The following is a 284342-nucleotide window of genomic DNA, read 5'->3' as shown; positions in this document are numbered from 1 at the left end:
TATTTCTCAGAAGGACACAAACAGGTCTCAGAGTACTGCTGCTGCATTTCTGCAGCAGTCACAGTGAATGCAAACATAACTCAGCAGCACACCTTTTATTGATTTCCAAGTCTCACTAATCAATACTTTCCTCCATAAACACTAAGATGATTATATGTCATGCGAGAGTTCTCTCACAGATCATGTTTATCTCAGCTTTTCATGCTCTTTCAGTTTTCTAAATCTTTTGAGGTCACTTGGACTAAAACATCTTGTTGACATTAAGAAGAGTTCATGGTTGACTCAATGACTGCAAGGTTCTCAAGTCCTGTAGCTGCTGTCGAGAAGGGAAATTATTTTACTGCTATTGTTAAATAATCGTCATTATTACCATTGCATTAATAATATAATCTGCAGTATGATCATTGCTTTAACAATGTAACAGATAGCTTTAAGAAGGCCTTAAGATGCTTATGCACACAGTTATTATGTTTAGTAGAGGTTCTTGATTAAAACATTTATTTAGTAAAAGTCATATCCATAGTTTCAGTTCGATTATTACATATACGAGAGTGGTTTCTGTCTCTCTGTCTGGTGAGGGGTCAGGAGCTAGTCGCGAGGTGAAACAGGGTGCAATTGTGGTTAGCACACAGACGCACACACACACACACTCAGTTAGAGAATCACCGTCAGAAACGGTGCAGTCGCTGTGCTGCAACCATTTTCTCCAAACGCGTCGCTGTGTTTTACAGCCAGACGTCTCCTCCTCTTTGGTTTCATCAAAGGACATTGTTCCAGGAGTCTCGCAACATTGCAAATTTAAGCCATGCTGTTATTTTTAGAGGCTTTCTCCATACTTGTTCAATCTTTTTCTAAGTTCACTGTTGTGAACATAACTTCACAGGCTGACTGAGGCCAGAGTCTGAGACAGAGCTCTTGTTTTTCTGTTGGGGTTTTTTAACAGTTTCTGAGCAGTGCACAGTGAGACCTTGAGGTGGATTTAGTGGGATGTCCACGCCTGTAAATACTGCCAACTGTCTTTAATGTTTTTCAATGTGATTATTGTGAATAATCTTTCTGACTGTAGAACGATGGACTATCTGGAGTCCTCCCCTCCGAGTTCCTCTCTGATTTCTTTCCTGCTCCATGCGCTCATGAATACTCCAGACCAGCAAACTAACCAAACTTCTGCTTTTGTAGAGGTGCTCACACTGGTGATCACTTAATCGAGTTGGTTAGCAGCACCTGCCTTTAACTCATTTAATTCCCATTAATTCCTAAGGTGCACTCAATGTTTCACACACAGAAAATAAGATGAACAAAGATGAAACCGTGTGATGTGTCATATCTTGCTCTGCATCTGATGTTGCACTTATAATTCTAAGACACATATTTGTGGTTGGGTAACTGATTTTTTTAAAAGCTCCGCAGACCTTTAAAATAGCAAGATGACACAAACATGTCCCTAATGGTCAACATTTCAGTCATGTTAACAAGCCTGGAGAATATATCGAAGAGAAGGCTCCCGCACAACAGCTACTGCTTTTTCACCGCTGCTCTCAGACCCTAATCAGGCAAATGGTTTTTACCCTTTTGATCTTGTATTTTACACTACTAAAAAACCATTGAGTGACCAGATGTATTGAAGCATTAAGTCAGCAGACAATATCTTGATGGAGCCAAATTTCATTACAGTTGTGCATTAAAGTGAAGCACTGCTGAGAACGGCCTAAGTGGCTTCATGGGAAGGTGTTCTGAGCAAAGACAGGCAAGTAAATGTGAAATCATTTAAGTGAGAATGAGAAATGGAGAGAAAAAAGCAGATATTAAAGTGAGCGTGTCAGTTTAAAGCCTGATTAGCTCGGCTTGTGTGTAAAAGGTTCAAGAAATACACATGAGACAAAACGCCAGGTTGATAATACCAAGAGAAGACAGCTGTAAGATGATGTGATGGGAATGTTTTTATTCTGAGTTTTCTGGACATTTGAAGGCTTTGATCTCTGATCATCCTCCTCTTCCTGGTGAATCAGCATTGGACCAACGTTCACACCGTCTGAACGGAGTCCCAGATCCACACGCACCCATTAGCAGGACCATAAATTACACGTAAATGTGCTGCGATCATCTCGTTGTGGTTTGAACTTTCTTTACGTTTGGTTTGGGCCAAACATATTTCGGTCTCTGTCAACATGGTAAACCAGCTCTGATTTTCCAGCTCTGATCTAGCAGTGCTACGTTCTCCCCACTCGTACACCACCCAAGAAAGAGCCAAAACTAAATGCTATGCAGCCATTTATTGACTTTGGCAGTGAGCAATGACACCATAACAAACAAACATCTAAAGGTCCCTAAGCTTCCCTATCAAAAACAATTTGCTTACCTAACGTTTAAAAAACAGAAGAAAAGCGAGTTCAACAGAAAAGGTTTCTCACAACTACAAGGCTGCAGTGGACAATGTATACAGTGAAAGGGTGACTACTTTACAAAGGTAATGTTTTAGGCTGTTTGATGGGTGGTGGAGGCCAGGAGGCTGTGGTGGTTAACTACCTGCTGTTTAACCAATGAGCCAATCCTGGAACAGGAATGAATTCAATCCAACCACTCAGAAGGCACTGTACTATATTAAGACACACCCATGTTCACACCCGAGAGAGAGAAACCCGCAACCATCCTCTGGTGAGAGGAGTGTCTCTCTCACACACACACACACACACACACACACACACACACACACACACACACACATACTCTCGGGTCATAATTCAGTAAACCAGTTTAATGTTTATGAAAATAATTTCATAAAGTCTCGGACATGTTTTCCAGCTCTGATATTTGCATACAGCTTAATTAGGACCCCAGATGTGATTTGGTGTGATAGTTTGGTTCCAAATGAATCAGGAGTGGAAAAGCATTATATAATCTGAGACATGTAAATAAATACTATTGTGGGTGTGGTTTTTTTTTTCAATTCTACAATTTAACATCTAATACTGTGATATAAGTTTGTCACTGACTCCAAATGAACCCCTGCAGCTGCACTACTGTGTGCAAGACATACTTTCTGGCATGTCTTCCACCTCATTTCATCTCAGACTTTATCTTCTTTGATGTCTCACATCTCATTTGCATGAACTCAAACACATCATGTAAATCTTTGCGAGTGTGCTTAGATTGAAAAGGGGGAAAATCTGGATCTTGTAAGTTTTACAGTGACCATTGTTACCTTGTTAACTGCAAGTTGGATCAAATTTGACGTGGCTGAATATGAAAGAAATATTGGCAGCAGAAAGTGTTCAAGCACAATACTTATTAAAGATTCCAGATTGTTGACGATTTCGCGTGATCTTGGATCGTTCGGTTCCCCGAAGCTCATCCGGGACTTGCTGTCATAGCAACAGAGCCGTAAGCGTAAACCTGCTCGGGAGCAGGTTTACTTTATGTAAACAGGATAAGATCGCGGCCACGCAGGTATGTCCGCTTCATTTATACGAAAGCAACAGCGATAAATAAATAACATCAATGTAACTGAAGATAATGCAGCACTTGATCCTTTTATTGATGTCACACAGATACATACAGGTCATTTCCTAAAAAAGGGAAATGTACTATTAACATTCTATTACATGTATGTGATTATTACAGATGTAATTCATATTTCAGAGTAGTAATTGTAAATTACTTCGTGTAATCAAGATGAGAGACCACGGCTATAAAAGCGAAGGTGGATTTGGGAAGTCTGTCGCAGCCATGTCCTGTCCGTTTACGCGAGCAACCCATTGCGGAAGGTGCAAGATTGATAAGGAGAGTCCTCAGAATCCAGCGTATATTGCGGGACAGACAGGATCCTTTAGCTCAGCGCGACAGTGTGCTCATTGAGAGATATCGATTTTCCCGTGAGGGTATTATTTACTTAACCAACTTGTTGACGAGGGGGTGCAGGACCACCACCTGTCTTTTTTTGCTCTGCCCTTTTCTTGGTTGCTGTTATAAACAAACAGATTATTCCAGGGTCTCTTTCCAAGAGACTAAAAGCAATATAAGTGATAAATATTACCATTCTGTAGAATATTCTTATATTTCACTTTTACTTGTTCCCATGTTCTAGTGGGTCCTGTTGTGGCTCTAATGTGAAAGAGGATATAATATAACATATTATAATATAATATAATATAATATAATATAATATAATATAATATAATATAATAAATTTACCCTACCGCCTACTGGTGTTGGCCAGAGGGGCCGATGGTGCGATATGGCAGCCTCGCTTCTGTCAGTCTGTCCCAGGGCAGCTGTGGCTACAACTGTAGCTGCCTCCACCAGTGTGTGAATGTGAGAGTGAATGAATAGTGGCATTGTAAAGCGCTTTGGGTGCCTTGAAAAGCGCTATATAAATCCAATATATTATTATTATTATTATTAAATTACTTACGAGTTTAATTTGTCAGCAACTTTCTGCCAGCCCTCTCTCCTTGCTTTTGCAGCCTTTGCAGTGTTCCCTTGCGTTCTGATTAAACTCTGAAACTCCTGAAATCCCTCACTCAGGAGTTCTTGCTCTGCTGCCGAAAAATACCGAGCCGAGCGCGCTCCTTCGACATTTTCGCCGACCAATCAGAGGGTTGCCGATCAATGTTTCTACTATCGATGCGTAGCCCCTTTTACGACACCCAGTGATGTCACATTACTGCGTCCAGCTGTACTAATCATCAACGGAAGGTGTGTTCGGAGAACCGGATTAGCGAGCTCACGGTTAGCGCGATGGTTTGATCTTGGATGTAGTGAGCGACGTACGAAGAACGGGCCCCTGATGTTTTGGCTCATGCAAACAAATATAAATAATGCTGAAGGCCAACAAAAGAAATACTGAAGGAGGCTGGAGCGATATAAACCGCTTCAATATGATCAACTTTAGCTGCTGTTTTTAACTTGGACCAAACAAAATCCATCTGATGAGTCATCATAGAGCGTGTTCAACATTGATTTAGGTGGAACAGATGCACACATGTGCACATAGGGACAAAGATTCAAATAAAACACAGACTCACGTTTATTTTTTCTGCTGAAGTTATTGTCTAAATATAGAGCTTCGTTTATTTCTTGAAAACATGAAAGATTCTTGCGCATTTATTTATGATGGTTAGACTAAAATTACATTAAAATTGATTAAAATTGTAACAAGATGTTGTAAATGAGTTATCTAACAGGTGAAGCTCGGTTTAGATATAAGCAAGGAAATCTGTAACAGGATGATTGTCAAAGAAGACAATGATGACCTGAAGAGTGGCCGATCAGCACATCTGGGAAATACGATGAGCTGAAACGGCAAGAATCCCTCCTGATCTCAGTTACAGCAGCGGTCCCCAACCCCCGGGCCACGGACCCGTACCGGTCTGTGAGTCGTTTGGTATCAGGCCGCGACAGTCGAGGCTCGGGTGTGAAGTTTATGGTTTTCAGGGTTTTTATCGTTAACTGGGTCTTTTCCCATGTTGTAGTTGTGTGTCTTATTTTGGAAGAAATATTTACGTTACCATAGCGACCAGAGAGCATTAAGGGGCAGAGAGGAGGATGTTACTCTCAGTGTTGTTGGCGCATTTCAGGAGGACGCTGCTAATTACAATTACAATCACACAGTGAATTCACGTTTATTATTATATTTACAAAATACCACAGTCGTATAATTTTATTTTGTTGTGTTTATCCGCCACACCTTAAAGGCCGGTCCATGAAAATATTGTCTGGCATTAAACCGTCCGTGGAGCAACAAAGGCTGAGTACACAGAAACCCAACAGTGAGTTTGAAATATTGTGCTATTAAAAAAGTTTTATGAAGTAAAATTATTGTAATAAGAATTTATTGTACTTCAAAACCCGAGGGTGTATTTTGTTTATTATTTACATGATTTGGGCTCAATTTGTTTTTCTTTTTTGTAATGCTTTTGATTTTTTTATTGGATTATTCAATGATTATTGGATATATAAGCACTTATTCAGGGATTATTATACATGTAAGTGATTAATGAAGTTCCATTTCACAGGTTGTGCTGACCTTAAAACCAACTTTTCTGATTTGATGAATTTCTCTGTGTTTCATTTTTTATCCACTTTGCTGTAGCAGTCGCCTTATCCCAACTATCCCAACTATTGAAAGTGCTGCTACATACAGATCTGAGGTCACTGCTGCTAAAGGAGGTTAATTAATAAAAACTTTGTCTATTAGTTTAGTGAGACTGTGTTTGTCCATAATTGTGACTTTGATTGAAGTCAAAGTAGAAGTGGAATGATAGATTTATTTTTCTTCATGTACATTTGCTGAACAAAAATCTATTTTAAATTTTTCTGCACGTCCCTGTAACTGATGATAAAAAATAACAGTGTGTGTTTGTTAACTGTTAGAACATTTCTGTGATAATCGTTTTTCAGCACATTGGACAAATACTGATCCTGTTCCTCAACACATAACACGTTTAGACAGAGCTATGCTAAGAACATAGAATCAAATCAAGCAACAGCACATCTAAAATATACACTTCATTCGCTAAAAATCTGAAATCATATCAAATCAATGACGCGCACCAACATGTTCAACTTAAATAATAGAAACAAGTTCAGTGTGTAAGAGTATTTGAGCCAGGTGATCGCTTTAAACCAAACGATTCTCAGCTCTTGAAAAGACAAAATTAAATCGATTCTCCAAGGCTGAGCCTCGGGGACTTACCAAAAAGTGCATTGTAATAGATAATGCTGCTACTGAGAATTTCTCAATTATAAATACTTGGCAAAATACTTACGTAGCCTTGTCAAAAAAACTTGACGAGAAGCTTGTCTGCTTGTATAGAAGCAAGAAATCTTTTCTCATGAGGCGCTGATGGCTTCATTTCATTCAGGTGTGCTATTAAGGTGTGCAAAGAGCTCGTATTCACAGTGACATGCTGCTGCCATTAGAACACTAATTGTCATGCAGCCGTTATTAATGTCAAAATGTCTGCTCTGTCAAAGGTCTATTGTGTGAATATTACATCAGACTTTCTCTCGGTTCCTGATAATTGAGTTACATTTTATTTCTATCAGCCACATGACTAAAACATGCTGATTCTTATAATCCCCAAGGTACAAATTCTTTTGTTGTTGTTGTTGTTGTTGTTGTTGTTGTTTTAATTACCCCTAAAGTTAGTGCAGTAATAGTCCTACTCTGCTGATTGCACTGTTGTTTCTAAATAACGTCATTGTAAGAACACTCATAAAGGTTTCCTGTAATCTCTGTTGATGTAATCCTCTTTGACTCTGTCAGAAACACACTTAAGTGACTTGAATCACTGCCTGCTTGTCATGTTTAATGAACCTGACATCATTATTTAGGCTGTCGTGTAAATGTCTGCTTATGAATGGAATAATAAAACCCAATCTTCTACAGGGCCACCAACCGGTCGTCACACATCGCGCTGCACACTTAATTCAGAAAGCGCAGTGTGTGGTGGGTTTGATGGTGCTGGCTCTTCAGAGGCTGATGGTTAGTGAGTAAAATGCCTGAGGCGAGCCTAACTGAACACTTTATCCCTACTCTTCCTGAGAGGCAGGAGAGATAACAGTACAGCAGGAAGCTACCATGCTTATCAGTTCCTGAGGGCACAGTAGTCCATGGGGTTGAAGGCTAGCTGCTGACCTCCCGTGGTTCACGCTGCTGATGTGTGTGAGTAGGACTCTGCTCTAAAGCCTGCTGGGTTAACCCTGAAGGGTGGACATAAGTATGCCAGGGAAGTCAAAATCACAGAGAACATGTTGAAGAGGTCCTTGTGTGGTAGCTGAGAAGGTACCGGCAACTTCAGGACTTAGTGCATATTAGCAAGAATCAGTTGTCAGATGTTTAGATGTGTTCAGTGTCAGTGCTTTACATTATAGTAACGTGATCTGCTACAAGAACCTAAAGCCAAAAGATCCAAAACACAAACCACATCTTCATGTTTCAGACTTTAAGTAAACAACAGACTTGAACCCACATAAATGGCAACAGACAAATACAATTTGGCATCATAGCCCAACAGCAGAAGGCAACATCGTGGCTCAAGAGTTGGGAGTTCGCCTTGTAATCGGAAGGTTGCCGGTTCGAGCCCCGGCTTGGACAGTCTCTGTCATTGTGTCCTTGGGCAAGACGCTTCACCCGTTGCCTACTGGTGGTGGTCAGAGGGCCCGGTGGCGCCAGTGTCCGGCAGCCTCGCCTCTGTCCGTGCGCCCCAGGGCGGCTGTGGCTACAATGTAGCTGCCATCACCAGTGTGTGAATGTGTGGATGACTGGTTGTGTAAAGCGCTTTGGGGTCCTTAGGGACTAGAAAAGCGCTATAAAAATACAGGCCATTTACCATTCACTTTACTTGGTAATAAGCCACAGATTTGGTGGCTAAACACAAACAGTAGTCAGTCACCAGCATATAATAACCACCTGTCAGCCTCGTCAGTTAGCTTAGCAGCTTCACTTTTTCCATGATAAAAATCTGTCGTCCATGTGATACTCAGAAGATTAACTCGTCCACATATTGTTTGACGTCGCCTCATTTACATCTAATTAAATGACTGAAATCTCCGCCGTATCCACAATAGTGTTGCGTTACATGGGGAGATATTAAAAGTAACTGACTCCTGCCTGCCTGCTGGGTGTAAAGCTCTTATGTCCTGACAGTAAAGATCTACACGCTTATTTGATTGTTGCATTTAAAGCGTCTTTAAATCCAACTTTATATAAAACAACACTCAGACACATTAACCACTGCAAGAACACGCTAGGTTTGGGTTGTTTAGCAGAACTCAGGAGACTGTAGAATGTGAACATCGAGCCACAGTCAGTTAGTGTTCCTCACCACTGGGAAAACAAAGATAAAGAAAGTCTTCAAACTGATCTTGAGCGTTGACTTAGTACAAGCTGGATGAAATCATAGAGCTCAGTCAGTGCTCTCTGTACTTAGATGGTAGCACAGCAGGTTTGTTATTGATCACTTTATCTTTCAGCTCTGACTCTGAACGCAGACAGTTTGAAATCAAAGTTCTCCAAGTTTAGTAAGAAGTTCAGAAGGAGTCCCGAGAAACACTGCTGTGTTGCCGATTTCCAAAACCACAACCATGCTCTACCAGCACGCGTTGCATACTGTGAGTGGTCAGCCACCCGCAGCTCCAATGCTGCATGCAGGTCTTTAACAGATCTCTGTAGACATCTGCAGGAAACAGAAACACACATGCAGCCTATTCACTGGTCAGCACAGAGATTCAATCAGTCGCGCCAAAGGAAGCGCAAATTAGTGTTGAGCTGTAAACAAGCAAACCCAACAATGCAAAGCTTGTTTCTTGAAATCTGATAAACACAATATAAACTTAGGCTTCACACACAGAGCTGACCAAGGAGAGGCAGCTGAAGGAGAATTAAAGTTTTCTATGGTCAAATTGGAGGAAAAGTGTAATAAATACACCAGCGTATGTCAAAATTACAGTTTTCAAACCTCATGGAAAAAAAGAGAATCTGGTTTAGCATTGAGGAAAAAGGTACCACTGTAGCCAGGAAGTGATGAAGGAGGGGAAAAGAAGGCAGAATTTAAGGAGACGGGATGAAGAAAATGACCTTGACCCTGTTAGAAGTACAAAGACAAAGTCGCTCACATGAGAGTGACAGAGTCGGTTCATTGACACTCATGTTTCTGAGGAGGTAAATGATAAGGCCAGGTGAAGGGAATTGTAGCATGGATTAAAATGAATGGCAGCAATGCCCATAATAACCTAATTACACTTTACTGTTCCCCAGGTCTGGGATATACTTCCTAATCTAAGGAACTACCCCTCTGTGACATGGACTATCAATTACTTGCAGAACTGCATATGCAAACACTGCAGTAAAAGAAGCAGTGCACTCTCACTGCATATTTCAGCTCTTACCTTACATGCAGACTTTTATTCGATGCTCTAGGATAGTTTTTTTTTATTTAAGCTAAATTTAGTACATTGCTTTAATTCCTTAAATGAAGTCACATTAGTAAACCTACTGCACACCATATCTGTCTAATCTGAACAGTCTGCACTCATTGCTGGTCAAATATCACTGCTAGTCTACTTTACATATTTTTTAATGAATATGTGGAATCTAGCACATAGTTACAGTCATGCATGTATTTCTGTTAAAAAACAAGATTTTTGGCTTAAATGTAAAGAAATGATTCCTTCTTTGTTATGGTCCTCAGTGCTGTGTGCCACAATGCAGAAAAGCTACCAAAGTTGATTAATAGTGTCACATTTCATGGTGTTACTGAGAGATACACCTGCACCGTCACTTGACCTATCGATCCATGTTCACCGAAGCTTCGTCAGAAATGGTCTTGGTGGAAGCGTGGCCATCGACAAAACATTCTTAAGGAAAGGAAACGTCTATATTGCCCAGGCAACTTCTTGCAGCTGTGTGAAATAAAAACTCTGTTGTCGAACTGGTGTGTAAAACAGCCATCAGTCTACAAGGTTTCATGTCAGTGGGATGTGTAAAACCCATTTTCAGGTATTTTTTTCAGCTTTTCCTCAACCTGTTGAGTAATTTTGGTGCTTGTTCGGATGTTGTTCCTGGGATCTGCTGGAGCCACGCACCCAGTTTGGGGCTCAATGAACTGAGTGCTCTGATTATCATGGGGACCACTTTACCTTCACCATCTACATCTTCTCGAGCTCCTCTCTCAGCCCTTCTTATTCTCGACCTTCTCGTGTTTCTTCTTCCTGATGTTCCTGTCATTTGGTAGAGCTACTTCTGTCGCTACAGTTGTCCTCTGCTTGTCCACCACTACTATCTCCAGTTGGTTAGTCATCACCAGTTTGTCTCACTTTGTCTGTCCATATTTGGAAGTGCCACAGATCTTAGCTCGGTCATCCTCTACCACCTTAGGGACTGTGTCCCGCTTTGTCCCATTTAGCTATTCACTAAGCACACGTGTCCACACGGCTTGTCTCATCCTGGATAGTGGTTCTGACACTCACCAGTGCCCGGCTTTCTTCCTTCCATTTAGCACACAGTCTAGACTTGGGGTGAAACCCTCCAAGCGTGGTGAGGAGCTTCCTCATTTTGAGGTCGGTGACTTCTTTCTCCTCCTTTGGCCAGCTTATTATCCCAGCAGGGTTCCTGATTACTGGCATGGAATAGGTGCTGATTGCCCAGATCTTGTTCTTCCAATTCAGCTGACTCCTCAGGACTTACCTTACTTTGCAGGTATTTGCTGGTTGGGGCTTTCCTAGCAGCCTCTTGATGGTTCCCATTTGCTTTTGGGATTCCAGTGTACTTGTAGCTGTCTTCGTTATCTCCAGTGTTGAATTTTTGTGGGTTTGTTGTTTGTTTGTTTGTTTGTTTGTTTGTTTCAAAAAAGCCAACGTGAGATACATACCACCACACTCTAAGAAATGATACATTGATGTTGCTAGCATTATGTAAACGTTTTATGTTAAAATTAATGTCACAATTGATTTTTAACTCTAAACACAAGGATATTGTTTTGATTTTAATTAATAACACAATATTTCAATACAACAAAATGCAGTACATTAAATTCAACGTAAAAAGTTCATTTAAAATGAACAGCACTTTAATTTGAAGAGGATTGTCCTAACAGGCTCTCCGTACTTCTCAGTTTGCACATGTGCAGTGTGGAAGTTTGAACAACTGCCATTTTCAACCGAAACTTGCATCATGCTCAGAAGCCTGGATAAAATCCATTGCCATTTGAGGATTATTTGGTAAGTACAACCATTTAAGGATGACATATTTGGTTAATGTGTACTAAATGATAAACATCCGACATTTTCGGGAGTACTTCTGTATGTTTTATTTTAAAACAAATGATGTCTGGTAAATTTTTTTTTTTTAGCATTCTAGCTTGTATGCCTCTCACAGGTGTTATTAGTCAGGCATTTAACAAATATTATTGGGCCCACTTCGGTGTAATTTCCCAAAATGTTTTACGATTCATGTTAAGCTGCAACTTACCTACTAAGAACTGCAGCTTTAAAATTACTCCCAACATCTACCGCGCATGCTCCCTGGTGTCAGTAATGAGCACCAGGAGCGCCAGCGATCCGATCCGTTTGAAGAATGAAATATATGTATAGTGTATTTTAGAAACATGCATCAAATAAGTTGCTACATTGTTTGAAGGAATTCTACCCCGTGTTGATATCTGGTTTAGTGTTAATATCAGTGATTAAAGTGTAAGACATGCATTTATCTTGTGTCATTAAAATGCAGCATTATGTGTAATACAGCTATATGTAATGCATTTAACTCCTTGTATCAGTTCCATTGATTATCAAAGTGACAATTTGTGTGTTCCCCCTTCATTTTATGTTGGTCAGCTAGTTCTGTCTGTCAGTAGATGCAACAAAAGTGGCTCAGATGTGATTGTGGTTACTGTTATCTTTTATTGTAACTCTTGTTATCGTAATAAATACCAGAAAATATTGTGATAGGATTTTGAATCCATATTGCCGAGTTCTAATCTTCTATTTCATTTTAACATTTTTAGGGGTACAATTAATAATTATATTGTTGAACAGTCTAGAATTGATTAAAGCAAAAGTGAAAGCTTTCATGTATTGTCAAAAATGAAAAGCTTCTAGTTTTGTGTTCATATATTTGTTGATCTGACTCAGAAGAATCAGTGCCTAACCAATCATTAACCTCACTGAATGTCACTAATGTGAGTTGTCAAACATTGTTTAATTACTCATCGCTAATCACTCATCTGTTAATATTTTTGACTTTGGTTTGGGAAGAGGTGGAAAAGAACCAAAATCTTGTCTCACATTGAGTTCTTATCTCCACCAGAATATCAGCATTGATGTTCGACGGGAATGCGTCCTAAAAACTATCTGTGTCTACTTAAATAAAAAGCCAGATGACCTGTTCAAGGAATTCTTGGTAAGTTAGAAAAGGGGAAAGATCAGTTTGTTTGTTTGTTTGTTTGGTTTTTTTAATTTGGGATAGTAAATTGAAGGTGGGCTCATTTGTTCATATGTATCTATATGCAAGTAACTTTTTCCCCCCTTTGTTTTCATTTTAAGGATATGGATCTTAGTGCAAGAAGAGAAACGGAGCAGCTGACTTTAGGAGTCTGTGTTGTCAGACGTGAAGGAGCAGACTCTGCAGATACACCTGAGGACATTGGTGTCATCATAGAAGGATACACTGTGCTGAAAGCTCTTAGTGATGTGGCAAAGGGGTGTGCCCTCCTGCTTGGACTAATCTACAGTCTAAATCTGAGGTACCCAAAGCACCTGAAATACATATTTGAATTTCTTCAGAAGGTGCTGATGGAGTTGGATGGGAACAACCTATCCATGAATGTGCAAGTTCTGAAAAACAAACTGCTTGAGTGAAACAGCCTGCACTGAACTATAGAGGACACTGAACTGGTTACAAGATTCTCAAACCCATCTCCTTGCACTTTATAAACTGTTCAGTTTGAATTCCGCAAGAACTTCTGCAAGGCCTCATACTTTTTGGCATGCTTTGTTCATGTTGAACTTTTACCACCATCCAGCTACATTGAACAAGACTGCTCCTAAGTTTGAACTTTATTTTAAGTTTTGGGGAAAAAAAAGGTTTTTTAAATATGGACAAAAATGCCACTAAAGTCATTTCTACTTGTTGTTTATAGGACTGTATTGTGAGTTTTCCATTGTACCCGAAGCAAGTTTAAATTAAGTCATGTTAATGTTAAAAATGTTGGAATCACAACACTTTCCAGTTTTAATAACTTGATTTTAACATTCTGCATTATGTCTTCCTGTACTTAATATGCACTTGCATATATGTGAAGATATTTTTGTTTAGGAAAAAGGCATTGATCTAGAATTTTGAACAGCTCAAAGTTTGCTTCAGCACATTTTACACCAAGTGTTATTAAAGTTGGGTTAACTGAATAAAATTGTGTTTGATTTATTCAATTTACTTTAAATAGAGTAAGTAATTTAATCCTATAGTTTCAGTAGAGCTCGTTTAGGGTTAGTCAATTTATCAGATGTACTTAAAATTTGTTGTTCAAATTAAATGTGTCATACATTTTAGATTTCACTAACCCAGTTGTGTGGAACCGGTTGACATAACTGGGTGGAGTAAATGCAACATCTTATTTTATAGAGTAAGTAGGGCTTGTTTTGGTTGAGTAGATTTTATTTAGTGTTGTCAATTTAAGTCAACATGTTAGTTAGATCAACATTATGATATTTAGTTAATACAACACCATTCTTGTGATTTGCATTTAATTAGCCAAAGCTTGACAGATGTACTTAAAATTTGTTGTTCAAATTAAGTGTATCATACATTTTATATTTCACTAACCCAGTTATGTGGAACCGGTTGACATAACTGGGTGGAGTAAATGCAACATTTTATTTCTTAGAGTGCAGAGATGGGCAGTAACGTGTTACTTGTAACGCGTTACTGTAATTTGATTACTTTTTTCAAGTAACGAGTAAAGTAAAGGATTACTATTGCAAAAACAGTAATTCGATTACCGTTACTTTCCCGTAGGAACGCTGCGTTACTGCGTTACTAAAACCGTGATTTTTTTGCGAGAATGTCTCATGACAGTGACGTAAGCGAGTGCGACGTTCGTGACAACAGCTGTGTGCAGATCAACAATGGATCATATATCGAGGGTGTGGGAGAGAGTATGAGCGTGCAGCGTTTAAAGCGTGGAAGTACTGACCTTATTTTGAGTTTGATTCCATAAAAAGTGACAAAAACATTAGTGTCCATCGTGCGTGGGAAGAAAACTTCTTTTTACAGCGAAAAAAACCCTAAACTTCCAACAAGCACCGAGTAGCTACGACGTAATGGGAAACTCACAGAGAAACTTACGGATCCTTCCACTGACCGTGGCACACCTGCACCAGGGTAACCCTCCGCCTACGCCACTCCTGCTTTACAGGTGAAAATAGAGCAAAAGGACCACTGAGTCTGTGACTTTATTTATTTTCTGCTGTGTTTTACTTGCATCTATTTGAAAGACTGAGTGTAAACACAAAAAATATTTTATTTTATGAGCTGGAATGTGCAGAAAATAGGTTTAAATGTTAAACTAATTTCTTCCAGTCAGAGAATGTTGCATATAATTAAATTTTTCCTTGATGCATAAAGTTAAAAGATTAAAACTAATAAAACAAGTTTTAAAAAGAGACTTTTCCATTTGATTACATTTTGTATGATGGATTATGTAGAAAAAGTAGAATTGGGCTGAGAGATCTATCGCTTTATCACCTATTCAGGTGTTTTTAAAAAGTAACTAAGTAATTAGTTACTTTTGAAAATAAGTAATCAGTAAAGTAACGGGATTACCTTTTTGGGGGAAGTAATCAGTAATTAGTTACTGATTACTTCCCCCAAGTAACTTGGCCAACACTGCATACCACAGTCTCCTGAGTCACCACCAAGGTGACTCATCCCACCACACCTCCATGTGAAGAATGCAAACATCTGTATTTCAGTAACCGCAGGATATAAGCCACCACTGCCATTTAATGAGGTGATAACAGCCTAGTGCTTCTACCAGACAGCTCGATGGGCTGATAACACCTCATAATCATCATTTAATGGGCTGATGGCATCCAAGCAGGTGGAAATTTTGCAACAATGTTTGCAGTAAAAAAAGAAAAAAATGGATGAAAGTTGATACAACAAGCTTGCAGCACAGTTTAACATTAACAGTTTAACATTAACAGTTTTAACATTAACAGTTTTAACATTAACAGTTTTAACATTGTCTGTCGAGTTCCTCTAACACGTTTTTAAAAGTTTACCATCTATCGTGTGTGTTATACAAACTGAACACAAAAAAGTCTTTTCTTTGTTGCTAATTTTATTATGTTGTCAGTTTTAACTGCTTTTGAACTATAGTCTGTTATTTTATCCTTGTTCTTCAATGATGGTTTAAAAAGTCTAAAATAATTACACACAAATAATTGTGGCTTTTATTCATCATGTTAGCAAGTACTTTCAATTAGGGCTCAATGAACAATAAAGCTCTCCCATGCCCTTTGTTTCTCATGAATGTACAATTGCTTCTAGCAGAGAAAATCTTTTTTTTGCTCTGTTTTGTTTTTTTCACATAACAGCACCGAGTAACAATAAGTGATGAAGCTCCAAAAACATCCTTTCCTACACAGGAAGTGCGCTTCTAAGTGTCAGTTAATTTCTTAATGTGACTGGTGTTTTGAAGCTAATCCATCTGTAAATTATGGATGCACATGATTAAGCCTTAAGATGTGGTACTGCAAATTACTTGGCTCTCCTCTTTAAATTCTAATAATCTAAATTCTATTCTGCTGGTTGTTTAGATGCCTGTTTAGAGAGCGTCACAGCACAGCGTTGTGTATATGTAGGTTTGTGTCACGTTCGTGTCGTCCAACCCTTATGATTACTTTTGATGCCGAAACATTGGTTTATTGATACTGTAGCCTATATGTTGGATGTCTGTAAAAGAAAAGGCGTAATGGGCAGGAAGAGCTCAACAATTTAATCTGATTCAATTGAATGTTTTTATATAGCACCAAATCTAGGTGCTTTATATTTTAAGGCAAAGATACGGTGGCCCTGAGAGGCCAAACGGACTGCAACTTCAGAAAACACCTGCAAAAAGAAAAACGCTGCAAAAAGAAAAACGCTGCAAAAGCACACAAACACAATGGAAATGTTTCTGGGGAGACAATAACCCGACGGACCAGTTGCACGAACCAAAACATGTATGTATATTCCAGATATCTGTAGTATTATTAGAATCCTATTATAACAGCACATTTACCTCTCCTTCACTTCTTTGAAGTGTCGCCCAGTCCCAGCGCACTTGTTAGCATGTTTTGGTTCGTGCAACTGGTCCGTCGGGTTATTGTCTCCCCAGAAACATTTCCATTGTGTTTTTTTCCTATTTCCGTTGTGTTTTGTGTACTTTTTCAGCGTTTTTTTTTTTTTTCTTTTGGCAGCGTTTTTCTTTTGGCAGCGTTTTTCTTTTTGCAGCGTTTTTCTTTTTGCAGGTGTTTTCTGAAGTTGCAGTCCGTTTGGCCTCCCAGGGCCACCGTACAAAGACCCTGCAGTAATGCTAAGAAAACAGAGAAGATATAAGCTGTCCTGTAACACAGTTCCTTGATCATAACCACTCTTCTTAACCTGTGGCACGGCTACTCAGCTTTATCACGGTAAATGTGGCAATCTGGCGATAAATATTCTGGAGATTTCCTGCAATGAGCCAACATTGGCAAACCTACCCTGACATTTTCAAGCGGCTTATTTCCCACAAATCTGCTGCAAACATTTTGCTTTAAATGTGTCCACACGGGATACTGTTTGGTTATGAATTGAGAGTATCAGTCTAATTAACTTCTCGGGCACTGTGCTGCTTATCAAAGAGGTTTTGATTAGAGTTTTAATGTGTTAAAACTGCAACTGTGACAACTGTGTGCTAATGAGTTTGACTGTACAGCACTGGGCCCGCTCTCCTCACAGGGAATACCGGGCTCGGACAGAGCACAAGCCCCAGCCAAGGAATGGCGTTACTAATTAATTTATACTGTAACTGCCTACGCTTCTGCGAGCCTTTTGATGGAGAGCATGGTTATTCCTTTTGCACTTTCTCTTTCAGTGGTCTCAGTTGCAGCACCCCTCTATCACTAAATGAATGACATTAAACACTGAATTCACAGAACACCTCTTGATACTGTGACTGGTGCTGTGTCACTTCTTCCATTTGGACGGGAACTCATTTTGTTGGTTGGAGACACTCAGTAATATGCTCAGTCAGACACATCATAATTGCATTTTTATGATCGTGGCCTGCTGTTTGACACCAAAACAGAGCAAACAAGAAACAAAATATAGCAGAAACAGACAAAGACAAACAAACGTGCACACAAACAAACACGCTTTTGTGATTTTGTTTTGTTTGTTTTTCATGTCTCATTCTGTCTCTCTGGTAAGCCTGAGAGAGGTGGAGTCAGCTAGCCATGAACATCAGGACTACACTCACCCCGAAAACCTTCCGGTGCACCCCACTACATCCATCTGTTCAGACCTCTGGTGCTGGCCAGGCCCACAAAGTCTCCCCTCATCCGTTGGAACAGTTGGAAACACACACCTTCCTGTCTGGCTGTGTGGTTGCTATGTCTCTCCTGTTCTCGCTCACGCACACACCCACACACACGCAAACATGCACCAACACACACACACTCATTTAGGGCCATACTATGAATATTTATGGTGCTGTGTTTTAGAAAAGAAGGCACTGGATTGACGCGTGTGAATGTGCACATATCATGATTAATATGAAGGATGAACACCATCCCAGACATTTTTGAAATTATGGAAAGCTGCTCCCATAGAGGCCAAGTGTTACAGTGTTATATGGTTCATCTGCAGCAAATGAGCACTGAACCATAATTATTTCGGAATCCATAATACACAACACACCCACACTGTAGCCCATTTATTCGTACATTATAATGGCCAGAGGGACTAGAATGACTGGTCTGCTTTTACAACCCCAAAAACCACTATTCATTCAAGCCAAGAGATACGCCTGTAATGAGGTATTTTAAAGAAATAGCTCAATTGCAATATAAATACAGTTGTTAAATAAAGTAATAGTTTTAAAGTTCAATACCAAACTGTACGTGAACTGCATAATCATTGGCAACAGGTCTGGTATAGTGATGAATCCTAAGAGAGCTCAGGCTGTGTTGAAGCATAAAGGTGGTCATAACAAATATTGAATTTCAAGTTAATAAAAAATATATAAATTCTGTTTCTGCCTTTATTCTGTATTTCCATGTATGTTTGCTTGTTTCAATGCTGCACCTAGTTCCTATTTTCCTTAAAAAAATATACATATATATAAAATGATGGAAGACTCAAGACTTTTGCACATTACTTGAATCTTTGAGTCCTTTTGACCAGATTTACTGGTCCAAATGATGTGTGAGGGTGCATGGGAGTTTGCTCAACCAGTCTACATGTGTTTTGTGGACTTGGAGAAGGTTTCCAACTGTGTCCATTGGAGTGTCCTGTCGGAGGTGCTTCGGGAGCATGGAGTGTCTGGCCTGTTGCCATAAGCCATTCGATCCTTTACAATACAACCATTGCAAGGAATTGGTCCACATAGTGGTGGAAGGCTTCCACTTGGGAGGTCTCAGAATCTCGTCTTTGCTTTTTGCAGGTGATGTGGTTCTGTTAGCTTCATCAGGTGGTGGCCTCCAGCTCGCACTGGAGCCGAGTGTGAAGCACCAGGAATGAGAATCAGCACCTCCACATCTGAGCCCATGGTCCTCAACAAGAAAAGATGGAGTGCCCACTCTGTGTCACAGTTACTGCCCTCACCTATGGTCAAGAGCTTTGCGTAATGACCAAAAGAACAGATAGCTGATACAAGCACCGGAAATGAGCTTTCTCTGAAGGATGGCTGGCCTCTCTCTTAGAAAGGGTGAGGCTTTTGCCCATCCAGGAGTGGCTCAGAGTAGAGCCGCTATTCTTCCACATCAAAACAGGACATGGTGGAGAGGTTATACCTCTCAGCTGGCCTTGGAACGTCTTGGGGTTCCCTCGGATAAGCTGAAGGACGTGGCTAGGGAGAGGGAGGTCTGGTCTTCTCTGCTTAGGCTGCTGCCCTTGTGATCCGGCTCCAGATAAGCAGAAGGAGATGGATGGATGGAATCTAGTCTGTCTTCTCCTTAAAGTGTAACACATTTAAGGTGAGCCAAAGTGATGCATCAGAGTTTAAAGTCCTGCCTCACTGTGGTTTTACAAAATAGCCCCCCCCCCCCCCCTCCCCCAAAAGAGAATCTTACATAGGCCTCAAAAAAGGCAGAAACGGCCCTGTGGACTTTTGTATTATACACTGAACTCTCGGATGTTGCTGCTCGTATTGCTCGCATTGACTGTTCACAAACTCAAACAACAACAAGTGCAGTTCATTTATCAGCAGCAGGTGTCATTAACAACATGGGTTTCGTATTTTTCATAAACCTTACCAAAAAACAACACAGAGAACTTTTTATATGAGAAACACAAGCTTACACCAACAAGGCAGTGCCGTCTGAGAAGGCTGATCCAATATAAAGCCCAGAAACAGCTGGGTGCTGAAGTTGTCTTTGTATGGAAAACGGGATTGACGAGGCAAGAACAAGTGAACTGACCTGAAAGGTTAAAGTGATTCTTCTCTGCAAACGCACTGATTCATATAGATGGTTTTAAACTCCTCAACTTCTCCTAATTGCTTTCCTCCCCACTAGGCACACATAAATTTTGCAGCATTTTAAGAAAACAAAACAGCCTCCAGCCCTGTTCGTAATTCTCAGAGGCTGTTTGCTCCTCAACACGACTGTCTTTTGAGCTACTCTCAGGGCAATCAAGTTTACCGTGTTCACTTCATTTTGGAGGATTTGCATCGTAGCGTCTTTTAATTAGCACTTAAACAATAGTTAAGCATATGCTAAAGTAAATGTACTATGGTATTTAGTTATAAATTGAAAGACCAGATGAATTACATTTTTGTGTAATGATGGCACAAATCAAAGTCAGTGATCAAACAGAAGTTTAAATTCCTCCAGACACTGACTGTGATTCCTGCAGTCTTCATCATTCATCAGTTCCACCTGCTCTTGTGTCTACCGTGATAATATTTCACATGTGAAAATCTTTAGTTTCTTGCAGCACTGACAGAAAATACAAGGGATTGCTCAAATGCTTCTTCCAGACACTAAACCAAGGCACAATGTACATTTCAAATTCCTTTAATTTTAAATATGTTTATATTGTCTATCCTGTAAAATAGTCAGATGTCTATTCATATTAATGTACAGACTTCACCTGCTTGCTGCTACTGCTGCACATTCACCCAATGTATACACTATATATATATATATATATATATATATATATATATATATATATATATATATATAATGTTCTTCCTCTACCCCCCCCCCCCTCCCAATTTTTGCACATGTCAAGGAGCGTGTCAGGCTACATTTCACTGTGTGTTATACTTGTATAACTATGCATGTGACAAATAAAGAACCTTGAACCTTGAAATGCGGTGGCTAGGCTCAGGTGTTAGAGCAGGTTGTCGGTGGACTGATCCCCTGCTCCTCCAGTCTGTATGTCAAAGTATCATTGTGCAAGGTGCTGTGTGTGTGTGTGTGTGTGTGTGTGTGTGTGTGTGTGTGTGTGTGTGTGTGTGTGTGTGTGTGTGTGTGTGTGTGTGTGTGTGTGTGTGTGACTGGCTGAATGGGACTTATAGCAGAAAGTGCTCAACTTAAGTACAAAGGCGCTATATAATTACCAACCCATTTAGCATAAAGTCCAGATCCATCCTCTGAAACATGAATCTCAGACAGTGGAAATCCAGCTCGTTCTTCAGACATTGCTCTCCGTCTGATTTGCTGCTTCAGACTGTGAGGAGTACATATATTATCAACCAGGAGCTGTAACTATCACCTACTCAGATTATACACAGAACAGGTCCTTGGTACTATTTGTTCTTACTTGATGCCTGTCTTCAGACTTCAAATTTAAAAAAAACAGCATCTCAAATATCATCTGAAATTCCTGACGTGTTCTGTAAACAGGGATCAAACTTGATCTTAGATCTGGATCACTTCCAGAATCCTAATATTTTTCCAATGATCGAATCGAAGACTGAGTTTAAACTCAGATCCAATGAATAGACATCCTGTTAGCATTGAGACTGAGTCAGGCAGGTGCTCAGACGGTGTTGTGTCTGCAGATGCATCATCATCGTCATCACTCTCCAATATAATGTTTGGCCCTTGATGACAGATGCACTTTTTATTTAAAGGTTATTTATGAACAGTGTTGGTCAAGTTACTTGAAAAAAGTAATCAGTAACTAATTACTGATTACTTCCCCAAAACACTAATCCCATTACTTTACTGATTACATATTTTCAAAAGTAATTAATTACTTAGTTACTTAGTTACTTTTTAAAAACACGATTTACAACCTGAGTAGGTGATAAAGTGATAGATCTTTCAGCCCGATTCTACTTTTTCTACATAATCCATCATACAAAATGTAATCAGATGGAAAAGTCTCTTTTTAAAACTTGTTTTATTGGTTTTAATCTTTTAACTTTATGCATCAAGCAAATATTTAATTATCTGCAACATTCTCTGACGGGAAGAAATTAGTTTAACATTTAAACCTATTTTCTACACATTCCAGCTCATAAAATAAAATATTTTGTGTGTTTACACTCAGTCTTTCAAATAGATGCAAGTAAAACACAGCAGAAAATAAATAAAGTCAAAGACTCAGCGGTGCTTTTGCTCTATTTTCACCTGTAAAGCAGGAGTGGGGTAGGCGGAGGTTTACCCTGGTGCAGGTGTGCCGCGGTCAGTGGAAGAATCCGCGAGTGTCTCTGTGAGTTTCCCATTACGTCGTAGCTACTCGGTGCTTGTTGGAAGTTTAGGGGTTTTTTCGCTGTAAAAAGAAGTTTTCTTCCCACGCACGATGGACACTAATGTTTTTGTCACTTTTTATGGAATCAAACTCAAAGTAAGGTCAGTACTTCCACGCTTTCAACGCTGCACGCTCATACTCTCTCCCGCACTCGATATGTGATCCACTGTTGATCTGCACACAGCTGTTGTCACGAACGTCGCACTCGCTTACGTCACTGTCATGAGACATTCGCAAAAAAATCACGGTTTTAGTAACGCAGTAACGCAGCGTTCCTACGGGAAGGTAAGGGTAATCTAATTACCGTTTTTGCAATAGTAATCCCTTACTTTACTCATTACTTGAAAAAAGTAATCAGATTACAGCAACGCGTTACTGCCCATCTCTGTTTATGAAACCATTCTCCGTTCAGATTAAGTACTTGTACTGCCCTTTGTATTTTTAATTTTCTGTATCTTAAAAGTGTTGCACAGCACTTTCCATGTGTAGTGGATTTCACAGCTGACTGTGTGGCTCCAACATTATTTCCTGAGTCCATCAGCTGCTTTTCTTAAATATCTTTTTTTATTTTCAGGAATTTCTTTAAAATCAAAACAGATCTTTTTGACAGCTTCTGCCAATAAAAGTGGACACAGGTGCTGCACTTTAAGCACAGTTGGTGTAAATTCTGACTAAAACACTGAATACACTTCAATCCACAGCAAGCAGGATATTTCTCAACAAATGTCTTATTCACTGCAGTCTCAGTAAATGCTTACTCAAAGCAGCAGCGCCCATCATAACCTCCACACGCCCCAAATCTTTCCAGAATCAGAGTGCGTGAGTCAGTCATTGCCATGAAGTTACAGTTTTTATTATGCAGAAGTAAAAATGGCCGAGTTCTGTAAATCTCCTCTGCTGAGGATACACATTTTGTCTAAAAGCCTCTTACCTGTAGGTCTTACAGTTATGGAGCTGCTGAGCTGTTTTTCTCTCAAGGTGTAAATTAAAAAGAAAAACTAGATATTTAGCAAATAAGCTGCAGATCGTTTATGGAAAAACTCTCATCATTTTTCATAAAGCACTCCCTGACAGGAGCCACCATAAGATCAGGGCTGACTGACAAGATTTCCTCGGTGCTTCATTTCATGTTGAGTTGCATCTTTCAAAACAAGCTTCAACTCGTGGACCTCAAAACAATCTATCCTCACAGATTTACTCATGGCCTGTTTCGGGGCAGGAAAATAGAGTGCCATAAGCACCTGAGACACTCTGGAAAGGTTCAACTTCTCTCAGTGTGTCAAACATAAATGCAGTGAGTTTCATGCTCACGTGTCATATTTCGCAGCTTTTAGACTATTGAGCTTAGTAACTTTGACTTGTGTGTATTGTCCAAGTCACAAAGAGAAGGAGCTCTTGTAAACTGTGTAAGCATCAGTATGTTTGGGCTTGGTGTCACAGTCTGACGCTGCAGACCGAGTTAAATAGTGGTGTGGACCAACATGCCAGCGCACGAGAGGCAGGACTGAGCTTAACAAAAGCAAGCCTTTATAAACGATGACATAACCAGGGAGAGAGCTCGCCAGTAAGCCTGCACTGGGAGAACTAAATGCATTAAAACTGAAAGAACCGAGAAACACAGGAGAGGTTAGCAGACAATCCCACAATGATCAGAGGGAGACAAAGGACGAAAACACACGGAAGGATAAGGAGGGAAGTGGAAACACACGGGGAACACAGGCGACACAAAGCAAAACTAAACACACCAAACATGGAACACAAGACTGTCACAATAAAACAGGAAACATGGAATGAAACACAAGGAGAGGAACACGGGGGCAGAAAAGGCAAACAGGACACAAGGACACAGATATACAGCAAACACACAGAGAGGGACAAAGCAGACAAAGACTCAAGGAGAACCTAATAAACAAATAGCTGAACTGATCATAAGTAAACTCACACACTCAGTAAACTAAATGAAATTAAGAATACATAAGACACAAAAACACAAAAAACTCAAAGAGCTGGGTCAGAAGACCCAGAACCATGATGCTTAGTGTGTAATTCCAGCAGCAAAGATGCTCCGCTGAGTCACAGAGTTACATTTGTTCTACTCAATGGCTCAAAAAGCCACTCGAGAAACTGCAGTTTGTGATATTTCTGCAATGGTGGCATTTAGGATCAGCCATACTGGAGTCAGTATGTCATACAAGGCGTTAAAGCACCGTGAAAGACAGTGAACAAGAGAGGACTCAAGCTTTGATATTAGTGCACATGTAGCAGGAGAGCGAGAGAAGCGTGGGGTGGGGTCAGGCCAGGGTACACTGGCACTCTCATGAAATAATTACAGCCTGTGGTCTAAAAGCTGTGAAAAAATGTGACAAGGTCGCCACACTTGTCAGTTGAGGACACTCAAAAAATTGGAAGTTGAGCATCAGCCGTCTTTGCAAAGTATCAAAGAAACATAAAAAGATGATGAAACCGAAAAGGGAATCAAAAAAGAAGCTGAAATAGATTCTGTATCAGAACTCTTCCTGTGATATCGCATTTTGTGACATGAAAGCCTCTCACAATCAAACCTTCCTGGGGTTTTTTCCTCAACAGTCGGTGCAGTGCATTAATATTGGCAGCTCACAAAGGTCCATTTGGACTACAACAGCGCTTTAATGGGGATCAAATGGAACAAGCTCAAACAAACAAACATTAGGAGTTAATGAGCTTGGCTGCACAATATAAACGACCTGCATGAGGCTGCCATGTCCTTCGTCGTGCACGTGCTGGCTGCAGCGACAAACTGAGCTTGTAAACTAGAAACAACGTGTGCGGGTGAAAGCGTGAAGGAGTGAGCAGGTGAGCTTTTGAGAATCGCGTGAGTCATCTGTATCACGGTATTCAAACAGGTGAAGGCTGTGTTAGGCAGAGCTGCAACACCCATGCAATACTACTGCACACAAGACGCAAAACGAGTCCTGGAACAGAAACGTTCTGAATGCATTATCGATGGATGATGTGTCTATTATTTTGTGGTTTAAGTCTTAATTACTGCCCACCATGAGCACCAGGGACGCACCCTCTGAATCCACTACTGTATCTAAAAGCAGTTTCTCATCAGTTTCATCATTTATTCGAATAACGAATTATGTTTCCTTATTTAAATGTTCCAAGAGAGTCCGAGCTTCTGAGCACTGTTAACATGATTAAAAGCCGATTTTTTTCTTTGCAGGAAATAAAATTCCCTGAAAACATTTTTTCCTCTCAACTTAAAGCTGGCTGAGTCAGTGTTTTTGTGTATTTGCATTCATATGGGATGACACTCTTGTTATTAGACGTCTGTAGCCTGTTCCTCATCCGTGCTGCAGGCGTAACACAAATTAAGATCAAAAGATGTGATACAAAGGGTAATGTGTTTCTTTGAAACTGTGTCTCACTCTAATCATGTTATCCATCAGACAAAGATGACATTATTTAGTTAAGGCCATGGGGCTCAAACCATATCGACTTGTGGATAAATATTCTGTAGGACGATCCTGCAGAGAGTCTGGCCAAAATTCTCCCTGCTGTTGTCATAATACTGTTCAGCCAATGCATTGCCAGTCTTCCATCTTTTTATCCAGTGGTTCTTTCCTGAAAACATGTTTGAAATAGGAGAGTCATAGCTCCGTCATTTGTCCTTCCTGCGTCGTTGTTGACTTATTTCTTCTTGTTGCTCATCATGGTTGATAAGATGCATCTGCAGCACCACATTTCTTATTGTCCAACTACAGCTGACCATGGGGAACGTTAAACTATGTGTAAGCCTTCGATTGGTTGGCCTAGAAATGGACTTAGATTTGAAGACCTCATCACTGCTTTACCCGTTCTCCTTTTCATTTCCACCTGCCCTCATTATTAATCCCAGCAGATTCTTCACTGTTTCCATCCCCATCTATGTGAAACATGGTGCCTCTGCATTTTTCACTTTTCAGGATTTTGGTTTTAGACATTTTAAGTAGCAGTCCCGTGTTATGGCTTTCTCGTTTAACAGTCCTCAGCAGGATCTTCATGCCTTTGGAGATGCTTGTTGCCAAAGTGGTGTTGTCAGCACGACATACTTTTTGTTTTTTTATTTGCTTTAACTGAGTAACTTGGGTCACCATGCTGACCTGGGTAGCAAGGTTTGGTAAACATGTTTTCCTTTATTTGTCACTGAAATATTCAAACTATTTTAAGAAAGTATTGTTTAAAAATGCAAGGAGAATTCTTGGTCTAACAGGAAAGGTCCGGAAAGGCTTCTGTGATCTCACAATGAAGAATCATTTTATTAAGCCTTAATTTGCCTCCTACAGAATAAGCTTGCCTGATTCTACATACAGGAACTAAGACGTAAGACCAGCTATTACCGACGTATGTGTGTGCCATAGTGGAAAAAACATACATGAACCCCTTCAGAGGAGATTCCTGATGGGCACAAATAACCAATGATGTTCTATGAACTTAAAAGTTCACATACAAGGTCTTAAATAATCAGGCCCCATCTTATCTTAATGACCTTGTAGTACCATATCACCCTATTAGAGCACTTCGCTCTCGCTCTGCAGGCCTACTTGTTGTTCCTCGAGTATTTAAAAGTAGAATGGGAGGCAGAGCCTTCAGTTTTCAGGCCCCTCTTCTGTGGAACCAGCTTCCAGTTTGGATTCAGGAGACAGACACCATCTCTACTTTTAAGATTAGGCTTCAAACTTTCCTGTTTGCTAAAGCATATAGTTAGGGCTGGACCAGGTGACCCTGAATCCTCCCTTAGTGATGCTGCAATAGACGTAGGCTGCCGGGGATTCCCATGATGCATTGAGTTTTTCCTTTCCAGTCACCTTTCTCACTCACTATGTGTTAACAGACCTCTCTGCATGAATCATATCTGTTAATAATCTCTGTCTCTCTTCCACAGCGTGTCTTTATCCTGTCTTCCTTCTCTCACCCCCAACCGGTCGCAGCAGATGGCCCCGCCCCTCCCTGAGCCTGGTTCTGTCAGAGGTTTCTTCCTGTTAAAAGGGAGTTTTTCCTTCCCACTGTCGCCAAAGTGCTTGCTCATAGGGGGTCATATGATTGTTGGGTTTTTCTCTGTATCTATGAAGCGCCTTGAGGTGACGTTTGTTGTGATTTGGCGATATATAAATAAAATTGAATTGAATTGAATTGAAAAGAATTTTTATTCACCAAGAAAAATCGGACCCGATTAAAGCATGTCTGATATTGTTTTATATGCACTGAAAGCCTCCTGCAGCTTGCTGCACTCTGCACGTCTCCTTTCTGCACTTCTTTCTGGCTGTGGAATTAAAAAATATTATTACTTCTATAATGATCAGTTACATTTACCACTGGCTAAAAATGATGAAGCATGCTACTTTTAGTAAGAGGAGCAATAAAACCTTATGAAAACATCTCACTGAAAATAAAACTGTGTTATTAGTAAATTCCACATAAAGTATCAAAAGTACTTACACTGCCAAAAAATGTTCCCCATCACCATTATATGGAATAATATTACTGCTGCAGATGTGGGCGGAGGTCGTTTTCAATGCTTTCTATTCTCTGTAATCTACAGCAAAGCATCATGTGAAGTCATATGATTGTAGTGTCTGTGCTGTGAGGACAACACATTTCTAAACAGCTGTTAATGAGCAAAGAAACAAAGGTTTTTTTAAAAAGTATAACAAATACAGCACTGAATTTAAAACTAGAAAGCTGAACAGCTGAATTAAAAACCATGAGTTCTGTGTGACATCGTTCAATCCAATTCAGTTTTATTTATATGCCGCCAAATCACAGCAATAGTTGTGTCAAGGTGCTTTATATTGCAAAACAGGAAAAACAAAGAAAACCCCACCAATCAGCTCATCTCCTAGGATCAAGCGCTTCGGCCACAGTGAGAAGGAAAAACTCCCTTTTAACAGGAAGAAACCTTCAGCGGAGCCAGGCTCAGGGAGCAACAGCCATCTGCCATGACTGGTTGGGGGTGAAGGGTGGGAAACAGGACAAAAAACATGCTGTGGAAGAGAGCCAGAGATTAACAGTGACCAATGATTAAATGCAGAGAGGCATATAAACACACAGAGTGATTGAAAAAGTGACTGAAATAAACAAAAAGGAAAAAAAAAACTTCCCATAGCCACATATACTTTCTGTATTCTAGGATGCAGCAAGGTACTATAGATGTGCAAAGGTCTGTACGGGCTAGCAACTAGCAATGAAATGAATGTATTCATTCTGCATGTTCTCCAGTAGACCAGAAGGCGGATCCTGGATTTTTCTTGGTGTGAAAACAAATCCAATCACAGGAAAAAACTACAACTTCATTTACTCTGGTCTGAATCAGGTGATGAGGTGATGAAGTAGGTATGAAAACATTGATGGGGCCTGATTATTCAAGATCTTGCAGGATTTTGAATTCAATTCTGGATTTAACAGGAAGCCAATGAAGGGAAGTCAATACAGGAGAAATCTGCTCTCTCTTTCTAGTCCCTGTCAGGACTCTTGCTGCAGCATTTTGAATTAGCTGAAGGCTTTTCAGGGAGTTTTTAGGACTTCCTGATAATAATGAATTACAGTCGTCCAGCCTGGAAGTAATAAATGCATGAACTAGTTTTTCAGCGTCACTCTGAGACAGGATATTTCTAACTTTAGAGATGTTGCACAAATGGAAGAAAGCAGTCTTACATATTTGTTTAATATGTGCGTTGAAGGACATGTCCTGGTCAAAAATGACTCCAAGGTTCCTCACAGTGTTACTGGAGGCCAAGGTAATGCCATCTGCTTAGCAGTGAAAATGTATGTTAATACTATTACTATTGTAATGAAACAGCCGGGGAAGCATGTATAATGTAAATAGGACTGGTCCTAGCACAGAACTCTGTGGAACTCCATAATTAATAATTACATGAACAAATTGGAGTCTAAGGAGTCTGAACTGTCAACAGGGGGATTGAAATGAATTAGATTAATTAAGATGAAAAATGAAGGTGGTGTCTGGTTAATATTAAAATGCAGTTGGAGTCTTCACCTGAAAGCAGACATTGTAGGAGCTGACATCTCGTCTTCATATTTAAACCTTTCTTTACTAACATGCTAAATGAGTTATTAAAATATTCTTCATACTACATATGAACTCATCTGCATCATGCTGGCCAAGAGAAAAGTCATTTCTGACAATGATAAGTCACAGAGGGCTCAGTCATTTGCTCCTGCTAGCTCTGTTTTTACAGAAACAAAGACCCGCAGCTTATCTACAACACAAACAACCTGAAAAAGCTGTTGGTATCTCACCTTTATAAACTCAAGCCAAAGATAATGGCTTATAGAAGTGCCGTCCAAACAGTGGCCCTGTACAGGTTTCAACATGTCGTAGTCAGTGTATAATGGAGACGTAGCTTTTAGGTTGAAAAAATGAAGCTGAAAGCGGATAAAACCCTGTATTCTATTTAAAGGCCACCAGAGGGCGATAGCTTTGGTTGCAGAAACACCTCCAAGTCTATAGAAGTCTGTGGAACTTTGTGACTTTGCATTTGTAAAGTGCACTGCTGGGTTTTTGGGCTTGGGGATTTGTTTTGCGTCTTATCAAATTAAAGTAGCTGATTCTGAATTTTGACCAATCTGCAGCCTCAGCAGGAAAACAGACAAAGTCAAATTGACTGACATCAAATTCCCCCTATCCTACTGTTCCATGTGAATAATGCTTGTTGTGCCAGATGCACAGGTGTCTCTAATTATATCCTCACTCAGTTCTGGCTTTTGGCAGTTGGTGAAAATTCTTCAAGCGGCTACCATCAGTCCAACAACACACAATTAGCTCAGCTAGCTCTAAATAAATAAACATAGAAAGCATCAGTTTACATGTGTAGCAACATCAGTAAAAACTGCCGACGTGTACATTTGAGCAATCACCCAAACTTAAAGTGGTTTTATGCTCAAATGATCCTCTGTGAGAATCAGACACGTGTTACTGCAAAGATATTCAGTAGAAAACAGTGGGACTGTCACGCCTCATTACAAACAGATTCTTTTAACCAAACTTTTTAAAATTCATAATTCTCTTTTTCTCTCAATAAATCTGGAGGGAAGCTACAACTTGAAAATCATGCAACCGTGCTACACCAGTGTCAACGTCACAGCTCCTCTCCCCACTGCACGAGCGAAAGGTGTGAATAAAGGCCACGTTAGCATCCATGGCCAGTTTCAATTTGTACCAGATCAATACAGGCTTCACACCAGCTATCTCGTTCTGGGTTTTTTTTTTTCATTTAATGCCTTTCTTTCTGTCCAGCACAATGCAAGATAAGAAACATCAAATTACATTCCTCCATCCTCTCCAAATCAGTTGTATTATACTGCTGGCTGTGTGTAGGTCTGCTAATCCAATCACAGAGTGTCAAAGCTCCTTTCACCCCGCTCCAAGATAAAATGTACAAGTCAAATGATTTTATACACGGCGGATTTATGAATGAAGCAATCGTGGAACAGTTCCTTATTGTTAGCAAGAAACACTCCCGAGCAACGTTGAGTGCAGTGGACAAGTTGTGAGAGTCTTTTCTATCGTGAGCTGTGACTTGATACCAAAGTGTGCACTTAAATCCAAGGACATTTCTGTAAAAGCAGCTGCTGTGGATACCAAGTGAGATGAAAAATCAATTTTTAATATTTTCTCGGGCTCAGCTCGGGCGCACGGCTTGTCTGCAAACTGAATAAGGTTAGTCGCCCATATTTTTCCTTTTCATTCAAAGAAGATCAATCTTCTTTATGAAATAGTTGTTATTGTTCAGCAGCTTCGGCAAAAAGAAGGAGGCTGAACAGCCATTTCCGTTTCACCTCACAGGTGACCGCTTCAAGCTATAAAGAAACAGGAATTAATGCTGCTGAGAGGTGATTGATTAAAGGAGGAACATGGGATTAAAATCAATAGCTGCACTGCAATGCTCAAGTAGATTTTTATTGTTTTAACTATTTTGACTGATTTATCGAGCAGAGTTTTGTGCACCAAAGGCAGATTTTGGGGAAACAGAAGGAAATATACATGAATGTTTGAGTGTTTCAGTGGCGCCGGGAGCAAGGCGCATTCAGAAAACCATTACTCGGAGGCTGGTTTCTAAATCCTGTGCAGATCTTTATGACAGCATTTATTGTGGCAGCTTAGGGTCGTAGATGTGATTCACCATCCTCAGCAAGACACCGCTTTAATGGCCGACGTGGGAAAACATCCATCCAGTTTAAAAGTTCAAATTAAAATGTAGTGTTGAGATTTTTGGGTGTTTTTAACACGAGACAAAAGTGACAGCTTGAAACCGAACAGAGGTTTGCAGTGTAATGCACAGTGACATAAGCAGAAGGCAGAGTATGAAGAAGAGACAGTGAACAAAATCAAAGTGAAAGTTTGACAGGAAGCCGAGGAGAAAATCGACTTCTGATACCACATTTGGAGAACTGGTGCGAAAAGGAGAAAAAAATTACAGCATTGAAATGAATTTCCGTACAAAGAAAATGGAAATGCTGAAACCCAGAGTGTGAGTAATACTGTGTTAAAAATAGGGAAAGCATACTTTGAGCCTTTTTCCTCGTCTCCACAGAGATGAGATCGGCTTTAGAAAGAGTAACTGCTGGCGTGTTTTTTGTTTTGCTCCACACTGACAAGAAGCAGTAGAAGAGGATAATAAGGTGCGGCAACGCTCCTCCTAATATAATAATTGATCAGTGTACTTTAACAAGAGTACAGTCCCCATTAGCGCCTCCTGAGCGGCACTGCGTCACGAGAGATTAATGTACACGCTTAGGGTGGTAAAGCTGCCTGACACGAGTGCACCGCTACAAAGCTTTTCTGCAGGCGGCTGCTTTGAAGAGCGCTGCTTCAAAAATGTTTTCCACTGTTTCAGAGAGACCGAGATGTCCTCCAGTGGAAGGTGGTGATGGTGTGTGTGGGGGGATGACAACTGGAAATGCATCCAGGGTCTGTACTGTACGGCCACTACAGCTCCTCTAGTGTCTGTTTGCAGACATAGCTGCGTGTCAACCGATAATCTCGACAAAATGCCAACAAACAGCCACGAGTCCCTGATGATAAATCGCCGTATTTAAATCTAGTTGCTTCCTCGCTCGTTTTTTTTCTGCCTCATCAACAACACGTGTAAGTGTTTTATGTTCGACGCCCTACATGTTGCAATTTATGGAGCACATCATTAGAGCGTATGTCTGTGAGTGCATTGAATTCTAATGTGTGTGTGTGTGTGTGTGTGTGTGTGTGTGTGTGTGTGTGTGTGTGCGTGCGTGCGTGCGTGCGTGCGTGCGTCCGTCCGTCTGGGCGCTGAATTGTAAACTAAATTCATAAATCCTAAAAACCATTCCTTACAGCTGCTGAATGTGATAAATAACACATCTAATAAAAACTCTTTCTAATAAAAATCCTCTCATAAAATGAAAATTAATGTGTGCAGCAGGCTCACGCACACATTCAGAAAAGCATTTAAACTTGCACAGGTACAGCTCGTGTACAGTTTCTGACAGCAGCAGTGATTTAAAGTGAAACTGTCCTTTGCCTTTCTTCTGCTACTTTAGTGCCAGATGGAGGGTTTCAGACATATGGATCAATATTCAGAAGTACAGGCAAAAACAGAGACACATATACAAAACAATCTGGTGTGCTTCTTTAATTGACACAGTGTTCCTGTAACTGAGTCCCATTTCATCCAACAAATGTCGTAACTTATTTACTTTTTCACATGAGTTTGCTGTGAACTATCTTTAGCTCTAAGATTGTATGATTCCTCAGGTGCATGATGGTTTCCCAGCTGCTGACCTGCAAACGACGCACATCCACTGCTCGACTTTCTATTTTTCCTCCTTCTGCAGCATGACGTGTCTGCTGATGTCCTGAAGCTTTGCTCTGAACTTATGCATGCATAAAACCTCTGAAGTCCCAAAAAAGAAACAAAACAACATCAAATGCAGAAACCTAATGTCACATAGCGGTTAATGCTAATGTTAATTTATTTACCCCCTACTCTTTATGTCCTTTCACGACCAGCCCTGTAGCACAGTTGCAAACGACTGTCTATTAGTTTATGAATGTTGGTAATGTTGCTGTGGTTGTAATTTGTGTTTCAGTATCTAGATAGATAAAGACAGCTTGAGAGGACTGCGCTCTTCAGGACAGACGTCTCAGATGTTGTTCCTGGGATGTTGTTTGAGGGTCACTGCACCTGCTCCCATTACTACCTGGACCACCGTTACCTTCACCCTCCACATCTTCTCCAGCTCCTCTCTCAGTTCTTGGTATTTCTCGAGCTTCTTGTGTTCTGTCTTCCTGATGTTGCTATCACTTGGCATAAGTGCGTCTATCACTATGTCTTCCTCTGCTTGTCCTATCATGGCCTCGGGACTTCCAGGCCATACTTGGCACAGATGTTTCTGTATACTATGGCAGCCACTTGGTTATGGCTCCATTCCTAGTCTGTATCCGTAGCCAGTCTTATCAGTGATCTCACTGAGGGAGTTCAGGCCTATCCAGAACAGCAGTGGGGACTCCCTGGTAAATCCTGCCCTTGATGCTGTGTTATTGGCTTGAAGTTGACTTCCAGTGTTCAGTTCCTGATAAAGGCTCTTAGGGTCCTGTTGATCTTGTACAGTTCTAGGCACTCGAGGATCCATGTGTGGGCCATCGAGTCATAGGCCTTCTTGTAGTCAATCCAGGCAGTGCATAGGTTGGTCAGTCTGGTCTTGGAATCTGCTCCGAACTGCTCTGTCTGTCAGTAGCTGGTGTTGAGCTTCTCTGGTATTCCTGCCAATTCCTTTCTGTGTCGCACTCGTGGTTCATGCATTGAGCCACGTGCCTGTTCATCTTAGCTGCTATGATGCCTGACAGGAGCTTCCATGTGGTACTGAGACAGGTTATTGGCTGGTAGTTGGATGGGAAGGTCGCTGCTGGGGATCATTAGGAGCCTTCAGTTAGCCATTCCAGGTGCGTCTCTATAGCTGCTGGTTCATATTATATATGGAATAAGTAACCACTGAGGAGATTACATCCAGCCACATCCTTTTTAAGTCTTTTTCCCTCCTGCCTGCAGACAGCAGTTGGTAATACAACATCACTTCTTCTTTAAGTCTTTTATAGATTTTTCAGCACCTGAAAGATTGTCGGCAATCTTTCAGTCAGTTTATCTTTTCTAAATTGTGGCGCTGTTACAATGTGATGAATCAAAATTTGTGCTTTTCAAGTGTCTTGGCTGTTGCATATAACTTAATGAAGCCTGGACTTCACAATGCTTCTGCATTTACATTAATGACCACTTGGCATACATTTAACCCCTGACACAGAAAATAAGACCATGTGGATCACATTCAAAGCTGAAACCAAACACTGATGTATAGTGACCCACGATGCTAATCCAACAATATAGTAACTTTATTACCAAGAATTTAGGGCTCAGGACAGGTGTCGAGGTTTGTGAGATGGTCTTTAATCATTTTTATTAGTAGTAGTTTCAGTTCATTATTCTATTTGGTGTCATTTGCTAGTGGTATTCCAGTAGTGATGGACAGCTTTTATGGAGCTGAGTAATTTGTTAATAGATGTTTTTTTTCCTTTTCCTTTATATTTTGTTTCTTTGATGGCGTGTACTGAAAGCTCCTTTCATACCTTATATCTGCATATTTCTCTTTTAGCTCTTTTAGAAGTTATGTAAAGGAATCTGTATGCTATCTGTTAGTGGATTCTTTAACCACCTGAACTTTGAGCTCCAGTACATCTTATATTTATACAGTTTTAGTTACTCAAAGTACGCCAAAATGAAGGCAATTTAAAAACATCTTGTGTTTAAAGAAAATATAAGATGAGCTTTAACAAGACAAGTTGATGAGTCCCTGTCAGACATGATAGCTCATGCTCCAAAATAAATAATACCCAGTAACAGCATCCAAATATCGATATTAGTTCCTTTTAAACTTCATCAAAGGCCAAATTTGTTTGAGAAGAGAAGTCAGGCTCTCATTGGCTCAGCACTTTTCTACAGGATAACGCTCTTCCTCGCTGCACCTCTTAGTAAGCCAGAGTGTGGCGCAATGGTGCCCAAGTCAATTAAATATGAATGGGCACTCATCTCCTTATACACAACAACGATACAATATTTAGCGCACGATGATTTGTGTCAGGAGTACTCTCCTTTCCCTTGCATCTTACATCGAGAGCCTTGAAGAGCAATTAGGACCCTTTTTCACAAAGAGAAGAGATGGCTGGGACTTTAAAGAGCTGTGTTTTAGAAGTAGCAATACTCCAGATCAAAGCCAGCCCGTCAGAGCCTCTTAGAAACCATTTTTGGGGCTCCAGCTTGTGTCTTGTCAATGAAACGTAGGCCACTGGTCCGTACTTATGTAGCAGCTGTACATCTCTATATTTGTTGCTCTATTAGTGGAAATCAAGGAGCTGCAAAGTTGAGGAACAGAAAGACGCTCTGCTTTATTAGGGTGAAAATTAAAGGGATAAATATGCAGAGCCTTGCATTCAATTAAAACAGATTTTGTAAGGCAGAGGGATAGCACTTAAAAAATCCAGGGTGGAAATCAGTGAAAGTATTCTGAAACATTGAAGCGAACTAGACTTGACGAACTGCAGAGAGAGCTTTACTGATTGGCTCTTTCCTGGTCCGTAGCCAAACCAGTTGCTGCTGCACTCTGTGTGCACATTAGAGATTTTCAGTGTTTCAACTTCTTGGTGGTGAGCATATGTACGTGTTATTGCAGAAAAGCATTAGGTAGATGTTGGCTTACTGTATCCAACAATTAATACATCATAATAACTATAATGAGCTTCCTCCAAAGGGTGGCTGGCCTCTTTCTTAGAGATAGGGTGAGAAGCTCGACCATCCGGGTGGGGGCTCAGAGTAGAGCCGCTGCTCCTCCACATCAAAAGGAGTCAGTTGAGTTGGTTCAAGCATCTGACAAGGATGCCTCCTGGGTGAGGTGTTCTAGGCATGTCCCACCGGGAGGAGGCCCCGGGGCAGACCCAGGACACGCTGGAGGGATTATATCTCTCGGCTGGCCTGGGAACGCCTTGGTGTTCCCCTGGATAAGCTGGAGAAGAGAGGGAGGCCTGGGCCCCAGATAAGCAGAAGAAGATGATGGATGAATGCATGGATGGATGGATGAATGCATGGATGGATGGATGAATGCATGGGTGGATGGATGGATTATTACTATAATTACCCAGTCTTCCATCACTGTGGGCAGATGACCAATTGATGCCGATCATGTTGTAGAGTTTTTGATGTCACACACTGGGTTTGGACTCCATTTGTGAAGACTTTTCAATACTATGTTGGATTTTGGAACCAGTAGTAACCGTGCTTGGATGAGACGGTGGAGCTCTAAGTTAACATGTTGCTAGCATGTTCAGCTAGCAACATGTAAGACTGTTATCAGAGCTGCAGGTTTTGTCATTTCAGCAAAGACTTCATTTTTAGCCTCAGCGGGTCGGTCGTTACTCTTAATTGAGTCGTTAATGAAGCCACAGCAACAGAAACTGAATATGCAGAAGTGTTTGGGTTTTTCATGAAGATAAAAAAAAAATTTATAAACATTATTTTGTGGCAAAGTCACCAAATGTTTTCAACAGTGTTTATGAGACTGGACTGATGACTACAAATGCCGTTTTTATCTTTTTGGTGATCTTTGGAATTAAAAATATGATCTCCTCTCTTATTTCATTGGATAGGGCCGCATCATTATTCAGCCTGCCATTGTGTTCATGTTTACCATTTGGATGGATTTGGATGAGAAAGTACTTGCTGTCCCATCAGCATTAGCATTAGCATAACTGTGTTTTTGTCAGACTGTTTAAAAAGGAAAAACTTATTGAATTGCTTTCTGTGGTTTTGGAGAGAAGCCTGAATCTGATGACTCATGTCACCCGTGGACTGAGGGAAGGTGAAGGAGGCCATCTATGGTCACTGTGCACAACCAACATCCCAGGAGAAAACGTCACTATGGGGAACACGCCTGGGGCAAATTCTTTCTGAAAGGAGTCACCTAAAAGAAGTTTAATTTATTGTGGCAACCAAAAAATGCAGGTTGATATTACAGACTGTATGACTTTTCTTTTTGCTAAAGGTTTCCAGTTATATCAAAGTCTCAAAAAGTGGCCTTTGGATCCTTTACTCCTTTAGTCTTGACAACTGTATTGGCTCAGTCACTGGTTTTTGAACATATTGAGTTTGTTTTGGTAAATCATAGTAATAAATTAAGAAAGGAGGATCATCATTCACTCATGACTTATGATTGACATATGATTAGCCTTAGAGCCTGAGGTGTCCTCTGGTTCTCAGCCAAATCCTCCTCCCGCTGTCTGTGCAGGTTCTCGGTCATCCAGGTCATAGTAGTCTAAGGAGGTTGGACAGAAAGAGACCGGACTCGACCAAATGCTGGACAGTCTCAGGTATTTAAACCCTAGTGGGAGTGTCCCTCAACGAGGGTTGTCGACCCACTGTTGGTCATCTGCCTGATCACATGAGCCAAGGTGTGAAAAAGGGATGGGTCATCATCACCAGAGGCTTCAGGTGAAACCATTGTGAGACCTGTCTTCTCTGTCCAAAATGCGAACACTTGCATCCTCAAAGAGTGACCTTTGACCCTTAGGTGCACCTGTTCTGTCGAGGTGGCTCTTCTATGCTGTGCCATGCATTTATGGAGCGGCTGTCTGGTTTCTCCAATGCAGAGGACTGAGCACTCCTTGCTGCATTATGTTGTGTTGCTTAGTAAGATAGTGAACGCTCCCCTCAGTGGTCACATCCAGTTTCAAAACACAAAGACGGCAAAAACGCTTCGCGACTGGCCTTCACTGAGTAATGGGCGAGGTCTTTGTGCACATGTCCACCTTTTATACTGTCCATACTTGATGTTATACTCTTCCAGCAGCATTTGCTCTAATCTGGTGTCTCTATAGTGAATGCTTTCACAGGAACGTGAAGCCACTAGCAAAGTTCAAATTTGCTCAGAAATTCTAAGCATAGAAACGGCTATCAGCGAGCAACAACACGACACAACGTGCAGCGTACAGCACTGGTGCAGATGTGTGTAGCAGTCACAGCAGCGCTGGTTATGGAAAAATATGCTGTCACTGCCATTGCTTGTATTGTTGTGGAGGCAGAAATCTCTGGAGGGGAGGAGGAGAGGGAGGAGCAGGGGGAGGAGCGGGGGTCAAACAAGTGACCCTTCATTAAAAACTGTTATGTGGAACTCTTAGAGCATTGTGCAGCGCATGCACTGACACAGAATAAGCCCATTTACAGAGGCTTTGCTGGATAATTAAATTCTATAGGTGTTCCACAGCGAGCTGCTGGACAATATGAAATCTGACGCATGACGTTGTGCGTGAAATAACATGCCAGGTATGTGCTATTGCAGTGCATCGCTTACATCACAGAGCTGCGGGACTCGTGACCTTTACGATGAAACGAGAACGGTCTTCATACGAGTTCAAACCGGAGGAGATAAATAGAAGTGACAGGCTTATATACCTCACACCACTAACTTCAGCAGCCTGCGGAGGGGCTCGTAGCTTATTCAAAATGTCTTCCGGGCCAGTTTCTCCGTGAGCCTCGGCTTTCGCTTCAGGGAGTTCTCCGGCTCTCCACGGAGACGGTGACAGGGAATATGTATTGTAGCCAAAACAATTTCCCATGTGACATTTTGATAACTGCTATTTTTCATGCACGACGAGGAGCCTGCCGTTTAATTTAGTAGCGGGATGCGGGCTACCAAGTCTAAAAGTAAGCTAACCGAGCCTGTTATTTCTGTGTCTAACAGAAACCGATGAGCATGTGTAAGAGAAGCAATACCGAGGGGGGAGAAGTGACAGAGCGCTCTTTAAAAAGTAAACAGTCGGGAGCAAAAGCAAAGCAGGACAAAAACAAAGCGATCTGAAATATGACAGCTAGATAGATCAACATTAGGGGACAGAGGGGAGGCGAGAAACAGGAAAACACGAGCGAGCCGTCACGTCGTCAAAAGCAACAGAGACCGGTGAACATTGCTAAGTGCATACAGTGTCAGAAAGCATGAGCATCCGGGCTGTCATCAGAAATGGGCATTTCGTGTTCTCCCTTTGGTCTCTGTGCAGCGGCTTGTGGCTGTTGACCTCCCCGTCAGATCCTGGGCTCTCATCCATCACCTCAGGCGGACATATTAATGTGGCAGCATGTTTTAGCCCGTCCGTACAACATCAGATGGGCTGAATCCTACTTAGGTACGGGCCCAGTCTGCTGTAGTCACTCAGACCATTGATTAATCAGACCTCTGACTCCACGTGCGATATCGGAGCGTTTCCTGCCTTTTTGCTTCGCTGAGTAGAAAACGTAACTGAAATATATTTAATGTTTTAATCATTTTTAAGGGTATTTTTTAATTTTCACTAGTTTCCTCTTAGTTTAGTTGCTAGTGGACATCCAGGCTGCAGGTGCAAAGGTCACCCTGTGAGTCAGCAGTATCCCTCAGTGCCATCGCTCGACCCAAAGTTGAAAAAAGGTTGAAAATGCAACCACTAATTATTATTATTAATAATAATAATTGGCATTCAGTGGTCTTTGATGCTTTATTATGATTTACATTCACACACTTACTCTCGGGTTATATCTTTGGGCGCGTTTCTGATTTAGTGTTGTGACCTTTAGTTCTTGTTTTGGATCAAAAGTAAATTCACAGGAATTTATTCTTGATCCGTCTTTCAGGCGACTTTCTGCGTTATTTTAAATCTACGTAGCTTCATGTGGATTTTTGTCCTCTTCCTTCTTCCTTATTGTGCTGATTGAGTTCACCTGTGTCTTACTCCTCGCTCTCTGCTGGGTCAGGTCACCGTCTAATCTCTGGGTTTCTGAGTCATTCTTTATGTTTAGCTGGCTCCCTGCTGACGGTTACTTCTCTATTTCTGGACTCTCCCCTTTGATTTGTGTGCCTGCATGTGTATAAAAACTTGACACCATTTAAAAACATTAAAATGTTGCCAAATGGATTTAAAGACCTCTTCCATGTTTCTTCTGGAGCTACCTGACGTACAGTGTGATAGAAGAGATGAAAATGATAAATAATGAACGGAATAAGCTCGCAGTCGCTCTCCTGCATTACAGTTATGCAACTTTGAACACAAAAATAAACAGCTGGGCTCCCACACTACGACTGGATTTCAGCTGAGAGTCATGTAAACAGAATCCGATGTCCGTGTAAAAACACCCACTGCTTTTTATGCTCTCACTTAATGATGTATTTTAATCTTGATTTTTGATGTTTTTTTGTCAAGGCTCCTCCAGATGATGTCATCGAGGGGCTGATGATGTGACCTTTTCAAGCACTACTGCCACATCTGTCTCCCGAGTATCCTCCCGGTGTATAAGTCGTCCGTATCATCACTTTGTTGGATTCATTTTTGTTTGTTCAGAGTTTCATGTTGTGAGAAGCTTAGAGTCGTGTCAGCAAGGGATGAACAAGGAACACAGAGGTGTGTGTGTGTGTGTGTGTGTGTGTGTGTGTGTGTGTGTGTGTGTGTGTGTGTGTGTGTGTGTGTGTGTGTGTGTGTGTGTGTGTGTGTGTGTGCTGCACCTCTTCACCTCTATTTCTTCAGTCTGGTGATGTGGGTCTGTGCATGTCCTCCAGCTGCACCTCCATGCGTGCCTGCATGTCTCTTTCTTTGGATGGTTCTTGTCTTTGTCAGCTTGGTATTCACTTCTAACCGACACCTGTATGAGGGACAGAGGCGTCACAGAAAGCAGTGGATTACAGATTTTACTCGTGTTCGGGTTGTTGCCCTATTTTCTTTGCCCATTTTCAGGAGGAAGCTGGAGGAAGACGCGGATCACAACGGTCTGAGAAATGTAATCGCCTTTTTTTTGGTTTCTGTGTATCGCCCCCTCTGCTCACCTCCCCTACCTCCTCCGTATACGCTCCCTCATCTTCCTCATCCTCCCTTTTTAATAAATTACTACCTCGACTTCACAGGAAATGACAACTATCCTGCAGCAGCTTGAGCGAAATCAGGATGCACATCATGTGCGAGCACATCAAAAGCACACTACGCCGGCATCCTGCTCCTCCGCCACACAACAGACATTAAGGGCGCTCGGTTGTGGAGCTTTCCGATGGCTGATGTATCCAAATCAAATTTAAGCTAAATGGCAGATTTTCAGGCTCAAGATTAGAAATGATCTCTCATCTCCAAGCAGTAGCATACATGTGTTTGAGCAGATGTTGCTGTGTTGTCTGGCTTCTTTGCATGATGAAACGTGTCCAAGCAGTGCCCCCTTGTGGTCGCATGTGACAGCATCGTCCTCTGAGAAATTATTAAAAAGCTTTAGATGTGTTTCTTTTTAAAAGGAGGGGAAAGAAATGTGATTTGGAAACCTTTAAATATCTCTATTTAAAATAGAGGGCAGATTTGCAGAGGTCTGCCTTTTGTCATTTTGTCTTTTCTAAACTGATTAATACTTTTGAGTGAAAAAAGTGAAATCACTGAATGTGGGGGTGTTTTGGGGGGTGAGGGCAGGGGTCACTTCCGCTTCAGCTAAGCATGAATCATGCTCTACGGAGCAGTTATTTTAGAGCTGTCTGTGTTGCAGGTGCACAGTGTGGATTCAGTCAGGGCTCTGAATGCCAAAGCAAAAGTCTTTCCTTTCACCATCCCATCGCCTCAGGCTCCAGGAGGCTTTTTTCGATTGAGGTGAGTCTAGATTTTCCCAAAGAGAAATAACGCTATCGGCCACCTTTCTAAAAAGGTCAAATATGATTCAGTTCCTGCCTAGCTGAGGGCTAAAGAAGAGGCAGCACCTGAAAAAGCAATACTGGACTCTGAGGACTGCTTAGTTCTTTCTGCTGGCAGAACCCCCGTGCACACCGAGGAGCACTTTCAGATGAGAGCTCTGTGTGCATCTTTTATCTGCACAGTGTGAACCCACTATTAGATCTGTTACCCGTGCTCCTCTTTCTCTCGCACACAAACACACACATGTCCACGCACACACACACACATGCACTCAGAGAGAGTACCGGATGCCCAGGGGAGACACTCTGCTGCTCAGGTGTGTAAGTGTGTTGGCGGTGGAGAGTTTACCTTCAGGTCATTTCCTGACATTCCAGAGAGTTGCTCATTGGTCGATGCCAGCCGCATGCTCTGGCGTTCTCATTTGTTGGATTTTTTTGGGGTGGGTGTTAATTCAAGTTCTGTCAGATGTAGGGGAGGGCCGAGGTGCGGTGGAGGAACTAAACAAAACCAGAGGAGGTGTCTAAATGGCAGATTTGTACAACTGGTGAAGCACTGGAGAAAGAACAGGGCCAAACAAGACGTGAATTCAATTAGGTTTGTTTAACCGTTCAAGTGCGAGCTCAGCAACGGTCGCTTGCAAAATGTCACTACTTCAAGCTATGGCAAACCACAAATGTCAACAAAAACAATCGACTGTGGCAGCCAAAGGATAGAGGCAGCAGCTGAGCGTTTATCACTCTGTAAGCCAGCGACACATCCGATTGGCACGGTGGGTAAACTTGGCTCTGCTGCACCTCGACACAACGATGGGGAACAGCCGGGGAGAAGCAATCAGTGGCAAAATGGAGAAGACTGGGCAAGATTGGGAGACAGATGGAGAGCAGCGTATACGTCTGGTCGCAGTCTGATCAGAGTTTTATCTCTAGTTAGCTTGAGGTGCAGCTTCCTGCAGTCATGATTTCACTTTTTATGTCGACATGTTGCCAAAAGAAACATTTCAAAATAAATTAAATATTTAAAAGCATCTGAAATATGACTGCAGTACAAAACCTGTTGATTGCAGGTAGACTGTATATAAACATGAACACATTTGCCATGTTGACACACATTTGTGAGGTCATTGCCATCTTGGTTTTGGAGCCACTGATGACTATTTGTGTTCTATCATCAAGTCATCAACTAACGCCAACGTTTGGTTAGTAACCAGTGCAGTTCATCAGTGGTTACATATAAATACAAAAGCAGAATTTCTCTCACCAAAACTGAAACTGCTCACACAGTAGCAGTTTCTCGTCTACAACATGGGCCTGTCCTAAACCACATCCTGCTTTATCCTCTTCTTTGACTCCTAATTGGACCACAGTTCCCAAAAATGAATGTCATGACATATTTACTCAAATTTGAGTCTTGACTTGTGTCCCAGCCCGAGAGAGTCCTGGGCTCTTTTCCGTTCTTCTCTCTAACCAGGTCGCCCCCTGCTGGCCGTTAGAAAGCATGGCTTCGGCTTTCTTACCCAGAATGCCCACACATCCTTTTTTTTGTACAGTCTGTGTGCACTTTTAGTTGTTGTGAAGAGGCGAATGAGCAATGGAGACCAAACCATTTCTTTTTCTTTGCTTTTTTTTGCACCAGCAGGCTGTAAACATGTTTATTTCTGCTCTCGAGTTGGTCCTTTTAAAATGAGAGTCAGTGGCGAATAACTGGCTTTTGGAGCCAGCCTCAAGCTGAAAGTTTGCAACATGTAGTTTTGGCACGTTGGTGTTGGCTTCGTCTTTCTGAGGAGGTCCTGACGTATCCAGGAGCTGCATTTCCAGACACTCGGGGCATATGTCCGTTATTCTGTCTCTGGCTCAAGTTACTGTCATTCCTGCCAGAGAACATTGTTCCCAAATGTCCACCGCTGAGATGATGAGTAAAGTGTTATCATGACTGAAGGACGAGCAATGATGCGCAGGCTTCACATTTTAGGGTCATTTAAGGTAAAGTTTGAGATTTCCTGCTTTGGGCTGTAAATGAAATGAATTCAGCTTGAATCAGATCCCCATTGAACAACATTATAATAACAGAAAAGTCCCTTTAAAGGAGGATCCTGAGAGTCCAGCTGTGACCTTTTGTGTCTGACAGAGATCAGCAGCCTGTTTCCCTCCAGAGCAAACTGCCATGTTACTGTGTGCGTGGTGAAATAAGCTTCCCTGTGATTGCACGTCAGACCTCCTGGGTCACTGTGTTTGTGAGTGGACACTTGTAAGCTTGTGGCCTCTCGTCCCTCTTCTTTGTTCACCTTTAGCTCCATCTCTGTCCGCTCCAGCCTCCTGTAGTCCTCCCAGGCCCTCTCGTGCTTACAACGACTGCCAGCAGGGCCTCCACGCCAACTTTGCGGCTGCCTCACCTCCTTCTCCGGCTGCTCCTTTAACTCGGTGTGTCTGGAGATTGAACAGACATGGAGGTCCAGCAAAAGCTGAATTTGGAAACACTAGAACGGGAAAAGATGAAAAGCCAGCGTGCTTCACGTCAGCTGTCTGTTATGTATGCTGTGATGGCCGGTACAGCACCATCCTGCTGGGACGCTTTACCTGACGGCAATTTCTCTAAAGCAAAGTTCGGTTTATTTGTGCCGGCGTTCAGAAGTTAGTCATGTCCAAAGCAACATTTCCCGTATTGATTTTCGGCTTTTGTTTTGCAGAAAGCCCCGTGGCCCCTTTCTTTTATCTCCTTCCTCGAAAAACACAATGAAAGTCAGGTAAAAGGGTTTTGTAGCTAGAGGTGAAAATATGAGCAGAAAATGTGACTGCGTGTCTGATTCACTGTATCTAACATGTAGTTGTGAAGTCAGGCTTCTGCCAGTGCGCAGTGATCATAAAAGGCCCAGAGACGAAAGCTTTGAAGCTTTTTCCTCCACAAACTTGCAGAGTCTGTGAAAATGCACAGCGTCACTCTTATTCTCACCTCGCTCTTTAGGTTTTCTGACTTTTGAATAAAGGGGAACTCTTGCCTCAAGGGATGCGACTCAAGTTGATGTCAGCTGGTTCTGGGTGTCAAAAATGAGCGACTAAGCAACATTAGCGGCATTTAAGAACACACAGAGCCATCCTGGATGTGAAGCATAGGCAACGCTTGATAAAGGTGAGGGGACGGTGACTAAACCAGGTGTGACGTCTGGCTCTGTTGCGTCACGAGTCCAAACATGCAGCAGTGCAAATTCATTCAATCTCAGCCTCAATAACGTGAAACTGCAGCTGAAGTAGAGCACTAACATCGTGGATTATGGAAACATCATTTCATTTATTTATTTATTTATTTCACACTTGGTACAACAGTTCAAACAAACCAACCACACTTTCTATCAAAAAGCCCTACAACCATGTGTGAAAAGGAGCAGGAAGAAGAAAATGTTCTCATTAAACCCCGCCCCCTATCTACAATCCAACTTATATTACGAGTGGGCACCAAAAATCAGGGAACAAACTAACATTAACATTTCTCTCCGGTCCTAACCCAAACCAAACAACAAATTTACAATCAGAATATACCACTCCACATAGTAACAAGGAGAAAATACAATTAAAAAACAAATAAAACAAAAAATTATAATGGATCCATTTTCAATGAACTCCAATTTCATTCACATTCTTCATATCGAGTTATCGTTTTAAGCATGTAACACTTTTTAAAACAATGTAAATTTATACAATTCTTTAAATTATAATGAAGAGACTTCCACAGTCGTATACTCCTAACCGTTGGACTCATTAATCTCTGTGTAGTTCTAGCTAACTGATGCTTAAAATAAAATTTCCTTCTGCTATCTTCTCCCCCTGAACACAATAAAATACTCTTTGTAACTTAAAGGGCAAAATATTATTTTTAGCCTTAAACATAATTAATAGTGTGCGTAGTTTCACTAAATCTCCTAATTTTAATAATTTTGATTTTATAAATAATTTATTTGTATGTTCTCTATATTTAACATTATGAATCATTGGTATCACTTTCTTCTGTAATAAGTTTAGAGGTTTTATAGTATTCTCATATGTATTCCCCCAGACTTCAACACAGTAACTAAAATATGAGAAAAACAATGAAAAATATACAATGCGCATTGTTTTATAGTCTAATAAATCTCTTACATTTCCCAAAATATAAATGTTTTTAACCATCTTCTTTCTAATATACTCAATATGTGATTTCCATGTCAAATTTTCATCTACCATTACAGATGATCAAAAGCTTTTGTTAAACACAGACTTTATTTAAAAAATCTTAGAAGTAAGAACTAGACGTGCAAACATCTCTTTTGTCGTCTGGTGCCACTTTATTGCCTTTTTGTAAAGGTTCTCAAGTGTGACGCTAACCTTAGCTAGAGTCAGTGCTAACAGGGTGGTCTCAGTGCCAACGTGCTCGGTCAGCATCTGTTAGCGCCACATTTGAACCTGCTGGGAGACCTTTTAGCATATTTGTTAGTCCAGTGGGTGATTAGACGAACTTCAAACAGACCATCAGAAACACATCAGCGTGTTCTCTGTTCTCTCATCCAGTCAGAAATCAAACTTTTCCTTCTGAAATCCAACCCCTGATCCTCGCTTCAAGTTTCATTCCCAAAGCAAAATTAGGCCAAAATTAAGTCTGAAACCACCAGTGGACAAATTCCTGTGTGAAAGTCGAACCATCATGAAACCATCCAGTCTTTCGTCCACACCATCTTTCTTCCGCCAAGCTTTCCTCTTTACAGGAAATGGTAGAACTGTTTAACAGGAACAACATCGAGCTTAAAGCAATATTTAAACTGAAATCAGAAGCTGTTTTTTAGTATTTAGTCAACTTAAAAATTAAGCGATTCATCCATTTTCCTAACTGCTTATCCAACTCAAGCACGTAGGGCTGCTGGAGTCTGACGTCTGTGATTCCTCACTGCTGCTGAATGAGCTGCCCTATCAGACCACAGCACAGAAAATGGCACAGGCTCATAAAATATCCACAGCATGGTGTCACACTCATACAGACCCAGAGCTTCGGCTGAGCTGACCGTGGATCTTCAAGCAGAGTTTTTCGTCCTGTAGCAGTTTTACTGCCCGGTGTTTAAATCCCTGTTTGGTTTCCACTCTGGTGGAAAGAGAAATATTCGGGATGTGAATCTTCTGAAGGTCACCAAAAAGTCTTGTTTGATTGATTCTTGTTGAGCTGAACGTGGTTCTTTTTACATTCATCCACAACATTGTCCTTCCAGTTAGTAGATAAACAGCTGATCCACAGCGACACACAGTGTGGACGGTAGCGTTAACGCGTGACAGGACGGTCAGCTGGTGCTTTGATGTTGCTCGCCATGATCATCGTCTTCCTCAGCTGAGTGGTGCAGTCCAGTTCTGTAAGATTCAGACTGTTTTTACAACCCAGTAATTGCAAAAGCAGATGTATTGGAGTGTCACAATGACTGAGTGATTACAACCATCATGATTTAGAATGAGCTGCTACTTTTTGTACTTGTGCCAGGGTCTTTTTGGAGGCAGCAGCTGGTGGCATTGCACTTCCTCCTCAGCTTCAGGGCGAGGTAGTTGCGCCAGCAGGTGGTTCTTCTTCTTTGCCTGTAATCAACAGGACCAACAAAAGCACCTGTAGTAACGAATACTTTGTGTAAACTGTGTTATAACAGTAAGGGAGCAATAAGCACTTACGCAGGTCATCTCAGGCCACACAGAATGGACGTCTGTGGCTGTCTTATCCTTATGCAGGGAGAATGATTCACTGGCACTGGATCTGCATAGAATCACAAACTATCACAGACACAAATCTCAGGCTTCCTGAAAGTGAAACCTCGCACAACTGAAATTACGATGTACAGGCAAGTGGCTGCTCCATCCTTGTACGGTCAAGTACAGCACTTTTCCTCTCCTCTCAAACAAAACCCTTAAAGGACAACTATTTAGCAAGTTTCAGGCTCCGCCAGTAAAAACACCTTCAGAGGCGTTCGCCAATTAGGCCTGCAGCAACTGTCACCTCCAGGCTCTATAGAGTAAAAACCTCAAGATATTAAAGAGAAGTCAAGTTTATTTATTTATAGAGCACATTTCCAAACAGTCCATGCTGCACAAAGTGCTTAACAATGTAAAATGCAACTAAAATAAATGTAATGCACAACAATGACGCAGTAAAATATAGAAAAACAAATAAGTCAATAAAAAAAACAAATCAACAACTAAGGCTGTTAAAACCAAAATGTTTACATCAATGTGTGTTAAAAACGTGTCTCATCGTGAGAGAAGCACGATGGGCAAACACTTAGCAACTGTGGGGAGGAAGAGCTGCCTTTTCAACAGGAAGAAGTCTCTGGCAGAACCGGGTTCATGAAGGGGAGACGTCTAATATGATTTGCTGAGGTTGAGGGGAAAGAGAAGAGAAAACAGAAAGACTGTGAATATTAAACAGAACAAACTACAGAAGAGACGTTAACATCATGCAGCAGTCAGGCCTAACTGTAAACTTTGGTAAAGAAGGAAAGTTTCCTTTTCTACTTTTAGAAAGTTCATGAACCACACGCCTGCAGTCTGTGTTAGGATGCCTGGGTCGTTGACCCAGGGTTTTTGAGTTTATTATATTATTTATCATTTCTAATCTTTGGTTTCTTAGAGTTCTGTCTTATGGTTTATGTCTCTGTGTTCTCTAGTTGCTCTGTTTCCCCTGTCAGCTGTAGCCCCTTGTCAAGTTCGCGTCTCTGTGTTATGTTTCCTGTTTTACTTTGAAAGTCTGTCTCATGTAAATGCGTCTGGTTTTGCTTCCTTTGTCTCGTTAGGCCTGATTTGCCCCAGCTGTGTTTCCCTCCTGTTACCCATTCCCTGATTGCTCACTCTGTGTATTTAAGCCCTGTGTTTCTCTGTGTCCGTGTTGTGATCTACTCTCATCTTGCTGTGTGGGCTGTACGGTTGCCAGTTCAGGTTATTTGTTGTCTTCAGTTTATCCTAGTTTTGCTAGTTCTCTGTTTGCCATCTAGCAATAAATCTGAGTTTAAGTTCACCTTTTGTCTAAGACTGTCTGCACTTTGGGTCCTCCTACTACCACTCCTGCATGCACACAGCCCTCACACGACAGTCTGAGAGCCATCAGACACGATGGAGCCTCATCAACAGAGGTCCAAAAGTGCACCGTTGACTTCAGCAAAAACAGAAATGCAGTCATGTAAAAATACTACAAACTCCTGTTTAGATTTCAGTGAAGATCTTTATATCGGAGGGTCTTTACCTTACAGTATGAGGCGCCTCGAGCCAAATGTTTTTGGGGATTTGGCTCTTTATAAATGAAACGGATGTGATGTGAAGGTACAGAGCTGCAAAATGTACTTTAAGCATATCAGTGCTAACAGCTGACCTGACCTGGTGACCTCCCTGGACAATTATTATTTTATTTATTTATCTATTAAGTCATTCCTTCTTTTGCCAATACCTTTCTTGCACTTAAAAAAAAAAAGCCACTTTAAAGTTGTGTTGTGCTTGGTGCCGACATGGCAGTTTCGATGTACTATTGTACTAGATATGACTGTGCAATGACAACAGAGAGTTATCTTATTACAAATAAAATGCCCCCTGATACAATATGATACATTAATGTTAAAGCAATGCTGCTGTGGCTAACCGGGATGCTGAACTGCAGGCAATTTAATCTTCGGGGGTTCATTTAACATGAAAGTGAAAAAATGTGAAATGTTTGCTTTTGGGGAAAGGAAGCAGTCATTAAAACTAAAGCATGTGAGACATTTACAGGAGAAACTTCTCTTTGCTGGACCCGCTAACGACTCAGTAAACTCTAACAAGCAACTGACAACTGCACTGGCTTTTTTAATGCGCAGGGGTTTACACAGTTATTCAATTCTGATTTTAAAAAGCTGCAGTGGAGTCAGATTGCACTCTGAAAGAGAGGAATATTGTACAAAATGGAAAACCTGAGGAGCAGCGTGTTCCCCAAGCAGATGAATATGTACTAAAAACTCTGTGGATAAAAGCAGTTTGCAGTTTTAACTTTAAAAGTTAAAAAAAGACACGTCTCAAAAAATTGGTAAAGGTCAAATAATTTATCGGAGGGCGGCGCTGGGTGTCAGTCTAATGAATCATTCCGCGTTTCTTTTTACTGTGAAGTTCTTCCACTAATCAGCCGAGCCAAACTGAAATTACTGACTCCCTCTGACCTCACACTCCCTTGAATTCTTCTCTAATGATAATTAATGACACCGATCGGTTGTTTGATTGGGGCCAAAACACGTGAGCTCCTGTCGGGGCTTTGGATCAAATCTGGAAGAGGATTGGAAAGCAAAGCCAGGCTGTCATTGGCTCCTTTTGTTTTTTGCTGTTTGTTGTTGGTTTACACTAGAGGGCAGCTTGATACTGTCCATGCGCCGTAATAAGGCGCTCGCTGTGCACATGTGGTTTGCACTTAGTCCATATTTTAGACGGACAGCAGAGGAGACTGTCAGATTCTAGCTAGGCCCACACACCTGCTCTTTTATTATTTTTCTATCATTTTCTTTCTTTTGTCGTCGCGCAAAATTCCCCTTTTTATATAAGAACACTGACAGAATCGTGGCAAATCCGATTTTACAGAGAACCACAGCGCGTATAGCATTTTAAATGCTCTACATGACAGCTTTTTCTTTTTTTATTATTATTAAAAACAAAGTCATAAAATGATCTGAGCACTGGTGGGGGTGGGGGGGAGTTTGAGCTCGCTGAAGAGGATTATTCAGCCGCTGATGACAAGCCAAAAGCTCCATTCAGGATTCAGATCATCTCCTCCTCCTCACCATCATCATCATCATCCTCACCGCTGCCCCGCCGGTGTTGTGCCAAAAAGTGATTGTCTGCCAAAAACTGATTTCCGGTATTTGCCAAAAACTGATTGCTCGTATTTAAACTGCTATAAGTAACTTGTTGGCCTATAATATGTGAAACATATGTCAAATGCATCCCTCATGGATGACACAAAGTCATATTGAGCCACAAACAACATTCGTGTAACAAGGTAGAAGCCGCAATCAGTTTTTGGCAGCGACTTTTATAGAACCTTTATTTATGCAGTTAAAAAAAAACTCATTAACATTAAAAATGTCTTTTGTAAGAGTAAGACAGCAGAAATGGCAGCAAATATTACAATAGTTCTGTAAAAATATTGTAAGTGGGGAAAAAGGACCGGATTGGTTATAATGTGAGTACAATAACACAGAGTTATAAAGATACTTGAAAAAACAGATAATCTTTTAATTCTATATATAACCCCTTTGTAAACGCTGTTCACCGAAGTCTATTTACCAACATACGTAAAGATATTACACATAAAAAATACACGGAAACATTGGAAATCACTTTTTGGCAGGCAATCACTTTTTGGCACAACACCGGCTCCACACACCTGTGCTCCTGCCGCCTCTTCCGCTTTGGTCGCCGGTGATGACCGGAGGACGTCGTTTAAACAATAAAAAATCGCTTCTGTGCTCAACAAGCTGCCAGCATCAGTCCAACCGGCCGCGGTGAATTCCTGTCATGGGCAATAATGTTTCGGGCATCTCGACGCTGCACAGAGGTCAACAGCAGGGCTTCCACAGACTCCGGAACTCTCAGAAAGGTGAGTTACCTGAACACGCTTCATAGTTGACGAGTTTACGTCACTGCACTGAAACTGTTGGTAAAGCTGATGGGACGCGTGCAGAGTTTCTCCTGCTGCTCCGGGATCAGCTGAGTGGTGGTGCTGAAGAACAGCTCCCGGCTGCAGGAGGCGGGCCTGCTGTCTGGTCGTGCTGGTTGATGCCGGGAGGTGCATGTGCACATTTGTGGGGGCAGACACGTCAGCACTAAAAACATGAAGCTCGAGGAATTCTTAATACTTCTGTAACATTGCCCAGCCAGGGATGCCTCAGTGTGCTTGCTTTTTCCCTTCTTCTGTAACGACAGCTGTAGCTATGTGAACCACGAGGCCAAGCAAACACTCGGGATGTTCGGATCTCAGCCGTGCAAAAGTCCGATATTAGGAGTTGTTCCGCGTTTGATCTTAACATAATGGGACATGTTCTGATGTCACCTCGAAATTATAAAAACATCTGGTAAAGAAAAGTAAAGTCGGGATGAATTTATCAGTGATGGATCGAGAGGTTACTTCCCCAAATAAAACACACAGAGGTGTCCTGGTCTGAGACAGAACAGCCCTCGTGCTGCTCTCACCACAGAAAAAGGAACTAAATAAAGAACTGAAACGTTGGCTGCTGTAAATTTCTCAAAGGTGAGAGCACTGTTACCAAAATGCAGACAAAGAAGTCATAAATCGTGAGGGTGAATAATTTACAGCAGTCTAAAGGTTTGCAAACATTTAGTGTATTTAAGCTGAAATACAAAAGGCTTCATCTCCTGTACGGGTTTTTATTACTGTGCAATCCTGTAGTGAAGTGAAACAAACCGCACAAACATCAGGATGTTTTTTCTGTTAGTGTCATTTCTTGTCATTTTCGCTATGTAAATGTTATACATGTTATATTTTATAGTATTTAAAGTAACAGAAATGAAATACTCTGTCATTCAGTTTCAGCTGCAGCATTTTAATTCTACTGTTTTCTAGTTTCATGTATTTGGTTTTACAGCATTACATTAAAATTAAAATATTTTTTGCATGGCACGTTAGTAATATTTTTTAGGAAAGTTCACTTAAAGATTTGAGAACGCTCACCTGTAGTATGAAGCCTTCTGCAGTGAAGGCTGAATATGTACGTAAACATGCAGTCGCACGGTTGCGTGTGATTTTCTGAAGCCTCTGCTCTCTCAGTGGCTCCATGTCTCTGCTGGTGTCTGGATTCAAACATGGCGATGACGATACACTTTAGTTTTGGGGTTTTTATTGGAATGCAAAAGTTATAAATGGAAGCATCTCTTTAGATTTGGTAAAGTATTCCACTCAGCGTCCCATCTCCGCTGAAACTGTCAGCGGTTCTTCTTTGCTTGCAGACCGTGTTAGCTAGCTTGTTAACTTGCAGGTGCGGCTGTCTGTTTAGTTTGGGCTGCACGTTGGTGTGCAGACCACAGCTTCAACCAGATTCAACAAAGTTTACTAGAAGCTGAAGCGATGTGTGGGCTGGGTTACACGTTTAAAAGGCCCAGATTTGGCTCAGGAGCTTGAATGTTGTCACATGCAGACAAGAAGCGTAATTATTTTTCAAGTTATCTTTATAGTTTCCTTTGTTGTGTTGAGTAAAGAGAGAAAATTGTATTTTTCGGTATATATTGTATGGTAACTGGTTTGCTTTGCATGTTTTATTCACAGTATTTATAAGAACAGACCTTATAAGCTAAGCTAAAGAATAAGCTGTGTTTGGTGCAACCAAAATGATATTCCCTGCAGACTGCCTCCTTTTTCCAGGGCCCACTGGACTGCGTCCCACGTGTCCAATCATGCAAATTACAAAACGGCCCACCTCCACGCTGCTACATCTGGATTACAGAGGGGGAAGTGGTGGGCCTGGGGGAGCGGTTTAAAATGAAGCTGTCTGCAGGATAATCACCATAAGTACACACTTTGCCCTTCCACGTTCTCCCTCTATCCGCAGCACACGTTCCGAGCGGTTATTCTCACATCACAGGAACGAGTGAGTCAGGCGAGGGGAGGCGAGGCGGCGCATCAGAGAAGAACAGGGACAATTATTCAGCCAGGTTGCCTTGACAACCACCCATAACATGTGCAATAGTTCCCATGGTGATGGATTCCAGAGTGCGTTATCAGCGGGAGTTGATGGCTGATTGGGATAAGAACCAGACGACGTCACCGGCAGCCGCTCGGTGATGAAAGGATGTGTTTGTGCTCTGCGTCCCGGTTTATTAGGCTGCTGCTGGGACGGCGCGCAGTGATTAGTTGGATGTGGAACAGAGATATTCGCAGATCAGAGTGGGGCTGAGACGGTGTGTAGCCTGTTATGTTGGCTATTACCCACAGCCTGCACAACTCAAACACACACTCGCTTCTTCAGCAGAGACGTAAAATCATTGGTTTTAACTGATAGAGAGACCTCTCAGAGAACTGCTGACTCAGCTTTGGAGCAGTGACCCATTTCTCTGTCAAATGAATTAAAGTACTACAGAAGTACTTCATATCAAAATACTTGTTTAAATTTAATTATTTGGCAGGTTTTTGGCCTATTTACAGCCTGACACAAACATAATGTTAGAAAGTAGGAATGGCTGCATATTCACAGTCATAGCACACAAACAGCAAAGAAATCTGCAAACAGATGTAGCTGCAGAAGACAAGCAGTGCCATAATGTGTGCGTCTTTCTAGAAATCTAGTTCTGCTACACAAAGACAGAAGCAGACGTGGGGAAATCGCATGCGCCACAACAAGACGTAGAGTTCTTTCTCGTAGTTAAACAACCGTTTAGTTCCAACCCTTTCTCTCTTTCTCATCTTTTTTTAGAGCCAAACTCCACATCACTCAGAACGTCATGCCCGGTGAAGTCAACAGTGTCTAATACACACAAACTTTCAATTCAGTGTTATTTACACAGCGCCAAACCACAGGAACAGTCGCCTCAAGGTCCTTTATATTGTAAGGTAGACCCTACAATTATACATACAGAGAAAAACCCAAATGACCCCCTATGAGCAGCACTTTGGTGACAGTGAGAAGGAAAAACTCCCTTTTAACAGGAAGAAAGCTCCAGCAGAACCAGGCTCAGGGAGGGGCGGGATGACTGGTTGGGGTGACAACCAGTGCAACTAACTGAATTTGCTTTCACAAGAGTAAATTATTTTGTGTCCTTTTTACTCCGTAAGGACTCGTTATCAGTGAAAGAAGGCAGCAGAGCAAATCATCCACTTTCAGTGTTATTAAATGGCAGCTACACAGTAAGATGTACAGAGCCCAGAGACCAAACACAGCTAAGATATATGTGACAAAGTTATACTTTGCACTGCGTGTGCAAACAAGATACTGCAGCATTTGCTAATATTAAATAAGACATAATGTTGACTTTGATAACTCTAAGGTATGCAAACTGACAAATGAGCGTGCAGCTTCACAGTCACATCTCCCCCCACCTCTCACATCCAGTTTCAAAACACCAAAATGATGATTCCTCATCGTAGGGCTTCGTATGCTTTTGGGTGGCTGTAGCTGAAGAGGTAAGGCAGGTTGCCCTAGCATTGGGCAACAGCCTAACCCCAACTTGCTCTCCCGTGCATCAATAGAGCGTGAATATTAGATAGAAAGCCCATAAGCACAGAAAAAAGTGAATGAGGCCTGTATAAACCACTATAAGTGCTCGAGTAGAGTAGAAACGCTTTATAAAAACCAGTCTCTCATATCAGTGATGATCCTCTACATCAGAGTTTGACAAAGAAGTTGATGTTTACACCCTCAGGAAGTTGGAGGTCCAAGGCGAAATCACAGAACTACAGAAACAAGTAGTCACAACGACACTTTGAAGGACTGGGAGCAGGCCAGAGGTGCTAAACTTTAGGTTTCACATTTTTATGCACAAAGTCACAAAAAGGTATCCTTCTCTTGTGCACACAGATGAGCAGTTTGTAAGCTCAGTGTGATGAAATGTGTCCTCTTTATAGATTTTTCTTCTTTGGCTTCTGCAGAAAGTTCAGAGTGCTGCAGGTGCTTTTCACTTAGAACTTTGGGGCAACAATAACGGGACACAAAATGCGTTTGCAGACAGAGTTTTATTGGCTGTCGTGTTTACTGGGTTGTGACACGGCCCATGTAGAGACAGGAGGGAGGAGCTAAACAGTCTGAGCTGTACATCATCACTTTTTCATTAGCACAGGCTGATTTAGTTTCCACCACATGATATTACTGCGAGGGCACCACAAGGGCATGTTGTTACCTCACACACACACTGACCAACACAAACACACAGATGACTGGTTCACATAGTACTTTTCTGTTTTTATAGCGTGTACTGCTGATAGCGGACGTTGTGTTTATCTCAAACCTAAACTGAAGTCTGGGCTGTTGTATAATTTTTATCTGTGCAGCATGCGACACATTGCATCCTCAGCATCTCTGCCTGGTCAGGAGTGGAAACTTATTCAGGGATCTAGTGGAGCCCGTGGCTCGATGGGTTAGGGCTGTTTGGGCCATGAAAGGGGTCAGGTGGTTTTAATGTTATGCCTGATCAGCATCAGTTCAGTTAGAGTGTTTCTGTGGAACTCCATGATGGTTACCAGACCAGGAAGACTGTTTTACCTGAAGTCTTTTGAGCAATATTTATTTTAGCAACAACATGTGTGTCAAGAATCAAGAATTGAGCTACTTGAGTCATACATTAGTGTTAACATAGTAAAACAGCAAAAACTACACAGAAATTTAACTAAGATACTACTTTTGCACGTAGGTCACGGCACCTGAAGGTCAAATTCTGGTTTTTTTTGCAGCACAAGATCAATAACCGAGTAACCAAAGCAGATGATCCACTAACTTGTTAACAGTTATCCTCCATAATGTTGGCAGGCCTGTTTTGAAATAGAACGAGCAGCAAACTGCCCTCCAGCTGGAATCTTTCATACCCACTGGAGACCATAAAGCATCATCATGTGATGTTTTTATGGCTTTTATAACTGCTCTGGGTTTTTCTCTTGCTATTCTCTGGCTTTAGTTGTTTTGTGCCTGATTGTGGGCTTGATTTTCTGAAAAGGAATGCTTTGTGGTCTGAAGGCTCTCCGGGGAAAAGAAACCCTTTTACTGTCTAAATGAAAGTGCCTGATTAAATAAAATGTATAATTAGCTTTGTGCTAAATACCCTCTGTTTGCTGATATGTGCTACAGGTGCTACAGAAGTAGAACATGTTGTAACTCCTAGTTTGGTGGTATTTTTTTGACATATTGGAAATTAATGAGCTCCAGAGTTCGTGTGTAATAGGAAACTGTTAGTCATCTGAACTTAGGACAAAGCCTAATCAGAATTAAGTGCACTTGGTCTCTGGGGAGTGGTCATTAAATGAAATGATCCTGTGTGAGTTTTGAAATTAGTGAACCATATTTCACACGGGGCACAGTTGAGTGGAGTCAGAAGACACTAATAATATAGCCAAGGAAATATTCAGGAAACAGTTTTCTCTGTTTCTTTTTGCAGCCGTGACCTCTCTGCTGCCTTTTTGGTGATGTTTGACCTTTCTTATGCAACGTGGCGTCTTGCCTGGAGTGTTTCTGAACATCCTTAACACCTGCCTAAATAAGAAGCGCCGCTACGGAGAGGTGATACAGGCGCTTGACTCCTGGGAGGACTGGAGCTCCTCGGGCACTGTAATGCAGCTTTCACACTTAGTAAATAAAACAACAACAAAAACCGACAGCCAACCCAGACAGTTGCTGTGCTGGATGAGCTCATCAGGTTAGACCATGTGTCATACTTATATAAGACAAGGAGCTATTTCAAGATAGTTATTAATGCATTTGGTAATGGTGATGCATCGGTTTACTCTTGAAAAATGCAACAATCTGTTATGTTAAATGCGCCCGTGTCACAAATATGAGGTGAAATTGATAAAATGCTCAATTTTTTATTTCTAGCACAGTGAATCTGTGATGAATGTATTCGTCTAATGGCTTTGTGGTTACTTTATTTTGCAAACAGGACCGAATATCAGAGTTCTCTGTTAATCACAGATACCGGAAATGTGTCGAAAGCGTGCAAATGCATCATTTTGTCCCCTGTTATGATGGGAATACTTCCTGCTTGTGAGCACAGTAACAGATTTATGTTTTAATGGATCTTTACGGTGGAGAAGAGCAGCTCGCCGAGCTCCGCAGACTCCAAATGGAATAATTAAGCCTGCTTCATCTGTGCTCGTGTACATGTACAGTGTGTTCTCTGAGAGCCTGTTAAATCATGTAGCGTTCAGAATAGTGTGTTTTTCTGATGCAGGAAACAGTATGTTAAATTTAGGTCAGTGATTCATACTTTAGTGTTAGTTAACCCTTTCCAAGCACAAAAGATCCTGCAGCCGGACCAGACTGTGGGCGAGCGCAGCTCACTCAGTGAAGAGCTCGTCTGTTTTGTTTAAAACTGATGCAGAGCTGCTGAGATTTAATTCTGATGCATCAGAGATGCAGTCGAAAGCTTTCAGAACAGCATAAATAAACGGTGAGCTACCCAGTTATGTCTGAGGAGCTATTAATTCTTATACATGCAGTTCTGATTAGAGGGAAATATAAACGGATTTCATTTCATATTGTGGCCTGATCAGGAGGAGAGCGGCACCTTCAGCAGAGTTCTGACAAAAACCAAACCAAGAAGTCACTGCGACGATGTTTACTATAATAATAGTCAGCACTAGCTGGGTAGCCAAATGTATTTCTTAGACTTAGATGTGGAATGCTGTTGTTAAAGATAATCACGATTTTCCATCAGTGTAAGAAAAGAAGCAGAGAGAGTGAGCGATGTAACAAACCAAAGTAGATCTTTGATTAGCATCTTCAGCACTAACAGCCCAGAGACTGTGTATAAAAGATGGACAGAACCACCATGACTTTGATTATGGTTTCTGTAATCCATCAGGTTGGTTAGCATTCATAAACTGAATGTGTGCATCACACAGACACCTGTCTACTAAAGCAACAGATTTGGATAGCACAGACTTTGACAGTCTGCAGCTCAGAGCGCTCTAAAATGGGCCAACACTGCAAACCAAAGTGATCCAAGAGGGTTAGCAAAGTGAATTAGCAGGGAGCTGCTACAGCTCATGCACAGCACTGCTAATTTTAGGCCTTGTCCTCCTCCTGTTACTACTGCATTTCAAACGAATCCGTTCTCAGAAGCCTAAATAATAATTTTCTCCCACACATGAGTGCTTTATTAAGACTTGTGTCTTCCAGCACTAACTTTCATGTGCCACCTTTCTTCTTGCTTTGTTGTAGCTCCTCCATGAAACCAACACTTACTGCACTGACTCTCTTTCACGACACATTACAATAGCCAATCAGATGTGTCCCCATAATAGAGTATAAACTGTTTAAACTAGTGCTTTCCTAGCAGCACCCCTACGTTACATCTGTCCTTTTTACTACAAGTAAATGTTTACTTTTTAGTCCCTCATTCAATGTCATTGAGTGAAATAAATCACACTGTGATTTTCCCCAGTCAGTCCTGTAACATACAGGACACTGGTCACGTCAAAGTGTCCCTATAGTGGTCCATGTGGTGAAATAGCTCCAGTGCAGCTTCTTTAATGGTATTGATGTTTATCTTTGTGCTCCTGGCATCAATTATAAAAACCATCTGACTCCAGTCCAGCGGTTCTTCCACTGCCTGGCTAACATAGTTGGCTTCGTCACTTCCCCATAAGGTCTCATGTGCATCGTGTCCCCGCAGAAAACACAGCTTTCTACAGTTCTGCTTCTAGTTCCACCAGTTTATTGATTTGCATGTATCATAGAAGTTTATGATAGCCAGCTTTTCCACAACCACCTCCCACCCCACCTTCCCTGTCCCGTCTCATTGCCACATACCCACTCATGATTAAATTTAAACAGGGTGTTAGCCGTGACTCCTGCATACATATTAAATGAACCACTTGAAGTACCGACCAATGACAATCAAGTGTGTTGTGTTCCAGTGTAGGATTAACAATATTGTTAATACAATTAACACCTTCTTTGAATTCCCCTCACCTCACCCGTCTGCTAAGAAGGGTCAGGTAGGTAGAAGTCATGGATTTGTATGCTTTCCGTCTTGGACTTGAAATTAGCATTCATGTCTCCTACTATGAAGGTCACTATCCTTCTTTTCTCTTTCAGCAGCTTAAAGCAGCTTTCATGGCACTTGCAGTTGCAGTTGTTTGTCCTTCCCCACACCCCTTTCTCCTGTCCAGCCATCCAGACAACCTCAGCACAGCCTTGCTGCTCTGAATCCTGGCAGCCAACATTGTGCTGACCTCCAGAGTTACAGGATTTGGGTTTGTGTTCGTGTCATCCAGCACATCTTGTTCATATTCTCTTGCCTTTCACGAGCTAGCAGTGTGCACAAATGCCCTGCAACTAAAGCACCTTTGTGGTGAACAGATTTCGTCACAATGAACCTTTTAAATCTCTCAAAAAGGTTATTTTGGAGTTTTCTCCCTCAGCACTGTTTCTGTATATTTCTTTCTTGGGCCTTTTTGTTATTCCTTTTGCACCCTTGCCAGTTTTCACAGCCTCTGGTTTTCAACCAGCTCCATCATGCTAATGCTAACGGGCACTCCTGTAATCACCCCTTTACTGCCACTGGGTCTCTGTACTCTAGCTTTCACAGCTCTTCAGATTTTGTCTTTTTACACACTTGTAATATTTCCTGCCTTTTCCACCTGGGTATCTGTGTTACACCCAATCAGCAGGTTTCCATCCACTAACACACTAGCATGCTTGTGTTGTGAGTCGTTTTCTTTATTCCACCATCACTCTCAAATATCACCACCACGTGAAGGGAATTCATCGTAGACCTCGTTACCTCACCCTCACAGTCTTCCATGTGAGCCTCTGTCCTCCTCCTCTCACCAGGCCTAAGACCTCCTTTCACCATCTGCTGCCTTTCATTTCCTTCCCCCTCTTCCTCAATCAGATCTGTGTTTTTGCATCCATCCTCATCAACATCTCTCTCCACCACGTAGCATATTACTACCAGACTGTTCGCTGACACTTCCACGTTAAACTCCTTACTCAGCTCACCGAATGCCAAGTTCACACTTCACAATCCAAAGTCTGTTAATCCTTTCAAACAAACTCTCACAAAAATCTCTCTTTTATACTTTACCCTTAGCAGTATGATCATCCTTGTATCAGTTAACATGGGAATCTATGGGGCCTTAGGTGTGAAGCCAGCCCCAAGAGGCCATTAGAGGAACTGCATGTTTTGGCTCTTGACACATGGCTGCAGCTTTGGTACAACATGATCGACAGCTGTGAGCATGACCAAGAAAAAAATGAAAAAGGAAGGATTAAGCTTTTAATGAAACAAACAAGAATCAGATGGAAACAAAAGTAAATGGCCAATAAAATAAAAGGTAAAGACTCTATTATTGCAGGGGCTTTATCCTACAATATAATTAAGTGGTTTTTGCAATAAAAATAACATTTTAGGATAATTGTGCATTCTCATGCATCACTGATAATGGTGTGTTGGATCAAATATTGTCATTGAAACAGAACACAAATTAATTCTGTGATGAGGCTCTGCAGTGTGGAGCCACATTAGGCCAACACTCCTCTCCGAGACCACCAAGCCAATTCCAAATTACTTTCCTCCATGGCCATGGATCAAAAAGAAGCATATCAGCTACACAAATAGTTTTGATTGCACAATTTAAAAGAAGAAGAAGAAGAAGTTGGGATGGAAGTCATAAATGTGGAAGTAAATGCCAGCAAAATGCCAAGTCAATCAGCATGTGAAGTGATGCTTTGCTTTTTCTTGCATGCTAGCAGTGAGAACATTGTGACAGGAAGGTGATTATTTTCAAATTAAAACGGGCGAACAACATCTCATTTAAAATTCATTTCACACATTGTAGCATGCAGGGAAACACCAATATGCATCTACAGTCTGATCACTGTAATAAGAAAAATGAGTGCAATTCCGTAAAAATAACATCTGACGCAATGTTTGCAGCCACTTTTTATAGTGTGTATGCAATTAAGATACAATTACCTTGAGGTATTTGTTCACTGCATGAGAAAAGGATCTGGTGCCGGATCACGACATGTTTAACTGAAACGACCTCGTCGTTTTTCTGAGAAGCCGTTGATACGACTTAGTGCACTTTAACTTAGCATCAAAGTCCTGTTAGCATAAATGTGATTAGTCTGTACCATTAAAACTTCATCCAGATAACATGATGACAAAGTTCAGCTTGTGATGAACGGCTGTTCTGGTAACGCGCTCTAGAAATCTTTGGAAAAGGAAAAATGCCCAGGACAATTTGATTTCTTCTTTTTACACATAAAAAAATGTGAAAACTACATTTGTGTGCTTTCTGTTGGGTCTTTTTTTATTCGTAGGTGTTTAAACTTCAGCTTACTACCTGCATTTAGAAAAATAACCATTTATCAGTCAATATCAAATTTATTTCTATAGCACACAAAAGCACACAGGGAGGTAATAACTTATTCAAAGTTAGGGGCATGACTTCCAAAAATAATAACTTTGTTATGGTGAGAATATTCAGTGTTAACAGCCTTTAACATCGTGTAGACAGTCAAACAGAGGCTGCAGTGAGACAGGGAGATCCAGTTTCAAGGGGAAGTAAATTTGGATGTCATCAGCATAACAATGAAAGGGGATGTTGTATTCCCTGAAAATAGATCCCAAAGGCAGCATGTTTAAGGAGAACAGAGTTGGACCCAAAACAGCCCCCTGTGGAACACCACAACAGGAAGAGTATTTCTCATTAGCTACAGAGAAAGACCTCTCTGATAAATATGATTTAAACCATGATAAAACTGAGCCTTTAAGACCAACAATGTGTTCAAGTCTCAATAAAAGTATTTTATGATCAACTGTGTCAAAGGCTGCAGTCAAATCTAAAAGGACTAAAACAACCGAACAACCTGAGTCGACGGTTAAAGAAGATCATTAGAAACTCTTAAAAGTGCCGTCTCAGCACAGTGACGAGATTTAAAACCAGACTGGAAAACCTCACAGACGTGGGTCTAAAAAGGCGTGAAGGTGCTTGAAAGCAACTTTTTCCAAAATGTTAGACATAAACCATGTTTATTGATAAACACGCTTCAAACCTCATATATTCATATAATAATTGTAACATATTTGTGGCTTTTACTCAGCTTCCCCTTTTATAAACTCTGTGGAGTTGCTGAACACGCACAGTGGACTGTTTGTTCCCATATCACAGAACGATGCCATTAAAACGCATCTGCTGGTGTGTGTAAAAGCAGGCAATGTTCCTGTATTTATGGAGACGACTCATATTTTGTGCCTGGACAATAGTTACAAGCCATGTGACTATAAACGTAATTGTATCCCGCTTGTAATTCACGTGGGAAAATTCAGGTGCTTTCTTGCTTTCGGTGCCAAAAGGATGTCTCTAAATCTACTGTAAATAACTGAAATGAATACATCTTTAATGTTATTGCTGTGCGAATGGCGAGATGGGAGCACTTTATTCCACTGATGGTGGCGATATAAGTAAGTACTCATATGTGAATACATTTCATTCAAGTCTGAAGTGGCGCACACGAGTTCATTTGCCGTTCATCGCCTCTTTAACGGCGTGCGCTGCTATTAAAACACACACACACAGATGCTGCGTTCCAATCATTTTATATGCGTGCACAAAGAGGGATCTCCCCACGGCCTGCTGCTCTGCAGAGCTGCTCTAGTGTATCTGATGGGATAATCTGCGTGTTGTGCTGCGGCCCATGTGAGGGAGGGATTACATATTTATTTGGGGAGTTTTCATCCCGCCTTTACCATCTGTCACCAGTAGTGTGGCCGTGGGACATTTACCACAGCTTTATAGTGGAATGATAGGATAAGAGTGGGTGAGTGGGAGAGATTGTGCACGGGTGGTTGTGTGTGACTCAGAGAGAAAGGGAGGAAGTAACCACCTGCACATTCAGAAGCACCAAAATCCCCCGTGTCATCTAAAAAAAGCAAAAGTTGGGGGCTTTTCAGTGAAGTCCAGCAGCAGCACTGGGACTTTTTCCCATGCTCTGAAGGGCGGTCTCCTCATAGTTCCTCTTTTAGTCCCAGGGTGATTAAGAGCCAACTCAGTGCTGATGTCATAATCCACGTCCTGTCACATACATTACAGCTGCAACCTGATGGGTGGTCAGTTCACTTGGCCAGTGTGTGTGTGTGTTACACTGCATTTGATTCATGAGTTGAGATCCTGAAATAGTCAGCTTATAGTTCAGTAATCAACCTGAGACTGACCTCAGGAGGATAAGCACAGACCTGCCCCCCTCTACATCAACAGTGACCGTGTGCAGTGGGTCCCAGCCTGCAGACTCCTGAGCACTTTCACCTCTCGTGACCAATCCTGGACTGCAAACACCTCAGTGGTCACCAAGCAGGCGTAGTAGCAGCTTCACTTCCTGGGAGAATAACCTGGGTCAAAAGCTGCAGGTGACCTTTTACCGCTCCTCCACAGAGAGCGTGCTGACACATCGTATCACGGTTTGGTGCAGGAGCTGCACTGAAGCAGAGAGGAGGAGGCAGCAGGTCATCGGCACGGCTCAGGCAATCGTCGGCTGCTCTCCGGCCTCCCTGCAGGACTCAGTCGCCTCACGTTTCCTCACTATAAAGGACCCATCACGTCCTGCCTCTGACAGGGATGTGCACAAAAAGACTCACAAACACTCGCACTACCACCTCCTCTTCCTCTGCCCGCACTGCCAAGTGCATGTATTTAGCAGTTTTTAAATATAGTACTTTTTAAAAGCTCTGCATACTTTCACATAGGAAATATTTTTCTGACCGTTTCCTTATTTGCATATCTGACGGTACAAAATCAACATTTACTTCAGCTTTTACAACCAAAAACTGCAGCACACAAATACTGGATTTGCTCTCCTCAAGTATTTTTATTTGTTTTGGTCATTTGTTTGATGCACTTGCCTTTTTCTTGTGTTCCTGATGTTCATGTTCTCCTGATGTGTGTCTTTGTCTCTGTCTGCTCCGTTTTTTGTTTTGCTGTATCTGCAAGAAATTTATTTATTTATAAATCCAAAACAATGAGCTGAAAAATCCTAAAATGCTCTGCATGCCAGTATGTCTGATATTTTAATGTTAACATATTAAGCTGCAGATTGATTCATAGTCATTCTTGTCTGTAAGTCTGAAGCTGGGGACATAACTGTTTCCCACCTGAGGACATGATGCCTGCAGTTCCTCTCACACAGCATCTCTCTGTACGTGTCTCCGCTCATATTCAGTCCTGACCAACAGCTTCCCCGTGGGTCCAATGTGCAGCTTGGTTTCCTGTAAGGACGAGCTGCAGGAAAGCAATAAATAAATAAATATCATAAGACTGCTGGAACAGCCAAAAACCAAGTGCATCGCTCAGGGATTTGTACTGGTGTATCAACACTTTGTCTTAATGAGACAACAACAACAGCAAAGTTCTTCCTGGTTTTCAGAGTTTCTCTGATTTCAGACTTAATGAAATGTGTCTGTATTTCATTAACTGCTCTTTCACATGTTGCGTGTAATTACCTGCTGAATGGTGATTACATTAATCAGTTGTTGAATATCAGGAAGAAGTCCATTTCATTAATTTTTCTATTATCACTTTAAAGAAACAGTTTTTTTCCTGCTACAAATGTGCAGTGTCTTTGTTCTCCACACGGCCTCCTTCTGTTAATATTAAGCAGGAACTTAATGTCTCTGCTGCACATTTTCAAGATGGCTTGAATCAAAATGTGTTAATTCTCTGGCTTGTTTTTGTCTTAGAGAAGGAAATCGTTGGATTCAGGACACAGAAACTTTTTTTAAGATTCAAACTTTCCTTTGACAGAGCTTATCATCAGGGTTGGATCAGGTGACCCTGAAGCATCCTTTAGTTATGCTGCTAAAAGCTCAGGCTCCTCTGGGACTTCTTCTTCTCTGCTCACCTCTTTTCACTGCTTCACTGCTGCATGACATTAAATTGTATCTTCTCAGCTTCATAGTCTGAATTTCGTCTTGTCTCCCTGTGCTCTCCTTGCACTCCTCTCTCTCCCATCACCCCGAGGCTGTCCCTTCCCGAGTCGGCTTCTGCGAAAGTTTCTTCCTGTTAAAAGAGAGTTCCTTCCTTGTCATGGTGCCTTGGTTTGGGGCCAGGGTTTCTCTAGTTTGGATAAGTCTTTCTATCCTATATTGTTTGCTTGTAGTCTTGCCTTTAGTTCTTAGTTTAGCTCTTTGACTATGTTAGTTGTTAGGTTGTGTATTTTCTGCTTCCTGGTGTTTCTCTGTCTGTTTCACTTTGATAGCCCTTCATCCCGTGTGTGTTTTGTTCACTTTTGCTTCCCCTGTCTCCTGTCACCCGTGTGCATATATTGTCCGAGTCTTTGTCCCCGTGTGTTCCATCGTCCTGTGTTTCAGCCTAGTTCATGAGTTCCTGGTTGAGTTCTGTCTATGTGAGTTTTCAGTCCTGCACTTGGGTCGTGACACCTACGCCTTCCTACCATTGCCTGGCTCTTTGCAGTCGTCTGCATCGTATGTTACACTAAAAGCCCCTCCAGGTGACTGTTGCTTGATTTGGTGTAAATCAAAATAAGCTGAACTGATCTGCATGCTGAACATTGCAGTGGTTTTTCATTTCCACCTTTTATTGTTTTCTGTGACTAAAGATAATTCACAGGTAGAATCATGTAACTGGTTATTTGGTTGTGTAATGATAATAATAATAATTTTTAAATAAATGTCTCTTCTTCTTCCTTGTTTGTAATCACAGAGATGCTCTTTGATTAGGACTGGCATGTAATTTAAGTCACGCTCAGACCTCACCGGCGAGGGCTGGCCCGGTGCGTGGCCCCTTCAGAAGAAACAGGCCCCCAGATTGTGTTTTTAATGACTCGGGTGTATGTTTGGAGCTTCAGCTTTAAAACGAAATGCCGTAATAATACCTCTGGTTTGCAGCTGTTACTGAAGCTCGATTTATCCAAATGATTAAAAAAAATAAAGTATTCTGGTTTATTTCGAGTATTATGCAGAGAGTTTTGCTTTTGCTTTTTTGCCTTGCATACTCGTCTTGCTTGTACTGTGACAACAGGGAAACAGAAAGGCGCTCATGACCCAGCTGTTCTGGGAAAATTTGTATAATAGCAAAGAGAAAGCCGCAGTAAAGTTCTTAACCAGCCTGCAGGGTTTCTTTACTCATTTATCTTTATTGTAATGCAGTTGAATGACTCATGAAATTGTTAATATTAAAAACCACACAGTGAAGAATCTTTAAAAGAATTCTGGCTTTCATTTTTGTTATTGCAGAAATTTTCTATAATTATTGGTTTTGTCGCCGGGCTAAAGACTTCCAGCTGCTCAAATTTAACGTCTAGAGGAATATCAGATCATAAATTCAGTTCTGAGAACTCAAGCGCTGACTCAGTACCCAGGCTGGGCTCGGTCCATGTTTTAGTTTGTTCTCTGTAAATTCTGTGTATTCACTGGCCGTAGCATCTCGTTTCATTACCACAGGTCCAAACACAGAGTGCGCGCTGGTATCGTTTGCTCGCAACATTAACAGCCTGTAAATTGGTCTCATTTGTTTTAAATAATCTTACTTTACATTTGTTTCAAATCATTTTTACAGCAATACTATTAGTGTTATTACTAGCAATAATATGAGCTCAAACAAAATTCAGTGAGAATCCGTATGATTCGCTGCACCCGTCATAATGTTATACCTGCTCAGTGATTGTAATATCATAATTGTTATTAATATTAATACTGTGAATTATTAAGTATTTTTTTAAATGCTGTCATTATTGAATCTTGTTGTAAACCTGTGGTGCTCACACAGGCGGCAGCTGCAATATGCTAACAAATTAGCATGTCAGCATCGATGCTAGCTCTTGGCTTGATTGTTCTGGTGAGGCTGTCAACACTGTGCATACTCAGAATTATAAAAGGAGAAGTTGAGCAATGCTTTTATTAAAACAGGAACTCCTTGAAACAAATTGTAGCTTTATGCATATTTTTAATAAGTTCACAAATAATCACAGCTATGATTTGCAGCTTATTATCGCTCACACTGCTGCTACATATATACTGCAGCTGTGTTCAGAAACCCACCCAAGCACATTTTAATATGACTAAATTATCAGTGCATAGCTATAACCTCCAAATCTCCCTCTCATCTTCAGCATGTATGTTTTCAGCATTGCTTACTTTCTAAAAAGGATTGTTTTTCATGTGCTGTTAATTAAATCTTCTTTCCCACTCCCTGTGAATCCTCCACAGGTCATATTTGAAACCTGAGCATGTTTTCCTCAGACTCACTGTAGCACATCCACTTTCGTTTTTCCATGACTTTGAGATTCTTCTCTACCCTCAAGCTTCCAAATCTTGCCTGGATCCTGTGACTCCTCTTTCCATCCAGGCTCAGGCAAAGCGAGATATCTTCATGCGTTTTTCTTTCTTCCTGGAAAGAAAGTGATACTCAGGTCTGAGCTGTGGGAACAAGAAGAAAACATGGCCTTAAAAAAAGGAGCTCAATCTGCTTATCTCTGTTATGGTCCCACATGAGAAGAGGAACAGATTAGCCCCAGGTAATATCTTTGGTGGCCTCTCCAGTGTCTAATTAAAAGGCTATCGTTTTAGTGAGTACATATAAAGCAGTGATTGAGGTGATTTTCCCTCAGAGCTGTGTCTGCTCTGTGGGACGGTCACAACACTTTCAACAACTCTGTCTTCTTTTGATCTGATTTCTGCTCAGCCCAGCTGCTGGAGGATCTAAAGAGCAGGAGAAAAGCCTAGAGAGAGCATACTTACGCAGGTTATAAATGTGGCAAATGAGAGGAATGATAAAGCGGGAGCAACGTAAATGGATAAAAGAAAGCCCCCGTAATCTGTCTCAGTGTCAGGAAGTATAATTTTCCAAACATGACATGAGCCAGCGAATGCCAAGAGGGATACACTGTGCTGATTCACAAAGGGTATGGTTTGGGAAACCACAAAACCAGCAGGCGCACTGATTGATGGCGCCGAAAATCCATGCAAACGGATTCATATGTTTCCTTATGCGGCAGCTGCCCCGTATTAATCTAATGTAATTAACAATAAACACCCCGTCATGATCGGAATTGCAATTTAAAAGTCTCGGGGATCTGCTCTGCGAGGAATTACAACCACATGTCCTCCTGCCTGTGAGCGAGCTGCAGGGAACACAGAGATTGCTCATGAAGTCTTATCATCTTGTTTTTCAGGGGAGGAGCTTTAGCCTTAGTAGAGAAATGAGATAGACTGGTGCATCACATGTTGCCTTTCCGTTTTTTACTTTCATGCAGAATATCTGGCTACTGGGAGAAAGGGCAACCCTCACATCGGGAAATTCCAGCTTTCTCTATGTCACTCAGTCCAGGAAGTCAAATATGAAGCGTGCGATCTGCACAGATGTTCTGAAAGACTCAGTTTTAACACGGAATAAGGAGGCATTCCAGCGTTCCAGCGTTACCGATCTTCCTGACTCCAGCAGTCAAGCCTTTTTCCTTTAATTTGTCAGATGTCCATAAGTAGTACTGTACAAAACAAGTTATATTGTATTAAATTAAATTACCGGATTATTAATAATTCAGCTCTTTTGACAGCTTCAGCAATGCCCCACTGAAATCCATCACTCCTCACCAGCACATTCTGGGGCAGCGTTATCAGGCAAAGTATTTTCAGATCCTCGGCACCTGAGACAATAAGGCATTTCTCTGCAACCATCCAGCCCAAGGCCGAGCAGCTCTGAGAGATATTAAAGCAGAGTGACAGATCTAATTATCACCTCCCCACTTCTTCTGCTCCAACTCTGATGAAAAGTACTACATTACAGCAGACACCCTATGCCCTCAAACTAACTTTCACCTTTGTTAATAACTAAGAGTGTAGTTATCTGGAATACCTGCTGAGGGCATGTCTCAGAATAGAGAGAAAGAGATTTGCAACAAGGCTGAATTTATGAAAGGAAGACTGTCATTATTCCAGCTCTTGCTGCAGTGACTGTGCAAATGCCCCCTATCTCTCACCTTTCCCCCCCGTCTGCTTTCGCATTTCTCATTTTGTCTTTTCACAGAGATCTAGACGGTGTCACAGCTCTGTGAAGTTTCCACTCCTCTCTTTTATCGTATCCTGTTCCTGAACGCTCTAAGGGCTCCGTTGATATCCCATATGAGACTGCGCTGAATGGGAGGTTTTGTTTGCACACACGTGCTGTGCAGCAGACAATGCCGGCTGCAGGAGAGCCACTCTGCTGACCTCTCTGCTTCTTGGCATCTGCTGCCAGATTCCCTTTCAGTCCTGTACAAATCACTTAGAAAGAGGCAGCGAGCTCTGTTTTGCTGGCAGGATGTTATGGTGCACAGCTCGCACCACTAAACGGCTGTTTTGTTTTGTTGTCTCCCCACACCGCTACTGTTGATGGAAACTGTGTCGAGCTGGGCTAATGGGCTGTGGGTGTGTTTGTGTGTGTCCCCGTGCACTTACATATGCATTCCCGGTAAGAAATGCGCAATTCCTTTCGAGTAGTGGTTGCCGTGGAAACCTTGGTCAGGTCTGGTCTCCAGCTGCCATTAAACAGTGAAGCGTGCTGGGACATGTGGCAATGGGGGCTGGTTAATCATCAGCCACTATATCAGATCTGTGGCCACGTTAGTGCTGATGGTTGCACCACGAACACTTTATTAAAAAAAAGAAATACATTTGCTTCAGATGTCAGAATTAAAATGGTGCCCAGTGCAAATGTACTGTAGTTGGCGTGCAGGGTGCCACACACCATCACCTAAATGCTTAACTAAATAAGAAACTATTAATGATTTTAACAATGATTTAAAAAACCCTGTTATGAATAGTCAAAATTTACTCCTATAACAAAAAGTTTCTTCTAAACCGGCAGTTTTCAAGTGACCACGTGAGGTCACTGGATAGTTGATGGATGGATGGATGGATGGATGGATGGATGGATGGATGGATGGATGGATGATTGAAGGATGATGGATGGATGGATGGATGGATGGATGGATGATTGAAGGATGATGGATGGATGGATGGATGGATGGATGATGGCTGGATGGATGATATATGGATAGCTGATGGATGGATGGATGGATGGATGGATGGATGATTGATGGATGGATGGACAGTGTTGGGGAGTAACGGAATACATGTACCGCCGTTACGTATTTAAAATACAAAATATGAGTAACTGTATTCCGTTACAGTTACCGTTTAAAAAAGGTGGTATTCAGAATACAGTTACTTTGTTGAAATAAATGGATTACACTGCGGTACTTTCCTGTTTCATTTTGTCGCGGGTCAGGACTGTTTGGGTTTTGTTTGACAGCTACGTTCTGTTGTTCCAGGCGGCAGCGTTGCGGTTGCCATGGTTACAGGGTAATGCTCTCGCTCTGCGTGTTTCCTGGGTGAGAGAGCGCCTTTTTGTTGTTGCTGTTGTGCTAAGCTAATAGGCAGAATGCAGAATGTAGCATCATGGGCAGTGTAGTCCGTGTTGCAGGGAGAATGGACTGCCATACACGTTATGTGTCTGTGAGCGCGAGGAGGGAGAAAAAGGGGAGTGGAAAGGTACGAGTTGTCATCGAGCAGAAACGGGAGCTGGAAGCATGTAAATATAATAATAACCACTGCAGCCAAGAAGAGTGCCTGACGAGCCCAGTTGTAAGTAAGCTATTAAGACTGGACTGTACACCGTGTTCGTGTTTTCCTCCGAAACAATAAGTTCTGTTGCAGCAGTCTTTCAACGCCTCTCTCTGTCTGTCGCAAGAAAAGTTGACCCACACAACAAAGTAAAGCTATTTTTCGGCTACGAGCCGACACGGAACCAACGTATTAGTCAGAGGTCCCTTTACTACGGTTCAGAGTCGCGGACCTTCAGTAATAGTAATAAATCACACAGCAATAGTACATTCATGTTGTTGTAAACAGCATGATAATATGTTAAGTAATCCAAAGTATTCAGAATACGTTACTGTCATTGAGTAACGTAACGGAATACGTTACAGAATACATTTTGGGGCATGTATTCTGTAATCTGTAATGGAATACATTTTAAAAGTAACCTTCCCAACACTGTGGATAGTTGATGGATGGATGATGGATGGATGATGGATGGATGATGGATGGATGGATTTTGGTGAAGGTTAAAGTTAGATCACGCTCTGCTTGGCCTCACTTCTGCTGTAAAAATCAGTTATTAAACTAAAAGGTTTTGTGGTCTTTGTGCCTTTTGGAGCATTTTTAATGAAACTATTGAGAAATAATGTCTCCTGCTGTGTGCTGCTGCCTGTGCTTCAGGAAAAGTTCTGGTATTTTAATAGACTAATAAGTACATTTGTGTGTTTGCATGGTATCCCTACACTTTATGGATCTTTAAAACAGCACCAGTCCCCGGTGCACTTACACACAGTTAATCTAACTACAGCAGGTAGCTTGAGCCAACTATGCTGAAGAACGTGAATACATGCAGAGCTTGTGCATGTATTCGTGCTATCTCTTCATGTCAGTTTGACTGCACGATGTTCAGATCAGGGGCTGAATTCACAAACATTCAGGGAGCTCTTGCAGAGTTCTCCTAATGTAGACATATAAACTATAAACATTTATAGAAAGGAGTCCTCACTTAAGAGTGATTTAGGAAGCTCTCAGAGTAACTCTGAGCAAGAAGTGAACAAAACCTTTTACCTCAGCGAGGCGATGCGGCTGACCCGATTAACAAGAATACATTTTTGCCAGTTTTCAAGTAATTCAGCCTCGTAATCACATTCATTTCTGGCATCATTGCATTGGATGGGAGATGTAAGCGTATCTTTAATGAGATCGGCTACAAACATTATCCCTGCACCATCTAATCTGCTGTTTCATTAACTCACTGTCATTCGGAGGTATTTCCTCTACCTTTTGTCTCTCCACTATTTTCTCCTGCTTAATAAAGCAAAGGAAACTCTTAAGCCTCTAAAAAGGCACTCCTTCCTACTGATAGCAGTTTTTCCACAATCTAGTATAAACTTCAAATGTTAATTCTTATAAAACATCATAAATCTAAAGCTGCATACACAACACAAATAGTTTGCTTTGACGTGGCAACCAGAGACCACGCAAAGTTGATAGCATTCTGCAGTTTCAAGCAACTACCTGAAATATCCACCAGCAACAGGAAGTGGGCGGGGCCCAAGATAAACTTTTCTCAACTTCCAGGTGAGCGACTGAAGCAGTTACCCATGCGACTGAAAAGTACAAGTGGTAGACATTTGACCTGGTAGTAAATACATTAAAAAGTTACCTAGGCCGGACCGGAGCAAACGACCAGCCGTCAGCTTTGACCAGTGAATCAGTTCCAGTCTGCTTAAGACTTTTTTCCAGATTCTGCCCCAAGCAGCAGCTCTTTGTAATGGGAAGCTTTAAGAATGTGGCCCCAGGGCTCTGAGCGGGCCACACCATCTGTCACAGGACTCCTCGTTCTTTGTAACTCGGGCTGGATGTTTGAATTTGATACAACCTCCAAACAAATGAACACCCACAAACAACGTCTATATGCATGCCAGTCTGTTAATAACAGACACAGCAGTACAATCAATGAAGCCCTTTGTTGGGGAGCTATGACCTTTCCACAGCTGTCCTTGAATTTCACATGTGAGGCTTCCACAATGTATTCAATATCATATGTAGATTTTATACAGGCATTGGTAGATACCTGTCAAATAGCTCTCAGCAGGTTGTAGTTCTCCCGACTCTTTTTGGCTAGAACTTGGACGTTGGAGTCCTTCCTGTATTTATTGTAAGGAAGTCCTTAGTACATTAACCAGAAATCCTTTAATTTCTGGTTAATGTACGCAGAAAGAAGGCGAAAAGCAAGAAACTAGAGAAAGAGACCTTAATTCGGGTCCATCCTGCTCTTGATTATCTCAGCAGTGTGTTTCGGTGTAGCTAAAGTCATAATGATGCTGCTCTTTACATATTTTTCTGTTTTTGTTATGAGAGAAACAAACAAATTCAATCGAGGCTTTTTTTTCACTCCATTTAATCCTGTTGAGGTGCAGAGTAAAAAATAACAAACCTTTATTTTATATCTACCATTTCTTCAAGAAACAATAACCAAAAAGCATATTAGTCAGTGTGGACATCTTACATTTAAAAGGGGTGATCATCTGAACATTTGAAGCAACAAACATAATGCCACAAAGCAGCTGTTACGCATCCAAAGCTGAAATATGGGCATCACCATATGTTGTATCCCATTCTGAAATCTCAAGTTTTGGTAGCCATAAAACATCTAGGATTATTACACCAAACCTGATGAGATCTGGATCTGGTTTAGAAATGAAGGGTGTTGGTTTCTGGTCTTTTGTCCTCTAAATGGGACCAGAATTAACCAGTTCAGTATCTTGTTATATTAAATAAAACCTGAAACTAGCAAGAGAGAGCATAAACATATGTGATAAGTGTTTACTGAGGCGTCAAATCAAGTGAGAGATTGGGTTGTTTTCTCATGAATTTACATCTAATTGTACTTTTTTTGGCAACCAGAGGAGCTGCCCCCTGCTGGTCATAAGACAGAATGCAGGTTTAAAACGCTTTAATTTTAAACCATCTGTGGTATTAATGTTCATAAACAATGTCATTGGTGGCTTCTGAAGATGCTGACTCTGCACTTCTAAAAGTGAAAACATCCAGCACAGAATCAGGAACACATGAAGACGAGTAATCCATCCAAGTACCCGTTTTCTTGTTTCACTTTAGAATCATCCTGTTTCTGAGTTATTTAAAAAACAGACCAAACCTAAACAGAACAGAAGTGTTAATAAGGCCCAAAGAATTCATGAGGTTCACATGAAACATGCCTCTCATCAGATAGGCCGTAAATATCAGCTGTAGCTGTACGCACACACCCATCTGATGCCGACTAAAGTGAATCGCCACATAGTCCAAGTTATGTAATGCAAGTTTATGTACAGACTCTCAAAGATGCACCTCGACCCTGTTGCAGACAGGACTGTGGGCCAAAGGAGGCTTTCTTTCTAAAGGTTAAGGCTGACAGAGCAGTGACTGCAGGAAGAAAGAGTTACTGTACAAAGGAAGGATGTTCTAGCAATGCATTCGTGTACAGCAGCGGTGTCAAACAAGGTGAGGAAGTGCACTTTTCTGCAGGCCTTTCCTCTGGTGTGTATCTGCGAGGTTACACGAAGCGCTGGTCTGACGTTTCTTCCTGAAACTCATCTGGCCAACTTCCAGTCGCCGCTCTTTTCACAGCCATGTCCCTTGCGTGACAAATAGCTGTTATACCTTAGCGCGATGATGTCATCCCTTGGGACTTTTAAAACTCAGCAGACTTGTGGGTGTTACTTTTATTGCTGGGTTTGCAGGGATATTTGTAAGATAGAGGAAATGTGTTTTCTCTTAACTTGCTGTCCTGAGCCACAGACACCACTTATCTGAGTGAAATACAGTCATTTTCTGTCCCCTGATCTGTTTTATAACTATCGATTTAGCTCAGAGATTTTTTTTTCTCTCTGTTGAAAGAAGTCTTTCTTTAGCTGAGTTCTTCTTTAAAATCCAGATTTTTGCAATTGTCAGCAGAGGTGATACTTGAAACCAAATGTGGTTGGCCTCTCATTGTGCTGCGAATACTCTCCAGCAACTGTCTTTACCTCAAATGTGCACACCATGTGTGCGTCTCCAGCATCTCATTTAGAAAACTAAACCTTGAGGTTGAGGTCCTGATTTTATTTTGATGAACCGCCCAGGCAGGCCTTAGTATTTGTTATGGTTACGTGGTGGTAATCATTAAAAATGATGGGGAAACGGGGACATGTAAATATTATTACCTGCGTGATTTAGAGAGTAATCTTTAAACATAAACAACAACGTACAGCATTTTGCTGACAGTTGTTTTATGCTCAGCGAGCCAAAAGGATCATCTGTGTCATGTCTTTGCAACTTACTGGGAAAAAGTTGGTTTAAAAGTTGTTTTTTTTCTTGATAAAATTATAGATTTTTCACAAAGAACAGTGTCAAATAAATGCTGCTTACAAACTCCAGCGATGTTTTAACACAGTTCATTTACATATAAACTGTTATGTGTTTAAAAAGTGTTTCTTCTAACTCAGGCTGGAAATGAGTTTTCCTCCACTGTCCTTAATTCTGACATCGAGCTTGAGCATTTAAAAGGAGAATAAATCTTTATATTTAATTAAACTGCAAATCCACAATGATAATTGTGACATTAAGCATAGCGAGTGCTTAATATTTCACTCGTGCTATACAGCTAGTAGGCTACCTGAATGCATCACTTAATGTAATTTAATATTTCACAGAGAAATAAAATGTTTTAATTAATGTTTAACATGATGGAAATTCACTGATTCTGTACTGGTGTAAAGGAAGTAAACACTCTTCTGGTTCTTTTGATTAATACCAAACTTCACCGTTCTGAGGAAGCTTGTTTCCTCTGAACGGTTTCTGAGCTCAGCCTCTGAGAGGGTGAAAAAGAGCAGAGCAACGACTCCCCCAAATCAAAGGAGACCAGTTAAGGTGGTCTGGGCTTCTGACTAGAGTGCCTCCTGGATATCTGAGTGAGGGGTTTTGGACATGTCACACCCAGGACAAGAGAGATTACAACTCTCGACTGACCTGCAAACACCTTGTTGTTCCTCCAGAAGAGCAGGCAGAAGAGGCTGGGAGCTCTAAGGGAAGGTCTAAGCATCTCTCCCTACACTGCCTCCCGTGTGACCCAGGCATAGACATGCAATAGAAAATGGATGGACAGGCAGCGTGTTTGAGTTAATCAGGGCCAAATGATTTTGATGAAGAATGCAAACAGCTGATACCGGTGGTCTGTGTACTAAAGGTGTTGTTGGAGCTTGGACCGTGGTTATTTCCACCTCAGAAGCTTCCTCGATTTCAGTCTGTAACAGCTCTGCAAATACGAGGCCAAACCGAGCAGCCTCGAGCTCTGTGGATCAGAAGGCTGGCTGAAGTCTTCACTGCCGTGCTAAAAATGGCAAATGGTTGTCTTTTAATTACAGATACAGCCGCCTCCGGGGTGGAAAGTGTTAATGAACAAAATCCAAGATACCCTTGAATGATGAATTCCTGGCATTCACCTATTAGACTCCGGTTCATATATCTCATTTCTCTCACCCTGTCCTGCCATTATCTAAACGCCTGCAGCTTCAGGCCCAGAGTAAACACTGGTGTCTGGGACTGAGGGCTGCGAGGTCACCGTGGATAGGTGATGACAGCTGAAGTCAGAGGACTGACTCTTGAGGGGTCACCCAGTCTGTCTGCCAGGGGCCTGAGGCACATAAGGAAGCATGGAAGGTGAAAGACTGAGTGCTGAGAGTAAAGAATGTGGCCACTTGCTCTGTGAGCCTCTGGACCCAAACTTAGCCTCAGACGTGTATCGCTTTCTTATTTTTAAACTATGAAATGTGGAACGATAGGCCATAGGCTACTCCTCTTATCTAGTTCATTTATTTAATTACTAAACCTGTCAGACAGTAACATCTTGCAGTGCATGGCCTAATATGGTGAATTAAGAGTGGAGATTATATCATTTAATAGGAAGGCACGGCACACCCTCTTAGAGGTTGGGACTGCAAACTTTATCACAGATTTAGCCAAAGAACATATGCTGCATAACTTACTACACACCAATCAGGCATAACATTGTGACCACCTGCCTAGTACTGTGTTGGCCCCCGTTTTGTTGCCATAACAGTCCTGACCCATCAAAGCATGGACGAGACCCCTGAAGGTGTGCCGTGGTATCTGCAACAAGATGTTACCAACGGATCCTTCAAGTCCCCTAAATTGTGAGGTGAGGCCAGCACATCCCAGCACATCCCACAGATGCTCGATTGGACTGAACTCATTGCTGTGCTCCTCAAACCATTCCTGAACCATTATCCTGCTGAACGAGGCCACAGCCATCAGGGAGTACCGTTTCCATGAAGGAGCCTACATGGTCTGGAACAATGCCTAGGTAGATGGTACGTGTCATTGTAACGCCCACATGTGTGGCAGGACCCAAGGTTTCCCAGCAGAACATTGCGTAACACAACTTCCCCAATCATCGTTAGAAATCCAGACTTCCTGCACTTCTGCTAAACATTCTTACTCAATGTATTGAAGTCTCTCCAAAATTCCTAAACATGAATAGAAACTTCTGTTCTTTAGTCTCGCATTAACTCTCTTACTGGTAGCTGAGGACAATCGTGGCACACCTGAGTGGAGACTACATTCACCATCTGGGAAGTGACCCAGTCTGGTGTGTAGTATCTCCAGGTGTGTGGGTTTGGTGGATCGTGGGTCAAAGAGGGTTAGGATTACTGATATGTTACTCATACAGCACATGAAGACTTTGTAGCTGATTAGACATCTGCACACATAAGCAGGAGCGGGTGCTGGACCCAAACAGTCCAAAAACGAGCTTTTCCCAGAGGTGAACACGTGGTCTGACATCATTAACGGTTTATGCAAAATATTACCTGACATTTTTTAACCTTATCACATACACAATAGCTCAGCCTGTGTTTGTCAGGGTCTACTTCCTGTTTAATCCTTGCCCCACCCACACTTTCCTCGTCACACCAATGGGGATGTGTAAATGTCATTATGCGGTTAAGATGGATTTCTTTTCATTGTTTGTTTGTTTGTTTTTAAAGGAAACTTTTCTCCTTCATCAGCTGAGGAAATAAACCCTGTGTGGTCACACTGTGCCCTCGCGCCTTACCTCCCGCTCACCCTTATATCCCCCCATGTTTTATTCCAGCCTCGTGGCCCATCAATGGCAGCTCCGTGCGGCAGTGACAGCGTTAAAACCGCTCATGTCCGAGTCTCCACCTTCTATGTAAATGACAGCGTGAGTGAGTGGGACCCGAGGCGGAGAGCTCTTACTGAATGAGGCTGACGGGGACGGGGGGAGTTGCCTTCACAATAATAAGGAGGTGTGGGTCCGCTCTCTGCTGTTTGCATGTACCCGGAGCAGAGCAGCGATAGGCTACCTTTTGGATGCAATCATGTCACGAGCGCTGGGCTGTGCCACGAGAGCATCTGAATAATCCACACCGGCCATACGCGCACGGCAGAAGACTGAAGCGATGGGTGGCCAGATAACGCGAAATGCCTTTTACGGTAAGGAGCAAACATTTGTCATATCTGAGATGTTTCGGCGCCTTTGTTCAGGTCTTTGGCTGTGAGCTGCTCACGCTCTGTTATCAGGTACCAGCCTATTCTTTGCTCACAGTTACGTCACTCCTGTAATTAGAATAGGGGTCTCGAGACGCGCAGCTGTGTCTTCTGATTACGACGTAACAACCAGGATGTCCCCGGCTCCTCGCGCATTGACCTGCGCCCTGTATAGCAGTAAATTGCAGGGAGGTGTTTGCACTGGGAGCAGCTTAGCTGGAGGAGAGGAAAGTTGTGGGGTTTCCCCTCATTACTAAACAGAGCGTGCAGCTGTGCCTCGAGAAATCAATGAATTGATTTTTTTTCTATTGTATTGTCCTGTATGCCATCACTAAGGTCCCACCAGGGGCGTGTCCAAAGGATGGGGCATGGGGTGGCACCAGGCCCCATAGATGGTATCTCTATGGGGGGGCAAATTTGGCAAATATTGTAGCTTGTGCTCCATACTGTCCACTTAAAGCTTTACTTCTTAGCTTCCAGATTGTAAAACATAATTCTGCATTATTTTGAATTCTGTGTACTGTTACCAGTGCCTGAAGTACTTTAGTAATAGTACAAACGTATCCAAATACACTCGAAGCAGGTGTGCAAATACTTGTTTTCTACACACTGTTTGTATCTGATCAGATATTTGGGTTTCTCGTGCTCCACGTGCCACACTATTCCAAATATCCTGCACAGACCCCCCGGGGGCAAAGCATCCATCTGACAGGGCGGTTGCTGGCTATAAGCAAAACGCACAGGCCGGCTGAATTTCAAAGATGTGTTTTGGTGGTGTAGTGTTCTCTCCACGAGACCCCAGGGACCTTTTGTTCTGTTAATAAACAGTGGAGCTTCTGTATAGGTTCATACTCTGAATGTAGGCCAGCTTCAGTGCTTGTGTGGTGTCAGGCAGAGTTTTTAACAACAATAAGATGACAGTAACCCACCCGTCCACGTCCCCACACCCCCTCCTTTCTACAACAGCAAGAAATGAGGAAGTGAGCCGTGCCAGCAGTGTGATGAGGAATTCGTTCCTCGTCTTTGCACAATTATTATTAGCATGGTGTGTCGTGTTTGGGTGTGTGTGTGTATATATACCTATGTGTTACTATGGGGGTTAAGCTGTGTCCCTGATCCTGCAGCCTCTTCTGGTTTTGACCACCTGATCGTTCTAATTAAAGCCCTGAGATTAATCCAATTACTTAAAGAGGGACAAGCTAAGACAGCAGGAAGAGCTCCTTTTCTCTGGGATCAAGGTCAAACGCCTCCGAAAATTAGAACACGGCGTTTTTCTTGTTGTGCGATCAGAATGCAGTCTTACCTGGTATTGGTGTTAGTCTCTAGCAAGGCTGTCATCAGGACTCACAAAGAGGCCCAACTTATTATTTTTACTAACACAGCCTGTTAAAGGAAAACACGTCATTATATTTGTCCATAAAATTCAATTTTGTGAATTTTAAATCACTTATTGAAAAGTTTTGTGTATTTCTTCAGTGTGAAGTTTGAATGCAAAATTAAATCTCTCGACATGTTTTACTAATAAAACGGACTCAGAGCATGGCTGCTCTTTTGTGCATTACAACATTGTTCTGTGTGTTGATGGCAACAAAATATACAAAATGGTAATCAACTGTAAATTAGAAACAACTCGAATAAAACAGCACGTCAGTTTTCATATGGGAGAGGTTTGTTTTGATAGGGTGGCTTTTGTTTGCTTTAGGCTTTACATGCACCAGGTTTGCATAACATTTTGGTAAAAACCACGTCTAACCCAAATTTACAGATATAGTCGTGGAATTTGGAATCTGAATATAGTTATTATCAAATATGTAAGTCGAACAAATGTTCTGCTGTAAACATAAGGCTGTTTCGTGGCTCACGTGTGTGATGTTCTTGCAGAAATGTGAGCTAAGTCACGTCTTATAAAGCTCGCAGTCTCCTCTTCATGGTTGATATTAGAAAACTCTCCAACAGAACTTTTCCCTAGCAAACGTTTGGACCCATGGAAAGCGTTTGTGTGATTTCATGTCCCAGGGCTCTGGGACTATTCAGTGTTTGAACTTTACTCAGAACTCGTTTGACATTACGTCTAGTTTTCTTTTGTTCAAAGATGCCTGTACAGATCAAAACTGTTCTTAACAATAAATACTGAATTCTCTGATGTTTTAAGAAGGATACTGAGTGATTTTATTCCTGGATCTCATCACTTTAAACGACCATGGAGCAGTTCTGACAGTTGTGCAGAGTCCTGCACACAAACTGCTTTCACAGTGCATCTGAAATAATTTAACTGTAATAATGACCAAAGCTGTTACTCGGTATTTTATGGTCTTACCTTCAACTGCAGACTTTAGTTTTGTCATCTTTTTTCACTAACTGCTTTTTCTCGTCTGCAGTCACGCCTGCCTTTGTTTTGCCAACAGCGACGATGTTTGCTGTCCTCGATGTTCCTCATAGTTGAGTTAAAACTGCAAATTGCTTGCTAGTAAGAACCTGCAGGTACAGCAGTGTTTGAGTGAGTACAGGAGGCAAGCATATGATAACTGGGAGTGATTCATAACCTCAGCTTTAATCACAGACTGTACAGAAAAAGGTTGCCATCATAGCCACTGCGACATCCTGTTTCGAGACCTCCATTTCAGCTGTTTTGCCACCACCATCTTGGTTTTTGGAGGTAGAAGTCTCCACGTGTGAAGGAGCAGCTGATGCTAGCTTTCATCCACACAAACACAGGTTACACCTTACAAATAACAATAAAAAATAGAGTTTTAGTCACCAGAACCACATCGAAAGCCATCATTTTGTCTGATAACTCAGTTAAAATGCTGTAAAATTCACAAACGTGGTCCTGAAGTGCATGGCAGTGAGTTTTTGAAGTGTCTGTGAGGCCCAAGAGAGCTCGCAGCTACAGCTGTGTGTGTGTGTGTCAGCGTTCCTCTAATGGTGGAACTGTTGAGAGGGGGGGAAATTAGCTAAAGTTAGAATTTTAATGTGGGAGTCTTTGTGGTGGCTTCATCTTTCAGCCTCAGAGGCCGACACTTAGTCATGACAGGCAAGTTAAGGCCGGTCCAAAGCATTATGGGTACCCCCCCCCCCCCCCAATCAAAGTATAACTGTTTCCATGACAACCCACAGCCATTGATAGAAAGTGCTTCTTTCTAAATTTGAAAAAGCAGGCATTAATTTCTGAACCTTTGCAGTGATGTTTTCTTCTGCATGTGAGCCTTTTTGGAAAATGTGCCTGTTTAAAAAAGAAAGTTAAAATCGTTGCTCTGCGTCTCTCACTGTTTACGTGTTTGCACGAGCACAGCGAGAGCTGCTGGGGAACAGATTATGCTTTCTAAAATTGAATCTCTGCAGGCTGCTGTTCTCAGGTGTGAAGCACCAGAGCACATCCAAACAGCGTTTGCTGAGTCGGTTGCGTAATTGAGTCTGCCGAGTGTGTGGGAGCTCCACTTCTGTGCTCCCGATTGACTGAAAGTGGGCCACTGTCTGCAGCTGATTCGACGCAGCGTCTGGTTGCATTCGAGCTGAATTGGATTCTGTATCCGAATGCAAAGAGAAGCTATATCACAAAGTAAAGATTCGTAACTTTGTCGAATTGGACTGGGGCTCGGTAATGTCACGGGATCTGCCTCAGGTTATTGAACGCACCAGCAGCCTCTGTTTTGTTTTTTTCTTTTTGTGTGTAGGAGAGTATAGTGACAGGAACGTATGTCTCTGGGTCAGGTGGCATTGTTGAGAGCGTGCATCAGTGTCGCACACATAGCTGTTGCTTCCTCTAACTTAAAGCATCAGCTCTCGTGACAGGTCACCTTCAAGGCAGCGCCCACACGATGACTTCCAGTCAGTACTGAATAGCATCTCGCATGCTTCAGTCAATACACGCTGCATGTCATTACGCCTCTCCACCAGCCTGCTCTCTTTCTCTAACAGAGAGGCATCGTGGGACAGCATTGTGCTCCGCTGTGCGCAGCCTTGTGATATTATTATTTATTGATTACTGTTGTGTAATCCCTTCCGTGAAGAGAATGTGGTAAGACTAGTGGGCCGTAGTGGATGACGTCAGTCAGACTTCATCCTATCCACGTCTCACCTTTCACTACCAGGCCGTCCCAGTGTGAATTATTTAGGCGTCGCTCTGCAGCAGGTTAAGCTCTGAGCTGTTGAGCACATTTCATTTGGTAGTTATGTTATGATCATTTGTAGCTTCTCATTTGCAGGTGACTTTATTCCGTTTAATGTAATTTCAAATTTAATCCGTTTTGTTTCTGTCCAATCTGCTGGCCATTATAAAGACATGACTGTGGACTCGGTGGGGAATGAATATTTCATATAGTTTTTGTTCACTCGCTCTTTTTTTTATTTTTTTTATTTTATGAAACCTGTCCTGTCAATTCAGTTCAGTTTTTTTATACATTTATACAAATCACAAGGGGTCCAGTAGTTGCACTTTCTATTTCCTTCAGTGGAAACCAGTTTGGATGCACATTTTCTTGTTTAAAAACATCGTTATTTGCTTCAGGTTGGCTTTCTAAGTGGACCAGTTGTAAACTGTTTCAGTGGTGGTTGCACATATTAAACATGGGCTAAGTTTAAATAATGAGATAAGAGTCTGAACTGTAGAAGTAATCCCTGTGGCCCAAGAGCTCAAAACTCACTGATTTCAGGCCTTTTTTAAAACCCGTGGTTCTTTATGATGTCAGTAAGAGCATGCGGTCGTCTAAAGCACCAACTGCTGGCTATGAGAGCAGAAGACCTGGCTGTGTGCCGTTTCTGTTACTTCTGTTTGCAAGGGGGAGCTAATCAGAAGAAAGTTAGCTTAAAGCCAGGGGGAAGGTCTTCTTTCAGAGAGTGTAACATGTGAAGGGGTCATGGAAAGCTACCTTTGCACAAGGTTGAAAACATGGAGTTCCTCTGTAGCATAAAAATCTGCCAAACTGATACTGAAGCCAATCAGTATTTCAGTTAAAAAGGAGAACTGGTGGTGAGTTACATTATTGTATTACAGTTTGTTGAGCCGCTTGGAAAGCAAGTAAGCTGTTAGAAATGTGCTTGGACTTTTGAGTGACCAACATTTTTTGATTGGTGCTATAAAACTCAGGCAATATTTGACAGGATTAGTATTATGGGGCTTTCAGACATAATGCAGCAAGCTCTCAGAAAGGCATTATTTCCAAACTCCTTCGAATGAGGTCTCTCTCCCACTTTGTCCTGAACATTCGTCAGGAACCCTCGACGTTACATTTTAACCCTCTGTGCGTCTCTTGGACGTCGTCAATGTCAAAGGTAGGCTGGTGGACTCAGTGGACGTCCCTCAGAGAAAGACCCTGGGAGCAAAGTCAAAGTCATCATCTTTGCAGGAGTTGTTGATGAAAATGAAGAAGGAGCTCTTAGATGGAAGAAGTTAAACTTCTAGCATGTGGTTTGTGTCGGGAAAGGGTGCATTTCACCCAAACCTAGATCGTTTTTTCTTGTAATCTAGCAGTGTTTGTGCCTAAACCTTATAAAACATCAGCTAAAAAAAAGAGACGTGGAAAAATAGCAGTCCAGCCTGGTGTGGTGTGTGTGCCGTGGAAACTGAATTTGTTGTTTTATCAGCTTCTTCTGATACTTGTTTCTTAATTTGATAAGAATCAATCAAGTTGTTATTAGTAGACTTCATTAAGATAAAAGGTTTTTTTCTCTAACAAAAGTGAAAATACGATTGCCACTGATGGTAATCGTTGCTCAGTGTTTAGCGGTCAGTAGTATAGCTAAAGGAGGGAAAAAAGCCTACCTGAGCTAATCCAAAGTAAATTGTTTTTTGGACGGGATCACCTGACACTGATCTGAGCAGTCACAGACCAACAGATCTCTCACGATGTTCCTTAACAACATTTCTGATCTTTTGGTCGCCACCAGCGATGCAGTGACTTCCTGGTACCTGCCCTCAGGTAGAGTAGCAGCCACAGCTACCGTAGCAGTCGGTGCCTGTTGAGTTTTATATGATCTGACTGCATCTGTCACACATGTGTGCAACTTTGGAGATGAGTAATAAGAGGAAACGTAACACTCTGGGTGACTCTGTAAGAGGCACAGCATGTTGTTCTTGTACCTGTACTGTAACGCGTAAAGCCTTCTTGCCGAAATGATAATGCATGTGATTAATTGTCGCCGTTATCGTGTGATTCATTTCACTGTTGCAGTTACATTAGACTGAAATGGCATTTTGTCATGAGTCAGTGCGATTAAATGCATCATCCAGACACTGCTATGTAAACATCATTAAGAAGTTGTTTGTCATTGCCCTCCAGGCTTGTTGGCAGTGTTTTAAATGACGCTGTCAGCTGATCTACAGAGAGAAACATCTGAAAAAGAAGCAAAGGAGAAGCGTTTTCCACCTGTGAAGTTTTGGTAAAGATGAAATGGATTTTATTTATCCGCCCTGTGTTGGTAATGTTTGCAGTTATCCCGAGAGAACGAGCTGAAGCTAAACAGTCCGCTTTGTGTTTTCTTAACAAATGATTCTGGTGAGTGATCCAAAGTACACCAGTACATTAATGCTCATTTACTTCTAATAGGTGCATAAATAAACTGTGATAAGCTTGAGTGGAAATGTAAACCTGTAAGGATCTGGTGTTTGACGTTACACCCTACACCAGTCTGCATGTTTGTTATTCCCATGTTCCCACATTGCTTAAAGGCTTGATGGGCTATCGTAAAGTCACAAAAGTAACTCTGTGTGCGAGGTTGTGTTTTCTCTAATGTTTCCCAGGATGAGCTTCAAGCTGGACTTCACATGGCAACAAGTGCAGAGAGTGGGTTGGTATGTGGGCTACCTGTGCTTTGAATGATACAGCCTCATCGTGTTTCCATGGTGCTAAAATTGGGCGTATCAGTGGAGATCTGGGTCAATGACATGTGCAAACACCGGTCAGGGTTTGTTTTAGTCCCCCTTGGAGATGGGTCTGAGGCTTTGGACACAAAGTGTGTATCACAGCAGAAAAGTGATTCTGCACACACTGCTAATGCAATATGTTGCCTTTGTATATGAAGCAGTATAGCCTGGATATTAGTCTTCATCATTTTATGCAGCGCATGGTTCAAAATCTCTGCACAGCTGAATGAACGGCCGAGGTTCCAGCGAGTGGCGGGTTATATGGCACAATACAGCTCAGCTGTTACCTCACAGGAGCATTTCATTTGAAGAACAGCTTTTGCGGGTGTTCCACAGAACAAGGAAGTGATGTACCCACTAGACACGGAGCAAATATTTGAATAGTGTTCTGGACACATAAAATTCGATTAGCATGGGAAACTGCTTGAGTTGAACAAAAAACCTCTCGTCATCCACCTGAATGAAATGATGAGACCGCAGAGATGTTCATTGCAGTATGACGGTATTATCTGTCTGTGTACTGTGACGAGCGATCGGACCTGTCACACATGTGCTGTCATTAGTGGGATAAACAACCGTCTGCACTCCTGGGCAGAGGAATACAAGCTTTTCACCCTGTTTGTTCATAATAAGACATCCTTGACCTTTGGCAAAATGGCTCCTATGAGGCTTTTAAAACAACCTCTTCACTGATAACAAAAGTATAAAGCTGTGTGCACAAGAACGGGTTTAGCGGAGGCAGCTGTTAGACTGTAGTCAACAAGAGTTATTTACATTGAGGGGTCACATCTCGGGCTCTGAGGACATGAGCATACTCCAGGATTTGTGTTCCTGAGGTAATTGGACGACTGAGACGGGCTGCTCGAGGCAGCTTTGTTTTTCTGATAGCTTCAACAAACAGCAAGCCTTAAACAAAGCCCACTAAGTGGGGAAATAGTCGATATTTGGTCAAAAGTAAATTCAAAGCTTAAGCCATATAGTCTGAGTGCAGTGGCCAATGTTGGGGGGGGGGGCTTCTGCAAAGAAGCTATCTGAACAGCAGGCGACTGGTATCCAAATCAAGTAGGACTAGCAGTAAGTTATCATGCATTTCAGCATTTTTAAGTGGAGCTGGTACAAGAAACATTTTTTTAGCCAGCTGCAACCTTAAGACTTTCTATAGTGAAGGCAATATTTATGCTGCTGCTGTGTTTAAAGCAGTGCCATCACTGTGTTTCATGAACTATCTAAGAATTGCATTAAAGTACATATCCTGAGTATGTTGATAGGTTACCCACACACGCATCCATCCATGCTTCATTCATTTCAGGATTACAGGGGAGGATATACCCTGGACAGGTTATCAGTGTCTTGCAGGGCTAGCACTCAGAGACAGACAACCATTTGCACTCACATTCACACCTATGGGCAGTTTAGGGTCACCAGTTAACCTTGCCGCACCGACTGCATGTCTTTGGGCTGTGGGAGGAAGCCAGAGTACCTGCAGAGAACCCACAAACATGGGTGTGCAAGCTCCACACAGAAATATTTTGGCCAGGTGGTGGATTTAAACCCAGGACCTTCTTGCTGTGAACCAACAGTGTTAACCACCGCAACACTCCGGCCTACCTGAGTTTGCTCTTCTGCAGCAGCAGCAGAAGCAGCTTAAATACTATGGCCTGTATGGGATTTGCCAATTGGATGTATAGACGTTTATCAGCTGAGACATCAGCCGATGTGGGCTGGCACTGAGATGAGCTGATCTGCCAGGATTACAGCTGAGCTTGACTTCATGATGCTGCCTAAACGAGTGCTGCGCATGTTACCTTGGAGAGGAAGAAGTACCACGAAGAGGAGAGATACTTGGATACCGTGTAGTCTTGATATTCGCTCAGAAGTTAAACCAGCTGTGAATTCAGCGTTTCCAAAACGTAACCGTTGACCCACAGATACCTGAAATGGATGCTTTTTTTCTGTGTTCACTAGTACTCCTGTTTGTTTGACTGGAAAAACACAACCAAGCAAGACTATAAATATAACTTTATTGTGTCTCAATAAACAAAAGGCATCTGTTGTAAGCTCACTGATGGCTGCCGAGTGAGCCGATCAAGACCTTTAGATACCACGGGTTGCTAAGGAACATGAATTCACACGTAGCCCCTTCTCTCTGCAGCAGCTGTGCCTCTTTAGAGCCCGCTAATTCATTCAGCTCAAACTGCCCAGGACCACGTGAACCACATTCAACAGCCGCTCCTCTGTAGCACTGCCTAAGACAAAAGGCCTCAGCCGTCTTCTTAAGTTCGGGGCCAGATAGAATAGCAGACATGCTGTGTAAAACTGTAGTGTTATTACAAGATAAACACAGACAAACACAAAGACGGACTACAAAGCGTGCTGTTGTCTTTGACTAAATATGTGGACTTATCAGGACTCTGCAGGACATCTGCTGCTGCCCTTGAGTTGGCTTTCATTGTTTCAGGGTCTGGTCAAATCAGGCAGGCCTCTGTAAAACTGAATGTTAATCATATAATTCTGGCAATTTTTGTAATGAGGCACCTGCCACAGTTTCTTTTCATATTCAAACGCTGTAATAGAGGCAGAATCACACTGTACATTTAATGTAGTGGACTGATGGACTACAGTTTCTTTCTCCTATCAATATGTACGTAGCCAGGCATTTCTGTGTTGAAACATTTTCAGCACAGCTGACTGGAGTTTGGTGGGGAAAAACTGAAACATTCAGCATAAACATCAGGATTTGCTGATGTTTATTGTGATGTATCAATCGCTCAGACCGGAGGAGATGGAATTTCTTTCTAGATGGCAAATCATACCCGGAGAAATCTATGAAAGAAGAGACAGCCAGACCAATTTCTCTGCTGACAGTAGCTCGAGTAGTCCATAATGCAACACAGCTATGAAACATGTAGTGCTTTGAGTCTGCAATAGGACTCTCAATAGATCTCTTATCTTACAATCACAGTTGGTATTGCTTTGAATTATTGCTGTGAGAGGATACAAGTGCAGTCTTTGTAGATACAGCTGGTCAGGTGAGGAAAACGCTAATCGCTAACTGATGTAAGCGGGGGCCTGACAAGCCGAGGGAAAGCGGGTACATCAGGAAGATGGATTATACCCCATAACCACAAAATACTGGAATGTTTAAACACAAATACAGAAACTTCTGGAAGGCATTTAGCATCTCAGAATGGTAACGTATTGAATATCAGATCAGTCGAATTTTGAGGATTCTCTCCTTCAAAGCTAAAAACTTCCTCTCAGCTCAGCTGCAGAATACTAATTTAGTCATTCTAACCTGGCGGTTAGTGGCCGTGGAAAATCTGTGAAAATTGCTCAAGTGCATGTTTCTAGTAGCTGCTCAAGTGCTGCGGTCACACTCCTCTCACTCGGACTCCATTCAGGCACTTCTGCTGCCCATGCATTTAATTATCAAGTCAGTCATGCCTTCCTCTGCGAGTCTTCTTCACCACCGGAAAGCAGCCATCGAACTGCTTCCCGGGTTTTGGGTTGAAGTGCATGACCAAGCGCGATATGTGATATTTAGTCTTGCTAGAAACTTGCAATTGACCTGTTTGGTTGGTTATTGGACTGCAAGAATTATACCTTAACGTCAGTGTTAATTGGGTCAAATAATGTATATGCAATATGTTCAAACAGCATCATACTTCACACGGCTTCTACTGAGAATTTGTGGTCACAGATGTCCAACAGAGCGTCTCACGGCCAACGCGGACCATGTAATGCAGCCATTAGATTTCAGAATGGCTGTTTGTCTGGGAACAGCTCATTTTGTGAGTAACTAAAGAGCATCATTTGTCTTGGACATGTGTTTTTGAAAGTTTTCAGCCTGCAGGCCCAGTGTGATTATTGCTGATTAGCTTATTACTCTTCTACTCACAGATAATCAACAAAGAACCAAATCCTAGATGATATTTCCTTATCTGATGTCATTTTGTGTGATAACATTTTGAATTACAAACATCAGATGCTAACTGCATTGCTGGAACCTAACCTCCTGCTCCTAATTAGGACGTTTATTTGGTTTGTTTTCAATGAAATTCATGGCTTTGTTCTGCTCTTTTGTCTCTCGTTGCCTTATTAGACTCCCTTGGTGGCCCATTCCCGTCCACGTCACATCGATGTCACCACAAACCCAAGAGGTGCCTGCCTATCCACTGTGGCAGTGTCGGTGGGCCTCTCCCCATCAGCCCACTTCTATTCCATCCAAACGCCAAGGGGTCCCAAATTGTCATGGACCTTGCCCAGAAGACAGCAAAGAGGCAGGCCAGTTTCTGCAATGCCATCACCTTCAGCAACCGGCCCATCACGCTCTATGAGCAAGTCCGCCTCAAGGTACATTTTTCACAGAGTGGAGCACTTTTCCTCTCGAGTGTCTGAGAGCTTTTAAACTGTCAAAACTGTTGTCTTAGTTTTATCTTAGCTTGACAGTTAAAAGGTTTTGTCCCCCAGTGTAAACTCAAATTCGCTGTCTGTGTTGGATAGACGTGATGCAGTTATTGATTTAAAGCCTCAAAAAGCAGACGTTTCTATTCATGGAAACATTTTTATAATTTGATATTTTTCACGTACCAACAAGTTTTCTTCTTTGCAGATTACCAAAAAGCAGTGCTGCTGGAGTGGGGCTCTGCGTCTGGGCTTCACCGCTAAAGACCCCTCCAGAATAAACCCAGACAACCTTCCCAAGTACGCTTGTCCTGACCTGGTGTCTCAGAGTGGCTTCTGGGCCAAGGCGCTGCCCGAGGAATTTGCCAACGAGGGCAACGTCATCGCCTTTTGGGTGGACAAGAAAGGGAGAGTCTTCTACCGCATTAACGAGTCCAGTCCCATGCTGTTCTTCAGCGGGGTCCGCACGGCCGAGCCCCTCTGGGCCCTCATTGATGTTTACGGCCTGACCCGCGGCGTGCAGCTGCTAGGTAAGAACATGGTGGAGGGAATGAGGCGTGTCTTGATGGGCTTGGTGTGCATATCATCCAATAACAAAGTAAATAACTGTTTATAAAAGATCAAACCACCCTGCCATGTAGAAGGGCTCTGTGTCAGAATATTTAAATATAGTTAATAGAATTCAAACATGGCGCTTTTACCTTAGTCCGTCTTTATTTAGTCAAGATTTACCAAACTAATTGGAAAATGGTGGGTGTTCAATAAGAGCGCCCAGCTGCCTTTGTCCACCGGTCCCCACAGGCAGCTTAATCCAGCCCCAGTGCTGCGTTTCATGAGTAATTAGCTTTTGTCCTTCTAGAATAACCTTGAAGAAAAGTTCTTTCACAGCTGATCACCAAAAATCTTCAATTCAGAGTCTTTAATTTGTACATCTTAGCCCTGCATGCATCAACATCCAAGATAAGGATTGGAGAATGGTACCAATACATATTGCTTTAGATGTCATACACAGTCAGGTGAATGTGTTGGGAGCAGTACGGAGACCCACCAACCTTCTGATTGGTGGATGACACACCTGTATCTACCTTAGCCACGGTCACCTTCTTTTCTCGTCACTTTGAAAAACCTCTAAAGTGATAAGAAAGTAACCGGGTGTAAAGACAACCTTTCATGTTGGTGTTTTTACTTTTAACATCACTGCTGTTGAAAAAGTGAGTTCTCCTTTTGTTTACTGTATGTCTACAGGTTACTCACCCCGCTGCTGTGTGCAGTAAAGCCTTCGGCCAGCCTCAGAAATATTTGGCCCACATGTTTACACCAGAGCAGCGGAGGCACACTGTTGTGCATTATCCAGCTATGCTACGTAGCTTAGCATGCATACCCTGCGTACATAGCACAGGATAGTATGGCCGTGGCTTTGATGTGGGAACTTGTGTGCTCGTTCTTGTTTTCCCCTTCAGAGCGGATGCTGTTGTAAAAATACACCAGGGGTCACATGTCCCATGTTTGATTGTATTTGTGCTGGTTGACAATATCTCCTCCAGGCTGGCAGCGGCGGATGTGTAGTGTCCCGAGCATGAGGGGAATCCATATTCTTTGTTTTCTCTGTTTTTACACCATAATTGCTAAAAGTCTCGTTGCCGTTTGCAACATTTTTCCTACTCAGTCGGTGTTTGCAGGGAGGAAAAATGGTTATTAATGGTTGTTTCATTTTAAAGGAACATTCAAAAAAGGGTTCATGCACATCAAATGCACAAGCTGAGCTTAGCACCCGGAGCTTTAGGGTGATTAAACTCTCTGTCCAACATCTTTCTGAGATGCCTGACCCTCGAAGACACTGCTTCAAGCACCGTTTTAACCAGAAACTGGTCCTCTCCCCTTAAGCCTTCTGCTTAAGTCATCCTTACTGTCTTTTTACTGTCAGGCCATGTGCAGGGCTGCCTACAGAGTGAGTCTCAGGGGGCCTACAGACTGACATCTGCCCTCATAAACGGGGGCCTGTTCAGAGGGGGGGGGGCACTACCAAAGGCTGAGAGAGAGAAATGCATCACCCAGACCAGACACCATCTTTGTGATGGTGAAAGGCCAATTGTGTCAGCTCTGTGCATCACGTTTCTGTGCGTTTCAGGAACCTTTTTACTGCACAGGCCACATCCGAGGCTTTATTTATGGAGCAGCTACAGTAGTAGCTGTAGTCCTCGCCACTCTAATCGCTGTCTTGGATCAATTTGGTCTGGCAGTTGTGTACATTTTATCTTTAAGCCCCTTTTTTTATTTTAATTTGTGATGTTCACAGTTGTAACCAAGCTACAGCGCACCTGCCAGAGTCCCCTCTCAGATCAATAACATTTATTTTCTCTCCACGTCCGTCTCTAACAGCACTGCGTGAGATTATTCACTGTGCCTGCTTGGAAATGCTGTAATCCTCGCTACATAAAGAATGAATTAAAATTCTGTGGTGGATTAACCGTACAGCTTGTTTATGCAGCGCAACAGTTTCATAACGTACAGCAGCCTGTGGTCGTGTGTTCATTCAGTGGGGACAGTGATTCAAACGCACTGAAAAGCCTCCAGTATCTCTCCAAATCACCCATTCTGCCTGTCTTCATAGCACTTTACATGCTTCTTCTTCCAGCTGTTTCATTACGCTGCACAGTTACTGGCACCCAGTTTATTTAATGACTCTGATGCATTTACTGACTGTCAGTTCATATTTGGAGGGCTGTTTTCCTTTATTGAACGCTTACCTTAGGCAGGTGCTTTGCTTTATTGTGACTAATGGTAAAACAAGTGCAAGGCTGGTCTTGTCTCAGGTGCTCCCAGGTTGTTGCTCTGCAGCTCAGTGCTCTCACCTGCCGTTCTTACAGCCCACAGACAATTAATATTAGCTGCTCCGTTTAATAAGTGGCTACATGCATGCCTGACATCATCAGGGATCTGGGACAGTATCCCAGATCTGCTCCAGGGCATCACTGGCTCTTGGACAGTCTGAGGTGCTACCTGGTGGTGATGGATGGACTGAAACATCCCAGAGGAGTTCTGTTGGATTTAGGTCAGGTGTGAGGACCAGTCAATGGTATCAGTTCCTTCATCCTCCAGGAGCTGCCTGCATACTCTCGTCATGTGGGGCTGCGCATTGTGGAGCACCGAGGGAAACCCAGGGCCCCCTGCGTAGGGCCTGACGATGAGTCTAAAAATGTCGTCCCTGCCTGTAGGTTAACATTGTATGCCTCCACAGACCATGGGCATGCTGAATGATGTTACAGGCAGGCTTATGCAGACTCTTTCCCGTTGGCCACATGTTCTTAGGGTGAACCTGCTCTCACCTGTGAAAAGCACAGGGCTGCCAATTCTGGTATTTTATCGTAAATGACAATTCAGGATGCCAGGTGTTGAACACAGCGTCCACTAATGGACTTCGGCCCCTCGGCCGCCTTCATGAGGTCTTTTTCTGATCATGTGGTCAGAGCCATTCACACCAGCAGCCTGCTGGAGGTCATTTTGTAGCTCTGGCAGTGCTCATAATGTTCCTCTTTGCACAAAGGAGCAGATGCTGTGTCTGCTGATGGGTTAAGGGCCTGTCTCCATGCTCCTGGGGCACAGCAAGCCTGCTGCTGATGTGCCATCCCGGAGGAGCTGTAGGGTCCTGGTATCACCACATGGACTCTAGGCAAATGCAAAACTAGTGATAAGAGAGTCAGGAAAGATGAGAAGGGGAAAAGTGCCCGTGAAATCCACCTGGAAAATCATCCTGTGTCATTGTTGCCCCTCTAGGGAACCTGACTGAACTTCAGCTCAAACTGATTTACAGCCCGTGCTGCTACTTCATAAAATACCAGATCAATAGCTTGATGCTCTGATGAAAGTGTTGCTTTAATTATTGGAGCAGAGTGTGCGTATCGTCCTGTTTCCTCTGTCACGCAGACACTTCTCTGTCCTGAGACCGCTGTGCTTCTCTTTGGGAGCAGTTCAGTAACATAAGTGTAAAACTCTGACTTTATGTTCAATCTGGCAAAACACTGCGATGTGAGTTTGTTATTAAAATTAAACGAGGTCATCTGACCTAATGTTAATACAAAACATCTTTTCTCTATTTTCAGTCAGTGAGATTTTAGAGAAGCTTAATCGTCATAATTTGATCCCACTGTTAGAAAAACGTTTCTTTTACCATGTCCAGGCCAGCGTGTCGAGCAGCCTCAGTGGGCTGCGAGTTGTCGTTTGTTCACCACCTCGAGGCTGTTCTGAGGTCGGCTCAGGATCGGAGGATGACCTCAGGTGACATTTAGGATGACTTTGATGTAGAACGATTGAAATGGGAACCGTGTCATACGATAGTCTGCCCCGCAGTAATCACCACGAGGGCGACACCACACACGAAGAGTCCGGGGGGGGGGGCGATTTTAGTGCTTTCACGCCTCCACGAGCGCGACGAGAGCAATTTTAAGATTTTCACCTGTCACCTTCCATGAAGCTGGGCCATAAAAATGATGGAGCGACTCCACTACGTGTACACACACGCAGCTTTGTTATACACGTGATTTCTTTTCACGTCAGTCTGCTTTGCCAGGAAAGTTTGGAGCCTTCGCAGCATACAAACATCTCTGTATTTTAGGCTCCTGCTGCAGAGAAAGGTGTCAGATATAGTTACTTCTCCGCTTAGAAGCCTGGGGTAGCGAGTGATTGACTGCACCTGGCTCGAACGGGGCAAACACAATATTGTGGAGGTTTGCCAGGATAATCTTTTGGGCAGACCGAAGCCGTCCCCACAGGCTTGAAATCCAACGAGCCACAAAGGCAGTTTAATATACACTGATTTCCCGGTTCCTAGGGTTAGCCGTCACTCTCGTACGCACGCACACACACACAGCAGGACTTTACTTGACATCGGGAAGGAGGTTGAGTATCTGAGTAATTCCAGCTGTTGTGAAGCCAGCAGGACTCAGATTGTATGAGTCAGTCACTGTGGAGCTTTAATCAAGACGGGCCCTCTGTGGGACTTCCCTGAAGGACGAGAGAGAATAAAGTCTGATTGCAAAGCCTCAAGGCCGCTAACACCTCTCGACCGGGCTGACTCAGAGTAGGTGTTGGCCAATCTAGCTGTCACCCCAAAGAAGCACAGCAGTTAATTTAGTTCATACAAAACATGGAAGAGAGGAATGGAGGAAAGCTGTAGTTACACTCTCCAAAGAGCCTCTGATATCTGCAGTGTTTTCAGCTTTCCTCAAGTGATGGATTGAATTACGGGGTAGCTTTGGACTGGAGAATGAGGTCCCACTGAGCCAACAGGAAGCAAAAACACTTGCTGTCACTCAAAACACTTGCAGTTATGAAGGTGGCGCCGATTTTAAACTCTAAACCATGAAACGTGGGGCAGTGGCGTGCTGAAAGCCGCACGCTCCTCTCGCTTACGTAACCTCGTGTTATTCTGCAGGACGACTCCGCAGAGACCGCAGAGCTGTGCTTTTGTACAAAGATGACAGATGTGCACGAGGTGTAAAGAAGTGCAGCGAGAGTAAAACAATGTGCGAAGCTTTGACGGATGAAGGCGCAGCAGGAGCGGCTCTTTGTTTACGTCTTTCACGAGATGTGTCAGAGCTAGCTTATCTCTGACAGCGTGTCGGCGTGCGAGGCGGGGTCGTCCCGTTCTGAACCGTTCGCAACACGACAGCCTCGGTGAGGCTAAAGTGAGCGATGCCACCTCTGATAGAAACTGCATCGCTCATGTGCTCCCGGGTAGCTTTGCAGCAGGTTTGCTTCGGAAAGCAGGTGGAAGAGCAGCTGAAAGCAGGTTTCCCTTGACTGATGTTAAAAATGTTGGAAATGGTGATAAGGCACAATATTTGTCTTTTTTCTTTGGAGCTGTCAAAATAAAATGCAGCTCGCATCTGGCAGCGTTTAACACTGACGTCCGACACCTGATTAGTCACTGCAAAACACGGATAAACTTCAGACGCTGTCGTCAACTTTACTCAAGACTTCTGAGAAGTAATGTGACATTAAAGAGTTTCCCTGCAAACTGGCGTAATGAACATGCTGGTAGTTTTACTGTTTCAGTCTGTTTGATATCAGTGGGCTAAAAACAGCTTTCACCACTTTCCAGATATCTCGTGTTGTGATCTCTGCTGTTTTAGCTCTATTGCATTGCTCTAATGATATCATCTGACAACATTACCCTGTGCCGTCAAATCTCTAATGTTTCATTAACTTGCTGTCATTCAGCAGTAGAAGAATATTTCTTGTTTTTTCTTCGGAAACTCTCGAGCCTTTTACCAGAAACCTCCCTGCTCCTCGTCCTGGTCGTCTTCTTAGAATTTGGTCCCTAGAAGAAGTTTATGAAAGCGGGGCTAGATTCTTGGCTTTGCATGAGGGTCTGTTTGTCACAGTGGGAAGAAAGTGGGACTCACCGAGTGAGTCTATAAAGAAGACAGTCTGGTTTCTTTTGCCAAAGCCACACACACTATCTGCAGTGAAAAACGTTCTATACATCGAATGACGAGATGAGAACGCCGCGTGATGAGACGTGACAAATCTTAATTATTAAAGTCCAAAAGTGTGTTCAGAGAATAATAAACACTCTTTTCTTTCGGACACAGCGACCGAGTCTGATCTCCTCTGTCTCCCTCCGTACTGTACTCTGGCACCGACGCAGGAACTCCGCCAACTTCTGGAGTGACAGGAGTCTATTAGCTGTGTTTGAGTTCTGCGGCGCGGGTTCCCCTACTTCTGGGAGAAACCAACTGCTTTCAGTGAAATGATGATTTGATTGCTGCGAGCACTTGACTGGCGCTGGTGTTTGACTTGGCAGGATTCAGCCTCCCAGTTAATAGCGGCACTTACAAATCCTGACGCTTCACACAGGCCCTCCAATAAAAATACACAAAGCAGAAAAGATGGTGTAAATCTGCTCTTTTTCTCTTCTCATTTAGGAAATGTAGTGGGTTCAGTGTTGTAAAGACCTCAAGACACCAAGCAAAGCAAATTTAGCAACGCTGTGTTTCTTGGCTAAACCGAGCTGTGTATAATTCATGATGGCTGTTGGTGAGAGAGTTCAAAGGCTAAGAAGAGTAAACAGGATTTGTATGATTTGGCATTTACGATTCGTTTCAAATGAGCGTGCTTTGGCTGAGTCGGGCTCTCTGTAAGCGCTGAGCGGTCCAGCAGAGAACTTTTAACAGGGGTAAAGTAGCGGTGACTCATCGAGATTCATGTCGACTGATTCTTCTCAACTCTGGGTAAAATCGGACCAAACAGAGTTCAGATCGCGATGCTCAGTGGAGACGCTGCCAGAGTCTCAGTCGCCCTCCGAGTCTTTTGGGGAATCGGTATCTTAATCGAGCGTAGTGTTACTTTGGGCTTGGCTCGCTCTTCCACACATCTCACAGTGGGTGTACTGTTTAAGCAGTTACGGCACATCTGCAAGCCACCTTGGAGCCCACCACTCCCCCACTTCCTTTTCCTGCAGCTGCTGTTTAGCTTCTCTTTCACCTCCAGGTTTGGTTTGAAAAGCACAGTTTCCAACAGTAAACAGGAGTTTAAACCCTGTAACGATCCCCCAGAGGAGGCTTTAATGCTTGAATGGTAACCCTGTGAGGTAAACTAGGATCGCTTGGATAGTTTTCACACTGTTATGTCAAATTTGTCTCTATTTTAAGTTCACTGACTTCATCAGTGTCACAGGTGTTGTCAGTGATATCTTTTCTTTGCTACTGCTTTTCCATATATTTACCATTTAGTTAATTAGCAATGAAAATCGTTGTTATTCCAAAATAACTGATATAAGTCACTGTTTTTTATCTGAGTGCTGATGTTTCTCGTTTTGTTCTCCATGTTTAGATGTTCCTACATTTCCTTTAATGTTGTCATTGTAACAACATGAGTCGGAATAATCTATACATATACTTAAAAATAGGATTTATGTATTTGGTCTGTGAAAAGGTGTTTTAAGCCCTGACCAAACAGTTTGGGTGCCTAAATCTAAATGGAGAGTAAAAATGACAGTAAGTTGAAATATAATCCAAAAATAATGGTGACTGAAAATGAACCTTAAACATTTTTAAATATGCATTTTAAAAGGAAAGAGAACACTACAAACAGCCGACGACGGGAACCCGAGTTTCCTCTCAGAATGGATGTGAACAAATTTAGGACGAAGTGGAAAAACTCAAAGGACAAATGTCCCAGCATTTAGACAGAGCCTGGACTGTCAGCTTATTTAAAGTGTTAGATTTTTAAACATGCCAAAAGAAGGAAATGCACCAATAAAACAAAAAACAGGTCTAAGAATAGACAACCCGTAAATTTTAAGAGCTGTGGACCTCGTCAGGGTTTCACAGAATACAAGAAGCATAAAGTAAACCTTTAAACTCATAGAGGAAGTGACCCCGACAGACATTTATGTTTTGTGTGGCTGGAAACGACGTGTGAACGAGTTGTGAGTCTAAACATTAGCTGAAAGACACTAAAAGTAAGCAGAGCTATGCATGAATCCTGTGAGCTGGTCTGAAAGAAGCACCTTTCACATTAGATGGTTCATTTTCCAACAGTGATGAATGCACTCTCCTCCATATGTGTGCAAGCAGAGTGCTGGATGTTTGTGGAGGGGCTGTCGGTCTCCTCGCAGTAATAATTAGCCTTTCTCCGTGTGCGAGCATGGGAATAAAACTGGGGGGCTTTATTATAAGAACCTTATGATGGAGGTTATTAGCGCCGAGGTCTTGGCATGCCGATTGGCAGAGACACGGCGGCACATGCTGAATTCTGCCGATGACCTAAGGGACGGGGCTTTTGTGACTTACCGGGCATTTTGCCCGGCTCTTTGTTATGGCCATGTGTTGCCCTGAGAGCATGCTGCTCTTTCGAAAAGCCCCGGGTTCAAAGCCTCCCAGCCCGATTGGGGACTGGGGATTGGGCCAGTGCCAGGGAATAAAGAACTCCCAAACATCTAGCACAAAGACCCCTCTGACTCCATCCCTCCCTTCTACTGTCCCTCTCTTGCTCTTGTTTTATATCCTGCTCGCTCTCTCGCTTGGCCAGTCGGTCTGCGTTGTTTTAATCCCCAGGTCGGTCACTGCCGAGCTCCACGCTGCCTCTTTCTGTGTTGTCTCCCTCACTCCGCTTTATCTATTCATAACAAAAGCTTCCCGGATATCCAGCTATACCTTCCAGCCCTCTTAGCTGATCCCAGCTGGACAGTTCCCTTCACATCTGCAGACACCCTCCCCGAGTCCTCTTCTCTCGCTTTCAAATCTCTTCAGGATCCTTCTTTTCATTGTCTTTCCGAGTTCCAGCTCCCCCTCTCAGTCTCTCCATCTCTGCTGACATCAGATGAAACCCTCCACAGACTGTGGATAAAGATAAGCCCTGTGAGATAGACTGTGTGCGTGAGAGAGAGTAAATCCTCCACCTCCAGCCCCCCACACCCTCTCTCCAACACCGGCTCAAACCCCTGGCACGTTCCTTCTGCTCAGGCTAGCAAAGCCGCTAAGCCAGCCTCTCCCTCTATCCGCCTCCCCATGCGCAGCATTAGCTAACCTGCTTTGTGGCTATTCGCTAATTAAAAACATTTACGGTGCTAGCCTGCGCGGGCCAAAACGGGCACGCTGCCATTCTCCACTGACCCGCCCACCCCACCGATTCCCGTCTATGCACTCGCGATAGATCAGCCCAACAGGTGCTACGTTTGGTTTGCAGCTCACTCAGAAGTGAAGAATCAGGTGATTCTGCTTCATTTCTCCAGCTCCTCCAGGCTCACAGTCAGCAGCTGCAGTGTTAGAGAGACGTGAGCGCACACACTCATACAAATGCAGTGTTTAATGCAAAGTGAAGAAAATGTGGCATCGGCCAATAGGAGAGCATCTGTGAGTGGCGGCTTTGAAAGGGACCAATAGGACAAAAGGCCTGTATCGACTAAAAACGCAGGTGCACCATGATTAGCGGGCAGCAGCTGGTGAGGTCGCAAACGGGCACACAAACGCATGCTGGGCACACACACACACACACACACACACACACACACACACACACACACACACACACACACAGTAAATGTTCTGCAGTCCTTTCAGAGCTCTCTCTGTCCTCCCAAGCTAACAACGAGCATTAGGAGCACATGCGGTACGGCGTTGCTCCGTCTCTCCGGCCTTTGATGAATAAAAAAGCAGAGAGAAGAATACACTGTGCCCAATCTGGTATGAGTTTGAAATGACTGCTCTTTGAAAAGTGAGGGAGGAAGGGGAAGAGAGTGAGACGTAAAAGGGAACATAAACCTTGAGAGGAGCTTCACAGGGGAAAAGCTGATAAAAGATGAGTTTTTTAGAGAAATAAATTTCCCGTGTATATGGGTTAATGTTCACACATTCTGCATTTGCATCAGCGCGACACTGAAGGTGCGAGAGAGGGAGATGATGTGCGGCTCTTTGGAAGCCTCCATCAATTCCTTTCTACACAAATCCAGCACCGTCACGGGCAGCACCACCCCCTCCTTTGCCGGCTTTGCTCCTCTCGCTGTTATCCTCCCTCGAGGCATGCCATCATCAGCTCCAGTCCCGGAAGTCTTGCAACAAAGTCTGTCCCATCGTAATCCAATTTGCGACAGATTGATGGGCAGCAGATAACTGCAAGAGGCACGCAATTTGGTTTGGTGATGTCATTCACATCCCCCACTGAGTCAGAGCGACCGGGCGGCATGCCTAAAAGGAGAGGCTTTCCCTCATCATCAGTGAGTGAAATGTAAGGCTTCATCAAGGAGTCTTTGCTTCATTAAAGGTCTCCCTTCAGCAAATGAAGCTCCAAGGAAACTGCATAAAATCCAGAAATGGACTACGTGGCTGATTGAGCTGTTCAATTAAAACCCAACATCCCAACATCCACACGTCGTCAGGCCGTTCATTTGCACAGAATCTCCTCTAAGCCCTGGTTTTCATGGAGGCTGAGAGTCCATCAGTGTGGGATTGATAGCTGAGAAAGTAGATGAAATTCAAGCTAGTCATCTACAGCTAGCCTCGGGGACTCTGGGGAAACTGCTGCACGCTTCTGAGCAGAGGTGTTTAATGGTTGATTAGCAGTCTTTGGGAGTCGCCCTGTGCACCAAAGGCACTGTCCCCTCCGTTTTATCCCTCGCTGAGAAATCAATTAGCACGATTACAAGGCCTTAGTCCCATTAAACATTAATCACAGGGCGTCACGGTCTGAGTTAGCAGCTAGCTTTAATCGACGACTGACACGACGGTCTCGGCTTTACAGCGCACGATCTCATCAGACGGCATTTCAGCGATGATGCAGAAAATCAGACGTGTAACTCTCAGAGGATGGAGCGCCGAGCAGACTGCTGTCATCTCCACTTCACTCCAACATATCACAGACTGATATTTGATGCCAGTCAGCGTCTCTGTAGATGAGTGAGATATCCTCTTAGGTGATCGTTTTATTAAGGTGTGACGGTGGAGCTTGGATCAGGGAATGAGGAAAACTCTGAAATGTGTCAGTGATTATCCAAAACAACAGATTCAAATGAAAGTCAAAGGAGGTAGAAGACGGACGAATTCTGCTTCCACCTTTTTATTTGGACAATATCCAGAGTATGCAATGATGCCGTGATCCAGTCGTCTGCATCTTGGTCGCTGACCTGAAAACTGATCTGAAAATCTCATCTGTGCCAGCAGCAGTAGAGTTTAAAGGTCAGTGACTGATGGGGATGAGTCGGTTTACTCCAGCAGCATCGGCTGTATGAAACAGAGGCGCGCAGCCTGAACAGTGGAGCCAATGCGATGGTTTCACCCTGTCAGCAGAGGGCAGGTTTTCTGGGTGTGGAGGCACAAAAATGATCTCTTACTTCATTCATGACCTCATTAAACACTTTTCTGATCTCTGCTCTCTGTTGTGAATCTGATGTGTTTTTAACATTTAGAATGAAATAGACCTTCAAATGGAGCGAGACTTTGGAGGGTAACCTCAATGCTCCAGTTTCCAGTAGGAAAAACCAACTGGTGATGTCCATCTTCCATGTACACTGGGCCTGATCAACCTGAAGGATAGATCTGCTTTTTAGACTTGTTTACATCCAGTTTCTATTTTTATTGGGACAAAATTCCAGTAAAGTGGAGGACAAGGATGAGACCAGCTTTGAGACTGAAAGAGAGGTTTTGTGCTGGCACTTTCACACAGAGTCCGCTGTAGGACGTAAAGGACATAAAGACACCGTTTCTATCCTTGACAGCATGTTGAGTCTCATCCCTAGTTCTGTGTGTTGTATGTCACGGTACCTTAGACTGCTTTTAACTGCCGGTGTTACGCTTCTGTATGAACAGTTGTAAATCTGAAACCTGATTCAATCAGTTAAATTAATTCCACAATTTGAAGCTAATCTCAAATTTACTCGGTCCTGATGATGGAGGCTTCCTGCTTCGGGCGGCCCTGTCAATGGGACTGTCCTGACTCTGTCTCCTTTTTGGCTTGTGTCCCTGTCAGCTGTGGGATCATAAGAAGCTTGGCTGTTCTGGTTTCCCCGCTGCAGCTCACAGTTAGCAGCCCGTCCTGCGGCCCTGGTAATTAGGGCTAAGAGGTTTATCTGAAGTCAGAGCTCTCAGGTCCTGGACAGATAGAGCTGACCAGGACTCGAGACTCTCCAGAGACCGTCGGTGGCTGTTTCTCATCCTTGGACCTCCTGCACCTCCCCAGCCCACTGTTTTAATAAGTGCCTCTTGTTTTGACTGAGGGTCTCTCAGTATCATCTAAGAGGAACAGGAGGTCATTTTCTTTTTTTCTTTTTTCGTCTTGGTCTCGTTTGGCGTTCAGCTCTGCAAATACATCTCACACAAACCCAAGCTTGAGGAGCTGGGCGCTGTCAGCGTGTTGGGCTAATTTTACCCCTACCACCAGGCCAGGAGGGGCGAGGTGGGAGGGCGAGGTGGGAGGGCACATTAAGGATGTTATTTTAAGCAGCTGAGTCAGCGCATAGGATGGGAAGCAACCTGAGAGTTTATCAGAGGTGTGCGTTTGTCTGTATGTGGCCACTACACTGCTATTAAAGACATGTATTGGTATATATTAATAGATGTCTGTGGAGTGATACTGTACTATGGAGTGCAAGGAATGCAGCCAGCACACACCCCAACACACACACACACTTGTTTTCGTATCTTAGTGAGGGCATCTCATTGACATAATGCTTTCCCGAACCCCCTAACCATAACCCTGACAAGAAAACCACATTTTGAGCCTTAATAATTTTGGGGGGGATTTTGGTCCCCACATAGATATGTAAACATGCTGACTGACACACACACACACACACACACACACACACACACACACACACACAGACACAGACAGCCTCCTTGCTCTCTGACACCGTGCAGCATTGTACACCTGTGCAGATGCAGGAGCGACCCACTACTGTCTTTAATTCCTTTAAACACACTTCCCGACACTCTGCCTCAGCACCGAGTAATCACCCCTACCTTGCTACCAGCTCATGCTAGTGAAATGAAATTGCTCTTTTATTATCGTTATCATGTTGTCAGACCAGCTGCAGATTCAGCCCTTCTCTTAGTGCTGTTCAGACTTGGTGAGCTGCAAACTTCATTCCCGCAGGCTTTAGGAAAATTGCTAATCAGAGCAAAACTCAGCAGTGCTGATTTAAACCGCTGTCCTCTCCTCCTCCTCTTCCAGACAGCGAGATTGTTCCTGCAGACTGCCTGCGTCCACGCTCCTTCACCACGGTGCGCTCCTCCTCTCTGCGGCGTGAAGCGGACGACTCGCGCCTGTCCGTCAGCCTGTGCGACCTCAACCTGCAGCAGGAGGACGGTGGCCCAGCCCACAGCCGCTCCCACCGCCACACCCTCCACCTGGCCTCCACCTCCTCCTCCTCCAGCTGCCCCATCCCGCAGAACTCCCTCAATTCCCAGCAGTCCTCCCTCCTACCGTCCACCCTGGAGAGCGACCTCCACTTCCACCAGCTGCGCGGCGCCCACATTAAGACGCTGGACGAGCAGACGGTGGCGCGATCCGAGCACGCGCGTGAAGAGCGCACACTGGTCTTCACGAACCGGCCACTGCGCATCGGCGAGACAGTGTTCATCAAAGTCACCAAGTCGAGCCCGGCGCGCTCGGGCTCTCTGTCTTACGGTGTGACGTCCTGCGACCCGGCGGTGCTGCGCCCCAGCGACTTACCCTACAATCCCGAGGCCCTGGTGGACAGGAAGGAGTTCTGGGCGGTGTGCCGTGTGCCGACGCCTCTACAGAGCAGTGACATCCTGGGCTTCTTGGTCAACCAGGAGGGGGAGGTCATCCTCAGCCACAACGGCGCCAACGTGGGCATGCAGGTGTGCGTGGACAACTCCCGCCCGCTGTGGATGTTCTTCGGCTTGCATGGTGCAGTGACACAGCTGAGGATTCTGGGTAGGTTACCATAATAACAAAGGTTAAACTACTTTTAGGCCCCTGGCATTTTGTGTGATTGTAGGTCTTTATCTTATAATGTAAAGCAAATGAAAGTTACACATCAGAGGAACAAACTGCTCCATTATAACAGATATTATTGGACTTCTCCAAAGGACTGAACAGCTCTAAGACGGTGATGCTGAACTGTGAGCCTTTAGTTGCCACCCGGCTTGTGACCAGTTTCACTAAAAGAGGCAGAGGCCCAGGTTTGAGCGCCTCGGGCTGTTTTCCGAGCGTTGTTCCCCAGATGTTGTCTCCACCCTCTCCTGATCAAAGTAAAGCTGAATTATTTATCACGCAGGTTTGCTGTCAGTCCTTGTCCTGGTTTCATTGAACATAGCATTTGTTCAGGTGAGAAATCAAGCTCAGCCACGGTCCCACATCAGCTGATGGCTCAGCTGATTATCCTTCTACACATCCAGTTAGCGAGACTTCAGCTGCCTACATTTGCAGCACATCTGTGAGGTGCTTTGTACTGAAGCCCACCTCACGTGTTCCCTCACGTTTGTAGCTGCTGCTGCTTCCCCACCTTTGGGTTGCCACCCAGCGAATGAACATCAAGACAAATAACATTCTCAGAAAGTATTTAAGAGGGTCCAGAACTCTTAGAAAGGCTCCTCAGTTCAGGTCTTGCATAAGGACTGCTTCACAACACTGGTCCCTGCATCTGAAAAAGGTGACCAAGCGTCTGTTTGCTGGTCCTTTTGTTTTTTTCAGACCCTCTGACGTGTGAACATACGTGTTTGCTGTGACAGGAAACAGAGTCCGTAAGAAACTACGTCACAGAGCACTAACAGGTAATCTCACTGATCACCTGTCCCAAAAAACCTTTAAACTCTGGCCTGCGTTCAGAACCACAGTAGCACAACATCGGTGAAAGGTGTGCTGCCAGCAGAGCAGTCGAACACTGAACACGAATCAACCTTCGATGTAGGAATCAGTCAAATATATGGAAGCTCCTGTCTGCGTTTCCTCTGCCAAATGAGAGGTTCGGCTGATTGTTGGTACTTTAACTGTGGATTTTCTGCTCTGGATTTCATTTTCTTACTGGCGCTCGTAGCAGAACGCTTTAAAACGAAGCTAATATATTGTGAACGCAGCATCAAGAGCTTTGATACGAAACTCAGATATTTAGGACGTGTACACTCCTAATGATCTCACCATGTTCTCTTTGGAGTTTCTTTGAGTTTTTATTATTTAACAGGGGACAGTGTTGTTAATGAGGAGATGAGAACGGGCCAGATTTTAGCAACACAACAAACGTGCAACACAACAAAAGAAAAAGTTACAATGCTCCAAGATTTATTCCTCCATTATACGTCAGGATGTCCAAATGTGGCGAGGCACCCCACGGTCCCCCCCTAGTGGTGGCCCTGGTGCCAATCGGTCAGTTTTTATTTTTTAATTTATTATTTTAAGACATATCTGCAAGTGTCACTAGTGCTCCGCCTCCTGTATGTGGAGCAACGAGCACCTTTTGTCTTTGACTGCACGCTCTATTCTCCGTGGAAGAGTAATTGATGGTGAGAATAGCCATCCATTTAGCTCAGCGATGTGTCCGGAGGTCAAGAACTTACAGATCAGTGTATTGATCTTAATTTGTCTCGGCTCCCCACTTCCTCCCTGGGGTCCAAATCTATTTGTGTTAAGTGTTGAACGCTCTGACAGTGAGGCGGCTGAGGAAAACAACTTCTCAGTCACGGTCATGACTCTTTATTCACCAGAGGGTCAAGAGTTAGCGAGAGCGCTCTATTACTCTTGTTTGTCACAATATTTATAGCAGACGTCCCATAAAGCAGGAAGACTCTAAACACAGTCATAGGATTAGCGAGAGGAGTAGACTCTCAGAGGAGACGAAAAACAGGAAGAGAGCGAGCAAAGGTGGAAAAGTGGCCACGAGAGGCTTCGGTGTGACCGAGACGACGTGAGGTCTCAGCAGGCCAGGGCACCGGAGGTTTGTTTATGGGTTGATAATGACAGGAAAGTGTGTGCACTTCACTTTGCCCTGCCAAACATATACTGCCTGTCCTACAGGTGCGTGTGCGTGTGAACGCCGTCTGCTATTAATGCAGCGGTTAAGAGGCGTGGCAGCCCAAACAGCTACGACCTTTCAGAGGTGTCACGAGTGTTTGTGTGGAGGAAGAGCATCTATAAATACCTGCTGCTTTTCTTCACCAGCAGCGGAAGAGGAAGCCGAGGTTAAAAGAAGTTAGAGGGGAATAACCTGCACTTTAACCAGCTCATCATCAAAAGCCTCTTTGAAATCTCAGTTCTGCATGTTCGCTAATGTGGCCCTCTGTTAGCCTGACCCAGAGTAACGGTGACAGCTACGTCGATACGAATCACAGCGAGCTTCAGTGAAGCTCTGTGTAGAAAGCCCCTTTCCTTCCAGCTGATTGGCTGTTAGGCTCTTGTTTTTCATTTCAAACACATCTAAATGTCTCCTTTGTATCGGCTCTTATTACACCAGGAGGTCACAGATTTTACTGTTAAATTACATTTTGACTACGACTATCTGCACCGCAGGCCATCTGGTTGGTCTGTGTGGACTTCCAATAATCGTTTACTGAAAACGGAAAGCCTTGGCAGCGCATCAAAACAGGAAGCTCAGAACAATGAAAGCGGTCCAAGGCGCGTTTTCTTATCGAGGCCCATCTCGGAAGTCCCGCCGAGGTGCGAATCATCTTTACTTTCCAGCTGCTTTGAATTAGGAAATGCCTCTTATCTCAAAGTTGTAACGGCCTGATTTATTGCTCTGTGTTTACTGGAGAGCAATTTAGCTCTCAGTTGAAGCTGAATTCAAACCACGCCTGCTAGAGGGAGAGACGTGTCCCAGCGGGCTCCTCGTCTTCGGGACGGCGGGATCAAACAGTCGTCGCTTCAAACAAAGCGTGAAGTAAAGGACCTTTTGTGAAAGCGACAGCTGTAGTCAAACAGGCACACGAGTATATGTGAGGTGAGCTGAGAGAGCTCAGACGGGGTAATGACACCGAGGATGAAATCAATACTGAATCAGTTCTGTTAGCCTTAACGACAGGAGGCTTTTAGAAGTTTCTCATTACAGTTTGAAGAACACCGTGTTTAACTGTATATGTGCATCAGTGTGAGTCTCTCTCTGTCAGAAGATTTCCATATCAGTCTTGATATTTAAAGGTGCTCTGTGGAATTTCCTCAGAAACGAGGCTGTCTACATTCAGCGCTGTTCACAGAAGCCCACAGTGGACATTCTCATCGTCTTGAATGCACACTTCCTCACGGTTCCTCGTGCGTTGAGCAGAGGTTGAATCATGCTCGAGGATTTTAAATCATGCACGTGTGCTAGCTAGTAGTTTAGGTGTGCTAGTAGTTTAGCTAGCACATCTGGGGCGATCGTGGCTCAAGAGTTGGGAGTTCGCCTTGTAATCGGAAGGTTGCCGGTTCGAGCCCCAGCTTGGACAGTGTTGGTCGTTGTGTCCTTGGGCAAGACACTTCACCCGTTGCCTACTGGTGGTGGTCAGAGGGCCCGGTGGCGCCAGTGTCCGGAAGCCTCGCCTCTGTCAGTGCGCCCCAGGGTGGCTGTGGCTACAACGTAGCTGCCATCACCAGTGTGTGAATGTGTGTCTGAATGGGTGGATGACTGGATGTGTAAAGCGCTTTGGGGTCCTTAGGGACTAAGTAAAGCGCTATACAAATACAGACCATTTATCATTTACGTTTCCTGACATGGCTAAATCTATGTCAGAAATCTTTATTCTATCAAAGGTATATTTGTGCAAATGTGCATGAATCAGTGAGCCACTTAATGACAACCTCTGCTCATGCGTTGACCAGAGGCTGAGTCATCCGCAAGGATTTTAAATCATGCACATTTGCTAGCTAGCAGTTTAGCTAGCACACGTTTCGTGACATGGCTAAATCTATGTCAGAATTCTGCCAAAGGTAAATGTGTGCAAATGTGCATGAATCAGTGAGCCACTTGATGAAACATTTGCTTATAGTCCTGCTAGCGGTCTTTAATAATGTGCCTTGCTATTTTGAGAACCAAAGTGTCAAGTCTGGGCACATGCAGTGCGTTATAGGTGTCTAAATGGTGTACGGTAGCAAATATTTTTTTTTACTATTGAAATTTATGCACTACACAAGTATGCTAGTGTCGACATGCTAGTGCCAGCACTGAGACAGAATCTTGGAATGCTGAATTAAAACAAAGTTAAGTCGATTTTGTCAGGCTCACAGGCTCAAATTCAATTCAATTTTATTTATATGGCGCCAATTCACAGCAACAGTCACCTCTAGGTTTTTTATATTGAAAGGTAAAGACCATATAGAAAGACAGAGAAAACCCCACAATCAGAGCAAGCAGTTGGTGACAGCGGGACAAAAAAACTCCCTTTTAACAGGAAGAAACCTTGGGCAGAACCAGGCTCAGGGTTGGGCTGATGGGAGGAAATGAGTCTCGTGTTCCACCTACACTAATGTGTGCACACACAAACATGATTGTTGTGTTAGAACAATTTACACATTAGTGTTTCCAGATTGTTCCAGAATCTTCATCCTGTTTTGACTGAACACGAACATCTGACCGAATTATTATTTCATGGTTGAAGTGTCGTCTCATGAAATAAACACGAGTTCTGTTTAATGACCACAGCTGTGATGTAATTAGATATGAACGCTTATGTGCGGAGTCATGGAAAAACATATTACCCGCAGTCAGGCGCTGTTTCGGTTCCAGCTAATTGACGAGAAAATGGTTATCACAAATTCATCTTAATCAGTCTCAACATTATTTTGATCCATGCTAGCGTTTAACATTGTTGACCTCAGAGAACTTTACCTGCACGCAGAACCTGACGCTACCTGGTTTCCTCATGTTTTGCAAAAACTACTTGGAGGATTTAGCCGTGCAGCTGATTTTGAAAACCCCGTGTTTGTCATTTTCCGGTGAGAAAAATGTGGTTTTGCTCTGAATCGAGGGCTGACAGGGAGAGAAACGCCTGTCGAGACATTAAACACTAAATCAAAGCAGTTCACTGAGTGATGGCCGACTTCCACGTTGGTGCTTTACTCTCTACTTAACCGTCTGGGTTTGCAAAGACACACCATCTGCAGGTTGACTTGATACTCAGTATTTTTCTGTCCAATCACTTATTAGTGTGTTTCCACAGAAAAGAGCTGAAAACTTGAGCAGCTGACAGCTGAACTTGGAGAGAGAGACGGGCGGCGAGGGGACCTTGTGCCTCGTGGCGTGGAAATGGGACACCCATCCAGTGACCCACTTCGCATGTATTATAGATTCCATTAAAATGTCAACGCGCTCGCGCTCAACTGAAGCGTCTCACCGCCCACATCCTCGCAGCTGCCACGCTCCCCTTCTCCTCCTCTTCTCATCTTCTGTCGGCCCAGCTGCTCCTTCCCTGACTTTCAGATCTTTGTTTTTTGTTTCCTCATCGTCGCTTCTTCTCCTCACTTTTTAAAGTGGGCAGAGTGTGACCCTAACACAGAAAGAGTGATATGCTCATTATGTTATAGATAAATACCCCTTTGTTTGTGTCTTTATTAACATAGAGACTTCAAATAAAAATGTTCTTTAAAGGAAACCGGGCAGAGGAGTTTCCTGCAGTGGGCTCAGACGGGCTCTTCTCAGGCTGCAGGTACGATTACCCATCAGCCAAAGGTTAAGCAGCCCGTTAGACTCGAATCCTCCCTGTAAAGCACGTTCACTGAGAATGCAGCGCACATGCATACTTAAAGATGAACATTTCTGTCAGCTCCTCTGGATTTTGACAGCTGGACAGTCTGAAGATTGTGTTTACAGAGATTTCAGCGATAAGATGGAGCTATGAGAGGGAGGCGGACAGACTTTTAACAAGATTTGATTTATTTCACACTCCTGGAAAACTGCAGCGGCCGTTCTTCACACCTCGGCGTCTCACTTTTGTTCCTAATGTTCTTTGTTTTTATTATTCATTCGTGCTGCTCTGACAGAACTTTTGCAGAGAAATTCAAACTCCTAACCAAGCTGCTTCTAATGATCACTTTTAATACCTGGAGTGTTTTCTAAAATTTATTTTAGACCTGCATCTAATCATGCACACAGATACATGCATTCATACATATGCATGGGTGCTCACACACTCCGCTCTGTGCTTGATGTGGAGATAAACAACTCCGGGATGTACGACTGTGTCGTCCCTCCAAAATAGCTCCTTTGTCTCTTAAGATAATATCTCCTCCACAGATAGAAAGAGACTATTAACATTTCATGCAGCGGGGTAAGCCGTGACCTTAAACTGGTATCTACCGAGCTGCTCTCCTCTCATCTGATCCAAACACACGCACTAAAAAACATCCGAGCCTAAGTGAGCATTTGTCCCGATAGCAGCTCAGAACAAGAGCTTCTCTGCAATTAAATGAAGGCCCACCCATTTTGAAGTGCTTTAGCAGAGGAAACGTTCGTGTAAACTGTTTCTCTCTGTTCCGCTCTTTCTCTTGATTGCTTTTTTTCTGTCTATAAACATGCCTGCAGAGTTTAACTCCTTCCCTCCCTTCAGAGGGAACTTAAGCCCTAAACCTTCGCCCTCCTCTGCAGGCCTCATCCCTCCCCTCGCACGCCCTGCGTGCCTTCCGTGCTTTGACAGCGAGAGGATCTGTCCACAGATGCTCCGATATGAGCTAAAGACGGACGGTTGATTGATGTAGACTACAGCAGAGACGTGGCCACAGAAAGCCGCCCCGCCTCTCACAGCTGTTCGCGCCGGACGCTTTAATCTATCGGCGAGCATGCAGGATCAGGGCTGGGCACCGCAGATCCTGCCTCAGCTACTCTGGGTGGGAGTTGCCCGCCTGCCAGAGGGATTAACAGGGAGAGAGGGAGGATTCGGCCCCGCGGAGGAACCGCTCATGCCGCAGGGTGATCAGGCTCAAATAATCTGATGAAGGGTGGAACCTGACGAGTGCAGGAGCACCTCGTAGGCCGAGCGGCACTCGCAGCGTGAGGGTTTGATTCTGAGGTCTGGACACATTTTACATTTTAGCTGCTCATCCTGTCACAGAGGATGTTCATGTGAAGGTCAAACAGCGCCTGGCTGCGTGTGTGCACGTCTCATGCTTCTTGAAATGATTTTCATCATAACATGCATAACCTTCTCCCCCATGTTGGACCGAGTATAACCACCATAAACAGCTCAGATGAAGCCTGTATAACAGCCCATGAAGCAGCAGGAAGGCTTGACCTGCATTTTTAAACATTAGAAGAAGCCTTTAATAAAGATTTGTCCCACTGACTAAAGACAGATGAACGTTGCTACCTTGAGGTCACCCAGTTTGGCACTGGGCTGTCACCAATTGTTTTGTTTTCTAAAGAATAGAAGTGACTCAGACGGCGCTGAATAGGCTCAGCGACATCCACCCGTGCTAACGTGCCGTAACAGTCAGGCTCCTAACGCTTGTTTTATGGTACCATGGTTGTGTTTGCATGCGTATTAGCCTGCACAGAGCGGTTTTCAATCTATGCAAACATCCTGTGCAAACCTCCAAATATCTGATAGTGGGTAGCTCGAATACACACAGGTGAAACGGCTGGAAAACGTAGTGACAAAGTTCACCAGGAACGGAAGAAGCACTAAAAAATCTCAATAAATACGCTACGGAGAGCTCTGCAGGTGGCTGCAGGGGACACTTTCACTGTTTTCAGCTCTTGGTTTCTAGCAGAGGCTCAGATCAGCTGTACCGCATACTTTGAACACGGCCTCCATCTGGTGGCACATGCTCTCTGCAGGTAATCGGGCTGTCCACCGCTCCCTACACTCAATACATTTGTCATTTAACAAAAAAATAAGGAGTGGACGAGTGTCTCAGGCTGTAAATGTGTTTATTTCTGCTGCAGAGTTGGATAGTTTAACTCACTGCTGGAGCCTCAAGTGGCAAAGCTTAAGAACTGCAGTTTTTGGTCCCAGAGAAGTGAAGGAGGAATCTGCACAATGTCTTGTGCAGCTTTTGTGTTGATCCTGTACACGAATCGAGCATTCTGCTAAGATAAGGAGTGTGACCACTGCCCGAGGCCTCCCCTTAGAAACAAATGTGTTCACTCAAGCTGCTAAATATGGTCTGCTACAGCGTGTTACGCACTGTACATACAGTGCAAAAACACTCGTGCAAATTCCACAGGAGCAGCGGCTGCTATGCAAACAGAAGAGAGTCCTTGTGTAAACCCAACCCTGCCAACGTCACCTCAGACAGATCGTCCTGCAGACACGTGCAGCACAGTCATTCCTTTTACCTGATGCAGAAGGAACCACGGCTGCAAGACGGGCGTGGTGTGGAAATGAGACGGTTCATATGCTACAGCTAGTTTGGACCAGCTGCACGTCAGAAAACGCTTGATTATCAGAGAACGATCAAACATATCAAACACTGGGTTTCAGGATGACACATCTCATGATATTTGAGCTAAAAAGCTTTTCTTGTAGCTTGTAAAATATTCTTGCTATGAAGGTTAAATTTAGCATAGCTTCATTAAATACGCTAAAATGATTGTACATAAGCAGCTGGTTGTTGGGGGGCGACATTCTGATGATTGGACTGGCTCCAAAGTGAAGTAGGTCTGCGTGTGGCGGCGTGTCGGGGCATTGGTTGGATTGATCAGGCCGCCGGTGCAGATGGCAGCAGAGCGATGCCCGCTGGGACGTGCGTTAATGGCGGGCTGTCATCGTGATGTTTGCTCAGCGCTGACGGCGCAACAGATGACTCTGGTTTCACTTTTTTCTGTCCGCTGTCCAGGAGAACACCGTGAACCGTTCCCCACTGAGACTCACTGCAGTGGAGTGATGCTTAAAACAAAGACGTGCTGAAATGCTATCGTTACATATCTTTGCACACAGCAGCTGACTTGTGATGCAGTTGTTAGTATGCTATATTCTGACAGTAAGCTTCAGACGAGGTAATTAAAGTAATCTGCATTGACGTTGAAGCAGCAAAGCATTTGATGGGAATTCTTTGAGGGCGATTACTTGCTTGCTCTGCGAGAATGCTCATTTGCATCATAATTTGCACTCTTTAGTGTCATTGCATTTATTGTGACGCTGCACTATTAGTTATTTTAAACGACAAAGGAACCCACATGAATTCTCTTCCAAGACAAATGACTCTGTTTCCTGTCCAAGGAAACAGCGCTGCGGTGCTTTGTCTCTTGTTGTTTTTGAACAGATGCCCAAAGACCCCAAAAGCGTTTCAGTGGTCGTTCTCAGGTCTCGCCAACTTTTTATTAGTTTAAGTTCTTGAAAAACTCCCAGTGCACTCAGAAAGGAATCAGGTCGACTCAGATCTCAGTTTGGACGTTGAGCTCAGGATCAAGAAAGTAATGCAAACCATACAGCAACATATTAATGACGAACCTTGATTTGCGGATGAATCATTCCGAACTTTGGTCCGTTTTCAGGATATTCACAGCTTCACATGCTCTATATTTAGTTGCCTGTTTGCCCTGAAGGACTCTCACACAATGAGAAACAAAATCCTCCAGTCTGATGAAATAAAGATTGAACTCTTTATCCTGAATGCCAAGCATCAGGAAACTAAGCACCGCTTATGACCAGGCCAATGCCGTCCCTAAAGTGAAGCATGGCGGTGGCAGCATCATGCTGTGGGGATGTTTCTCAGTAGCTGGGACAGCAGTCGGGCGCAAAGGAAAGATGAATGCAGAGACATCCTTGATGATAACCTGCTTCAGGGTACTCCGGACCTCAGACCAGGGCAAAGGTTCCAACACGACAACGACCCTGATGAACAACCTTTAATTTGCCCAGACTTGTACCCGACTGAATATCTGTGCAGGGATCTGAAAACAGCTGCGCAGAGATGCTCAACATCCAACCTGATGGAGCTGACAGGTTCTACAATGAAGCCGCCCCAAAATTGGTTAGCCTAGCTCGTAGCATCATACTCACCTGAGGCTGTAATTTTGGAAAAATGCAGTAACGTGGAAAGAGTGAAGTGCTGTGAATATTTATGAATGCACTGAATTTACTGCAGAGTAAAATAACGATCAGACCATCAGGCTGCTGTGGCTAAGAGGCTGGAGTCTGGTCTCCTTAGCTAGCTGCTAATATCACCTGTGCTCTTTTTTTGAATGAAAGTAACGTCTAAAGAGCCAAAATAAGGAGCTAAAATCAGTTTAAAGAGACAGGCCGGTGTCTGGAAGTGGTTTTCTGTGGATGTAAGAGTCATTCCACACAGATTTTACTGGAACATGTAGCACAGCTTCAAGCACACCTGCACCTCATCTGTCCATCCGTGAGTCACCAGCATTCCGAAATGTGTTCCCTAACCTTGCACTAGGAATTTCCACTTGTTTCCTTCAGCCAGGATGCAGATACAGGAAGATGCCTACTATTTTTTTCAAACCTCTTTTTCTCAAGAGGAAACGACGGAGCATCTCTTTTCTCCGATGTTGAATATGTTTGTACTTTTAAAATGCAAATTGGAGTCGTCTCTCTGTGCGTTCGAGCGCTGCCCGTTTAGTGGGAAAGAAGCTCATCCTGCTCTCATTGTCTGTACTCCTGTACATGAAGATGAAACAAAAGCAAAACACAGAAAGGTAGAAATGAAGCGCAGTCGTGCATGAGAAGATAATTTGATGTAGTGTCTTTGGTTCTTTTATCTCTGGTGCAAAAATCTGCTTTTGTTTGAGTTATTTGATGTGCAGTGTACTAATCCAGTCTTTCTGACGTCTGGGCTGCTTTTTCTTCCTGTGTTTACATCACTGCTGGTGTCACTCTGTCGTCTGATGATCACGACAGACAGCAGCATCGTGTTGAAAAGACAAATTCTAGTGTTTTTGCTGTAACTGGCTGCTAAATTCACTCATCCAACACCCTGGCTGTATTTTCTCCGACCAGGCTCCACGCATCTCGGGGATCCGCGGGCCACGTCGAATCCCAGCTCGCCCTCCTCCTCTCCGCACACCCCCAGCGCCCTGGGAAGTGGCATCTCTGATCCGGTCCTGAACGGAGGTCTGTGCTCAGCCGCTTACTGCAGCTCAGCAGGGGGTACGTATACCCAGACAGGAAACTGCAACTGTAGAAGTAGACAATCAATCACCCCTCAGGGGACTCTGGGGAAGCCATTATAGGGTAGTGAGCAGATGTCATCCTGTGGTAGTTTGGAACAATGGCCAGCACTTCATGGTTCTGCTGCTGCAGCTGGAAGTAGGCAAATGTTTTCGGCACGTGTTCTTATGTCACGTAACTCCGTTTATGTAAATGGGACAGATGCAATGTGTTCCTGTACCCACGGGGGGGTCGTTTTTAAAAATCTTTTAGCTTCATACTCAAAGTCAGAAGCTGCAAAGATTTTTATGTAGAGCATCTTTAGGAAGTGATGACTGGCACACCACTGGGGAGGATTTTGAGACAGCAATTTAGCCTCTGTGATCCATAAATCTTAGACCAACCAAAATTCAGCAAATGTTCTTTTCTTCAGCAAGAAAAGCAAACGTTTTGGAAGTTAAGGTCAAAAGCCAGGAGGTTAAAGCACTAACTAAAGTAAAGCCAGCACACAGCAGTGAATGAGTCTGGCATAAAGACAGAACTGCAAAGTTCATCGTAGGCTTGAACAACCGCGCATCTCTAGCTGCTAATCCCAACATAACCAGCAGCTTCTCTGTTTCACCCCGTGTGGATCTGCCCATTAATTCAGTTCGATTATAGGTTCATATTGTGAGCCAACAATCATACGACTGCCTGTGAGTAATTGCTTTGGCGCCAGTAGGAAGGTAGGAAAACTGAGACAGGACCACGCTCGGGGAGGGGCGGGGCCATCTGCTGCGACCGGTTGCTCGAGGGGATGAAGATGAGATGAAAGACATGCTGTGATTGTGTATAAACACACAGTGTAGTTTCCCTGTATGACATCAGGTTATTTGATGCATTGGGGTATCGAACACCTGTTTAGCATCGTCTTTGTGTCTTTGCAACAGGAACAACTCCGAATTCTCCGGCCAGCCTCCCCAAGTCCCCCACGTTCCCGTCCGGCCGCGGGCCGTGGTCCGACGAGTGCTCCATCTGCTACGAGAACACCGTGGACACGGTCATCTACGCCTGTGGGCACATGTGCTTGTGCTACACCTGCGGCCTCAAACTCAAGAAGATGTCCAACGCCTGCTGCCCCATCTGCAGGAGGCAGATTAAAGACATTATCAAGACCTATCGCAGCACGTAAGGGAACGGGCGACAGGACGACCTCAGCAAAACCCAGGGTTACAAAAAGAAAGGTTTAGGTTCAGGGAACATGAACTCTGGTACTCTGATTTGGTATTTTCATACAAATATTGGTGGCTGGTTTTCTCACGTGACCTTTTCCAGAGTTAATGCCACTTCAGTGGGGAGGTCTCTCTGTCTTTAGAGTCACAGCCTTCGACAGGAAGTTCGTCCAAACTCTATTCTTGCCAGAAGTGTTTGCTTTCTCCGGGGCTCGTGGAAGACTTTGAAAGAAGAGGGGAAAAAACCAAACCGGCTTCAAAATTCTTTGATTTGTTGAACCGTGTCGTAAGATTTAGGAACTATCGCCCATTTGCGCCAAAGCAGATGAGTCCCTTTGGGTCTGAATGCTCAATAGATCTTTTTGAGGATGACCGAAGCTCCGAAATATGCCGTCAACGCGATTTACGACTTAAATGGTCTCAGAAAACGCACACCCGCTGCAGGTAATCATCTCAGTATGTCACAACTTGTGTCTGTGTGTTACTGAGAACTGGAAGCTCAGTCTGCATCACAGTGCTGAAGTGATGGACGTCTGTTAGTGTTGTGGTGATTATCAGTGAGTGACGTGTCTAGCGACGCAAGCCGGTGCTGAGTATTTTAAGTAGGATTGTAAGACCTCTTGTACTCGTATAATCTAATGTACCTTTCTGGTAGTTTTACTGCAAACGTTGGTGGTAGCTATATTGTTGTTCTAGCTAGCTGCTTGCTCTGCAATGTGGTTTGTTGCACTGAAATCTGCATCATCCTCTCAGAAAAGCCCCAAAACTGACCGAGAGGACCAAGACCCTCATTGGCTGAAACAATCTACAAGCCATAGACTGTATATAAAAGAGGGACGTAGCCAGGTTACTGTGTGAAATTCAGTTTTGAAGCCTCGGCGTCAGCGTTTTCAGCTTTGTTTTTAACTTTAAAAATTGAGCAGAGTGGGGGAAACCAGAGTACACGCGCTCATTCACTGATGATTTGTCAATCGTGAACTGGACCCGCCCTCATGTATAGTATGCTGTTTTGTTTTAGCCCATATGGTGCCTTTTGCACTGACATAAAACTACTGAGAACATAAATTCATCAGGATTTTAATCTGCCGCCCCTGTTGTGCCAGGTTTAAGTCGCTTCTGCAGTGGCTTTACTTTAACACCTGCACGCTACATGCATCTTTTTATATACAGTCTATGCTGCCAACCTGCCTCCAGCAGACTCGGCAGCTCTGAATTCTTGAAAGGAAACAGGAAGTGGGAAATAAACAGCAATTTGGATACTCCTCAGGGCCTGCTATCTTTTTAAGAACCATCCTCCCAAACTGTACCTATATAACCCTGCCTAATACACTGTGAGTGCTCACGACAAATTGACAAGTCCTCACAAACAGCTCCCATAACACCACGTAAAAAAAAAAATCAAAGGATTGTTGCCATGGTTTCCTGCCTTATCTCACAGAAGGTTCGCTCGTAGATGGACCGCGTTCTGTGCTTCCCCCAAACCCCCGATGATTTACCAAATAATGCTGTTGTGTGGCACAGACTGTCACAAAATGTTCACTCAGAGGAGAAAAAGCACACATTCAAACTATTTTTCTAATAGAAATGCACAACATTTCCAGTATTTGATTATTAAAATGTATACTACGCTTTGTGACACCAGCAGCAGAGACATTCTACAGAAATCTCTTCAGGGGAAAAGAAAAAGCTCCGATTTTAAGTATTTGTATCATTTCTGTCCCTTAACTTGAGTATAAAACGTCTTCGTCCCCTTCAGATTTCACAGATGAGCTTTGTCCTCGCAGGAAGCTGAGAGGCTGTTTTTAGATTTTGTAGATAATCATCAAACGGGGATCAGACCTATGCTGCTACGGTGTTTGCCAGCCGACGGTGACGCTGCACACGTCCTTCCTCCCACGTCAGTTTGATTACGCTACTGCTTGAAGTGTTAATTCACATTTGAATGTTAACTTATGTATTTAGAGAGATTTTTATTGATGTGCTTGAATTGGGGTAAAAACCAACAAAAAAACTTTTGTGTTCTTTTAAAGTTTGTTTGGATCGATAATCACGCGTTTTCTTTTTTCTTCACCTCGTTTATCCAAAACTGCGAGAATCTAAATTTGTGTCCGGCAGCGAGCAGGTCGAGTTAGTCGCACCTCGCAGCAGAGATGTCGCAGTACACAATCAAACCCCGACCGCCGTGAGGTGCGACGCGCCAGCTCCTGCTTTTATTGCGCTCCCTGATCGTCACGTGTTCTTTTGAGTGATTTCTCTTCCTGTGCGCGCGCCCGTGTCCACGACCCAACAGCCCGTCTGTATCTTTAGCTCGTTCGGGCTGTGTGGTCTCAAAGCCATCGCTGTGGTGATGATGATGATGTCACTTTATAAAGCTACTGATTGTAATCTTGTACGTCTGAGATTCAGCCGTGGCATTTTTTTCTTTGTGCAGAGACTTTGACCAAATCCAGAAATGATCACTGATCTATTTTTTTAAGATATAAGTCTATAGATGCAACCCCCCCCCCCCAATTAAATTCATTGATTTGTATTTGATTTTTGGACCACATTGATAAATGCCACAAAAGATTTTCTTCTATAAATAGTTTTTTGAGCACCTTTAATTTAATATTTCGTTGTTGTTGTTTTTCCACACGCCCCACAGGATGTCCCTGATCCTCTAATGTATTATTTATTGGTCCAGCACCGACGCGTGGACGTTTCCTGCTTTCTCTCGTGTTTGCTGCCTCCTCTGTGTCCGCAGCGCATTTACTTTCTGTAAATCTTTTTATCATGCATGAGTTTTCCGTTCACCCAGCGTGAACATCGGGACCAACAGCGGATGAGCATCGGAGTGGAACGCTGTCAGTGCTCGTGTAGACTGGAACCAGTGGCTAGAAAAACGCAGTTTGGCTGTTGTTGTGACAGCAGCTGAAAGTGCAAACCTGTGTTTTCTTTTTTCCTTTTGATTTGAAGCTACAAGTGTTCATTTGTGAGCTCTGTCCAGTGTGAGTCGGACGATTGTGGTTAATAAACTTTCCAGATGTGTTTGAGCAGAAATTCGTCTCATCTTTATTTAATCATGTGACTGATTTTTCTTACATGAAGAGACAAAATCAGAGTGTGTGTGAGGTCCTTCGACTTAAAGCTGAAACCATTTAGCATTTCAAGCTCTTCACACACAGCTGAGCAAACCAGAGCGTTAATAAAGATGCAATGGATAATAAGCTTGCAAACAATGACACGTGTAATCGTGAAGCTTTTAAAGCAGGATTAAAATGCTATAGAAAAAGTGTTCCGGTTTACAAAGCCAGCAAGAAGCATCAGCTGGTTCTTGGCTGCCAAATGCTTCTCTCAGCACGAGTCAGAATATTGGAAACGATTAATTCTGCATATACAGGGCTCTAGACTAACTTTTTGCCATGGGCGTACCGGTACTTTAAAAACTTTAAAAAGTTAGGCGTACTGGCACAAAAGTTAGGCGCACACAAATTTTATAATAATTGATATAATATAATGTGTTTTTCTGGATACACTGTGCTTTTTCAGCATTCAAAGATTGATGACACCGTGTCAGAGCACTGGCTATGAATTTCAGAAGGATCAGGCCTTAACAGAAAAGTTAGCAATAGTTCTTTTCCTATTACAGCTACATCCACTTCTGTCCTGCCTAGGCTGCTCACTAGGGCTGCGTATCATCACTGATTTCTATAATCCATTCGATTCCGGTTTTCAAAGTCCCGATTCGATTCAACTTAGCCTCAGACAGTCAGAAATATTATAATTCTGATCATTTATCAGCACTGACTTCATCAGAATTGTGAACATCACAGCAGATGCCTTTGTGTGAAGGTAACTGAGAATAAAACACAGAAAAACATGAAGGAGATTTTCCTGGTCTGGCTTTTTATAGCAGAAAACCTTAAAAATATTCTACAATGTTCTGCATATAAAGTTTAAATTTCTTCAGTATTGACCAACAGAAAAAATAGGCTTTCTTGTCTGAGGTCATTTAAGTGAAAAAGAAAAAGACAGCAGCCACAGCGCTGTGAACAACGGTAGACTGGTGGGTAATAAGCCAATGAATAATACAGAAAACAGAGATTGGAGACGGAAACTGTTCTTGAAGTACAGAGAGAGAGAGAGAGAGAGCTAGCTGTGCATGAAGTGTGATTTTAATAGTCGTGGAAGCAAAACAGCAAAATTCATGACGACATTGATCAAATGTGAAGCGCAGTTTGCTGCTTCTTTTGCTGCTGGCTCGGTGAATTTTGGTTGGAGAGACAAAACCTGCAGCTCAGAATCAGCGCAAAAAGACGTAAACACAGCGCAGACTGGACGCATCAGGATCGCTGAGCTCCGACAGCGTGTCCGTCTGCGGGCCGGCGGGTGAGAAAGCCGAGAAAGACAAAGCTGATTCTGATGCGTCGGTCTGTGTTTACGTCTTTGTGTGGAGTCCGTGTACCTGCTCTCATCTGCTGTTTGGTTGTTGTTGAAATGGTTTTGTGAGCTTTAATCTGAGAATCTGGCGTTTCTGGCAAAACACAGTTATATTTAAAAGTCGATTCAGGATTTAATGAATTGATATCGCTTTATTCAAGCTACTCACCTCCCACTTCCACCTGCACTTTCAACTGGACCACGGCCAACCCTGACTATCTCTGATTGGTTTAGTCCACGATAGGGGCAAAATGTGTCTGTTGTTGACCACAGGGAAGGTTGCAGATTTTTTTTTTTTTTTTTTTTTGCCACCCTAACAGTTGGTTGCACAGGTGCAACCAAATATATGTATGTATGTATGTATGTATGTATGTATATATATATATATATATATATATATATATATATATATATATATATATATATATTTTTTTTTTTTTTTTTTTTTTTTTTTAGTCGCACCACTGAAAAATTTGGTCGCATTTGCGACCAAATTGGTGGCACTCTAGAGCCCTGTTATATATTAAAAATGTTTTGGTGTCGAAACTGAAATGGTCCTTTATGGAACTGAAAAATAAGAACATATTTTTGGAGGTAACTAATAAGTTATGTGTGCTAAAGCTAAACTGATCTTTGGCTAACGTGCTAGCAAACAGTAAAACTTGGCCAGTTAAATTTTATTTATACAGAGGAAGCATTTTGGCGACAGTGGGAAGGAAAAACTCCCTTTTAATAGGAAGAAATGTCCGCTGAACCAGGCTCAGGGAGGGGCGGGGCCATCTGCTGCGACCAGTGCAGAGCGGTCATAGTGAGTGAAGAAGAGAGGGGCCTGAAAACTGAAGGCTCTGCCTCCCATTCTACTTTTAAATACTCTAGGAACAACAAGTAGGCCTGCAGAGCGAGAGCGAAGTGCTCTAATAGGGTGATATGGTACTACAAGGTCATTAAGATAAGATGGGGCCTGATTATTCAATACTGTGATTATTTTGCCAAATCAGGTGGATTTTGCATGCTGAGCATTAAAAGTGGTGTTGAAATGAAAAGCAATGCAACGTGGAGATGATCTGGTTTACTTTAGCCAACAGCCTCAGCAGTTTTCATTAACATCTGGGGATAAAACCTGTGTCAACATGCCGAGGCTACAGATTAAAAGCACGCTCGTGCTCCGTGAGCATTTCCCTTCTCAGATGGGAAAATAAAAGACTGATTTCCCTGCATTACTACAGCACCGATGACAACTCTGTTTGGGCCCTTTTAATCATCTTTTAGCCAGCAGTCCTTTCCTTGTAGTTCTTTTGCAGTCAAATAATAACAAGAAAGTAGGAATAAGGAAACTCAAGTATTACTACAGCTCTATATGTGCCGGAGGATGCTGTGGGATGAGGTCCAAAGCTCCAGAGAAAGTTGGAGGTAACACTGGACTTTCTAAGTGGAGTTTTAGTAGTGTTTGTGAACACTTGACCTTTGACACATCCTGCCTCATGGCTTGGCCTCGGGCACAGATGTTGGTGCCGTGTTCCCCTCGGCTCTCGGAGGGCTAAGCCGGTTACCGGCCCAGCGCTCTGTGGATTCGTGTTCCTCGGCCTCTGCCTCGGGCCCAGCTGCTGGGGAGCTTCACGGCGACAGGCTGGGGATTCAGCAGATCTACTTTAAAACTCGAGTTGTTCCACCAAAACGACTGCACTATAAATTCATGAAGCACCTCATCCAGATGTATTGCTCAGAGCTGCCAGATAGCATCTGTCTGCATCCGATTCACAGACATCTCCGCATAATAGAAGCGAGTCGGGAATATAAAGAAGATGAGTGATAATGTCATGAAAAGAATAAACCAGACGAGCACTTTTAATACTGATCATTGTTCAATGGAGCATTCATAACTCCGTCAGAGATCATCGTCTGTCGATGTTAACATCCAGCATTATTAGGTTTAATGTAGAGAATGGCTAAAAAGGCCTGATCATAATAGAACTTCATTTCAAGACTCAATCTCAGCATAAATACTGAGTTTGAATCTGCAGCTTTATTCATATGAAAATGTCTGAGGCGAGGCCGGACCAACAGAGCCATCTAGTGGAGATGTTTGGGAAGTGTGTTCAGCAAACGTGGGCTATTCTAGAACAGGGGTGGGGAACTCCAGGCCTCCAGGGCCGGTGTCCTGCAGGTTTTAGAGCTCACCCTGGGTCAACACACCTGAATCACATGATTAGTTCGTTTCCAGGCCTCTGGAGAACTTTAAATCAGCTGTGTTGGATCTAAAACCTGCAGGACACCGGCCCTCGAGCTCCCCACCTCTGGACTAGAAGAATCACTTCAGGTAAAAACTGTGACAAGTTGCATCACCTTGACAAATTAGGTCAAGTGATAACATCTGCTGAAGACGACAATGGAGTCTATAAAAGGTGAGTAAATAGATCCTAACATCTAGATTTATACATTTAAATGTTTTAATGAAAGTGTCCACGAAGGATTTTAGTTTAAGCGTACAAAAGATGATTTTTACATGACTAATAAACTGAATTATCACCCGACTGCAGTACCTCTTAAATTTAAGGCCTCTAGACTTTCCAGATGTCAGCGCTGATGCGTCTCTGGGTAACTTCCTGGAGGATCTGTCGGAGCATTTTGATGTTTTTCTGGCTTTTGGCGAGTTTGTGGCCACAATCAGGCTACGCGGCTTTGTTTGGTACTGTTTGTACTTTGGTGAAACACAGTCTGTGCTGCCCAGAAATGCAATTCTTTACAGAACAATGGAAACTCCAAGTTTTTTTTTTTTTTACCATCCAGTTTTATGAAATATGTGCACGAAGCAGTGGAAACAGGTCCAATTAAAGCATGGCGAGACATAACAGAGGAGGCTGGATCCCAGGTGTGTAATTTAAAAACCAACCAGCTGGATTATTTTTCTAAATGATACACCTCTCTGCAGCACTGAGACTTTTTCCACATTAGCTTAGCTGCAAATTTACAACTGGAACAAATCAAGAGTGTGGAGGTCACGGGTTCCCAAATATGTAGCATACATGTTCATACATGCACATGTATGTATGTATGTTTATGTAAATATTTGAACTCATATCTCCAGCTTGCTGCTCTGCAAAGTGTCAAAAAAAAACCCAAAATACATAAATCAGCACAGCTTTTTATGCAATTTGTCTTTTACCCAGAATGCATTGAGGGGTGGATCCGAAACCCCCCGGGGACCCTGCTAAGACGCTACTATATGTGAGTAACACGAGCCTGGTGGGCATGAGAAAGACCGCAGGCTTCACTTGTCAGGAGGAAGGTTCCCCTATTAAAAACGGCGCGTGGTGTAGCCAGCGTGAGGAAGCTCGCTTATTACAATGTAACAGCTGACAGTGAGTAGTAACGTATGAGGGGAGAGATCTGAACTTTCTATTTCATGTTCCTGAGTGACGGCCTGACCTGCACTTCCTGCTGAACACCTGTGTTCTCCTATAAGAGGTGCAGATTTGCGACACAGAGGTGTGAGCATATATTTCACATTCCCTTGGACAGAAGTGATAAATCTCTCCGAGCACACGTTTGGATGCAGGAGAACAAAAATTTGTGTCTCCGCTCTTTAGCGAGGAACTGAGGCTGCGAGCGCTCGTTCGTCTTCATTCGCCGCTCTCAGCCTCCTCACAACTCTCGCTATATATAACCAGCTGCATCGTTCTGCTCCTGCACATCTAAACTCACTTAATCTGGCCTGCACAATAAGGCGAATGGAGATAAATGTCTCAATCAGTAATATTGCTGTCACAAACTCTGTAGAGGGGAGGGGGGGGGGGGGTCTGCTGCTGCTTATCTGTGGAAACACGTGAGACAAATGAACAGGAGGCGGTTTAAAACAACAAAGATTATACATTTAATATTGTTTCTCTTTTGGGCAATGCGAGATACAATGTAAACATGTACAAGATACAAAAAAAGGAACAAGACTCGTCAAAATGAGACCGTAGATAAGAAAATGTCCTGTTTTCACAAGTAATGCACATGTGCAGAAGGTCTCCAATCAGGAAGGGATCTGGACTGTGTTTGCTCTCATTAGTGTGTGTGTGTGTGTGTGTGGGGGGGGGGGGGTCTTGAATAAAGCTGCATTTGGCTCTTCATGGCATATCTTTTGAAAACAAGGACTCTGCAGGGCTTAAAGCTGCAGTGCACGACTTTGTTATAAATCCAAGACGTCACAGCGCACTCATTAAAGGTACTTGTTGTAAATTCCTGCGAGTAAATACAATTTAAAACCTTCCAAAATTAACGAAAGCAATCACAGTGAAATGTGGGGAAAACGAGGGCGGCGTGTCCCTCCACGGGGTGGTGCAGCGTATGGAACACAATGGTGGTCTAGTGGGAGGCCAACAGCAGCAATGAAACAGCAGCAAACATCTGGAAACATCTCAACTCGCGCGCTGTTAAATGCTGCCCCCTGGTGGTGACACATTTAGTTACAGTTGAAGAGAGCAGTTACAAAAAGGACCTTTAAGCCTTTACGCACAAAGTAAAATCTTTGTCGTTTGCAACTTTTCCTTCTGTCAGTGTGCAGTTACTCTCACTGCCAGAAGGGGGCGACTAAAGTCATGCGCTACAGTTTGAACCTGCTTAAAAACATGGCAATAAAAGCAGAAAGAAAAGAGAGAGTGAAAGAGTAGCACCTCCTTTGGTCCAACTCGAGGCCTGTAGTTGTTACTGACGTGCTGGTAACGAACTGTTTTTGTCAGAATCAAGAGATCGCGAGATCGCGAGCTCCACGGGCGCTTTGTTTTGGCACACTGCTTTCCACAGCAGGGTGGGGACAGATTCTACTCTACAAATGCACCGGTGAGTTAAAGAAAAACAGGCACCGCCTTTGCCATTAAAATACTACTTCAGCTGTCACTCAGCATCAGTCACTTGTGACAGCTCGCCTCGGCCACAGCGCTGGGCGCCGTCTCCCACGCAGGAAGCCACGGCGTTCTTTATTGGGAAGCCATTAGTGCTGAAATACTATCAGACTGGCTGAGGTTAATTAAGACACACTGTTGTGCTAACTGGAAACGGGGATTCAAACGGAGACAAAGAAAGCGCCGCCGAGGCACAGCGGCGCGCCTCCTTCCTCGACACAGCCTCCTCCTCTGGAGCTCCTGCTGATGCCTGCTGGCATCTCAAACGGCTGCGACTGCATGAGGAAGTTTTCAGAGTGACATAAATAATCTGCATCGCCTGATTTTCTGCACTTCTGTTTTACCTGCTTGAGAATGAGCCCTCAGCATCCGCGGCTCATCTCTGCTCTCACGCTCTAACAAGCAACCAGACGTTAATTAAAAACCTACAAAGCCCCCCTTACATGCACCTCACCTGCTCCCACACACTTACTGAAACTTTCCTATCCAACCTGCCTTCATCTCCTCCACCATCGCTCTGCCTGCCGCCGTCTTCTGAAACTTTTTTATGTCTTTCGTTTACAGCTTGAAGGCGTTTCATTAGAAGCCAGCGAGCCCTTCAAATCCCGCCTCACCCTTTTTACAACATTCAATTATTTTCTCAACAAAAACACGAGAGAATAAAGCAAAACATGAAGCCTTTGTCTTATTCTGAAAACTGTTTTCCACCAGCCGGCTCAGCTCTCACCCTCGGGGCTGCGTGAGATGTGAGCAGCAGGAGCTCATATCAGAGGTGGGACCAGTTCTGAAGTTCACCTGGAGACGGGCGGGGAGGCCGAGAGAAGCTGCTGCACCATCAAGTCGTTTCTCACAGACTTTGGAAACTTCAAGCGGCTCAATTAAAACTGTGTTTGACGTAATGAGACTTCACAGCTCGGCTCAGGAGAGGAGCTCATTAGGTGTGAGGTTTCTAGAAAGGTTAGAAGGAGTTTGATAAAACGGGCTTCCTGTTGAAGACATCATTGTTCATCTCCCTCCAATCAAAGCAGAGCTCCTCTCACCTCCCAGCCGCCTCGTCTCCTCGGATCCGCTATCTGATCCGTCGTCTGTCTGCCTGCATCCTACAAACCCCTCCTTGACCTCCGACTTCTCTTTTCTCCAACACACCTGCAAACGATCCATCTCATCACGCACATACACACACTCCACCCTGTCGGGCATCTTTGTGATCTCAGCGGCTCGGCTGTGTCGAGGAAGGAGACGGAGGTGAATCAAAAACACAAAACTGGAAAGGCGCCCGGGAGGCGCTGTCCGTTTGTTAGAATAAAAAGAGAGAGCGAGGAATCAGACGGCCAAGCGGAGCCGTCTCGCTCCGCTGACCTCCGGGAAGATGATGGAAAACTCGAGCGTTTCCTGTAAGACTCGCGGAAACCGTGTTGGCGTGGACACGCCTGCTGAGCTCTGCAGGTGAAAGGCATAAAGTAGCGGACGGTAACCGAGCTGTTATTAAAGAGCGAAACTCCAACGTATTATACTCTGACTATTTTCACTTTGCTGCTGAGAGTGAAAGCAGACTGACAGCACTGATGAAACGCTGGAAAAGCAGGAAGTGAGGGACAGGGCTGGGCCACATCATCCCGTTCATGGTAATACCGGTATAACGTTGGGCAACGATAAGAAAATATGGCGATAGAACGTGGGTAACACGCGCATGCGCAGTGCCTGTTTTCATACGCACATGGCGGAAAAAGCACGGCGGCGACGGAGAGAGGAGGTTGAACCAGAACTGGTTTATAAAAATGCTGCAACTCCAGTGGTGGAACTGGTTTAGCACAGTACTGTGCTTCAACATAATGTTACCGTATCGTGTGTATAACCTCTTTTTAAGTTCTGTGGATGTTATACATGGTTGTGCTGAGGATCTGTCGGCCAGTTTCCACTGGAAACGCCTTTTGGTTAAACTGTCAGCAAGGAGTTTGCACTGTGACAAGTTTATGTAGGCAACGGGCTGAAAACAGACGGCTCACAGACGGCTCACAGACGGGCGTGTCTGTTCGGCGGTCAGCAGTGACAGTAAGAAGGTTTCAGAACTGGCTTCCAGCTTTGACTGAAAACGAGTTTCAGAAATCTGCGAATCTCTCAGCAACAAAGCAAATGAGGGAATTTCCCACGATGATTTAAACGTGGAGTTAAACACAAAGTCAGCCGACCCCCAAAAAGGACCGGGCTCTGCGCGTCGGCCTCTGCGAACAGCACGATCTCTCTGCAAAGACAGCGTGGGGGGAAAAACAGGATTTTCTCTTTTTGGTGTTTATCCTGGAAGTTGATGGATTGAACTGAAACGGCCTGAAGGAGCGTTCGTCTCCCCGGTGTTTTGTTTACCGCCGAGACGCTGGCGTCGACGTCACTTTGCCAGCCGGCGGTCCCAAAGGTCAACATCGCCGCGGTGATCGCTGACGAAAAGGCCCGACTTGGTCTGACAGCCGTGGGGGTAAATGTCAAAAGAGGCATCCAAGCAGGTGGGCAGAGGACACAGTCCAGAGGGAGAGGAGGAAGAAAACAACAACACAGAAACAATCAAAGAATTCCATTCAGGCACAAACGTGACAGCTGAGGGCCCCCGACGATGACGATGATGATGGTGGGCCAGTGACTCTACGTCTGTGACGAAGATCCCAGATGGCTGTAATGTCACTACAGAATGGGTCAGCTGACGGAGGTCGCGGGAGCAGACATCCTCGTGTTAGTTCATCACGTCGCTGCTTTGGTCCGACGAGTGCTCTGACGTCAGGACCTCGCACACCTGCTCTCTGAAAACAGACTTAAACATGACACACTGGAAAAGACGGCAAAAGCCTCGTGACCGGCAGCCTGACCGGGAACATCTACTCCCGGCCCACTATGACCTTCCTCCTTTCGCTGAAGCGTTTTTGTCTTTTTTCTTCTTCTTTTTTTTAATCTATTGCACATTTCCTCGTGGGTTCAGAACGAAAGAAAAAAAGAGGAAATAAGAAAAACGAAGTAAAAGCATGAATAAAGATGCTACACAGCTAAACGCAGGCTCGACACAGAACGATTCCCTTACAAGTAAGTTCAGCTCAATCAAACAAAGCGATATGCAATAATAATAATAATAATAATGATGAATGTGCTGGAGCGAAATGTTCAGAGTGATTCGACACATTTACATAATGCCTTCGTCTCAAAGGATGGGGCCTGTCAGCACCCAGACGGTTACTGGTTTTATTTATAGGTCCATACATCAGTGATTTTATTACCATCACAGGACACGCTGATGGTTTCTGTTTGAATGAGGGGAACTGTGGAAATAATAATACTATTCATTATAAATATGCTTTTATCAGGCATTATGTAAAGCACAATAAAGATGAAGGAAGTGCCCATGATTTGCTAAAGCTGCAGCAAACAGCATCGAGAAAAAAAAAAAATCACTTTTCAGAAACTAAATTCTTGCCCAATGCGAAACAAAATGTGCAATAAAACAGTTTTAGCTGCACTAAGATTAAAAACAAAACAGTTTTTGTGGAGACTCACTGACCAGCAGCGCATTTCTTATTGCACTGAGGTAGGACTGCAGGAAAGCCTCAAAGTCACGTTGTAGTACCTTTCAATTACCACAAGAGGTCTCCAATTTGACCAAATCTCCTGCCACTGAGAGCAGAACTCATCCTCCTGTTTGGAAAATATGAAATAATTACAAAAAAACATTCAATAAATAACATGCTGAGTTTTTACTGCATCTTTACATTAATGCACCATAAAAGCAGTTTTTAAAGTGCACTAACTCACAAAACAGAACCACTTCGTTCCTCGTTATTGTCGGTGTGCGATCACAGAGAGACCACAAAAACACAAATATGGTTTTGTTAAAATAGATAACTGCGATCTAGCAGGTACTGCACTTTGTTTAGTACTATGATACTGTCCAGCAGGAACATAATGAGAAGTTTGTGTTCGTTAGAAAATGTATTTCAGCAGTCTTGAACATCAGCCATCAGAATTTTGAACTTTGACTCCTTTTGGAAGAATTATTTCTACCGTCACATTTCAAACAGTCGCTAATAACAATAAAATAGCTACTCTAGTCTCTGTTTAAATCCCAATACTGCACAGCAATATCTGATATTACAATTAACTGTTCACTTCCTTCAAGTGCTTCCAGATACTGATAGAAACCTCGTTTTAGGCAGTTTGGTGAAAGTGTGTTACCATTTGTACCGTAAGTAAACGGTAAAATCCCCAAAACTGCCAATGAAGTGATATCTCTCTTTGGTTCGATCACATTTTGGCCTCTAATCTATTCAAATAAATCCCTGGATTAAAGTTATTTCACTACGTTTCCAGTATGCTTGCAATTCATCACCTCGATAGCTGCATTATGACAACACAATATACACAAAATCATTAGTTCCTGGAGCTAAAAGCTGTGCAATGAGGTTATCCTTACGCTTGTATGAGGTCTCATTGTTCCGTTGCTTGTTCTGTATTTTTCAAGTTTCACAGGTTTGTTGGTTTTTTTAAATAAATTTGTTCTCCCAGATGACTACATCCAGGAAAAATGACACTAAGATATTTCTGTGGTATCTTTGATAGAAACAGTTTACAGAAACCGAGCGTCAGCCGTCTATTCTGCCAGAGTCGAGCTTTGGCTCGTCCAATTCAAGGCTGTCGGTGGAAAACAGATGTCACAAGAAAGCAGAAATAATTCTCTAAGGAAGACTTGCATCAGCACGAGACACGTTAACAGAAACAAACTAAAGAGAAGTTGTGATGATGAGATTCAACTATCGTCTTTGTTTGATGACTTTGTGGCTTAAAACAAATAAATCTTCTGGGAACTTGAGTCCCTTCACTCGTGCTTTTCTTTCTTTATCGAACTGAAGACGTCTAAATCCAAACTTTGCGCTTCGAACTCGTAACTTTGTATAGAAACGCTCTCGGTGGTGTTCATAGGACTATGGCACTCTGTAAAGATTTGGTTGATTTACTGGTTTGCCATCCACCATTTAGAACCTTCGTTCAGGTGACCAAATACAAAAGGCACTTATTGGCCATCGTAGTCAGTGATGGGCAGGATGAGCGTAGCCACTACTCTTCTCCGCTTCTGTGTTACATGACACAAACCTCTTTAAGAGGTCATCGCTCCCAGTTAGACCAGTTTACGTGTCAGACACAGCATCCACCTTGAACTTCCTCAACCAGTGTGGCCAATTCCATGTTTCTGTCTCTGCTTCCAGGTAAAATATTGAAAATCTTCCCACTCCTTTCGTATAAATTTTAGTAAACCAGCACTAAAAGTGTCCTTTTTTATCAGATTAAAACATCTTTCTCCTTACACAGTCTGACCGTATGTCAATTTTCAAGGACATATTGCTTAAGGGAGATTGCGGGTAACATTCTCAAGGAGTGATGCCGCCGCCCATGGGCCTAGAGCGGGGAATGGGGGCTGGGGGTGGGCGTGGCTACGGATGTAGGCTTGCCTTTATTTTTTCCGCTCAAGGTAGTTAGAGGGGACCCAGCCTTTGCGGGGAACCAGGCTGTCCTGCACCTGGCAGTACCACCACCCATTGGGGTTTCTCTCCAACACCTCCAGACAGGTTCCCTCTGTGAACCCCATGGTCTCCTCGTCGCCACGGTAATCGGCAATGGACACATACACATCCCTGCCAAGGTTGTTGTGGATCAGCTGGCTCTTCTCCAAGGGCTTGGGTCTGACCGTGGACACGGGGATACCGTTGCGTTGGTTAACTCTGCTCAGGGCGTCTTGGACATTGCTTGTGCTGAACGCGCTCCCCGAAGACAGACTGGAGCGTTCGGCAGGCCTCGTTTGGCTTTCAACAACTACGTGTGGCCGCACGGTGCTGAATGAGGCATTTCGGCGAACTCCAAGAGTGGCAGAACCAGAACCATAGTGATCGCTCCTGCCCAGCGACTCGTTCCTTCTCAAGGACCCTGTTGTGTAGTGCGTGTCCTTGGCTGGCTGCGTAGTGGTGACAAATACAGACTGAGGCCTCACCGCCACCTGGCGTACCCCGTTCCTCATCCTCACCCCTCCATTAACCATCCCAGATGGCTTCGAGAAGCCGCCGGGAGGCTTGGAAGGAATCGGTGGGGAGTTCCTCCTCAAGCCTTGATGCTGCTGCGTCAGGCCCTGAATATTAATGTTATTGAGGGCCAAAACATGCTGCTCATTCTTCTCCAGGCTGTTGGACTTACTCCCACCACTCCCGTGTCCGTCTAAGCCACCACCGTCGCCCATTTGTCTGACAGGTTCCAGGTAGTATGAGGGAGCCCAGCCTTCTTCGGAGCTCCAACGGATGTACCACCAACCACTCTCCTGTTTCTCCAAAACCTCGACCTCAGCCCCAGCTGGAAAACTGATCTCAGAGTCCTGGACTTTCTTATAGGCGTCCACGGAGCGGTAGAGATTGGGGCCCTCCACATCGGAGTCACCACGGCTTCCTTTGGAGTAAACAGAGGAGAGATCTGAGGTACTGCGTGAACACACCGAGTCCTCTGATGATATAACAGAAGCTGTTTCAGAGTCCTCCCCGCGAGAAGGTTTGAGGCTATGTCTAAACTGACTCGTAGGCCTCAGCTGTCGTCTCAGAGAGGTGATGTCCATCCTCTCTGGACTCTGGGGCTCTGATTTGGTCAAAAGGGGCTTAGGTCTGACGGAAGGCTTGGGCCTGGTGGAGGGGCTCTGGCCTATTCTCTGCTCCACCTCCCGGTTGAAGACAGGGCCTTTCTTGGAGCCTCTGCTCAATTCATCTGATGACGAGTGAGGGCTGTTATCCTGGGATCTGAAGCTGATATCTATGTGTCTGCCCAGGGTCTGGCTTCTCCGACTCATCTCTGGTGTCATGGTTTTCATGGGCCTGCCAGGTAGAGGCGAAGATCCGGAGGGTTTTCTTGGGACTGTGGAGGAATGGTAGCTCCGTGGGGAGTTAGGCTCACTGGAACCTTTAGTCAGGGTTCTTTCAACACCGCCGCTCGGCCTGAAGCCATCATTCTCATAGATACACTCCTCCTTAGCAACCTCCTCTACAGACCTGAAGGAGGTTCTTCGATGGGCGAAAACTGGAGACGCCTTGCAGACAGGAGGGGACGCCTTGCAGGAAGGAGGGGAGGCCTTGCAAACGGGAGGGGAGGCTTTGCAAACGGGAGGGGAGGCTTTGCAGGAAGGAGGGGAGGCCTTGCAAACGGGAGGGGAGGCCTTGCAGGATGGAGGGGAGCTGCTGTACTTGTCGCTGACCACACTGTTGATCTTCACATCGCGGGAACGCTCGTCCTTCAGGGGATCCGGTTCAGGCTCACCTTCGCATCCGACTGCAGGAATATCATATTCAGGTTCTTCGTACACAGCCCTGCTAGGCACCTCTGTGGTTTTGGAGGAAGAGTTAGCAGAAGGCGGAGCCTCCTCAGATTCTTGTTTTTTGACAGGTGGAGCTGGAGGAGGGACTTTGGGGCGGGTCAGTGTGCTGGACCTACGACTGAGGTTGGGCTTTTTGCGCTTGTCGATGTAGGAGCAGGGGGCCCAGCCCTCCATCTCCCCAATCTGCACGTACCACCAGCCTCCAGGATTCTTCTCTATTACCTGCACAACAAGGAGTAAAGAGTTACTGGAACAAATACTCACATATATATATATATATATATATATATATGTGTTTGCTACATACTAGTGATTAAAGACTGAGTAATACTGTAATAAGATCAATGATGCATCTGTTACTGCAGTCGTTAAAAGAATCACCTCAGTATAACTTAATAAAAAACCCCTGAAGGAATCTCTGTCATTATCTCCACCCTCATCCTGAATCCTGCACAGTGAATTCTGTCTACGTCATCACTTTCACACACAGTATCCAAGGTCGTCTCCTTTGTGCCTCAGCTTTCCTGCCTATCGGGGGAGCACTCAGTCTGCATACGTATTCAACAGGCCCCGTCTCATCTGAGCGACAGCACTGTAGATCTGGCCTCTTACATCAGCCTTTTGTCCTCCACGGAAACTGATGCCATCAGAGATCGAGGACTGGAAATCTGCTATAGTGTAATACTCTGCTTCCACAGCAGGGGGCTCTGGTGGCTTGGGTAACTGGAAGCCCTGTACAGCAAAGAGAGAGAGAAGTGAGCCGCTCACGTTGAGCCATCCTGTATCTGACACACATAAAACATAAGATGTGATTTATGACTGCATGCAATCATGATATATAAATATGAGGGTAAATGTAAGGTGTGCACGTGCGATACCGGGACAATCGCAGACATGCTGAAAATGTGTAAATGTGCCTCAATGGTTGCTATGCAACTCCTGCAGTAGTCTGAGAGCCAATTAGATTTTTTCTCTTTTTATATTATTTATTGGTATTTATCCTTGCACTGAAAGATTTTGCAGCTGTCTTCTTAAACACAAGAAGAGTCTCGACTGTGATCACGTGTACTTCAGCAGAAGCATGGCAACATCAGTGAGCACGCAGGAAAGGCGCTCTGGGTTTGTCAGTAAGCAGAAGCCAAACTGGAGTCTTACCAAGTTGGCGTCTCTTCTGGGGGGAGGTTTTTGCCGCAGATTAGGAGACCCTGATTAAAAATAATAAGATTTTATTAAGAATAATTCAGAAAAACGACCAAAGTAAAAGGTTGACACTCGCTGTAACAAACAAACACCAAACATTTAGTTCTAAGATGAATTATGTCACACTGGAAAGGACAACATATTTAAAGACAAGCAAAAGTAAGATTTGAAAGACTAATTTTGTCCTGGCTTTGGACGCCATGTGTGGAGCATCGGCTTGTTAAAAAATGGGCTCGTCCCAAAGGATGGATGGGTGGAGCCGAGCGATGTCTTAGTAACCACAAACTGACCACAGGTTCTTAGTTTGTGAGTGAAACCGAGGCCGAAACACACACCGAGCATGTTATCACATCAAAGGTTAGTGTGACAGAGCGCGGTTAGATGCAGCAGCCGTGTAGCTTACCTACGGCGCCGAATCCTGCACAAATGGAAAGGGGCACGTCTTAATGTTGCATTCAAGCTTTAGGCTGAACTTTAACCTTTACACACAACACGTTCTCTCACCGATTTCCACTCTGTGCGGTGCCACTCTTGCAACAGCCGGGGAGCCCGGCTCGCCTCTCGCTTTATTCTCATTCAGGGCGGCGCTCGCCGCTATTCCGAGACACGGGCTGTTGGTGTCCCGGCCCGCGCTCAGCCTGCGGCCTGTCGCGGCGTTGATTTCGGAGGGCATCGGCAGGCTGATCTCGCTCTTGGAGAAGTGGCGTTCCGGCGTGGTTCCGCCCTCTCCGTCTGTCTGGATGTCCTTCTCGCTAACAGACTTCTTTTGCAGCAGGTTGCTGATCTCCATGATGTTTCCGATGATCTCCACGGGGCCCGTCAGCGTCTTCTTCCGTGGGGAGAAATCCTCTTTAATCTTCTTCAAGTAGGAGGCCGGGGCCCAGCCCTCTTTCCCTAAATACCTGCAGCCCAAACACATAAAGACAGAACGTTTAATATGACATCGAGTTTATGTTCCCTTCATTATTATGATTGAACTCAGGATCAGGTAAAGCTGCCCTTTCCATACAGCACAGAGCAGGAAGTAGACTGTGCCAGGAGTGACCTGCTGTCCCACTGCAAAATCTCAGGTTTCACTCTTATTAGTTTCCCCTGACCCTCCCTGATCCTGGTTCTCTTCCTGCTAAAAGGGAGTTCTTTCTTCCTGCTATTGCCAGGTTCTTGCTCACAGGTGGAGGGAGCGCTCTCTTTATTTAATATTGCAATTTTCCAACATAAAGCACTTTGAGCCTGCATTCGGGAGTGAATTCCACAGCATGTCTTTATCCTGTCTTCCTTCTCTCACCCCAACCAATCACAACAGATGGCCCCGCCCCTCCCTGAGCCTGGTTCTGCCGGAGGTTTCTTCCTGTTAAAAGGGAGTTCTTCCTTCCCACTGTCGCCAAAGTGCTGCTCATATGATTGTTGGGTTCTTCTCTGTATGTATTATTGTAGGGTCTACCTTACAATATAAAGCAGCTTGAGGTGACTGCTGTTGTGATTTGGCGCTGTGTAAATAAAACTGAAATTAATTGAATTCATTTAGACTTTAGATCATGATGTTATTTTTTAACACTGATTGAATCTCTCGCTGAAGCCATTTTTTAAAACTCCAGCTGACATCCAGGTCTTCCCTCTCCATCACTGCTCTGCTCCCAACAATGAGCCAGCATTCAGTACACCTTGGTACATACATGTGTGTGTGTGTGCTACTGTTTCCTACTGCAGCTGTGTAGTAACAGTAGTGTAATGAGCTCAGCATGGGAGCTTCATTTAGCGCATTTTAATACACTCAGAAAAAAACGTGTGATTTGAGTAATGACTGAATGTATCGCAGCAGAGCTTTAATGCACTCGAGTACCATCCTAACTTAGTGCATGATGCCACTATGAGCTATACGTACAGTTAATAAATAACTGAAAAATTCCACAATTTTAAAAATGCATGAAATCACACCGAGTCAGATCCTGTGTGTTGCAATAAAGGCACAATTTTAATTCTGGTGATGTGAGTAGCCAAAGGCAAGTAAACAGAATGCATAATAGATGCAAAGAGATGCTGCTTCCCCACATTTAAGCAGACATTGTTATGCTAAACGAGTAATTTCAGAGTGCTTAGTGAAACAATAAGTAATGCTCCAAATGAAACTCCGAGTCATTTCCCCGGCACAGAAGAGACGCGACTGTTCCCTGTTTTCCGTTTCACGACTCCCAACTGCGACCACAAGGAGTCCCCGTAACTAAAAAAGCTTCATGCATGGACTTTGCTGTTTAAAGAAGGGCCCACTGAGAGCAGCGTGACTCAGACATGCATCTGCAGGATTATTTTCTGTTGGACACGGTGCTCAGAAATGACTCTGTGTGCACTGCAGGGAGTGCCAAAGAGCGAACAAGCTGTTAGGAAAGCAGTCAGTGTACATGACAAGTGCACACACGGCAGCTCGCGTACGCGCCTCAAACAGGAGCTCTGGATCCATGTTTGTGTACGCGTTGGTATGTGAGGCTCCACAAGGCGTCATGTGATAGTAATCAGCTGTGCAGCGGAGCGCCCGGGGACTCGAGGAACTGAACAACTGTGAGGAAATACACACCGGCTGAGTAAACGACACACACGTGCAAACACGCAGGCGGCCCTGACGCCACCATATGTTAACGCTTTCTTCTCGGCGCCATTATGCAAATGAGAGCTCCAGGAAATTGTTGCTCTGATCGCCGAGACAACGACGAGCAACAGCCTCGCGGTGAAATGTGCGGGTTTGGCGTGCACCGTTTACCCACCTGATGTACCACCAGCCCTCCAGGTTCTTTTGGATGACCTCCACGGTGACCCCTTTCTCAAAGCTCACCTCGTCTTTTCCTTGGCTGGTGTACGGCTGGATCGTCACATATTTCTCCTCTGCGGGGGTAAAGGAGAGAGGAAACAAGATCATTGAAAAGTCTCACACTGCTGTAGATTACACCATCTCAGAGGGAGAAAACGGTCAGTGTGACCCACTTTAGACACCATTTGCACACCAACAGAAACACGAACCTCTCGTCTTTGACCTGCACATAAATAGCAAACGGCGCCCTCTACAGGCGGAACCTTTAGGCCTCGCTCAGGCTACATGAACCCAGATTCAGAATCATTACCACGCAGCTCTCAAAGAGAGAAGATCCAGAAGCAGCAGCTGGTGCTGATGGTGGTCACGAGGCTGCTGCACGTCTGATGCATGAATACAAATGGCAGCTGTTGTAACGCAGATCACGGTTTCCTAATAATTACAGAATTACAGTATTTTACTACAATTAAAACCCTGTTAGGATAAACCTAAGTAAACCTACGTCACAGCCTTTCCTGTTTCACCCAGCACGAGCGCTCCCTTTAAAGCTCACGTCTTTGGTCCACTAATGTGCAGCAGAGTGGAATTACTGACCCAGAACCTGCACTCAAAAACACACTGGGTGTGGAGGTGAGCACTTGCAGATGGACAGAGAATAACAAGAGTCAGATCTGAGGCATCTGATAAATGTTGTTATGGTCGTCTCGAGCCGAGCGTGTGCATCAGTTTGTTGTCTCTAATTCTTTCATCTGGAAGAAAAGATGAAAGATTCAATTAATCTCATCTGTGTTTGTTTTTTCGTGAGCTGTACACGTGCGTCCGTCTCCGAATTCACGCGTTGCTGGCGTCACAGAGCCGCGAGCCGAGTGGGCGGGACTGTAAATCAGTGCTGCAAACAACAGCGCGGTGATAAACCTCAGGGACGCCCCACCCCTGCCGTCAGCAGCTGATCCACCACCACCGACAGGTCGAGACACCCTGACCTGGCTTTGTGTCAGGATGAATCAACGTGAGGAGATGTGCTGTAATTGAATTTGAGTCAAGGTCTCCAGTGAAGCTGTGTCAGCAGGGTGTGAGAGCGACTGTTCTCCCATTAGCAAATTGCATCCTGAGAGAACATAAATCTCCTGTGATCAGTCTTTGTTTTTGTCCTTTGCTAAATCAAACTACATCTGAAGCGTCTGCATGGAGCTCTAGCTCAGGAATGCATTAGCAGCCGGGGACGGGGGGGGGGGGGCTCCATTCGGTGGAATAACCCAAGTTTTCCACACTTTTCTCTGCTTCACTCAGCTTTCTGCAGCTCCTGGTAGCAGACCCAAACCATCTGGTTGCCAGGCAGCATAAAGCGCCTAGGACGTTGGGCCGCATTCGAGAGCGGCGGTGGACGAAAAAGCCACGAGAGCTGAAGTCTGACATGACTACAGTGAGCACTGCTCCAGCTTTAATGCTGAGACTGTTTCTGATGGTGGAAAAAAGGCGACCGGTCCAGGAGTCTTTAGCCTGTTTGCAGCCAGGAGCACTCGCTGCCGTGAAACTCGTCTGTGACCTCACGTCATCGGGACGACTTTTTCAGCCAGTAAACCTCAGCAGGCTCGTTCTCTGCCTCCGTTACTAAATATGTTGCAGGACAGATCAAAAACATCTTTGTAGCGGATCGATGTTGATTCAATTCTCATATTTTTGGGCCGTATGCTGGGAACAGGTCGTGTGCCTCTCATATAAAACCTGCTGTTCCCATCGCTCTGATGTTTTTGTGGTTACTCCAGTTCATATAGGGTGACAGACGGGGTTTACGGGGTCAACTGTGTTGACCACAGGTCGCCCCGTCATGTCAAATTAGCAATGCTAATGCCCTGTAAACACCTGAAAGCTCGGGATTCACTGATAACACAGATCTTCACAGTCGCTGACAAACTGACTTCTGGAGTCCTGTTACACCCCAAAAGCTGCTTCCATCAGGGTCCTTGATTAACAGCTGAACGGAGGCTACGTCCACACTAATGCGCCTGATGGTGGTTGGGAAAGCCGGTCATTGAAGAGACAACAGGAATTTCCTGTGAAGAGTCTGCTCTTTAAGGTAAAGCAGCGTTTAACAGCTGTAGCTGACACGCCCTGCTCGCACACTATCCTCCACAGTTCAAGCAACAACTTTCTAACCAGCGTCGCACCAGCAGCCTCACTGTGTGTCTGGGACTTTCACATTTTACTTTCACCACCCAGAAACGTTTTAATGGAGGCACGGTGTGTACCAACATCACAAAATTGGAACGACACCACCGAGCAATAAAAGCTAAAAAGCTAAGGTGTCTTAAACAGCAGGAATTAGAGAGCAGCTTGGTTCTCTGGTGGCGACAGCTAGTCGAGTGACTCATCCACGCTGCAGAGGTCTGTGTGATTAAAAGCAGGCTACAGATTGGGCCGCTGCCCCACTTTCACACTTTCCATTGGATCGTTGGGTCGTTCTGGGAGACGCAGCTGTAGTCAGGCGACATTCCCGCGGACATGGCCGACCCGTATGGTCACATTCCATGAACGAAGCGGTAAACCTTTAATATTTCTACATTAGCCACTACGGCTGGTGACAAAGAGGTCCCCACTCTGAATTCATAACCAGCTGAGTGGGAGATGTGAATGAGTAATGCCCCCCTGCTTCTCAACCACATTTCAGATAAGATAAAACTTTATTAATCCCTCAGGTGGGTTCCTCTGTTTCCAAGAGCACAGCAAGTTACAGAACGTGAGCAGAATATTATATATACACATATATATAAATACAGAGACATGTGTAAATAAAATATACGAAAGGGATAAATAGAATAAATAGGAACAAGAATACAAGGGAACTGCACGTTTCAAGTATTGAAATCTATTGCACTGTTGGATATTAACAAAAAGTATTGCACAGTGAGGTGAAGAGGCACTACAGCTTAGTTGTTCCCCCCTCCTCTGTCCTCCTGTCTCCCCTCCCTCTCCCCTCCAGAGAGGAGTTATGGCCGTGTGCAGAGGATGCCCAGCATTGTCCATAATGTCCATCAGTTTCTTTAATGTCCTTTTCTCTGCCACTGTCACCAGAGTGTCCAGCTTCATGCCGACCACAGAGCTAGCCCTCCTGATCAGTTTCTCCAGCCTGGATGAGTCCCTCTTTGCTGTGCTGCTCCCCCAGCACACCACAGCATAGAAAAGTACTCCAGCAACCACCGACTGGTAAAACATCCTCAGGAGCTTCCTGCAGATGTTAAAAGACCTCAGCCTCCTGAGGAAGTACAGTCGGCTTTGGGCTTTTTTATACAGGTGCTCTGTGTTGCATGACCAGTCCAGGTTGTTGTCCACCCACAGCCCGAGGTACTTGTACGTGTTGACCACCTCCACCTTTCTCTAACGTGGCCGTGACGTACAACTCCATCTCCATCATACTGCTCTCATTTACAGCCCGCTTTAGGTCAACTTCAACACTTCCATCAGGAGCCCACTCTGTAGATCAGCCGGGTCGGATTAACCATTAATCAGTGCTCTGCTGCCTGCTGGTCCAGGACTGAGTGGACGCAGCGCTTCAGTCGGGGAATGTAAAGAGAAACAAAGATGGTTCTTAGAGGTTTTCCCTTGTTTTCTGGGCTCGGGACGAGCTTCCGTAAACACGGCACAGCTACAAGGCGACAAACCGACAGTCTGGATTAGAAAGCGCCGGCTCGCTCCTCAGCAAAGAGACGCTTGTTTGTTTCTCTCACGTTTCAGCATTTACGCAAAAATGACTCGACAAAACCACAAGTATCCAAAAATTAAAACTGAAATGTGAAAGTCATAAACAGTCTTTCAAAGCTAATGAAGCAACAACACTGTTACGCAACCATTTACATGACGGGGCTCGGCGGCCGTCGAGGTCGCGGCGCTCGTGCTGCGGGTGCCGAGCGCTTCATTATCTAAATCTGTTTAATGCGGTCCAATTATTTTGCTTCTCAGCGAGAGCCGGGGAGTGTTCCACGTCTGAGGGAGCAAGATTTGAGATTTTACTGTCAGAGCTGACTCATGGCCACCCAATATGCTGCAGATACTGGGCCACTTGTTGTTTTTGTGTTAGTTGTTCACCGATGCAGATTACGTGAAAGGAGAGCTGCAGCTACAGCTGTGTGATTAAAAACACTGTATTAGTGTATCGAGCAGCAGACCGAGCCTGACAAAAGGACTCGTGTTAGAACAGCCTGAGCTTCTAACTCACAGGGATTACAAACACCGAGCGCCCTACTTGACTTAATCGTTCACTTTGGCCACGTTTAACACAAACATCCACATCCAGGAAATAAAGAAGAACACAACAGCTCCCACTTAATGCTGCTGAGACAGGACCACACATCAAAGAGTCATTTTATCTTAAACAGTCTCCAAATTATTAACCTCTAACATCTCATTTACCCTGAACTGTTGCACAGATCTTTGTGGCCACACAGAAATGGTAAATGGCCTGTATTTGTATAGCTTTACTCGTCCCTAAGGACCCCAAAGCGCTTTACATATCCAGTCATCCACCCATTCACACACACACTGGTGATGGCAGCTACATTGTAGCCACAGCCGCCCTGGGGCGCACTGACAGAGGCGAGGCTGCCGGACACTGGCGCCACCGGGCCCTCTGACCACCACCAGTAGGCAACGGGTGAAGTGTCTTGCCCAAGGACACAACGACCGAGACTGTCCAAGCCGGGGCTCAAACTGGCAACCTTCCGATTACAAGGCGAACTCCCAACTCTTGAGCCACGATCGCCCCTACAGAGACACACAGAGACACACAGGGTCACACAGAGACACACAGGGTCACACAGAGACACACAGGGACACACAGAGACACACAGGGAGACACAGGGACACACAGAGACACACAGGGACACACAGGGACACACAGAGACACACAGGGACACACAGGGACACACAGGGACACACAGAGACACACAGAGACACACAGGGACACACAGAGACACACAGGGACACACAGGGACACACAGGGACACACAGAGACACACAGAGACACACAGGGACACACAGGGACACACAGAGACACACAGGGAGACACAGGGACACACAGAGACACACAGGGAGACACAGGGACACACAGGGAGACACACAGGGAGACACAGGGACACACAGGGACACACAGAGACACACAGGGACACACAGAGACACACAGGGAGACACAGGGACACACAGAGACACACAGGGACACACAGGGACACACAGGGACACACAGAGACACACAGAGACACACAGGGACACACAGGGACACACAGAGACACACAGAGACACACAGGGACACACAGGGACACACACAGGGTCACACAGGGTCACACAGAGACACACAGGGAGACACAGAGACACACAGGGACACACAGGGACACACAGGGACACACACAGGGTCACACAGGGTCACACAGAGACACACAGGGACACACAGGGACACACAGGGACACACAGGGTCACACAGAGACACACAGAGACACACAGGGACACACAGGGACACACAGAGACACACAGGGACACACAGGGACACACAGAGACACACAGGGACACACAGGGACACACAGGGTCACACAGGGACACACAGGGTCACACAGGGACACACAGGGTCACACAGAGACACACAGGGACACACAGGGTCACACAGAGACACACAGGGACACACAGGGACACACAGAGACACACAGGGAGACACAGGGACACACAGGGTCACACAGGGACACACAGAGACACACAGGGTCACACAGGGACACACAGGGTCACACAGGGACACACAAGATCAGATGGGGTCACCAGAGAAACATGCATCTGATGACAAAAACTGCAAAATGTAAAAGTCCTGTGTGTGTGTCTCTGTTTGTGTGTGTCTTTCTGTGTGTGTGTGTCTCTGTGTGTGTGTCTGTCTGTGCGTGTGTGTCTCTGTGTGTCTGTCTCTGTGTGTGTTTGTGTGTTTTCATGTTCACCTCTGCTCTGCTGGCGGTTAACTATACCGCCGAGGGTCCAGCGGCGGTCCAGCCTCTTCAGGTGGGCTTTGCGTCTCTTAGTAACTGATGAGGGGGAGGGGGGGCGGAGCAGCAACCAAAAGACAAAACAGACGAGTTAGTGTAAGAAGCACGTTTTAGCAAAATGAGCTGTTAGTCGTCATGAACACGTTCAAACTGCTTCTCTTACAGGAAGTGTGTCTGTGAGTTTTAAAGACTGGGTGAGAAACGAAGCGGGACGAGTCATTTCAGCCATCAAATCCTCTGCAGTACCACGGAAACGAAATGAGGGGAGCAGGTGGACTGCTTGGTGCAAACTGACTGTGTTGGACTTAAGAGGACAGTAATTGTATTTTGCCTGGAACAGCAGACCATGGCATGGCTGGAGGAACCAGCGTGTAAGCTACAAACCCCACCACACTGATTATCAGGGACCAGTGTGACCAGCACGCTACATGCTGTTTGTTAGCACCAGCTGATAATTTAGCACTCTTCCAAATGTGGACACGTCCGCCTTAACAAATCAGCAAAGCCGGGAACACAGCGGTGTCGCGTTCAGGCTCCGATGTCATCGTCAGAGCTAATAAGCTCCTGCTTGCTGTTCCAACAAACACAATGCAGCTTATTTTAGGAGCATCCCAGAAGCTCTGCTCCACATCGCTTAAAATAGCACCGGCTCGATTTCCTGCAGGATCCATACCAAGCTACACGGCGCAGCTATCAGAGGCTCAAATCTGAAACAAGTTCACTGAAGTGCTTCTGACGTCCAGTGTGACCTGCGGCGGTGCAGATGCACACCACGTTTAATCCTGCTAACACTGACGCTTCAAAAGCCGATAAGGACGTCACCGTGGTTACGTTCATGGTTATTATGCCGTCTGCGGTTATCGCACACACGAGAACACCAATCACAGACACAGCTCCAGGATCTCCGAGGGCCTCGACACATTATGCGGCTGCCGTGTGTCGAACTCTTAACCTCGAAGCTTGTACGACGAAGCAGCGATCAAACATCGTGAGCCGGTTTCCTGTTCTGCTGCCTCCTGAGGGAAAAATATTAATGACGGGAAGGATGGAGGGAAACAGCAGTTGTCCTCCGTCTTTCTTTTGCCTGCAGTAATTTCATTTCTTCTCCGTCTTCTGTCCTCGCTCATCTCTCCATCGCTCCTCTGACTCTGCTCCTTGTCACTCGCTGTCCCTTTTGATTCCTCTCCGGCGCTCCTTCCATCCCACCGAGCGCCATCCCGCTCCCGTTGACCTCTTAATTGATATATTGGCTTAAAGGAAGGGACACAGGGAAATGTTATTTGGAGGTAATTTCAGCAGGGCTGGGCGCGCCTGTCGGTTCCTCCCTAGCGAGCTGAGCTGTCAGTGGAATTAGGTTACCGACCACGCGGAGATAATGAGACGTAAGAGACGATGGGAAGCAGGAAGGGAGAGATCAGGAATGAGAAGTGACAATGTGTGCAAACACAAAGACACCAGGCCTAACGGGAAAATGGGACTGACGGAGGATGAGGGGGAAGAGAGTGCATGTGTAGCTGTGAGCTTTGTGCAGTTAATGTCAGCCTCAGATGCCAGCTGATGCCAACTCTGGTTTATTTGAGGCTTTTTAACAGAGTATTCTTACGCAACGTTGCTCCTGTAATCCGGTTCCTCTACCTGGTGTTCAGTCACTTACTCTGGAACCACAAAAGGCTTTAAACAACTTTCTACATGCCTGAGATACGTGGCTGTATTGATAGATCTGCTCTGACTGGCATCATATCGAGGCACAAGTAAAGGAAAGAACTGCAGCCTGAAGATTGGGGCTCACAGTGTTGCACCTCTAAAATAATCGAATGAGATTAAAAGACAGAAAAGAAACATAAAATGAGAAATAACGCAAATAAAATTAGTCTGAACTGATTCTGGTTTAAAAATAGAATAAAATTGGGTTTTCAAATGTTGTGGAGGGGAGGTTCCCGGTTTAGGAGCAGTCACAGCAAAGGACCTCGGGACAGCTCGGACAGCGAACTCGTGCAATGCCGGACAAAAGCCAGTTCAAAAAGTGACAGTAACGATGCTAGTATGGAAATATGTGGTCTCGCTTTCGAGTGCTGGTTAGTAACAGTGCTGCAGCGCTTTGGACCTGCTGCAGTCGGCTCACTGATAACAGACTGACACCAGAGTAAAGATGAAACGAAGGCATGGACAGCTCTCTCAAGGAATAGCTTCACTTTTGTGAGCAGCTGGAAATGAAAGAAACGAGCTGTGATGACATCATTGATCTGTTTGTCAAAGTACGCTGTATATGACAGAAAATGTAACACACACACACACACACACACAGGCCTCCTCTAAGGGCTTTTAGAGGCTTACCAACCAACACCTGCTGCTGTCCGACATCCAAGGAAGCCAATCGAGGTGTTTCAGAGGTCACATTAAAACCAAAAGAAATAAAAATGACCAACGATAAAAACAATAATGATGATGATGGTCGAGCTACCGTGAATGTGAGCGGAGCTGTTTCTAGCTGAGGTTCCAGCAGATGAACAGGTGACCAGATCATTCAGATGCTTCGCCCTCTCTTCCTGTTTTTGTTATAATTCTAGCTCCACTTTTCTCAACTGAAAGTGTCCAGTAGTAAATTTAGCGAGGCCAATGAAAAGAGCGCAGCGGTCAACCTGCACGAAGTCAGAGCACGAGCCTCGTGCGTGCCGTTTCATTCAGTGATGTAACATCCATTCAGTTCAGCTGAATAAATCAGACGTCAGAATCAACGGGCAAAGCTACAAAGATATAATAAGCCTAACGTATTCCCGAGAGCTGGGTGTTGGTGTTCGGGAATCTGCAGCAGATGTCAAACAAGTTCTGAGCACAACTCAAAAACAAACAGAAACACCATTAACAACACATGCATCCAATCAACAGGCAGCAAACACTCCGGCACGTCACAATGTAACAAAACAACACTAAATCTTTGTTACGGGCGCTGCCACCTCCTCAAAAGGAGCAGCGAGTAACAGCAACTGAGCTGTTTGTGTTTGTTTGCCCACTGAAGCATGGAGCCCAGCATGTGTCGCAACAGAGACGGAAAAGTGTTTGCAGGAGGATCCAGCGGGATTCTACATCCCATAAACTGCTACATGCATCTGCAAATAAACTGCACGCATGCGTCTGTGCGTTTGCACGCTCCAGATCTCAGAGGGGGGGGGGATGACACGGTGAGGAAATGCTCCGTCCCAGCAGGCAGACTAAACATTCAGGAGGAAAGGGTCGCAACAAAACGAGAGCCGTGGCGTCCCGGGGGAGCTGGAAGGAATTTTCTGTGGTGCCAAAATATTGCAACCCCGTTGGCTGCAGTCTGGTACCATTTCACCGTGCTGCTGCCGCCACTGTGGTCTCCAAGGTTCCCAATGTGTGACTGGAAATGTGTTTGTGTGTTCAGCACTAACTTGTGGATGATGTGATGAGAATGAACACAGAAGGAAACTAGAAAGGATGGGCTGCCCCCTGCACACGCAGACTGACGTTTATGTCTTTAAGTTTTATGAATGTAACAACGCCGTGTTTGTGTCAGCACTAACCTTCGACAGTCCTGGATGTTCCCAGATCCAAATCGTCTCTGGTTCCATTTTGCGAGTCGAGGTATGTGGCCGGGACCCAGCCCTGCTCCTCCGCTGTGCTGACGAACCACCAACCTGAGGAGAACACATTAGTGCTGTCAGTTAGGCCTGACGGATGTCGGTGAGCACACCAGCTCGGGGGCAATTTGCACCAAAAAAGAGACGTTACTGGATACAGCCCACGTAGGGGTGGGAGAACAGCACGTCTAATAGGCTGCTCCTGTCTGTGTGAGTGTCAAAGGGACATCTAAAGGGAGCTCGTGGCAGCTCAGAGTTTCACCTTCCTGGAAAGTGGTGTTCATTACTAAACCAGACACTGAAAGACACAGAAGTGCTGGGAGTGCTGGGAGTGCTGGGGCGAGGAGGAACTCCTCACCGGTGGTTTAAAACAGCACTCGGTGATGCTGCTGAAGATCAACCTGCTAGGACGTGTTGGGCTTTTAAAGACACTGCTACCCTTCACTGACTCACAGTCAAACATGCTGTGCTGCTGTTGTTTTGCAGTCGCCTGTAGTCCATGTTTGGTCCATGCTGGTTCCTCCAACTGATGATTCAACCACACAAACAATGACAAACATCTTGAGGTCTTACATAATGTTTCATACTGTACAGCACAGTCAGAGTTCCTGGGTTATGAGCTAGGACACCGCGGTGTGCACCTCCCGAGTTCCCCTTTGTTCCTGCAGCTGCTGTTTAGCTTCTCTTTCACCTCCAGGTTTGGTTTGAAAAGCAGGATTTCCAACAGTAAACAGGAGTTTAAACCCGGTGACCATCCCCCAGAGGAGGCTTTAACCCTGTGAGGTAAACTTGGATCACAGGTTCACTGTGTGATAGAAAAGTCAAGCTTCGTATGAGATGAGCTGTTACTTTCGTGTTGAGCACCGGTGCCAGAGGAACTTTACTTTCTTCGTGGCTTGTTAGCGTCTACGATGCCGCTCGAGCTGACTGCCACGAGCTAGCTTGTAGCCTTCGCTCCGTTTTGGTGTTTACAAACAAACGCTGGACAGGATTTCACTGGGAAAGTTTTTGGGGGTTTTCCAATTTATATTTGGAAGACTTTGTGAAATATTTCAGGTGAAACAAAAAGCTGCTTTTGGTCCTGATAAATCAGGAGTTACTGGATTCAGCGTTTGTGAACTGGGAACATTGGTGCCAAATTTTGTGCCAATCAGGCCTTTGTGGGCGTGTACATATGTGGTAAACAACAAAAGCCAACACAATTCATCACCAATGCCTCCGTGAAGTTCACCACATTTACCCAACTTCACTTAAAGCCACAGCAGAAACGTCACAAACTTACAGACCCTGGTTGGTCCATCTGCACAGGAGGACAGCCTCCTCCAAGAACGAGGTCAGAAACTTGATTATCTACGTTTAACTCGCTTTCCTTCTGAGGCTTGAAAGGCTTCCACTCACAAATGGCCTAAATCATGGCGTAACATCACCCGTGGCGTTCCCCTCTTCACCCACACCCTGTGGCTGCACAGCAGAGATCACGTCTTGATTGCTACTGGCAAAGGAGAAGTTTGTGGTCACATCTACGTTACGCTGCTACAGCGCTCGCTGAGCTGACTTGACACAATTGCAGAAACACATGACACATTGGGTGGCGACCAAAACCAAAAGAACCCAATCCATTTACATAGATCACAGTCTGACAGCTAGCATGCGTCTGTAAGCAAAGGCTGTCGTCAGGCTGTAGTGACGACATCGACAGCACCAAAGCCCCGTTAGCCATAAAAAGCGAGGAGACGTGGCTTCGTTAGTGTGCTGCATGGCTGCAACCCAACGTGTGACACATTCTTCCAGCCTATACAGGGATGATATGACGGCAAGAGTGAGGTCATACGTGACAGCATTTCACTCCTTACTGTGGAAAGTACAACAATAGTGTGGATGTCCTGGGTCTGTCTGGTCTAATGTGAGTGTGCGCATGCAGTGGAAGTGATAATGTAAAAGCAGTGGTTAGCAGTGGTTATAAAGGAGCTAATAGCAACAAACTGTTTTTCTTTTCCCAAACGAGTCCAGCAATTAAGTCATCGCTGCTCCGCTGTATTTACAGCCATATGGCTCAGCTCTCTGGAGAAGCCTGGGTGAATCAATTCATCACGCCCTTTTTTTATTACCCGGCACGACACCAATCACAATAATACGTGTTATGAATGATGCGGAAAATATGAACGCAACATAGAGCTGTATCATAGGGAAAGTAGCAGTAATGGCAATGAGAGGTAGGTGGTAGAAGTGAAGAAGTGTGTTCGCAGCAACAGAGAGTGAGCATTGGTTTCAACTTCACAGCTCTGATAGGAAGTAATAGTCACAGCTAGAATTCAAATCATTTCAACGATTAAACTGAGCCTACAGTCACATCATTTGGACTAATGGAAAAACACGTCGCCACTGCCGGGAAAATCCACTCTTAGTTGTAGAGTTATGACAAAAATAATGCATTTTCCTCCACTTCAGGCTAAATGGGATTAAGTCATGATAAAGATACAGTCTTCTGGAAATTACTGGGTTACCTTATGTCATATTTTAGCAGTAAAATAAATTAATATTAGACCACATTATACTCACAGCTTTTCTTTTATACAGACAACAGGAAGCACGGTGACAGAATCAATACCCAGTGCAGCACTTTGAATTTAAATGATCGTCTCACGTAACAGAGCAGACATGATGCTGTTTAAGTCAGAACAGCATGAATGGATGGAGGAGCAGCAGAAGCTAATGGGGGTTGCAAAGCGACTTGCAGGAAATGAGTCCAGGTTAAAGGTCAACCTGCTCGATTTTGATAAATATACACCAGCGGTGCCCAACCCCCGGGCCACGGACCTGTACCGGGCCGCGAGAGTTGAGGCTCGGGTGTGAAGTTTATGGTAGCTCCAGTGTAGCTCATCCAGCCGGAGCTTCCTCGCAGTCACACTGGCTGTTTGTTGATGCTCTGACTCCTGCAAACACACAGCAGTGCAGTGTGACTTTGGGAGAGGTCGGAGTTGACAGGGCTTGATATGAGGAGCAATCGCTTTCATATGTAATCCTATTAAATAAATCTGATACCATATATGGTCAGTGTTGCAAAACCTTGGGATGATTAAGATTTAAAATTTGAATTTAAATATGACTTTCTTTGTTTGATGTATTCAAACAAAGAAAGTCCATTTTAGTGTCATGTTGTGCGTTTTATTTTCTCTTTCGCTGCAGTGTGAAAGGTCCACCTAGCAGAAAGAATAGCTTGGGCCATATGAAACGCATTAGGCCTTTCATAGGCTGATTCATTGCGACTTTTAAAAAGCTGAAGAAGAATTGGAGCCACCTGTACCTGCTGGAAAAACAGAATCATAAATCTCCCACGCCAGCAGAAGAGACCGAGGTGACTGTTTGCCATCAACGGTGGCATGTGTGAGCGCCCCAGCTGACGCATATCACATCCTACCTCCAGTAACTGAAGCCAACAGAAGCAGGAGTTTGAACAGAGACAGAAAAAGCAGGCGGCTGAACACTAAAACTAATCAAACACCTGCCAGATAAGACGCAAGAGCTTTGCAACATGAACATCTCTGCAGCACATCTCAGTCCGCAGAGACGATGGAAGGCTCGACTGATGCCAGAACCACGAGGACTGCAGGAGCCAAATGTGGGGAATTAAAAGCATGAAAAGTTTCCTCCAGACCGCTAAATAATAAAAACTGGCCCAGTGAAGAAAGCCAGACGCCACCACTCTTTAGCAGCACCGCTGATCAAAGCTGATGTTAGAACGTTTATTCGAGGTTTTAAAGAGAAAACAAAGAAAAATGAAAACTACAGCGTAGATATGAACAGGCTGGGAGAGTTCTGGGGTTCTTCAGCCCGTCTCACACATGCACATCAATACAAAACATCTCAAAGGGCAGAAACACACGCGGCAGGCCCGGCCTCCATCGTGTGCACACATGCTATCATAAGGCAAGCTTTTGACAGGGCCCAGTTCGCTAATAAATCCAGCTCAGGAGAAAGTGGGCACAGTAAAAACAGATAAATGAGGACCAGAAACACTGCTGCCCGCCCACACACACACACACACACACACACACACACACACACACACACACACACACACACACACACACACACACCCTCTGCAATCACAAAGTGCTGAACAGCCTGCAGACAGAGCACGGGAAACAACACAGAGACACAGATGTGACTATAAGACACCAAATGAGAGAGACTGGGACAAAAACAGACAGTTGGTATCGCGGTAAACCTGAGCGCGTGAGAGCCGCCTGTGGACAGATTAGTTTTCACTGAAAATCTGTCTCGTAGGAGGAGATCTGGACCAGAGATCAGCAGCCAGACGGAGAAACTGTTCTCAGAGTCAGTTAAAGCAAACTAGAACTTGTCCCAGCATATGTGTGGACTAAACTGTCCGTCTGTGTGTGGAGGGCCGAAACACTCGAGAAGGGCTAAATGCTCCTGGATCCTCCAAGCATCCCACCCTCTGTGACACCTAAAGAGTAAAGTACTGGCAGCTACTTTAGAATGGAAATACTTCAAAGTAGGGCTAAAGTGGATTCAGGTGAGGATGCACACTGTGGAAAATTATCTCCTGAAAGTCGTTCCTGATGCTGCACAGAGCTGTACAAAGAAAGCTTTCAGGAAAAGTCGAGTTAAATATTCAGAGAGGTCAGCGGTGCAGGATGCAGAGTCTAAGTGGTCAGAACACGATTTCTTCCAGTTTGGAGACAAAGTCATGGATGTTCATGCCAACGCACAAGACCAGCCACTGAAAATGATCCCCAGACATCTACTTGTGGAAGCGATAATGCAAAATTTGTTCGTCTTCTCTAGCATTAATCCAACGTTTATTGTGACACGTGCTTTCTGCTTGTCCGTCACTGCGTGAAGGATGCAGGTGGTGACATTTTAACTTGAATTTAACCTTGGAGAAGAGGATGAAGCCACGGCTGCAACAGTGTTGGCGTGAGCTATGAGTGCTGTGAGTTCAGAATAAACACGGCTGAGGTCGGCATGTCGGACTCTTCGGGATGCTTCAGTCGAACTCTGTGTGACAGTCTGACCCTCCGACTCGATGACTAATCATGTCCTGGTTGTGCTCCTGACCTGACGCGCTGCCTTTGGGCTCGGACACGGCACAGGTTCTTTCATTAAAGACTTTCATGAACAGGGATGATCTTCAGCAGAAATGTGGGTCAGGTTTACCCACGAACACTGAGCGAGTGTGAAGTCCAGAGTTAAACTGCTGAAATGCACAAGCAAGCGCTCAGAGCAGGAAACCCAGGCCTAGCAGGTGGTTATTATTCTTTCTATGCGTCAGAACTTTTGTTTGCACCTTCAATAAATAGATTCATTTCTCGTTTCTGGAGAGACACGGAGCTGTCGCCCTCTTCTTAAATCTGCCTACTGTACAGGGATTCAGGGATTGTGTCACCAATGAGCAGAGCAATCCCAGAGCTCCCCGAGTCCTCTCGACAGCTGTAGCGTGTGCCGTCTCTTTACCCGAACAGTAAAATAGAACCCGTGCAGCAGCCGCGCTCTCGTTTCTGCGCCCACTTACACGCTCCTGAGCGTCTGTCTGACAAACTACACCCAACTGTTCTGGGGATTTATGAAGCGTTCAGAAACTAATGACTAATATTCACATAGATAGATTGTGCTGCCACATTTATACACAGACACAGCACAAAGCATAAATATGGAGACAGCAGAGGGGCAGTAATTGGCGTCTCTTACAGCGCTGGGCTCTAATTGGAGCTTCTAACTACACCAAACCTTGGCAGGCAATAATTGCCTTTTTTCCCCACAGAGGGAAAGTGGAGGTCACAGTGAACATAGTGGAACAGTAACCAGGACGAGCCGGCTTATCAGTGACTGAAACAGGCCTGGGGGGGGGGGGGGCTTTGGAGGAACAGGAGATACACAAAGTTCTTAAGAGCAAACGCGATAAAAAGAAGACAGAGGTGAGGAACAGAGCCAGAGCGGGAGGAGGAAAGTGAGATTAAAAGGGTGGTATGGGCAAAGACTGACCGAGGGAAGACAAAGGAGGGGAGCAGATGTTTGGCTGGAGCTTCAAAGCTCGAGTGTTTCATGCTAATTCCCCTCCAAAAACAGCACCTCACACTTTCCTCTCACGTTCTCATTTTCTGGACCGCTGAACGCTCATCAGCTTCTACAGGGAGGTCTTTTATTAATGTGATATGCAGGGGTTACCTACGAGATGACTGTCATTTTTGTTCGTTCCCTTCAGCTTCTAATTGGGAACAGATCCCCTGGAGAGCGGCGAGGACTGGAACGCAGTGCTGCTTTTCAGCATTGAACTACTTGCTTATCTTTCTGCAGAGTTAGCAGGAGGAGAGATTCAAAGAATAGGAGAACAACAATTCTCGCTGCCTCAAACCAGCTGCACAATTAGCCACAGTGTTATCTTTACCGTGAACTGCAGCAGCTTCATAAATGAGATTAGCCTGAAGCAGTGCTTTTCTACCAGAGATTTTCATCATCATCATCCAAAAATATCCTTTTGATCCGGTCGACATGCTAAATGTTGGTGACTGAATGTTTCCAACTGAAACCCAGACCGTCCTCAGTTAAACCTGTGTACCTACACAAAGCTGGGATTCCACAGACTGAACTCTGTGAAGCTATAAAAGTCGTTAAAGAGAGAAGAAGAGTGAAGAGAAGAGCAGTGCCAAGAATCATCAGTGTTAATACCTGCTGCTTTATCCAAAAACTCTGAAATGCAGCACGAAACATTTCTGTAACAAGCGTCTGATCAGTATCCTTAAAACTTCCTTTAGTTCAAGCGCCAACAGTGAGCTCAAGCTACACACAGCATTTAGCATTCAGCACATAAAATACATTTGATTTTGGTTTTAGGGTCATTTTTTTGTGGTTTGTTACTGATTGGGATAATAAAGCGTTCTGAAAGTGTAACAGCTCTAATTTGGCTCCTTCATTCGGCCCCTTTATAAACTGCCAAGATGCGACTCAACATCGAACAGCTCAATAGACTTGACCAAAATCACTGCCTGCTGGAAACATGCAGCTACTTCTACCTCTGCTGCTTGGTGGCAAAACTACTGCAGTAAGTACTGCCTGTAAAACTAGAGCTTCTGAAAGCCCAGCCACACAGGCAGAGAGCCCCTTCATCGACAGCTAACTGTTTCTAGTTTTTTATGTATAATTTTAGCTAGCTAATTTAACTGTTTATCCAGCATGTTTAGGCCAAAAATGTCATGTTTGTCCATCCTGCTAGCTAGCAACCCAACTGCTACACATAGGGTTAGGGTTTGGTTAGCTAAAAAACAAAAACATACCTTGTTGAAAGCTATAGCTAGCTTTCAACTGGGACCGAAGGCTATAGCTAGCTTTCAACTGATTAGCCATACTTTTAACAAGCTATAGCTAGCTTTCAACTGGGACCGAAGGCAAGCCAGCTTTCAACTGATTAGCCATACTTTTAACATGCTATTTTTAATTATCTATGCTTTTGTCTAGCCTGGTTAAGCCACCCTGTCATTATACAACCTGCAGAAGTGTCCCAGCATTCAGTAGGCCAGTGTTTCCTCACTCGCCAGCTTCTTTTTTAATTCTGTATGAAAGGTTTTTTTAACCTGAAACGTTTTTCCTTGTTTCACGGAGTTACTTGATTACTCGGCCTACTATTGTCTGTTCCAAGAACAACATTAAGGTTATCATGATAACTTTTGAAAGTCAGCTTACACTGGAGTAAAATCCTTCGAGAAACTTCCCCTCCACCCATCTCACTAATGACTTAGCACAGTACATTTAATAGACTGAAACTTTGCTATGGAAATAACTACAACCTACTTTCCCAATCTACAGGCTTACATCATTCGTCCAGCTCTCAAACCTTCACGGGATTAATGTTTCATATTCAAAGCATAGATTTCACATGGTGTGTCACTTTAAAGCACTTCAAAGCTAGTCTCAAAAAGAGTTTATAAAAGGGCACCCAATCCTCTTAGTGACAAATGTCAAGGTTCTGGTCTTTACTGATGAGCAACGGTGGAAGCATTACATCCCAGTTTGAAGCTCATGTTACCTCCTGGAAGTTTTCATAAAACTTGGGGGTCTTGTGACTGAGCCGACTTGTTACAAGTGAAAGGGGATAGCTGGCAGCAGGAACTTCAATAACCATTTTTGGTCAAACATCACGATCAGTGGAGTGAGGCTAAACCTCTGCACTGATCATGTGTGTTAGCATGTGTTCACCTACACCCCCTGAAGGTGGCCAGCTTCAAGTACAGCAGCCCCTCTCAGCTTCCAGTATCCCCAGCCTCTCTGAGCTCGACTCTAAGAAGTGACTGAAGCACTTTAGCGCCTTTTTACTGCCTGAGGGTGAAGCTAGCTAATGCAGCCAAGCTAGGGTGTAGTGAGATGATAGCACACCATCTTCTGGATAAACCACCTTGTTTAATGCTGGCTGTCAGTATTAATGCTCGCCCGCAGCGTGCTGTCCGAAACAGCCTTTTTCTGATCCAGAACATCCTCCGAGTTAGCCTTGGCACATCTTAATGAACAACATAATCTACAACTGAAGGCCTAAAGCAACGGACATGTCAAGCTAGGTTAAATACAGAATGTTTAAGAGGCTTTCATAAAGTTTTTATTTCACAATTTGGCACTTTGGTGATTTTTATGACCCACAGTGGTACATTCAATATTTCCAGCGTAACATTATTGGATATATTTACTGTGTCTTTCCTGTACTTTCAGTGGGGTTATTGATGCAGCTCTGAAAGCTGCGTTTCTTTTATAATTGCTCATAAATCTAAACCACAGTTGTGAGTAAACATACAGTATCCTTATACAAGGAGCAGAGCCTTCAGGGGCAGGTGGAGCGCCATTCTGGCAACTGCAGGAGAAGAAGAAATTAAATCCATTCAGAGACATTTTTCATCCAGCAGTCCGGTGCAAATTAATAAATTATTGCACAGCCGAAAGTTAAGACTTGCCCCGAGTTAACAGGAGCGTTTAATGTAAATGATCTAATGCTGAGGTTTCACTCAGTGTGTTAGCTCATGGCTCTCTCTTTATGAACCTCACTGAGGACAGGGCTTTGGAAAGGCGTCATGGGCTAGTCTAAGTGCTGCCATTCTTACCAGCTCCCCTGGGCACACGGAAAGGTGTGGTGGGAAAATGGTGCCAAAACTTCTGGCGTTGACTCTCCGTCCAACAGAATTTTAGCAGCTGACAATAATTCAACATAACTAAGATGTGGCATCAGTATTTCCATGTAGACTTCAGCTTTATGACAGAAACTGCTGTAACTTTCTTAAACGGAGGATTAGTATTATCTGGGAACACAGCAGGACGTCATACTCTATGAGGTGCTGAGTCAAGACCAGAGAAAAAGAAGCAAAGCTGTCTAATCTCTTAAAATCAACTGTGACAAAATGTTCTTGAACCCTGGCAGTAAGCAAGGCCAAGATATTTGGGCAAATGGCTTCTCCGGCTGGTGGGGCTTGGGCGGCACACTAACCCAAAGAATCCTGTTTGCAGTTTAGAGTCAAGGTCCTGCTGGTACATCCATTAGTCTCGGATGATGAAACAGGGGGAAGAGGAGTGTTTTTCTCCATATACTCTCTGTCTGCCCACAGAGAGGAAGGCTAGTCGCTGCGATTCAGAATTCACTGTCAAAGATCTCAGAAGGTGACGAATTAATCTTCTGAACACTCTTTATCTTTATTCTGTACAATTTTCACATCATTTCTGAACTTGTTGGCCATTAGACCTTAAAGAAATTAGAAAATGAAAGAAGAATGGGAGGGATTACACGAAGCAACGGTCATGTTTAAGACCCTACGCCAACATGTAGCTGGATTTGGGTAAAAAAAAATGTGAATCCATCATTGAAATCAAGTCCATGATCTAGAACAGCCTGATGCAGAAACCTGGTATTTAGAAGACATAAAGTCAGCCCTGAAACCAACAGATCCAAGCATAATTTAACCAGAAACAATTAACCTGTGGAGTCATAAAAAGTCTGCCAAGCAGGGACTCGTTTTGTAGAGGTGCCTGGAGGAAAGCTGTTTGTTGGTCTACCATTACGGACCAGACTGAACTGTGGTCTCCTCAAAATGGACCATAATGACTGCTGTGTTCTCATTAGCCTCCTCCTGTGGTTTTAAATGAAACTCGTTGACTCTTTGTATCTGCTGGACTGACGGAGTCTGCTACAGACGTCCACAGCACCAGTGGACGGATCCTCAGTTCTTTAGCAATGCTTTGAACTGTTGTCACGGGCAACAATAAATGTCCAAACTCCAACTCTGCTGTGAAATGTCTCAGCGTCGTGATGAAATGTAATCAATTCCATGTTGTTTCCCTAGTTTCATATAAAATGCAGATAAACAGACTGCAGGGATGTTTGTCACTAGATCTGGCAAATCTAGGCAATCCTCGACTTCTCTTCTAGCCCCATGACGCAAGATCGACACATCTATGACTTACAAGTTGTGACATTCACAAGGTTTTTACGTCGGTTTACGCTGACGTTGAGGTCAAAGTCACTGAGATTCAAACTCGTTTGAGAATTTTAGTAGATACACTTTGGCATCAGTTTGAAGCTCCTGTGTCTCCTCGTTCTCGAGTTATCACATTGACAAACTTAGGTGCCCACACCACCCATGCTGGGAGACAGCATACCCCGTCAGCCTTTTGGTGGCAGCAGGTGGCTAAAACACTGCCACAGCGAGTATGTCAATATGCTCGCTGAGTAAAAACTACATTTTTGCATTACAAGGTCTTTTTGAGATAAGAAGATACCTGCTTAATCTCCATGGCAAAGTCCAGGAGAGTGGAACAGGATGCCAGAGGCACTTGAGTACACCATGACAGTGACTCTCTGGGACTGCTGTGGCAGGACGAGCTGGTGTTTCGATCATCCTCATCAAATTCCCTGAGATCCCTCCAGGCCACACATGCTTCATCATAACCAACAGGGACCAGGAGAGTGGGCCAGGGACCAGGGGAGTGGAACAGGGACCAGGAGAGTGGGACAGGGACCAGGAGAGTGGAACAGGGACCAGGAGAGTGGGCCAGGGACCAGGAGAGTGGAACAGGGACCAGGAGAGTGGAACAGGGACCAGGAGAGTGGGTCAGGGACCAGGAGAGTGGAACAGGGACCAGGAGAGTGGAACAGGGACCACTTTTTTTGATCAAGCACCAGCTATAACACAGGTCTGTGACTAATTAAAAACACCAGCCTTCCCTCTCTGTCCCTTCACATCACTGCCTCCTCTTACTCCGACACATCATATAATTTAACTCGTCACATATGCAGATTTATTTTCTCCAGCTGGAACATTGCCTCTCCAGACACTGAATGGTTCCCATGTCCAGACCAGAGGGAGAGATCCCGGATGGTGGCCCAGACCGATTCTGGTTCGCCCCATCCCCCTGATGCTTCATAAATCTATTTTTACTAGATTAGCAGCTCCTACATTGTAAGATACTTGTTCAGTGATACACAAAGCGAGCTGCATGCACACCACCTCACAGAGCTCATGACTTAACCAGTTTCCAGTCTGATGACGGAGCTTGTCGACACTGCAGTGAAACAGCTGGGTCTTGACTTGTAAGGCCAATAGCTTCTCATAGAGGCAAAAATAAACGACATCCGGCTCCACAGTTGAACCCGTAATTATGTCAGGTCAAGCCTGCAGACACTTGAAAAACCCGACTGAACTCTTCTCTGCTGGAATAAATAAAAGCAAATGCATAACAACATGTGTGTCGAGTGTGCAGAGAAAAGAAAATGTGCATGTGAATGAAAAAGATCAGGTACACAAAAGGATTTCAACATTTCCTGGAGAGGATCAGAGGATAAAATACCACTCCACTCCACGCATTAAAAGAAAATAAGCTGTAACTAACAGCCCCAGTGTCAGTGTCTTTGCATTGAAGACAGAACATAGCACATCGGACCAGGAGGCTGCAGGAAAGCCTTGAAAAGCAGGAAGGGGGTTGTGGGATATTATTCGAGCTCTCAGATGTGTTTGCCTTGGCATAGTCTCCAAGTGATGTCACCATCATCATCATCACCGTTGCTCCACTTCCTTGGCTCAGCAGATGACGACAGCGCACACATCCAGCTCTGAGACGAGAGTTCCCGAGAGCTCAGAAGCCGCTCCTATCGCTCCGAGTTCTGCATCCACGCTGCTTTTAAACACGCCTGGTGAGCAGCTGCTGTCAGGCCTCATGCACAGAAACAGGATCACAGGGAGAAACTACTGTGCAACTTGAGCCAACATGAATATTCATGACATAAAACGTTCAGCGATGCGTGCGCCTAACACCAAACGGTGCCTGCGATCAAAGTTATATCAGAAGAGTCGAGAGTTTCTAAGAACACTTGACATTAATAACTGGTTTTTATTCTTGTTACAGTTTCAGCTTTGAACGATTATGAAAACAAAAACAAACTATATGAGTCCTTTTTTCTTTCATATGCATCAAGTGAGCGAGGAGTCAAGGAGCCATTGGTGATAAAAAGGAACGACCATCGCTGACCTACAAGTCTGCGGTGCGCTCGTTATGCAAATGAGCTCTTTGGAAGGTTGGAGGAACCTGAAGAAGTCATTTGGATGATGATGAAATGTTTCACCCACCTCTAAACTCTAAACCGTTCATTTACTCAAAAACTTTTAGAAAAAGTCATAAAAAGTTTGATCAGGTGAGATTTTCACCGCACGCCACCCACGTATGGACCAGCTGTACGACCTGGAAACATCGAGTCGCTGCAGGGGTTGTACAGTCAGCTGAGCCCGTGTCCCACCACACGCTCACCTTTTCCAGCATTACTTGCTTTCATGTATTTACATTATCTTTCAAGTTCAAAGGAATGTCATGTTTTCAAAAAGTAAAACTGTTTTCGTCCTACACGATATTTCATAACATCATAAACAAAGCTGCAGTTCTCTCGTCTTCCTCATCGAGACAGGACCAGCTTCCCATGCGACGCCTTCGCTCTCTCTAAACTTCCCATAAAAAATCGTCTCATTTATGCTGATGTGTTCAAACTGCAAACAAACAAAACGCCAAATAAACAAAGATGTGAAAAATGTTGAGCTGCAGCCTAAACGGACTCAATAGTGCACGTAATCACAGATGTGCGAGCTCCGGATATCTCGAAGAGTATGGACTCATGTGTAATCAGAGTACAGATAAGAGCTGAGAGACGCAGCGACGTGCTGTGTCTGTGCCAGAGTTTCTGCTGTGAGTTGTGCAAGCTGCTGGCTGTCAGTGGCTGTTAGCACGGAAAATCAGATCCAGCTCCGAGGTCGCTAAACAGAATTCCAACGGGGGAAAGGCAAGGTAGAGCGTGGAGCGTCTGCTGATGAAGCAAACTCTGTCGAGGTGGTGTGTGTGCACACATATGATTACTGGACATTCCTGTCCACAAACCCGACTTCTCAGAGCCAAACAGCACCTCCAGGTGGTGCCAAGCCCAGCCAGGAGACGCAGGAGGCAGCCGTGTGTACATGACGGGGTTTTAAAAGGAGGAAACATAATCAAGAGGACAGGAGACAGCATCCAGAGAGGCGCTGAGTGAGCGTGGTTTTGTGTGTTTATGCCACTGTACAAACAGGAAGAATCAAACTACATGTCAAGCAGTTCAAAGCGTGTGCAGAAAACGCACTTTTCCTTTGTTTTCAACACAACACCTGTGAGCTACGATGTTTGGTTGTAGATCTAAGTCAGCACTTGATGCTCGGCATGTAAACTGAGAGCAAAAAAACATCCACTCACCGCTTTCGCTCTTCTCGATCACGTCCACCGTCTCGCCGGCCTTCAGGCTGATCTCAGAGTTCTCCTGCCGCTCGTAGTTGGCCACGGCTACGTACTGCTCCAGCACCATGGGCTCCGAGCTGTCAATCCCTGAGGGGAAGAAACAGGCCGTCAGCCACCTGCCCGCCGTGGCACCCCGCGAACGCCCGCCGCAACCAACCGCGCTGCCGCCGCGCGCCCGGTACGTCTCCATCGGCCGAACCCCGCTCCCCGCCGCTGTGCGTCCCTGCCCAATCAGAATGCGACCACACGACTTGGCTGCATAGTCCCAAACGTCTGGCCATACAGCTGAGTCGACCCTTGGCCCGCAGCGAACGACCGAGGAGCATCGGAAGGAGTCAAAACACAAGCGAAGAAGCGAAGGGAGAAGTTTGTAGGCGCTCCATCTGACATCTACAGAGGATCCATGACCTGAGGCAAACTCCCAAATCCAAAAAGGAAAGAGAGAGAAAAAAGGGGGGAAAGAAAAAGGAGAAACAGCAGAGCTGCTAACGGTCTGAAGGGAAGACTGGGGAACGAATGAGTGGAGGAATGGTGAAGTTTCCCTGTGGAAAATCAACAGTGCGGTTGAGAGGAAAGGCCTCCCCTCCGCCGCCTCTGGGAGCCAGCCGTTGGACGGGGGAGTCTGAGGGGGGGGTGAGCACACCAATCATAGCAGTCGGCACTGCTGGCCTTAAATAGAAACATATGAGGCGACTAGAGAGAGAGAAACAGAGGAGGAGGCTGGGTCCATGTTTACGTGAAACAAAAGAAGAAAGAGTTGCAGTTGGGTTAACCCGCTCTGTTTTCTACCTCCGCTCCAGTGTTTAACCTCTTAGACGCCAGCGCTTTGCTGAAGTCACATGCTGCCTATCAGAAACGCTTATTTGCCTGTTTGGCCACAGGGAGGTGACCCCATGCAGACTCAGATGAACTTGACTAGCAATTACTCCACATCCTGTTGTTCACAGAGACGCTTTAGCGAGAGTTTCAGGAACCGAACGTTAATGCAGGAAGTAAAAATAAACAGTTGCTGTGGGGCCAAAACGCTATAAAACACACACTTTCCAAACTGGTCCAATAACCGGACCCTTTGAGGTCATTACTGGTGATCGGGGGCGATCGTGGCTCAAGAGTTGGGAGTTTGCCTTGTAATCGGAAGGTTGCCGGTTCGAGCCCCGGCTCGGACAGTCTCGGTCGTTGTGTCCTTGGGAAAGACACTTCACCCGTTGCCTACTGGTGGTGGTCAGAGGTCCGGCAGCCTCGCCTCTGTCAGTGCGCCCCAGGGTGGCTGTGGCTACAATGTAGCTGCCATCACCAGTGTGTGAATGTGTGGATGACTGGATATGTAAAGCGCTTTGGGGTCCTTAGGGACTAGAAAAGCGCTATATAAATACAGGCCATAACTCCTACCCTGAACTCCAAAACCCTCGATTTCACTAGATTTTAGCGAACAAAATGAAAAATTCGTCCATTTCTGCCACATGTGTGATTTGTGGTTCAGCAGCTCCTCTGGGAGGAGATGAGACACGAGCCAGTCGAGAGACGTCATCGGGGTCTGTCCCGGGGTCTCTGGACACCGCTTCTACATCTCAAAGGTGACATCAATGTGGAACAGACTCAAACTCCTCTTCTTTATAATGACCACCAGGGGGCGATACCATTGATCTGCTGAGCCTATGGTCACGTATTTGGGATCATATTGAATAAAAAACTTAATTAATCCTGACATTGGCAAACAGCTTGTGATTGAAACCGGATGTGCTGAGTGCCCCCCCCCCCCATCACGTCTGGTTTTAAAACCCCACGATGACGATTCTGAAAAGACTCACGTTGAGTCTTCAAACCGAGACTTCAGAAACCAGTGGATGGTATCACACCAGCTAGATCCACCTATAATCCGTCTATAGCAGGAGTGGGACCTCCAGGCCTCAAGGGCCGGTGTCCTGCAGGTTTTAGATATCACCCTGAATCAAATGATTAGTTCCTTAGCAGGTCTCTGAAGAACTTCAGGACATGTTGAGGAGGTCATTTAGCGATTTAAATCAGCTGTGTTGGATCAAGGACACATCTAAACCTGCAGGACAACGGCCCTCGAGGCCTGGAGGTCCCCACCCCTGGTTTATGTGTCCTCCCAGGAGTCCAGGAGGCAGTCAGATGATGGAGTAGCGACGCTGCTCGCTGCCTGTCCTGAACAGCCGAACTCCTCACCCTATCTCTGGGGGAGAGTCTGGACACCCCACTGTTAAGGTTAACTGTCTTTAGTCCTGCAGTACACAGAATGCAGCTAGCATTGAAGCATCTTGGAAAATGTTAGGCATTTAGTGCTTTAGTATGCCTAAAACACAGTTAAGCATCTTCGCATGTGAAGCAGGACTGGCATCGAACACCTTGGAATGCTCATAAATTTACTTCACCACTGGGTGAGGGCGGGAATTCCACTTTAGCATCTCCTCCAGCAGGATTAATGTGTGAGTGAGTAAGCAGCGTACGTGGAGGACGCAGTCAAAGCCAGCCTGAAGTAATAAAGCAGCACAGATCCAGCTATTTGAAAGCTTTACGCTGCGGTAATGGCAACCACGCCTTGCTGAGCAATAAAGACCGCTTTCCTTCTTCTTCGATATTCCAGAACCAATTGCAAAACATTCCTTGTCTAAGTTAATAATGTTTGAGAAAGTTTTACAATTACTTTTTGTCCCAAAGCAGCACTTTGACAGTTTTAAGGAACAACTTTTGATATCTGAGCCTCGGATACGTGAAGCTACACGAAGCTACGCGCTTGTATACTGTCAGGAGAAATGCTCTCAGCTGGAACATCAGCTGTTCTTCTTTGGTCGCCCTCACTCATCATTCCTGCACTCCCACAGTTAACGGAGCTCAGCGGCAGCGATCAAAACAAATGTGAAAGATCAGACTTGACACCTTATTTCACACCAATGCACTTCATGCACCACATGCAGGCCTGAAGTCCACGTTCTGCAGCCAGCTGCTTTATGGCTCCAGCAGCTCTATCCACCCGGAGATGGATGAGAACGCTGCAGACAGAGAAGCTGAATTTAAGCGGATGGGTTGGGGGAAAGAGGGGGGAGCATGCAAAGCAGATGTTGAGAGAAAGCTGAAGTGCGAAAAGAAATAAACCGAAAACCTAAAAGGGATGCAGCTAGCATGTCGCGCGAGCACAGCAGCGCATGCATATCTACCTGAGGCCTCTTTCCTCGGGCTGTCTGTAAAGCCGTACATCCACACTGCAGACGAGGAGAAGGAAGGAAAGAAGCAGAGAGAGATTATTCAGTTTGACGGCATGCAGAAGCAAAACTATGTTGCAGCACGCCGCTCTCACACCCACTGAACACGAAATAAAACGTGGCACAGATAAGATCCTTTCACATTTAGCACCGGATCCAGGAATGACACACCAGCTCCACTTCTCGCTACACCCATCCCACCCCCGTTTCATCTTTCTCCATTTCTTCCATCGCTGTGTGAGGAATGTCTGAGGGGCGTGAGCCACTTCTAAAGACGCTCCCGTCTCCACACCGAAAACACCAGCAGCCCCAAACCAGGAAATTAAACGCAATGCATCAGAGGAGACGGGGAGGTGCGAGCATGACACAGCGACTACACTGTGATGACTTAAAGCGTCGTCTCGAACCAGACCAAACTCAAAGAAGCACGTCAAAGTCATAGCAAGGATCAAAGCGTGGAGGCGCCTCCACAACACTAGAAATGACGCAGCTTATTTAACCCAACGGCAGAGGCCTAAATGCATCTACAGTACCTCATCTGAAGCGTCTCGTAGTTCTGGAAACAGCGACTGTGCGGCTGAGACGCAGCCCTAACCCGACCCCAGCGGATCGCTGGTGACCCGGCCGGTGGCAGTCTTCTGTTTCGGGGCCAAATCGGTGAAAATGTTTCATTTGAACACTAAAGAATAAACACGAGGATAAACTTATGTATGTGGAGCGTTGCAGTATAAATAAGCTGAATATCAAACAGGGTAAACGAGTCTGACGAAACAGTGTTTCTATCAAAGCTGTGGAAACGAGCATCAAACGAGCATTTCTGACAGGTTTACACTCCAATAAAACGGCAGACAGTGAGTGTGGAGCGCACTACAGGGAGTCGTTAAGGACACCAGCACACATACGAGAAGTGAATACTCCAACCACATCATCTGTTTTCTGCAGCACACAATGCTGACGGCAGCAGGCGGCTGAGCAGGTTCTCAGACTTCTGTAAGATGGGAAAAGCTTAAAGCCAGAAGTGTTAAATATCTAAACTGGAACAAAAACGAAGCCAAACAGAAAAAAGGTTTGTGCGCATGTTTTCTGAGCGAACAGCAGTTCAAAGATGATCAGAAGCAGGTCTTTATCAAATAAAGCACAGCAGAGTCCACATTCAAATTCAGCACTGAGGTAAACGGACGCTCTGATTCGCGGCTGTACTGGGCGCCGTCCCTGTCGTGAGGCCGCGGCTCTCCTCCGTGGACTCACGTGAGATAATAAAAGCTAAATCCCCTCTCGTCGTCCTCCTGAGCCTCGGGAGCTCCGGTGGATTGAAGTTAGCCCCACAGGGTGGGATACGGCTGGTCCCAGGTCAGCCAGGGTCAAACCCTACACACTGACAGTCTACCGTTATTATTCCCCACCCGCCGCTCTCAGAGCCGCTCGCAACATCTGAATGATATTAGCTCTGCTCTCCACCCTAACCCTCTCCCCCTTCAAACAAACACGCACACGGACACTTAATTCTTTTCAGGCTTGGAAGATGATGCCACACACCAGCCGACCCGGCAGCGTTTCCTCTGTAATTTTCCTGCATTTCTGACCCCAAACGTCTACATTACCCAGCAATTAAGCGTCAGAAGTGACGTCTCTGAGGTACTTTTCTCTGTGTTTGGACTGGAGGGGCCTATCAGCTGTGTCCAGTTTTTCTGTCAACAAGTTGATGATAAGTACAAAAGTTGATTTTGCTGACAGTACAGCACATCCTGACAAATCAGTCCATCAACAAGATGAACGCGTTGCCTGAGGACTGTAAGGACTACGACATCCAGCATGAGTGCATATCTGTACGACTTTTCTGAAGCACAACAGGAAGCAAGAACGCTTTGATTTGAAATCTCAATATGATGCATTTAAATTCCCCCAAAATCAGCGTCTGATTTGCTGCTGATGTTTGTAGTGTCCATGAAACTATCAGAGAGATTTTCAACCAATTTATAAGAAAATGGACTGAAAACATGATCTGCCACAAGAGTAAAAACAGGAAATAATCTTATAATGAATGGTGAAGTTCATCTGGACGTAGTGTTTTCGCTGCTGTGCTGTGATCGCCGTCGTGTAGCTGACAGACAGACGGCTTCACATCTGTGTCATACTTTGGTAAACAGAAGTGTTCAGCATCTACTGAGCGACTGCTCGGTGCCCAAACCATCATCCCTCCACCACCGTGCCACTGACAGCTGGTGTGAGGAGTTTCTCTGACCTTGGACCTGAATGCTTCAGACCAGCAAACTACCAAAACCGCCGCGATCGTCACGCTTCTTCACCATCAGTCAACCAAACACGTCTGAGTAGCAGCACCTGCTGAAAGCTGCACGTGGCGTCAACACCGACGCTAGCTCTGAGAGTCTGCACAGTGGTACCTTGTGCTAAGTGCTAATGTCAGTTAGCCATTGATGTGACAATGCTAGCAGCTACAATGGTTGGCATGCGCACCGCTGCAGTTTAGCATGCTAACGTTTGCATTTCAACATCAGAAGAAAGCACAAGGAAAGCTACAGCTACATTCCCACACAGCACAACTGAATACAAGAATGTGTAAGCGATTAATGTCTCAGTCAGTCATTATCTAATCAGGAGGTCCAAGCTTTGGGGTCAGACACAGAGCATGAACCTAACTGCACACAGCTGGGACCCACTGGTGCTGAACTGGTGCTGAACTGGTGCTGAACAGAGTGGGGAGCAGGCTGAGCCTGTCGGGGGGAGACGGAGCCAAAGACACTTATAATAGAATATTTAATTTGGGTGGAGTACGCGAGCATTTTCTCTGCACTTTTAAATATTTATCAGATAAGCAAAGTCCATTAATCCCCATTAAAAATGTCAAAGTGAAGCTCCAGCCTTACCTCTGAAAGGTCATTACACAGCCAGCCAACACTGCGCTACCACAGAAGGATACACCATCACCCCGTCACCAAGACAAAAGGGACCAGTAACAAATCACAGAAACCAGCATCGATTCAGCGCTCGTGAAAAAGCACAGCGGCCGACGGGGACACTAACAATGTCAAACCGCGGGCAAAACCTAACTCGCATTGATGCCACGTTTAGCGAGGAGAGACGCCGAGTCTGACTGCGACGCAAACATCAGAGACAAACGACATTTGTGTGCAAACAACACGAGGAGGAGACGCGTGAAGGTCAAACTCCAGTGAAACCCCCCCGATCTCAGCGAGGAGCTCAAATCACATCTGCCCACAAAGGACGCCGTCGCTTCAGTCCAACCTCTCCCCAATCCAGCCCGGCTCGCCTCCATCTCAAACATCACCTCCTCCAATTTTAAATGAGCGCTCCTCTGGGACGAACTCGCGCCGCTCCGTATTACTGCAAAGCCTCGTGGATGCAGCTCGAGAAGACAATGATCATTTTCAGCTGAAGTCGACCCAGCACTGTGCTGACATCATGCTTCAAACAGGTGCTCAGAGTGACGTTAGAGGAGGAGTCAACAAAAACAAGAGTTTTATCGTTACAAAGTGGCAGCTGATGGAGCATGAAAGTGTGTGTGTGTGTGCGTGTGTGTGTGTGTGTGTGTGTGTGTGTGTGTGTGTGTGTGTGTGTGTGTGTGTGTGCGCGCTGACAGAGGAGCTCCTGATGTGCAAACAGCAGCCTGAGGTGGACAGCTTACATGCAAACTGCTCAACACTGACTGTAAAACTGCTAAATGACTTTGTACAGCTTGTAACACACACACACACACACACACACACACACACACACACACACACACACGTCTGAAATCTTATCTGTTGCGCCACGTAAACAAACACGCTCCTGCCGCACAGCTGCGCCTCCCTCCTCCGCCCGCTCCTCTCACACGGAGGAGTACGAGCCGCGCTCCCCTCAAACTGACGATGTTTAACTCACACGTGTCCGCCTGACGTCCGAGAGACCTGCAAACGACCGCGTCAGCGACAAACGCTGACTGTTCATCACGTCTATGGCGTCTGGCCTTCATCGTGGGGGATTACGTGCGCTAAACAAGCGACACAACTTCCATCTCATCTGTTGTGAATTTGTGTAGTTACACAATCAGTTTACGTCTGTTGTGAGAAACATCTTGTGTTTTTGCGAAAAGTGTTTTGATTCGGGGGAAGTGACGGATGCACCGCCACCAACGGTTTGTTTCAAATTAACAGGACGGCTGTTGGCAGATGCAACCAACATCATCTCTGCGCACAGCAAACAAAGGAAGGCCAAACACAATAATGTGGCAACAGACTAAACCTGCCTATGATTTCACAATGTGAAGGCCAGAGAATAATAACCAGCACTCAGACTGGTTTCCTGTAAGCCTCACGACGCACAAACCCTCCATCACAGATGAGCATCTGCAGCTGTCACCAGTGATCAGCTGTTCTCTTTCCATTGTGTTCTTTCATCTTATAAACGATTAAACAACAATGATAAGAAACCAATTTTTACTTTTGCCAACACAAAGCTGTGCTTTATGTCTCGTTTGTGGAATAAATGAAGGACTAGTTCTTCATTTTTATGTCCTGTGTTGTTGGAAGAGGAAAACTGAAAGCATCAGCAGATCGTCCGTGTCGTCTGCGCAGCACAGCGACAGCCAGGGTCTCCTAATCAGGCTAATTAGTGCAGACGACAGAAAACAGGAGTTACTGCAGACGCCTGGTGTTGGTGGAGAACTGTCAGGTCAGAGATTTGTTCAATATGACATTTAGTGAGCCGAACAGCCCTGCAGGAGTCAGACATGAAAAACCAGGGAAGAAAAAACTGAGCTGAACACGTCTGAGCCGGAGTTTGATTAATGACTTGATTAATAATAATAATAAAATAAGCAACCGTTCAAAAAGTAAAGTGTTAAATTAGCCAAAGGTATCGACTAATACTATAGGCATGAATATATTGTTAGCTAATAATCAACAAAATGTGTTAAGCTGAAGGTATAGCTAGCTGTTAAACTGTTAGCCAGCAGTCGGGAGTACAATGCTAACAGTAAGCTAACATTAGCAGTGTCCCAATTCCTAGGCCGCATCCTCCTGTGGCTCCGGCCTCCGCAGTCTACGTGGGCCGTGAAACTGGACGGTCTAGCCTTCTTGTCCCTCTACTCAGGAACAAATGAAACACTGAAAAAAGCCAAACAATAACATTTTTAAATTATCTAAGTGACTCATATATTACGCTAAACCTGAGTAGGCTCGAGTGACCCTTGACCTCCCGGTCAGCTATCGAGCGGGTGGGTAACAGGCGTCTCCGAAAATATTGGACCAATCTTGCAAGTATGTGATGTCTTGACAAACAGAAGTTTGCACAGCCACAGTCTCGCCTGAAAATATCTTAAAAGTTTATTTTGTGACCCAGAAAGATTAATAAGAGTAATATTTAAACTGAGTAGCTGCCATTGTTGGAAACTGGAGTTGGCTGGGCCACGCTATGAATTCTGGGATATGGTGGGCCACGAAGGACACACCCGACCCATCCTTCAAATCTTCGTCGCGTCGTAATCGGCCTCAGGAGGACGCAGCCTACGTTTTGGCACAGAGCTGTTGATGGACGCTAAAACAGTTAGCTGACCATAATTCATTATTAAATCAATAATGTGAAATTATTTCAAAGGACATGTGAGTCACAAAGACGCTGTTCTGCAGTGTGGATGTGAAAGGTTAAAGGTCATGCTGGATGTTAGCTGTGATGAGCTTTAATGGTCACGTTTAAACCAAACTGGACCGTCCCTTCAAACTTCAACAAGGAAGTACGGAGAAGACGATGATGACTTGCAGTATGAAGAAGAATGAACAGTGAGACTAACAGCTGTGACTGTAAATGTTGGTAAATGAACAGGAGCAACCAGGATGGATTGTGGGGGTTTCTCTGTGCGTACAGCAGATAGTGAACGGTTTGAACGCTCGACAGCTAAACGGTTTAATCAGCTTTGCGTAACTCACCACCTCTGCGTGTAAACTCTGACATGTTTGGTATATAAGGACTCGAACTGGTTCTGCCATTTCCAGGTCTCTGCCAGAACCAAACCACAGAAGAAGTGTGTTGCCTTTCCTTCGTTAACAGATACTGTTCCTTTACTTTGCACTTACTGAAATGTTTCAGACGTTTTGTAATCTCTCTGAAATTTAAAGTAGAAGTTCAGACACCCTGTTGCAACACTGACTGACTTCATGATACTTGAGGTCGTGCTGCAGCAGAGACGAGTGGGTCAGTGGGCTGCCGTCCAACCGGGCAGCATCCCAAAGACTACGTCGGCAGACGCGGATGTTACAGGAGCCGCCTGCCTCAGAGCCTGCAGTGAAAAATCACAAGCTGCTTTTCCGCAGAAGCAATCAGCCTCCGAGAAATCAAATCACTGCGAGGTACGTGGACGTAACTGAATAATAACCCGTCTCTCGCAGCTCTGTGCTTTCAGGCCAAAAATAAACTCACGATCATTTGCCAGAGTGTTCTTCTCAGAGGAAATCACCTATCACAACCTTCAAGCTGCTTGGAAATCAAGACATCAAGTAGGCCAAGAGAACCATAGTCTCCGATATCCACAGCCTACTTCCTGCATTTTCCCTTCAATAATTCATAAGGAGGCATTTCTACAGCCTTAAACATGCAGGGTTCCCATAGATGAGGGACTCACATGTACCAGTCTTTTGTTAAGCAGCTATTCTGTAGCTAATACCTTCTTAATGAGGCTAAAGCTCGTTCACAGTCACGGTTTTACAGTCAGATGGTTGTTTTCTGCTTATTAGCCCAGCCATGACATTTATTACTGAATGCTATTAACCTTATTCTGTTACAACCATGTGTGACAGCCAATGATCAGGTTGATCTCCGTACCTTCAGACGCACCTGTGCTGACAAAGACACATCCCTTCATCTTCATGTTGAATTATTAAGGAAACTAGACGTGTGTCACCCAGAATGCTTTGCCTGCCACTTCGACTGAAGACTCGGGGAAACAATCCAGTCGTTCTGATCGCATCAGATCTCTAACGACTTTATTCTGACGTGCCAAAAAGCTACTAGATATTTCTGAACCCCACCCTGGGCTGTGAGGCAAATCTGCAGCCAGAAGGAAACAGCCTGACAGCTGTTTGAACCCAGCCCAAAGCACAGAGCGGGGCTAGTTTACAAACCACACACTGACATCACATGAGCGGCAGACAATCCGCAGTCCTGTTTAAGACTCGTACGTGACACAGACACAACCCCCCCCACCCCCCTGGATGTGGATCTCAAGGAGCAACAAGTGGAAAGAGAAGGAAGGTTAAAGTCAACTTTAGGAAGAGCTATGAAGAAAAACGTTGGACTTACCCGACTTGCGCTTGGAGCCATAGTCCCTGAGAGAGAAGCAACACAAGAGGGACATGGTTAGTGATCGGGCAGCTCGGGCCACAGGACGGCACACGGTCACCACATGTGTATCTGCAGAAGCTGGCGGCAGCACTCATGCACGGACGCACGCATGCAATCTGCTGTAGCACGCTAACGAACGCGTGTGTTCGAGGGCGAGAGAGCGCGAGACAGAGCGAAGGATGGAGAGAGAGGGAGGGACGACTTTGGCCAGCTGCCTGCACTCCCCGCAACAGACACAAATCAGTCATGTGACTCCAAAGCGGCACCACCATCCTCCTCCTCCTCATCCTCCTCCTCGTCCTCCCTGTCAGAGAAGGAGGAGACCTCTCCCCACTTTTCAAAGCAGGAGGATCAGTTGAAGATGCCTTGCTTAAAGGACTCTAATGGGATTATGCGACAAGCCTAAGCTATAAATCGGCAGTCACAGATTTGTATGCGAGGTTCGCCGAGCAGAGCGCGTCTGCTTCTGTCCTTAATCAATAGCGACTTTTGGACTGAGGCAGCGTGGTGATTGGGTGAAAACAGACAGATGAAGGCAGAATGAGCTATTTATAGAAACACAGGCCTGATCAAAACCTGTCCATCCACGCTTCCCATCACCCCTCCTTTCCTTCCTTCCTTCCTTCCTTCCTCCCAGGCTTCTTTTTCTTTTTTGTTAGAATTCCAACTTTTGCTGAGGACAAATAAAACCCTCATCTACTCTCAAATTCAGCCACGTCATCCCTGCTACAGTTCAGCTGGAAATCAAAGACAGGCAGTAGAACTACTGCATGGTGCTGCAGCAAAGAGACGAATCCCACTAAAACCTGCGCTGAAGTATCAGCTGACAGAAAACCACAAAGCTGACTTATACCTGCGCCTGGTCTAACCACGTTCAGGGTTATTAAAGTAAAAAGCATTTTAAGAAATAAATAAATGAAAAGTAGGACTGAACAAAGACAAACTTATGCACTGCATTCATTATTTCATAAACAAGTAACTCAGCAGTGCCTGCAGCAGACAGGAGCCAAAGCTTTGAGTGTTTTTGGAGCGTTGGTAAGTAAGTAGAATTTATTTATTAAGCGCTTTTCACAGACAGTCACAAAGTGCTTTACTTTGAGTTTCCTTGAAACCCTTCAAGGAATTTTAAGAAGTTTCATCAATTTGTGTTGCATGTTTAATCATGCAGCCCAGCGCTCCCCAACCTTTGTTGCTCCACCGACGGTTTAATGTCAGACAATATTTTCATGGACCGGCCTTTAAGGTGTCGCGGATAAATACAACAAAATAAAATGATACGACCGAGACAGAAACTGTGGTATTCTGTAAATATAATATAAACATGAAATCAATGTGTAACTGTGTAACTTTATTAGCAGCGTCCTCCTGAAATGCACCAACAACACTGAGAGTAACATCCTCCTCTCTGGCTCTCTGATCGCTATGGTAACGCATAAACATTTCTTTCAAAATAAGACACACAACTACAACACGGGAAAAGACCCGGGGAAACAGAGTTAACAATAAAAACCCTGAAAACCATAAATTGCACACCTGAGCATCAGCTCTGGCGGACCGGAACCAAACCACTCATGGCCCGGGCCGTGAGTGGTTTGGTTCCGGGCCATGGTTGGTTTGGTTCCGGGCCGTGAGTGGTTTGGTTCCGGGCCATGGTTGGTTTGGTTCCGGGCCGTGAGTCGTTTGGTTCCGGTCCGTGAGCCGTTTGGTTCCGGGCCATGGTTGGTTTGGTTCCGGGCCGTGAGTCGTTTGGTTCCGGGCCGTGAGTCGTTTGGTTCCGGTCCATGGTTGGTTTGGTTCCGGGCCATGGTTGGTTTGGTTCCGGGCCGTGAGTCGTTTGGTTCCGGGCCGTGAGTCGTTTGGTTCCGGGCCATGGTTGGTTTGGTTCCGGGCCGTGAGTCGTTTGGTTCCGGGCCGTGAGTCGCTTGGTTCCGGTCCGTGAGTCGTTTGGTTCCGGGCCATGGTTGGTTTGGTTCCGGTCCGTGAGCCGTTTGGTTCCGGGCCATGGTTGGTTTGGTTCCGGGCCGTGAGTCGTTTGGTTCCGGGCCGTGAGTCGCTTGGTTCCGGTCCGTGAGTCGTTTGGTTCCGGTCCTTGAGTCGTTTGGTTCCGGGCCATGGTTGGTTTGGTTCCGGGCCGTGAGTCGTTTGGTTCCGGGCCGTGAGTCGCTTGGTTCCGGTCCGTGAGCCGTTTGGTTCCGGGCCATGGTTGGTTTGGTTCCGGTCCGTGAGCCGTTTGGTTCCAGGCCATGGTTGGTTTGGTTCTGGGCCGTGAGTCGTTTGGTTCCGGGCCGTGAGTCGCTTGGTTCTGGGCCGTGAGCAGTTTGGTTCCGGGCCGTGGTTCGGGGCTTGGGGACGGCTGATTTAGGCACCTCGTGTGAGGCTCTTTAGTAAGCAGCTAATGTCCAGCAGATTTCTTCTGTCCATAAAAACTCTTCGGCACCTACAAACCAAGTCTCACCAAGTTTTGGCCAACTTGGCTCAAGAGCTGGTGTTTACCCCACTGGTGCCAAACCAGTGACTCAAAGCAGCGTTTTCACTCATCAGGTGAGACGACGTTTGCTTATGTTACAACACGTTGTGTTCACAGACACACAGCTCAACTGAACCTTGATTACAGCTCAAGAAGTCTTGAAGTCATAACCGTCACTGCACTGGACCATCTTCCAGTATTGACCAGTATACGGCGCTCAGCTGGTGCAGATTTTGGTCCCAGTATGTTGTGCATAAGTGCATGTGGGCACATGTGTGGTCTTTACATGTATGCACACACAAATGAACGACTCTCAGGTTCAGCTGCAGCTCTGAGATGTCCTTTACTTGGACAGGTGGCGTGGGCGGTCCCTGTGACACTTCATTAATGAGGGGCTTCATCTGGTCATGTAGCACGGCTGATTACACTGACGAGGGCAGAAGCAGCCCGGGGCAGGGGGGCCGGTGTGGCCGGCAGTGGAGGCGATGCCCGTCACTGCACGAGGTTAATGAGCACCTTCTCTCGGCTGCACTCGGGTCCCGGCTGGACACATCAGGCACAAACGCCTGGTTGAAGAAGCAGCTCCTGATTCGTCGTGTCACTGCGCTCTCTTCTCTCCATCCCTTCTTCCAGTCCCCTGTGATCTGATGAGCTGTATCTGCCTCTTTGTGACCGCCCGCAGCACATGAATAAAGCCTTTATCTCCACCAAGATCGCTGCGTGCTAGCAACCAGAATATGCTTCATTGTCACCAAAGTGGGACACGGAGTGAGCAAGGACTTGACCCCTCATCTCATCCCATCCATCTCGGGCTACACGGGACACACGACCTCTAAAACACGGGGAGCGGATATCGTTTCTGCCAGTGGCCAACCAGTTAGAGTGTCTGGATGGGTCTAAGTGGAAAGTATGCCTCGGAATGACCGAGCCTCAGTGCGGGCAGGATATCTGCCAAGATGTTTGCCCTTTTCACTCAGGATTTTCCGTCGTGGCTTTGAAAGATGCCGATATCCTCTGTTGGGGTGCGAGGGAATGTTTTACATTTCCAGGGAATGTTAAGTGCCGTGTTCATATTTCCATATGCACGGTGCTCTTCTTTTAGCCACCTAATCTGCAGCGGTTTAAAATAACCTTTATTTTTATTCCCAAGTCTTACATCATTCTCACACATGCCCTGCGGCCCTGCAGCCCTGCGGCCCTGCAGCCATGCAGCCATGCACTTCTCTGGACGTTACTCAACAGAGGTGCACGTGAGAACGTAAATGTCTGATGCAGGGTTGGACGTTAAATGTTTTTAAGCCTCACAACATTGGAGTGAGGTTAACAGGTCTCCCTTTGTACTGAAAGGCCAAACTCACACAGGAACTGTGTGGCAAAATCCAAACGGCCCAGTATGTAAAAGGATCACCTTTCCATCAGCCACAAGCTTCATACACATGCTGGATGCCTGCTGGGTTAATTGAACAAGCTAACGGTAAACGATCTCCACCGAGTGGCAGCACAATAGCTGCAAGTGTGAGACCTGGAAATGGCTGGTTGTAACTTATGGAGGAGGTGAGGACAGGGCCAGTGAATGAGGGGTTTTCCTCGAGGAAAACAGCAGCAGAATGAAAAGTACTTTGCTTTAGCGAGCTCCCTGGGAGCCTGTTAAGCTATTCACGCTGTGCACGGTTCGAAAGGCAAATACAACCTTGAAACGCTCTAAACAACAAGTTCCAATCAGGAGAGAAGCTGCGACGTGAGCGAGTCCTGGTCCAGCTGTAGACGTTCGCACAGGCCTCTTAAACCATCAGATCCTAACAGAGTAACTGCTGACAGCATGTCTGTTCACAGCCGTCAAAATAAAGGTGAGCTGGTATCATGTGTGAGCTTTCAGACCTGCATGAAACAGCTCAACAGGCACATTACTCCAAATACAAACTGATTAGCACTACTGACACAGAGCAGTTAATTACAGCAGCAGAACATCAACTACTGTGAAGAGAGAGAGTCTGCAGCAGAATCAGAGAAAGAGTCTTTTTGGCTGAACAGCTAACATTTAACACTAAACCAGGACGTGCCAGCGGGAGCGCTGCTGGCTAGTTTTGCTTTATTTATCGAGGTATGGATCTGGAGGCATCTGTAAAGTGTTAGGCCACAAACGAGGGGAAGAGCACCAAGAGACGCTGGGAGAACAGAAACACAGGCTCCAGAGCTTAGCCAGTGACCAGAGTCCCGGGGCTGAAATCAAACACTTCCTGGAGCAGCCAGCTCTCTACTCACATCTACTGGAGGTGAGAAGAGGAGGAAGCAGGAGGTGAGAGGTCATGTGTACAAGCAGTGCTGGGAGAAAATGCTCATCTGGTCCCTGTGACAGAGTTCACAGAGGTTGTTGATGAGCTTTCAGAGATTCTGTAACAAACTATCTGTGATGACAGATCATTGAGCGCACAGATGTTCACGGCGATCAGTCATGCATCATTAAAAATGGATGTTGTTTTGATAGCAGCGGTGTTTTCGCGACAGTCAAAATAAATGACGGCGTTCAGTGTGAAAGGTAAGCAGAGAGAGAACAGAAACATCAGCACACTGCCCAGAAGTCACAGGACAGCGCGAGCACTTCAGGGAACTTCTTATCATTTCCAGAGCTTTGAGCGCTCAGCATCGACTGTCGAAACAAAACAGACGTGTAAATTGCAAGTCTGCAAGTTCATACTCAAGTTTAAAACAACAACTACACTAAAGCTATTCTGTTATACCTGTATACAAAAAAAATATTTCATAGTTCAGCAATACTGATCAATCTAATAAACTTAAACCTACACCATCCTCCCTATTCTGGTATTTTAAAGAGTACTTAGTGTAAATATTAAGCAACCTAACTAATAGGGTTCCAACTCCCAGCAACAACAAAAATAAATAAATAAAAAATAGGGAACCACCCCTCACACTCCACCTCATGATGCTTAATCGACGTAATCAACCTTAATTTGATGCAGTGTGAAAAAAAATGCACAGAAATCAATTATTTTTCAAGAAATATTAAATAGATTCAACATCTTTCTTCAACAAAATTGCAGACTGCACAGATGGTACCTTCCCAAAGTAAAAAGTACTATAGCTTACTAGGGTATATATATTAGACTTAATAGTTACTATATACAGTAATTGACTTCTATTCATTTTACATCAGATTAAAACTTTGGGTGAAAGATTCGGATAATTATTTATTAAAAGCTCGACATTTTAAATGAGAATAAAGAAAAGTGTGTCTTTGTGCCCCCTTTTCCCTGTTAATGCCCTATCGGCCCCCCCTGGCTAAACTTTGCTAGATCCGCCCCTGCACAGTTACCAGCCGTCAGCTACGTAGAAAAAGATCCTGGTGTAGAAAGTAATATTAAATACATTCTAACAACAGCTTATCAAGCTTAAACGTGCTGCTGTTGTTCAGCCGCTGGTTTCCTCTTTCTGGTGCAAAGTGGGCCAAAAACAAACAAGAGAGACGGACTCCCGACAGAAAAGCCGATCAGCTGATCGTTAAGCAGTTTCATGATTGAAGTAGCAGCAGGAGAGCGAGAGGCAGTCGCTCGTTAAGGTTAACGCAGGAATGCTTTACAAACATTCAGAGATGGACTTACACACTTGCTTTACTTCTCTCGGGATAACTTTGTCGGAGATGAAATGCCGGGTTGCTAGAATGCCGCGAGCCGTGTGGCACGCGGTCAGCTGACTGAGAGGTTCAGTCCAGGGTGAAAGATTTGCTGAATATTCGATTTTTTCCGCTCGAATTCTCAACAACAGGCTGGTTTCAGGGCGTTAAAGAAAACCATCATGACTAAAGGAGCTAAACAAATACTACGTCTTTAGCACCGCGACCTCGTGTTATGAAAGGAATTACACGTACGAGCAGCTCCAGCGCAGTGAGGTCAGAGGTCACAGGTGCCTGGTATCTGCTTGTAAGTCTTGTCCTAAAGCTGCTGTTTGATTTTCAGCGGCTTCAGTTTACAAAAGAAACTTTTTAGTGGATGAGAAACGATGGATTTCCTAATTAGAGCGTATGAGTGGAGCTGGCAGATAGAGGGCTAATCGATGTGTTTACCACTATTAGCATAATGGATGCGACTTAATGATTCTCATTGGCCTCCTGCTAGGCTGCCCTGCACCACCAGTAAATAAACACTTCCCCAGATTATCGCCTCAGCCCCTCGCTGCTTCCCTCCCCGCCGAGGTCATCGCTAAGCCTCGTCAAATCCAGACCTCAGCTCCAACCTCCCGCCCGTGAGCCCGCCTACTCTAAGCCCCCCGAGGACCCCCTCATTACTCTCGGGGCCACAACAAGACTGAGGCTCACTCTGGGCATTAGCTGTCCAGATGGGTTTGGAGGAATCAATTAACCGCTTTGTACGCGGGAGCGCCGTCACACTTGGCGAGCACAGAAGAGATGCACGTAGTGGCATGGAGCAGGCAGCTGAAGGCTCAAGCACTCAGTTTGGTTCCTCCTGATCCTCTCCACCGCACGCGTCTCAGTGACTTATCGGGAAAACAGCAAAATCATTTACTCAAAAGTGTTTCCTTTATTATCCGTCGATGAATTTTCCATCATTTTTTCCAAGTTGACACCATCTCATGTTTGATTTTGTCCTGTAACGTTACCATGTAATAATATGGTAAAAGCAGCAGACAGGTGAGGACTGCACATGGAAGAAAAATGAACGAGTGAATGAAATATGAGACTCGAGGTCAGTGTTTCAGCCTGAGGTTCACATGTTGGATCTTAAAAACCCCTCAACACGCTCTGCAGAGCGATTCAGCGCTCAGCCTCAGCAGCAAGCTCAGAAATCATGACCTGGATCATGAGGGTCAGAGGTCAGGGGTCGTCACAGGAACATCGAGCTGCTCGGACACGGCCTCGTCGCCTTCACCTTTAACATTTCTGTGTCCATCTCCTGAGACGGCACACACCTGTGATGCTAAGGACACGCCCACTTTATCATCGACTTGTGTTTAACATTTTCTGTGCGCCATCATTTCTGCTCAGGCTGCTTTCATTATTTATTTTATGATTCTGATGAATCACGATTCATAAGCAACGCCTGAAGTTCACCAGCAGCACATTTTTACTTTTTGCTCACTTTCCCATATTTCAGTGACCACTGTGGGTTTGTGTGTCCACCCAGGGCTTCACAGAATTCAGTTATTGAATGAAGTTTAAATGGAAACCTGTACCAACAGCTCTTTGTGATTCAGGCTGGACTGCAGAATCATTTTAATCTGGAGATGAGCTCAGCCTGTGACTCCGGACGTTCCTCTGAGGGAACAGAGACCGACCTTTTAACCCCGCTGACCTCAATAAAAGAAGAATGTCATGAACATGGTGTGAACCAGCATGTTGGATGTGAGGCCGTCTCCTGTCGGTGATAGAGCCGACCTTCTGCGTTACACCAACATGTCATCGCCCACAACTATTCCCAACGAGCCCCATCACCAGGGGTAACGCTGCCGCTTAAGCAGCCCCCTGTTGGGAGCCCGAAAACTGACCAATCACACGAGTTCATGCCTTATCCAGCAATAATCTGATAATCTTGCAGCATCTCTTCCCCGCCAGACACAAGCCAAGGTCAAAGCCTATTGGTATTCACAGAGAGGGCTGCGAGGGGCACGATGATCGATGACAGCATCACCACGGCCTATAGGAGGGCGGCGGGCGATGCCTTCACCGTGGCTCAAATACAGCATGCGCATAATAACAGAGTGATTTGTCAACGTTATGGTCCGCAGAGGACGGATTCTCCATTTAAGCTGATAGTTATACGATTACCAACCGTGAGCCCCGACAGATAAAACAAATCGCTGCCCGTGGCCATGCAAATTGACTCGATAAAAATGCAAGATCTGCGAGAAAAACGCCAAGTAAGAGAAGAGGAAATAAAATATGTCTCAGAAAAAAGGGGAAAACAGACGGAGAGGAGGGCAGGAAGCTTTGGCCGGCCGAGAAATTCCACACGGTGGAAATATATCTCACACAGAGAGAGGCTCGGCTACGAGGCCAGACGCTCGATACGTTTATACATGAAGCCCGGGGAGGCGTGGGCTCCACCGGGTGGGTTTGTGATGCAGAGTACGCCACCGTGTGGCCAGTTTTTAGGGAGTAGTGAACGACTCTGAGATTACTGTCCTAAAGGCCGCTCACACATTTAAACACTAAACCAAAAGTGACGTCAGCCCTGCCGGCGCTCAAACCGCCACGATCTACAGCATCAGGGCTCCTCAGGTGGACTCTTCTGTTCTTCGTGACTCTGAGCTGAGCTGTAGTGCAAAAACTTTCCTGTCACATGAAGAAAAATCTGATTTTCTACCTCAGTAATCATCATTTAGCATCGTTAGCACACAGACTGGAAACCAGAGCAGAGGCGTCAGTCTGATGTTCGGAGGAGTTAAGCCGTTGCCTGTGTGTGAAAAACGTGTAGTTGTAAAAATGATGTGTTGGAGACATAAAAGCTCCAAAGACAAAGCCTTTGCTTTGATATCGGGCTTTTGCATCACAGGAGAGAAACATGTTTGCGGTTTTCTCTTTCAGGGCATTTCGACGCATCAAAAAGCAACCAAAAAAGAAGAGCGGCGATCCAACTAAAGCTCCATTAAAACTTCAAAAAGGAGCAGCTGATGATTGCAGGAGAGTGACATCAGCTCAGAGTGACCGCGCTGCAGTACGCTCCTCTGCAGGCAGGGGTCGACGTTGCTTAGACGCTCACACGCGGAGAGCGTGACGGCGGGCTTCGCTCGGGGTCTCCGCTCTTTTTGGAGCTTTGATTGATGGCGCTGGTTCCTGCGCCGCCCTGCCAGGCATGCGGCTCCTTTTCTAATCAGATCACAGGATTCCATCTTTCATAGCAGAAGCACAACGACTACAGTTAAGGCAATGAGCTTTTATGAAGGACCAATAAAGAATAAGACGTCACGAGCGGATCCATAACGTCCCTCCTTCCTCCTTTCTGACCTGCTCTCCTCCTCCCCCCGAGGGACATCCCCCTTTCCTTTCCTGCTCTCCTTCCTCATTTTCCAGGAAATGATAAAGTGCACACATTTCATCACCAGGGTAGCTTCAGCTGCCGCGGCCCGCTCTATTCATCACACTCTCGTGCAGTCAGGCCCTCCCAAAGCTATTACGGTAGGAAGCTCCCTCCCCCGGCTGACAGCGCCCAGCGAGTAAGTGTGCGAGTGCTCGTGAGTCAGACGCTGCATCTGGGTGAACGAGTGCATCCGTGAAGGGTGACGGCGGGAAAGAAACCGAGCCGAGAGCAGACGAGAGGCGCGCTGACGTAGCTGCAAACGTGCAGGAAATTCAGCCGTGGAGAAGAAAACCCTCTCTGATGATGCTGCGTGTCTTTTTGTGTGAGGTGCACGAGGTCACCGTTTCTGGCACGGATCAATAAATACGCACGCTCAGCTGACCGCTCCTCGCCACTCTGACACACTTTAACCCCCGTCGACCCTGATACTGAAGCAGCTTATCCATCACGGGTGAGTGAGCACATCGCCTGCCTGCTGCTCACAGCAGACGGGACACTGGGAGGACGAGAGGACGGAGACGCATGCTTCCTGGATGGCAGAAAGACTGCAGGACGAGGACACAGCTCTGCTTAAACATAAACATGGTTTCGGATCCATCCATTAATCTGCTTTCTGCTACCCACCCAGGACATGGGAGCAGAGATGTCCACACCTCGCTCTCCCCAGTCACCTCCTCCAGGTCTGAGATTCATGTCCTGGATCTGTCCTCTGGTCTCCTTCCAATAAACTGACAGCTCCGCCTCTCTGGTTACTGCAACAGGCCAGCGTGGCATCCATCTCTGCCGTCACTTGAGAACAAGACCTGAACATACTACACCCCCATCACTCGGGACGCGATTCCTCTCCCAGAGTGGGCACTCCACCCTGCACCCAGCTGAGATTCCTTCTCATCTGCGTCGCTTCAAACAGACCAGTGAACGACCTCGACGCAAGCTAACGAACCAACACGATCCACAAGACCGCCGACACTCTGGACCCTCGGCCACGTCTAGAGATATCGTCCAAACTTCTTCAAAGCCCCTCACAGGATGCTGTCACTCAGTATCTGAGCAGTTTTCATCATGATGCTCCAAACCTGTCGGCCCATATGTGATCGAAAACCTGACAAACTCGCTCAGATACACAGTGTCTACCAAACAGGTCCAGCAGCACAGAAGTCTAATAATCAGCTCCAAGCTCAGTCTGATCAAAAGTATTCTGATGATGAGCGAAACATCAGGTCCTTTCATCAGTGTTGGGGAACAGTTCCCCACAGCGGGGCCCGTGCACCCGTCAGCTTCCCTTCCTCGTTCTTTTCTCTGCGGCTGGAAGCTGATGAGAAACTGTCGTCATTCACTTTCTTTCCAATTAGCACTCGGGTACCAAATTATGTCGACTCATCAAAACGCCGCCTCGTTACGCGGGGTGAGAGGAAAAGTGGGGAAGGAGATAAACACACGTGCGGGCGTTCAGAGTGTTCAGAGATTAGTGGCGCCTTCTGGCAGCGTGTCGAGCATTTTAAGAAGCACCAGGCAGCGAGGACGTCTGCACGCCAACCGTATTTCACAGCTTGGATAAAAGCAGAGAGCAGCATCTACAACCAAGAGAGAGCGCCGTTATACAGTTTCCTGTGACATCACAGAATTAGTCACCGCACTCACCTCCACAGCGAGGACATTTATAGCTACACTGACACATCTATATAACATGAAGTGCACTTATATTTGAATTTTATAGAAAATAAACTTTAGATCTCCAGTTCCATGGATGCTTCGCTTGTTTAGGTCAACATTTTCAGTAGTTATCCTATCACGCGCAAATTCTTGACAAAAGGCTAAAATAACTCTCGGCTGTAACACTAACGCTCTCGTCAGCAGCCGGGGAAGCAGCGGTGCTGATGCTGCTCAGTGGAGAATCCTCCGCTTAATCCACATCAATATTTTAGGCCTATTAACAAACAGTTCAAGACCTCTCATATTTGGATTAAATAGGTCATGAAAAATGAAGCATCAAAGCTGGCTGGTCCAGTGATTTGAAACATTTAACATTTTTTGGCTACAATTTCTGAAATATTATAAAACTGCTCAAAAATTCTGCTTTAAAGAAATAAATGTGTGAAAGTGACAGGAAGTAGACGAGCAGACTAAAGTCTGGACAAACTCAAAGCCTTTTCGGTCCTGTTGTTGTTTTTGTGGGAGTGATCAGAGGAAAGCCGAACTGAGCAATAACACAACAAACAGATGATTCAGATTCCTCCGAGCAGCCATCGTTGACCTTCACCGCAGGTTTGCAGTGTCTGAAATCTGACCATCACCACAGGAGCCAATAGTTACTGTGGGCTTTCCTGCACTCTCTGCTGTAATGAGCTGGTTTTGCAAACTGCTCAGGTACTGCTGGAATCCATTTCATAGCGAGAAGCAACAGCCCATCTTTAACTTAAGACATGAAGGTCCCAAAAAACTCAACGACTTTAAACGTTTCTTCAAGTTCAGCTGCAAAAAGCATCAAACCCTTCATTACATCGTCTCAGCTGCTGCTAGGAAACCACTACTGTACACACCTGTAGGACCTGCTCAGGTATCACACCTGAACCTTCGACTCCTAAGAGCCCCAGTGTGAGAGTTTTAGTTGAGAGTGTTGGTGGTTTATTCCTGCTGCTTGTTATTTAATACTCGATAGTCTGCAGAGGTGCTACCATATAAAAATGGATGAGGCCACCTTGCTCCACCAGGCAGCCTCGCCTTCGATCAGCTGAGGATGTTTGGGTCCTGCTGGACTACAGATTGGCAGAAAAGTTGCCAACAGGTGCCCGGAAGTCCCAATTTTAAACGTATGTGTTTAAATTAGTTTGAAAACCTTTAAAATGTGACTTTATGTCCCAGAGTCTGTGACTCCTGTTGAACAGATCTGAAATAACCAGACGGTACTTTTGTGTCATGCAGTGAGTCACTGTATCCCTACACATTCGTATTTACAGGCAGGCAGGGGGCAGGTACAAAGAAATATCCACTAGTAAAGCGCTGCCCCCTGCTGGTGAGGTTTCCGTTTAATTCTGCAGATGGTTCCTTGGAAAACGGCTGGAAAAGCTCCGGGCGACGACAGAGTGAAGCAGGCAGTGAAAACAAAGAGTGTCCAAAGCTGATCTAAAAACCTGACTCGTGAAAGTGCACACACACACACACACACACACACACACACGCACGCGCACGCGCACACACACACACACGCACAGCAGGGTGTGTTCACACGGCTGCTCGGCCGCCTTTCTTCTTCTTCCACAGCACTCACTGTGGCACACAAACACACACATCCAATCATGGCTTGGAATCAATGGCCGCTCTGGTTGCCGAACACCCCCTCCCCCCATGGTTTATTTTCATTTAGCAGATGCATTATGGGTAGGGAATGAAAGGAGCCCATCCAATTTAGCCGAGACACAAGTCGAGTGGTCTGGATCACGACGTCTAACTAACCGAGCAGAGCTATTTGTTAAAGCAGACGGCGGGCGCTTCACCCTCCTGAGTATTTCCTCCTGTTATTAAGGCGGCGCGAGCGCCTGCAGGGACACCGAGCAGCCAGGAGAGGTTGGAGCTCCATTTGATCCAAATCTACCCGAAGTGCAGCGCTTACTCACATCCTGCGAGCTCCGTCGTTCCACAGCCACGTTCAAGAAATTTCATGCATAAACCTTAAATGAGCGTGTGTTTCCATTTAGATTCACTTATGATTTATAGCTGGTTTCAATCTGAGCGTGATCAATGAATATAAATGAGACTTTGCTTTTTTCACTGGAAAATGAGTTCAAATGTGGGTTTCGTTGCCCTGACGCTGGGCACATTGATTGTTTTTAAATATTAATGTATTGATTTGGCTTTCTTCTTATGAAATACCCAAATTAAATGGTTACTTATAAATAAATGGTAAATGGCCTGTATTTGTATAGCGCTTTTCTAGTCCCTAAGGACCCCAAAGCGCTTTACACAACCAGTCATCCACCCATCCCACATTCACACACTGGTGATGGCAGCTACATTGTAGCCACAGCCACCCTGGGGCGCACTGACAGAGGCGAGGCTGCCGGACACTGGCGCCACCGAGCCCTCTGACCACCACCAGTATGCAACGGGTGAAGTGTCTTGCCCAAGGACACAACGACCGAGACTGTCCAAGCCGGGGCTCAAACCGGCAACCTTCCGATTACAAGGCGAACTCCCAACTCTTGAGCCACGATCGCCCCGAATTGGTAAAAGGCAGGGAGATTAGAAAGAGAGCCCTCTGTAAGGATGAACAGCTGGTTGTTACAATTAAATTCCCCTTTAACTTCATCTTGTGATGAAATAAAAGGGAAACTGTGCTGCGATGTTCTTCTCTGATGGGAAATGCATTTCCTTTTAATTTACAGCTGTGAAAGCAGGAAAGAAAAGTGCTTTTCAGATTTTTGTCCTAGCTACGCTTCCTGTAAACACAGAGCTGCCATAAAAATCACATTTTCATTTTAAAGTCCAACCGAATCTCCATGCAGAGCAACAAAGCAGGTGTTTCTTTCTTTTATCCTCAGCTCTAACAGCCATGTGGCTTTTTTAAAAGACATCACTGACCATGTTGGAGGAGGCTGGACTGCTATGCTATTAGCTAGCTCCAATAATAATAACAAATCCTGTTAATTAGTGTTCTGTAACATCCAATTCAAATCCTTGAATTTCACTCACCAATACTGAAGCACAGGTTTCTGTAAAGGTCTGTCACTATAGTAACCTCGCAGCAGCCATATTATTGGTCACATGGTGTTATTAAAATGCTCCAAAAGGCTCCAACAGCACAAACACGTGAACTGGTCCAGTTCAGGGACCCAGTTAGCTGAGGTGTAGCTTAGCAGAGAGCTAGCAGCTACACCTGTCACTCAGTGGGACTACAACAACTTTAAGTCTTAACAAAATACAGACAAGTTAGTCAAAATAATAAACATAATCATCTATATGGTTGCTATGAAGGGGGAAATCTATACATGGAGTCTATGAAGACTGACTCACTTTTAGAGCTGACCTCCAAGTGGCCACTGGAGGAACTGCAGCTGTTCACCCCTGCTGCTCGTCTGACTGTAGCTCTGCTCAGTGGCAGCAGTAGGTTTGAAATGCACGCTACGTAAGCAAAGGTTTGCAGCACGCCTGTGCTCCCCTTAACCATGGCGTTCCTCAGGGGTCAACCTTTGTACCCCCGTTCATTCTGTGTGCACAGACTTTGCCTGGTGCTCTTTGTTAGTCGGTGTTTCGCACATCCTTGAAAGTCCTTTAACAACTTTCATGCGCTGCTTCTTGTTTTGGCATCCGTTCAGTTTCAGACGAGCTAAATTAAGTATTCAAAGTAATTCTGCATACCGCTGTGTGTAACAGATGGAGGATAACAGGCTGCGTGTGATGAGGCCAGTGCTTGCACACATTATTGATGCTCCACATGTATGACTTCATCTCCCACATACTCTGGCAACAAGATTAATGGGATTTCTTAATGCACTGGGCATACAGGAGAGAGGAGGAGGAGCAGAAGTCAAATGAGAAAAACGGGAGAGATGAGAACGCAGGTGTGACAGAGTGTGGACGGCGAGGGGACCAAAGCTGAGCGAAGAACGACTGTGTCGGCGCCGTTGTTTGTAACCTTGAGCCGTCTCGTCAATTAAGCACACTTGAATTTACGAGGGTGAGTTAGACACAAAGAGTTAGAGGAGGAGGAGGAAAATGAGCGAGGAGAGACGCTCCGTTACTGGCAAACACAGGAAAGCAAGAGGTCAGTGAGCAAGGCGTGCAGAGAAGAGGAGCCTGGATGGAGCAGGAGCGGCACACAGGAGCACATTACCAGTGAATACTGTGATACTGACATTTGAGGTTTGGAGAGGAGAGTGTTCTCTAATTAACAACTACCCAAAGGGGCCATCTCCTGCTATGAAACCAGTCATTCTCCTCCTCCCACACTCATATCCATCAACTGCTCTCCCTACAACAGCCCGCCCTCCCTCCCTCTCCGCCTGGCCTGCTAGGAGGTTTTAACGAACTCAGTGAGAAAGAGCCGAACTGGGAATAGACTAGAAAGCGAGAACAGAGAGAGGCAATGAGCTGAGCCAGTGAGTGCTGGGAGTACTGGAACATCTGAGCTGAACATTATCAATCAACACACGAGATTTACTCCGTCGTTTAGCATCATGTTTGCATGCAATGCAATTAGTGCCAGCAATTTACAGTGTCTGCATGCACGTGTGTGTGCGTGTGTGTGTACTGCATAGACTAATCCAGGCTGGAGGCAGAGCAAACAAGCTGCTTTTCCTGTGGCGGCATCTCGGCTGTAAACCTGTGCAATCTAATCAACATGCTACGCTCAACTTCCTGTGTGGATTTGTAGTTTATTTGACCAAGAAACAGTAAAAACTTCCTGTTTCACACGAGTGTTTCTACGACAAACTACACGCTAATTAGCATGACCATCTAAATGATTTTAGCTTCCTTTGCCATGAAGTGTGTACAGTTAGCTACATGCTAATGCAGCGGATGGTTATCAAAATGTTGCTAATTAAACGACACATTTTCACTTTGCCAACAAAGTTAGTTATTCAGCTGCTTTAATAACACATTTAGCTTAGTGACAAACAATGGAATTGTCATACAGTAAAGCTAGCAAACAGTAGCTGATGTTAGCTACGCTCAGCTAACAGTGGCGCCACACATGACACCAGCTGGTCATGTGATTAAACCCCTGAAACATGGAGCAGCTGTGGATTTAAATGCTTTTACATTCGACTCTTCACCTTTGAGAGGAAGAGCGACACTTCAAGTTTCTATAATGCTGATGTCATAGCCCTCCTTTAAAAGTGATGCCAATCTAAGCCACACCCACTTTCACCTGGAAGGGTGTGTCAAGCTGATTCAGCTACAGAAATTAGCCAGCGGATTAGCCTATACAGAACCTGTGTGTGCGGTGTTTGTCCACAGTGTGCTTCACTCACTCCACGGGGGGGTTGACGTCCTCAGCCTTCGTCTCGAAGAAGCGCAGCACCTCTTCGCTCTGAGAAATCTGAGGAGGGAGTCGCACCAGTGCCTGCAGAGAGAGTGACAGTGAGCGCCTCTCTGAAGACGCTCCACAGTTTCATCCTCAGACTCTACCTGAGCTTGAAAATAAGTTTATTATATTAAACCATGACCTGTATAGAAACGATTAATGAAGAATCATACAGGAGAGACTTCAAAGCAAACCCTGATTCCTCCTTTCTCAGCTCTAAACGGGACAATAAATTACAAAACGCACATTATGTTGTATTCAGCAAGACTTGAAAACAGTGCTCGGGCTAATAAACTCATCAGAATAATGAGTAGAGTTAGAATCATCGGCATTCAGAGCCAGCGCCCCCTGCTGGTCAGTAGAGACACTGCAGGTCTAAGGCACCAGCTCTCAGACATACAGCAGATTGTTGGACTTCAATCTCTATAAAGCGGAAATATAGCAGAGTTATGTGCAGCTTGTATTTCTCCCACTGAGTGCTATAAATAAAAATAACATCAGTTTAAATTTAGATCTCTGTTTCTGGAGCAACTGTTTTATATTTACTCAATATAAGCTGAATGATGCAGACTACTGCATGTGTGTGCTTGGCTACACATCTGCAGAACACAAACACACAATCAATCACTGTTCATACACAGAAGCAGCCCGCAGTCAGAGACAGGATCACATGTCAGTCTAAATATCTATATTTAATGATGGGACTGGCTCCAGCTGCAGGAGTGACTCTCGTACAGCTCGGCGTGCTGGACCGTGAAATATACACAACATATGTACGGCGTAGGCTTTTTATTTAAATTGCCACAGTCTGAGCTGCCTTCATGTTTCATTCATCCGATCCTATATTATCCACAGTAGAGGCCACGTGCACCCGCAGCCGGCCGGGTTTCCACCCTGCAGGCTCCGGGGAGCCCATCCTTGGAGAATAATTTCTCTTCCTCTGTGTTTGCCTCATAAACAGGATGCAGGAAGTAAACAGTTTGGCGTGCTGGCTGAAAAACACCAGCTCGCTGTAGCAACTGTAAACACTGGAGCGCTTTAGGTTATTTGGATAATGAAAAGGCTTTTGTGTGAACCTTCGCCTGTGCTGAGCTGAGGACCAGCTTCACTTCACATGTGTGGAACTGCTTCTTAAACTAGTCCCAATTACTGAGCTAATGCTGTGGGTAACCCTGCCTGACACAGGCGAGGAATACTGCTGCATAATTATGCGTGAGACAAACATCAGAGCCTGAATCTCCCTTCTGCTCGTGCAGCTTTGAGCCAAGAGGAAGGAAGGAAGGAAGGAAGAGGGGGAGGGCACGATGGAGGATTAAAAAAACTAATAAGAGTGGGAACAGGAAGTGATAAGGAAAGTCACTCTGGAGCTGCAGGACTACAAACGCTCGTCGCTTTTATGTTGATTTTGTTGCTGGAAACAAAACCAGCAAACGAGGGGAGGAGGTCGTTAGCGAGATGGACTTTAAAATAATGGAGGTCAGTTTAACCCTGGAGAACCCACGGGGTCAAATTTAACCCCGTGACCCTTGACCCCTGACAGGCTCGGGGATGCCCCCCCACAGACAGACGAGAAGCTGAGGGACGTTTACCCTGCAGTAGTCATCGATGAAACGCAGCCGCTTCATGGCCACGTCTCGCACATGACTCCTCCGGAACAGGATTTTGCCTGGAAGGGGAGGAAAGGGGACAAAAAATAATAAGGATGGAGGTGACGGCCAACAGAGGAAAGGAGAGTAAATACTGGAGACATGCACAGCATCCCTAAAAATACACATTTAGCTGATTCTGCAGAGCAGCCAAAGCTTCCTGTAATACTCAGACCTGTCAGGAGATGTCAGTAATGAATGACATCTCAGGCCCACACTCCAGGCTCCAGCTGTGTCACCCCCCCACCCCGGCAGGCCCGGGGTCGTGCACTCTGTTGTGTGAGGAACCCTGGAATTACTGTTTAAAGGGGAATCCTCCAGCACAGACTTTAGTCCCATTTTCCCCGTGAGTTACAAAAACAGTGCAACGTTGGAGCTGGAGCAGCACTAATGTGATGTTACAGCAACAACAGCAACGAGGCTTCAGTCAACACTGTGACACACACACACACACACACACACACACACACACACACACACACACACACACACACACACAGTAAAGAGAAGCAGACATTTTCAAATGCTAAATGCTGCATGAAGACATGCAGTGATACCAGAATATAAATGCAAAGATCATACAGTAACTTTCACTCAGTCGCACTTTTGTAAAGGATCCTTTTCAGTTGATCAGACAAATGAGCCAGAGGCCACAACAACATGACTGTTTCACTGCAGCCTGAAAAGTTTGACCTTAAACACCATCTAACTGCACATATTCTCTCTACAGAACCTGAAGCCTCCATGTTACCGTCTCTGGTCCTGTGCAGGTGTTTGAGCTTGAGCTGCCTCTGAGCCAACGAGGAGCTCAGCACACATTAAACAGCCGCTCACTGACCAATCGGCTCAGGGAAACAGCGTGATCATTAGAGAAGATCTCAGAGCTCAGTGTGGCGACAGGAGAATGGTTTGAAGCTAAGTGGACCTTATATGTTGAACGTATCCACAGTCCCTGCTGTGGGGCCGTGAGCCTCCTCTTGAATATAAACTAATTTAAACCCACTCACCGTGTGGGCTCCCAAACACTCTTGTTTTTACATTTATTTAATAATCTAATCTTTTTTGGTGCTTTTTGGCTTCCATACACAAAACAGTAGAAAAACTGCAGGCCTGGTGATTTTTTTTTTTTTTTATTGCCGAGCTCTGAAACTTAAACGTTGTCCTGCAACTTCAGACTGAAAGAGTCCATTAAGAGTCCGAGCTGAGCGTGCATCCGCAGACAGTCGGTTATGTTTGCATGTGGCGCCACTGGCTTTCTAGCAAAGTGGGAGGTTTGTGTTTGGTGGGTTTCTAGATTGGTTTTGTTTGTGAGTGTGAGGATGAGGAGGGTTGGGGGGGGGCTATAAAGCTGATGCTGGGACCACGTGTTGGCCGCGGAGCTTAAACAGAGCGGTTACCAAAATAAACTGCTGTGAACACACAGAAGCCTTTTACTGCCTGAGCACACACAGAGCTGGAGAATCTACATGGAGGACACACACAGGCGGACACACACAGGCGGACACACACAGGCAGCATCGTGCCCACCGCTGCAGGTCACCATCAACCTGAATGTGACGGGTGTGTGTGTGTGTGCGTGTTGTCGATCTCTCACACACAGACACGCGAGCACAGCATAATCCAGTGATCACATTCATGCACGATCATAATGTGACTCAGACACTCTCCACATCCAAAAATGAACATCACACAGACGCACAGGCACGAAAACACAGCTGAGATTTGAAAGTCACAGATAATGCCTCATCAGCAGTAACACACACACACACACAGACACACACAGACGCCCTGCGAGTGCCAGTCATACATTATTAATATGGGAGCCTGTTCAGATAACGAGAGCTCAGGAGCAGGCTATCACCTGGGAGAAATGGGATGATCCTCTTCTTCGGGTCTTTTTGCCCTCCCTCAATTGGGAACTTGTCGAGTATCTGCATCTGTGGAAACACGAGGAGAGGAAACGGCTTTAGTTTTATGTTCGGCTCAGCTTCACGTTTTAGGAATCATCTGCGTCTCTCCTGGGCGCGAGATAAGAAAGATCGATATCAATCTCGTGTGTCATGTCGAGTATAAACCTGAAGCCGGGAGGCAATTAGCTTAGCATAAACACAGCTAGCCAAGCTCTTTAGCTCAAATATATTCCTGAGAGCAGCTTCAGAGATCATTTTCACCGACACTGAGAAAAACCAAAGATAAACGACCCTGCATGAAATCATTCCAGGATGGCATTCCTTAAAAGCAAAACGTCTTAGACGTCAGCTTGTGTGCACGTTACTTTTTTGGCTCTAGTTATAGAGACATAAACTGTTTCCTTATTTGTGAGCAACATTCAAAAATGTTTGACTGTCATTAATTATTTATATAGAAAAATGGGTTAGGCTCAGCCTCAGGCCTCTGCAGCAGTAAATCTTTAGCCGTGTGTTCATACAAGTAGAAATGCACATGATCTGCTGTGCATGTGTGGATGTAAAGACAAAACACCATGCAGGAGGAACACTGGGGGATAAAGAGTAACGCAAAACTGAACTTAAAGATTTAGATCAGTTATCCAAGACAATGACACACGATCAGAAAGAAAGTGGAGAGGCAGCTGATTTATTGTCACAAAGTTAATATTTATTAATCAAAGAAATCAACGAGGTGCTCACTCCTGTGTGCACACTCAGTCTCTCAAACACCATACAGTTGGGAAATGATGCAATGCTGTCACAGCAGCCACAAAAAGGTAAACGCTATAAACCAACCCTGGACATGAATTCAATTCACTTTTATTTATAATAAATGTATTTATTTGTATTCCAACAGCAGTTGCTTCAAGGTGCTTTTTGTTGTAAGGTGAAGACCCTCCAATCATATTACAGCAACATACAAGCAAGCAGTTGGCAACAGTGGTGAGAAAAAACTCCTTTTTAAAAGGAAGATATGAAGGTGAGCTAAAGTGCAGATGTAGGTTAAGACCTGACGCTGCCAAGTTTCTGTTTTGTTTCTATGCTATGCTAACCTAAGCTAAGCTAACATAAACACCCACAGCACAGGGTGGAGCCTATCCCAGCTACCACAGGGCTGGTAACCAATCAGGTTTAAGAAAAGAAAAAGACCAGCAGCAGTTAGCTTAGCATCACCACAGTAGTGTCTGTTCAACACATTAAGCATCTCTTTGTATCTGGTTAGCTGCTGGAACATGTTAGCAGCAAACTTATTGCTGATACCAAACTTCCTCCTCTGAGTCTCCCAAACAAAAAGAATGAAGGTAACTCTTAAATATGAAGTAAGAGAGTCTCAGTCAAAACAGTAACTACCTTTTAATCTACTAAAAACGCTTCTTTACCATCACAAAACGGTTTTTCTGCTCAGGGGTGATTGTGCATCATATCGAGCGTCACACCTCAGTCCCAAAGCTGCACGCTGGTATCAATAAAAAAAACAAGTCCAGTGAGCCGGGGGTTCACGGGGGTCAAACCAGCATGAACGACATGAAGACGGCGAGAGAAGTGCTGACACCAGAGCAGGAGGTGCAGAGAGAGGGAGCGTGCAGAGCGAAGCATTAAGACAAAGAAAAAACAAAAACAGGAGAAAGCAAGAGAAAGAGGAGGACGCAGCAGATTCCTGCTCTTTTCCACTCTTCAAATAGATCAATCAAGGTTAGAGAGAAAGCAAAAACAGCAGAGGGCAGATGCAGAGGGTGAGGAGGCTGCACAGCACTGCAGCAAACATCCTACAGAATCAGAGACGGAAGGAGCATGTGTGCACGTGTGTGTGTGCATGTGTGTGTGTGCACGGAGCATGTGTGCACGTGTGTGTAGGGGGCTGAAGTCCATAAAGACGTATAACAGGCGATGGGAGCTGTCGGCCGTGTCTGTGTGTGATGGCTGAAAGCTGTAAGAGACCTCGGGGAACCGAGCGAGCAAACAGCCGGGTGGGTCTGGATGCAAGAAGATACCCAGAAAACACTCGCACTAATCCCCAGCGCCCACTCCGGAAACATCCGTCGCCTGATCCCATTTCCCCCGTCCATCTGTCAGTCTGCCTCCACCTTTTCATTCAATTCCTGTCTTATTTTTTCCCACTCATCCAATGACCATACCCAACTCTTTTCCTGTAACGCTGCCACGGCACTAAACGGTTTGGATCCTGCTCACAGGATCTGTGTCCGTGACACACGGATGGATGATGGACGGCCCCCAAACATTTCACCGATGCTGAACTCGCAGGTTTGAAGTGTGACTGTGCCACCGTTTCCACTTTCTTAATGAAGGCAAAGTTGTAAGGTGCTCCCCTGCGTGCAGGTGCGACACACTGAGAGGACAGACGTAACCGTAAGGCTCGTCATGTCAGCTTTCCTTCTCAGTTCAACAAACTAATTACACCCCCACCCTCCTTTTCAAACTCTGCCGGTGCAGCCTGAACTGATCCACTCGGATCAAGGTCAGCTCATTACTCGAGACACTCTCCGGCTGGTCGAAGCTTGTCCTGAAATACACGTTTTCCTGTCGCCGCTGACAGATTCCTGGCAGGAGAGCGCGTGCTCACGACCTGCCGGGAGTTACAGGATCACCGAGGGAGAGAGAATGGTGAGAACAGGTGGGACGGCGGGGATCAGGTGACACAGCCACGGGCGCAACTGCTCTTTTACATGGATGCATGCACACAGGCTGCACGTGCACGGCCTGCGAGCGTGCACGTTTGCAGCACGATAGCAGACGATCAGGAGTCCAGGTGGTAAAATTCCACTCTGAGGATGCCAAAAGAGAAAGGAAAGAAAGAAACACATCCACGCCAAACCATCGCTCCACTTCTCAGACTCCACTGTCTCCTTGGTAACCAGCAGAGAGAGAGTGTGAAGAAGAGTTGTGAAGAGATGTGATTGGATGATGCGGTGCAGCTCTGGACCACTGGTGTAAATGTTGGGAGTCAGGTAAAAAAAAAAAAAAGATTCTTCTTCGTCTCCCCTCAGAGTGAATCCAGGATGCGATGATGTAATGCTTACTGTCCGGCTCGCGCTGACGCTCGTCTTATTTCCACATTACCACATGAGCTAAAAGCATAAACGTGATCAGAGTGTAGGTACTGAGAGGAAGGTGGTCTGTAGTCCTGAGACGGCCTCGGGACTACGATTCAGCAGCTCTGGGTTTAGAGTCCAAAACAAAACCTTGAAAATGAAGCAGCACAAAAATAGCAGCCGAGCTCCTTCAGCGACGACATGATGACAACAACAACAACAACAATCTTTATTTATAGAGCACATTTAAAAGCCTTGGGCATACCAAAGTGCTTTACATAAAACAATAAAAAATAAAACAGTTCACACATTAACATCAAATACATAAAGGTAACGAATTATGTTCACAGATAAAGCCACCAATAAGAGTAAACTGCAGCACATAGGTTATAGCAAGGTAAGACTGTACCACCATGATAAAAGACACCAATAATGGAAAGAAAGCAGAGAATTTAATACAATAGGTCAATAGGTCACTGCAAGCAAGCCAGCATTTAACTGGTAGAAAAGGCAAGTTTAAAAAGATATGTTTTTAGCTGTGATTTAAAAGAATGAATAGAATCAGACGCTCAGATGCCAATCGGGAGATTGTTCCACAGCTCCGGTGCAACTAGAGCAAACGATCGATCACCTCTAGATTTCAGTCGAGATCTGGGCTGAACCAGCAGCAACTGTGAGGATGACCTTAAAGCCCTAGCAGGAGCATATGGGTTTAAAAGTTCCTTAAGATAGCTTGGTGCAGTGTTATTGGTAATTTTAAAAGTAAACAACAAAATTTTAAATTGAATACGATATTTGACAGGCAACCAGTGCAGATCAGCGAGGACAGGAGTAATGTGGGCAAACTTCTTGGTTTTAGTTAGAATGCGTGCTGCAGCATTCTGAACTGTCTGTAATCTCTGTAAAAGGGAAGAGTGGAGACCACAATAAAGTGAATTACAGTAATCAAGCCTTGACGTTACAAAGGCGTGGATGAGCTTTTCTAGGTCTTTATACGGGATATAGCGCCTGGCCTTAGAAATAAGGCGAAGCTGGTAAAAACTGGATCTGACAACAGCAGACACTTGTTTATCAAGTGTAAATGACATGAGTGGGGTCAGTCCCACTTTATACAGAAAGCCTTTATCAATGACTCTGCTTGTGTTTCCCATCGTGACTTTAACGTCAGGCGTTCTAAAAGACATTTCATACATCTATGTGAAAAGACAGACTCCTGCCTTCCAAACCCAACAATGCTGAACGGCTTTACCAATGTTTGTGTGTGTGAGGGTGTGGCTACTTCTCATACCACGACGAGCATGTAGGCCATGGAGGAAGACTGTACTGACACAGGAAAACACTGGACAAAGCACATCGGCTGGAGCAGGGGTGGGGACCTCCAGGCCTCGAGGGCCGGTGTCCTGCAGGTTTAGATGCGTCCTTGATCCAACACAGCTGATTTAAACGGCTAAATGACCTCCTCAGCATGTCTTGAAGTTCTCCAGAGGTCTGGTAATGAACTAATCATGTGAGTCAGGTGTGTTGACCCAGGGTGAGATCTAAAACCTAATCACTGATGGTCACAGCCACAATATTAGACATGTTTAACTAACACACGTGAACGCTGACGGCTCGTGCTGTGCGTGAGTGAAAGTAAACCGTCCACCATTAATGACACCGGACTACACCTGTGGGTAAGTGAAATATCCACTGAGTTATTTTGCCTCTTTTTAGGATGACGGCAAACAGAACGCATATAGAAAACTAACATCTATCATCAACAGTCTCTAATAATCAGGAGAGTCTGTGTGCGCTGATTGCACGAGAATTTCCACCAATCAGGGACCCACAGGGCTGACACGTGCAATGGCTGAATTCATAAAAACATGAAGGCAGTTTGAATTTTGTAGAGCCGCAAACATCGCTGTCCATCTTTGATTTCCACACAGTCACTGAGGAAGTGTAGCTTATTAAACTTTGCCTATAAAAGGAGAATTCAGTCCTCTTCCCCCAATTCTGTTCTACAGCTGACAAACCGAGTCAGAAAATCGAGATATTTAGAAACATATTTGGATGCACTTCAGCCTCTGTGGCTGGCATAGAGACGCAGGACTGGACTCTTCTCGAAAATGAACCGGGCAGTGATGAAAAGGCTCCAGTAATACATTTGTTTCACCATGATTCAACTGTTTATTCATTCATGTAGCCGACTAAAGAAAAAAATCATATAATGTGCTCCATCATTTTGTGACTAAAACAGAGACAAAGCAGGAAGATGTAACTGTAACCAGCAGAGGTCGCTCATCTTATCCACATGAAACCTGAAGACGTCTGTCTCTGAAAACATGGAAACATCCACCTTCAAGAGAACGTTCCAGCTCAGCGTTTGGTCCACGTAGCTTTAGCAGCGACACAGTTATTATAAGAGCGCTTTAGTCTCAGTTCAGCTTCACTGAGGAACGACGGGGCTCAGAGACTAACAGCAGCTCTGCTTCATGCACATGTGCTAAGAATAGAGCCGCTCTGTAAGGAGCTGTGAGAGCCACTTGGCACAAACTTGGGGGATGCCACAGCGCCATTACAGCCAACTGATGCCTCACTTCCTGTTGTGGGTTTACCCCGAGCTCTGCAGGAGTGGAACAGAGTGGAATGGAAACACACACACACACGAACTTCTGGAACAACTCATGACTGTCCTGACAAAGCAACCATGTGATCTGCTGAGTGAGGCCGCAGGCTCGAGCATGCTTCTCCTCACTGGCGAGCGCACGATAAGGTCGCTGCTCTCGCTGTCGTGTCAGTATGCAAACATCCCGTCACAGACAAAGTCAACATGCCGGCGCTCGCTTTTACACCCCGGAGCTGTCAGATTCCTTCTGCTCATTCCCAGATTTTATAACTCGGACGCTACCAGAGAAGCTCGCCATGACTCACAGTTCAAAATAATCCTTATGTACATGAATGCAACACTTTGTTTGTTTAACTGTTTGAAACAAGCTCCTCCTTCTTCAAGCCAACCCTCTTCTGATTGGCTGCCCCTCCCAAACAGAAGCGAGCAGTGTGTAACCTGAGCTTTTGGGTCAAATGTCGACCTCATTAATTGAAAATCTGGACGTGTTTAATAAAAAGATTCACCATTATGACAGAAAACAAGGAGAAACATGGCGGGTCTCCATTAGAGAGCCTCCTGAAATCTTTATTTCATCACAGCTCGAATCCAACGAGCAGAAACTAATGGAGCACATGAATCAAGCATGAGCATGCATTAGCACCCAGCAGTGTTCAGTTTCAGAGAGGCAGATGTCTCCGATTGTGGAGGGAAGGCGTTCCTTTCCAACCACAATCACTCACAGTTGTGTCTCTAAACTTAGACCGGCACCCTGGCAGCAGATCCGGACAGATCGCTGCCCGCGGTGGGCGCATTAGATCAGGTCGGAACATGATATGCTGGATTCCTGAACGCTTTAAGCAGCGAATGCATGCGTGGGGCTTGGATTTGTCTCAGAGTTGAGGCTCTGTTCATGAATATGTCGACGCCGCAGGGTGTTTAACCCCACGTGGCGAGCCGGGCTCCCCTCGCTTTCAGTACGACAACAGGTGCAGGCGTGTGTTGATGTTCGTCCATCTGCAGTCGCTCTGTCATCACTGCCCAACCCCGGGCTGCAGGGCCCGCTGTGAGCTTTGGAACAAGGCTCGAGAAATGGACTCTGACCGGGAAACTCCCTCACTGGAATGAGATCCTGTTTTCTCTAGAGGATGAACCGGAATTCCAGCTTATCTCAACTCCTTGTGGCATCTGCAGTCACACAAATACTCACAATCAGACCAACAGGAAGACCTCTAATCTTTGCAACATTAAAGGGCTTCAGACAGCATCTTTCTGCCTCTTCTGTAGTCTCACATGAGCACCAAGCATCGTGTCTCTAATAACGCTGATATAAAAATGTTAGCTTTGAGTCATATTCCTGCACGCTGCGCTGAAGCATGTTTGCAGTTTTAGGAAGCTGTGCGAGGTGTAACGTCTGCAGGTCCCTCACCAAGCTTAGGTAGCATACAGACTAAGTTTCTATGAGTTTTTAGCAATTAATCAACATCAGCTCAATTCAGTTTTATCTTATTAGCACCCAGCGCTGAGAGACACGCCAACAATCAGCGTTTGGCGACAGAGTCACTCTGAGAGCAGATGTTTCTAATTTTAGCATCATCCTGTCGATGATTGGAAGCGGTCCTACATTTGTTTAATGCACGTGTTGAAGGACATATCCCAGTCGCCGAGGTTCCTCCCAGTGTTCCTGGAAGCCGGGGTAAAGCCACCCAGAGTCGGGATGTAGGGCCAAATATAATCAGCTGTCAGCTTTGTCAGAATCCAGAGGAAGAGGACAGCCCACTGAGGTTTAAAGCTTTCATCTCTGCAGTTTTAATCAGCCAGGAGTTTGTCTGGTCATGTGACAAAAAGACCGTTTAAAAAATCTCTCCCATCTATGATTTGACCTCCGAGCTGTGGAGACGTCGTGTAACTGGTTCATATATCAATGCTTCCCTTTTTAAAATCACTGAATGCCGGTATCGGCCTAAAAACATCGGCTATCCGTCAGACTCCAGTAGTTACTGGTTTAGCTGGTTTTAAAGATCAGCAGGTGAACGTGCGGCCACAAATTCCGACTGAAACTTTGACTATTCGGCGCACTTTACTCTGAAGATGAAGTGGGTAATATCATCCGAGCACTCGTGAGCTTGACTGCCAGTTGTGTCAACTCTGTGCTGGAGGAGAAGCTTGGCAGAAAAATGCGGTTTGTGAGGCACTCGAACAATCCGCACGCCTCTCCGTGTCGATCTCAAGAGTTCGGCACGAGTAGCGGTGTTAAGGTTCAGAGAAGTGGGTGCTTCGCTCACAAACGGCCATTAAAAATACATTAATCACAGACATAAAACAGCATTTGCTGTGAAAACCTCTGAAGACAGAGTCGGTGCGCCGAGTGCGAAGGAGAATGAAAAGAAGCTGTTTGCTTTCCCCCTCACAGGGTTTATTTTACCGGCGTTTGAGCTGCGACGACTTGACGTTTAATCCATAATAAAAAGCAGTTTTGAAGGGCAAAATTAATCAGAGTGACTATTTTATCCTGCGAGCTCTGCCCTTTATTTGCACCCAGCAGTTTAACCTCCTTTCACATTTAATAGAGGCACCGGCTAAATGCTCCAGTGGCATTTTCAGGCCAGTCATCGCTTCAGCAGCCTGGCTGAGTCCTGCGGAGTAAACCAACAATATCTTTGCTCTTTAGAGCAGCTGCAGCCTCGGTCCAGGACGAAGAACATGGGCGTGTTTAGTTTGGGTTAAGAAAGTAGGCCAGCCAGCTTACAGTTACACTACAGGCAGAGAGGAGAGGCCCTCACCTGAGCCAGAGTTCAGCGCTAATAAAGCAGCTGAGGACCTAATTTAGCCGTGCTGGCGGTCTCCAGAGTTTCCGTGCTGACAGCCAGGACCGACCTCGGGCGGCGTGGCTAAACCTCATTCTCCTCCCTACGGGGTGAATCGGTGTGTGTTGGTTCTCAGTGCACTCCATGGCTGAGGGTGGGGATGGTATATGAGACGTGAGGTTTGGAATACAACCACGAGTGGGCTGAGAGAAGCAGGAGGCAGAAAATACTGGAAACCAAGTGGGAGAAACCAGAAAAATGTGGATTCGAATTAGCCGTCCCTGATTGGTGCCAAGTTATTTATACACAAGGAACTCGTGGAGAGGATAAAAGAGTTTTATGTGAAATCAAACTTTGTGTTTTACACATTCGTGGACTTGGTGCCGTGAACTAATACCAACCCTGCTGCTAATGTCCACCAGTGGTCACGCACAGCACGCCAACGGAAAACAAATCTCACTGAGGCCAGGATTATAACTGTGCTTGTAAAACCAGTTGCTCCCATTCATGAGAACTGGGCAAGGTTTCATATTGTTTGCATAATTTTTGTGGTGTTGAGTAATAGTTGGAGGTTTTTTGAAGGTCTGTCACGGTTTTCTCTGGACTTTGGCTGCTTTTTCACTCAGTGAGTCCTCGAACCATAAAAAGGCTCCAACTCAGAAGATCAACCAACGAGTCTACACACAAAGCTGGCAAAGGTTTAATTCTATCTTTAGGCTCTTTGTTACGAGAAGCCAAAAACACATCATTCATTTCCATTTCTTTAGCTGAAACTATGAAAAATGCCAAAGATAACACAGTCTGACAGGCATAAAATAGCATTTCTGCAGAAGCACGGTGACTGCAGAAGTGCTATTAGCTGCAAACTTGGTCTCAGCACGGTGTGCAGCGTGTCCATACAGAACAGAACAAGTGACAGAGCTACAAAAAACTACAGCACATGAATAATATCTAAAAATCACATCATAAAGAAAACAGAGACCTGACGACTGATCTGTTCCTTCAGCTGATCCATCTACTGCTCACTGAAGCCTCAACAGAAATGTCTGCGTGGCTTGGACACAGAGAGCAAAGGCTGAAGTATGAAACTTACACAAGAACTGAGGGAGCAACCAACATGTAAGAAGGGTCGTGAGCGAGGTACAGCAGCAGCAGTGGAGGCTCGGACACGGTGCAGGGCTGCACTTCAGCCAGAGGTGCTGGAGAGCTCGTTAAAGTTGAAGGAATCATGAACCTGAGAAAATACCATCAGATTCTGATCCAGCATAAAATTCATCACGATGATCCCAAACACACATACTAGTCACGGATCAGCTTCGTCAGAGCCCAGACTTCAGCATCATGAAGCAGTGACGGATCATCGTGACAGAGAACAGAACAAGAAGGCAGAAACATCCAAAGAACGTCAGTCCAAAACTGTTCCTGAACTACTCCTAACTATTCCTTCCACGGCGTCCTCAGAAACTTCCAGCTGTGCTGCAGAATAAAGGCGTTCAAACCAAATATCGACTTTTCTGTTTTTGCCTCTAACAGTGGATTTTCATATATATTTGCTCCTGTTTCAGCACATCCATGCACCTATGCCTCGTGCTCAGAGCAAAATATAAAGAAATTAGAGGTGCTTGAGCCTTTTGCACAGTACTGTAGCTGTGTGTCTTAAACCATAGAAGAGGCAGCACACCACATCAGGTTTCCAATAGTGAAACGTTTAATCAATGAATACTAAAACTTACTATCCTCAAACAGGTGAGACCATCACGCCAAAGCTGCAAAAATGTGCATGCATATTTCCGTGCATTAAAATGTAAACGTTTGTTATTACGCAGCGGTAACACTTTTGCGTTGCTGTTTCATTTGCACGCTCACATTTTTACTATTTCCTTTTAGGGACATAATTAAGTCCATAGGGTCAGCCTCCAGAGGCCAACTTTCCAAGTGTAAATGGTATCATGGTTTGCTAAAGGGCTTTAATTCAAAGGTCTTTTATTTCCTTTAAAGCTCCTCCTGTGTCTGCACTATAAAATGTAATCCGGCTGAGATGGAGAGTTCCCCGCAGGGTTAAACTGGATCACGCCGTAACAGAAAGACTGCCTGGGTAATCAGGAGAAAACGCCAGCAACTCAGGCGTCACGCATACACCCACATGCAAACGTGTGCATGCACGTCCACGGACACGCAAACTGACGAGACGTGCGCCGAGTTGGCGAAAGCGCTCGACCCCGAGAGTTTGGAAGCTGCGCTGGATCGGCTGGGGAGGAGATAGGAGGGTGCACAGGTGGTGAAGGTTGAAGCCAGGGAGGCGTTTTTGCACAGAGCCAGAGACGGGTGAAGAAAACAGATGTGCAGGCAGAGACGCAGATCGACAAGTCGCAGGAAGTTGATGTGAACGAGGAGTGTGAGACAAACGAAAAAGGGAGACGACGGCGTGAGAGATTTTCTGTTATCTCTGTGCTCCTCTACCTCCACCTCTCCCACGTGTCCTATCCTGCCTGCTGTTTACTCAGTCCTTGTTTATTAAGCTACAGGCAGCGAGATAAAGCTGTGCTGGGACCGGCCACCGATACTGCAGATAAGGAGCACTGTGAGAACTTCAGTCCTGGATTCAGCACAAGTTTGTGTTTGGAATGACTGATGGGAGACGTTCCAGGCGCTAGCAGAGCGTAGATGGCGTCAGATTAAGGAAGCACGCTCGATTTACTTTCAAATACACAGGATTAGGCTGAGGTTTCCTTTAGCACCTCTGTCAGTGCGCCCCAGGGCAGCTGTGGCTACAATGTAGCTGCCATCACCAGTGTGTGAATGTGTGTGTGACTGAATGTAGTGTAAAGCGCTTTGGGGTCCTTAGGGACTAGAAAAGCGCTATATAAATACAGGCCATTTACCATTTTTACCATTTAGCACGTTTATAGCATTAAAGGGCAAACAGCAGACTGTGTCGGGCATATTTGAGCCCACATTTTAAAACTAAAAAGAGCGAATCTTAGTAACAACTGAGGAGGCCTGATGTCACTAATTTGCAGGACACACTGTGTGGCACATGGATGCACATTCCTGCTATGAGCTCCTGAGTAAATGAGAGACTGAGCACAGTCCTCGGTTAATGAGTCGTGAGTGATAAATCGTTAGCGTATGAATCCTGAATAATCTCCTTTCTGACTCTTGGAATTATCATAATTTACAAATGTGCTCAATGTTTTATTCAGTGCGACTTTAAACGGGCGCATAAACTCCACTGCTCTGTGACGCCGCAGGACCGCAGGTACTGCCCCCTGGTGGCCATTAAGAAGAACGTGATGTTAAGTCATGCTAACGGCATCTCCAGGCTGCAAAGTGTTATTAGTGACGTTTTGACCACGAGTGGTGCATCGTTTTTATGCGTGGGCCTAGTTTATCACAAAGAGCAGTCCTGCGCCAGCCTTGCTGGGCCTCGTGCTCACTGGTTCAACCTTAAATAAGATCTCAGTCTCTTAGTTTGGCTCACAGTTCCACTCATATCTCTTCTGGGGAATCGTCCACTATCACAGCGATTTGAAGTGTAGATGTTACCGTGCCGTCCTTTGGCCCCGGTGACGCTACTGCCAGTCGCTCCGCTTCCTCGCTGCATTTATTACTGATTGGACGGGAGCCGAGTCCAACCCACCAATCAGTGGGTCCTCCTAGTTGCTGCCCTATTTAAGCCCAACAGGGCTGTGACTCAGGGTGGGCTGTGATTTAATGTGAGCAGTGCACCTTCTGCCTGTGATTCAGTTCATAAATGCTACAGGCAGACACTGGGAGGATGTGTTCTGCTAACAGGCAGATACTGGGAGCAGTTACTCGCTGCTGCCTGAGGCTGGGCCGGGTTTAGACACACACTGCACACACACCAGGAGCAAAGGCAGTGGTGCTTTCTTCCTGGCGAGGAGTCAGCAGGTTGTAGTTTAGTCATCCTGTGAGCTGGTTGCTTTACTTCCTGTCTTTGATTTAGCAGCACTCTCAGGCCCTTCAGTTTGTCCCCTTCTTGCTTGTGGACATTAAACATCGCCACCAAAACCAACAACATCTGGTTGCACGTCGGTTCTCTCTCCCCCAACTCAGCTGGGACCCGTTCCTGCAAACATTCCCACCATCTGGTTCCTGAAGCGAAGCGGCTTCCCGGCAGCGCGTGAAAGATGCATCTATCCATCTTCTAGATGATCTCTCTGGGATGCATCTTCAGTGATCTGCGGTGGTGGGGTCACGGGGGGGTTAGTGTCTTTAAACATTAGACCCAGCCGGGATTAATCAAGCCCCGGCTTGCATCCCACCAGCAACCAACCACAGATCAAGTCGCCTCACAGACTGAGGCCCTGATTGGCTCAGTCGTTGGAGGATTTTGCCGAATGGCGTTCCTGCAAAGCCTCTCTGAGCACTTTCCAGTCTCCTTCCACCAGCTCCTGGTTCTTCTTGCTTGGGCACCAAGTCCCAGATTGTTTGAACACACTCGTTGCTTCAGATGGGCCAAACCGTCTTCCTCCACGTCTCAGTCTCACCAGTAGCCGGAGTCATGTTTTATACTTCATGTGTTTATTTTTCACCCCACTGCTGATAACATGTTGTTCAGTCACTGAACAGTGAAAGCTGCTCTGTGCTCAACAATATCCGGACATACAGAGAACGCCACCCGCCCTCTCTGAACAACAGACGCCGCAGGAGTGTAAAATAAATACTGTGTGATTCACCAAACGGTGAACAGATGCTCGTCATTCTTGGGCAGAAATGTAATGAAATGGCAAAAAGAACCTTGAGCAACTTCTTTGTTCAAAGCTCAGCGTGAAGCTGCCGGAGCTCTCCCGAGTTCTCATCGAGTCTCCTTCCGAGCTCAGCGGCGGAGAAGAAACACAAACCTGACCAGCTGAGCGTGGAGGAGAGAGAGGAAAGAAAAGCAGAGTGAGACAGCCGACTGTCAGCTACCACATACATCGCAGGTAACAGGCAGCAAAGGAAACAGAGGAAGCACACTGTGGGAACGTGCAGAGGCCTTTATCTGCAGGCTGCCTGCGTATCTAATCAAATATTGCAAACCGCTGCACAGAAACACAAAACTACTGTAAAAACAGAGCTTTACGTCTGCACTGACCCCTGAGTCGAGCCACAAAATGGCATGAAAACAGAATAAGTGACAGACGTGCAGCCATCAACTCCCAGCATGCACTTCATGCTGCCAGTGTCTGGGAGCGAGAGCAATCAGAAGCGAGTGAGGACACAGAAACAGTTAACCGGCTGTTTGCTGGTGACGACACACAGACGCTGGCGTTGGGAGGCTTTGTGCTCATTATAAAGGCTACTTCACGTTGCCTTCAGCTTAACCACGCGGAGCATTTCTGCTCAGCACGGACGCTTCGTGTTTCAGGTCGACTGTCGCGCTTCCTTCTGCCGCCTCTCTCGCTCCTTGAAACACTTCCAGTCACACTGCTGACTTTTTCAAGCCACAGAAACGTCCCACAAACAAATGAACTGTGCTCATTCATCCTAAATTTAGCCCCTCTCCCGACCGCTTCGCTGTGACTGTGGGAAATACTGCATACTCCCCCCCCCCTCTGCTCTGGGTCCAGTGAGGACCCGGCCTGTAGCCGTCTTCTCAACTGCTTGATTGTAACTCAGAGGGACACGTCCAGTGTTTGGCGTGTAGGTGTCCTTCCTTTGCCTCTCTCTTTTCTCTCAGGCGCACACGCCCATAAATAAAATAAAGCAGCCTCGACCTGAAACAATGGGCTGAGTTACAGTTCGTCCACAAAGCACCTCAAGGACAACGAGGCTGAGCTAGCGCTCTGTCCATTCAGCAGTTTGTCCTCGAGGATGGCATACCGATAACGCCTCGCGGTCTAGACACACGTTTCCATCAAACGGCCCACATAGAGGTTAGAGATTCACGAGTCAGTGACCTTCTTTGTAAGCGATTTGACCACAGCGACTGTGTAATTTGCTGTGCTGAATATATACGCGCTGCCGTTTTACCAGAAACCTGCTGCTAGCATCTGTTAAGCTGCTTCCAGCCTTGAGACTCAGCAACTAATAAAAGGGATTTTTGGAAAGCCGTAGCATGAAAACCTCCCTGAGCCGCACATTCAGTAGCTGTAGGGAAGCTCGTGCGAGTGCGGACTCGGACGAAGAAGAAAAAGAGTGCTTGTGAAGGCGCGTGCCGACAGAGTACAAATGAAGAGCCTCGTAAAGGCGTGAGTCAGAGGCCTCCTTTCACATGGAGAGCCACGCCACAGCTTTAAATAGACAAACTTCAGCAGAGGCCCAAGGACACCCGGAGCGCCATCACCCGCTCCTCACGGCTTCCTGGAATACAAAAGGCCGCTTTGTAAAAAGTGACCTCGAAGAAACGCAGATGATCAGAATACTCATGTCTTCCGTCTGCATCACTGCGTCAGTACCGTCACTTACCGTTAAAGCTTTTGTTCCAGCTCTCCACTGCTTCATCACCTCGTCATCATCATTCCACCTTTCCTCCCGGGACCGCTGGCTGACCCGGGCTGCTCCCTGTCCCGGTTTCCTGATGATTAACTCGGGCACTTCTGCCAGAGCTGCTCACGAGTCAGGTCTGAGTCAAAACCACATCCGTGCAGCCGGCAAGAGCCAGTCAGTGAGGAGGACTGGTGCACATGTATGTGCTTATGCTTCAGGTATGTGTGCTGGAGGCTTCAAAGTGAACGCATGTGGCATCACAGCCCTGCGCCCGACCAGGACGAGTGGAAACACTGTCAATGACTCTGCCACCAAGCAGAGCCCAGCGATCTGTGAAACACAAAGTTTAGCCCAACTATTTATGACGACTTGGGGTTTTAGTCGTCCTGATGAATGTGAGCTGGTCGAAGCTGAGGCGTCGGCGTCTGCAACAGCAACAAGCTTCACCGGGACATCGAGCAATCATACTGAAGGAGATGCGAGCTGCTACTTTCAAGATGACGGAGCTTCTCCATCTCTGAGAGTCGGCCCAGACACCACTGGGAGGATGCTGGTTTGACAGCCCACATCAGCCCTGCTCTTTTACTGGTTGGACACCAATCACAGCATTAATCAGTTTGGCAAACTGGTTCCAGATAGTGAGGGCAGCTAGATTAAAATGCTATGGCAAATCAATAGTGACGTCTGTGACTTCCATCAGCAGCAGTTTATCTTTGACTCTTTTCATTATTTAAACATAAACGCCATCGAGTGAAATGTTGGGAAACGCCAAGCTCCAGCCAGAAGAAAAACACCATCCAATAAAGTGACACTGGATGGACGAGGTGGCAGACGGAGGTAAAACCTTTTCTCTAAAGAGTGTGGGATCCAACACACTCCTAACAGAGTGAAAGTGCAGAAAAAATGGTTCCCTCCAGGGCAATTCTGGCAACACTTTGCACTAATATATTCGTTCTATTATCCGTAAATGACTTCCTTTTTCACAGAGGGACACAAAATAGCACGAATATGGCTCCTATTATTTTTACCTTAACACATTCTCTGCGCTGTGCAGACAGAAGCGCTTTGAAACCGAAGGATTTGTGAACTTCAGATTCAGTTTTCTCAGAGTTTTTGGCTACATTCAAACCACTCTCCATGTGTCTAATATCAAAGCAGGTGAGCTTCACTGCCCGTGCATTCAGCACAACATAAAGAGCCTGTTTCCGTGACTCATCCTATACAAAGTCAGTCAAAGCAACATCTGTGGTCCCTCTCATTTGGATGGCAGCCTGGAAGCGGGGCCAGTGTTTCCAGGAACACAGCCCGGTCTGGTTATTACTAGGAAACTGTCTTGGAATCCCAGCGGTGTTTGCCAAGGATTTGGTTAAACTGCTCTCCGGCAGTTTTCAGAGCTCCAGTCTGTGTTTTTCTCCCTTACGGTTACAGCAAGGCGGCTTAAAAGCAGCGGGGACCCCGCAGCAGATAAATGTTTGGACAGGAGAGGCTCCAGGTCTCACTGGAAACAATGAGATCAAAAAAGCTCCATCAAAGCCACCGAGAGAGATCAAAGTCCGGCAGGGAGAACTTCACTCTGAGTGCAAACACCGACAGAGACGAGGATTAGAAAGCTGGCCTGTCACTGCTGCCAGCGGTGGTTTTATTCATGAATGTCACCGTGGAAATGGAAACATCAGGAGGGGAGCCGTGCTGGAGCTGATGCACTGCAGTGTGATTTAAAGACGGCATCTGGTAAATGTTTGAAATATTTACCAGAAGATTCTTCACAACAGAGCTGACTGAGAAGCAGCCAAACTCTGTTGACACGACTTTATTTGACTCAATGAAGGAACCGAGTTAGACGACCTTTGCCCCCGTGACATCTCACATACCTAACAAAATCAATCGTGCTGCTGCTGACGGAGTCATTTTGTACAAAGCTATCCAGGAACCATTAAGGCTCATTAGTTTCCTCCCAGGCAATTTGAGGACCTCGCTGTTGTAGAAGGCGAGGTGAATATTAAAGGCATGAATCACCAAACACCACATCAGTACAAAATGATTATCATTAATAACTGTTTTAGAAAATAGGAAAACTTCTCTCACTGTCACTAAGACCTGATATAAATGCTGCCATAAGAAGGAGCCAGTCTGCCATCAGTCTGCCATCAGTCTGCCATCAGTCTGCATTCAGTCTGCCATCAGTCTGCATTCAGTCTGCCATCAGTCTGCCATCAGTCTGCCATCAGTCTGCCATCAGTCTGCCTTCAGTCTGCCTTCAGTCTGCCATCAGTCTGCCATCAGTCTGCTCAGTCTGCATTCAGTCTGCATTCAGTCTGCATTCAGTCTGCATTCAGTCTGCATTCAGTCTGCCATCAGTCTGCATTCAGTCTGCCATCAGTCTGCATTCAGTCTGCCATCAGTCTGCATTCAGTCTGCATTCAGTCTGCATTCAGTCTGCCATCAGTCTGCCATCAGTCTGCCATCAGTCTGCATTCAGTCTGCATTCAGTCTGCCATCAGTCTGCAATCAGTCTGCATTCAGTCTGCATTCAGTCTGCATTCAGTCTGCATTCAGTCTGCCATCAGTCTGCCATCAGTCTGCCATCAGTCTGCCATCAGTCTGCCTTCAGTCTGCCTTCAGTCTGCATTCAGTCTGCATTCAGTCTGCATTCAGTCTGCATTCAGTCTGCCATCAGTCTGCCATCAGTCTGCCATCAGTCTGCATTCAGTCTGCCATCAGTCTGCATTCAGTCTGCATTCAGTCTGCATTCAGTCTGCATTCAGTCTGCATTCAGTCTGCCAATCTACTGCTGAATGACGCCAAGTTAGAAATTAATGCAATCTGTTTCTGATATTTCAGCAATTAGCTGTGATAAATCCACAGTCCACTCACGTCCCCACAGGTACAATCGCCACAAATGTGCCGTCTGAGGCTACTTATGGCATTTGTGGACATTTAAGAACCAGAAAGGAACACGTTTTTAAAAAGGTGCGTATTTGCACCACATCTTGCACAATCTGTGATCTCTGTGTTTGGCAAAATACACAAAGACATTGGATAAATATTATTTTCACTGTTAGAGTTGCAGGTTTAATCACAGACTGTAACTAGTTTTGCCACCAAACCAAAAAAACTGTCACCAGAGGTTCGAGTACAAACCACAAAGGTGTGAATAAGTCCACCTACACAAAGTAGTGCCTCAGAGGGCCGCTGTTCAACCACTACAATGAGGAACTTTGTTCTTTCTGAGTGTATGAAGCATTCATACTGTTCTGTGTTTATTACTCTACCTCTCTCTTTATTCCAGTTTGGGACTAATCAGCTGCAGTAGGGGTGAGGGTCCATTTTTCACTGGTCATCAATGGGACCTTTCAGAAAGGACTTTTCCTCTGCTGATTGAAACATCGTTCCCTGCTGGACGAGCACACTGGAGCTATTGAGATGTGCTCCCTGTAACTCTCACACTGTGGCTCTGTTATATTTACTAGTTATTGGTAGACCCCTGGTGCACTCTACATATGGTATCAGCTTGCAGTAGGGCAAAGGTGCGAGGGGGCTGAAGGAGTGCACATAAACATTCTCCCAGTATGGAAGAGTCCATGTGAAAGATACAGGAAAGGTTTTCATTCCCACTCCTGCCTCATTCCAAAATAAATAGTCCCAAAGAGACACCGCAACAACATTTTAAACAAGGGAGTAAAGCGTCTGAGCCAAGACAGCAAAGCAGAAAAAAGCCTCCTCCGTACGAGGCTCTATTTAAAGAAGCCACCAATCAGAGCAGCGCGTAGCATCTAACGACAAGCCACTGCAAAGCCTGGTACATTAAATTTGACTTCCATGTGGCTTTCTTGCTTGTACCATAAAAAAGGCCTGTCAGCTCCCTGACGTTTTGAGGCCAAGCCAGCGACGAGACGAGAAAGGAAGAAGAGCGGGAGGAGAGAGAGGTGCAGGCTGAGGCATACAAGCCACGTCTCCCCCGCTCCCCCGCCAATTACTAACTCACACATCGATTCATTGAGGCGGCGAGGTGTGGCGAACACGGCCAGAGACACGGCAGCAGCAGCAAACGGGTGCCAGGTTTACACATTAATCTATACAAAACAATGCTGCAAGTTCACACGCTCGACCTGCTGAAGAATACACCAGCGAGCGGCGGCAGCGTCGGGGACTTCAATCCAAGCACGGCCCACACAGGGCAGCAGAGCGGGGCGAGGCTGATGGGGGATTACCTGTAGGTCAAAGAATTTGCTGTATCTTCTGTAGATGATGTGGGAGGTGTTGTCCGAGTAGGTGACATTGATGAGATACACCTGCAAAGACAAAGAAGGCAAAGTTAAAACTGCAGCTTGGTTTAATCTTTTAAATCCAGAAGACTTGTTCAACACTTCCACCTGAAACAAAAGCGCACAAGCTTGGACTGCGAAAGTCACAAACGCAGCACATGTGACAGAAATGAAGCACCACATAGATGCACACATAGATGCACACACAGATGCACACACAGATGCACACACAGATGCACACACAGATGCACACACAGATGCACCTACGGTGGTAGGTTCTTTCTCAAGTTGCACAAGGTTGGGTTTCAATGCAACAACAACAGCCCGGCTGAGGGCTGATAGAGGGACACTTGGTAATGGTGATGGTTTCTGTCTGTCCAGCTGCTCTGCTGGAAACAAACTCGCAATCGTTCGCCTAAAGCACTGATGCATCACAGTAGCTGACGGTCATAAAACCGCCATCCAGCCACAGGATAGACGGTGACATCATCCCTCTTTTCCCCGCACACTGACCTGGCGGCCTTTACCCTGCCAGATGAAGCCACGCTGCAGCCCTGAGAGGCCTGATAAGATTGAGATAGAGTCCATTTATCTGTCAAGAGGAGCTAAGTGAAGCTGCCATCATCTCTAATCTAATGAAACATAGATAACCAAGGTAACGGATCCAGAGGCCAGGAAATTTTCATCAGAGACGTTAAGAGCAGGTGGGATCTCTCAATTGCTGTTATAAAGGCGCTCAGAGAAGACCTGGATGTGAAATTACTCGAGTGGATAAGCTGTTACGTAACAGACTGCAAGCTCGAGCTGCCGTGGGCACAATCGAAGATGGTCAATAAAACAACGTTTTTTCCCGCATAAAGGAGTTTTTGGCGCAGCCCAAAGAGGTTTTAGTCGGCTCCGAGAAAAAAGGTTAAAACAACGCCACCGCCAAAATAACAGGAAGTGAGAATAAATATTAAAATTATCTCTGAATGTTTTTATTAGCAATTTATGTGAAACAGCTGTTCACCAAGCAACACGCAAGGCTGCACAAAGTGCTTCCTGTTCTGTGCAGGCCGAATATGAAACACGCTAAATGCAAATACAGAAATGCTGAGGACACATATTCAGGATGGATGGAAATACAGTGGACAGCAAGTCAGACACAAACCTTCATTACAAATGTTTCCTTAACAGAAAAAAGGCTCATTTTTACATAAAAGTTCACCTTCGTGGTTCAAAAGTGACTTTGATTCTTCAAAACTGAAAGTCTTCCACAGCTTGTAGATGCACAGTCTGATTCTCAAAGATGCTCTTTTTGTACCCGATCGTGTGACATGTTACCAGTTAACTTGATTTGTTTCTTTTTAGTTCAGGTTCAGTTTCCAGTCGTCGCCCCATCACGACGTTTTTGAGACATCAAATTAAAAATGTGCTCTTTTTTTCCATGAAACATTAAAACGTCTCAGTTCAAACGTGCGTTTAGACGTTGACATGTTTTCTGTGTCGTAGTGGGAAAAAAGTATTGGTTTTATTTAAGGTTTGTAACTTTTTTTGGAATTTCAGTTTGTAGTTCTTGTTACGTTTAGACACTTAAAGTATTTTGGCTGTGGGAGGAACCCCCGGTCATCCTCGTGGTCGTCATCTCTGGACTTTAGTTCTTGCAGGTTTGAGGCAACTAAAGCTGCTGAAGTCAAGGTAACGATGGTAACTATGATGAAGAGACACTGACGTTTATCGTGGTTTCAAATCTAGGATGAAGGTTTTTCCCTCTGCTGTTGCCAGAGACGATCCAAACTTCACTTGTGGTGCTGCTGCTGTACTTATAAGCTACATACAAGTAAAACAGCACTGTCACCCAGCCAAAGCATTTCAGTAAAGTGGCCTAGACGCAGCGCAAACAACTGCCTTTGCCTCACGTATAGCATCAAACAGGCGGTGTGCGTTTCCCCCGGTGAGCCATTGCTGCTCTTTGTTTCAGCAGATGCCATCTTTTGGGACTGATCTTACGCCGTCACTCCAACCCTCCGTACCTGCCAAGAGTCTCAAGAGCAGCGGCGAGATGAATGAGGTTGAGTCAAAAGCCTCAACGTTGACGCAGGAAGGGCAACAGCCCGAACAAAGGAACTTCCACAACAAAGGCGGAGGGTTAAAAGGCCTCGCCGCTGCGGTACGTTCACTCTCATGCAAACACGGCTGCTGGCATGCAGAAGCTGCAACTGTCACACGACAAACGTGCACGGTGGGGTGTCGCCACAGTGATTAGCTCTGGCATTTACTGCTATGAAAATGTGCTCCCGGGGTCACGCTGAGTCCCAAAAATGGCTCCAGCCACCGTCAGCAACATCCAAGTGTCTGTGTGACTTCTGTAGCGTAACAAGCATTTGTGAGAAGAAGCAAAGAGCTCGTTTTACTGCTCCTTAATATCAAAGAAAAGAGTTTCTGAAACTAAATCAGCTGCTGGTTGAGGTGTCCTCGGGTAACACGAGGCCTCGTCCCTTCAAAGCTTCATGTAATCATAAATAAGGAAGCAGAAACACAAACATGTGCTCTTGGCAGCTCACATCAGACTTGGCCTGAGGGAGGATGGAGGTTCTGCCCCCGGCTCTTCTCACAGCTTATTTTTGCTGAATGACGATTATTTTTAAGCAGTGCCATCACTGTGTTTAAGCCGGTGCGATTCAAATATCTGTACCACTGTTAGATTCATCAGAGTCACTGTGCTCAGTAACAGCTGAGCAGCACGATGAAGACGACGAGGCGCTGAATGTAAAAACGTCTAAATAACTACGGCATCGCTGTCTATGCGATTACCTACAGAGTGACGCGATGCTGAACCTGGATGACGGGGTCACCAAAGAAGATCGCTTCATTCCCGTGGCTCAGATTCAGCCATGATAAAGACCATAAAAACAACATTCAGACTTCTGACCCTCCCGTCTTTAAACTTTGAGACTCATCAGACCAGGCAAAGGTTTCTGATTTAGAGGAGTCTGCGTGAAGCTTGGTCTCAGTTTCCTGTTCTTATCTGCTGTGCTGTTCAGAGATACCGTAGCTGTAACTAGCAGTCATTTGAGTTGCTGATCGTCGTTTTTTTCTCCATCCTGACTTTCTGTTTGATCTTCAGCAGGTCAGCTCGACCTACACGCCTAAAGACATGAAGTCGTTGCCATTAATGAAGTTTCTACGAACTCAAATCTGATTCCAGGCGTACTGAAAGGTTTAAGTTTAATTAAGATGAAATGCGATTCCTCCACGACCTTTTCTAACTCAAATTACTTTGAAACTTCCAGGGAAAAAAAAAAAGAGTTCCACGTTCCTCTAGGCTACAAAAGACATTTTTCCCATGAACTTTGCATAATTTGGGGATGTTTTCCACAACTGTCTAATATGTAGGACACAGCTGGACACGGTCTGCTGTGGACGCATTCCCACTGTTGAGTGGGTTAAGTAAGGGAGCTGCCCTGTCCTCCATCAGTGCAGGTCGATGTCACGCCGACGGGCTTGTCAGGCTGTAGTGTGGAGGTTAAAGATGGGCTGACATCAGTCAGGTAAGTCCTAGAAAAACAGCTCATGATAGAGTTTGGACTTTTCTCTGTTTCCAGAGTTGAAAACTGCAGCGCTGGCATGCTGATGTCATGCTGATGTCATGCTGATGTCATGCTGATGTCATGCTGACGTCAGACAGAACCATGTGACGAGGATCAGCCTGGATGATCGAGTGTGGGAGCAAACTGTGTGCGTAAAGCGAGTCTTTGTCATGTCTCTGCAGCAGTACTTCGACATGAAGCAGCCAACACAGACTTGGATCTAACAGCACGCAGCAGTGCAATTTTACCAAGTGGCTGTGTGTATATGAGTGCTCTATAAACTCCTCTGACCTTAATGGCATGCCAGACTATCATCCTCCCATCATGCATCTGGACCACTTAATTCGACTCGGATGAAAATCCGTGCTGAGCTTAAGTGTAAGACGTGAGCCAGGCGGGAGGACGTGGACTCAGTGAAAGGATCCAAACCCCAGAAGCAGATGGGCATGTGATGGCAACCGCAGTGAAAAACACAACCGACGAGGTCCCGGGTCTGCTCGAGCCCAAAATATCACGCTTTAACCGAACGCCCTCCCACTCCCTGGAATAAACTGCACACGCTCGGCCCCGCCGCTGCCGCCTCTCAGGATAAATCTAGCAGCAAACATCGTCTGATTGGCTGCTAATTACATTTGTATCATTTCTGTTTGCATTTTACATGGTAGCTGCATTTTCCAGACACTCATGCAACTAAAATAAGGCGAGCTGAGATGACTCAGAGCTCGAGTCCGCCCAGTCGTGAGAGCATAAATGCCCCGAATCAACTGTTTGATTGACTCACTCAAATGTCAGTTAGGAAATAATCTGTCTGCCTGTTAAATAAATGCAAATCTGCAAATTAACTCGCATACATTTTTCATCACCACAGACAGGGAGCTAAAAAAGCTGCGATTGCTGCACAGCAGCAGGACCAGGCATTGCTGCAAGGCCAAAACCGAGGCTGAGATTTGTGTGAGGAGGCCACATTAAAACATCTGCGTGATCTCGGGGTTTCTGACAGTGAGCTGAGAATAACCAGGCCTGCATCTGGAAACAGGAAGGAGTTTGACGCTAAAACCACGAGATTAGGAAACAATGAGATGAGACTGACGTGAGAAACAGCCCACAGCTGCTACAGAATAGGAGAAATACATAAGATATATATGTAAGAATAGAAGCTTCTCATCAGGCGCCACAGCACTGACGTGTTCGTCCTTCAAACCAGTCAGAAAAAAAGATTCACAAAGAGCGTAAACAACAACGCGGGGAAAAAAACTCCCAAAAAACAAGGCCTGGGAGGGAAGCACGTCCCAGATAGGAAGAAAAGCACTCACACATCTGCTAATCCCACAGAGGGAGAGCTGCTTGAAAACAAAAGTTTTATTCATGCTCTGAAGCAACGACAGAAACACGAGTTCTTACGACTGAACAAATTGGACCTCTGATTATTTCATCGTGTTCGTCTGAACCGGTTATGAATATTCACGCCGAGCTTACAGCTCGCTTTATTTCCCCCCGCCTCGCCTCTGTAGAGCGCTCCTCTAATTACCAGGACGTTAAAATAATTCATCGACAATCGCAGATCACGGAGAACGTATAAAAACACAAAAACAAAACTTACAGCGTCGGAGAAGAGCCAGGACCCAGCCTCGCCGTTTCCAGGACAAGAAGGCAAAGGAGCCGAGCTCTTGGTGGGGCCCTGAATGTGGGCCCAGCCACTAAATGCGCTGAACCCCGCCTAAACTATATTTAAAGGAACTTATAAAACAGACGGGCGGCATGCTTTCAGACCATCAAAGAAAAAAATCGAGCTGGAAAAAGTCAAGTCTTTCCACATGGAGCTGGTCTAAATATACTCGAGTCTAATAGGGTCACTTAGTCGAGAGGTTAGCAACTGACGGTAAAGCTTTAAAGCTGTTTGCTGACAAAAATGTCAAAGCAGCGACGCGAACTGTAGGACAGGCTCATTCTCGAGCCTCTGGAAACCCCTCCACAGATGCAGCCAAAGCTGTGGCCTTTAGCAGCCACGCAGCAGGACGCCGCAGCGATGCTTCGAAACTGTCAGCGAGCCGCTTTGAAGGGGCCCGGTCACGCCTCGCGTGCCCGAGCTGCGGCCGCAGGGAGTGTCTGCTCAGCAGGTAAAGTCCTGTGCAGCTTTGAAGCCTCCTTCATACAATTGCACAATACACAAGAACAATTCTCAAGTTATTCCATATTAGATTCCAGCGAAGTGAAAAAGCAGACAAGGTCGTGCGCTCAAATAAATCACTCTGCCAACGCCGCTTCAAAGGCGGGCTCTGCCCGGCGGATTCCCGGTTATTGAATTTTAGCTGGTCTGAGTCTGAACATCGGCGCTCGTGTGAGAAACCCAGAGCAACGTTAGACGGCTGACAGCACCACAACACAAGTTGCAGACTTCACAACCTGTGCAGCCTGACGGGCAGAGACACGTGAGGTCAAACTAAAAGCAGGGACAGCACGGAGCGAGCCGCTGTTTCCACAGAAGATCACCGAGCCTTCATTTGAGGCCTGAAGAGATTCAGCACATCAACAGGAAACCGTAAGACGAAGAACAGACAGAGCAGCACGAGTCCAATCATGTTCCTCCTCTCCCTGCTTTGGGCTTCCTGAGACGCCAGTGGCACAGGGCTGTAGAGCGTCTGCAGGCGCTGGAGGTAACCTGTGAGGAGCACGTCTCTGCAGAGCCCACGTAAGAGGCCGCCATCACTGCTCAGCTTTATGCTTGTGCAGACGCAGTACTGTCACGTCCTGGTGTTTTATATCATATATATGTGTTTTATATTACAACTATTCTTCCTCATATTGACGATTGTTATTTGCTTCCTGATAAATTCAAAAACAGCAGAGAAATAGGAGCAGGAAACACACAGCATGTCTTTATCCTGTCTTCCTTCTCTCACCCCAACCAATCACAGCAGATGGCCCCGCCCCTCCCTCAGCCTGGTTCTGCTGGAGGTTTCTTCCTGTTAAAAGGGAGTTTTTCCTTCCCACTGTCGCCAGAGTGCTGCTCATAGGGGGTCATATGATTGTTGGGTGATATTGTAGGCTCTACTGTACAATATAAAGCTCCTTGAGGCGACTGCTGTTGTGATTTGAAGCTGTATAAATAAAACTGAATTGAGGAGGGGCCAAACGTTACTGAACAGGCCAATCACAGTAGTGATTCCCAGGGATGTGCACGTCAGACTACCAGCACACCTGCGCTTTAATCTGACAGGTGATGTCTGTTGGCTTTGTCTGCAGCTTCCTGCTGATAGCTGCTAACCGCTGCCTCTGGAAACCAAACTGATGGGAGTTTATCTTCCAACTGCCGGCTACAGCAACAGTCTAAGTCACTGGATTAACTGTTTAAACTGACGTATTCGTGTGACTGAGTCTAACTGCTGCTGTACTGTAGCTGATTGCGCTCAAATATTCCTCGTAAATCATCCTTGTGCTTTGGGAGAGAAGCAGCATCTAATTCTAATAATGTTTTAACCAGTTTCCCTGACTATCTGTTAATCTCATGAAAAGAGCTGCAAGCCAACTCCATCTCCCTCCATCACTCCGCCTGCTCGCTCACATAAGATCCAACCGTTTCCCAAACAACAAAACCAAAGCCAGCACCGTGCAGGCCACACATGATGTCCACACGCACGCCATCTCTCATCAGCTCCAGTTATGACGTCATCGCCAGGAGGTGTTCACACACGTGCCTTCACCAAAAACACAGTCGTCGTTCTTTCCTCGATCATCAAACGCACGAAAACGACCTGAGGTCCTGGTGATATCAGCACGGCATGACGGCGCCCGCCTCAAACGCGCTGACACCAGCCGCCGCCCGCTGCTCATCAACCTCTCCCGAAACAAAAAGCAGGCGGCCTCGTAAACCGTCGTCTTCCCAGTTAGAGGCGAGTCTGGAAAAAGGCGCTCTTTTTACTGAGATATCAGCCTGTGTTTGATAGGCCAATAAACATGCGAGTGTGGACGGCCCTCTGAAGAGATGTTTTACGGCGCCAAATAACAGCGTCTTCCAGCCTGGGCCTCGGCGCAGCGCAGGAGTCTCTGGAAAATGAAACGTTATGGGACTGGGACTTGTAGGGAAACAGAAGCTTAAAGTAAACATGGCCGTGCCCGGCCTGCTTTCTATTTTATCACCTCCTCCTGCTGCAAGTACACAAACCCTTTAAAAAAAGTGTGTGTTTGATTCGTGTTTGCGACTCAGCGGTCCAGTTTCCCCTCTGACAAAAGCCAGGCTGTAATCCCCCCCTCCCCTCCCACAGGATAAGCATTTCCAGCTGGTTTCACAAACATTACAAATGGGATTCAGTGTTTTCCACAGATTGTGTCTTCCTCTCGTCTTCTCCGCTTCCCTCTCGCCCCGCCTCCCACTTTTCTCTCCTCACAGTGACTCGCCTCGTCCCTTGAGACCGGGTAGCTAGGGAAACTAGGCCACAGACTAGCCCGCTGAGACCGTGGAGCTCCAAACACAGTACGGCTCTGAGAAGAAGCTCCTCTTACGCCTTCACTGCACACACGAGTGGCCTGGATCGCGCTCAGCAAGCCTTCCTATAGAGCAGGACCGATTTGGGAAGCTCGTGTTACACGACTAATCCACTCTAAGGGAGAAAGAGCCCGCGCTGCACTGAAACCGTGTCTATATTATCAACAGTAGACCATTAATTCAGTGTCTCCGAGCACCTGCCTGTGGGTGTATTTTCAATTAGCCTGCTAAGAATAATTATTTGCTTTCCGTGTGTGTTTTTGAGGAATAATTTGACGTTCTGAGGAGTGCATTTATTCGCTTTCCTGCCGAGAGCGAGCTTAGAAGACTGATCTCCTGTCTGTGTATTAAGTATGGAGCTGGAGGCGCACAGAGATCAGCTTAGCTCCAGTTATTTTCATGCTAATGAGCACAAACACTGCAGACAGGAGCAACCGGCCAGCCGAGCTCCGTCCAAAAGCAGCGGGACACAGGAGACGGTGACTTTTACCATCCTAATATCTTAAACTAAGCTAAGATAGTGGTTTCCATCCCTGCTTCTTAATCTGTCACTTCTATGTTTAATGTATTAGTGGATAAGGCAGGACAGGGCAAAGATCTGGTGCAGTGACAGCTGACTACATCTGCACCACCTGGTTTTCCTGCCTTTATCCTAGAGCTGGGCGATAGAACGATAACAATATGTATCGCGATATAACTTTTACTCGATAGAGAAATTAAGCTATCGCGATAGACCTCGCCGCTCTTGTCCTCAAAAAAAAAAAAAAAAAAAAGGTCAGCCAATCCAAATTAAGTAGCACAGAGCCGAACCAATCACAGCCGCAGCGTCACGTCGCGTGACTTGTTACGTGCAGCACAAGTGCCAAGCCGCACGTGTGTTTGTTTGGGAAGCAGCCAGCGGGTAATGGAGGAAATGAGTGTGCCGACTAGAAAAATCAACCGAGCGTGACCGAAGAGAAAACAGATGATGGTTCCAACGCCGGAGAGATTGTCGAACGGAAGAGCCATAGAAGTTCCGTAGTGTGAAGGTATTTCGGCTATTTCAAGTCTGACAAAAAACAGAGTAACGTGCACTGTAAATTGTGCCGAAAGCAAGTCTGGAAATACAATAAACTGGTGCATGCGTCACACTGTGCGCCACGTTATTGTTTCGGTGAAATGAATTTCTACAATACTGTTAATTCTACTCTCTGCAGTGTTTAAATGCTTACATATACACACAGTTACTGTCCCTCCACACATACGACTCTGTTCTGCTTCTATGCCCCAGCTTTGTTTACTTTTTCCCACCGAGGCTTCTAGACTTCTGATTGGCCAACATTTCTGCACGGTTAGGAATCTAGCACCACCTGCTGCTTTGGCATGTTCATAGCAGCGTTTTCCTTCATTTCTCCCTTTATGTGTGGACGGGATTATTTTTTAAAACGAAAACGGAAAATCTCCGTTTTCAAAAATACCCGTGTACGTGTGGACGTAGCCTCAGTCTCTGACTGGAAGCGCTGATTCGTCATTCGGCTTTTGTCAGACTAAAGTAACTGTTAAAACTGTTTGAAAAGCTAAGCTATACAACAAGGAGAGATTGAGAATTTCCTTTTAGTTCTCAGTTTATTTGATATTGACAAAAGTTAGTCAGTTTTGTCTGTTCTTCTGTAAAACAAACTAAGATTTATTTTTAGAATTAATATTTTGTTTCTAAGTGGAATTGACAGTTTAGTCTGTTTCGTTTGTTCTATTTTGAAACTTAAACGCTTTAGCGGCTGCCTTTTGTGTAGTTTGCAATATTTGCCTTTATTTATCTGAAAAAGTCTCATGTTCCTTAAGTACATCTACCCTGTTGAACTTATTATGGGAAATAAATATTTAAATAAAAACAAGCTGCTGATTATTTCACATTTTACTTGTGAGCAACGGCACATTTAAATCTTACAAATATAGTTATTTGGCTTATATCGTGATAGATATCGTTATCGCCTGAAATGAAAAAAACATATCGTGATATGAAAAAATCTCATATCGCCCAGCTCTAGTTTATCCCAACAGAACAGAAGTAAAGGAATATTTTGTGTGTTTTTGAAACTCATCCATATGAGGAGATGTGGCTGCTTTGACTGAAGTGTCACTGCAGGTAAAAGCAACCAAAACGCTCCAATCAGGTCCAACGGATGGCTCCACACAGGGTGGTCGTCTTCTTTTGGGTCACCACAGCAGAGCCGTCGCTCGTCCCTCCATCCCTACTGTCCTCCTCAGTCAGTCCAGCCCACGAATCTCCTCTGAGGTCTTCCTCTTTTCCTCCTGCCTGGCAGCTCCTTCTTCATCGTCCTCTGTCCAGTATATCCACTCATAGTCACTCTGACGGACTGATCTCTAACCCTGTCCATGCTGCTCACTCCCAGTAAACATCTGAATATCTTCCATCGTCTCCAAACCATCACTGCAGCTCTCTGCACCGTGCTAACCCTAGCTAGCCCTAGCTTAGCTAGCATTAGTACTAACTTAGCATTCCAGCCCCATCTCCAAACATGCTCACTCCTGGTTTTCAGAAAGCTAAGACGGTGGCAGCCAACTGGTGACATTGAGGCAGTTGCATCTTTTATTTACAGTCTGTGTGCACTGCAGAACTGTGCTGCGACGCTGGACGTGTCACGTGCTCCTAAACAGGCCTTAAATGATTGAAAACAAGGTTTTTTTATCTTCCTTCGTTTTCTGCAGCAGGTTCGTTGTGTCCCGGCACACTGAGGAGAATAAGTGCGCTAATTGTGTCCACATATCACTGAGCCTAAGGGCCTGCAGGAATGTAATTGCATATGAGCAAGATCGTGTTCCTTTCATGGTGGTCATTTATTTTGACTTGTTTATGAGCTCGAAATAGGATCTGAAGCGGGGATGTGAGGTGCAGAGCTCCGGCACAAACTCTCGCTGTCACGCTTATAACAAGTGTGGTATTGATGAGCGAGGCCACAGGAGGTGAGCTTCAGGAAAGTAATAATAACCACTGGAGCCTGTCACGAGGGTTCGCTTGGTCCAGAAAGTGGAGAATAAAGTGACCGAGATTCCTACAGGAAAGAGGTTTGATGCAACGAGGCCTTTAAGAGATTAAATACAACATTAACAGCAACTGGCTTTTTTTCAGCCATGACTGCAAAAAGGATTATTACAGGTTATCGAGGATGAACCGATCTGGCTTTCAAATGAATAAAATCAAGCCACTGTGCACAAACCTGCTCTGCACATGCTCAGTGCGGAGCAGGGTCATCTCACCTTGGCACGAGCTTTCAAACAAAGAGGTTTAATGTACAGAATTTATCCTCTCATGATTTGACATCAACTTAAACTTCAGCTTCCTGGTTAAAAAAGAGCTTCTTCTCCAGACGGAGCTGATAGTGACGGCCGTACGAGATTTTATCACGGCTGCGATGTCCGACACGTCGAATGGCCTGTCAGCGAGGACGCGCTCTGCTCTTTACACTTGAGATTACAGACAATAACAGCTCACCGAACATCACCTTAAACTCATTCGGTCACTCGGTGAGAGCACACTCCTACAAACTCAGGGGGAGCTTTGGGGACAGCAGCCGGAGTCCTGGGACGGGCGAAATAACCTCCTGCACTTTTCTGATGAGTGCAAGTCAGAAGGTAAAGCGAGAAGATCCTTTTAAATAAGAAGGAACCGCTCTGTGAGTCCACGACAGGCCATCCGACCCCTGGATCCAACGCACAACGATGTAGAACAGCTTTAAGGTTTGCAGCACAAACGCAGCAGAGCGAGCAGCAACTTTATCGCCGTCCTCTTGCATTAAACAGAATCTGGTTTTGTTCTAGTAGCAGCTGCTCGAACACAGCCGTGAGACACATGGAGCGAGCAGATTATCATGTTTACCCTGTGCTGAAAGTCTCCTGCTGCTCCTGCCTGGACATCATCTCACAATACATCCACCCAACATCCACCCATCCATCTACCATCATCCTCCACTGATTCATTGAGCTGTTACAGGCTGAGAGGCAGAGACCCTCTGTACAGGTCACTCTACAGTAACTTCTAATAGATACTGACAGCTGTTTGTGTGACAAAACCCAGAGTTACAAAGTGCTTCACAAACACAAATATATGCGTTAAAAAGAGATTCAGAAACAGGCAAAGGACACATTGTAGAAACAGTCAGATTCAGTAAAAGGACTAGCTGTTACACCCTGCATTGCTTTAAGTGGAGAAAATCTCCATCAAGAACCAACAGCAGCCTAACCCCACACGATGAGGACACATTACTGTAGTGTTATTAGTATTGTCTTCACTGTTGCAGCGTTTAGGCGCTGCTCGCCTTTCCTTGTGTGTTTGAAGGCATCTGTGAGTTCTGAAGGAAAATGCTGCTTCAAACGGAGCACCAGGGTTTGGGGCTTCCACCACAGGGAAGTCATCAGGCTGACACATGAACATCTGCAGGAAACTTCTTTTAACTGGAGCATCGTTTCCTCAAGAATGAAACAGAATCTTGACAGAAGTAAGAGGAAACGCTCAGCTGTCTGTAAAGGACGGTAACACGGACTCGTTACCGTGAATGTGTCATGCTCGTGAGCACAGCTCCCCCCTGAAGGTAAACTGTGGGTACAGTGTCTCCACAGTGATGCCCGTGTGTCCACACTGCACCAAAGCATGTCAGGAGCTCAGAACAACAATGAAGCTGATGAGCAGAGGCAGCAGGCTGGCTGTGTGACAGCTCACCTGTGCTCGTGCTCTCTGTGCTGAAGCGCTGCCCGAGCTCCGGCGCCTCCTTCGCTGATAGCCGCAACTCGAGCCGAGCTTAGCGGCTGTTCTCCCCCAGCAGCCAGGCCGCACGGAGAGACGGCTAAACGCTGCGTTTAGGAGTCACACTGTGACTGTGAACAGGCCGGACACACACACAGGGACACAGACACACACACAGACAGAGACAGACACACACACAGGGACACAGACACACACACACACACACATAGACAGACACACACACAGGGACACAGACACACACACACAGACAGAGACACACACACACAGACAGAGACACACAGGGACACACACACATAGACAGACACACACACAGGGACACACACAGGGACACAGACACACACACAGGGACACACACAGGGACACAGACACACACACGGACACACACAGAGACAGACACACAGGGACACACACACACACACACACACACACACACACACACACTCGTGAGCGGGACCAGGTGCGGGGGTGCAGGTGACTCACGTAGTGCTTGGACGGACTGCGCCTCTTCTCCACGTCCACCACCTTGACGTCCAGCACGGTGCGCAGCTGCATCTTCACCCTGCAAAGGCTCTGCATGGAGGCGCGTGCGTGCGGCCGCGGGGCTCCGGTCAGCTGACTCTTATCACGGCAGAGAAATCACCGCGCGCATCGCCGGTGTCGGCTAACGGTTCGGCGCTCCGTACTCGTGACGCAACCAGCATCCGATCCGACCCCAAACTTATCGACGGTCCATCTGAGCGCGTGCCCGTGAGCGGGTTCGCCTGCAGCCTCCACAGGCTGAGCCGGCGGCGGGCGGTCACCTCACAAACGGAAACGACGTGCGGCGGCTGCCTTTGTGTCTGCGGTCTGCATACCTGGAGCTGCCGGCGGAGGGGGGCGGGGCTTCACGCGCGTCCTCACGGCTGAAGACTAGAACGAGCCGGTACCGGCTGCGCCTCCATCCCGCTGCCCTGACACGGAAACCGGAATCTGTACGGCCACCCCCGAGCGTCCCCCTCTCAGAGAACCGGGAATGCTGTGGACATCTGGCAGCACGTGCGGCTGGGAACGTCACAGGCTAAACACCACAACCACCACTGTTCCACGCAGCGGCAGCTTTCTGGCCAGAGACACGCGCAAGTGGAAGTATGGATACAGATGTTTCACTGGCGACCAATCAGCGGCCGCCCCTCTGCTCCACATGAAGGAGCCAATTAGTGACTAAACACTGCCCCCCTGCGCACGCAGCAGCACCTTTAAAGATGCTTTTTGTGATCCCGCTCTGCAAACTGCAGCTGCAACTCCCAGCAGCAGGGGGCGGTGTGGTGCCGCTCCACGTGTCTTATGAGTGCGCTGTTTAACCTTTGATGTTACAAAAGTTACATCCTACATCTCCTCAAAGCTCTTCCCCAGTCCGCGCGTGTAAATAAGACTGACCTGGTTAAATAAGTTACTCTGACTCACTGTGTGCGCCACCCTGTGGTACAAAGTGGTATTACACCACAGCGCTGCAAGGTCCTAGTTTGCTTTCCGGAGAAGTTTTCCGTCGACAAACTCAAAGCGATTTTTTTTTCCACAATCTGATGATAGTTTCAGTGTATTTAGAAATAAATAAATTACTTTTAAAGATAATAATTTCCCTTGAAAACACTCAAGTACCTCAAAATGTTTGAAATCACTTTAAAAAAACACCCTCTCATCTCTGAGGCTTTGCCGTAAGCAGGAGCACATCTGGGCAGCTGCCTGGAAGCTGCAGGTTTCCTGCTGCAGGGTCATCTGCTCCGTGGTAATCTAATTACATTTATAAGGCTAGATTACCAAGCAGGCAAAATGCACAAATCTGCCCCAGGTGTTTGAATCCTCGGAGGCTTCAGGACCTGTGTGTCTGTGGGAAAGAAACACGCATCTCTGCTGAAAGCAGCGCTTCACCAGTTTCACATGATGAACTGGAGCCGTGACAATGAGGCCGTTGTGTGTTTTTGCTGTTTTGGCGCCACAGGGATGTTTCCAGGGTTTCAGAAAAACTGAAACTCTGAGCTGCTGTGGAAGTTAGTGAAGAATGTAGGAGACAACCTTCAGTCAGGCGTGTTTCTAGGGAGGTGGCACAGGGAGGGGGTGGGGTGCAGGAAACACTGATTCTCTGGCTCACGCGCAGGAGGTCCGCCTGTCCGTCCATCCTTCTCATCTCCGTCCTGGTTGCGCACACAGCGGTCGCAGTAGAGACGCCCACACCTCCACCTGACACGATGCTGCAAAGGCCTAAACATCTCTTTGTGTTGCATCTGAAGGCCTGAAGCAGCAGGTGACTAATCATGGTCATCACGTGTTTCCAGCCTCCTTCTAGCGACAATAAAGCCACGAGTTTTGCTTTAAACACCATCTTCTCCGTGTTTATCTTCCATGGATGGAACGTTTATGACTAATGAAGCTTGTGGGGGGAGCCGGGCTGATAAGGAGGTAATGGACTGATGTTATGAGGAGGCCACGGGGGAAATGGTCTGTGGGGTTTCTTCTTATCTGATGATGTTCTTGAGCAGACGTGCTGAGTGGAGCCCGGGAGACTTGGCCGGGGAACCTCCCCCAGGCTACTTCAGCCAGCTCGAGGCCCATCTTTGTTTCTTATTTATTTAAAAACATATTTATAACAGTGATGGTTTGTTTACATGTGGTTGTCATGGTTTTTAGAAACTTTAATAACTTAATATTTAACATTTGTGCGCTCATACAGCAGCTGGATAAAAGCTAAACATGATTTATGCACCGAGCGCTGATGCTCGGCAGCGGCTCCTCAGATGGCGGTGTAGTGGCTGTCGCTGGTGCTGATGATGTCACTGTTGCACTCGAGCGTCTTGAGGACGAGCTCCAGAGCGGCGCGGCTCACGTTGAGGCTGTACCGCTGCCTGACTGCTGACAGGATGTGCAGGACGTGGCAGCCCTTCTCCACATCTGCAGGCGCAGGAGGAGGAAATGAATGCACACACACACACACACAGACACACACACAGACACACACACACACACACGTGAGATCTAAAAGTACGATAAGGGTTTGTGCCACAGTGAAAACGGAGCTGTGATCAGAGAGCAACAGGTGTAATTGTTGTGCTCATTTGATTTCTGACAAGCAGGTAAAAGCTTTCTTTCTTAATTACATCCTCTGAAAAATAATTCGTGCCTCTGAGGAGGGTCAGAAAAGCTGTGAGGGCATCGCTAATCAAAACTTGTGTCTGTACTGCACTGAGCGTGTCCACGCACACTTCTCCCTCCTCGAGTCCTCCCTGATGACGTCTTTGACGGCCACGAGCAGGTCCTTGTCCTGCACGGTCACCTGACGAGGAGCAACAGCGTCACGCACGGCACAGCAAAAAGCTCCCAGAGATGAATGTGTCTGCAGTTTCTTACGAGATAGACTTCGTCCTGGGACTTGACCTTGCGGTACACGGCACCCTCGTCCTGTAGGATCTGCAGGGCCTCCTTCAGGAGCTGACGGAGCTGCTGGCACGCAGACGGACCCGCGACAGGCTCCTAATCAGCATCAGAGGAGCACGAGACAGAAAAACCCAATGAAACGAAGAAAGAAGGAATTTTGCTTCAGATCTGAACACATTTGTCACTCAGCTTACAGGCCGGCTGCACCTCCACGTGAGTTAGACCTTTCAATGCTACGAGGAACTCGTGTTAAAATCACTGCTGGAGGTTTAGTGTAGGCCAGGGGTCGTAACCCTGGGCACGCGTGCCACCGCTGGCACGTGGAGGGTTAACTGGTGACCATAGCTGGACTGGCCACTGGGCATACTGGGCATTTGTCTATGCTCAATGGTGATTTTTCATTTTTATGGGCAGATGGGTTTTTGAAGATGAAACCAGGAGACGTCCTTACTGAACCATCAGAGCTGTGATGTATAAACAGGTTCACCTTTTAGGTGACATGGATGAGTTGAAGTTATGAACAGTTTCTGAGAGACAAATAACACCAGGATCCTTTTCTAAGCAGCTGACAGCTGGTAACTGTGCAGGGGCGGGTCTAGCAAAGTTTTGCCAGGGGGCAGGTAGGGCATTAACAGGGAGAGGGGGGCACAAAGAAATACTTTCTTATTCTCATTTAAAATCTCTCGCTTTTGATAAATAATTATCTGAATCTTACAACCAAAGTTTTTATCTGATGTGAAATGTATAGAAATCACACATATACCAACAAGACTGCACATCACTGTCACAACAGCGTCTGTTTTCATTCAAAGGCTTCATGGCTTTAATACCTGGGGGGCCGGTCTCTCGTCAAAATGCCCGATTTTTTGTCCCAGTCCAGCCCTGGACACGACACGCAGTGAATCAATCTGAGAAGATGCATTAAAAAAAATAAATGGCCGGGCCAGTGCTGCACATCGCAAATCAGCTCACATAGACACATTAGCTGTGCTGCTTCTTAATGACGGTATCTTAGCTAACAACCCAACTACCAGACTAAAAATCACTTAGCCTACTGGTGAGAGGGACGTTGCTAGCTGACAGTTTTTTCAAGCAATGTTGAAATTTCCACGTCCCGACACTTCAAAAGCTTCAGCAGCTGTCGGCTCAGCGCAGCATCAGCACCACGGAAATACACGGATACATCCATAGACTCGAGACAGAATTCACAATGTGCTTTCAGGACTTTCAGGTGTTTGGACCAATGTTTTCTTTTCTAATCAAACCAGAAGCTTTAATGAGCAGCTGGATTGTCTCGCATTAACTGGCTGGACACAGAGGACATCGACATGCAGCTGATTGAACTGAAAAGCTCGACTCTGTGGGGGTCAAAGTTTGCAGAACTACGAACGCAGCTGGAATCCACAGCTGTGTGTGTTCATGGAGCTGCATGTTCACCTGCTGGACGTCACTACCTGACAAGTTTAACTGTCTTCAGAACATTGCAGAGGCCTTATTGACAGTGTTTGGCTCGACATGTCTGTGTGAGCAGACTTTCTCTCACACGAGTCCTCAGGTAGCCGTCTGAACGCTGGACACTCTGAGACCAGAGATCACATTAACATGTGTGTCTCTGTATTAATATAATTCTATAAAGTTGTTCTATATAGTGTGTAACTGTTAATATAGAGCATTACTAAATGTATTGCTAATGCAACCATATGGCACACTGACTTCTGAGGGAATTTTAGATGCACTCATCCTCAGAAAGGTTGCCGACGCCTGCTCGAGGCTTTAACACTAACCAGTGCTAACATGTCAGGCTCCAGCTTCCTTCTGTGCCAGATCAGAAACATGTTCTGAGATCTTAAAATGTGATGTCAGAAGAATCAGTTTTACTTTGCTGCAAAGTATCAAATCCTGGTGTTTATTTCAGTTTTTCAAAAGGAGGCTTCGAGGTGTGACGACTGGTCCCACGTCCCCTCCCAGTTCATACCTGGTCAGCGGATGCTGCCTGAGGCGGGCTGGAGATCAGAGGCTGCAGGAGGTCCTGGACATCGTAGGGTCTGAACCTGCTCACAGACTTCTGCTTTAAAAAGTCTTTCAAGATCTTTGTTGCCCTGCTGAGGGAGCTGACAGCCGAGTCTCTGAAAGACAGATGTTCGTCGTGACCCTTCGAGCTGCTCTAATAAAAAAAATAACAGCTGATCAAACGTGTAAGCAGCCTGCGACCTCTTTCACCTTCTGTCCTGCCAACAAATCTGAGAACGCCACTGAAAACTTAGTCAGGTTCACTGTAAGCCTGAAATAACCACAGCCCGAGGATTTCAAGGCACAACAAGATGTGGGAATAAGAAACATCTGCATCTATTTTAGCTTCTCCTCTTTTTCCGAGGACGTTCAGAGGTTCTCTGCAGCGAATCGTCAGAAAGCAGACCAACTGAACTCCTGTGACACTGATCTCTGAACAGATTTGGGCTTTAGACTGTGACACTTGGAGTTTAGACTGCAGCTTCAAACAGAGCCTGAGAATGTGATGATGAAATCTCCTGTAATTATGGAGAAAAAAATAACTGTGAAACGTTGACCCACCCGTGTGTACTCTGGCCCACAGCTGTGAAATCACTCAGAGAGTGAGGATAAAACTTTTAATGGCTTCATTAAATATACTGAAGTTCTTGTTTTTAAAAGAGCTGATCCTGGGTCAGACGTGGTTTATTGATGTGGACTCAGCTACTGTGTGTGTGTGTGTGTGTGTGTGTGTGTGTGTGTGTGTGTGTGTGTGTGTGTGTGTGGGGTTGAATGTTGACTCTCTGGTGTGTTGGGTGGATGCTCGTACCCCGCCGCGTCGGGCTCCAGCTGAGGCGCTTTGTCGTAACACTGTCTGTAGAGCTGAGGAGCCTCCATCATCCAGGAAATCTGCACCGCCATCACCGAGTCGCTCACTTTATCTGAGGACGCACAAGCACACGGGTGAGGACGGAGGCGGAGCCTGCCCACATCCACATATTCACTGTGAGTGTGTTTCTGTGCATGTGTCGCTCTGTTTGTGGTTCTTTGTGTTATTTGTGGAGGACTGTGGGCTAACTGTGGAATAAACAGCTGCAGACAGTCGGTGTTGCAGTGATGGTGGTTATGAGAGCGTGTGCGGATGAAGCCGTCTCCGCTCACAGTAGGTGGAGGCCTTGATTTCCCTCTGCTGCCTCGACGTCTTCACCGGTCCCCTGACTCGGAGCAGCTCTCCGATCTCCAGGCGGCAGCGCGTCCGCTGGGCTCGTCTCAGCTTCTGCAGCTCCGCCACCGGGTCGAAGCCTCCCTGAGCCGCGGCGCCGAGTTGTGCCCCTGCTGGAGATCACACGAGGACACTCGCTCTGTATTGATTCTGCATCTGAAGCATCACCAGGCTGACAAAGGAGGACAAGGACATGTCTGCAGGCGGCAGAGCGCTTCATTTTACTGAACAAACTGAAAGCAACGCCAGGCTAACACTGAGATACAAACATGAACTCACACTTGCTCGGCTCCCGCTCCTCTTTCAGGACGTCACTTTTCCAGCACAGGCAGTTTATAACGCCCGTACCATCATCCACTGTGAGCACGCAGCAGCGGAGACAAAAACAGAGCACATGTGACCAGAATACAATCGTGAGGTCTCACGACTACAGCAGTGATGAGCACAACTCCACAATGGGAGTGAGTGAGGACGAGCACCTCCATAGCAGAAGAAGTCTTCCCTCTCCCTCTTGTAGACCACCGTTCCCAGCACATCGACTTTGGAGATCGGGTGCAGGTTGTAGAAGTAAATCCCTTTGAGTGGAAAACAACAGATAATTAAAGGTGAAGGTGTGTCTCCAGTGAGAGAGCAGCGTGTCCTCCTCTCCATGTGCTGAAGTGTCTCTGAGCAAGACACTGAAGCAAAGCTGCTCCTGATCGTCCAGTCTAGCTAGACTTCACCTGAGCTAACTGGAGTCCCTGAACTGGTCCTCTGGACCAGGATTGTGCTGTTGGTAGGGCTGGGACAAAAAATACGTCGACGTAAAAAAATCTGCGTCGATGCGTCGTCACTTTCAAAAAAAGACATGGCGGCAGCGAGTAGCGAAATCATGAGTGAGGCAGTTGCAGTCAACTTAAATCACTCCACCCGAACACGCAGCTCTACAGTATGGGGATATTTTAACAGAAAAGGAAGTGATTCAGTCGTTTGCCGGCTTTGTGAGGTGGAAATGGCCTATCATAAAAGCACGACGGCTATGCACCAGCACCTCAAACGACTGCATCCAGGAGCCGCTTCTGCAAAGGACAAACCACCGTAAGTTTAACTTTTTTACTAACGCTAGTTTTTACCCGTTAATTCATCCAGACCCCCCCCCCGCCCCACGTAGACGTACACTCACTCATAGACACAGAGATAAACACCCAACCTCCGTAAATACAAAACTAATTTAAGCTGCTGAGCAGTAACATACAGCAGCTGCTGTTTAGTTGTTGTTGTTTTGTTTGTGGCCCATGCTGGCAAAATGAGTCTGAATGCGCGCAGGCTGATTATCAGAATCGGCGAAAGACAAAAATGTGAGACAGCGAATTGGCCGCAGGAGAAATGTTAACAAGGATAATGCACCACCTGCTAAACGTAGCCGTCGTGGACACTATTACAACATTGTTAAAGTGCTTGCAAAAGCAAAATGACAACGAACTCTTGATTTGTCAAATTTAATGTGTTTCATCCTATTTGAACGCTGTTTTTATACATAATGCTTCTCCAGCTTGATCTTATAGGTCAAAGTTATGCCATCTAATGACTAGAAAGCAGTGCACCAGTAAAGGTGCCATCAGCCCTGGGTGTTTAAACGTTATCTTTTCCAGCCATCATGATTACTGCATATCATAAGTTCAACATTGGGGATTATTATTAACCTCTTACTGTTATGCTATGAAAGCACATGGCATAACAGTATGTGTGTATCTATCTATCTATCTATCTATCTATCTATATCTCTATCTCTATCTCTATATCTCTCTCTATCTCTCTCTCTCTCTCTCTCTCTCTCTCTCTCTCTCAACCAGATCCTTATCAGATTATTTTGATATTATGCTTTCCATATAATTTATGATTTCAGGAATAAACAGAAAAGTCTGGAGGACTACTGTCAGAGAAGAAGTACACCATGCACCCCCCAGGAGGTGGCTGTACTTACTGAGAGCGTCTTAGCTATGATTTTAAAAGACAAGAGACCACTTGCTGTGGGTGAGGGATTCAAAGAAATGCTGACCACTTTCCAACCAGGTTACACTCTGCTGTCTAAGCGTCATTTTACAAGCATGATGGAGAGAAAGTATGAAACTTCAGTGCAGAGACTAAGGAATGAACTAAAAAAAGCCTCCAAAACATCCAAAATCTCCCTTACCACTGATGCTTGGACAAGTCTGGTCACAGAGTCCTACTTAGGGGTAACTTGTCATTTCATTATTTGTTCAAAGACGCCATTGCTGCTGTTTGTATATTATTAATTTTTTGCTATGATTTCCTTTGTTATATTTGTTTTGCAAAACATTTAATTTTTTGTTAAAAACAGCAGATTGTAGTACAATGTTATTGTGGATTTTGTTTTGTGAATGAAGAGCACTTTTTGGCAGAAAGCAAAGTGAATGTTACATTTTGTTTGTTTAAAGACACCATTGTTGCTATTTATTTGAAATGTTTTGTTAACTTTTCCTTAATTTTATATATGTTTGCACATTTCATTTCTTGTTAAATGCTATCTCTATTGTATTGATTGTACGACCTCTACAACTTTATTTTGAATTTTTTTTTTTATTAAAAGGTCTTCAAATGAATAAATTTGTGTTTTTCATTTATATACATAAATTAGTAAATGTGAAATTGCTATACAAGTCAAATAATGGGGGAGAAAATCATTAATCGAATCGAAATCGAATCGGATTGAAAAATGAATCGTTAGATTAATCGATGCATCGAAAAATTAATCGCTGGATTCATCGATTAGGAAAATAATCGTTTTGCCCAGCCCTAACTGTTGGACTATTTTTAATGCAATTACATGACCAGTAATATGGCTGCTGTGTTTAATGGTTCATGTCCTTCTTTGATTTACAGACTATGGTTTCTAAAATACATCCAGACAGTAAAAACTTTGTGATAGTCTGGATATCACAGATTTATTTTATCACAACTTTGCAAATGTTTGTGTTTCTTTGTTGTCTTTTTGCACGTCATCACATGGGGCCTGACCCCGTGGACCTCTGAGCTGGGGTACCTGGTCCACTCCATCACCCCTGCAGGGTTTACATTTATGCGCTGACAGGAACTACAACACATCACACCTGGCACCATCAGGTGGTGTAGTTGAAATGAAATAACGGAGGATTTAAAACGGTATAAATAAGTACAATAAATGCTAAAATAAAAATAAAGGAGCTCAATAAATGTAAAATTCTGCACAATGCGTGGTGCAGGCTAACAGGCGCTTTAACAAAATCTAATTTAAAATTAGAGCTTCAGGAGTGACGACCAAGTAAAAGGTGAGGTACGGGTCCAGTTTGTTACCTGGTACCTGGGTGGACTCCGTCATCTCCAGGATGTCTCTGATATACAGCCGAGCGAAGGCGGAAAACACCGGATCCAGTCCCCACAACATCGACGGAGGCTCTTCCGCTGGATCCATCGCAGCTGTCTGCATTTCATCCTGGGATCAAACACTGATGGTTTACCTGCTTTCACTGGTTTCCCGCCAGCCACACAAACCGTCTCCAGGACAAAGTTAGCTAGTTTCAGTGGCGTCACTTCCTGTTAATTCCACGGTAGATGAACCTGTAGTTCGTCCGGAAGCGCAGCAGAGGGCGCTCACGATGAATCAAAGTGGACCGAACTTAACCCTTGTATGGTGTTCGGGTCTGTGAGACCCGTGTTCAGTTTTTTTCAAAAGAAAAATTAAACAATTAATTATTTTTTCACGTGTAAATGTGTTGTGTCTTTCCACTCACTCCACTTGATTATAACTGATTTATTTATAACATTTTATATAAAAGAAAAACGAGAAGCACATTAATTCATAAATGTGATCTAACAAAGGTAAAGGGAAAAAATTAACCATGTTTGCTGTTCATATGTCTTGTAATTGGGATGAAGTAAACATCTGTTGAGTAATTTAACATAAAATTGTTTGATAGTGTTAATTTGGAAAGCCAAAACTCTAGCGGGTCCACCAGACCCATGAACACTGGCTGAGTAACAAAAATACGAACACCACACAAGGGTTAATGTGCAGTTTCAGCCAGAAGATAAAATCTAGGTTTCACAAATTTTATTTTCCAATGCATTCAAAATACAGTAAAACAACACGTGTTTCCCCTTTTCTTACAAAGAAGAAGATTTTGCCCACAAAGTCAGGATTTACGACAGGACACACTACCTTGATGGCAGCCAAATTAAAAAAACAATCAGGCGTTATCAGTGAAGTTCAACCACAACAGACACGATCATGTGTCCGTTAACAGTTATCTGGTGGTGGTGGGTGAACTCGACTGTTTCAGGCGTACGCTGTTACTGATTTTCCGCGGCTGTTCGCTTCATGCCTGAAAGCAAAATGGCGAGTGCCGTAAAGTGGAACAAGGTGCTGAAAAGTCCCTAATATAAATATTATTTTCATTTCTTTTTTAAACTGTACGAGAATATATAAACACAATCTAAAAACAAAATAAAATGTCCAAACTCCTCATATAAAACAACGCTAACAGAAAAAAGTGCTAACCCTACGAAATTCATCCAATCCGTAGAGTGTTATTCATTTTCGATTATCCCCCGGATGTGTTACATTCTTCTCTTGGCAATGTTTGCTTTTCCTCTCATAAGTCTATAAATACCAAAATAAGATCTCTCTTTCAGGATGCAATGGTCTGTGTTCCATCAGCCATATTTTATTGGGCCAATTTTGTAACAGATATTGAATGGAAAAAAGTTTGGACTTTACCACAAAGGTTTTTCTTGACAAACAAAATTAAAGAGATTTCCTTTAAGTTGATTCATAGGTTTTACCCTACCAAACAATATTTGTCCAAATTTATGGCTGAAATAAATGTAAATTGTACCTTCTGTCAAGAGCAACCTGAAACAGTTTCTCATCTGTTTTGGTCGTGTAAATTTACGTGTAAATTCTGGAAGGATTTCCACAAGTTTATTACTGACTTTGTTCTTCCTAATCTCCAACTGTACTATAAGGATGTTATCTTTGGCTATTATAATTTTAAAGACAAGGACAATGATGCTTTCTTTTTTATAAATTTGGTTTTAGTTTTGGCAAAATTTCATATACACAAAAGCAAAGTCCTCGGCAGAAAGCCTGAACTTCTTGTATTAAAAATGGAACTTGCACAATATATAAGGACAATCTCCTCATCAAAAAACACGAAGGCTCTCAAGACTGTTAACATCTGTAACCGATTGAAACTGCTAACTTGATTTTGGCTCTTGCAAACTTTTGTTTATTTATGTTCCCCTTAATTTATTTTATTTTTTGTACTCACTTTTGTCTCACTGTCCTTGTCACTCTTTCTGTTCCTCATTGTACTACCACAATGTTATCTTTTATGTGATCCCTGTTTTACTTCACTGTATGTCTATAATGTGATAAATAAAGTTTAAAAAAAAATAATTCATTTTCGATTATTTCGCGACTAGAATCCTGGAAATAGCGGTTTTTCGGTCACGTGACCTTTAATCAACTTTTTCACTTTTCTTAAGTGCTAGAAGGCTTTCGTGTTTGTACAAAGTATTAAAAAGGTACGTTAGCAGCATTTCTGTGTGTGAAACTAAATATTTCAAGGCATATTTTGTCTCGCCAATTCGGCGCGTCTACGTTTGCAGTGGCTGATGGGAAATGTAGTTCCACGAACACAAAGAACCCCGACCGTTCTGTTTATAGAAATGACAGAGACCGTTGAACGCAATAACACCACAACGACTGAGTAAAGCTGGGTGTGTCGGCTGTTTTCCTGGTGGGAATGCAGCACGGGAACCGTTTAACCGTCAGCTGTGATCGGTCTCTGGGACAGACGGGGGCAGCAGGAGACCGGAATCCGCGCGCCAACCTTCAGGCACGAGGAGCTGGGAAAGAAAAGACCACCGGCACGCGCACTCGTGGACGCGCACCGACACTAAATCCGCTAGAATACTAAAGCCGTCCCACACCAGGGAAAGATGACTGTTTTTAACCGTTTTAGCGAATAATAATACACGGACCAACCGTACGTGTTTTTTATACCCTGAAGCAAACTAATGAATTACTCCGTGGAAAGCGACTCGGTCATTTTGAAGGACTCTTATCCCGTGTTTTTTTGTCTTTTGGCAGAAGAAAGAGCTCCGCAGGGCTGTCGGGCCAGTGGGTCGCCAGGAGTTGGAACAACGACGAGCCTCCAGTAACACTTTTATTACTTTACAGCAACAGAAAATATTTTTTGGACGAATTTTAAATACTAGAAGACGTCTAAGTGATCCGTTGGTGTTTTCAGGCGTTAACAATGACCCGTGATGTGAGAAAGCGCGTTCAGTGGACCGTCCAGAACAGTGTCAAAGGCTAAGCTAGGTCTGAGAAAAGCCTTCATAGTCGTTATAACTAATGACACACATGGTCAGCCAAAGACCGACGCTGAATCCATACTTCTGTTAAAGTTGAATTCCTTCAGGAACTTTCCAGCAGAATAAACCACGATGTCGTTTTTTAATTTTCGTAAAATATTCAAATTGGGAGCGGAGAAGAAGAAGAAACAGTACGAGCACGTCCGCAGGGATGAAAACCCGGAGGAGATCTGGGAGATCATCGGTGAGCTGGGAGATGGAGCCTTTGGAAAAGTCTTCAAGGTAGGCATTTTGTGCTCCACCACCCATTCGTTGCTCTGTGCCACACGTCTCTTGCTCGGGTTTAATGATAATGTTTCCTTTGGAGTGTCTCGTGTTTTTCCCACTCGCATGAACTTTTGGTTCTGGGGGCACCCTGCCAGCAGCAGGGCCACCTCAGTCATTTCCACCCCCTACACCTGCTCTGTAACAGCCAGAGATGGTGTCAGGTAGAGTGCTGCTTTGATGCTCTTGTGCTGACAGGTTTCGGTTTGGATGTTTAGGTCCGTGGTTTGATTTGATCCTAGCTGGAGCCTCATTACCATGACAGACAGTAAATATTATCACACAGGAGTCCAACGCCAGGAAGTCTGCATGTTCTGTTTGCCCCCTTTGTTGCCGGATGCTATATTTGGAGACTTTTAAATAGTTGGATTTACCCAAGACTTCAGGCCAGTGTATCATACTTACGTTAAGCCTAATCTTCCTCCACATTCAGCCCCAGGGTTGCTAGTTTCCCAGCATTTCACCCGCAAGCCTTTCATCACTTATTTTGTCCTCCTCTATATATTTCTATATGCTGTTGTGATATTTTAACTGTAAACTTCCAAACTTCCTTTTACAGGAGTTTGCAGGGATAATGGAAATTTGACCATGCCAAGTAATCCCCCACCTTTTTTCCATCAGTCTGTTCTCACATGTATTGCACATTTAATATTATACACCTTTAAAGGGTATAAAGTCGCCACCCCTCCATAATCCAGGTTCTGTTGGAGGTCTTTTTCTGTCAGACACATCACCGTGGTCTCTAATACTGTAGGGTCCTGAGATATGACTAAAGCTGTGTCTTTTTTGATGGATTAAAGTCCTAAATGATCAGATTAGTTACATTTGTTTTCTGTTGAAAGACAAACCAAAGAACTGTTGCATGTTTGTGCTGCACTTCAGAGTCGAGCTGCAGGAGATCCACAAATAGTAAACTGCAGTTTTATGTTTATACGTCTGGGCTTTGGGCCATCGCGGTTATGCATTACATCACCAGGGCAGTACCCACACTCTGATTCATAGAGCGATACGAGTTCTCCATTCTGAAGAATGGATTAGTATTAGTATATTGTAGGGGGTGCATCAGTGTTTGGCACTCAGGTCACCAGGAAGTGGCTGAATCCCATATCGCAACAGCGACTTCATCGAGAGCTTCCTGTCTGCAGAGAAGCCAAAACAAACAGGAGAATTTTCCACTTTGGCGAGACGTGTCACATCTTCTGCTGACACTTTCAGACCTGCAGCACAGCCCAGTGTTTGTTTGTTGGTTGTTGAGCCATTGATCTCAGTTTGAGGTATTTCTCTGAGGTCTGGGGTCAACAGCACTTCAGATCTAATATAAACCACCTCTGGCCTCCTGAGTCTTTAGGACAAGTGTCTAGAGGAGTGGAAAGTTACTTGTTCTCATAATTTCCAAAAATATTTTAATCTTACAGGCTCAGAACAAGCAGACGGGCGTCCTCGCTGCAGCCAAAGTTATTGACACAAAGACCGAGGAGGAGCTGGAGGACTACATGGTGGAGATTGACATCCTCGCCTCCTGCGAGCACCAAAACATTGTCAAACTGCTCGATGCTTTCTATTACGAGAGCAAACTGTGGGTGAGTAGAAGGATGTGCTGTGTGATCACTGTGTGACTGCCTGATGAGGGGGATTATGGGTCCAATACAAAGCTTGCAGAATCACAAATTAGAGACGGCTAGATGTCAGTGCAGCTTTTGGGACACACTGCTGCGTGCTGTCGGTGCGAGGCTCTTCCAGTATTCGCTGCTGTAGTTTTCTTATCAAAATGTGTGGCCAAAGTTCACACGAGCTGCCGAAACTAAGAGCCTAAAGTGCTGTTAATCATCATACTGGTTTATAATCCATCCGCTTATGATATGAGCTCATATTTAATGCCTTTGTTTTCTCCCCAGCTATTTATGTAACACAGATGAGTGTGTTTTGATGACATTTATAATTCAAGTGAAAAAAACCCATTTAGGTATTTTCACATCATAGAAGCTGATTTATGCATCGCTGTAAACACTGATGAGCTTTTCAGACGTGCTGGCAGCACACGTGACTGTAGCCTGAGGACTGAGGCCATGTTCCTGGATAAATGTGCTGCTTGTGAGGGGGACTCATAGCTTTCAGTCACATGACTGATGCAGAGTACTGGAGGGGGAAAATGTGCATTAGTATGACACTGGGAATCATCTGATTATCAGAGCCGATATTGTCTCTAGTTGTTTTAAGATTTCCTACGTCATTGGTGATGGCTGGATTGATGCTCAAATCGTTACTTTGAAGGAAGCCTAGACTCACTGTTGGCTATCTGAAGTGATTAAAGTCAGGCAAACGTTAATAATCAGCTGTAGCTGATGGGTGTGCTTCTCTAACAGGTCTGCGTAGGTTCTCAGTCATCCAGGTCCTGGTAGTAAACTGGACTTCTTTACATTTCTTGAAAGAAGTCCTGTCGCTTTCTTTCCCAGCTTCTTAGACTCTCTGGCAGAGACAAAGACTGAACAAGAAATCCTCAGCATTAATAAGGGAACAACGATGGCATTGGCTACAAAGATACACTAGTAATGAGAAATGAACAGCCAAGTTATCAGACAGCCTCAGACGAGCAGAGAACATTCAGGAAAAGGATGAAGAGAAACCCTCACTGCTAACTAAACTAGCATTCCAGTGGCTTTCAAATTGCAGAGCAAAGCAGGCGCACCACAAGTATAAACGCTGGAAGCTCTTACCTAGACTGCATCACAGGAACTGCACAAAGTCAGCACCGAAGTTTAAGTTAAGCTGCGTGTGTGCACGAGCGCAATAACCAATGCAAATTGTGTTACACTAAACAACGCTCTTTATTTATAGCACATAAGGCAACAACTTCACCAGAGCCACTGAAACACTGCAGCCTGCTGATGATGAACTCAGTCACTTGTCAGTTATTATGATTGTGTGTTTCCATTAACAGATGGTAGCTGTACTACAAGCACCTTTCCTCAGTATTGGTTCGGCCATGCTGCAGCTATTGTGGCTGCAGGCTCACCTCAGTCATTTGGGAGCTTTTCAAATCCAAATAAAATATTCAGACACGTCCCTGAGCTGCTGGAGCTTATATAGCCATACTCTAACAAACGTTTTTTGCACAAATCAAACAGACGTATGGGAAAAGGTAGCCTGCCACTTGCACCAAGCCTGAAATGTATAAGTTCATACTGAAACAGCTCAAGCACGTCTGATTTAAATCAGGAAATGTGAGTCTGCACTAACATTTCAAAGGAAGATTGGGCCTTCATGAGCGTTCGCGCTCACCTGTACATGTGAGCGTTCTGCCCTTTTCTTCCTTTTGTCCTGTGAACAAGAAGTGCCGCCTGATGGAGGCTGATGTCTGTCAGGTGCTGAACAGGTGCCACATTCATGCACAGAGGAGGTGCATGAATCATCCCACATTAACCCAGGAGGAGCTGGCAGGTGACGTTCTTGATAACTGCCTCGTGAATCGATGCCACCTGCTGACCTTTGTTTCTCTTTCACTGCGCTGTCTAAACTGAACACTTCCGAGGCTCTGCTTTGATTTCTGTGCCGCTTCCCGGCCTTGAACTTGCAGGTGAGATCACATCCTTCCTCTCTGTGCCACATGAATGGATTAGAAAGTATGCGGGTGCGCAGTTCTCCATGCATTCATGTATGTGTCAAATAAACAAATAGGAGAGGAAGCCACAGCCCTGGCCCACGATTCCTCTCCGCGCCGCCGCGACTGTGAGGACCATTGTGTGATAGCGGAGCCACTAAAACAACAACACGCCTACAGAGAAACACGAGAACCGTGTGTGTGCGCGCACAAGACCGCTCTGATACTGGAGGCATTGTGTGTCCTGTGAGGGCTTTGTTTTGGGAAGTGGAGCAGTCTTGAAAAGCTCAGCTGTCTTGGAGGGCTATTCAAACTTTACGTTACAACCCGTCTTTTTTCCCCCTTCCTCTGTACTTCCTGAAAGATTTTCCATTTTTAACCTCGAGCTGACCCTGTGTGAAAAGTTTGGGCCATAACCAACGGATCAACCACAAGTCGTTTCTCAATGGTTTCCAAAATTGCAGAAGTGCAGCATTACTTCCTCTTCTGTGGGTGTGGCGTTCAGCCAAATGTTCCCCAAATCTCCGCAGGTGTGTGAGTGAACGTCACACCACATGGCTGAGCTAAGCTCACAAAAGATGCTCCAGATGCTTTGTCTTACCTCCTGCACATCATCCTCATTGCTACCTGAGCCTCTGTGCCCAGAGATAATCCTGTTAGCAGAATAAGGTCTGGAAAGATAGCGATTAAGCAGGCTAGGTAGCAGCTGTGTGAAGCCTTTCCACAATGTGGCCCCAACTGGGCCAATCCTCTTATATCAGCAGCCATACTCAAAGTTCCCAAATGCCTTTAAGAGCTCAGAGTGTTTCATTCATGCAGGAGGCGGCGTTCATTCTCACAGTGGTTTCATCAGGGTACATGATGATGATGAGGAGGAGTAGGAGCTCTGCTGAGTGTTTTTAATGTGTACAGTGGATGTTCCAGTAATATTTCTCTGAGCCAGCGTCTGTTGGGCCATGAAGGTGTTCCTCAAAGTCATTTACAGTAAATGTAAAACTTTCAGTTTTATATGTAAGAATAAAATTGCTGTGACGTCTTCATATTTAAAAAAGAAGCCGCGTCCTGGGATTTAATAATGTTATAACTGTTAGTGTGCAATCCACCTTAACCAATAAACTATCTGAACGTCAAAGTGAATCAGTGAGGACGCAGAAGGAAATCTCATCTTCATCCTGTGTGAAGCTCAGAGATGATTAAGTGTGACCACCGCCCCGTTTAACCCGGGAGAGCGGCGAGGGCGTGGAAGTCTGAACCAGAACCAGGCTGGACCTGTTTCAGCACTGCTGGGAGCTGTTGGCATGAAGTTGATCACACAGAGGTGATCGTTGCCTCTTCACTTCAAACTCCTCACAACGGAGGAGGAAACTGTGAGGAGTGTGACATAAAGCAGAAACGGAGACTCCTCTTGGGATTGTTCACCTTTTACTTTAGAGGTGAACATTCTCTGCTCACACTTTTTCAAGTTTCATTGCAGCTTATCGTTAGTTTGCGATTATCAATGTGTTCCATGCAAACTCCAGACACCTGCTGGTAACCAGTGCAGTCACAGGGAGGTTTTTAGTGTAGCAGCCTCTTTGCAACAGCCAGCAAACCTTCTCCAACCAGTCACAGTGTTCCCAGACAGGCTTCGTTACAGTGACCGAGTCCTTCACCCTGACTACAGCTCCACCTCAGCTTCACAGGCGAACGTAGCTGTGAGTTGTGGAAATCCAGTCAAACTGCCCACCATACTTTTTGCTGGCCCTGGGCCATCGGCTCAATGTTTATTATGTGGACCCCTGATGAGAAGCTTCCAGAGCCTCACAGCAGATTTCAGAGGTGACCGGGTTCGACCGGAGCCTGCCGCCTCATCAATGACCTGCACTCTGTTGGAGATGTTCTGCATCACTGTCCTCTCTGCACATAATGGTACACCGTGTGCTTTACATAAACAAATGCATGTGTTCACACTTCTCTTTCCTCGTGTTGGCAGATACTCATCGAGTTCTGTGCAGGAGGGGCCGTGGATGCTGTTATGCTCGGTGAGTCAGCATTCCCACGTTGCACACGGGTTATAACATTAAAGAAAGCTACTCTCATGGCAGCGCTAACCAGCTAAGGGAAAAGAGCCAGTTTTAAACTTGAGACATTTCTCAGCAGGCCACCCACATGTTACAGCGTTCTTCTCCAAGACACTAAATGCAACTTTAGCCCTCATTACCACCTATGATTAGGTTGCATTAGTATGTGAGGAATTGTAACCGTGCTTTCATGTGACTCCCTCACCCTTTCCCCGCAGAGCTGGAGAGACCCCTGACAGAGCCTCAGATCAGGGTGGTGTGTAGGCAGACTCTGCAGGCGCTCGTCTACCTCCACGAAAACAAAATCATCCACAGAGACCTGAAAGCCGGCAACATCCTCCTCACGCTGGACGGTGACGTCAAGCTGGGTAAGGGCCAAGTGACACCCAGCTGTTAACAACAACAGTCCAGGATCGAGACTCTGACTCAGACCCTCAGTTCACGGATGTTTAAAATGGAGAGGGAGAAACCTAAGAACTGAATTTGTGCTTGTTTCTCATGAGAAATCATCAGTTCAGTCTGACATAGATGAACCAGCATGAAAACTGTTGTTTTTTATGGCATCATCTAGATTTTTCCTCTTTTTAATCTTTCTAATACAAGAATCTTGGATGATCACGTGACTTGTCTCATGACTCTGTGCAGCTTGTTCTAACAGTTTTTCCAGAAACACAAATATTCGCTAGAAATTTGACCTGATTTTTTTTCTGCTGGTAACGACATGATGACCTTGTGTCTCTGGAGGGAGGGGAGATGGTCACAACTAAAGGGAGATTTGTTTAAACTCCTTCGATCCTGCTGGTGCTTTGAGCTTCATTGCTAATGTGGTTTTATCTTTATGATTCAGAGAGAGGCACAGCTCCATCCAGATGTTTCGTTGAATATCTTCTGGCTTTTAGTATCTTCTTGTATTGTCGATGATGATGATGGAGGGAGTAATGATGTTGGTCGACTCCCACGTCAGGAAGGTGTATTTGGGCCGTTCCCATCAGCGTTACGCTGACATCAGTAATATGATCAATGCAATGACAGGCTGATGGTTACTCACCATGCTGTGGGAATATTCTTCAAACGCTTTGATTTGTTCTCATGCCGAGTCAGATTAACTTGTCAGGGACTGTTTTAAGCCTCATTGACTTCTCATTTTAACTGTCAGCTGTAGTTTGGCTGCACAGCAAAGGTCAGCTAGTAAACACCCATACACACCACTCACAACACACCACATACACACTAACAGAAGAGTGTGTGCAAAAGTTGTTAGTCTGCGATAAAGACTGTGCCTGGTTCAGTTCTTTCACACTCCTGTCCAAGCTCAGACTCTTCAACATGTTATATAACAGTTTCACAGGTGTGTGTGTGCGTGTGTGAGCGTGTGTGTTTGTAAGCGTGTATTCATATCTTTGTGGGGACCAAAAATTGGAAAGCCTTTGTAACAGCAGAGGCTGTTCGCTGGAGCTGCTCAGCGTCTGGGCCGAAAACCTCAGCAGATGCAGCACTGACACTTACTTACACGGGGATGAGTCACTGGGGAAATGACACACAGCAAGCATTTTGTCCAGTGACATAACACACACAGAGGTGCCTGTGCATCTGCCTGCTGGGACGCAGATGAGCGTGACTCACTCATGATACAAAGAATGATGCCTTCATGCACGTGTAGCTGCAGGATGAGGTTTTATGTCGTGTATGCCCAGAAATCTGTGATTGAACCTCTCAGGACCCGTTTTCCGTTTTGAACATTTGGCTTTTGAGGCTGCATTTGGAAAATAAGTGATGACAGTGACATTCCTCTGGCTAATTTCTGGTTTTGCTTGAATCACATGACTTCCAGCGGACTTCGGTGTGTCTGCCAAGAACACCAAAACACTCCAGAGAAGAGACTCTTTCATTGGAACGCCGTACTGGTGAGTCAAATGTAAAACAAAAAAGCTTTTGCTTATAAAAACTGAAACACACGCATCAGCGCTAAAAAGAGGGGAGCTCAGATTTCTTTTCTTCTTGTGTCTAACTCCAGGATGGCTCCAGAGGTGGTGATGTGCGAGACATCCAAGGACCGTCCGTACGACTACAAGGCTGACATCTGGTCCCTCGGGGTCACCCTGATCGAGATGGCACAGGTTGAGCCGCCAAACCATGAGATGAACCCCATGAGAGTTCTGCTGAAAATAGCCAAGGCCGATCCTCCGACGCTGATGCAGCCGTCACGCTGGTAAAACACAACTTTGCTTCTTACTTCCTGCACATCTTCTTTATTTATGTTGTTGGATTTTTTTTACTGCTACCACAAAACCATAACCATATTATTTCTTAAAGTACACACACACACACACACACTTAAATAAATAAATTCACAACTGTAGAAACCAAAATTATTTTTGCGTCAGGCTGTAAATGTGAACTTCTGCTGTAAATCTGGAGTCTGCATCATTTTATGACTTCCACCTTTAGGTCTCCAGAATTTAGCGATTTCCTGAAGCGCTGCCTGGACAAGAACATCGACAACAGATGGAGTGCGATGCAGCTTCTGCAGGTACCTTTGTTTCAAACATCTCTCCAGCTAAACCCCTGAGCACTTGTTTTCTTTTCCTTAAGCCCCACACCTGGACACTCCCCAACCCCTACCCACGGCCCACCTGCCGTTAGAGCGTAAGCTGGCCGGCATCTGTTTACCTCCTCGGCGTCGGACTGACTGTCCCAGCGAGGCTCATCCCCGTGTGCTTGAGCTGACGTCAGCAGAGCGGGCTTTTCTTTTTCCAAAGGGTTTAAGGTGCTCGGCCACGTCTGAGCCACTTACTCACAGAGAGGACACGTCGGTACACACCGGAGCACGCCGAGGCTAACGGATTGTTCTGTGCGGACGAAGAGCTCAATGGGCTTAAAAATAGAAAATAGCGGTCTGCCGCCGATGAAGGTTTTGATATCAAAGAAGTTACATATTCTCAGGCCGGCGATCGAATATGTGCAGCAGGTTTCTAAGCCGAAGAAGGTGAGCTGTAGCGTTTCTCTCTGAACAGCGTGCTGATCTGTTTGTTGGTTTTTGCGCTCGGACCGCAAGAAAGAAGAAGGGTGAAGAGTAAAAGCTGAAATGGTTATTTCAGGTTGTTTTGATGTACTGTGAAGAGTTTGCATCTCGGTCGGCAGTTAAATTTTACCACAACATGTTCCCCACACTGGGTGCTTCTTTTTTAAATAGTCTTCATTTCCTGTTGTGTTGTTTTTCTTTCTCTTACGAGCAGCATTCATTCGTGTCCAGTGTGGCGGACAGTAGGCCACTGAGGGAGCTGATCGCTGAGGCGAAGGCTGAGGTCACCGAGGAGATAGAAGAGCACAAAGAAGAAGAGGAGGAGGAAGAGACAGAGGCACGTCTGGTGAGTGGATATGGAACCTGTGCTGCACTACTGTGAATCTGTGTGTTTGTAGGTGTGACAAATACGTGAAGCTTAATGCCAGAAAAGAGCTTCCTGCTGTTTCATTTCTTAACTTACAGCTGCACCTGCAGCTTATTTCAGTTATAAACCAGTGATTGATCTACAGCTTGCATGAAGTGCCTTACTTGGAAATGCATTTAAAGGATAAGAGGTGCATGCAAGTTTTAATGTCCTGCTGTTGCAGTGAAACACAGTGAGCATCCTTCTTTTTAGTGTTAGTCTGTCTGCACAATCACACCGACTGTGGAGGAGAATCTGCAACGTTGTCTAATGCAGCCAGGATTTTAGTTTATAAGGAGAACGGTCACAGTGAGTTCCAACACAGTAATTTGTCTCCATTTCCTCCTCCTCCTCTTCTTTAGGGTCATAAACGCGCTCCTTCTGATGTCAGCGTCGGCAGTTCTGAGGATGAGAAGCTCCCCCTCTCTCCCTCCAGCTTGGAATCAGTCCCTGAGAAGGCAGAGCCAATTCTTCCTTTGCCCATACCTGCTGATCTCCCTGTGGCCAACCACGTGGTGAGCACCAGCTTCGTAGAGGAACCTGCTGCTCCTGCTCCTACTCCCGCTGCAGCAGAGCCTGCAGAGGAGGCATTAAACACTCCAGTTAAGGATGAAGAGGCAGAAAAGAAGCCGGTAGAGGAAGAAGTTCCAGAAGTTCCTCTGGCTGATATCTCCCCACCAGAGTCTGAGCCGGAGACACCTGCTAAGGAACTACAGCAGCTGGAACTAGCTGTGGAGGATGAGAAGGAGGTGGACACAGCTGAGGATGAGGAGCGCTCAAAGGTCACTGAGGCTTCTCAGGAGGAAAAGACGCCCATCACAGAGCAAGCAAACACTCCAGCAGAGAAGGAAGAGGAGGAGGAGGAAGATCGGTACAAGCATCTAAAAGTGACTCTGACACTACCAGATCAAGATAACGCTGTCCTGAAGGAGGAGGATGGAGAGAAGCCCACAGAGAAGGATGAGAAGACGGTGCCAGACAGAGCGAAGGACAACAAAGAGAGAGATTCTGATTCTGGAAACAGCTCAGCTGCAGATAACAGCAGCGTAGACCTGAATCTGTCCATCTCAAGCTTCCTGTCCAAAGCAAAAGAGGCTGGATCTGTTTCCATACAGGTAACGCACACAGTCCACACAGTCCACACACTCGCAACAACAAAATGTCACAGAGGCATCTAAAAACTCGCCTCTGGGGTCTTTCAGGACACCAAGCGGCAGAAGAAGACGCTGAAGAAGACTCGCAAATTCATTGTGGATGGAGTGGAAGTTAGCGTCACGACATCAAAGATCATCACAGACAATGACACCAAGAACGAGGAGATGAGATTCCTCAGGTAGTCCCTGCTTTTGCATAAACGGCAGGCGCCACTTCAATGCAAATATTATGAAAATGAGTCATACAGGCAGCTTAGAGCACAACCCGACTGTGTCACGCTAAAAAATGACACGTGATTAACATCCTCCCTCCTCCTCAGGCGACAGGAGCTGAGGGAGCTGCGTCTCCTGCAGAAGGAGGAGCAGAGGGCCCAGCAGCAGCTCAGCAACAAGCTGCAGCAGCAGAAGGAGCAGATCTACCGACGCTTCGAGCAGGAGACCACGGTCAGTCTCTCGTAGGCCGATTGTTATTCATCCCTGTCTCTCTTCCACAGCATGTCTTTATCCCGTCTTCCTTCTCTCACCACAACCAGCAGATGGCCCCGCCCCTCCCTGAGCCTGGTTCTGCTGCAGGTTTCTTCCTGTTAAAAGGGAGTTTTTCCTTCCCACTGTCGCCAAAGTGCTGCTCATAGGGGTCATATGATTGTTGGGTTTTCTCTGCATGTATTATTGTAGGGTCTACCTTACAGTATAAAGCACTTTGAGGCGACTGTTGCGATTTGGTGCTGTAGAAATAAAATAACTGAATCTAATTTGCATTTAAACGTGATAGAACTATAAGAAAAGCCGTTAAAGTTTAGGCCTCATCTGACCAAGCACGCTGATGAGTTCTCCATAAAGAGGAAGGATTTCCTGCATCAGTGTTTCAGAAACTGTCTTTACTGTTTGAACGCTCACATTTTACAGCCTCACACCTGCAGTCGTGCTTGGACGTCGGTTTGCCTGATAACCTGCATACGCTCGCTTTATGCGCCGAACAGCTCAGTGATGATTAATGTTTTAAGGTCCAGAGTTTTGAATGAAAAGGTGAAATATGTGGTGTGTGAGCAGAACAGATACTCCTCACGCTCTGCAGAGGAATCTGGATCTTTTTGCAGAGCTCTCCTTGCATCTCATCACCGTTTCTCCTGTATGTTTAAAATCCAGCTCATTGTGTGGTGAAGTCAAATTTAGCTTTTTTTATAGTCAGCATAGAAAATATTCAAATGAGTCACGATTTGTCGCACACTATTGGCCTGTGTTAGACCTGTGTTCCTCTGTGAAGGCCACCCGGCCTGTTTATGGGGCAATAACACAGAACCTGCAAAGCTTGTTTCCCTTCCTGTGAAGGTGCTGCAGGAAAAGCTCAGTTCACTGCTGGAAGTGTTGCACCTGATAGTCTTTTGTTTTTTTATCTGATGCAGATACTATTGCAGGTTTAGTAAGTAATATATACGCTCACGTTTGGATTCTCCATCTGAGGTGACTGGTTCCCGTCTTTCCTCCAGAGTAAGAAGCGACAGTACGACCAGGAGGTGGAGAACCTGGAGCGGCAGCAGAAGCAGACGATTGAGAGGCTGGAGCAGGAGCACACCAGCCGGCTCAGAGACGAGGCCAAACGCATCAAAGGCGAGCAGGAGAAGGAACTCGCCAAGTACCAGAACGTGCTGAAGAACCGCAAGAAAGAGGTTAGACGCGTCTGCGTGCCTTTCACCTCCACACGTAGCCCTCAGAAGGACGGGATAGCTTTCTATTTATAGTAGCTTGTTTTGACATTTGCAACCCACCCCATCCCCCACCCGCACACACACCCACTTCTCTGATCTGTCTTATAACAGCTTGCGTAACCTGCCTTTATCTTGGTGAGGGTTAACTCGGTCTACGCTGCCACCTCTCATTTACTTTCTCATCGAGTCCTAAACTACCCGCAGCTTTTTCTAATTTTATTTCCATGTGCTCCTCGCAGCTGGAGTTTCTCCAAAGGGTTGTGAAACAGCTTAAAGACGATATTATCCAACCCCGTCTGTGGAGTTTGAAATCTTAAAAGCTGTTTTGAACTTGAACTTGTTCTTCAAAGTAAAAAAAGTAACAGGAAGTTGATATCTGACTTTCGTCTTTGAAATCCTGAGCCTGCTGTACCTGACACGGGTTCAGAGTGCTGCGATCCACAGGGAGCGGCTCACGGTGTGATTCAGTCCTTTCAGATGTCCTCGTGTACGTTGTGCAGGATGTGAACATTGCTCTGTGTCACTGAGGCCTCCTCAGATCATTTCTGGACTTTCATCTTATAATATTTAAATAAAACTCGACTGAAACTGTTTGGAAAAGTAAATCAGGCAAAGATACTTGTTGTAAATTCCTGTATTTAAAGAACGTTTTAAATCTTCTAAAATGACTCCAATCATCTGAACGTGATGAAACGACGGCTATGACTCAAAGTCCAAAGTTCAGCTGCGGCTGGACTGGACTTTAGTCTGTGCTAACGCTTCCATCACAGGACGGTGCACCAAGTCACGTACTGCAGACAACATACAGAACTGATGTCATGCAAGACGCTGGCCATGTTTTTAGCTAACCTGAGCGTAACAGGCGTGCAGTCACTTAATGATTAGTGATAAGTAACACAGTAATAATGTGTTAAAAAAATGTAATTCAGTTAAAAATGAACCAGGAGGCATCAGCACGGTGGAAAGTAGGGCTGGGTGTCGTCACTGATTTCTAGAATCGATTCGATTTGAATCTGGGAAATTTTGCCTCACACAGTCAGAAATATTATAATTCAGATCATGCATCAGTACATTTCCATATTTTTATATTTATAAAAAGAAAACTGACACTTGTGAAACTTTGTCAAAGGTGTGAGCATCACAGCGAGGCCTTTGTGTCAAAGCAGCTGCGGATAAAACACAGAAAAACATGAAGGAGATTTTCCTGGTCTGGGATTTATACAAATATTCTGCAGTAGATCAGAAACGAAAGAAAACCATGAATCAACACATGAACATTACCTGATGCTGCTGAAGTGAAGCAGAGCAAAGTTACAGACGTTTGATTAGAGACAGTGTTTTGCAATTTTGGATAATTTTAAAAAGGAAAAGGAAAAAACGTCGGCCGACAGCCTGTAAACAGGTAGATTTGTGCGTAACAAGCAAGCGAATAATGCAGAAAACAGATTTTTAGACTGGAAACTTTTGTTGAAGTAGAGAGAGAGAGAGAGCTGTGCATGAGTGTGATTTTTATCATGGTGGAACTAAAAACCTGCAGCTCAGCGCAAAAAGGGCGTGAACACAAAGCGCGGAGCCGCCGAAACATCAGAATCAGCGAGCTGTCGGCTTTCAGCCCCGAGCGTGTCCGTGCCGTCGGGTGAGGAAGTCACATCTCACTGATTCTGATCCGTCGGCGGCTCCGCATTTTGTCTGTGCAGAATCCGTGTTCCTGCTCTCATTTACTGTTTTAGCTGTTTGGTGAAATTTTGTGAGGTTTAACCTGAGATTCTGGCGTTTCAGGCAAAATTATTTATATTGAAAAATCGATTCAGGATTTTAATGAATCGATTTCACGTTATCCAAGCTAGAATCGATTTAATCGATAATCAAAACCACCCCTAGTGGAAAGGTCCAGTTTAGTGACTCCAGTTAGCAAAGCAGACAATCGTCAGCACCAGCCAGACGTGGCAGCTCTGTGTCTTTCAGAGCAGGACGAAGAAGAGCTACTCGAAGTTGTGAAACAGCAGAGAAACGAACTCTAACTGGAAACACGAAAAACTAGACTTCAGGGGAAAACAGCTGGAACCGATTATGTGATGTGCACGTAAAAGTATCATACACAGGAAACGGCGCTAACAAGCCCTTCTTTCATCTCGATCAGAATTAAAACTTCACATAATTATTTTATTCGTTTAGAGCGAGCAAACTGGAACAAACACATGAAATAAAATCACTCTGGTGTCATTGCTCAAAATGAAATGCAGTCCACTGTATGGATAAAGACATAAATATGTCTGCTCTGTTTTCTTTAAGAGCAGCTCATTTTCAAACGTTTGTGTGTCACCGTGCTGGAGTCAAAGATCATCTCCTCTTTGTTCACCGGGCCAAGTAGGTCAGATTAATGTGACAGGCAGGTGAAATGTCCTCTAAGGACAGCTGCAAGTGTCTGGTTCATCGGTTCAAACCACACTTAGCCTGTGACAGAGACACACACGTGCGGTGTATTTATATCCTTGTGGGGACATCTCATTGACATAATGCTTTCCCTGGCCGCTGACCCTAACCATTAAAAATGAATGCCCGACCCCGACCCTGACCCTGACCCTACACCTAACCATAACCTCATTGTAACCCTGACACTAAAAGGCCTTCAAACTTGTGAGGCTCGAGGGCTGTTTGTCCCCACAAGTATAGTAAAATACCAATTTTTGGTCCCAATGAAGATGTTAATACCCGTCCACACACACACACACACACACACACACACACACACACACACACACACACACACACACACACACACACACACACACACACACACACACACTCACTGTCATGTGTGAATGTGAAGTTCCCTATTTAAGTCGTCCAGGGCGTTTGGATGATGATCACATGATCTGTGATTTGCTGACATTTCTAATCTGGCTCATCCAGGAACAGGAGTTTCTGCAGAAGCAGCAGCAGGACCTGGACAGCGCCCTGAAGAAGATCATCCAGCAGCACAAACACGAGCTCGCCACCATCGAGAGAGACTGCCTCAACCACAAGCAGCAGCTGCTCCGAGGTAAACGTTCGGAGACAGATCACCATCTAAGGATGGACTTTAAAACGGAAAAACAGTTTTAGTCGTTTCCAACGCGGTCTGCTTGTCTGAGTCATGTGCACAGTGTTAAATTCGTCCCACCCGCAACAAATACTTCCTGTTTTATGATGATAAGCACAACTAAACGTAGTACTTAAACTTAACTAAGCAGATTACGTCTGGGTTTGAGTTCCCAGATGGTTTGGATTTCCGTGATAACGGCAGAAATCACTCGTATGGCTGAGCCTTGAAGGTCTCACTGCGACCATAAGCTGCACCCCCCCCCCCCCCCCCCCCCAACAGTGTTTTTCTAGTTTTTATGACTGTTTATAAAATAAACCCGACTCAAGAAAGATGAATGTTAGTATTATATAACAAAGAGCATTCCTCCCCTGAGATGGTTCCTGCTGTGCCGACACTGTAAACCGCACTCAGACTGATGTTAGCAGCTGTTTTCACCTCAGAACATAAAAACTGAGGTTTCTGACCGTCACCCCTTCCAGTCGGAGCGAGGTGGACGGCTGCCCGTTGGCACAGACTGGGACTTAATCCCATGATTAATATTCCAGGAGCGGCACAAATAACACTTCTCAGAAATGCAGGTCACGGGAGGCTGCAGCTGTGCTTCAGGAGCTCAGGACGAGCTCCGGCTGGCAGCAGAGGTCAAATGTGAACCGTCATTAGTAAAGTTAACGCTGAGGTCTGGAGCCTTTTTCTCTAAGAAGGACAGATCTGGAGCTGCTTATGTAGTGAAGACGTTCAGCCTGTGAACGCTTCCTCTGTGCACTGCTTCAGCTTTGTCTTTTGATCTGTGTCTGCGTACAGCACGGGAGGCTGCCATGTGGGAGCTGGAAGAGCGCCATCTGCAGGAGAAACACCAGCTGCTCAAACAGCAGCTCAAAGACCAGTACTTCATGCAGAGGCATCAGCTGCTGAAGAGACACGAGAAGGTACGGCGTGGATGCTGCTGCTGGTTCAGTTTGTTAGGTGACCTCAGACGTGCACGGAGAAACATCGTCCACCTTAAAAGGACGAAAATCTGTCAGGTTCTCCTGATTGAGTCACTTTTTAGTTCTTTGATGTTTTTTCATTTAGGTCGAGAAGCTAAAGTGTTTGACTCGAGCTTTGTGTAAGAAAAACTGATGATTTAACACCGTTATTAGGAAAAAGGAATAAAGGAGGACAGATGCTTCCTGGGGCTAGTCAGGCTCGTCTTGTGGGGGTAACCTCCGCCTTCACTGGACGTTTGCATCAAACCCACACGACAGATTTACTAACCAAAGTCATCCATCCATTCTCTTCCGCTTATCTTGTCAGGGTCATGGGGGGGTGGAGCCTGTCCAGCTGTCTTAGTGCGAGAGGCAGGGTCACCAGTCTGTCACAGGGCTCACGCACACAGACAAACATTTGTACTTATGGGCAATTTAGAGTCACCAGTTAACCTAACCCCACTAACTCCACACACAAAGACCTCAGTCTGATGGTGGGATTGAAGGACCCTCGTGCTAACCACTGTGCCACTGTAACCACAGCCGGTCCTTCAGCTTGTTCTCGAACCCCGAGAGTTTTACTTCTACTTCAGATCCCGTTGATTCTCTTTTAGTCGGCACGAGCTGCATCTAAGGTCAAGGTCCAATTTGTTTATATAGCACATTTCAAACAGCCGATGCTGCACAAAGTGCTTAACAATATGAAAATGGCATTAACGTGTGAGGCTCTATCACCACGAGATTTGAGAGTAGTCCGTGGGATGGACAGGATGAAGAGCGAGTCAGTTTAACACTGCGCTCCCTTAGAGACTAAATGTCCAGCTTCTGAAATTCTGCTGAAGGTCACAACAAAACTTCACAGACACCGAGTGGCTCTTCCCACTAAATCCAGTGATTTCTAAACTCTGGCCTTTTGAACACATCAAATCCTCTGAACATCCTGTTCAGCTCTGTTAGAAGCTGAGTCGCTGGAGTGAGTGTAGGATTGTTCTTGAGCCAACTGCTGACGTCCTGCTGAACCCGTCGTGACTTTATCCAGCCTGTTCCTCTCTTCTCTTTGTGCTTCCTCTCAAACTTTTCCAGCCAACTTTACTGAAAGATGCACAAAACTCTGTCGTCTTTCTTGTTGCTACGTTTTATTCTATCTGAATGAAAACCCTCATGAATGTGTTTCACGTCGACCGTACAGGAGATGGAGCAGATGCAGCGCTACAACCAGCGTCTGATCGAGGAGATGAAGAACAAGCAGACGCAGGAGAAAGCCCGACTGCCCAAGATCCAGCGCAGCGAAGCCAAAACCCGCATGGCCATGTTCAAGAAGAGCCTCCGCATCACCGGAGCCATCATCAGCCCCGAGCAGGAGAGGGAGAAGGTCAAACAGGTGAGCCGCCGCCTTCAGCTCGGAGAGTGAAACGTTCCCTCAAAGAATTCCAGCCTTTAGTCAATAATCGCGTCTCCAGTTCGCAGCTCAGGAAGAGAAGAGGCAGAAGAACGAGCGGCTGCACCAACAGCAGAAGCACGAAAACCAGATGAGAGACCTGCAGCTCCAGTGTGACGCCAACATCCGCGAGCTGCAGCAGCTGCAGGTCGGCTCCGGTAACCACGCCAAAGTCCCGTTTGATAAAAGACTGCACTGAAACGACGTAACTCTGTTTTGTGCTTCAGAACGAGAAGTGCCACCTGCTGATCGAACACGAGACCCAGAAGCTGAAGGAGCTGGACGAGGAGCACAGCCTGGAGCTGAAGGAGTGGAGGGAGAAACTGCGACCCAGGAAGAAGGTAACAAAACAAAACTGAAACAAAAGGTTTTCTGGTGAACCGTTTGAACCTTCTGGGGTGGCGACATCACGGGCGATACGAGGAAAATCTAATATCGCAGTATTTTATTTGGCTATATCCTGATCCATGATATATATCATGAGCTGCTGCAGCTCGTATCACAGCTGGTTTACTCAAAGGTTTCTTTGGTGTGACGTTCACGTGCTGAGTTTAAAACACTCTTCATGTTGCAGTGCATGACTTTTCAGCCTCTGGAATAAATACTTGGCTCTGCTGCCTTTTGTGGCAACAGTTTTACGGCATGCTTTTCAAATGATTGCATTTTGTTCGACATCTGAAATCCAAACGACTCCTGATGTCGCCATGTTTGTCCCTGTGTGGAAGGATAAACACTGGGTAGAGCATTTTCCGGTCGGGAGAAACAAAACTCAGTGAATTCTGTGCAGACAGCTTAATATTTGCATGGCAACCTATTCTCAATATTTACAATGACGTCATTTTAACCATCGTTCGTGGAAAAACTCGCGATGCGTCGATTCGATATATCGCCCGGCCCTACACGTAGCGTCTAACAATGTGTTTAGGAAAGATTTAAAGGTGTGGACTGTGCGTCGTATCACCTCAGTCAGGTGACCCCACAGTTTACCTGAGGCTCATTACACGAAGGAAACTGAAGCATTTCCATGTGTGTGTGCTCTGCAGGCGCTGGAGGAGGAGTTCGCCAGGAAGCTGCAGGAACAGGAAGTGTTCTTCAAGATGAGCGGCGAGTCGGAGTGCCTTAATCCCTCCACCCAGACCCGCATCTCCAAGTTCTATCCGATCCCCAGCGTCCAGTCCACCGGCTTCTAGAGGACACGACGTCTGCACACACACGGACAAACGAACGGACGCACCGACGGAGACGGTGAAGACGGAGGACGTGCTGCCTTTGACCTTTGACCTCTGTTTTCTATCAGGATCCATTTGAAGGAGAGTTCGTGTGAAGTGCTCAGTCCAACCTTCCTGAAGTATTTTTCTAAACAGTGCAGTGCCTGCAGAGTGTCTGCATTTAAATTCAATTAGTTCCCAATTTTATTTGCTGCTCGACGTTTTTCCCATTTAGATTTTTGCACAAAGGAAATGATGAAAACTAGTTTCACCACTAAATCTGAATAAATAAGATCAGTAAGCATCACTTTTAAGTGATGATGAAGGAGAATGTATTGCAGATAAAAGAGGAGCCTCCTGTCGAAGGGCTGATGACGTTTGATGAACGTCATCAGCCCTTAGCTCGTGATCTGATGCATGACTTTAATGCAGCGTTTAGGAACTTTTACTGCAGGTTTTTCTTCAGAATGCCTTCAGTCTTGAGCTCAAGACTATTAGTTGTTTAGGAACAAACCCTGTGAGGAGGGTGGAGACTGTTAGGAAGTCACTGTGGTGACAGGTGGAAAGCATTTACCCGTCAGCCGGGTCATTTTCCTTGTTGTTGTTTGTAGGAATGATATTCAGGGATAAAGAAGGAATACAAGCTGCAGTTTTTAAGACAAATAACTGGACGATGATGTGACAGGGCGATCTGATTTTAGGGTTAGAGCGAGCTTCCCTTCAGAGTCATCTCCTCGTGTTGCTCTGGATTATTTCTGCTCGTTTTAAAACGTTGATGGAAATCCCGTTTCCCCACAAACACTTCTGCTTCACACAGATTTGACTTTCACGTTCTCACCTGTTTCTCAAATTATTTTCTTCCACATTCAGTGTTCGTCTCTCCTCCGCTATTGAGTTATTGAAGGATGCTTTCACAGAGCTCACCACCTGTCGTCCTCGGCAGGTTTGTTGATGGAGGCGCTTCACACCGGCACAGTGATACAAAGTGACTGCCACTGCTGTAGAAAATAGTCCCGAGGTGCACGAGGAGATGATCTCAACTGAGAGATCGGTCAAACCAAGTCACATGACTCCTTCACACCTCATATTTGCCTCGTCTGTATTTTTGCTGCCACACGCAGCTCAGCAGGTTCGGACTGTAACACTGTTTTAGCGACTAGCCTTAATGCTACAGACGTGGAGACCCTGCATACCTGTTGCGGCTGCCTTTGAAGGAATTCTGAAGCTTATTAACAGTTATTGAGGAGGTGGGACGGCTCTTTATTAAAAAATGCACAACATGAGCTTTTTGCAGTTTTTTTATTATTATTATTATTAAATCTGATGTAATGTTATAAAAAAATTGGACCTGACTGGTTTAGGCCATCTCCTCCTCTGATTGGTTCATTTGATCATCTCATCTTCTTTGATTGGCTGTTATTAGTTAGTCAAAGGTGTTTCATATCATATGTACAAAAAAACTAAACTCGGTGAAGGAGTGCTGTGCACCTTTTACAAAACGGCCTCAGCAGTTATTTATGTACGAAAGCTGATCGTCCACCACAAACAGTTACAAAATTCTGGTTCTTAACTTCTGAATGTTGACTATAAAACAAACAAAAAAAACATCACATTTTATAACATGTATAGTTTTTAGAAGGCCTGTAGTGCTGATTTTCATTTTCATGTAAATAAACTTTTCTCTCTAACGTTGTGCTGTTTCGTTCTTTATATGAATCCCAAGACTTGAACCACAAACTCCAAAAAACATAAAATACTCGTTGGTCTGATGAGTAAAAAATGAAATGGTAAAGTTACCACTGAACACCGTCACAGATGACATGATTCAATACGACGTCCCTGATTTCATGTGTTTCATGTTCAAAACACATTTACAGTTAAAACACCAGCGAAACTACTTTCAGCAGCTCAGGCGTCAAACACCAGCATTCCTCTTCCTCCTTTTACTCGTCACTGCGAATTCTCCTGAAACAGCAGAAAACCTTCAGTTACGTTTTTTACTGTAAAGTCACTGAAAGAAAATCATTCCCACAAAAACATTTCAGTCAAAATTCTGCGTTTTTCACAGACTGTGGAAAGAAAAACAAACAGTTCTGGGTGTAGAGGTTTAGACATCTGCTTGTCTAGCAAAAGGTCGCTGGCGTTATTCCAGCAGGAGACACAAATGCCTTCGAGGTTGAGTCAGGAAAGTCTGCTGACTCAAACATGAAGCGTGTTGAGCCTGCATTCTCTCAAACGACCAGCAGGGGCCGACTCGTCTAGCTGCAAACAATCAGCCTCCAGAGAAGAAAAGTTCAGCTACCACTGAAATGCCAAATAAGCAGCATTAAAAAGCATGTTTGTGGCTTTTTGTTATGTTAGAGTACCAACCAGTGGCTGATGAAGGCTATGCTGAACATTTACACACAGCTTATTGCTGCAGAAGCAAAGGTTCGCAGTAACGACTGCATTCAGTGAACATTGTTACCAGTTTGACAGTTTGTTACCCCGAGGGCGTGTCGAGTCCCGCCCTTTCTCAGACTCCTCCCTCACTGACAGCCGTCAGCTCGAGGCTTCATATCAGGGCTTTACTGCATTACCATGCTGCCTACGTCCTGTTTGCTCACTTTGATGAGCTGTTTAGTTGCGTTTAAGAGAAGTGAGCACTTTGCCAGTTTTGGTGAAGTAGCTACAGAAATGTCAACAACATCAGAAGAGTCTGGATGGATGAACAGCACAACAGGCCAGAGGAAAACCTTTAACTGTTCTTTTAAACTCCCACGAGCAACACTGACCTCTGTCCCCTTTTGGGCCTCTGTAAACGTCATGTCCAGGAAGGCCTCGCTCACCTGTGTCCACACACACAAAAAACACATCTTAAGATTATAAACCGATGCGTTAAATGTTCTGACACTACCAATGAAGTCCACGATTTCCTTTTACTGCACCTCTCTCTCCTTTCAGTCCTGGAAATCCCCTCTCCCCCTTCTGGCCTGGTCTCCCAGGTGGTCCCACGATGGCTCCATGACCTGTGGAGAACACACTCGGTGGTTAAAACACATCCACATTCTGCTGTACCATGCTGCTGCTATATGTCCTTTACTTTTTATATATTCCACTAAATCAGAAACGTTGGTGTCAGAACCAAACAGTCTGCTGTATCCTGGTGGACCCGGAGGTCCCGGTGGCCCCGGGGGTCCCTGGATGACACGTTCAGTGTCACGGAGGAGACCACGAGCTGCAAACAGACCGAGAAGAAGTGTTAACCAGCAGTCCTTTCAGACGTGCTTTACTTTGGCCCGATAGGACAGTCACTCACATTTGATGTATTCCACCAGATCTGTGGCGTTTCCATGGGAATGAAGCCAGTGGCTGTATCCTGGATGACCTGGGGGTCCTGGGGGTCCTGGAGGGCCTTGAAAGACATGTCTGTACTCCCTCATAATGTCCCGCACTACACCATGAGCTGCAGATCAAAGGAAACAGGGTGATACAAATGTCACGATTTAAGAGTGTTTAGCATTGTTTATTTAAAAAACGTCCAGCAGGGGGCAGCACCTCTGGATACAAAACAAAGCCTCACACATTAAACTAGCATTTTAAAGCTTCAACACAAGAGTCCACAAATCCGCCAGTAGTATCACAGTGGACACACCATTGTTTATGGGCTGTCTGTATCTCCCGAGGTAGAGCAGCTCATCTACTAATCAAGTTGGTGGTTTGATCCCAGTCTGCATGCCAAATATCCGTGGGAATGATATTAACCCCATGTTGCTCTCTGATGCATCCATTAGAGTGTGAATGTTAGATATAAGTGTTGTATTAAGTACTTTGAGTGATCAGAGTAGAAAAAAGTATATAAGAACAGTCCATTTACCATTTTATATACATAACCGTGCACTTCAGTGTCAGTTATAAAGGAAACCAAAGGTCAGGTTGACTTACATTTTAAGTATTCCACCACATCCATGACATTTTGTTGGGAACTAACCAATCGGGCCTCTCCAGGCATTCCTGGAGGTCCTTGAACCACGCGCTCAGAGTGGCTCATGGCATCATGGAGCAGACCGTGGGCTGCATGATTTAAGAAAATGTGTTTAAACAGATTCAGTCTGAAGTCAATCATATTTTTTATAAAGCGTGGCGGCCACCTACATTTGATGTAATCAGTTACTTTGAGAGCCATACTGGAGTAGTCGTCAGGCAAACTTGGCTCTCCCTTGTGTCCTGGGGGTCCAGGAGGACCTGGTGGACCAGGAACTCCAAACATGGCGGCACTCGCATCATCACCTGGAGGAAAACACAGCACAGTCTAAGTTCATTAAACTGTAGCCTCTTCTCTACCCACGAGTCTCTGTAACAGCTGTCACCATCTATTCCCCACAAAGACGTAGAACCAAAGAATATCTGGATTTTAAATGGGTGAAGCATTGCTTTAAACTCACTCTTGGTATATTCTTGCAGTTCAGCTTTGAGTGTGTCTCTGTTGAGATGGTCAGCAAAAGTAACCAACCCACTGATTGGTCCAGGGGGTCCCTCAGGTCCAGGGGGTCCGGGTGGGCCTGGAGGACCTTTGAAAGCAACATCTGTAGGAGGGCAGTGGAGAAGAAGACCAACAGTGAGACGCAGTTTCTCTCTTTGAGAAGGTGGAGTGAAAGATTTCTGTCAAACTCACTTTGCAGGTAGTCACGAATGTCTGAGCTGATGTATTTAAAAAATCCAGGTGGACCAGGTGGACCTTCCGGGCCAGGTGGACCTTGTGAGCCAGGGATACCCGGGGGACCAGGAGGCCCCTGAGGGCCAACTAAAGTCTGATACCCATCTAGTTGGATAATATATTTATTGGATTAATAATGGTACTAAATCACGGTGAACTTGAGGTATCTTAAAGTCGACCCACTCAGCTGGGTTCTGGCTGTGGGTCAACATTGTTTCACCCAGACCAAACCATCTGGTCTAACTGCAGAGATTTGTGATGCTTCTTACCTGGTAAAAAGTTTCCAGGAAAACCAGGAGCTCCAGGTGGTCCGGGAGGTCCAGGAGGTCCAGGGACAGCAAGCGCCTCCCTCTCTGCAGAGAGACCAGGATTATAGTCAGACACAACAGAGGACCTTTTTGGTAGGTCGCCTGTAAGACTGTCACACCTACCAGACATCAAACTCAGGACACGTTCAGCCACCTCCTGTGTGTTAAAGCTGTAGCTGCCATAGCCTGGAGCTCCTGGAGGTCCCTGTGGACCCGGAGGACCAGCAATGTATCGCCTCACGTCCTCTCCTGGAAACAAATGATAGGATTCATCACTTTTAGATTCTCATGAAACAATTTTGAATTTCTTTCATTGTAGCAGATGTTGCCTGTGTAGCAGAGACTTACTCTGTAAGAGGCTGATCATGTCACTGAGAGAGACGGAGCCAGGAGGACCCGGAGGACCAGGAGGGCCTGGGGTCCCATCATAACCTCTGCCTGAACCTGAAACAGCAACAGTTACGGACCTTCACTCACACGTCTTGTGTACCATCCTGTGGAGCATTATCATGTGATTGACCATACTGTGGATGTAGGCCATGACTCTGCTGGCGACATCATCAACCAGCCCGTCCACTGCATGTCCAGGTGTGCCTGGTGCCCCCGGAGGCCCAGGAGGCCCAGGAGGTCCAATGAAGTACTCTCTGATGCCACCACCTGATGTCAAAGCACATTTATTCAACATTTTTATCCATGTGTAGATACCAAGTTGAAATACCAGGTTCAAACATAGTTGCAAGCAGCGACAAAGTAGAATGAAAGCTACAAGCAGCCATGCAGTTCAGCAGGGCGCCATGTCCAAAGCGAGGCTGAAAGCACCTTTTGCTTTTCGCAGCACCTCCCAGTGTTCAGGTGATGCTCATGAGGGGGCGACAAGTCCAAGATCGTGGATTGGAAAATATTTAAACTCAAAGAATAACAAAGTGGACACATGACAACTGACAGCTGATGGTACAACTTTTCATGTCTTGGTCTTTAAAGAATTATTTTTTAATTATTGCTGCATCCTTTTTAGTTGCACGATGTTTTGTGCCATCTTAAAATGTGATTCAAGTATATGTACCAAATTGGAATTTGACAAATACTTCCAATTTTCCCAACTTTGTGGCTGATTTATGTTAGCTGTGATGGATGAGGACATTAAAAAAAGGAAAAATCGAAACCCTAACATCTGCGAGGCTTGGCCCGAAGATCATCTATCCCAGTTTTATCCCAACTGTGACCTTTGAATTTTTCTTTAATCCCGAATTTCATTTCATTGGATGCTTTAAAATCAACACGATCCAAGGATTCCAAGTTTCGTCATTTGTATAAAGCAGTTCAAAATTACATGCATAAACACAAGTCCAATTCTAGCCCATAGGTGGCGCTGGAGTGCTTGAGGCGCAGATGTGAAGCTTGGTGGAAAAAAAAACCACACACAAAAAAACAAAATCAGGAACTTTTTGCCAAATTTGTTAATGTTTTAGTGTCTGCCATGGACTCCAGAGGGAGCTTCAAAGAAGAAGAATTTGATGGAGATGTATAAGAAAAGGGAGAAGCAGCGTGCCTGCGCAGCTTTGCCAGTGCACAGCTTACTCTTAAGGAATTCTGCAATGCACGGGGTCAAACCAAGTGATCCCGATCCAGGACAATCTCTTCCAGGTGGACCGGGCGGTCCAGGTAGGCCTGGGGGGCAAGGATTGAGCAAGCTACCTGGTGCGATAACACGAATTCCCAGAATGTCATTTACATGCAGACAATAAGCTCAAATATCAGTTTAAAAATATTTGCTAATGACAAGAACATCCACATCTTCAAACGCTGGCCGAGCAGTGACACCGACTTCTATACAGCCACAAGTTGTATAGTGTGCTGAACACTTTACAACCACAGGAGTCGCCCCCTGTTGGTTGTTCAAAGGAAAGCATGTTTGAAACAGTTTAAGTAACATTTCTAATAATCTAACACTGTCAAACTCACACTGGGAAGGCTTTAAAGAAAGAAAAAGGATCAAACTAGATACAGAGCAACTAATGCCCGAGGGTTCGGAAAATTTGGGTTTGGTGTGCTAGCAGCAGCTAATCAGGCAGAGACGAATAGGCTGTAAATGAAGGCTTTCCTTTAATTATTCTACACCACCCTGGGACAAATTACTTCCAATAATGTAAAACTGTGAGACTTTGAAGATACATCACAGATATAGCATATGTGAGGGATGACTTTACCTGCGGAGACTCCTGGAGGTCCTGGATCTCCCGTATCACCTGTGAAAGGAAACATAAATCAAATTAAAGTAAATTAGAGCCTTTTCTGAGTTGGAAGCACACGGACAGAAAGAAGAACCAATGTGCAAACATGAAAAGATAATGTCGGAAAGCTCAATAAGCTCAGAAATGATTTGAATTTACCTTTAGGTCCCGGTGGCCCGTCTGGACCTGGTGGGCCTTGAGTTCCAGGCTGACCTGGGAAACCTGCAATGAAAACCATTCATATCCAATCATAGCTCGACTGTTTGTTACTGACCCCAGAAATACCTCAGGGGCACCTGAACACATTGAGACAGTAAAAGGTTCCTGACATACCAACACCTGGGTCTCCAGGGCTTCCTGGAAGGCCTGGTTGTCCTGGTTCACCTGGAAGAGCCACCATTACATTTAGACTGTCTGTGAAAACCTGGAGTTTCTAAAGTACGACGCAGTTTCCTCACCTTGGTACCCTTGTGGTCCTGGGTCACCTAAGACGAAAGAATTATAGAAAACATTCAAACTTCAACACTGGCCAGTTAATTTTCAAAAATATTCAATCGTCAATATTCATCTGGTCCTCTGCACCTACCCTGTGACCCTTTCTGCCCCGGGGGTCCTGGAGGTCCGGGTGGTCCAGCAAAGAAGGTTTCTGAGATACAAAGTAAAGTGCACCAAATGCCATGCAAAGACACCAGAGGACAGTGTGTTTGTGTGAAATTAGTTTTCTTTTACCAACCTGATGTCGGCACAAAGCTCCCAGGTGCTCCTTTCTCGCCTGGAGGTCCAGGTTCGCCGATACCTGTGAGGACACAGATCGGTTTAAGATGGAGAAAAATATTCTGATGCTGCCAAAATCATCTTTTATGCTGATCATCTATTTATTTATCTTTGTGTCCGTGGAGAAGAATACTTATTTACCTGGCTCTCCAGGAGGACCTCTGGGTCCTGGGGGACCCTCTTTAGACTCACCTGAATGAAAGTAACATTTGCATAATCGCGAGTTTAATTTAAGCCACAATGTTTGACATATTTGTGTTACATATAGCTCTAAACGTACCAGGAGGACCCTGAGGACCAGGTACTCCAGGAGGTCCTGGAGGTCCTTGTGGACCACGAGATCCAACCACTGAGGAAGTGTCTGCTAGGTAAGAAAACACCGAGGACGTGTTAATATAATATGTTTTTGCTGAAACCAGTAGTGGATTTGGTGAAACTAAAGCTGTACCGCTCACCTGGCTCCCCCTTCTGCCCCCTCTCTCCCTTTTCTCCTCGCTCTCCCTTAGATCCTAAATGATTTTATCACAGGAAAAAATCAGTCCACATTTTTATTCCATCCAGATGCTTCGCATTGGACAAGATGGCAGATTTACCTGGTTGTCCTGGGATACCAGCAGGGCCAATTGGACCCGACAGACCAGGTGATCCAGCAGGACCTGGAGGTCCAGCTGGTCCTGGAGGTCCAGGGATGGCCACAGTATCAGAGCCAACTATACACAAAAAGATAAACCAAAACCAAGTAAAGCTTTTCAAGCCCAAAAATGAACGACATGTAGCGAGTGTAACAAATCCTGCTGTTCTTACCTGGAGAAACGACTTTACCAGGTGTTCCTGGTTCACCTGAAACACAGCGTTAGGCTTCATCAAGCACCTATGCAGTCTAGACATATATCAACGCCTCCACCAGCTTTTGAGAAAACCACTCTTTAGTGTTTCATACATTTTAATAAGTAACAGTATTTATTAATGTCTTTGAGTTTTTTAGGGGAACTTTGGCTCCAGTTTTGTTCATCAGCGTAGCCTCACATGCTTTAAGGTTAAGAGCTCCAGATCTTCTGCCCTGTTGGTCCAAACTTTTTTCATTTTCATAGGAAATAAATAAACTGACTAGAAAGAAAAGACGACCTCACCTTTACCACCAGGCTGGCCTGGGATTCCTGCAATACCTGAACAACAGATCACAAAAGCAAAACATGATCATTTAAATATGTACATTTGAATCTGTACCTTAGTTTTTGTATATTATCATACCTGGGGGTCCCTGCAGCCCAGGGGGGCCTGAGGAAAAAAGTGTTATTGTAAGGCGTGAGAGAGATTGAGGTTTTTATCTCAGGTTAGTCAGATAACATTAAACCGAACATGTAACCAGTAGCAGCAGAGGACTTTTGGTGGACAGGCATTTGATACCTGGGGGACCGGCATCTCCAGGAACTCCAGGTGGTCCTCTGGCACCAAGAAGTCCTACTGAACCTGGGTCACCTACAGTTTATACACAGATGTTTTATACCATTTACAACACTGTGTTCTGTAGTTATTCAGTGTTTGTCCAAACTTCTCACCTGCAATTCCTTTAGATCCCTTTAATCCTGGAGGTCCTTGAGGTCCAGGCTGTCCGGGTTCACCTAAAAATAAAGGGTTGAGGTTTGAAGATGACATTTTTAAGTCTCACTAGTTATTTCTTGCTTCGTCTTGTAATAGAATAACCTCAACCCAACATACATATGTACTGCTAGCCTGCATTGGCTGACAACGTGGCGCGTCCTTACACACTTTTGGTAACTTTTATCTCTACAAGCCAAACATGGCGAAATATCAGCATTCAAAATGACTGTATTTCAGTTATTGTTAAAGATGCAGAGTGAATCTGGGAGGGGCTAAAATCTAAAACTAAACTGCCCCCTTCTGCCGACAGAGTCTTTTTACCCTTTAGCTGTAAAAGGTTGATGGGATTGTCAGCCTGCCAGCAGGCGGGCATTGTGGAGACCAGAGTTTGTGAAAACGATAACTAGAGAGGTCTGAATCCTGGTGACCTTGACCTCAAGGTCAGAGGTCAATGTGCCTGATAATCTCGTAGGATTTTCAAATATTTAATATTAGTTATGTGCTGGTGGCCACAGCAGAGAGGCCATGTGAGTGAACTCTTCATGTGCAACAGAAGGACTGCGTGGCCTTTGTGGATCACAGACGTGTGCTGAGACACACCTGCCGGTCCACGTGGTCCCCTCTCTCCGTGGTCTCCTTTGGTTCCCGGCAGCCCAGGTGTTCCTCGCTCCCCTGCGTCACAGACAGTGGAAGAAGGTGGGGTGATCAGAGAGTTGTACAAAGTGGATAAAAGCTTATCCGTTCAGCAACTCAGTGCATTCAGGTAAGATAAGATAAGATAAGATAACTCTTTATTGTCATTGCACAGTCATACATAGTACAGTAGTACAATGAAATTGGAAAAACTGTCCTACGTCGGCACTACATATAACACAACACGACACGATATGACACATCACAACGTAACAAACAACACAACACAGTATATTAACTTAGTATAAAAAAGAAGAATAAGTGTATGTGTATTGCACACTGTTATTATTGCACATTAATTATTATTGCACCTTGTTATAAATATAAATATTATTGTTATTGTTTTAAACATTGTTACCTCCCCCTAAAAAGTCCAGGGAGGTATCCAGTCAGGTCAGCTATTTACATTGATCAGGGCTATTGCCCTGTTGTAAAAGCTGTCCTTGAGTCTATTTGTTCGGGACCTCAGCAGCCTGAACCTCCTGCCAGACGGCAGCAGCTTAAACACCCGGTGTCCTGGGTGTGTGCAGTCCCGTAGGATGCTGCGTGCCCTCTTGAGACAGCGAGTGCTGTACAGGTCCTTCAGGGAGGGAAGAGGATGTCCAATGATTTTTTGGGCCATGTTGATGACCCTCTGGAGTGCCTTTCTGTGTGCTGTGGTGCAGCTGGAGAACCACACACCGATGCAATATGTCAGCACACTTTCAATGGAGCAGCGGTAGAAGACGGTCAGCAGCTCCTTCTTCAGGTCCATTTTTCTGAGGATTCTCAGAAAGTGGAGACGCTGTTGGGCCTTCTTTAAGACCGCAGAGGTGTTAGAGCTCCATTGGAGGTCTGTGTCTATGTGCACACCCAGAAACTTGAAACTGGAGACCCTTTCCACGCACTCCCCGTTGATGCTGACAGGCTGCAGCTCGGACTTCCTCCTTCTGAAGTCAACTACCAGTTCTTTTGTTTTGGTGGTATTGAGGTCCAGGTTGTTGTCTGCACACCAATCTGACAGCCTCTGAACTTCAGCTCTGTATGCAGTCTCATCTCCCCCTGAGATGAGCCCCACCACAGTGGTATCATCTGCAAATTTGATGACTGTGTTGTCTGGGTGGGAACTAACACAGTCATGTGTGTACAGAGTGTACAGTAGGGGACTCAGTACACAGCCTTGTGGAGAGCCGGTGTTGAGGCTGAGGGCTGAGGAAAGATGAGGCCCCACTCTAACTCTCTGTACACGGTCTGAGAGGAAGTCTCTGATCCAGCGGCAGGTGGTGGAAGGAAGTCCAATTTCCAGCAGTTTATCTATTAGTCTGTCCGGGAGTATCGTATTGAAAGCAGAGCTAAAGTCAACAAAGAGCAGCCTGGCGTAACGGCCCTGCACTTCCAGGTGAGAGATGGTGGTGTGGAGCGTTGTAGCAATGGCATCTTCAGTTGATCTGTTAGCTCTGTATGCAAACTGGAGCGGGTCGAGTGTGGGTGGCAGGCAGGACATGATGTGACGTCGGACCAGTTTCTCAAAGCACTTCATTATAACAGGTGTTAGAGCAACTGGTCGGTAGTCGTTGAGGCTGCTAATGTTAGTACGCTTTGGCAGTGGGACAATTGTGGCTGACTTTAGGCACGGCGGGATGCAGGACTGGGACAGTGAAGTGTTGAAGATCTTAGTGAAGACCCCAGCCAGCTGGTCTGCACACTCTTTTAGGACCTTTGCGGTTACCCCATCTGGTCCGGTGGCCTTCCTGGGGTTCACTGCCCTCAGTGTGCGCCTCACCTCATATTCCTGCACTATGAGGCTTGGGCTGCTGCTGTCCGATGTTTTTGCTGCTGCTGCCTCTGGTCCCTTCACCTCAAAGCGTGCGAAGAAGTGGTTCAGCTCCTCTGCAAGCTCCGCGTAACCCTCAGTCAACGTGGTATTGCCAGGTTTGTAGTTGGTTAAGTGCTTGGTTAGGTACATGGACATGAGCTGCTGAAGATCAAACGGAGCACCAGAAGTGAGGAAAAAAGGGGATTCGAGTGATTTGGATCATGCCTGATTGATAGGAAGGCACCAACTCAGAGAACTGCTCGTTAAAACTGAGCTATGCATGAACGCACAACAATCGGATCAAAGCTTCAGGCTGCTGGTGGTGATGTAGCCGTGTGGGGATATTTTCTGGGCACCTTAGTACCAGCTGAGCTCGCCACAGTGTAGCTGAGTATTGTTACTGAGCCTTTATGACCATAGCACCTGCATGGTGCTATCATCTTAACATGGACCAATATGTTAGTGAGACAAAGGATTTAAGCAGCAAAAAGGAGTCCAGCCAGGTATGAGCAAGGTGTATCTAATAAAGTGGCCACTGAATGTACACACGGTCTATGGATTTTGGGTAATATTGTCACAACACACTTAGAAGTGTCAGCATCCCAGTTTATACACAAGTCTAAAAAACCGAGGAGAAAGCGTCTACCTTTGGTTCCTGGAAGCCCCGCCTCCCCCTGGAATCCCTTTGATCCAGGAGCACCTGGATACATTTTGACAGATTTAATGAAGAAAAGACCGTTGGTCGACACAAATCAACACTTTTAATATAGATGTGAAACTGAGTCTTTACCAGGACTTCCTGCGGCACCCGGCTCTCCTGTGGCACCTAAAGCAGACAAGAAAAACATGCTTGTAGCTGCTAATTAGCATTTAACCTAAAACCTGCTAAATAACATTTTGATTCTTTGAATCTAAACTATCTGGTCTGATCATCACAAGCTTAACTTTACCTTTTGGACCTGCAGGTCCAGCAATACCAGCGGGACCCGGTCGTCCTGGCTCACCCTGGAATCCTTTCAAAGCCAAAATACAATCAGTAAATCCTCTCATGTATTTAGCTCGCTGACTTACTTGTATAGTTTCAAACCTCTGTCTCCTTTGGCTCCAAAGCCAGGTGATCCAGGTTCTCCTCGAGGGCCCACCGGTCCTTCCCGACCCCTCTGACCTTGTGGTCCCTCAGCACCTGGTTCACCTGAGCAAAGAAGAGGAGGAGTCAGGGCTTTTTTTCCTTTTAGTGTTTACTTTACAAAAGTTATTAAATATTAATTATTAAATATACCTGCACTTCCCTTTGGTCCCCTTGGTCCTTCCAAACCTGGGTGCCCGATCTGCCCAGGAAGACCTAAAGCAGACAGACATCAAAGAAGAGGTTTGTCGGCTCACCGGGGAGGAAACAAACACATTAGTTCTGAGGCTTACCTGGAGGGCCAGACGTTCCTATATCACCTGCAACAAAACAAGTGTCAGCAGCTAGTTCCACATATTACACCGTTATTATGTGTAGCTAGAAGTACTCCTCACCTTTTTGTCCTAATGGCCCTGGGTCACCTGTAATGCAGAAGCCGAGACGATAAATACAAACAAAACATGAATTTCTAAACGATTTTTAAATGATTTCAAACCTTTAGGTCCCGGCTCTCCTCTCTCTCCTTTCAGTGAGTATGCCAGAGTTTCTAAACCCAAATAAAGTTTTCAGTATTTGTTAAATGTCCAGAAATGGTTGAAGACAGCTGATCGGTGCGTTACATTTTCACACCTCTTACAGATCCTGAGCGGAGCTCATCCCTGACCAGCTGCTGTATGAGTCTTTCCAGGGTGGCCCTGTCCTGGACCAGGCTGTTTCCCGTGCCTCCGCCTTTGCCAGCACCATCCAGGTTGAGCCCGTTGTCGGAGTGGATGAGGGTTGAAGCGGCGTTCTTCTCGATGTATGTGGATTCCACCCGCTCGGAGATTTTGTTGCCAGAAGACGTCAAGTGACTGACTGACGCGGATCTGGTGATGGCTTCCAGAACGTCCACGCGGCCTTTCAGGCGTCTGACTTCTTCACCTGTGAGACAAGATGCAGGCTGGCAGGTAAACCTGTGCAGATCACTCTCACAGACCCCTGTGATGGTGAAGTCTTTCCATCTTACCCAAAGCAATAAGTCCAAAAAGGACACTGAAGAGGAGCAACAGGCTGAGCAGGAGGCCCAGGAGCCACTGCCACCAGCTGCAGCAGGAGCACAAGCCAAAACTGGACTGTTTCATGTCTTTTATATGGATGTCTGAGAAATAAACAGATTCATGTTGTTTAGTCATATTGGATCTATTTTTACATACAAGATAAAAATAAACCTGCATTCTTCTTTAACGGCCAGCAGGGGGCGACTGTTGCAAAAATGAGCCAGATTTTTACAAAAGTCCGGTTTCGTGATTTCAATTCAAATCAGTTTTATTTATACAGAAAGAAATCACAACAACAGTTGCCTCAAGGTGCTTTTATTGTAAGGCAGACCCTACAATCATACCATCATGCAGCCCCGATCAAAAGTTTAAGATCGTAACAAGGTTCCAAGTAGAGCTTCAACGTGCAACAAGAGGAAATGAGAGCGAGAAAAAACTTTTTTTCTAGCCATTTATTGAAAACAGCGTTTAAACTGAAACAGGCTGTTTTACACCTGTAAAACCTGTAAACCCCCCAAAACAGAAATCAAACATGAACTCAGTCATGAGCAGCTCCACTGTTATTGATGATCACTTCAAACATTCGTTGTGGCTTCTTGATTCAAGCGTTTCCATGAGGTGAGGGGGAACAGACGGCTGCACAAACACATCTACTGTCTGGAACTGTTGTCCATTTCTGTAAACCTCCCCTGCCATCCATCCTGAAAGTTCTCAGTTGGATTTAGATCAGAGGAACACGCAGGATGGTCCAAGAGAGTGATGTTATTCTCCTGTGGGCACCGTGACCCTGCTGCTGCAGTTCAACAACCCGACCATGTTCTAAAAGCTAACGTTTGTTTGGCTTTGCCACCAGAACGTCACGGCAGTGTGACTACCTGACCGAAAATGACAATGAATCCACATTTTGCAACAGCCTGTTTCAGTTTAAGCGTTATTTTCAATAAATCGCTCAGAAAATGTTTTGCGTCACTCCCATTTCTTCTTGTTGGATGTTGAAGCTCTACCTGCAACCTTGTTAAGATCCAACCGTGCAAAATATGATTTTTCTCATTTTTCAAGTGGTCCCCGCTGGCGACAGCGGGAAGGAAAAACTCCCTTTTAAGAGGAAGAAACCTCACCCAGGCTCAGGGAGGGGCGGGGCCATCTGCTACGACTGTTTGAGGTGAGGGGATGAAGACAGGACAAAGGTTTGCTCACATGTGAGCGTGATTCCTGAGAGTCTGAGAGCCTGCAGGCTTCACTGTTCAGCTCAAGAGGCTGCTGCTCACGACGTTAAAGCTGCTGTTTAGTTGATACGATTTTTCCTTTTGGCTTATTTATTAAAACATAATTAATCAACTTCAGATGGCCTAGGAGACCTCCACACAGACCCAGGCTAGCAGTTCCCAGTGCACATGTAAAGTGTTTCGCTTTGTAGCTAACAGCTGACGATGTGTGGGTAACATCACACCCTAAATATGTCAGAATATCTAAATCTGCAGGAGTTTATTAAGACTGTTAACATACCTGCATAGGTGGCTTTGTCTTTAGTCCCAGCTTTCAGGGTCGAAGCTACGGCAGAAACAGAGATGACATTAATAAGTGCAAACCTGGGGCCTGTTCTTCGTACCTCGCTAAGTAAGTTAGCCGGATTTGACTGTTGACGATTTCGCGTGATCTTGGATCGTTCGGTTCTTCGAAGCCCATCCGGGACTTGCTGTCATAGCAACAGAGCCGTAAGCGTAAACCTGCTGGGGAGCAGGCTTACTTTATGTAAACAGGATTAGATCGCGGCCACTCAGGTATGTCCGCTTCATGTATACGAAAGCAACAGCGATATTTTACCACTGTTGTACCATAAATAAATAACATCAATGTAACTAAAGATAATGCAGCACTTGATCCTTTTATTGATGTCACACAGATACATACAGGTCATTTCCTAAAAAAGGGAAATGTACTATTAACATTCTATTACATGTATGTGATTATTACAGATGTAATTCAGATTTCAGAGTAGTAATTGTAAATTACTTCGTGTAATCAAGATGAGAGACCACGGCTATAAAAGCGAAGGTGGATTTGGGAAGTCTGTCGCAGCCATGTCCTGTCCGTTTACGCGAGCAGCCCATTGCGGAAGGTGCAAGATTGATAAGGAGAGTCCTCAGAATTCAGCGTATATTGCGGGACAGACAGGATCCTTTAGCTCAGCGCGACAGTGTGCTCATAGAGAGATATCGATTTTCCCGTGAGGGTATTATTTACTTAACCAACTTGTTGACGAGGGGGTGCAGGACCACCACCTGTCTTTTTTTGCTCTGCCCTTTTCTTGGTTGCTGTTATAAACAAACAAACAGATTATTCCAGGGTCTCTTTCCAAGAGACGAAAAGCAATATAAGTGATAAATATTACCATTCTGTAGAATATTCTTATATTTCACTTTTACTTGTTCCCATGTTCTAGTGGGTCCTGTTGTGGCGCTAATGTGAAAGGGGATATAATATAACATAATGTAATATAATATAATGTAATATAATATTGGATAATATAGTGTGATATGATAAATCTACCCTACCACCTACTGGTGTTGGCCAGAGGGGCCGATGGCGCAATATGGCAGCCTGGCTTCTGTCCCAGGGCAGCTGTGACAGCTACCAGTGTGTGAATGTGAGAGTGACTGAATAGTGGCATTGTAAAACGCTTTGGGTGCCTTGAAGAGCGCTATATAGATCCACTCCATTATTATTGTTATTATTAAATTACTTACGAGTTTAATTTGTCAGCAACTTTCTGCCAGCCCTCTCTCCTTGCTTTTGCAGCCTTTGCAGTGTTCTCTTGCGTTTTAATTAGACTCTGAAACTCCTAAAATCCCTCACTCAAGAGTTCTTGCTCTGCTGCCGAAAAATACCGAGCGCGCCCCTTCGACATTTTCGCCGACCAATCAAAGGGTTGCCGATCAATGTTTCTACTATCGATGCGTAGCCCATGTTGGGCCACCCAGTGATCTCACATTACTTCATCCAGCTATACTAATCGTCAACAACAGGTGTGTTCGGGGAACCGGAATAGCGAGCTCAGAGTTAGCGCGATGATTTGATCTTGGATGTAGTAAGCGACGTACGAAGAACGGGCCCCTGGCGTGTAACCTGTGTGACAGTTATCCGGCCTACATTCTGTTGCTCTGTCCACTGTGCTGAAGGATTTCAGTTTCTCAGTCTTCAGGGTGTCATCAGAGAACAAAGCTGCAACACATCAATGACCCCTGATCAAGAAGCAGATCTTCAGGACCATTAAAGTAATAATATATCTACAAGAGCCAAACACAGCTGTGCTCTAGACCTTCAAATTTAACTCCAAATAATAAAGCTCAGATTTTCAGTTTGTGTTACCGGGTAAACTGGCAGGTGCAGCAGACATGAACTGCTTCCCGGTGTCTTTGACCACGACGAGCCGCTCTGTCGGCTTGATTGGAGCGTTCTCCTTCTCCGTGAGCACAAACTTAAAGTCTTTCCCCGAGGCCTCGTCACCGGTGGGGCTGCTGGGTCTCACTGTCAGACACAGACAGCGGGACATTCGTGTCAGTGATGACCTGTGCCTAATTAAACATCTTAAATCTTTTTCACAGCCAGCAGCTGGAGCGTTATCTTCATGTCCTCACCTGTGCTCGTTCCAGACACGTTCTTCTGCACGCCGTAAACTGTGAGGAGACAGGAACACGTCCTCATTAAACAGGGAGAGGGCAAAGCTGTGAGCTAATGTGTGCGGGTGCTTTTTAGTGTCACGTCTAGGAGGTGAAGTGGGACAGACTGGATAAAGGATCAGTGCTTCACCTATGTGTGTGTTGGCTGCAGTGGGAGAAAAGGCAGTGGGAGTGGTCAGGTTATTCTGCACGCCGTACACTGGAGCTGAAACAGAGTCAAACAGCGTCGTTATCCGGTGACAGCGTGAAGCTCAGCATTGAACGCTGCGCTGTGACACGGCAGGAAAAGGCTCACCAGAGCTGCCGTTCTGCGCCGGAGACGGGCCGCCGCTCACAGACGGAGAGCCGAGTGTCAGGTTGTTCTGAGCTCCTGTACGTGACAGAACAGCCGCATTAGTCTTATCATCATTATCTGCCACCGACGGCAAAGAAAAGGCTTCAGAGGCCTGCACGGGTCTACAGCAGAAACATGCAGTGCAGGGCGAACTGAGGGAGAACATCACAGGACTCTGTTACTGCCAGAGGAAACGATGATACCTCCGTTCATCTATAACAGGGACACGCATGCAGCATGTAACATATGCAGTGTTTTAATGCCCAGCAGCTTTATCTATCCATGTCTTCAGTAAACAAAGGTTTACAAAGGGTTGCTGTGGCTTATTTTTCCCTTTGTTGTCTTTGTTTCCTTGCATCACAGTACTGTGGTTAAAATCATCTTCATCATCTTCCTTTATAGGTTTGTAAAGTCTTCAGCGTTTTCTTTTTGTTTGAGGTGAATTTAAAATGACGTCTCTGAATATGTTCAATATTTAAGACGATTTTATATTAAAACATTTATAAAATAAAAACAAGCTTTTATAGATTTTTCTTTTCAGAAACTGCCCCACGGTTTGTTTATAAACAGTGTTTACACAAACATTGTTTTTTATTAAAGGAAACAAAGTCTTCTGTTTGAATGGTGAAACTTTTCGTCTTTCTTCACCAAAGTAAACGAACCTTTTCTCTATGCTGCTGTGCTACAAACACAGATCAGATCTGAAGCTTAAGTTGAACCTTGCGACCTGTCTGCATCACCACGGTAACGAGCTGATCTGGAGCAGGATTTTGAAATTGTGCGGATTCATGTTTATTTTTATTTACTGTTGCTGAAGGAAAACAGCAGAGGATCCATACAGAGCGTGAAGCAGAAAGTTTGGCCTAACAAACAAAGTTCGCGACCTCCATCCTCTCTGAGGCAAACACAAACCCTCCTGTCACCGACCTGGCTGGTAGAGGCTGCTCAGGTTGCTGTGGTTGGGGTTGCACATGTAGCTGCTCACAGACGAGCCACTCCACAGGCTGCCGTACTGATCTAAGAGGGAAGAAAGAGGAGATATTCATCCACTCACCTCCTCCTCACATGGCAGACATGTTTGGGCCTAACTGGGCCTCCTTTCAGCCCTCATTGCTCAGTCGCAGCTCTGACAAAGGTTGCATGAACTCGATGTGATCTCGATGTCACACCTGACAAATATAAGCTGGACCTGTTGGTTGAGTCCAGCAGTTAGATGCATCCTGGATCAATCTTCTCAATCCAGGATGGTTGTTGCCCGTCTAAAGCGTTTGTGTAGAGGTGGGCAACTCCTGAGGTCCACCTCTGCATCATCTCAGAGTTTAAATTGCTACACGAGTGACATGTGAGGCCTTTAAAGTGACCGAACCTGCACCGGAGCTGTCAGGCAGGGTCCTCGGGTCCACGCTGGCCTTCTTGGGGATGGGCAGCGTGTTGTTAGGGGACTGGGTGGGGCTGATGCCGGTGGAGCGGTTTCCTCTCAGCAGGCGCTTCACGTCGTCCAGCTCCGTCCCTGAAGCACAGGAACCGGTGCATTTGGACCAAACTGATGGATGAATGCTTTACGGTCTGGATGTGTGATGGAGGGCGATACTCACAGCTTCCTGTAGGAGAAGCGCTCTGCAGCCGGACTCTGATCTCACTCTCTGAAAGCAACCCGAACTAATCAGTTGACCTTTAACCTGATACCTTTAGATTAAAACAAAACGGTGTCGTGCTTCATTTTTATTGATCATGTGGTTTCAGCGTGTCACCTCGGCTCTGAGCTCTCCCTCTAGTGACAGAAGTGGATGGTGCGCTTGAACTGCCTGTAAAAACACAACGTCCAAAAATCTGTTATAGTGCACGTGTAAACTTTTAATCTGAAATTCAAGCATAAACTCACCATAATCCTTCCTGTTGTACTCTGGAGAGGAGTTTGGACTCGAGCTCTCTGAAACATAAAATTAAAGAACTAATTATTAGAAAGCTGGACCTCCTGTTCCACAGGGGGCGCTATCGAGACGTCCAGCATGAACGAGAACCTGAAGAGTCCAAACATAGATATTTTATATTCTTTTGTTTTCCTGGAAATGTCCATCATGGTTCAGTAGACGTGTTTTAGACAATAGTTGAAGCTCAGTTTCTTCTTTACAGTTTGAGCTGATGTAAACTCGTTTCTGTGAGTGAAGGTCATCGCAGCAGCCCGAGCAGCAGAGGGAGCTGCATCACCACAACCAGCCGTGGAAGCTTCTGCTGGGCTTTAACTACAACTATGAATACAGAAACACCGACACTGCAGTTCCTCAAATGGCCACTTGAGGCCTCCGGTCTCGATGGAGGTTCCAGGTTTCCGAACAAGCTTAGAGGTTCAGTTTTTTTACCTCTAACATCTGGATACTGACGTGCTAATCGTTTTCCGGTTGACTTCAGCTGCATATTTTTAATCTAACTGATGCAATAGCATCTAAATATACTCACTTCATGCTTGCAGTGAACAAAATGCTCTGCCAATGACTTATTTCAGCTGGACAAACAATTAATATGTTCACGAAGATAAAATAAAAAGTCTTCGGAGCTTAAAGAGAAAGTGACCGGACGTCTTTGAGTTTGTTGAAGATGTTTCACCTCTAACCTGAGAAGCTCGTTCGGTTAGAATAAATGTGATAGTTTGATTCTTTCTAGTAGATGATGTAAACAATTATTTTAGCTGTTTAGCTTCATTGACTCGAGGATTAGCCTGCCAGCGCCCCCTGCTGCAACTCAGACCAAACTGCAGCCAGTTAATGTGTGAAGGTTGAACCTTCGATGATTCAGGCTGTTTATGACTTTAGCTGATTTCTGTGATTTTTTATTAAAAACATTAATTTCATTAAAGTGATTTAACATGTTTACTACGACTCGTCATGTTTTCTACAGGAACTGGTCGATTCCTGAAAAATGTCTGCTTTTACTTTTTTGGCGCTGATTGTAATTTGCTGGTTCTGATTCCATAATTAAGCATCTTATTTTTTCACGTCTCTCAGTAACATAAAGCTGGCTTATTACTGCTTATTGACCTTTGACCCTCACCGTCAAAGGCCTCTGACAGCGCTGCAGCCATGGTGGTGATGCTCTTCCTCTCCTTTGAAGCAGGTGAAGAAGTGAACACGGAGGAGGAGGAGGAGGAGCCCCTCTTCGCCTCCCCTGATCTTCCTGAGCTGTAGCCGGGTTTGTTCACGGTGGAAACTGTCACAGCGCCCAAACCTCCGTCCCTTTTCACCCCCTCTCTGCCACCGCTTCCTGCACTGTAGGACATGTTTGAGGAGCCGGCAGCAGCCCTGAACTTTTCACCCGACCCCGACGCCTCCCAAGCCTCTGAAACCAGAGACCCTCTGCCTGAAGATGCAGCAGAGGAAGCTCCTACAGAGGTGGTGCTGATTCCCTTGCTGGATGTGGTCGCTCCAGAGCCTCCTGGTGCAGCTCCACCACCTGACCCACTGACACCCAGTGATGGACCACCTGAAGGCAAAGAGACTGCAGACAAACAGCTTAGTTAAAACCAAATGAATATTTTTCCTTCTTTAATCTTTGTTTTTCTTGTCATCGGTTCAGTAATTTATCAAACTGTCTGCCTGCCGCGACCGAGCCAGGCGAGGACTGCAAGACCGAACTGGCAGAGTTCATATTTGACCTTTAATTTAAAAAAGAAGAAAAGTAACAACATTCCTCAGATGATCCTCCGCTTGCCTCTCTGTGTCTCAGCATGCTTTATGACTGTGAGCCCTGCAGCCTCAGGTGTGACTTATGCCAGGCACACAGCAGGTGCTGCCCACAGTCGTCTCCATTTCTATTATCAATGATAAGCTGTCAGCTGCCAGCCTGTGCCAGGAACCACACGAGACAGAAACACAGCGGCATCACTCTCAGTACAGAGCAGGTGCCAGTTATGAAGACCTGTCATCTGAACACCTTTCAGGTCTTTCTTTAGTTTCACAGCTCGCAGTCGTGCTGCTGTGGTTCAGCTTCATGTTCTTCATTTCAACGCATCGCCAGAAAACACTGAAGAGAGCAAAGTGAAGCGTTTAGCTTCAGCAGCACAACACTGACGTGGCAGCAGCTACACAGGCTCTGTTCTGCAGGTACGACTCCAAGAACAAACATGATGATTCCCGAGGCTCAGGTTTGGATTTGGATGAGTCGAGAGCTTCTGTGTTGGCAGCTGTGGTGCAATGAGAGGATCCAACCTTGCCAGACGTTCAGGTTTATCCTTCAGCTGGTTGATCTTTGAATGTTAAACAACGTTAAAGATGTGGTTGTAAATTTCTGTCTCCTAAATCTTCAGTCTGGTTCAGTTCCAGCCGGAGACGCGAGCCTCCTGTGGGCTTCTGTCACAGGGCTCCGGTTTAAAACCCACGTGAGCCGCGCAAATCTTGTTCACTGAAAGTCTGAAAAGTAGATTTTGGTGAACCGAACAAACTTTCTGTGGTTTCCTGGATGACTGATCATCGACACACTGACCGAGAGCTGACTCTCCTTTGTCATGGATTTCTGTAAACCTGGTTTTGTTGATTTGTGGCCACTTGGACATAAACGAGACAACAAACAACATTTAGTTTCTTCATAGGAAGTTTTTGATTTAACACTTTTACATGTTCAAGTTTCCACTGCAAAAATAAAGGAAAACGATGATGAATGTGCTGAAGCAAAGAGTGGATACAGACTCAAAACCAATAAAAACATGTAATGATGATAAATGTGTGATAACTACAGGATACAAATGTTTTTCTTACTTGTTTGTCTCCAAGTCGAGAGAAAAATGATTCAGAAAACAACTTTAATCCTGTAACCTAATGATGATTAATGTGTTTGATGTGATTTGTTTCGTCTCCATGAATAATGTCTCTGGAGTTATTGATTGATATCCACATGAAAGTAAAAACATCTAAACTTACTTGGCGACGTCAGCCGAACAGTCTTTGGTGGTTTTCTGAAGACTGTGAAGAAATATTTAGTCGTTAATACGTCGTCTCTGATGCTCTCACAGGATTTTCCACCATGTTTCCCAAACTCCTGACAGCCTTTAACGTGCATTCACATTCAGTCCAAACATGATTTATTCTCAGCTGTGATTCGATTAAACCGAGTTTCTTTTAACCAACATTTCAGAACAAACCTCTCTGGTCTTACCTTTGTTTACGGCGCCTCCGCCTGAGCCGACCGTCCTCTCCGCCGTCGACCTGTCCATCCAACGCTAACTGCTGCAACAACACACATGCTGCTGCAGTCAGTCCACAACAAAGCAGCTCTCGTATTGTGTGAGAGATGAAAGAGCGCGACTCGTAAAAAGCCTGATTTTCTTACAGTGAAGTGGACTTTGCTGCACGCCCGAGGCCGTGTTTGCACACCGATATGTCTCTGAGCTCGTGTTTCTCTCCTTTGTGTCTCTGGTGGAAAAAGCTCTTTAGAATGATTGAAAGCTCTGCAGAAAGGACGCAGCTCTTTGTTCTCCTGATAAATGTGGCTTTGCTTTTAACAGATGGGACGAATGTAGAAAAACAAACCTCAGCAAAACTGAAGCAGGTCTGAGGTTTTACTGGTGAACTGGGAGGTGGCATCAAAGGTTTTCCAACAGTCCAACAAATGGACTGAAAACACCTGAATTCTCCTCAACTGAAATTATTTAAAGGCTTCCAGCATCAATGCTGAAAACAAACCACTGTGGCCCATCCGTCATCTGATGGAGGGAGAAGAACCGAGGACTGAGGCAAAAGTTTAAAGTCTACAGAAACCACAAAGGAAGGCACAGGGATGAGACTCTTCATACAGAGAAAAGAAGGGAGGGAGCTCGGAGAAGAGCCGTGAGACAAACAGTCAGGGAACCAAAGACAGGAAGTTGACTTGAGGAAGAGCGACTACTAAGACAGGAAGTGAAACCTGGAGGACACAATCCCTGACAGCATCATCAAAACTAAAGCATAACCTCACTGAGGACCAGAGACGCGTTACTGTAATCCGATTACTTTTTTCAAGTAACTTGACCAACAGTGCTGAGGTCTCAGGACTGCGAGTCAGTGTGTCGTGTTTAAGAGATGTTCACTGAAGTTAAAGACGGGTCGGGCTGTACTTTTACACGACGGCGCCCTGAGTCAGCGTAACCTTGGAGACGAGTGCAGAGAGCCTTTAACCTCCTAAGACCCGAACTCTCCATGCATGCATTTTTAATTTCTCTTCATCAGACTGGGACCTGATGAAGAGGATTTCAGGCCCTTGTAGAGCAAAATGTAGTATTTGATGTGATGTCCACATATGTGGACGCCAGGTCCTAGGACGGGACGCCACCTCACGTGACACGGAGGCACACATACAGCCCACTGTGACCTTCAGTGGGTCAGACTGGGGAAAATCCACTTCCTGTCAGTGTAAAGTAGGTTATCTGCACATTTAGTCCCCAAGATATCACAATACAAGAAAAGGAAGGGCCAACAGTACGTCTCAGTTTTTATTCTGCTTCGCGAACAAGTCCAGAATTCCTTCTTTACGTGTCTTGATGCTGCTCAGACATCCAGGTGAGGAAACGCCAGAAAGTCGATTCTGTTCATCTCAACGTAACCAAGTCAAAGCTGAAGGAGTGACTGAGCTGAGTGAACAAATGTCTCTCTCAGTGAAAACGTCCAGATGAACAGAGTCGCCTTCCTGGCCGTCGTCCTGCATGTTTCCAAAGCCAACTTTGTGACAGTTTAAATAAAGGTTACACGGAGCTGCTGCGCCCTGCTGTGGAACAAAGTGGTATTACAGAAAAGTCCAGCCTTTGTTTATCTCTTCCACAGGCCAACATAAAGTCATTGTTTCTTCAGGTTTTTAAAACACAAGAATTACAAACAGCTTTAAAGACATAAAAATACTACCTCGAGGCTTTGGTGTAAAAACGTTTTTAAAGCACCTCATATTCATCCTGTGAGTTTCAAAACATTTAAAAATACTCCGACTGTGACGGGACGTTCACAGGATCACACGTAGGAAACTCTGGGTCATTTGAAGAGAAGCAGAATCAACATGTACGACCTTTATATACCTTTTAAAATAATCCACTTTGGTTGCTTCCTTGTTCTTCTGAACCCACATTTTTAAAATCTCCAGGTTCATTAAACCCTAAACTGAATTATGAAGCACCGCTGATAGTTTTTTCTTCCCAATCTTGAAATGTAAACATTGAAGGTTTTATTAGAATAAAACATATTTAGAGACGGTCTATTAGGAACACCTGGACTGATTAACTCCTCACTGCTGCGATTTTTTTATCATCAACTCAAAAACATCTTTAAATTCAGACCCAAAACAAACAGCCTCTGTGGGTCAGAGATGCTCAGAGAACTTTGAGTTTTAGAGCTTTTAAAGGACATTTTAACTTCTGCCTATCTGAAAATAACATCCTTAGCAGCCTCGTCACTGAGATCGCGCTGTCAGCTTTCATTCTCTGGTTGTGTCTGAGCATTAAAACTTATTTGGCTTCATTTAGGAAACGACAGAGTTCAGGATGAAACAAACGCTTTCACAGCAGTCACCCTGCAAAGACAACATCTGATACCCTCATGGCGTCGACACTTCACTTCCTCGTAGGCCTTAAAGAAGGAAAAGTTAAAAAATGGTGCCCTCAAGTGTTTTTGTCACTAATGCCAAAACCTGGTGCCTCCAGCTCAGCTGATGTGTGAAGCTGATTGGAAAACAATGTTTCAGTGATGCCAGAGAAAGTGACGGGCTGGTCCGAACAGGAGCTTCTGTAAACGGCTGCTGGATGTCTGAGTGCTGCTCAGCCCTCTCAGCACCAGCCTTCTGCAAACCCAGACCAACACATGATGCTAAACCGCTGGACCGGAGGGAGATGTTTCCACTGCTTCAGATGACTGGGCATCTTTTTGGAAATAAATGATCCTGATATAACAGGAGAATCTATTAACGGGGCAGAGTGTGACTCACACTCCCCCCAAAACCTCCTGCAAAGGCTGCACATGTGTCCCTGCACAGTTTAACAGCTCAGTGCTGGCAAACACACGAGATTCAAATCTGCTCATAACAAGAACCTGATCACACTTGGACAGTGATGCCACAGTGATGCCACATGAACACATGAAACTCTTCAAACACTACATGTATTTAAACATTGTGATTCTTCTTGTTTTTGTAGTACACAGAGGGTCTGAGCTTCCCTCAAACATTCACTAAAGTTTAAAAAGTTATTTTTCACTTTCTAACAAACCTTACAGCTTAAAAAGAATATTTCCGTCACAGGCTGGTACTCTGATCAGGAACACACGGGTCAACCAGCAGCTTTACTCACACCAGCCTCAGTCTCACCTGAAATGAAGCAGATGAAGATGAAGCTTTACTTTACCTCTCAGCTCGTTTGCGCTAAACCAGTGCGTCTCATCCTCCTCAGCACAAATAAAGAAGACGTGGAGTCCAGGTGCTGAAGGGGAGCGATGTGCATGCATGCGTGTGTCTGGAGAGTTTATGTATTAGCTTTGTGTGACTCACAGCTTCATCCGACAAGTTCCAACAAAGTCAAACGTGCTTTCATTTCAGCGCCTGACAGCCCCCCGGGGGCAACGGGAATCAAAGTTTTACACACTCGCATGAATGCAGCGAGAGCCGCTCAACAACATGCTGCACAAATACACTACGAACGCACTGACTTACAGCTGCGATTAAACCTGTTTGTGGCGAACAGACTGAAAGTTTTTATGTTGGATTAAATAAAACAAAAATTCTTCTCCGTATAAGTGCTCGTGCATGCGTTTACGTGCTCGTGCACGTGCAGCGGGCCTTACAGCTGCAGTGAAGCCTCCCGACTCTTTTTACTCTCAGTGAAGCAGAGAAACGCAGCTCACAACATGATCTCCACCAGTTCACACCAGGAATTATGAGAAACGTTCACGCACTTTTCATTTTGTGTTTATGCTTGTAGGCCACTTTATTAGGTACACCTTGCTGGTACCAGGTTGGACCCTCCTTGAAAAGCCTCTTCAGTCCTTCGTGGCACAAACTCACTGAGTGCTGCAAACATTCCTCTGACACGCTGATCCATGTTGACATGATACCATCACACAGATATACATGATGTGAAGCTGTCGTTCCACCTCTGTGGACTGTGGAGGCCGTCTGAGCACAGCAAACTCATCGTGAGGTTCCAGAAACCGTCTGAGGTGCTGTGAGATGTGTGCGCCGTCCTGGAAGCAGCCAGCAGAGGATGCTACATTGTGGCCACGGTCAGGAACAACACTCGGGTAGGTCGTGCTGTTAAAACGATGCTCAGGAGGTGCTGGAGGGCCCAAAGTGTTCCAGCGAAAGATCCATCCCATGAAACACCACCAACTCATGTTGTTCACACCAGATTCTGACCTGAACGTCTGAATCTCACAGAGGAGATGAAGACTCCTCCCACCAGGTGGTTTTCAAGTCTCTTGTTTCTGTTGTCAGACCCAAAAGCACCGAGTGGCCGGAAACGAAATCATTCACATAAATGACTCCAGACTTGCTCTCCTCAGACACGAGTCTGAGTCGAAACCAGCAAACGTCCTGCAGTAAGTCTAATCGGCCACTAGATAGAGGAATAAACACCAGACTGGGTAAAATATTTTGGACGCCTCCTCCATGAGTTCAGCCTTTTTGACTAAATAAACAACCAGCTGTTCTGTGAACACAAGAAAAACGGGTTTGTGTGTGAAGAGAAAGTGTGGATGTCCGTGGCTGCGTCACGTTGCTATAAGGTGCTCTGTGTAAAAGCTCTAAATGTTTGCCTTTACCTGTGAGGATCCTCCCCCATTGACTAACAGAAAACCAGTTTACATTACTGGAAGTACCGGTTTCCCCGTGCTGTGATGCGAGCTGCTCTGCAGGTGTATTATCAGTGAGGGGCTCCTTCTAACTCACCTGCTTATGGAAAAGTTCCTCTTCTATCACAGGACATTTCCACTTGCTGTGACAGTCCACACTGAGGGGGAATACCTGGGAGTTTATTTCACGATGGAGGGAGAGTGTGCTGACTCTCTCTGAGTCTGACGTGGAAATGCTGATGAACCTTTCAGTCGGCTCCAAACTGCAGCATCCATCAGTGACTTCATTCTAATAAGCAGATCACAGGATGCAGCACACAGCAGCCCGAGCTCTCGGCTCACAGCGATGACTTTAACAAAGACACATTTCAAACTTTGTGAACTTCCACCGCTGTAGCGTTTCAGAGCTGACAGAGATGAAAACAAGGCAGAACAGACGAGCTTTAATATGACAGGAATCAGATGTTTGGAAGGCTTCCTGTCATATTTTGGCTCATCTGCTGCAATCTTTCGATTTTACTTCTGTTGCTTGAACAAGTCTGAAACTGAATGAAACTGGAGTGAGGAATGAATTCTTCACTGACGGGAATCTTCTGCTATGATAAATGCTCGTTA

The 284342-nt window shown here is 45.1% G+C and overlaps 5 protein-coding genes and 2 long non-coding RNA genes across 24 annotated transcripts; 3 read left to right on the top strand and 4 right to left on the bottom strand.

Annotated features, from left to right (window-relative positions):
• The first annotated feature begins 11517 nt into the window (after positions 1–11517).
• LOC113024844 (uncharacterized) lies at positions 11518–14369 on the top strand. The gene is made up of 3 exons (XR_003272716.1): positions 11518–11721; positions 12809–12901; positions 13045–14369. It is a non-coding gene; the product is annotated as an uncharacterized LOC113024844 (long non-coding RNA).
• A 31081-nt stretch (positions 14370–45450) lies between these two features.
• Positions 45451–48260, bottom strand: LOC113023563 (uncharacterized). Its single transcript, XR_003272595.1, has 3 exons — positions 47858–48260; positions 47658–47767; positions 45451–47548 (listed from the first exon to the last, which is right to left on the bottom strand). It is a non-coding gene; the product is annotated as an uncharacterized LOC113023563 (long non-coding RNA).
• A 3331-nt stretch (positions 48261–51591) lies between these two features.
• neurl1aa (neuralized E3 ubiquitin protein ligase 1Aa) lies at positions 51592–120000 on the top strand. 3 transcript variants are annotated; one of them, XM_026169668.1, is made up of 7 exons: positions 78606–78964; positions 89538–89671; positions 89983–90233; positions 90493–90814; positions 103953–104681; positions 115601–115750; positions 116680–120000. In XM_026169668.1, the coding sequence occupies exons 2-7, from the start codon at positions 89581–89583 to the stop codon at positions 116919–116921; spliced, it is 1785 nt and encodes a 594-aa protein (XP_026025453.1). In that variant the 5' UTR covers positions 78606–78964; positions 89538–89580; the 3' UTR covers positions 116922–120000. The 3 variants fall into 3 exon arrangements, with proteins under 3 accessions (XP_026025454.1, XP_026025453.1, XP_026025455.1); XM_026169669.1 differs by lacking the exons at positions 78606–78964; positions 89538–89671 and adding an exon at positions 51592–51788; XM_026169670.1 differs by lacking the exon at positions 89538–89671 and having other exon boundaries at positions 78608–78964.
• A 9978-nt stretch (positions 120001–129978) lies between these two features.
• On the bottom strand, positions 129979–224857 carry sh3pxd2aa (SH3 and PX domains 2Aa). Of its 6 annotated transcripts, XM_026169658.1 has the most exons (16): positions 224199–224855; positions 210851–210931; positions 191676–191751; positions 189758–189834; positions 188116–188207; positions 171587–171612; positions 164228–164272; positions 161010–161138; positions 147195–147308; positions 143608–143691; positions 137598–137715; positions 135346–135743; positions 135245–135259; positions 134797–134846; positions 134254–134373; positions 129979–133863 (listed from the first exon to the last, which is right to left on the bottom strand). In XM_026169658.1, exons 1-16 carry the CDS (start codon positions 224292–224294, stop codon positions 131749–131751), a joined length of 3636 nt encoding a protein of 1211 aa, XP_026025443.1. In that variant the 5' UTR covers positions 224295–224855; the 3' UTR covers positions 129979–131748. The 6 variants fall into 6 exon arrangements, with proteins under 6 accessions (XP_026025443.1, XP_026025447.1, XP_026025444.1 ...); XM_026169662.1 differs by lacking the exon at positions 143608–143691 and having other exon boundaries at positions 224199–224857; XM_026169659.1 differs by lacking the exon at positions 135245–135259 and having other exon boundaries at positions 224199–224853.
• A 1509-nt stretch (positions 224858–226366) lies between these two features.
• On the bottom strand, positions 226367–233922 carry stn1 (STN1 subunit of CST complex). Of its 3 annotated transcripts, XM_026169664.1 has the most exons (10): positions 233671–233922; positions 230817–230912; positions 230617–230694; positions 230277–230450; positions 229945–230056; positions 229102–229252; positions 227957–228034; positions 227100–227222; positions 226953–227025; positions 226367–226643 (listed from the first exon to the last, which is right to left on the bottom strand). In XM_026169664.1, exons 1-10 carry the CDS (start codon positions 233801–233803, stop codon positions 226486–226488), a joined length of 1176 nt encoding a protein of 391 aa, XP_026025449.1. In that variant the 5' UTR covers positions 233804–233922; the 3' UTR covers positions 226367–226485. The 3 variants fall into 3 exon arrangements, with proteins under 3 accessions (XP_026025449.1, XP_026025450.1, XP_026025451.1); XM_026169665.1 differs by lacking the exon at positions 227957–228034 and having other exon boundaries at positions 233671–233921; XM_026169666.1 differs by lacking the exon at positions 227957–228034 and having other exon boundaries at positions 230277–230447; positions 233671–233921.
• A 2088-nt stretch (positions 233923–236010) lies between these two features.
• Positions 236011–257351, top strand: LOC113023558 (serine/threonine-protein kinase 10-like). 2 transcript variants are annotated; one of them, XM_026169657.1, is made up of 19 exons: positions 236011–236366; positions 236471–236979; positions 238437–238601; positions 242592–242640; positions 242898–243047; positions 244511–244583; positions 244694–244888; positions 245128–245209; positions 245916–246047; positions 246470–247222; positions 247310–247440; positions 247582–247705; positions 248749–248928; positions 251881–252010; positions 252854–252978; positions 254207–254398; positions 254478–254603; positions 254683–254796; positions 255499–257351. In XM_026169657.1, exons 2-19 carry the CDS (start codon positions 236830–236832, stop codon positions 255643–255645), a joined length of 3018 nt encoding a protein of 1005 aa, XP_026025442.1. In that variant the 5' UTR covers positions 236011–236366; positions 236471–236829; the 3' UTR covers positions 255646–257351. The 2 variants fall into 2 exon arrangements, with proteins under 2 accessions (XP_026025442.1, XP_026025441.1); XM_026169656.1 differs by having other exon boundaries at positions 236011–236979.
• On the bottom strand, positions 257149–282463 carry LOC113023557 (collagen alpha-1(XVII) chain-like). Of its 8 annotated transcripts, none has more exons than XM_026169647.1 (56): positions 282287–282463; positions 279259–279341; positions 279085–279155; positions 278850–278891; positions 276988–277431; positions 275822–275869; positions 275691–275744; positions 275535–275582; positions 275306–275449; positions 274867–274956; positions 273901–273975; positions 273736–273810; positions 273564–273602; positions 273295–273453; positions 273076–273147; positions 271432–271476; positions 269895–270026; positions 269519–269809; positions 269385–269435; positions 269284–269310; positions 269182–269208; positions 269042–269104; positions 268850–268954; positions 268713–268775; positions 268553–268588; positions 268409–268462; positions 265875–265946; positions 265232–265294; positions 265080–265151; positions 264924–264950; positions 264803–264838; positions 264477–264512; positions 264266–264382; positions 264128–264181; positions 263953–264036; positions 263814–263864; positions 263632–263694; positions 263485–263544; positions 263357–263383; positions 263232–263282; positions 263058–263120; positions 262875–262913; positions 262246–262362; positions 261193–261324; positions 261016–261111; positions 260791–260916; positions 260629–260712; positions 260318–260464; positions 260088–260228; positions 259798–259932; positions 259588–259716; positions 258962–259108; positions 258746–258880; positions 258591–258671; positions 258438–258491; positions 257149–257628 (listed from the first exon to the last, which is right to left on the bottom strand). In XM_026169647.1, exons 3-56 carry the CDS (start codon positions 279140–279142, stop codon positions 257579–257581), a joined length of 4731 nt encoding a protein of 1576 aa, XP_026025432.1. In that variant the 5' UTR covers positions 279143–279155; positions 279259–279341; positions 282287–282463; the 3' UTR covers positions 257149–257578. The 8 variants fall into 8 exon arrangements, with proteins under 8 accessions (XP_026025432.1, XP_026025437.1, XP_026025434.1 ...); XM_026169652.1 differs by having other exon boundaries at positions 263953–264033; XM_026169649.1 differs by having other exon boundaries at positions 279085–279152.
• Positions 282464–284342: the final 1879 nt, after the last annotated feature.

The sequence above is a fragment of the Astatotilapia calliptera genome, chromosome 6 (genome assembly GCF_900246225.1).
Source record: "Astatotilapia calliptera chromosome 6, fAstCal1.2, whole genome shotgun sequence".
Lineage (NCBI taxonomy): Eukaryota > Metazoa > Chordata > Actinopteri > Cichliformes > Cichlidae > Astatotilapia > Astatotilapia calliptera.
This window is presented reverse-complemented; position numbering and strand designations above follow the sequence as displayed.

What these genes read in the sequence shown, in the direction of transcription:
- LOC113023557 (XM_026169647.1), bottom strand. Translation starts at nt 279,142, where the DNA reads ATGGACAGGTCGACGGCGGAGAGGACGGTCGGCTCAGGCGGAGGCGCC. An exon ending in TGTTCGGCTGACGTCGCCAA is followed by an intron (nt 277,432 to 278,849) that starts GTAAGTTTAGAT and finishes GTTTGTCTGCAG; the next exon opens with TCTCTTTGCCTTCAGGTGGT. An exon ending in AGGACCACAAGGGTACCAAG is followed by an intron (nt 263,283 to 263,356) that starts GTGAGGAAACTG and finishes TGGCTCTTCCAG; the next exon opens with GTGAACCAGGACAACCAGGC.
- stn1 (XM_026169664.1), bottom strand. Translation starts at nt 233,803, where the DNA reads ATGCAGACAGCTGCGATGGATCCAGCGGAAGAGCCTCCGTCGATGTTG. An exon ending in GGAGTCCACCCAGGTACCAG is followed by an intron (nt 230,913 to 233,670) that starts GTAACAAACTGG and finishes TTCCACTCAAAG; the next exon opens with GGATTTACTTCTACAACCTG. An exon ending in AGGCAGCATCCGCTGACCAG is followed by an intron (nt 228,035 to 229,101) that starts GTATGAACTGGG and finishes GCATCTTCTCAG; the next exon opens with ATTGATTCACTGCGTGTCGT.
- sh3pxd2aa (XM_026169658.1), bottom strand. Translation starts at nt 224,294, where the DNA reads ATGCAGAGCCTTTGCAGGGTGAAGATGCAGCTGCGCACCGTGCTGGAC. An exon ending in GACGTCAACCCCCCCGTGGA is followed by an intron (nt 171,613 to 188,115) that starts GTGAGTGAAGCA and finishes CTTCTCTCTCAG; the next exon opens with GGACTATGGCTCCAAGCGCA. An exon ending in GTGGAGGACAAAAGGCTGAT is followed by an intron (nt 133,864 to 134,253) that starts GTAAGAGGCCAG and finishes CTTGTTGTGCAG; the next exon opens with GTAATAGAGAAGAATCCTGG.
- LOC113023558 (XM_026169657.1), top strand. Translation starts at nt 236,830, where the DNA reads ATGTCGTTTTTTAATTTTCGTAAAATATTCAAATTGGGAGCGGAGAAG. An exon ending in TGAAGAACCGCAAGAAAGAG is followed by an intron (nt 248,929 to 251,880) that starts GTTAGACGCGTC and finishes TGGCTCATCCAG; the next exon opens with GAACAGGAGTTTCTGCAGAA. An exon ending in AGAGGGAGAAGGTCAAACAG is followed by an intron (nt 254,399 to 254,477) that starts GTGAGCCGCCGC and finishes TCGCGTCTCCAG; the next exon opens with TTCGCAGCTCAGGAAGAGAA.
- neurl1aa (XM_026169668.1), top strand. Translation starts at nt 89,581, where the DNA reads ATGTCCAACAGAGCGTCTCACGGCCAACGCGGACCATGTAATGCAGCC. An exon ending in GTCTGGGAACAGCTCATTTT is followed by an intron (nt 89,672 to 89,982) that starts GTGAGTAACTAA and finishes TTGCCTTATTAG; the next exon opens with ACTCCCTTGGTGGCCCATTC. An exon ending in CCGCGGCGTGCAGCTGCTAG is followed by an intron (nt 90,815 to 103,952) that starts GTAAGAACATGG and finishes CTCCTCTTCCAG; the next exon opens with ACAGCGAGATTGTTCCTGCA.